Source organism: Canis aureus, chromosome 5, assembly GCF_053574225.1.
Source record: "Canis aureus isolate CA01 chromosome 5, VMU_Caureus_v.1.0, whole genome shotgun sequence".
NCBI lineage: Eukaryota > Metazoa > Chordata > Mammalia > Carnivora > Canidae > Canis > Canis aureus.
Genome location: NC_135615.1, coordinates 64,129,410 through 64,417,767, shown reverse-complemented (window position 1 = coordinate 64,417,767; position 288,358 = coordinate 64,129,410). Strand labels below are relative to the sequence as shown.

At 41.0% G+C, this 288,358-nt stretch overlaps 1 protein-coding gene and 1 long non-coding RNA gene across 5 annotated transcripts; one reads left to right on the top strand and one right to left on the bottom strand.

The window, feature by feature from the left end:
• Nucleotides 1-106,126: 106,126 nt before the first annotated feature.
• LOC144314396 (uncharacterized) lies at nt 106,127-234,805 on the bottom strand. 4 transcript variants are annotated; one of them, XM_077898452.1, is made up of 9 exons: nt 234,624-234,805; nt 142,678-142,756; nt 133,502-133,588; nt 131,228-131,432; nt 108,139-108,238; nt 107,627-107,731; nt 107,351-107,421; nt 106,750-106,919; nt 106,127-106,305 (listed from the first exon to the last, which is right to left on the bottom strand). In XM_077898452.1, exons 1-4 carry the CDS (start codon nt 234,742-234,744, stop codon nt 131,363-131,365), a joined length of 357 nt encoding a protein of 118 aa, XP_077754578.1. In that variant the 5' UTR covers nt 234,745-234,805; the 3' UTR covers nt 106,127-106,305; nt 106,750-106,919; nt 107,351-107,421; nt 107,627-107,731; nt 108,139-108,238; nt 131,228-131,362. The 4 variants fall into 4 exon arrangements, with proteins under 4 accessions (XP_077754578.1, XP_077754575.1, XP_077754580.1 ...); XM_077898449.1 differs by having other exon boundaries at nt 106,127-106,919; XM_077898454.1 differs by lacking the exons at nt 106,127-106,305; nt 106,750-106,919; nt 107,351-107,421; nt 107,627-107,731; nt 108,139-108,238 and adding an exon at nt 127,497-127,685.
• Nucleotides 234,806-238,831: 4,026 nt separating this feature from the next.
• Nucleotides 238,832-251,046, top strand: LOC144313485 (uncharacterized). The gene is made up of 6 exons (XR_013379123.1): nt 238,832-239,233; nt 241,192-241,314; nt 242,426-242,515; nt 246,074-246,295; nt 247,546-247,665; nt 250,870-251,046. It is a non-coding gene; the product is annotated as an uncharacterized LOC144313485 (long non-coding RNA).
• The last annotated feature ends 37,312 nt before the right edge of the window (nt 251,047-288,358 follow it).

The window sequence follows — 288,358 nt, the reverse complement described above, 5'->3', positions numbered from 1 at the left end:
AGCCTCTCTCATTTCCTTCAGTGAGTTTAAACCAGAGCATGCTCTGTGGTTTAATTTCCTCTTTTAAAAGCAGGTACTATAACCAAATAGCAAGAGCCATGGCTAGAATAGCACACACTCGCCAGCCCCATCCTTGGAAGGCTAGCCACAGACATGGGGAGATTATTAACACAATAAACCATAATTCTGCAAATTTGTACTCAGGGACCTTTTTATTGCCTGGTTGGGGACTATTTAATCTATGGCTTGACTCCTTGGTTACTGGATTACTTGGTTACTAAGTAACCAGGTAATTGACACATGAACCACAAGGACTTACAAAAGATGCTGTATCCAATATTAATTTTTACGAACTTAGTAAAAACTCTAGTTACATATTTAGAGTTTTAAATGAAGTTTATGGCATTTTAATATCCACATTCCATATCATAACCAATTTCCTAACAGGTTTAGGTTTTCTCATAATACTGGCTCTGAGAAAGCTTTTTGGAATTTTTGCCTTTATTGATAATTTTTTTATAACCCTCTGGCACCATATAACGGATTCTAAAATTAAAATACCTGAAAATGTTTCCATGAAGCTCATGCATAGTCTAGGCCTTGTTCTCCTGTGAAATCTTCATCTATGATGGGGTGAAAGGGGTTTCAAATTTGGCATTGGAGACCTGTCTCTGAATTCCTTCTTCATTGTTTGCTGTGCAACGAGGCCATACCATGTAATCTCTGAGCTTCTGTCCCCCTACGAGTGGCAATAGTTTTTAATTTGCAGGGAAGTGTTGTGGATTAGATGAAATAATATAGGAATTTTATAACCTGTAAAATGTTTTATTAATAATAATACAAAAGTTTTATTATTAATATTATTATTATATAAATGTTTTATTAATAATAATATTACAAATGTTTTATTATACAAATGTTTTACAACTAATAATAATAAGGTGGAAATGTTCTACTATTCTTACTAAAGCATTCTTGCATTTTTGTCTTTGATTCCACATGTACCATGATTCCGATAACAGCCTTGTAACTACTTTAACATAGATGCTGACCTTTTAAAATATAATTTTGTTCAAGCACCTTCTTTCAAATCCTAATTTGGAGTCCATTAAGAGTAGGAAGAGCCAGTCTTTTTTTTTTTTTTTTAAAGATTGTATTTACTTATTCATGAGAGACACAGAGAGATACAGAGACACAAGCAGAGGGAGAAGCAGGCCCCCCACGGGGAGCGGGATGCAGGACTCGATCCCAGGACCCCAGGATCAGGCCCTGAGCCAAAGACAGATGTTCAACCACTGAGCCACCCAGGATCCCGGGAAGAGCCAGTCTTAAAGGTATTTGACTCCACTATGTTCAGACTTAAGTGTGGGCTAGTGGATTTTACTCGTGTTGCAGAGCATCCTCAGACAAGCCAGGCAGGGAGACATGTCTTCACTGTCCTAGGGTCAGTGCAAAGGTGCTGGGCAACTACTCGAGGATTGCTCCCTTCCCAATGCTAGAACAAAACACCTCTGGGACACTGTTCAGAGTGCCCAGCTCTCTAGAGCCTCAGGCTTCCCCTTGCCACTCCATTGGTTTTAAAGAAACACAAGGACATCTGTTAGCAGGAAATAGAAAGAAGGAAGCTTGGGGTTTTAAAAGCATCAGTTCACCTCAACCTCATGTTTGTATCTACAAATTGAATTTTCATTGGCCCAATACCCAATTCCATACAGAGTCCTTCCTGGAAGGAGGTGGAAGTTAAGCAATGTGACCTTTTGATATTTGTAGTAAATAATGCCCTTTCAGAGGGCTCTTTGCAGACACAAGTTCGATAGTTTCTCAGCTCTATAAGGCAGCCTGCATGGCAAGGAACTTATTAGAGCTCCGCATCTCTTGACTCTCCCATGCATTATAAAACGTAAATGAGAGCTAACATTTCTATGGCTTGTACCTCTTTATAAATGATGTATATTTATTTTATTTCTTTCTCTCCTAATAATCCCCCACAAGGAACATCATCTAGATGCAATAGTGAGGATCAGAGAGGTTAAGTGGCTGGCCAGAGTTCACAGAGCCTGGTGTGGGCATAAACAGGGGTCGATGGGGTCCTTATGCCATTCTCCTTTCCACTCTATCCCTGCGAACTTGGAAATTATGCTAATTGCCTGTCCTGTTAATTTTAACTCAGTATCACCCTCATCTCAGACAAACCCTCCCCATAACCATACACCCTTACAGTCCCTCCTAGATAATAATTGGGTTTAGATACTTTTTGTTCCCTTTCCCAACCTAATTGAAAATATCTTGCTAAAACCTGGCTGCTATTTAATTTGTGATGAGCCCTAGTGGCCCTTCCTCAACCTCCCTGTCCTCCCTAGAGGACAAAGGAACTTCACACAATAAAGCTTTTTTTTTTTTTCCCCTTAAATAAAATCATTGCACTATAGTGATGGCGCCTGAACTAAGCAACTCCACTGCAGAGTGAGATCCCATCCACATTTCGTGTGCACCCATTATTTTAGAATTTCATACAATGTCCTCTCAGGGAAAGGCTGACAGAGAAAAGGGGGTTTTGGGGATGCCTGGGTGGGTCAGCGGTTGAGCGGCTGCCTTCCGCTCAGGGGGCGATCCCAGAGTGCCAGGATCAAGGCCCACATTGGATTCTCGCAGGGAGCCTGCTTCTCCCTCTGCCTGTGTCTCTGCCCCTCTCTCTGTGTATCTCATGAATAAATAAATAAAATGTTTTAAAAGAGAGAGAGAGAGAGAGATAGATAGAGAGAGAGAGAGAGAGAAAAGGGGGTTTCAGGTTAAAAGAGAAAAGTAGAGACAGATCCTTCAGGACATGTTTTCATCCTAATACAGACAATGTTGTAACACATGAAGTCAGAGCGGTCTGACTTAGCCACGTCGATTCTCCAAAAACTGATTTTAAAAACTACCCGATGAGCAGCGTGTCGGAAGAAGAATGCCCTTAAACAGAGCTTTTATGCCAGTGCATCTCATTTGCTGTGGGGAGAGGCCTTCTTCCTGCACCTCCTCCTCCAGCTGCTGTGACTATTAATACCGTTTGAAGACTGTAGCATATTATGGGCACGGAAAGCAGAGGGAAGAGAACGCGGTGCCCCTGATTCACCTTGGCACTTGGTGAAGAATAAACGCCTCTTCCTGAACAATGCTCCTCCTGAGCAGAGCCCCGCCTGCCCCAGAGAAGTACTCGGGCCTTGAGTCTCTGGTGGGACAGGTTCTCTGGTCCCGGGAGAGAAGTGAGGTATCCCTGAAGCAGGCCTCTGGAGTTCAGGGCCACATGTGAGTCTCGGTGAAGGGCTCTCATGCAATGAGCTGACCTTGCTCTCGGGGGGGGCGCTCAGGCCCGCCCAGGAGTGCTCGCCCCCCACACCCCGCCAGCAGCCTGAATAACAGATGAGCTAAATAATAGGTAACACATGTAGGAGGTTTTTATAGTTTACAAAGTGCTTTTACATAGTCATTACAAGGCAGGGCCTCTCCAACAGAGAGGCCAGTCCCCTTCTGATTTTTGAGGCACCAACTGTATTTCCAAAAGCATAGATTCTAAAATGGATTTTATAATTATGTTTTTAATGTTTACACAAACAAATGAGGGCCTTTAGCACACACACACACACAATGCATACATGCGCGCACACACACACACACACACACACACACCATCAAATGCCATTCTTCCTGACAGTGCTATTGAGAAGATAATTACAGAATATTAAAAATAATCATTTGCAGGGCCTTATAGGCAGGATGGTTCAGTGACAGGACGCCAGTTTATAGTTGTAAGCTCACTGGCTTTTGCTTTCCAGTCTCTGAGCATGTATCTCTGTGACTGTGGACATAAATTTGAGAATCTTCAGGAATGCAAGGCCAGTGGTTTCTTGTTACCCCTGTGATAGGCCAAGTCCAAGAGGGCCATGCATCTGTGGCACCACACCAGGAAGAGCTTTCTGCTCTGCTAAACTCCACAGATCTTGTTTCAGCGACACTCTCATGATCTAATATTCTTAAATACACGGGCTCATGCCTCGGAAGGGAAACATAGTCTTCCAGGCAGAAGTATGATATGAACGGCTTAATAAGCCCTTTGATGGGGTGATAGCCACAAGCAGTGTGGAAAGACCCAGTCGCTTGTGTTGAGTGTCATTTTCAGAGGGATTCTGATACCTTGGCCTTTGCATCACATCTTATATGATTTGGTCACAGGGTTGTAAGTGGAGAAATCATAGTGGTGCCCTCAACCTTCACCTTCTGAGAAAATCACCCTTTGGATTTAATCATGCTATTGTTGACTGAGGCATCAAATAATCCGAGTTGAGATCAGAGACAATTTTCCCTCTCAAAGATAGACACAACTCAATAAAAATGCTCTACTTAGTGGCTGAGATCAGTTCTTTTCAAAGAGTCAAGAATCTTGGAGTTCCCCTATAGAATTTAGACCATTGGCTGTTTTCTCAGTTACGATACTTTGGCCGTGAGTCAAAGAAATCTTTTCTCAAACTACCTTAAACAGAAAGGAAATTTGTTATCTCATTTCATAGAAAGTCAGGAGGTAAAGTGAGCTACAATCAAAGCACAATTAGTGCTCTGGCCCTGTTCTTCTGCTGTTTTCTTGGCACTACTTTCTTCTGTGTGCAAGCTTTTAGTTGGGAGTTAATTCAGCAGGGACATTGGCATTTCTGCACATCTTGCAAGCAGAGGTACTCACCGTCTTTATTCTGGAGCATGTTTATTAAAAAAAAAAAAGTTTGTCTAGTGAAGAGCTTTGGAAGATAGATAGTATCTCCCTCTGGAGTGGACAGCAGGCATGTTAACCATCCGTTATAACAGGTATAGCTTCCCTAAGCTCAGAATTCCTGGCAACACATGCACTACCCAGCCCTTTCCGCACTGCCCTGAAGGAGTCTGGGTTGGGGACCAGATATACATATGCTCGCTGTGCCATGACTAATAAAGTTTTCTGTCTGTGGCCCAGGCAGGAGTGCTGTGTTGTCTTTCGGCATCTATGAAACTGCGGTAGGCTGACTTTTCAGCTTGCAAATGGCATAAAATATCAGACCCCGCATAATACAAGTGTAATCCCAAGGGGATTTGGGCATGGGCCTACTATGATTGCCATTAGCACTGGGGCAACAGGCTTTCCTGTTTAGGGCCTCTAAGAAAGAGAAAAATCTCTCCCTCGACTATTGAATAATAACCCAAGTCTTCATTCTGATGGGGTCAGCACAGGTCATGAGCCTGCCACAGGAACAAAACGGTCACAGGGAGAAATGCAAGTACTTGTGGCTTAAGCCCAGGATCCTGAACCCATCGTTGGCGAAGTCAGCTGATCTTGAGTCACATGGTGGGTGTAGGGACTGAAGGAAATCTGGGTCCCGTTAGGAAATAAGAAAGTGGTGGACACCTGCAACCCAGCGTCTTCTATCGACACAACAGTTGTGACAGAGCTCCCCACGGGCTATGTACTTCTGCATTCAAATAACCTGTGCTGTAGGATATTTATGCACGTGAGCTCTCTCTACCAGCATCACGCGGGGCTCTATCAGTTGCACTTTCTAGCTGCTCATATTTCAAGCCAATAGCTATGAGTTTAGACAGTAAGGGATCTGGTTCAGATCATAAATGTTATACAAATCAACCAGTATGGATTAAATGCTGCCACAGTCTATAACCGCTGGACGAGGGTCATGATTTCAGGCTGGTTGATAGACCCTAACACACTCAATGGTTTTATGAAACCCTCGTCCAAAGGCGGCCATCCTAAGTGTGAAGTTGCATATGGTCTTGTGGAAAAGCAGCAAGTCACAAACAATTATGCCTTCTGCTCACAGAGCAAGGTTGGAATGTAAACTGATGCTGACTCTGGTGGTCGTGCTTTGTGGGGACAGAGCCCACCAGCCTTTGATGAGACCCAGTTATTTCATTGGGGCTAAGCGCACATCAGAGGTGGGGGTCATGCTGGTGAATATCGGAGTGTTCTCCCCATATTGAGGGTCATTGGACTTTGTTCTCTTCTCTTGTTCCCAAACAATACTAGGATGTGTTTCCTAGGCTGCTCCATAATGCGTCCCCACATTGACGTATTGGAGAGAGAAAAAACGTTCTATATACCCAAGTCCTCTTACAAAGACTGGGCCAGTTGACTTAAAAATGCATTCTTTCTGCCACTGGACTGAACCAGAGCTTGAGGATGAAACTCAATGCCCAGAAACATCCCAGCTATGTCATCTCCTCTCTGGAGGACCTTGGGGACATTAACTGCACTTCTTTGAGCTTATTCTGTCATTGTCCCTAAGTAGATAATTTCATACATGACACAGGTTGCTGTGCGTATTAAGTAAGATAGAGTTTATGAAAGAAAAATCTCTTAGAATCATGCTTGGCATGTGATAGAGACCCCACAAATGTTAGTTACTGTTTAATTAAATTTAGAGGGACACCTGGGTGGCTCAGCAGCTGAGCATCTGCCTTTGGCTCAGGGTGTGATCCTGGAGTCCCGGGATCGAGTCCCACATTAGGCTCCCTGCATGGAGCCTGCTTCTCCCTCTGCCTGTGTCTCTGCCTCTCTCTCTCTCTCTCTCTGTCTCTCATGAATAAATAAGTGAAATCTTAAAAAAAAAAATTAAACTTAGAATGTAGGACTCCTGGGTGGCTCAGTGTTGAGCATCTGCCTTTGGTTCAGGTTGTGATCCCCAGGTCCTGGGACTGAGTCCTGCATCAGGCTCTCCACAGAGAACCTGCATCTCCCTCTGCCTGTGTCTCTGCCTCTCTGTGTGCCTTTCATGAATAAATAAATAAAATCTGAAAAAAAAACTCAAAGCATATCCATAGGCAAGATAGTTTTGTAATCAAACTATGCACTCTTTTTTTGAATTTAGATGCCATAAAATGCACACTCCTGTCCCTTCCTTCAGCAAAATTGCCTTTTCAAATTATTTTGTAGCCCTGAAAAAGACTTTATCTGTTTTCTGTTTCTGGAGGTCACTTCATAATAATAATAACTGGATTATACATGTACCATGTGTAGTAGGCAGGATAATGAACTCCAAAGTGAACTGCTTCCTAATCCCTGCAACCTGTGTTTCCTTAATGGCAAAGGGACTTTGCAGGTGTGATCAAGGACCTTGAAATGAAAAGAATATCCTGGATTGCCCATGTGGGCCCAATCTGATCACATAGGTCTTTACAATCAGATATCCTCTCCCGGCCATGGTCAGAGGGAGACATGGCTGTAAAAGAATGGTCAGAGAGGGGGCATATTGCTGCTTTGGAGATGGAGGAAGAGGGTATGAGCCAAAGAATGCGGGAAGCCTCTAGAAGCTGGAGAAGACAAGGGAAGTCGCCCTCCCCTCACAATGACAGACAGGCCTGCCGCAGCCCTGCCAGCATCTTAATTCTAACCCAGTAGCACCCTTCCACTCTCCGGAATGGTAAGATAACACATTTGTGTGGTTGGGGCCACTAAGTTTGTGGTCATTTGTTACAGCAGCAGAAGAAAACTAAAATACTGTGAAACGGGCCTTGTTCTAACTGCCTAACACATTTTAACTCAGGCAATTTCATAAAGACTCTCTAAGGTAAGTACTATAGATAATTAATACTTAGATTAAGTAAGTTGTCCAAGACGTCACAGCTCAAGTCTGATCTCGGACTTCCCTCCAGAGCCTGCCACTTTCATTCCATACTGCTGCTGAAAGTTGCCTTCTTGCCTTATTATCTAATCCCTCACAAAACTCAATAAAGTAATTCAGTAAATAATTGAAAACTTTAAATAAACGAAATCGTGACATTTCCTCTGGACTGCTGTGGGCACGTGCCATGAATATAACTTGCCGGCTTTGCCTAGTGTCCATCTTTTCTCGGTTCTTTCAAGAGACCTACAGCAACTGTAGGGGAATTTCTCCAGTTACTGTTGGCCACCCACCTTAGTGGGACACTGTGATGGAGAAGCTCTCACCTTAAAGAGAGGGCACAGCTATCAACGGTGCTCAGAGCTGTGGTTCTGGCCTCCTCTCTCAAGATTTACAATAGAGGTTTCTGGGCATACCTACCTTCAGCTCTTATAACTCAGGGGAATAGTTAGCAAAATTCCACCAAGTTCCTGAAATTCCTAGGCATCCTTGAGGCCTTTAGATTTTTTTTTTTCACTGTTGTAGTTTGGTTTTCGTTTTATCTTTTATTCCTGGAAACTCCATTACCCTGGAAGGCTCCCAGCGTCCTCCCCAACCAGCCAAAGAGAGTCTCCCCTCCTGTCTCATGCCTCATCTTTCCTGGGGACCAATGACCTGTGCTCTAATCCATTCAGCTGGAAATTTCCTACTGCTACCTCTGCTTGTAATTCTTTCTTTCTTTCTTTCTTTCTTTCTTTCTTTCTTTCTTTCTTTTCTTTCTCCCTTTCTGATGCTGTTAAAACTCATCTTTTTCTTAATCTTTCAAGCCTTCCACCTGCTTCCCTCTTCCTCTTCCCCAAAAACTAGTCGAGCTTTCTAAAAGCAAGGGTGATGGTGTGTTAAGAAGATACCAGCAGGTCACCTGCCCATTAAGTGTTTTAGGTAAGACCTGGCCCTATAGATTAATCATCACACAATTGCAGGACTTTGAAAGGGATCCCAGAGATAGTCTAATCTCAGATCCCTGCTTCTGAGTTGAAGCTTTGGAGGCTTATAAGCAGATGTGAGATTTGAGTGGAGTCTCCCCCTTCCCACTTGAGGGCCCTGTGTGGTTATAAAATCCCAGTCGCTCTGTGGTCAGGCTTGCCATACTCCATGCCTTCATCGCTCTTGAATTTCTGACGTCTTCCCTCTCCTTCTGCTGGTTCTTCCAGAATTACAGCTTCTTCGAGAGCGCCTGCCCAATTACTCAGGCAAGGCCCGAGTAGGATTTGCAGTATCCTGAGTGAGTTGAGAGTTCCAAAATGTTTATTTTGTAAAATGGAGACTCCATTCTACTTCATATCGACTTCCTCACCCATCAATCATGTTTTCTGGCAACAGTGTCATGGGGGGAATGTGATTTGGTCCTACACAGAGGTGATTAAGTCTCTAAACCTCTAGACTTCATTGCGGGGGTGGGGGCGTTGGTGGGATTTTGTTATGGCAAATGCTTACTTAATGACTACCTCATTTTTTGCCTTTTAGCCACTTGGGCCGTGATAGCACCAGTGAGCCCAGGCACTGCCCATGTGGGCCACTGGGCTGAGATGAGACACAGGGAGCACGGGATAGAAGAGTGCAAGTGAAGAGGGTGGAAGGAGATGGACAAGGAGGGTATGGTGGGGGTGTGGGACATGTCGTGGGGGAGGGAGGGCCCAAAACATGGAAAATGAAAAAAAGCAGTCAGAGAGGAGAGAGGGAAAAGGGGAGGAAGGAGAATAGGGAAGAATCTGAATGTGAGGAGGAAGGAGGAGAGAGAGCTGCAGAATAAGAGAGAGAATTGGAGACAGGAAAATTAATGGGGGTGAAAGCGTGGAAAGGCGTGGGGAGTCTGATTCATGCTTCCTGCTAAAGCCTCCCCTTCCTGGACACTTGAACCTTCCTCGTTCAGAAGCCACTGCCCCAAGGCCAGAGCCCTGGAGAAGTGAGCCCATCTCAGGGAGAACTCTGGGAGAGGTTTCCATGCAAGTCCTTTGACGGGGTATATACCGCATCTCTAATGAAAGGAGCTGCCTTGTGACCGTCTCTAATGACCACGTTTTTAAAACAGCAGTCTAACATTCCAAAAAAAAAAAAAAAAATCAAAAAGCAATTTAAGGAATTATAGAAGCCTCTTGAAAAGATACAGGGAATTGCATTGTAGGATGCTCATCGGGCCAGTTACCCTAAACTCTTCCATCCTCCAGCCTCCAGATCTCATGTGGCTCCGCAGATCTGCTGGTCTCTTTCCTCTACCTCCTCCAGGTGAGCCTCATTCTCTGTCTGCCTCTCTGCTCTCCACACCCGCTCTCTCACACCACCTGGCCCATAGCAGGTGTTCAGGAATAGTCGCTAAGTGAAAAAAATAACCACCCTAACAATAATAGCTAGTAGGTATTGGCCTCCGTTTTGTAGTATGTAGGCCGATTAACCTCTTGGACCTGCTTTCAACCACTCCCTGCCCTCCTTATCCAGGTCCAGATGTACACATGCAAGCACTAGAAATGAACAGGTTAGTGTTCACACACCTCCCGAATGCTGAGAAACAGGGAAGTGGGGAAGGTCTGGGAGTAGGTCGAGTGATAAGACAGGACAGCTCACAGGGTCTAACTGGAACCTCTATTCTATGGAAACTATATCGGGAGACGCAAGTGGATGCGCCACAAACATTGCAAAGGCACCGTGGTCTCCGAGCATTCAGACTTTAGATGCTTACATCTTAAAACAAACACAACGCAACACAACAACAACAAAACCCCTGCAGATTGGAGGCTTTTTCTAAATCAATTTCCTTCCCTGGGAGGTTTCTCACCTTAACTGCAGAAGCCTCAGGAGAAGGAGGGGGAGCCAAGGTGGCTGGTAGGGTGTGAGGCCATAGGAATGGGGAAGGAGTGAGGGAATTCAGCAGATGGGAAAGTACAGACCATCTTGCCACCCCCTTCCCCCCCTCCCCAAACATGCTGAAGTCTTGCTTGAGAAATGACCCACTAGGCAGCCCAGGAGGATGTCCCCAGGTAGGATGTGAGAGAGTCTGGAGCGGATGCCTGGGACAAAATCTTTAGTGGCTGCTCATGCCAAGTCAGTGGAGGGTCTCTTAGACCTAAAGGAAGCAGAGTGCCTGCCAGCCCAGAGCCATTCTTGTTGATCCTCCCCCACCCCAAGGAATTCCTACTGTTCTCATTGGGAAAACAGGAGTGTGGGGACCCAGAAAATGTGTCATTTTTCCCAAAGAAAGTGGGTTTCAGTTTTCATTTCTTTAAAGAAAAGGTTCTCCTTGGAGTTTAGGAAGCAGTCTGGTCAGATGCTGTGTCCCTCACACAAGGGTGCGCTTCACAGAGCGGGTACAGCATACGGCTGAGGTCAGCGGATTCAGAGTCGCGCTGGTTTGAGCACCTGTGCACTGGGCAGGTGACTTAGCTTTTTGAACCTCAGTTTCCACATCTGAGAAATGGGTTATCATTCAGCTTGGAGGGCTGTTATAAATAAGATAACGCACATAAACAATTTAGCCCACAGACATAGCTCAATACGTGCCAGCTTTTATTGTTATGGTCACTATTTAGTCACTTAGGAGATATTAATAAGCACCAGCTAGGGGCCAGGCGGTGTCACTACTATTAGTGTCAGAAAGCAGAGCCAGAGAATTCTTCCTGCGGCATTTTACACGCTTTCCAAATCCTCCTCCTGGTCTCCCCTCCAAGCCCAGCCAGCTCCTCTTTTACTCTCTTTTACTCTCTTTCTTCTTTTCTCTCTTTCTGCTCCCCTCGCCCCTACTCTAGCTCTCCTTCCTTCCCCTCCCCTGTTATTTTTGTCCTTTTCATCAGATCCCTCCCTAAATCTGCATGCATCCAATAGATGCCAAACCTAAAAGCACCAGCCAAGAGCAGGCATTCATTGAGCACCTACTGTGTGCAGGCCTAGTGGCACAGGGGTCAGGACCCTTGGGCTAGCACAGGAGGTAGATTTTGGACCGAGGGGGACAAGTGGCAACAGGATGGCTCATAGTAACAGGAGGAGCAAGGACTGGTCTGTAAGAACTAGTGACAATTGGTCGGTTCATCACAGAACCAGGAGGAAGAGGTGAGGCCCTAAAAAGTGTCCCCAGAACAGGAAATGCGCACAACCTGTAGATGAGGCCAGTCCTCGCAGTGTACATGTGGTTTCTATACTGTTGGCTGACAACAGGAGGGGCACATCCCCGATACCTTATATTAAGAATTCCCAAGATATCAGTGAGAGGGAGACTACGGGTGCATGAGTGACTGCATGTGCATGTACACGCGCGCGTGTGTGTGTGTTTGGGGGTTTGGGGGCGTGCATTTATGTTAATGGCACCTCCCCCAGCCTCAAACCAGAGGGGAGCCGAGGTTGTACCGATGATTCTCAACTTGAACCTGTGGCTTTAAGACCAAACCAACCGCGAACCTGTAGGAAACAGGCGCCTACACACACCTGCACTGATTGATGTACTTTTTAAAGATGACCCCATAAACCATTCATCCCACAATTCCACTTGTAGGAACTTACCCCTCACACACACTCACAGGTATGAGCAAAGCTACACGAACCAGGATGGTCATCGTCAGCGTTGTAGGTAAAAAGCAGAAAAGTGAGTAAGGCCTAGCGTCCAGGGCAGGAAAAGCCTTATCACCTTACAAAGATGAGGAAACTGCTGGATCCGATGGGGGCAGGTCTCCGGGACACACCAGGAGGTGAGGAGGCAGGTACAGAAGAGTGTGTACACTTTGCTCCAATTTCTGTACACCCCCCCAACACACACATGCACGCACCTCTGCTTGTCTTCGTGGAGGGAAAAACTGAGAGGTGGCAAAAGAAAACTTAGGATCCTTGGGGAGGGGGGTTGGTAGGGAAAGGGTCTGGGGTGGGGAGGACACAGGCCGGCCCTGCCCCGACACCCTGCGGTCCGGTCAGGGTACATCTGAAGGGGGTCCTGCGGTACCCTCGGGGGGGCCGGGCTCTGGGCCCCGCGAACCCCGGCGGCCTTCCACCGAGGTCCGCGTGCTCCCCGCTGCCCCCCACACAACGGCGCGCGTGGGACCCAGAGGCCGAGGCGGCTCCCGGGGCGCGGGGTGCGGGGCCAGGGCGCCCGGCGGGTCCAGCTGTGTCCGCGGCCTGTCGGGCTCCGCGCTCCACGGAGCTTGGCGACACGGTGGCCCGGACAGTAGCTGCCGATTCAGGAGTGGGGGGGCCTGGGAGGAGGAGGGGGGAGGGGGTGGGAGGGGCGCTCCTACTCTGTAAAACCTCAAGTGCCCGGGGCGGGCGTGGGGGGCGGCCAGGGGGACGGATCCCCGCCTTTGTCCTGCTCTTCACTGCAGCACTTGAGGCTTTCCAGCCTGCACACACTGCCCCTGCTTTTTTTTTTTTTTTTTAAGATTTTATTTATTTATTCATGAGAGACACACATAGAAGAGGCAGAGACACAGGCAGAGGCAGAAGCAGGCTCCATGCAGGGAGCCCGACGCGGGACTCGATCCCGGGACCCCGGGGTCACGCCCTGGGCCAAAGGCAGACGCTCAACTGCTGAGGCACCCGGGCTGCCTTTTTTCTTTTTCTTTTTCTTTCTTTCTTTCTTTCTTTCTTTCTTTCTTTCTTTCTTTCTTTCTTTCTTTCTTTCTTTCTTTCTTTCTTTCTTTCTTTCTTTCTTTCTTTCTTTCTTTCTTTCTTTCTTTCTCTTTCTTTTTTGTCATTCCTGTATCTTTTTGGTGAAGTAGCTGTTCAAATCCTTCTCTAATGCTTAAAAAGGATGATTTGTATTTTTTTAAAAGATTTTATTTATTTATTTATTCATGAGAGACACACAGAGAGAGGCAGAGGCATAGAGGGAGAAGCAGGCTCCATGTAGGGAACCCGACATGGGACTCCATCCCAGGACCCTAGGTTCACACCGGGAGATGAAGGCAGGTGCTAAACCCCTGAGCCACCTGGGCTGCCCATTTTTTTTTTTTTTTCTATTCGTGTATCTTTTTGGTGAAGTAGCTGTTCAAATCTTTTTCTAATGTTTAAAAAGGATGATTTGTGTTTTTTTTATTTGTGTGTGTGTGTTTTAAGATTTTATTTATTTATTCATGAGAGACACAGAGAGAGAGGCAGAGACACAGGCAGAGGGAGAAGCAGGCTCCATGCAGGGAGCCCGACGTGGGACTCGATCCCAGGACCCCGGGGTCACGCCCGGGCCTAAGGCGGCGCTAACCCGCTGAGCCACCCGGGCCGCCCTGGCCCTGCCCTGCAAGCCCTCGCATCCTGGCGCTGAGTGCGCAGAACACACAAATGAAAATAATCGGGAGATTTAATTTAAAATTCGGACAAAAGACCCAGACACATGTGCCTCCACGAGAATGTTCGGGCGGTGGGGGGTGGGCAGGGACAGCACATGTCATCGGGCCCTGCATACAGGCTGCTTTTGGACTTTGGGGGGGTGGGGGGTACTCGTTCTGATTTTAACAAGTTCGCCAAGAAGACCTTCAGCTGGGCTGCATATGAGTGAGGCCCTGCTATTTTTAATATAAATGTAATGTTTTTAAATCCATCGACGGTGTCCTAAACCAGATTTGGTCGTAAGCAGCTGGGCTGAAATTGTAAAATCTCACCCTTGTGTCTGGTTTCACATCTGGTAACTCACAGCTAACAGTTACAACTCTCCAATAGTAATTAAATGTTTTCTTTAAAAGAAAAAAACACCCACAATCATATACGGCAGAATGCATTATTAAGGAGTATTTTGATTCACAACAACCACCACCGGGTAGAAGGCAGTGAGAATTTTATAGGTAGTTGGGTACTTTTAGGTACTTTTTTCTAAAGGTGTTGATCAAAATAAGTACATGTTACCAAAAGCAAAGGCAGTTTTGCAACGGGGTGGATATTGAGTAACATTAAGGAAGCATAATTGCTAGTGAGGAGAATGCCTCCTCTTTGATGTCAACCGAGGCTTTTCTTTTTTGTTTCAGAAAGGAAGAAACTTCAAAAGCCGTAATTTCAGGACAATAAAGTACTCACATTAATATAGGTACCAACTTTAACTATTCTTGAGCTGGGGGGTGGGGGGACAAAAGGGTTCAGGGTGAGAATGTGATAGGATGAAGGAGAAAGAATTCAAAGGTTTTTCCATTTCTTTCCTTACGCCATTTTAAATATGGATCAGTGACACCAAGGACACAGATTGCTCATAGAGCCTTGAGAGACACTTGCAATGCCACTAGGTAAAAACAGTGCATTCCCCATGTTTTGAAAGATAGAGTTTTATGTTTTCATACTATTTTAAATCTATCGACATAGCATCTTAAATCCTGAATTCTCCTAATAGCCTAAAGATTCTGGTATAACTAGTAGGCCAAAGAAAAGAGTCAACCACCTAAGTTAACCACCTTTTCTTTTTTTGACATGACGTCGGTAAGGTGTGGTTTTAGTAAGATATAAAAATACACATTTGAGTTTCCCAATGCTTTTGGTTTTAGGTGAGCTTTTCATTTCTTAAACTCTCTTGCTGAAGGATAATGAACTCAAAGAAAAAAAAAATGCACAAATTGTAATTCTACAGAGCTTGTAATTTGGGGAAGTTGGCTTTCCTTCACATTTTTAAGTGTAGAATTCAATGGTTTCTACTGGATTTTTCTGATTAGAATCGAATGTTGTTTTTTTTTTTTAAAGAAATAATAATGATGAAGAGGAAGGGAGTTGTGGACAGGGAAAGCTCTGAGACGGTGAGCTCAGAGACAAAGCCTAATATGTGACACTGAATGGCTTTAGTTCTTAGCACTTTGAAGACCGTGAGGTTTCCTTAGAGCCAACTGGCATCTCATTAGAAGTCCTGAAAACATCCCCTGTACCAGCAGATCTCTGACTTTCCATGTTCTCTGTGCTTCTCTAGGTGTAAGTAAGAAGAAGGTTTCTGGTGTAAGCACTGTTGTGATCCCAGCAAACTAAGAAGACAGTAAGCAGAATGAGATTGGTAAGCCCAGATCTCAGAAGTCTGACTTCCGACAGATGACCAAGGGGATGTTAAGGACTTCAAAATAAAATTAGCAGGGCTGGATGATCTGAAGAAGCAGGTGCCATCTGAATCGCAGGACTCGGGAAGCTCTGATCATGGGGAGAAGCAAGGTACCTTCAGCAAAGCAGATATTCCTGGGTTCCACTGCTGCTTCTTCCCACAAAAATAGGGGTGGGGGAGTGTGTAGGCTCCAGGAGCTATTAGGAGTGGGACCAAACAGGGGGAAGAGAAAAGCTGAAACAATGAAACCCACTGCTTTTTTTTTTTTTTTGATTTTATTTATTTATTCATAGAGACACAGAGAGAGAATGAGAGGCAGAGACACAGGCAGAGGGAGAAGCAGGCTCCATGCAGAGAACCTGACATGGGACTCGATCCAGGGTCTCCAGGATCACGCCCTGGGCTGCAGGCAGCGCTAAACTGCTGCGCCACCGGGGCTGCCCAAACCCACTGCTTTGAGCACTGGTGTGAGAGGGCTTCCTGGGGGCAAGACACCACATTTTGTATGAGCTTCCCTAGTTATAAGCTTAAAATGATACTGGCCGACACAGAGCTGCTGCACTGCCCTGAAAGCCAAGGACACACTCAGGATACTTTTGCCTTGACATATGAACGACTGTGGTATCCATCAAGGAGACCTTGTAGGGTATGACACAGATGTAAGAGCCCTGAGAGGTGATGATAGACAAGCCATGAACAGTGGTTATCCAAGCACTTGGGTAACTAAGCAGCCCAGCATAGCACCTAGCTTGGGACTGACTGTAAGTGAAAGGCCCGTGTGGGTTGTGGGATGCAGAACACCATCAAGACATTGTCAAGAGAGCTGGCATGTGGTAGGACATCTGTTATAACCCACCGGGTCAATTCCTTCTTCTCCTCCTGGGCCTCCTTCACTCATCCGAAAGAGTGGGTCTTACTGGGACCTCCTCTGGACCCACAAATCTCAGTGGTGTGAAAAACCCAAGAATCCAGCCAATGGCCAGCAACCTGAACAATTCCCTGTCCATCCTGGGCCTTTGAAATATCACGGACCCATCTGTCCTTTGAAAACGGACACACACCCAGAACCAGGATAGGCAGCTAGTGGTGGCTGGTTTACTATTCTTTCTGAGATGCTCTGCCCACACCTCAGTTCCAAGAAGGACCAAGAACAGGAGGGTTGCTCTCTTACTGGGGAGAGCCGACCCCACGCTTTTTCTTTCACAGATCCTTAACTCTGGCTGCCTTCAGAACCAGCTGTCCTTTGAACCCTGCAATGCAAAGACAATTGCCATGGAGTGGTCATTTAATTCTCTCTCTCTCTTTCTGATGGCAAACATTAACTGCTGGCTACACCAGGACCACCTGCAATGTGTTAGTCATTAAAAAGGTCACCGTTACTAAACATTTTAAACTGTGAATAGCTTCAGATTAAATTAGGTGTAAAAAAAGTCATTTCCTCTCTGTGATAAACTCAAACACCTGCAGTAGGGCTCATGTTGACCAGGAACATAAAGGGCCTCTCCCACTCACAGACCATTGGGGGGATAAGAACACAAAGCCCCGTTCTGTCGGCTATCTCCTGGTCCCTTGTAATAGGATTCTCTACGTTCAGTGATTGTGTGCACAGCTTCTTGAGACATGTGATGACTGCAGGGACAGGAATCAAGACCTTCATCTGCATTTGCCTCATGGTACCTTCTTCAGCACATTGATATAATTTCCTTATATTCCCCCCTTTTTTTCCTCCTGTGTTTTCATCTCATTTTAATCCATTAGATGGTCAGCATCCTATCAGCCTTTTGCAATTACCAAGAACTGTTTGTTCTTTGCAATCTGGCCAAGGCATGGTAAAGCAGAGTGAGTACAGATGGCATGCAGAGAGCATGGAACATGTGCCAGGCACTGTGCTAGGTGCTGGCATACAACTTCCAGACTGCCCCTGCCTCCCCCGCTCCCCCAACAACCTCAGAAAGCCAGTATCCCCACCTCACAGATGAACACACATTGGGCTTTGAGAGGTAAAGTCACAGCCTATGGGAGGCTCATTGCTTCAGAAAGTGTCTTCTCACTCCCATTGCCTGGGCTGAGCCCCCCAAGTGCTTACCTGGCCCACGGCATTAACCTCCCAACCGCTTGCTCTTTTCCCACGCTTGCCTCCCCTGATTCATTTCCCATGTAGCAAAGTATGAGTTCGAAGGTTTAAATTGGATTACATCACACCCTGCCATCCTCCTACCTACCACTTTCCCATCACACCCCATAGATTCTCACTGTAGTTAAAATAAAATCCAGACTGGGAATGCCTGGGTGGCTCAGCAGTTGAGGGTCTGCCTTTGTCTCAGTCTGTGATCTCAGGATCCAGCATTGAGTCCCACATGGAGCTCTCTGCAGGGAACCTGCTTCTCCCTCTGCCTCTCTCTCTCTCTCTCTCTCATGAATAAATAAATAAATCTTAAAAAAATAAAATAAAATCCAGACACTTCTATCTGATCTTGCCTCTGACCTCCTCATACCATCACCTCTTTCCTTCCCACATTCTGGCCATGCAGGCTTTCTCTCTGTGCCCATGCACATCCTGTTCCCTCTGCTTTAAAGGCTTTCCCTACAAATGTGTATGTGTGACTTGCTCCTTCTATTCATGCAGGTAGTAACTGGACTACCACTTCGGCCGGGCCTTTCTCATCGTCCAATCTGGACCATCCCGTCAGGCCTTTCCATCACATCACACCTCTGTGTTGTCTTTATAGTTCTCATCACTGTCTGAGGGTTCTTGCTTCTTGCCCATTCTCCATTAAATGATAATTCCAATAGGGCGGGAACTTTGTCTTGTGCTCTGCTGTATCCACAATGGGCACACAGTACCTTGCCTAATCTTTGTGCTTAGGGAACGAAAGGAGAGACGAACCGATGAGTCATGGAGTTGAACTGATGTGTCTATGGCTCCAAAGCTAGTCTTCTCTCTGTTGTATAACAGTGATTACTGTGAAGCTGGACACTGATGCCTGGTACAGGCACTATCTGTCTTCAGGTTGAAAATAACTCTAAACATTGCAAAGGGTATTCTGAGGGGAAGTGTGAGGCTAGCTTTTCCATACTCTATCCCTATACTTAGCATGTCTATCCTAATTTTTATTCCTTCCTTGTGTTATTTGTATGAAGGTTTCTCTCTCCTAATAGTTTATGAGTTCCTTTGAAGGCATCACCATTTAGCACAGTGTTTTGTATTTAGGTAGCATTAATTAGCCTTTGTTTGGTAAAACTAAGTAGTTTAATGTATAATCCCTTTGACCTAGGGAGACTGGTTTTCTTATTGCCCACAAATGTTTTTTCTTTGTTTCTTTACAGTTCTCAGTTCTCCACCTGTATCTGCTGAAGGGCCGTAATAGACACTCAGTAAATGTTTGTTGCCACCAAAATAAGGCCCATCCTGCAATATAAACTGTAAAAAAACAAACAGAAAACTTGCTATTCAAAAAGGGTTGTGGTGAGTTCTGCATTTCATGACAGTCATCAAACATAGACATCACTGTGCCCAGCTAAGAAGACACCTACACCCCTTGAAAATAACTGGGAATTGTTAAGAAGAACTGAGGGTAAGGAGGAAATAATTCTAGTGATATTTAAATTTAAACATTTTTTTTCTAAAACCTTGGGAGAAATTTTATTTGTCTGAAAACAACCTGGATTTACATTAATTCAAAAATAGCTGTTCCAGACAAACAAAAGTTAAAGGAGTTCATTACCGCTAACCCAGCCTTACACGGAATATTAACAAGACTTCTCTAAGCTGAAAAGAAAGGGGGCTAATGAGTAATAAGAATACATATGAAAGAATGTTTCTCACTGGAAAGGTAAATATATAGTAAAGGTAGTGGATGAATCACTTATAAAGCTAGTAGATTAAAGATTAAAAGGCAAAAGTAGTAAAAACTATGATGACAATAACTAATTAAGGGATACACAGACCAAAAAGATGTAAAATGCGGCAAAAAAATCGCCAAATATGGGAGAGAGTAACAATGTTGAGCTTTACAATGGGATCAAGTTAACTAACTTAAGTTTAGTTATCAACTTAGACTGTTACAGATATAAGTTGTTATATGTAAGCCTTATGGTAGTCACAAGCAAAAACCCACAGTAAGTACACAAAAAGAGAAAGAGAAAGGAATATAAGTATAGCACTAAAGAAAGCCATTAAACACAGAAGGAAAGAAAAAGAGAAGCAAGGAACGAGAGGAACTACAAAAAACAATGGAAAAAATGGCAATAAGCACATGCCTATCTATACTTACTTTAAATGTAAATGAACTAAATTCTCTGATCAAGAGACAGAGTGACTGAATGTGTTAAACAAGGCCTATCTATATGTTACCTACAAAAGACTCACCCCAGATGTAAGGATACACACAGCCTGAAAGTAAAAGTACGGAAAAAGATGTTTCATGCAAATGAAAACAAAAAGAAAGCTGGAATAACTATACTTACATCAGATAAAATAGACTTTAAAACACATACAGTAATAAAAGACAAAGTATTACATAATGATAAATAGGCAAATCCAACAAGAAGATATAACATTTATAAATAGTTATGAAGTCAACGTAGGAGCATCTATATCTATAAAGTAAACATTAACAGACCTAAAAGGAAAAATTGATAGGAATACAATAATAGCAGGGGACTTTAATATGCCACTTACCTCAATGCAGGCAGAAAACCAATAATGGAAAGTTGGCCTTAAATGACATGTTAGACCTGATGGACTTAATAGATATTTATGGAACATTCCATCCCAAAGCAACTGCTTACATTCTTCTGGAGTGTGCATGGAATGTTTTCCAAGATAGATCATATGTCAGGCCACAAAACAAGTCCTAATAAATTTAAAAGGATTGAAATCATATCAAGCATTTTTTCTTACCACATTGATATGAAACTAGAGGTCAATTCCATGTATGAAAAAATGTGAAATTTGTGAAATCTTCACAAATATGTGAAGATTAAACATGCTACTGAACAACCAATGGATCAACGAAAAAAATCAGAAGAGAAATCAGAAAATATCTTGAGACAAATGAAGATGGAAATGTAACATAGCAAAATTTGTGAGATGTGGCAAAAGCAGTTCTAAGAGGAAAGTTCATAGCAATAAATGACTACCACATGAAACAAAAGGCTCAAGTAAACAACCTAACTTTATACTTCAAGGAAATAGAAAAAGAAAATGACATGAAGCCCAAAGTTTAATAGAAAGAAGGAAATAACAAAGATTAGCACAAAAATTAATGAAATAGAGACTAAAAAGACAATAGAAAAGATCAATGAAATTAATAGCTGATTCTTTGAAAAAGATAAACAAAACTGACAAATCTTCAGCTTGACTCACCAAAAAAAAAAAAAAAAAAAAAAGAGGACTCAAAATAAAAAATCGAAGAGGAGATGTTACAACTGGTGCCACAGAAATACAAAGGAATATAAGACTACCATGAACAATGATAGGATAACAAATTGAGGAATCTAGAAGAAATGGATAAATTCCTAGAAACATACAATCTATCAAGACTGAAACATACTGAAATAGGAAATCTGAAAAGTAGATTACTAGTAAGGAGATTGAATTAGTCATCAAAAACCTCTCAACAAACAAAAGTCCAGGACCAGACAGCTTCCCTGGGAAATTCTACCAAATTTCAAAGAAGAATTATTACCAATTACTCTGAAACTATTCCAAAAAATAGAAGAGAAGGGAACCCTTTCAAATTCATATATAAAGCTAGCAGTTTCCAAAACCCGACAAGGATGCCATGAAAGAAATTACAAGCCAATATCCCTGATGAACATAGATGTGAAATCCTCAACAAAATATTAGCAAGCCAAATTCAATAGTACATTAAAAATATCATATATCATGATCAAGTAGGATTTATTCCAGAGATGCAAGGATGATTCATATCCATAAACCAGTCAATGTGATAGATGATTAACAAAATAAACAACAAAAATCACATGATCATCCTCATAGATGCAGAAAAAGCATTTGACTAAATGCTTCATCAATTTATCAGAAAAACTCTCAACAGAGTAGAGAGAGAGTGTACCTCAGAGTAATAAAGTCCATATATGACAAGCCTACAGTTAACATCATACTCAATGGTAAAAAGCTGAAAACTTCTCCTCAAAGATCAGGAACAAGACAAGGGTGCCCACTCTTGTCACTTTTATTCAGAAATTCGTATTCAACAACTTAACTTCTTTTTTTAAAGATTTATTTATTTATTTATTTATTTATTTATTTATTTATTTAAGACAGAGAGAGAGAGAGAGAGAGAGCGGCAGAGACACAGATAGAAGGAGAAGCAGGCTCCTTGCAGGGAGCCTGACGTGGGATGTGATCCCAGGTCTTGAGGATCAGGCTCTGGGCTGAAGGTGGCGCTAAACCGCTGAGCTACCCGGGCTGCCCAACAATTTAACTTCTGAAAGTCCTAGCTAGAGCAATTAGGAATTAGGTAGAAATAATAATTGTTATCATTATTATAGACATCCACATTGAAAAGAAGTAAAATTGTCACTAGTTGCAAACGACATACAGAAAACCCTGAAGACTCCATCAAAAAATTATAAGAACTAATAAATGAATTCAATAAAGTTTCAGGATACAGAATCAATACACAAAAATCTGTTGTGTTTGTATACATTAATAACGAACAATTGGAAAGAGAAATTAAGATAACAATCCTATCTGTAACTACATTAAGATAATATAATATCTAGGGATAAATTTAACCAGGGAAGTGAAAAACCTATGCAATGAAAACTATAAGACTAATGAAGACTAATAAACTAATACAAGAAATGGAAGAAGACATAAATAAATGGAAATTTATTGGATTAGAAGAATTAACATTTTTAAATGTCCACACTACTCAAAGCAATATTTAACTTCAATGCAATTGCTACTAAAATTCCAATGGCATTTTTCACATAAATGGAACAAACTTAAGATCTGAATGAATGGAACCATAAAAGACCCCAAATAGCTAAAGTGATCCCAAGGAAGAATAACAAAGCCAAAGGCATCATGTTCCCTGATTTCAAACTATATTACAAAACTATGGTGATTAAAACAGGATAGCATTGGCTTAAAAACAGACACATAGATCAATGAAATAAAATAGGGATATAAACTCACATGTACCTGGTCAATTAATTTATAAGAAAGGAACCAAGAATATCCAATGGGGGAAGCACGGTCTCTTTAGGAAATGGTGTGGGGACAACTGGACAGCCACATGCAAAAGAATGAAACTGGACCACTTTTTTACACTATATACAAAGTTAAGTCAGAATGGATTAATGACTTGAACATAAGACCTGAAACCATAACACTCCCAAGAGAAAACATAAACAGTAAGCTCCTTGACTTGGGTCTTGACAATGATTTTTATAATATGACACCAAAAATAAAAGCAACAAATGCCAAAATAAACAAGTGGGACTAAGTCAAACTAAAAAACCTATGCATGGCTAAGGAACCCATCAACAAAATGAAAAAGGAACCCACAAAATGGGAGAAAATATTTGTGAATTATATATCTAATGAGGGGCTAATATCCAAATACATATAAAGAACTCATACAATTCAATTGGAAATAAAACAATCTGATTTAAAAAAAAAGGTGGAAGATTTGAATTTTTCCAAAGAAGATATACAGATGACCAACAGGTACATGAAAAGATGCTCTACATCATTAATCATCAAGGAAATGAAAATCAAAACCACAATGAAATATCACCTCACACCCGTTAGAATGGCTATTATCAAAAAGACTAGAAATATCAAATTCTGATGAGGATATGGGGCAAAGGGAACCCTGTGCATTGTTGGTGGGAGTGTAAATTGAGGCAGCTGCTACAAAAAACAGTATGGAGGTACTTCAAAAAATTAAAAATGCCAGATTTCAGGTTGTACTACAAAGCTGTGGTCATCAAGACAGTGTGGTACTGGCACAAAAACAGACACATAGATCAATGGAACAGAATAGAGAACCCAGAAGTGGACCCTGAACTTTATGGTCAACTAATATTCGATAAAGGAGGAAAGACTATCCATTGGAAGAAAGACAGTCTCTTCAATAAATGGTGCTGGGAAAATTGGACATCCACATGCAGAAGAATGAAACTAGACCACTCTCTTTCACCATACACAAAGATAAACTCAAAATGGATGAAAGATCTAAATGTGAGACAAGATTCCATCAAAATCCTAGAGAAGAACACAGGCAACACCCTTTTTGAACTCAGCCACAGTAACTTCTTGCAAGATACATCCACGAAGACAAAAGAAACAAAAGCAAAAATGAACTATTGGGACTTCATCAAGATAAGAAGCTTTTGCACAGCAAAGGATACAGTCAACAAAACTGAAAGACAACCTACAGAATGGGAGAAGATAGTTGCAAATGACATATCAGATAAAGGGCTAGTTTCCAAGATCTATAAAGAACTTATTAAACTCAACACCAAAGAAACAAACAATCCAATCATGAAATGGGCAAAAGACATGAAGAGAAATCTCACAGAGGAAGACATACACATGGCCAACATGCACATGAGAAAATGCTCTGCATCACTTGCCATCAGGGAAATACACATCAAAACCACAATGAGATACCACCTCACACCAGTGAGAATAGGGAAAATTAACAAGGCAGGAAACAACAAATGTTGGAGAGGATGTGGAGAAAAGGGAACCCTCTTACACTGTTGGTGGGAATGTGAACTGGTGCAGCCACTCTGGAAAACTGTGTGGAGGTTCCTCAAAGAGTTAAAAATAGACCTGCCCTACGACCCAGCAATTGCACTGTTGGGGATTTACCCCAAAGATACAGATGCAATGAAATGCCGGGACACCTGCACCTCGATATTTATAGCAGCAATGGCCACAATAGCCAAACTGTGGAAGGAGCCTCGGTGTCCATCGAAAGATGAGTGGATAAAGAAAATCAAAACCACAATGAGATACCACCTCACACCAGTGAGAATGGGGAAAATTAACAAGGCAGGAAACAACAAATGTTGGAGAGGATGCAGAGAAAAGGGAACCCTCATACACTGTTGGTGGGAATGTGAACTGGTGCAGCCACTCTGGAAAACTGTGTGGAGGTTCCTCAAACAGTTAAAAATAGACCTGCCCTACGACCCAGCAATTGCACTGTTGGGGATTTACCCCAAAGATACAGATGCAATGAAACGCCGGGACACCTGCACCCCGATGTTTATAGCAGCAATGGCCACGATAGCCAAACTGTGGAAGGAGCCTCGGTGTCCAACGAAAGATGAATGGATAAAGAAGATGTGGTTTATGTATACAATGGAATATTACTCAGCTATTAGAAATGACAAATACCCACCATTTGCTTCAACGTGGATGGAACTGGAGGGTATTATGCTGAGTGAAGTAAGTCAGTCGGAGAAGGACAAACATTATATGTTCTCATTCATTTGGGAAATATAAATAATAGTGAAAGGGAATATAAGGGAAGGGGGAAGAAATGTGTGGGAAATATCAGAAAGGGAGACAGAACGTAAAGACTGCTAACTCTGGGAAACGAACTAGGGGTGGTAGAAGGGGAGGAGGGCGGGGGGTGGGAGTGAATGGGTGATGGGCACTGGGGGTTATTCTGTATGTTAGTAAATTGAACACCAATAAAAAATAAATTAAAAAAAAAGATGTGGTTTATGTATATAATGGAATATTACTCAGCTATTAGAAATGACAAATACCCACCATTTGCTTCAACGTGGATGGAACTGGAGGGTATTATGCTGAGTGAAGTAAGTCAGTCAGAGAAGGACAAACATTATATGTTCTCATTCATTTGGGGAATATAAATAATAGTGAAAGGGAATATAACGGAAGGGAGAAGAAATGTGTGGGAAATATCAGAAAGGGAGACAGAACATAAAGACTCCTAACTCTGGGAAACGAACTAGGGGTGGTAGAAGGGGAGGAGGGCGGGGGGTGGGAGTGAATGGGTGACGGGCACTGGGGGTTATTCTGTATGTAGGTAAATTGAACACCAATAAAAAATAAATTAAAAAAAAAGAAAAAAAAATTAAAAACAGAACAACACATGATCCAGCAATTCCAATTCTGGGTAGTTACCTGAAGAAAACAAAAAATGCCAACTCAAAAAGACACATGACCCCCCGTGTTCATTGCAGCATTGTTTACAATAGCCAAGATATGGGGAAAACTTAAGTGTTCATCAATGGATGAACAGATAAAGAAATTGTGTGGGGTGTACATGTGTGTGTAATAAAATATTACTCAGCCATTTAAAAAAAGAAATCTTGCCATTTGTGACAACATGATTGAAGCTCAAGGAAATTATGTTACGTAAAATAAATCAAACAGAAAACAAATACTGTATGATCTGTCATATATGGACTCTAAAAATAAGCATATGAACAAACCAAGCTCATAGGTACACAAAGCAGAGTGATGGATGCCAGAGGCAGTGGGTTAGGGGTGGGACAAAGAGTGAAATTTTTTTAAAAAAAATTTTATTTACTTATCAGAGAGAGGACAAGCATGAGCTAGGGGAGGAGTAGAGAGAGAGGGAAAAGTAAACTCCCCGCTGAACAGGGAGCCCCATATGAGACTTGACCTCAGGCATGACCTGAGCCAAAGGCAGATGCTCAACCAACTGAACCACCCAGGAGCCTGTAAACTTTTTTGTTACATTTAGTTTAAATAAATGGAACTTAAAAATAGCTGAATAAACTGTGAAACATCCCTAATATGAATATTATTCAGTTTGAAGGAGGTAGCTCTTTTCACATTAACCTAAAAAGATTTCCATGGAATATTGTTAAATGCAAAAATAAAATAAGTTGTCTAGAATACAGTGTATTTGTATTTAAAAAATGTGTTGATAAGCATGTGTTTATTTCTATGGGCATGGAGAAATGTGTGGAAGGATACACACCAAGCTGTTAAAATCTGTCATCACAGTGGGTTGGGAATAGAAGGGTTGTGGCAGATGGTAGTCTTTGACTTTCCCTTCATATGTGTCTATACTGTTTTAGTCTTTACAATGAGAGTATTGCTTTTGAATAAAAATATTTTTGAAAATAAAGATTAAAATAAAATGCGATGTTTTCCCTGGCATAGGGCATACATCTCAGCTAGATAATAATCTTCAAAGTGTTCAGTGACTAGTGAGTTAACTTTCTTCTCTTGCTCCGTGTCCCCTGGTGAGCTCATCTCTTGCTCACAAATCCAGTTATCAAGAATAAATGGCAGGCTGCTGGGAATTGACCCTAAGGAAACAGTCCAAAGAGAGAGCTCAGAGAACGCTTTCTCCTTGGGGTTATTTATCACATTGCTGTTTCGTAAGATTGTAATATTGGATACAACATAAATGCCCTACAATAGGGAAAAAGCTAAATAAATTATGATACATTCACTTGGAAATATTAAGAATGACTAAAACAGAGGCACCTAACACTTCATAGTAACCTGGAAAATGCTCATATTACAATGTTAATTAAATAGCACAGTGCATGAAACTAAATTCTATGAAAACAATTATATGAAAATGATCAGAAAAAGACAAGATAGAAAGAGACACAACCAAGAGACTGAAGTGGCTTAGCATGATGCTCGGAAGCAGCCCTCCAAAGCTCATGCGTGCAGGTTATTAGAGGAATGTTAAATAGTCACTCTGGGAGAACCATCCCTAATTGTATAAATCACTGGGGGATGTCAGTCCCAGAGTTATAAGTCTAGCTTAAAATCATTTAAGAAGATGACACTTTGGCCAATATTTTCAAATAGCCTGAGAGCATGATTTTTTTGTTCTTTCTACCAATTGCACTGCAAGAGAGAGTTGCACGTACCTCAGGAGATAAGAAAGAAAACGAGATGTTTTGTTTTGTAAACTTGGTCAGTGTCTTGTGAGATCTCAGGGGGAATTATTTTTATTAGTCCTGAACATCATGAGGAAATGTTAATTCTAGTTCAATTTGTTGAAAATCCCAAGAGAAAAACCATGTAAGGGCCACAAAAAGAAAAAAAAAAAAAAAGTATGGTCTGTAGAAAATGGTAGCTGGAGCACTGGATTGGGAGTCAGGAGGATGTGCATTCATTCATTCATTCATTCCTACCTGTTGTGTGTAATAGACTTCAGAATGTAAATCTGTTAAAGCGATCTGGCCGCAGCTGTCAGGCAGCTCAAGCTATGGTGAACACCCAAAGGACACAGCCAAGTCATTATAGTACAGAGTATTAGGAACGGTGATAAAAAAGGATATTATGGAGAATGAAGGAGAAAATTTCTGATTCCTCTTGAGATAGTAGGTTTGACGCCAAAACAGAGGTAACCCTTAAATAACCAGGCTCTGGAATGCTGACTGTTAGGAGGCAAGATAGAGCAGTGGTTAAGGACATGATTTTCGAGGCAGGCTCAAGTCCCAGCTCCATCAGGAAGTGTGTGACATTGGGCACATTATTTAACCTCTGGAGAGTGATTTTCTCATCTGGAAAAAGAGATAACAGTACACACCACACAAGACAAGGGCTGGAACTCCAGGAGAAGTTGACCATGCAGACCTTAGCACAGAGCCTGGCATATAATTCCGGCTAAATAAATGGTAGCTATATTAACTATGAACTAACAACTTCTCGGCCTCAGTTATTTTGACCAGAACAAGGCAGATGGTATGATACTGCTGTGGAATATAAATCATTTGCTACTTCAGGCACTGGATTTTGATCTGCAGGGTGTGGAGCTACATTCTTAAGCATTCCAACCTGTTACTATTAATCATTTCCCTTGGAAACATTTCCGGAGTCAGTCTCCGGAGTGAATTCTGTCAATGGGGCTGTGGGTGTGTGAACAGAAGGGATCTTACTCATGTGGGAGCTACTCTGCCCTTCCCTGGTGTGGTACAAATTAGAGGAAGATTGTGGGACTTCTCGTCTACTCCCATGGGCCCCTCCAGGGAGGGCTTCTTGACAGCATTGTGGTTTGGGTTGTCATCACAACTAACCACTCATTTCTCAACTGATGTCTCGTGTCACTCTGTGCGTCCCGGCCAGGCTGTGGGGAAGACGCCTGCAGAGCAGCAAGAGGGTAGCATGGCTGGGCTAAGCAGCTGGCCTGGGGGGGTGGGGGTGGATAAAGCAGGCCCTACTGAAGCCAGGTACCTCAGATGCAAAACCAAGATTTCTCCTTTGCTTTCTGGAGTACCACAGAGTCACTTGAGCTGCACTATCTAATCCTGGATGGGACTATATTCCAATGCAGCTGCTGAATTCCTGCAGACATCCTAGCATTAACTTTGATAAATGGGGCCATGCAGGTTCAGAACAATAATAAAACCATCACTTCATTGAGTCCTAAATTTCTTGTTGAATTATTGCTTTACTAGCATACCATTATCATGTCCATTTCATAGGTGAAATCATGGAGACACAGAGAGATTAAGGTCTTTATTTGAGTGTGCACAGCTAGCAGGAGGTGAGCCAGGGTTTAAATCCTGGCAGTGGGAATTCTAAGCCTGAAGACTTCATCTCTGGGCGTGCTGCATCCCAGTGAAGAGGGAGCAGAACGGGGCCCGTGAGCCCACTGAGTCTGACATGGAAGATTCTGAGGTCCTAGAATAAAACAAAAAGGTCTCCTGATAGTAGTAGTAGTAGTAGTAGTAGTAGTAGTAGTAGTAGAAGAAGAAGAAGACGACGACGTCGACGACGACGACGACGACGAAGAAGAAGAAGAAGAAGAAGAAGAAGGAGAAACCACCACAACAAAGAGGTCTCCCAGAGGGGTCTTATGTGAACACTCATCAGCTACATAGAATGAACGAGTTTCACTGGTTCGGGTCCTTACTGAGCAAAGGAGGATCAGGACAGGTGGATGGAGAAGGTTTTGCTATTTTTCTCTTGAGAGAAAAAGGCCCTGGACAGGGGGGTTCTATGATTCCTGAGAGTGAATGAGAGCCCAGGGAACAGAGACAAAGGCTCTTGCAATGTAATTATGGGCTAAGTGGGGCAGAGAGCAGGGTGAGGGAGGGCCTGAAAGGTATTACTGCATCTCTTCCACAGTTGAGTCAAGGCTGGCCCTGCTGATTTAGAACAGTTTGTTCAGAGGGGATTACTTGAATCTCTCTGACTTGGACATTCCTAAATTCTATGGTTCATCAAGTGTCAGAGAGCTCGAGGGGAGCATTTGGTTAAAGCAGTGGCCTCAGGCAATATCAAAGCCAAAGCCATCTGTAGGAGTACTGGGTCCAGGTCAGCCCCAGCCAGGAGGGATTTGCTGGCCACCTGAGTGGCAACACCTGTCCTGGGTATACATGTGGCATAAGGACACAACATGGGTGTTGCTGGAAGACCAGTAAGATTGAGCCACAGGCACCCAAGAAGTCATGGATACTGGAAGCACTGACATTAAATTCCTCTTAAGAGGTCATTTGGTTTTTGTTTTTTTTTTTTTTTTTTTTTTTAATTTATTTTTTATTGGTGTTCAATTTACTAACATACAGAATAACACCCAGTGCCCGTCACCCATTCACTCCCACCCCCCGCCCTCCTCCCCTTCTACCACCCCTAGTTTGTTTCCCAGAGTTAGCAGTCTTTACGTTCTGTCTCCCTTTCTGATATTTCCCACACATTTCTTCTCCCTTCCCTTATTTTCCCTTTCACTATTATTTATATTCCCCAAATGAATGAGAACATATAATGTTTGTCCTTCTCCGACTGACTTACTTCACTCAGCATAATACCCTCCAGTTCCATCCACGTTGAAGCAAATGGTGGGTATTTGTCATTTCTAATAGCTGAGTAATATTCCATTGTATACATAAACCACATCTTCTTTATCCATTCATCATTTGGTTTTGAAAAGACAACCCTAGGGTGAGATGGAGATGGGCCTGGAAAGACACGAGGAAAGTAAGTGGAGTAGAAGTGAGTGGGGGAGGACAGACTAGCAAAGGAAGAGAAGCCAGGAGCCCCAAGAGCATGGAGGAGAGAGGAACCTGGCAGGGGGATGGGAATGGAAGAGGCAAGCCAAGAAAATCCCCTGTGGCTGAGGAATTCACAAGAACTGGACCACATGCCTAATAGTTAGCTCCACCTTTGTACTGGGTCGCGGTATGGAAGCCATCCTCTCCCCCATTATTTCCCTCAATTTTTTTTTCTTTTTTGGCAAAATGTGCTACATTCAGCTACATTCAGCATGTGTAAATAGCATATTGGGGAAGTCAATATGGGGCTGAGTTGCTTGCTGGGGTTTGCAAGAAGCAAAGACAAGGAAGAGCTGCAAGGGGGGAGTCTCACCGAGGAAGAGTGACATCAGGCGTCCTGTAATGCCCCTGATCTGCAGTCTCAGTGACCCACTGTCCCACAAGCAGATGTGTAGTCAGAAGGCCAGGAGGAGGTTAATCTCCCATCATCACAAGAAGAAAGAGTACAGGACAATGAGATACTTTGAGAGATGACATTCACGTGATTTTGTTATAATTTTTCTATTTTATTAAGTTATATTGTTAACCTCCTATTGTGCCTAATTTGTAAATTAAACTTTATTATAGGTAAGGGAAAAAACATAGTATACATAGGGTTCAGTACTGTTTACGGTTTTAGACATCCACTGGGAGGTCTTGGAGCGTATCCCCTGCAGATATGGTGAGACTACTGTCTGGCAAAACTCAGGGTCAGGCCTGGCTAGGCAAATTCCCAAGACCAGCTCCGTGGAGCTGTGGAGCTTTAGCACAGCAGAATCCCCTGGAAGGTTTGCTTGGAGACTCCATCTCCAGGGTTTGACTCAGCTGGCTGGGGTGGGACTTGAAAATTTTGCCTTTCTGATGCCCTCAAGTGAGCGGATGCTGCTGGTGGAAGAGTCCTAGAGGTACTGGAGCAATGCTGAGTTTCTTACTAACCATGGGGGAGGATATAAGCCAATTTTATCTGAAACTCAAAGGAAAGAGTGATTTCTCGGTTATAAAAAGTGATGTACAAAAAGCCACCAGCAAGTTCCCAGGAAAGTATTTTGGAAGTTCAAAGAAGGAGAGAATGCCCATAACTCCTTTGCATGTAGTGCTCAATCAGTACTGCCAGGCTCCCTGTGGGGTTAAGAAGTGTGACAACTTATTGTAAACGAATCTAATTAGGGGGTCAGGAAGCCCAAGTTTGAGTCCTAGCTAAGGCTCTTACCATCTGCATGGCCTTGGGGGGCAACTCATTAACCTCTCTGACCCCATTTTCTCTACCTTACCCTGGGGAACTTGTCTCTGATTATTGCTGCTACCACCATGCTAGCTTCCTGGTCTGCATGTGGATGCAAGATTCCGTCCTTGAATCCCTGTAGCACACCTGACATGAGAACACTTCACCAGAACCTTAGTGTCTTAGTTGTGCTTCCCTGGAGATGGAATCTGAGATGGAGATTTGCATATGGCAGGAAGCACAGCTGGCCAGAGGCAGAAGCTGCCCTGTCTGCCTCTGACCTGTGGGGAGCTCCAGCGCCCGCATGGATCCTGCCAGTTGTCCCAGCTACAACAAAGGGGCTGGTTCTCCGTACCCTCAGATCTCCCCCATAGTGCACTGCTTCTGGGAAGAGGGCTTAATCTTGGGCACCATGGCTGTCTTCAGACAAGGGCATAGCCTCAGCGTTCATTAGGCAACAGTCCTGGCAGCTGCATGAGTGAGTGGCTTGGTCCCAAAGTGGGAGCCAGGACCAGCTACATACTTTGTGGAACCCCTGGTTCAAAATTACAGAGAATTTCAAGACAGCAACTAATGGTATACTAAGCACAGGGCCCTTCCAAGTGCCAGGCTCTGCTCACCTGTACAGGTCGCATATCCAGGAAGCCAGAGTTGGTGGTAGATGCATGAAGCTGCTGTTGGTGGTGGGTTGAATGTCAAACACAGTGTCCAGTTGCTGTTGTGAGAAGAAAAGAAACACAGAAACCCCAAGCTAGCTAATTGGCTTTCAAGACACACCTCCTCTTTAGGTTGAAGTCACTAAAACAGTGCCTCCAATGTAGCTCTTGTGGCAAAGGCTTGTCCTGAAAGCCTCGCTAGGTCCCCCACAGACTGCTCAGTGCAGACACATGGGACCATGAGGCAATCTCTGGCCTTCTGATTTCCAGGATGTTGGGTTTTGATCCTCAGCATCATGACCTTCCTCTCACTTGCATGATATAGACAGTGGGGATGGCCACTCCTTTCTGGAGGAAACCTCATCTACCCATGGGTTATGGCCTTGCCCAACTGGCAGGTACCAAATCATTTTTCTGCCCACTTGGAGCAGCTGGCATTCTCCAAGAGGCACTCAGCGGAGGGGCTGGGTGGGGGGGGGGGGGCGGTCTCTTCTCTATGGTAGCTCCTTGCTCTCCCTCCATACCTCGATGGCCAGCCTGCCCAGGCTAGGCTGCTTTGGGCCTCAGTTGCTTGCCTGTTTCTTAGTCTCAGAGTCATAGAAGTCCCTTTCAATTAGTGAAAATAAATGTTTTGTTTGATTATTTTTTCATCAGCCAAAGCCCTGGGTTTCTGGACCCTGTCTTTCAGTTCTTTCAAATAAAATTTGAACCAAAGAGTAATCCCCTCTACACAATCTATCAGCTTCATTTTCTCTCCCTTCTCCAACTGTGTTCTTACCCCAATTCGGGGGCCCCCAGAGCCTCTTAAACTTGCTCAATGAGATGCTGTGTTCACTACTCAACCCACACAGGCCCTCTCTGCCAGCTCTCAGCCGTGTTTGCTTTCCTTACTTCGTCCCTCTTTATTCTTGTTTTAGAATGTTGGCAAGTTGGATGGAGCTCTTTTTTTTTTTTTAATTTTCTTTTACCTATTCAATGACTTGAAGTGTTTTATATTTCACATTAGGTGATGGATAAACGGCAGCCTTCCTTGGGTATCTGTCCCCTCCTGACTCTGGAATGTGTCTTGGCTGGATGTGTCTGGGAGGCAAGGCTGGGATTCCACTCTATATTTACACACCTTCACCCCAATGCTCCAAAAGCAAAAAAGGAGGGAAGTGGGGGGGGGGGGCTGTGCTCTGAGTTCAAGCCATAAAAATTCATATATAATTATCCTTCTATTGTAGCCATATATATGTATGTGTGTGTGTATATATAATCTATATGTATGTATTTTATACATATATATATTTATATATAATCTATAGGTAATGATGTTTGATTATAGAAACTTAGTACTTATCGAGGCAACAACCTTCTAAGTGATGCAGGTGTGTGTGTGTGTGTATGTATACTTGTGTATGTATATATGTGTATAACTATGTACTATGTATATATACACTGATTATGTTGCAACATATATATACATCGTATGTAATCACCTAGAAGATATTTAAATGATCATATTATTCATATATTGATTTACTCTTTAAAAAACCTTATGACGTAGATATTTTAATTCACATTTACAGGAAGTGATTGTGTATGTATTTTGTAATATATATATATATATACACATTATATAAAAATACATTGAAGATATATATATTTATATATTTTTTTATTCAATCTTTACAAAAGATTAAAAAGATGTGGTAGTCATCATCTCCATGTTTCAGATGAGAAATTAAGGCAGAGAGTGAGGTTTCATAATTTGCCAAGGTCACTCAGCCGGTAAGAGGCAGAGTGGGATCAGGACCAGGCAGTCTTGCTGCAGGGTCTGGAACTTGGATCACCTCTAAATGTGCCCAGAAAGTGGAGCTCTGCAGGGACTCTAATCAGCCTAAGCTGATAGCCATCTCTGGGCAGGAGAATGTGATTGTACCTTTGTAAATGCCAGTCCAGTTCAGGGCCCTGTATCCTACCTGCAGGAAAACCTGGATGAACAGAAGGAGGAGACAGCTCAGAAAGCTGGAAGCTGTGTGTGTAGCCATCTCTCAGAGATGAGCTGAGTCAGGGCGCACAAACATTTAGAATCTGTTCTTTTGCTTCTCCATCACAGGGACCCCAACATGGTATGCCTTTGGCTTGATATGTATTTACTACATGAGTGAGTGACTGGAATGAATGGGCAGCCAGAAAATGTTCTTTTCCTTCTTTCACACAGGAGATGATATATGTGTGTGTGATGTGTATGCATGTATACACACTCCCATAGATAAATACACACCTGTATATGCTATTCTTTTGCATATATCATACATATCTCTTATTCTAACCATCTCAACAGTCCTCTAAGTAGATACTACTATTGCCATCATAATTTTAGAGTTAAGGAATTTGAGCCAGTAACTGGGTAAGTAAGTTACTAACCATCCAGGTTATAGAGCTAATTAACTAAAGCAACACACATGCCACACATATACACCCTTGTGTATCTACATGCTTTGTATAAATTAAATTAAAAGATTGTTTAGGTTAATCAGCTTATGTGTTTTTCAGTTCCTTTTATTTTTAATTGACATACAACGTATATACAGTAAATGCATGTATCCTTATGTGTATTATATCCACACCATCCCCACATAGATGAAAGCAGAGACCATCTCAGCACCACAGAAGGTTCCTGCCTGCCTCCTCCTTATCCCCAAAGGTGACTACTCTTCTGACCTCTATCAGTATAAGTTAGTTTTGCCTGTCTGGTTTCCCACATTGTATATATAGTAGAATCATACCATAGATACTCTTTCTTTGGTTTGGTTTATTTTGTCCTACATTCTATCTGGAGATTTATTGAGTTGTAGCTCAATATCTGCATTCCTGTCGAGTCTTGCCTTATTCGAATAGACCTCATCTCATTCATTCAACTGTTGATGGGATATGTGTTTCTACTTTGGGGCTTTTGTGCCTACTGTTGCTATGAACACTTTTATACACGTCTATTTGCGAGTATATATCCTCAATTCTATTGAGAATATACATAGAAGTGGAGCTGCTAAGTCAAAGGTAAAGCATATGTTTGGCTGAGGTACCTTTTGCTATAGTTTTTCAAAGTCCTTGTGCAAAATCATGGTCCTGGCCATGCAGCATAGGAGATTCTAGTGTCTCCTTTCACACCGTAATCATGTAGGCATTTCAGGGTATTTAAATATTAAGACACGAGTGTGCAGTAAGACATCCACAAGAGCAATATCACAGACCTTTCAAATTGAGCACACAAAAGCCTAGGCCAGCAGATTTGGCTTGGAGTTCAGTGGTGATTTCCCCCGGCTCCCTCCCACTACTCTGACTTTCAGAGAGCTAGGCAAGCCCAGAGGAGATGGAAAACAATTGCAGGCTTCATCTGTGTCATGAGAGTGAAACCCATTATTATGAAAAACGTTAACCTTTCCTCTTCAGGGCAGAAATAGCTCTTGCTGTCAGGGGATGCCTTGTTTAGAGAACTTAGTGGTTTCAAAGGAACTCTTAAAGTTCCAAAGAGTAAAAACAAACAAATAAACAACAACAAAATAAATTCAGCTGCTCCAAAGAGCCATTTTTATATCATTTGACCTGCTGATTTGTCACCTAAATCTTCAAGACAAGACCACTCATCATGCAAGAAGTGTCTCATACCGATGACAGGTGTCTCTCTTTCTCGGTTTTCCATACACAAGAAGAAATGATTTAAAGCCAACTGGGAACTCACTGCCTCACCCCCTCACTATAACTCATAGTTAGGAACACAACGGACTTGCTTTTTTTCCTCGTAACTTTCCAAGAAATTCCACTCTGACTCAAAGATAGAGACTAGATCAGCTGAGTAAGTTTATTTTTTTTTTATTTATTTATGATAGTCACACAGAGAGAGAGAGAGGCAGACACAGGCAGAGGGAGAAGCAGGCTCCATGCACCGGGAGCCTGACATGGGATTCGATCCCGGGTCTCCAGGATCACACCCTGGGCCAAAGGCAGGCGCTAAACCGCTGAGCCACCCAGGGATCCCGCTGAGTAAGTTTCTTAGGGCAAATGAGATGCTTGGTTTTTGGCAAAAGAAATTCAGGTTGGGGCTACACATTTTCCCAATGTGGAGCCTCGTTCTAGCAAGCACACCTGAGACCTCAACAAGGAGGTTAATAACTGATTACCCCTCCGTGCCAGTCATCAGTGCTGGCTGCTGAGGCTTTTGTATCCTGCTCCCTCCTGAGCACGTATAGGATTGTACTCCTGGCCCTTTGTGTTTGGGTGAGGTCATATGACCACCTCTGGCCAAGGAGTTATGAGTAGAAGTGGCATAAGCCACATCTGGACTGGGACTTCCATTTGGGGTCAAGACCCTTCCGAGCTCACTCAGCCTTCAGATGGTAAGGGCAGCTCTCGAGATGGAAGCCTTTGTTGTTTGCTTTGTATTACTTGTCACAGCAGCATAGCCTAGTCCTAGCCGAAACGCTGGCTCTCATTGGGTTTATCCCTTGTTCGAATGTGCGCTGGCTCTCTTTGTTTCAGTCCTTAAGGAACTAGAAACTCTAAAATAGGGCTTAGTTGGAACAAGAGGCTCTAACATAGAATGAAACTACGTCATTCTGAATGTTGTAATTAGTGGGGCCATCAGTGATTTAATATTTAAACACTGAGTATTATACATGTGTTACACAAGCGATCTTGTCAGTAATTGGTATGGGACTGTGAAGAGGAAGTCAAGGAGATAAAAGGAACCTTCATCTGAAGGTACTCGTAGGGAAATGCTGACACAGGGGCTTCCTGGCAAGTGTTGGCAAGCAGAAGTGGGGAGCATTTAGAAAGTATAAGATCAAGTATTCAGGTTGGTCCTCAAAGATGATTTCTACTCACTCACATTAGGGGGTAAAATGTGAGGGAGAAGGGTAAGGAAAGAATGAGCACCCCAAATGATACTTTATATATCAGGAAGTCTAGGTTCAGGCAGTTGTGAGCACTGAGAAAAAGGAGAAACAACCCATATAATGGGCATATTTTATTCCAAATTACCTTTGACAACCAAACAGGTTGGATCTACAGGATTCCTACTGGGGGCAGAAACTGCCTCTATCTTGTTCACTCTTATAATCTGAGGGGTTAATATAATACCTGGCATATAGGATGAGCTTGATATGGGTTATAAAATTAATAAATACACTACAGAATAAATAGGTGAGTGGGAAAAAAGAAAACATCGAAATACCCTTCACTGCAAGGTGAAAGTCACACCATTCTTTCTTGTTCCAAACTTTGCAGAAAAATCTCCATGACCACATTCTCTACTGGTCGGCGCTCCATGGCACAGCTCCGCCGAACTCCTGAGTTTGTGACAGGCCTGCCCCCCTCAGCACATGGGTCATTTAACATTATAACATCTGTTTGCAACTCAGTGAACTCAGTGCTGCGAGCACCGGTGCCCTCTGACTGCAGAAAGCCACATCTGCCTTTTCCTTCCCATGTATGCTCAACATCAGGAGAGAGAGCCCAGGAGTCAGGTGACGGGGGTTCTAATCCCAGCTCTGTCGCTATACTTTTCCTTTCTTGAGGTCTTTGCAAAGTGAGGAGGCTAGATTAGGTCAGGAATTGTGTATTAAGAACCACCAGAAGCTTTGTGAACGTCTAGATTCCCAAACAACACTCCCAGAGTTTCTGATCCCTAAGCTCAGAGGAGGGGTCTGGGAACCTGTGATCTAACAAACCTCCCTGGAGATCATGCCATGGCTTCTGAAGCCACACTTTAAGAGAAGATCTCCAAGTTACTTTCCAAGTCCAACATTTCATGGTTCTATCACAACAACTTTGCAAATACCACATTCTCTTCCAGAGGGTACATTTGGGTGTTAGACACATAAGCTAATGCCTTCTGGTATGTGATTCCTTTGAGGAGCTGAACATCTTACCCCATGTAAGTAATGTGCCCTACTTCCTCGTCAACCCTGCCAGGAAGCCAGTGCATTGGCATTTCCCCGAGACCACCTGCAAGATGAAGCTCTGTTTCTTTTATCTCCTTTTCCTTCTTCTTCACTTCTCCTTACCAGCAGCTTAAAAAGGCTGGCATGAGGATTCTGTTGGGTAAGCCAATTTCTTCCAATTGCTTGGAGATAGAGCCGCAAATTCCTTAGGAGTATTTGTTAAACTCAAAAGCAATATTTCTTGGCTTCTGTTAAGCTCTACACTCAAGCACTTAGGAGTTTACAAGAGAGAAAAACCATAGACACAGCTAAGTGGGCCCTCACTTTGCCCAGGAACACCCAAGGCACATTCAGCACGTGATGAAGCCTTACGAAAAACTGAACAAATCCTAAAAGCATGCCATAAGTGTCCATTTTCAGGGAAGACAGGGGAGGGTTTGTGATAGAAGATGCAATTTCATTCTCGATCCCAACTTTGCATGGCCCTCTTTCCTACTAAGTTTCCCCCCGCAAGGGCCAATTCCAGGGTTGCTCTGCTTCCCAGGCAATCTCAAACCTTTTTGTCATCCCAGGTGTCTTGTTCAGGGAAATCTAGGGTTAACCACGCAGAGAGTCTAGACATCAATCCCAGAATTCCAAATTCCTGCCTGAGGCTCAAGATGGGAAAGTCGGGCATGGTGCCCACCCCATGGCCTGGAGCACAAGTGCTGAGCATCCAAGATATGCAGTGTGAGGTCATGCCCCAGTGACATCCGAAATGGACCCTTCTGGAATTTTTCATGAAATTCATGACCAACTGTCATCAACCACAAAGGGAGAAGAGGTTGAAATCCTAGGGTTTGCAGATGGTTCTTTTCCTGGTGACTCATTGAGAATATCCTCTTTACCTTTTCTAACTTGGTTTCGCTGTCCTCAATTCAAATATTGGTATTTTGCAGCTGCTTTTACTGTAACAATGACTACAGTTCAATTATGTTCTTGCATATGTCAGGTATAGTACAGTCTAATTTAATCTTCATTACACATCGCCATATTGCAATTATACATGCTATCCAAGTGTTAACACATATTTAAACCTGCTATTCCTTTGTCACTGATTTACAAAGGAGGTACCTGAAAAGAAGCAGATGTCATAATTACACGCTTATTCAGCTCATTTTAAACTAAGTCTCAAAGTAAATTGCAGATGAGCCAAGCATGTCTTGAAATTAATGTAGTGATAGGACACTAATGCCACGATTCATTATGGTTTGTCAATGTGCCGTACTTCTGGAATGTGCGATAAAATTATATTAATACTCTGTGCTAATGAGATTAATGAATATGAACATGCAGGAGAAGAATAGGGTCCTTTGTTCAACTATTGAAAAAATAACATATAGGTAATTAAAAAGAATTAATCAAATCATGTACAGCCTCATTTATATTAAATTAATTTGTCTGGTTTCATTTCTAATAATTAATCACTTTTTGCAAATTACAAAGCACTTCAGGCGGATGGAAGCCCTACTGTAGGAGTTGTGATTCAGAATATTTAGAACGATCAAGGTGGTCCCTGTGGGTTCATATTAATTAAGGTTTAACAGTTTGGAAAATTGTAGCAATATTTTATGATTCATGTAATTAAACTCTGTAACAAAATGTCACAACTGCTAGTTACTTCTGCGCCTGTGATTTATATCTTCCTCCTTTTGGAGAGGAAGCGGCAGAAATGAAGTCTTCTGAAACGTGCCGCCGCAGTCGATGGGAAAACAAGCTGGTGGGTTCAGTGCAGAGTGAAGCACTCTGCCTGGGGTACCGAGCACCCTTCCACTCCCAAATTCCACCATGGGGCCATGCAAATCAGGCTGACTCCTATGATCTGACATATGGTAGAAATCTCAAGAGTCTCCTCTGGCATGTTTGCTTGGATTAAAAACGAAAAGGCCAGAGCTGTGAGCCTCCCTCCCTAACTGAAGGGGGTGCATCGCGAGCTCCCACTGCTGGAGGCTCCTGGGTGTCCAGCACCCAAACTCCCAGAAAGGAAGGCAGCTGCGACCTCGGACATCAATTCGTCTGGTTTACATGCCCGGGATCCTGTCTGGAAAGCTCCAGTCCCTCGTGCCCCGGAATAAGGACGGCACCGGGCAGTTCCCCCTGCAAGCTGCGGCCTAGGGACGCCACGGATGGCTCTGGCCGGCTGCTGGGGGAGAGGAGGGCGCCCAGGAGGAGGCCCCGGCCAGGCCGTGGGTCTTGCTGTGGATCTTGCACTGCGGGTCAGAAGCACCTGGGAACTCTTCCCTGAAACGGATATGTTGGCTCTCTTCCTCCCTGTCTCCTCCACCCTGCTTCCTCCCCTCCTGGTTTGTGCCCCTGGGTGCTGACTCCTGATCATCGGGTCTCTAACCTCGGCCGGCTGGATTATGGCTGCATTTTGCTCTGCCCAGGGAGGCACAGCTGGAGGTGGGAAGAGGTCAGGTGCTTCTTGCCCGGTCTTCCCTGCCTCGGACTGTGTCTCTCCTCAAGGCCCAGGGGAAGCGACCACAGGCCCCCTGCGGCCCACCCTCCAAGGCCCAGGCCTCCCCCGCTCCAGGGACACCATTCCCTCTTCTTCCTTTGGTTCAGGGGTACCAGGGGCTTCTCACTGTTGCTAGCTCCTGGGCGCCTCACCAACTCTTCCTCCATAAACACTTCATTCGAGTTCCTTCCTTAAGTATCTGATGGAGAATCCCTGCCTGGGCCTCCCCCAAGAGATTCTGATTTAATGGGCCTGGGCTAAGGCCCCAGCAGCTATAGATTTGTTCATGGCTCGTGATGATTCCATTGCATAAGGTGGAGAACCCCTGCGTGAGGGAGATTCTGGGAAGTGTTGGCATCTCCAAAAACAGTGCTAACAGAATACTTACTCCTGGCCAGGTTCTAAGTGCTTTATATATATATATTTCATCATTCCTGACAACTCTGAGAACCAGATGATATTATTCCCATTTTATAGATCAAATAGCAGAGAGGAGAGAAAGGGTAAGTAATTTGCTAAGGCTGAACGTCTATTAAGTAGTGAAGCGAGGATTCAATTCAGAATTTGGCTCTCTGCCACTACTCTATGCTATACTAATACGAATTTTGACAATTTATTATTATTATTTTTAAAAGATTTTATTTATTTATTTGAGAGAGAGTGAGAATGCGAGCAAGCATGAGTGGAGAGCAGGGCACGGGCTCAACTCCAGGCCCCCAAGATCACAACCTGAGCCAAAGTCAGACGCTTAACTGACTGAGCCACCCAGGAGCCCCTGCCAGTTTATTCTAAGAAATGACTTGGAAACGAGGAGAACCTGCTTGTTTACTCAACACTTACATTCACTTCTGTATTCATGCATTTGTTCTGAAACATTTTATTTTATTTTTAAAGATTGTATTTATTTATTTGAGAGAGAGAGAGAGAGAGGCAGAGACACAGGCAGAGGAGGACCAGGCTCCACACAGGGAGCCTGACATGGGACTCGATCCCAAGACTCCAGGGTCATGCCCTGGGCCAAAGGCAGGCACCAAACCACTGAGCCACCCAGGGATCCCTGTTCTGAAACATTTTAATGAACAACTATATATATATCCCAGGAATGGAAGAGCCTATAGTCTACCCATCAAGGCTGGAGGGGAACAAAAGAGACAGACTTATAAACGGATATAGAAACAAATGTGTAAATAGATAAAACTGAAATATCACATGATTGATTGGGTATACGGAGTTGAGGGACCCCTGGAGAGTAAAAACTGTGTTCCAACTGAGACGTGAAGACCACTTCACAGCCAAGGAGACCACAGCACATAGGATCACTGTTAGAAAGTGTGTCATGGGGCAAGATCCATGAGGACAGGATGGCTTCCATGGCAGACGTGGGGTCTGAAGAGTCATTTATGATTGGGTCATTCATCCCAATCACTTGGATTTTGAATTCTGTCCTGTAATCACAGAAGAACTGGAATCTCTGCTTTTAAGTGACGGAAAGGGCATGATCATATTGGGGCTTCGGGAGATTGCTTCACCAACACTGTGGAACAGGAATGGGATCGAGTGACATCTAGACTCAGTGACACCCGTTAGGAGAAGGCCGAAATTCAGGTAACAGATGATGGACTCAGAGCAAAAGCCTCCACAGCGTCGAGGAAGAGAGTGGCTGTTCCTAAGGAATTCTGAATCCATTGATTTTTCTCTGGTCCAGTGCATGGTCTGGCTATTAAACATAATGTGTGTGGTCTGGTAATGATGCTGATCTGCCCAGTTTTGCCAGGCCCTTCGGGAAGCTCTGGTCCCTCTCAGCCCACACTCAAATTGGATTAACTTGGAAATGAGAAAGACCATGCCTTTTTATGCCTGTGAGCGGGTGCTAGGAATTTTGGGACTCCCATGGGAAAGAAACATACTCTCCTGATCAGCTGCCATGGTGTTACATGTCTGTAAATAGCACTAATTGGGCACAGTTTATTTTGTTTTGTTTTCTTTATAAAGTGTATGACCCCATTGTTGCGCTCAAGTATGAAAGCCATCCCGGGTTCCTTTGCAGGTAACAAGTTTGTTCTGACTGCACCATGGTGGAAGCAATACTAATGGGATGGGGAGCAAAGGCTGCTCACAGACAAATGATGATAAAGTGAAATCTTTAAGTAATCATCAAAAAAATGAGGCAGAGCCATGTGAGCTGTCTCTCCAAAGTGACAAGGCTAAAGAAGCTGCCAAGCCACCAGCCTGAGGCCCCAAAGCACATTTATGATTTAATTCCCATTTTGACATCAATCAACACATATTAATAACTTCAGCTAGAGAAAGTAATGTCCTGGGTGTGCTTTTACAGTGACATGCCTGCACCTAGGAAGCAAATTTTTGATTGCCAATTAAACCCCAAACAAGCTCAACTGTTTCCACTCATCCCACCATCCCACCCTACGAAGCTACATCATATTTCAAACAGCACTGTGGGGCCCACTGACATAACCTTAGTTTGGCATATTCCCTTAGAAACAGACACCAATTTCATTAACCTAAATCTGGTCTTATGGAATTATAAAATCTGTTAGCTGGAAATGAGGTGGGGGGGTGGCTTACAGATCTGAGTCTGACTCCCTACCTGAAGAATATTCTCTGCTATTCCACCTGGCAAGTGGTGGTTCACTTCAGTAACTCTACAATTGAGGAGCCCCGATAACCCAGACAAACTATGCGGTTTCCAGAGAATCTGTGGGTTTTAAGTCAGAGACCTAGTTCTATCCCAGACAAGTGTATCTATCCATGTCTATATATTCTATTATACATAGTATAATATATTATATATATGCTATAAGTATATATGAATATACAAATGTCTATACATAAAATATTTATATAATATGCAAATCCATATTATAAACAATACATTATATATTATAACTAATATAGAAGTATGTAATAACATAATATATGTATAATATACATATCTCAACCAAAGCAGCTCTGCCTACCAAAGGACACTTGGTAAAGACTAGCAATATTTTGATGGTCATAACTGGGGATGTTAACAGGTAGAAATCAAGATGTTAAACATCCTAAAATAGCTTCCCACAAGGTTCCCCTAATCTAACCCAAAAGGTCAATAGTGTTGATGTTGAGAAATCATGGTCTATACATACGGAGAAAGATATGCAAACACAAACACATAGACATACCTAGCTCAGAATCAGGCACAGTTCCCTTTACCCTGATTGTTAGAAAATTTATGGTTCCTTTGAGCCAAAATCTGTTTCCCATTTAGTCTTATATATCCCCCTTGGAAAGATATAGATTAAGTTAATTCCACTTCTAATGACAATCCTTCAACTATATAAAATAAATATATAAAGACATCTTTCAAAGTTACAGTCTCCCCAAACCCAACACCCCCAGTTCCTTCTCATGTTCCCCCATATGTCAGGGCTCCCAATACACTCATCATATTTTTGGCGGAAAATCACAAAACTAAAGCCACTTAAGAAGATTAAGGGGCAAATTGGTGGGGAGGAGCAGTAGGATGACAGGGAATTTGTTGGAAAGTTATCAGTTTATCTCAGATCCAAGAGAATCCCCAAAGTACCTGTACTTCGGGAAAGAGAATGCTATTATACTCTAGATGAGGGGTTAGGTTAGTCTTTATTAATCATCAGATCCTCAAGCCCTAACACCATGGCTGGAAAATTATAGGCACTCAATAATTATGTGTTGGAAAGAAGGAGAGAAGGAAGGAAGGAAGGAAGGAAGGAAGGAAGGAAGGAAGGAAGGAAGGAAAGAAGGAAAGGAAGGGGAAGGGAAGGGAAGGGAAGGGGAAGGGAAGGGAAGGGAAGGGAAGGGAAGGGAAGGGAAGGGAAGGGAAGGGAAGGGAAGGGGGGCAGGAAGAAGAAGGAAGAAGAAGCCATAAGAAGGGAATTCTCAGAGAAAGGGAATTAAGAGCAATAGCCAACCTCCAGGAATGTTCTTTGTCCGTTTTAGGAGCTACAGCTCTATGAAAACAAGGAAACTGTCAGCAAAAATAAGCATCGGCTCATGTGTGAAGCACTGACTCCTACCCTTTAAAGACCTCCTAGCTTTGATTCTTTGACTTCTGTTTGCGATGCTAAATTTCTTGCTGCCTCTTTAAGCTTACAACATGTTTGGGGGCTTTGCAACATGCAAGTCTGTTATTAGAGATTCTGTTGAATTATTCAGGGCTAAATCAAGATGCGAAGACACCTTTTTTTGAGACAGAAAATTGGCAAACACTCTCTAAGATGCCTTACAGCCAAAAAAAAAAAAAAAAAAAAAAAAAAGCCCACAAATTCTTCTGCAGCTGTTGTATGTACTATAAAATTGATAATGATTAAAAAAAAATTGTTACCTGCATAGGAATGGCATGTGCTTCTCGGGAAATGCTTTTGTCTCCAGTGACAGTATCAGCTTTTGACAGACCCACAAGAGATGTACCTAAACTGAAACCCAAGGGGTTAATTCTATCCCCTTGAAGCTTCTGAAACACAAATGGGCTAATGTGCCATCAATATTAGAAATCAACATTAAGTGGAAAGATTTCCCTCTCTTTGACTTTCATTATAGGCCCAGGAATATTGAAAACCGCAATGACTCTGGGGATTGTGTCAAAACACACTTGATACACATCAAAAGGAATTGCCTCAGCAAGGCTGAAAGAATCAATTGTCTCTCCTTCCAAAATGCTGACCCAAAAGCTGAGGGCATCTGCAAAGTGCAGTGAAGTTTCCTAGAAAGCTTCTGAGTGCAGTCCAGGTGTGGCACAATACAACAATTCTCTGGGAAAAAAAAAAAAGCATCTTGGCAATGCTTGGCAGCCAAGGTGTGTTCCACATATCAATAAATTAAGAGAGAAGGTAGAAGAAGGAAGTCGAGCAGAGCCAGCCATACCTAAGGGCTACTGATGACCAAGGGCATGGCCCATGGGATGACACGAGTATATGGATCTCGGGCATTTAAGCCAAGGGGCTGATTTCCAAATGCTAATTTGGTGTCTAGAAGGCATCAAAGTGAGTATGTCTCCGGAATGTTATCAATGCAATTGACCTTCAATCAAAAGTAGACAGAGGGACCCTCTCCTACTTTCCCAATGAACCCTCCTTTGGACCAAACTCATTCAAGGAACTTTCTCTCTAGCTTTCCATCCCACAGTCCCCCTCTCTCTATTCTCCCCCATCCACAACAGTACATGATTTTGAATTATGTGCTTAAGTAGGGAAAATGAAGTATCGTGCCAACAGCTCAGCAACCCACTGATGCCCAACAGCAATGTGAACATTTGTCCATTTCCCTTGCTGCTAAGCTGAAATGGGGGCCTCAACTAAAGTCTTCAATAGACAATTGAGGTCTTTCTTGAGAGCCGTTAAATGGTATTTCTGAAGCTGTGAAAGATAATCTGCTGCTGTGGTCATGATTACCTCAATCGCCTCCAAGCACGCATATACACCCAAACAGGCACACATGCACACATACTGTCTCCAAACGTGTAACGTGTCTGATAGCCAAAAGACACAGTCAAGGCAGCAGTCCTGTGGACTATTGAGATTGAGTCCATGACTAAGTCTTGAACTGCATGAGGAAAGAAACCTTTCATAATGAGAAGTTTCCAGAATTGGTCAAGATCTGCAGCATCCACCGCTCTCCCCCACCCACCTCACTGACTGCACTGGTTTCCCAGAGTTGGTTAACAACTCAATAATCATAAATCATTTTTTAGAGATTTGATTGATTGATTGATTAAGAGAGTATGCAAGTGTAGGGGGAGGGGCAGAGGGAGAGAAAATTTCAAGCAGACTCCCCGCTGAGATCACAGCCCCATCCTGGGCTCCATCTCACAACCCTGAGATCATGATGAGCCCAAAACCAAGACTCAGAGACTTAACCAACTGAGCCACCCAGGTGTCCCAATCATAAATCATTTTTAAAACAATGCTGGAGCTGGACGGTTAGTGAAGAGCCTCCTTTAATCATGGGGAACACTGCTAAGTATTGAGGTATGGAGAGTGAGGCAATGCCTCAATAATTTGAGTTATGTTCATTTTCTTTTTTAGACTCTGCAAGTAATTCTTGAGCACTAAATGTTAATCCATAGCTCTGCTATACTAATAATAATTTTGTCCATGACTATTTCCTTGGGCTGCATATAAGAGAAAAGCCTACTGTGTTAGCTTTAAACAATAAGAAGTTTTGATGTTTAGGCAATAGGAAGTTCAGAGGCAGGCAGTCCGGAGCTGGTACCAAGAATCAGCGATGTTATCAGGCTATTTGCACCTTCTTGCTCTCATTTTTAGCACATAGCTTTTAACCTCAGGCTCCCAATAGAGCTGCTGCGCTTCTAGGAATCATATCAGCATTTTGGGTGGAAAGAAAATGGAAGGGCCAAGAGTCAGAAGCAAAGGGGGCTTGCCTTTTCACTTGGGAATGGATGCTAGCTCCAAGAACCTCTACCTGTGTCTAGTTGGCCAGAACTTTGTTACACGGACTCCTCCAGCCACAAGGGAATCAGGAGAAGTGACTTTTTAAAAATCTGGGAGATTGCCAGTCTGAACAGAATTATCTAATAATGAGAAAGAAGTGGAGGTGAATATTGGGTAACTAGCATTAGCTACAATATTTTATTTTAATGACCTGCTTCCTCATTAATATTCCCTAATAGAAGCTCTATGAGGGACAGGACAGCACCTATGCCTGTCACGGTGTATAGCATAAGTCATATTGAAAGAAGGAAGGACAAGAAGAAAGGAAGGAAAAAAAAGAGAGAGAAGAAGGGAGGAAAAGAGGAAGGAGAAAAAGGGGGAAGGAAGTTAGGAGAGGGACAGTAAAGAAAAAGTAGAAGTTAATGCATATGGGGGATGAAAGATTAAATCGAGTGGGCAAACTATAGGCCAAATCCTGCCCATCATCACCTGATTTTGTAAATAAAGTTTTATTGCAACACAGCCATGCCCATTCATTAGGTATGGCTTACGGCTGTTTCCCCCCTAACAGCACAGTGAGTAGTTGTGACAGAGACTCTGTGGCCTGTGAAACCTGAAATATTTACCATCTGGCCCTTTACAGAAAAACTGTGCAGACCCTTGGGCTCAAGTGACTGATGATTTCTTTGGTTCCTCAGGAGACAGGTCTTACAAAACATTATTCGAAAGTGAAGCAATAACATGACAGTGGGGGTGCTGAGGGTCGAGTCCACTTGAACTCACCCTGCACACTCCCTCACTCCCAAATTGTACTCTCCTTCCCCCCCAGTGAAGGGGTACGCCTGCTTGACCACCTCCCTGTCGGGGCCCCATCGTGCCCGCCACCAGGCTAAGTGACCCCGAGGCAGGCAGAGGGCCAAGAACATTGACCTCGTGCTTTCAGGATTGTCTGATTTAAGGTGGTCATCTCTGGTGCTCTAAGAAACCTCCTCCCTCTCCACCCCTTGTCTTACCATTTTGGCCCAGGAAATAAGGTGGCTAAATGTCGCTGTGCTTGTCACGGGGCTGGGTGAATGACTGACTACATAAACAAGCCTTATGAAGGCAGCAGGACGGTGGGAGTGGATATGGGGATGTACTTGGAGCCACGGGCTCTGCCCTTCCTGCTTGTCCTGCTGGAGAGGTTGAAATGGGGTCTGAGCACAGCAGCGGGTCCTGCTGCCTTGGGTTTTCTGGTCCCTCTTCTGGGAGGCCTGGAGGTCTCACAGCTTACGGGCCCCCAGGGAACTTCTGGAAGGGAGGCGGGGTTGCCAACGCCCAGTCTTTCTAACTGTGCCCAGTCCAGGCCCTTTCCCAGTCCAGGCCCTACCCCGGACACCCCTCACACCTGGGTTTATAGGACAGTCACTCTGCCCAGGGGGAATGCTCCCACACACTCAGTCCCAGCCTCACCCCTTCTCTTTCCTTGCAGGTCCTCAAAACCAGGGGCCCATATTTATTTCCCTTCCCATTTTCTTTAAACTGGGACAATTTTTCAATTTAGAAATGGATGCTAATAAGAAGAAACACGGGCATCGCCCCCAAGCAAATCTGAAAGCCTGCCTTCCCCACGTTCCATGTCGACAAACCCCCAATACCCCTCCCCAAAGGGCAAAGGCCACCCTGAGCAAAATGCCAAACCAGCTTCTACAAATAAACTTGTGGCCAAACTGCAGCCATAAAACTTTGAAAACGACTCTGATTGAGACATTTGGACTAATTACCAGGGAGCAGCGGCTACGAGCCCTTCCCTAATGCTGTTTATTACATTCCCTCGTTATGGGGACTCCCTGGGGTTGGTTTCTGAAATAAAGATTTAATTTGAGGGTAAATCAGAACAACAAAAAATGTAGCTCGTTGTAAACAATAGTATCCCCAGCCCAGCTGAGCCCATCAATATAAAAACAGAAGTCCTCCTCATCCTCTCCATTCTGTAAACATGTTAAATGCTATTTATTGTGACTACATGTGTGTGGCCCGGCATGAGTGAAATTCGGAGCGTTTTCGTGACCGAGAGACATAAACATCAAATACTGCTCCCATCATTCTCCCAGTTGTAAAGTTATAAAATCTAAATATTAATTTTAATAGAAAGGTTAGGAAATTAGAAACTGCAGTACCCACTGAAATCATCGGAATAACATACAGCCCACAGAGGGAGCACCAGCATTCCAAGGAGATTAAAGAGGCAGGTGGGGTCCAGACGTGGTCCATGAAATATGACATGTGTCATAAACACAGGCTTAGGCCCATGGCTCCCTACCAACCCTGAGTCCTACCCGGCCAATGTTTTTTTTTTTTTTTTTTTTTTAACTCAAGACAGGATGTACACAGATGCAAAGAGCAAGAGACGAGAAACAGTTAATCTGTGGCCCATAAGAAAGTCCATTTGACCATCTTTGACTTGAAGTCTGGGAAAGGGACAGTTTGTCATTAGCCTGACACCCGTGATCCCCAAGCTTGGGTTAAGGCGGGTTAAGGGACCGGCGGGTTAAGGCAGTCCTGCTGGAGGAACGTTGTGATCTTTGGGCTGCTCAAGCGGAGACAGTCTTAATTCTAGATGAAACCAGGAAGCACACATCACAGGCTTTCACCTCTAGAGACTGAGTCAGATGGTCCTTCCCATGCAGGAGTAAGGACTTCTTCCTCCACTTGTGCTCTTCACCTCTGACTGCAAAGGGCACAGGCTTTGGAAACCATGCACCTGAGGGTCACTGCCATGGTGAAGCAAACAGACTGGCACTAGGTTGGAGTCAGAAGTCATTGGTTCTAACCCTCACCATGTAGCCAACTTCTAGCTGGACTTTCAGGAAGTTGCTTTACAACTTGTTATACATTCCACACCTGCCTTATCTACCTCCTTAGCTTGCATGTCCTAGACTTAAAGACTATGCGTGCCCTGATCACAGGTTAGAACAATGGCTCTCAACTGGAGCTAATTCTGTCCTCCCATCCCACCAGGGGACATTTTCCAATGTCTAGAGACATTTTTGGTGTCACAAGTTTGGGCAAGCTACTGGCATTTAATGGGTAGAGACCAAGGATGCTGCTGAATGTTCTACAGTGCACAGAATAGGCCCTCACAATAAAGTTATTCAGCCCAAAATATCAATAATACCAACACTAGTTGGTTTTGTATCCATTTCTCTCGAGCTAAAGTCACTTCAAAACCTGATAATTTGGAAAAGCATAAACCTTTTAAGACCTTATGATATTTGTACTCAAAACATAAGCCAAACTGGTTAGAACACCAGCTCATGAAAAACAGAACCAATAATCTGGTTTTTAGACTTTACAGATCTTCAAAGTTCTCCAAAGGTTTGCCCAGAGAACTAACCCAGGGTTCCCCAAAGGGTCTCTCCAGAGTAGGGACCTTACTTGCGTTTGCTGAATTGCACATCATCTTGCTACTGTGGCAAGACCAAGTACCTTGCCTGCTATGAGAGGCCTGTTCATTTTCTGTGTAAAACAAAATTAATGTGGGCAGAATGCAAGGAGAAGGGACCTTGCACAGAGTTGGTGGTTGAAAAATATTTCCCGTGGGAATGAATGAATGGATAGAAAACTGAATGAAGTGTCATCTAGTCAAGACTCTTATTTTCTCTCTGAGCTTCCATTTGCCCACCTATAATGGGGGGATGATGCTAACACCTGTTCCATAGATCCCATGGGATTCTTGTGAGGGACAAATTATATAATTCCTAGAGTGCCATTTTGAGGAATGGGTTTGGAAACAGTGATCCTTGAAATAGAAAAGACTCCATTTTTACTGCCACCCAGCTGCTGTCTCCCATGGTCAAACCCACACCAAACCAACTTGCATCTCCATGAAGTCAGGAAGAAACAACTCTGTGTACTTCAGTAGAATCTCAATCCCAAGTTACAATAGGAGTCCCTGACTTTGGGGAAAGGAGGTAGGATGGGGTTTCTCGAGCTCTGAATCCCCACACATCCTGCTTTTACCAGATGCCACATCTGCAGGATAAAGTTCTCTGACATCTCATGCTGCCTGTAACCAAATGAGTTTTCTCCTGATAAATACCGAACAGAAAAGGAAGTTGGGTAGCCTCATACACAATCCCTGCATAAGTTTAGAAGGGCTTCATGAAAATCTTACAAGCTCCCAGATGACTGGGACCCTCATTAGCTCTCACTCTATCTCACTCCAATGCCACCACTACCACTCCTAGCATTTATCTAAAGATTTCCATGGAAGAATAGTTCCATGAGATAATGCTTGGTATGCTGACATAAATTCTATGGTCACACAAACCTGGGAAAATGTTACACTAAGCAAAGTTGTGTTGTTTTTTTTTAACTTGTAGGAATTTTTCACAGCCTTTGATGTACATTGGGAATTTCCATTGGCTATAGTGTATATTTACAAATCCACTTGAAGATTGCATCTTTTATTCTTTATTTACCTAGAAAATATTATGTTTCAAAAAAGTAGCTTGGGAAGATCTGGGCAATCATTTCCATCTTGACAAGTGACTGCCCTATCTAGCTTTTAAAGGGACCAGTCCATATACTTGGAGAAGGTCTCCCATGCATAGTCTACTTTTAATCTCAGAACCAAGTTCTCAGGTCTAATGTCTCAGTTTATAGATGTTCATTGGGAAAGTTCAACCCCTCCTGGGAAATCTACTTCAGATGAAGCTGAACCGACACTCTTTATTGAGTGTCACATTGCCTACCTCAACAGCATCCACCCTAAGGAACTTAGAATTTATATATATGCCAAGCTGGCAGCTAACCCAACAAGACAGCAGCTATGAGAGCATTCAACTTGAGTGTCACTGCCTGAGAATGGCTCAACAGCTCAGAGGAGGGAAGAGAGAGCTAGAATTGGGTATATCAGGTAAGGAAGCTGGAAGGAATTGGAAGCTAAAGTGGACCTTGACTATTCTGGAGAAGCAGAAAGGACCTGGCCCCATAGTTTTAAGCATAAAAAGAAAAAAACCTACGTTAGCAATGTCTAAGGTCCGTTTCCCTGAAAGGAGAGCATGAGATACAGATTTGGATGCATTATGGGATTGCCTCCCTCCTTCAAGGCAAGGGATAAGGCCTTTTGAACCCCACAGCAGTCAATTAATTGATTATAGACACCCCTTGACATCAGGGGCTAACCTCATGAGCGAGGCAGCTCAGCAGCTCGGCAGCAGAGAATGATGCCCTGGCCTGGTAAAGGGCTTTGGGACGGGAACACCTACTAGCACCTATTATGAGCAACAAAGACAAAAATGTAGGAGTGAACATAAGATTTTCATGGAACAATAAGAACACAGTCTGAGGATAGGAAAAGATTTGAAATGTAGTATCACATCAGGCATATATAAGTTGAATAGAAGGATACAGAAACCTTTTTTTGGGAGCCAGCATACACCCTAAGGTAGATCCCCCCCACTTTCCGATATAATATATTTTGAATGTGACCCACTCTGTGGTTTGATTGCTTTTCCCCTGTATCTGATTTTATTGCTGCCATCCATCTATATTCTACAACCACCACTCACAGAACCTTTCCAGAGTGCTGAGGCTTCAAATAAAAAGCTACACATACAATTTGCTTTTTTCTTTCTTGCATGATCTTGGCATTTGGTATGATTTTCCCCTAAAATTCTTCTTTTAGATAAACTAAACAATAGTCCTCGGGGATACAGAGAATAAGACAGATATGGGATATGATAATGTCTAATATTTGCAGGCTGCAAGAGGAAATGAGTCATTTGAATAACATAAGCAATGATAACTCAGCTGAATATGACTAAGATGTTAAAAATAAGGTGTGTTTACAAGTGAATAAACTTCCTGATCATAATGCTAGTCTCCAGAGAGATGGAAAGGGAACAGCCAAAGGTCCTTGGCATCCCATAAATTTCATCCTATTTTCCACTGGCCAAATGTGGTCATAGTGGGTTGCTCCCAGTGGCCTCTCATTGCCTGTTGGTATAAAATTGAATGATATGCCCACTAGGGTGGAAAGTTCTTGACAGTCGACATGACAGCCCCATCTTTGGGGCCCTTTGCCTTTCTTTTCCTGAAGATTCATGAAGTAAAGCATTGGAGCTATCTTTTCCTGAGAAACAAATCCCTATATATATTCATTACTATTTCATTCTCGTTTTCTGGTCCTTCCCTCAGTTATCTTATTAAATCTCAGGACCCTGACAGTAATTCATCACTCATCAGATCCTTGACTAACCTGTAAAACTATTTTGAACTGGGTTGTGAATGTCTTACAGTGGTTAAACATTTCTCCTACTCAGATGACACTAACAACTTATCAGGGGCTTTCTCTTCTTGAATCCCACTGCTGTGGATTATAGGAGTAATGACATAGAAGAAATATACTTGGTAAGAGACTTATGTCCATTCAACACTTAGATAACTTTCTTAATACTGTCTCTTGTCCTTCAGTGTGCAGTCTCAAGAGGTTGGCAAGATGAAAAACTACTTTTCCAAAACCACCTTGCAGTCAGAGCACTCAGTGATTTGAGTTCTGTGGACAAAATAGATCCTCTGAGATGTGGAAAGGAGCAAGTAGACAGAGCCATCTTTCCTTGGCAAGGCTGGTGGACGAGCAACCTACAATGGCATGAGTGTCTGTAGTTGCCCCATTATGGTTCCACTGCCTGGGAACTGTGTTTGTAGATGTGAGACATCTGTGGAGAAGTGAGGATAGAAACAGTTTTCCATCCGTTGATCCTGGAGTAAAAACCCAACTTCATTTTCTGCATGTACATTATAGCTCAATAAAACAAAGTTAGAAAAAAATCTAATATTAATCCCTGACTTCTGATCCACCCAAGTTTTAAAATAATTGTGAAGTACTTAGGTACTACGTCCCTTTATTAAATACCTCTCTGTTTGTAATAGCTCGAGGGCTTTCTATTTCTTGCACATATCCTTCACCAGTATAATAGCTTTCTTCTTCATTTTAAGACCATACACAGGGGATAGATCTGTTTGTTTAAGAAGTTGTCCAACAAGGAGTGGACCATGCTTATGGCTAGTGAGCTTGCTATCACAGAAAGTAGTTCAAGAAGAGATCAGACAAGCCATATAAAAGGGATGGTATGATGGGAATTTGACTACTAGGCAGTAGCTTAGGCTCTTTAATTTCTAATGTGCTGTCTAACTCTGAGATTCTCTGATTTGGGCACAACTGATTTCCTTTGAAAGTAACTTCTGGAGACTGTTGCAAGAGACAGCCCCTCAAAAGAACTCCTAGGATGTAACAACCATGTTTAGGCTTTATAAGCCTTCTGCTGGCTCTGAATTTGAGCAGAATATGGGAGAAGGTAAGAACCCCACCACCACCACCACTAATTAGGCCTGCCAATCAATAGACAGAAACTAAAAGAAACTCTCGCAGAACAAAGGCAACACAATGGGATTGAAGAACCCAAGGATAGGAAGATTTTTTTTTTTTATTCTGACTTTTGCATCTTTTCACTGTTTCAAAAATCCAAGGACTATTTCCGCCAGAAAAGTGCCTTCTCTTTACTTCCATGAATATCTCTAATTGAAAAAAATGGGACTTGTGGATCTCCTTCAACAGCTCTAATGAATGACTCTCCTTTGATTTCTATTCATGCATGATAACTTCTCGAGACTACCTGAATATAAAAGGGGAAGGAAAACTAGAAAAAATATGTTGACCCAACCAGGAGTCACAGGTAAAGAAAAGATAGGATACTCTATGATAGGAACAGTTCATGCCTCCCATTTGCTCAGAGGATCATAGTGCTAGGCACTGAAAGAAGAAAGAGAACCCCAGTAGGCAGAACCACAGTTGATAAAAATCTGCTGGGTTATAAGCCCAGGAACCTATTGTCCAGCTCTAGACCCAGAAAAGAATTTTAAAAACACTCATATGAGAAGAAAGCAGAGCCAAGGAGAAAGTCCATACACTTTGCTTGTTGCCATAGTCTGGATTCTGGTAGACTTCTTCTCAGTTGAAAAAATACATATATATTTTTTGCATTCACTATATGTCAGGCACTGCACTAAGTGCATTCCATGTATTATCTCATTTATTAGTTATATAGTTCCATTATGTGTACAAATTTTCCTATCATACAAATGATGAATCTTAAACCAAAAGGGTAAAATTAACTAGACCAAAGATACACAGAAAATTTCTGAGAGAGCTAGGATTTGGATGCAGACCATCCAACATCTGCGCCTGTACTTTTAAGAACTCTGCTCTACAGCCTCATTTGTGATGGAGTCCACAAGAAAATTAAAAACCTGTGAAATAATAAAGAGGAAATAAAGCTCTGTCATTCTGAAGACCTAAAGGAAAAACAGAATTTTGAAAATTATTTATTATAAAAACCCTATAACCTTTTAAAACCATTTTTTTTTATTTAGAAGGAGACCATAAGCCATAGCTTGTTTGAAGCTAGAGTAGAAAGTCATAAAGACCAGAGTAGATTAGGGTGAAAGGAAAAATTAAAAATAGAGCATCATAAGTTCTCACAAGGGGTAGTGAAAGCAGAACTGGGGCAGCATGAAATATGTCAGTGAGTGGAGGATGGAAATGAGAAGCTCCTCTAAAAATGTAAAAGAAAATAACACAAGTGTAAAAATAATATTCAAGATAATAGCCATGGAAGATAAAGAATAGGAACACAAATTTTAAAATATTACAAATACAAATCTTCTAAAGGAAAAAATCAAAACAATTGGAACTGTAACAAATACTTATAGACATCAAGCCTCTCTGAGCTGACAAAATGCATGCATATCAGAATGGCTCTCCACAGTCCCAGCAAAAATCAATGGGAAAGACCAATGCTAAATCTTACCTTGGAAACATTTCAAAATTCTAAGTACAAAGAAAAATACTGTAAGTGTCCAAGCAGAAAACTCATGCTTTCTTCAGAGAAACCAAATCAGGCTGCTCTTAAGCTTCTCTGAAACTTTGGAAGTTCAAAAACAATATCACCAAATCTGCAGACATCAGAAAGAAAAAAGTGATAATAACCTAATATTTTTCTACCCACCCGAGTTATCATGCTTAAGAAAAGACAGGAGAAGGGTATTCTCAGAAATGAGAGAGTTCAGAAAACAAGCCTCTTGTGTGCTTTTCCTAAACAGATTGGGGATATACCACAGGCAGCCAAGGAACATATTGAAATGAAGATTGACAAAATCTCAATGAAGTGGAAAGGGACCAGCAGACTTCTAGGTGGGACAGCAACATGCATAACATGCAAACTTCTAGATTTCTGCAGATAATCATCACCTCCACACATCAGACTTAGTTAAGTCCATCACACTAATGAGCTAACAAGTACATAGAGGTCTTAGTAACTCCTCTCACAGCACCATATGGATAAACCTAAAATGAAATTCTTTTTTGTAACAGCTTTATTTTAATTCACATACCACACAATTCACCCACTTAAATGTGCAATTCAGTGGTTTTCAGTTGCCACAGTCAATTTTTGGAAATGTTCATCTCCCTAAAAACAAACTCTGTATCCTTTAGCCATCACTCCTATATTCTCCATCCCCACCTCCAGCCCTAGACTACCACTAATCTCCTTTCTGTCTCTATAGATTATCCTACTCTGGATTTTCATATGAATGGAATCATAATATATGGCCTTTTATGCTTGGCTTCTTTCATTTAGCATGTTTTCAAGGTTATCCATGTTGTAGCATGTCCCACAATATTTCATTTTTTTTGTGGCTGACTATATTCCATTGTACGGATATTCCACATTTGTTTATCCACCCACCAGTTGGTGGGCATTGGGTTGTTTCTACTTAAAATGAAACTAGTTCTTAAGCAAGTGTTACCATTTACCATGGAAACAACTCTACTTGAATTCAATAAATCCCTTTGATAGACATTGTCTCTTAGTCAAAGTTAATTATACATGTAAATTAAATACTTCAAAAGTAGAAAAAGATACCAAAAAACACTGTGGACATTTGGGAATGAAAGGTGACATATCTTTCCAATTTTATGTATTTTCAACATTTAAAAAAGGAGATACTCTACAGTTTACATTTTTTTAAGACTTTATATATTCATGAGAGACACAGAGAGAGAGGCAGAGACATAGGCAGAGGGAGATGCAGGCTCCCTGCAAGGATCCTGATGGGGAACTCGATCCCAGGACTCCGGATCACACCATGAGCTGAAGGCAGACGCCCAAACGCTGAGCCACCCAGGTGTCCCAACATTATAGTTTACATGGAGAGTGAAAGACACATTCTCTTATATATATTCAGCCTTACTATAATATTTGCTCTGAAAACACAAGCTTTTTCCAAAATGAGTGATCTATTAGGAAACAATTTGAACATCATGTAAACTTTGCTTACGCACAATTTTTTATGCAAAAAAATGGTAGGTGAACACATAAAACTGCACCCCACTGATAGGAGACTTTTAGAAATATACAAACACACATATTTACACACCTCAGATATCTACCAGCTACCTTGATGTGATCTGTGTTAGGAGCCACACCCATCCACATCTCATCATTGAAGTTTCTGTCAGATTTCATATGATCCTCTTTCTACTAATTCGCAGAAACTTACAATCTACAGTCCTTCTAACATCCATTTCCACAGACAAACTCCAAGTCTTTTTCAAAGCAAAGTGCCATACTTGTAGTTTTTTATGTAGTTCTTAACCCTTTAACATGTGTAACATTTGTGCTACTATTTTTTAATTATACTTTTTAAAAAAACATATTATTGATATTTTTTGAGTCTTATACCCCAATCCCCATTTTTCCCATAAGACCTGTGGTTTTTATTGCATTTTTTCACAGTGTGGTGATTTTTAGGAATGCATATGTGGAATAATTTCATATAAGACCTCTGAGAGGTGACATAAGCAACCTGTACCTCAGGGAGGCAACTGGCAGTTAACAATGTGAGGTTTGAAACTTAACCTTTCGCCATATTTTCTTTTGTAATGTGTTTTCAAAAAGAAATAGCTTTGAGAAATAAGGTTAACGTCAACCAAGCCTTGTGACAAAAGAACCCAGATTTAAAACTTTCTGTTTTCGTGGAAACATGGCTCTGATGAACCTGTAGGATACAGCTGGACAGGGAACTAGAAGAGATACACAATTCTGTTATGACTGCAATTCACACTGCTCTCAGTCAAGGGTCCTTCCAGCAAGGTAAGATTATACCCAGGTCTCAGTAGGATGCTTGGCACACAGAAAATGCTCGATAAAAGTTGAATGTGTGAACAAAAAAATGGAACATATAAAGAGATGGGAGAGTGGATTATATTTGGGGAAGAAAGCTCTTTACAGAGATCTCCAAATCCAAACCTTAGGTCTGAGTCCAAACTTAGGTGAACACCAGCACTTCAGTCCTGCACAAGCCAAAGGTATAGGTGAGGACTCAGCAGGAGTCTCCAGGAAACCCTGGCTGTCTTTTCTCTCACTGTGTACCAAGGCCTTCTAATTATTGTTGCTATCTCCCGTGCTGTAAAATATTTTATCGGTTGCACCACTTTGCAGCATTTTGTCTAAAGCTCTTAACTGTCATAAATGCATCCAACTGTCTGCCAATGTGGAATAATAAATAATTATTATGGGAGTGACTGATTTACTTAGAAAAAACATGAAAGGCCTCTAAACCTGGAGTTTCCTGCCCCACATAATGTGCGTGAAAGAAATGAGCATCAGTAATCACTGTCAACAGTCTCTTGTAACTAAGAATTGAACCATTTATCTGTCCAGCATGTGTAAATTATCATCATCGTCTCTTCCACAGGAAGGCCTAACGGCAATTTATGTTATAAAAATAATAAGATATGAGGGTTTAATAGAAATCACTTCTTGTTGCTCTACCTGGGAATACCGGGCTTTGGCACCAGCAAGCATCTCTGGCCCTACAAATTCAGGCATACCATCCAGCTGTTTATAGTTGGCTTCCTTATTTGTATATATGTTTTTACCTCCTTTAACCAAACGAAGAGAGAAAGCTTGCCTATTATATTTATGAGCCGACCTTTCCCTATCCACTTCAAGGATACTTTCTTTTGTGACCAACAAAGATAATGCCAGGGAGCAAATGAGTTCTAAGCACTGAATAATTGTAAATGTTCTGACATCCTCTGAAAATATTATCAGGGCTCTAAGTTGCTACATATCCATCATGTCTTGGCCAGGATAATTTTTGTTTTTTTTTGTATTTTTTTTTCCAAATGAGGCTGATTTTAACTTTAACAGTCCTTGGAATGTGCCAACTTTCTTAGTTATCTTGACCTTGAAGATGTGTGGACTCCTTTGGATACCCCAGAGAAAAGGCTTTGGGAAGGAGACATTTATATGTTTGCAAGTACATAAGTATGCTCCATGAATGATTCTTTTTACCGTTTGGGGTGAGTCTTCAAGGATTAACACCCTGAAGGCACAGTGTCCCTACCATGCAGGGAGAAAACATACTGTTTATTGCTTAATGGAAGAGATTTTTCACTTTCTAACCTAGGTAGATACCACAGGTAAGCTCAGCCATGTCCATTAGAGACCAAGGTGGTGGTGGGTACTGAAGATGGAGAATATAATTTGGGGAATTGGAAACCTGGTGTGCTTACTGGAAGAATGAAAAACCACACTCAAACTATTCTTCTCCTGGTCAGTTCTGAGCTGTTAAGTGAAAAAAAAAAAGAAAGAAAGAAGAAAGAAAGAAAGAAAGAAAGAAAGAAAGAAAGAAAGAAAGAAAGAAAGAAAGAAAGAAAGAAAGAAAGAAAGAAAGAAAGAAAGAAAGAAAGAAAGAAAGAAAGAAAGAAAGAGATCCTCTTATCCTCTTATCTCAGGAAATTCAAAGATGTCCTGGATATGGTCCCTACCCATAAGAAACTCAGTCCAGTGAGTGATGTGGGAATGTATACAGATTGTTATTTCTTCTAGGGCACTAATTCTACTTTTAAGATTTTCCCCACTAAGTTAAATTGGCACATATATCCCAAGAATGGTTGCAAAGATAATCTTTGTGGCATTGTTTATTGGCCATATGGCAAAACAACCTAATAGTCCTTTATCACAGATTGGCAAATGTACTATACACTTAGAATACTATGTTGCACTTAAAAAGAAGGAACATGGGATCCCTGGGTGGCGCAGTGGTTTGGCGCCTGCCTTTGGCCCAGGGCGCGATCCTGGAGACCCGGAGATCGAATCCCACATCGGGCTCCCAGTGCATGGAGCCTGCTTCTCCCTCTGCCTGTGTCTCTGCCTCTCTCTCTCTCACTGTGTGCCTATCATAAATAAATAAAAATTAAAAAAAAAAGAAGGAACATATCTGTACATCCAGATGCACAACTCTCTCTCTCCCAAAAACGTCATGTTCTCTGTGAGAACTTTCCTGACTGCTCAATTTTAGATTTCAACTCTATTTCTCAATATTTACTAACTTCTGACTCCACGTTATTTTCCACAGTAACACTCAGCACCCTCTATCAGAATACATATTATGCTAACATAATTCTTTAAATACATATAAACGCGTATGGAGACATATAAATATATACAGTTGATCCTTGAACAGTGTGGAAGCTGGGGGACACAACCCCTCACACAGTCAACAATCTGTGTATAATTTTTGCTCCCCCAAACCTTAACGACAATAGTAATAGCCTACTGTTGACCAGAAGCCTTTCTGATAACATAAACCATCAATTAACATATATTTTGTATGTTTATACATATTGTATATGTCATTTTTACAATAAAGGCCAGAGAAAAGAAAATGATAGTAAGAAAATCCTGAGGAAGAGAAAATACATTTACAGCACTGTGCTATATTTGTGGAAAATTAGCAAGGTGAGAAAATATGTGCTGCTTCCTCATTTATGTACAAGGGTTGTAGATGTATGTGCTAACCAAGGGCCTCTAGAAGGATAATCAAGAGACTGGGAAAAGTGGTCTCCTCTAGGGACAAGTACCAGGGTATGTGAGTTTAAGAGTGAGAAGGACACTTAGGTTTTATTGCTTATCCTCTCAGAAACTCTGACTTTTTTTTTTTTGACTATGTGCATATTTGCTTTTTAAAATTATTTTTTAGAAATCATGAGTAAAGCTGAGGTCTGGCATGGTTGTGTACTGAACATATACAAGAGTGTTGCCTGAATTATTCATTTACAGTTTCAAATCCAGATGCCTACAGGGGCCAAGGTGGTGATAACCGGCATAGAGAGTGCAGGGATAAGAAAAATACCTGGTAACATCAAATACATGCCTGAAATTACATGCTTTCTTCCATTTTCCTTGAAATACACATCATTTTTTTGTCTATCTTTTGCTTTCCACATTTTCAGACACATCATCATAAATATTTCTTTGCTCTAAACACACACACACACACACACACCAAAAGTGCACATGCTATGGTGGTAAGTAAGTCTTCTTTTTTAAAAAGATTTTAATTATTTATAAAATAATAAAAATCTTGAGGGACACAGAGAGAGAGAGAGAGAGAGGCAGAGACAGAGGGAGAAGCAGGCTCCCTGCGGGCGGCCTGATGTGGGACTCCATCCTAGCACCCAGGATCATGCCCTGAGCCAAAAGCAGATGCTCAACTGCTGAGCCACCCAGGTGCCCCAGTAAATAGGTCTTGACTCTGGCCTCTACTGTGGTTTACAAAAGACACCTGCCAGTCTACTAGAGGATGGCTTCTCTTCAACTCTAGTTGGTGACTAGGCAGGATTTCTGACTCAGTGCTGCCAGATCTTCTGAATTTTAGGAGAAATTAAAAATTCAAAGTGTTCATTTAAAATCTGCTACAGAATCAAGTCAAGTGGAGTTTATTCCAGGATTGCAGGCCTGATTCAACCCTCAAAAAATCAATCACTGCAATTCATCACACTATATGATCATATCAATAGATGCAGAAAAAACATTTGGCAAAGTTCGGAATCCATTTATAATAAGAACTCACAGAAAACTAGGAATAGAAGGGAACATAACGAAGCGTATTTATGAAGAACCTGTAGGCCAGAATCATATTGAATGTTTTCTATGTAAGAGATCAGGAACTAGTCAAGGATGTCCACTGCTACACTCCTATTCAATACTGTACTGGAAGCCCTAACAGATTCAATAAATATAGATAAAGAAATAAAATGCACTCAGATTTGAAGGAAAAATAAAACTACCTCTATTTACAAATACTATGATTTTCTACATAGAAAAAGCACAGGGAAGCTCCTAGAATCAAGTGAGTTTAACAAGGTTGAAGAATAGAAGATCAATATTCAGAAATCAATTGTATTACAATATACTAGCAATGAACAAACTACTATAAGTAAAATATTTTCAAACAGTACCATTTATAATAGTACCCCAAAATGAATTTATAGCTATAAATCTGACAAAATAGGTGCAGGATCTGTATGCTAAAACTATGCTGATAAATGAAAACCAAAAAGGCCTAAATAAAGAGAAAAGCATGCTCTGCCCATGGTGCAAGAGTCAATATAGTTAACATGCCAATTCTCCCCAAATTCATTCATAGATTTAATGTGATCCCAATGAAAATCCCATCAAGATGCCTTGTAGAAGCGTATTAAACTGATGCCCAAATTTATATGAAAGATAAAGGAACTAGAATAATCAAAACAATTTTGGAAAAGAACCAAATTGGAGGACTCCCACCATGAAATTTTAAGCAGTACCAAAAAGCTATCAGTCAAGGCAGGGTGGTGTTGGTGACAACAGAGACTCATAGGCCAATGGAACAGAATTTAAAAATCCAGAAATTTCCTGGTGCACATAAATATCAACTGATTTAAAAATTTTTGACAACAATTCAATGGAGAAAAATTAGCCTTTCCAACAAATGATGCTATAAAAAACTCGATATCCATATGCAAAAAAAAAAAAAAAAAATCCCCAAAATGAAAAACACCTTGACCCACACCTCATACTAGATAAAATTAATTTAAATTGGAACACCAACTCAAACACAAAACATAATAGTATAAAACTCTTAGAAGGAAACATAGAACTAAATCTTCATGACTTTGGCTTAGTCAAAGACATCTTAAATCTAGCATCCAAAGCACAATACAAAAACGAAAACAAAATGATAAATAGAAAAATGATGGGGACTTTATCAAAACAGAACACTTCTTTTTCCCCATTTTTTTTCACAAAGATCACAATTAAGAGAAGTAAAGGAAAGCTACAGGCTAGAAGAAATTATTTGTAAATCACATATGCAACGAAATAGCTGTATCTAAAATATATTTATAAAAAACCTCATAAAACATAATAAGTAATGATAAACAATCCATTTTTTTAAAAGTCAAGATATTGGAACAGACACTTCACCGAAGAAGGTACATGCAGCTGAATAAACACAAGAAAAGATACTCAATGTCATTAGATATTAGTTTGGCAAATTAAAATAACAACAAGACACTACTATACATCTATTAGAATGATTCAAATAAAAAAAAATGCTGACAATACCAAGTGTCCGTGAGTATGCAGAGAGCCAAGAATTCTCTTGCATGGCTGGAAGGAGTACAAAATGGCACAGTCACTCTGGGAAACATGCTGGCAGTTCCTGAAAAGTTAAAAACACATTGACTGTCTGACCCAGCAATCCTACTTCTAGATACTTATAGAAGAGGACTGAACACATGTTCATATGAAAAACTGGATATGGCCTATATTATAGCATTATTCATAATCGTCCAAAACTTGAAAGAGCTCAGATATCCTTTGGTGGACAAGTGGACAAGCAAACAGTGGTATAGCCATGCAATGGAATACTATTCAGAAATTAAAAGGAGCCAATTGTTGACACATATGACATAGATGAATCTCAAATTCATTAGGCTAAGTAAAATAACTCGGTCTCAAAAAGTTTCATAACTGTTTGACTTTATTTATATGACACCCTGGAAAAGGCAAAACAGTGGGAACAGAGCAGATCTGGTTGTCAGAGCTTAGAAGTGAAGTCAGGGCTTGGTTATAAGGGAGAAGCGTGAAGGAATTCTTTAGGACGTTGGACTGATTCTATATCCTGTGTGCAGTGGGTAGAAGAATGTATGTGTCAAAACTCATACCAAAATGAGTGTACACCAAAAAAAGTGAGTTGTACTGGATGCAAACTTACAGTATTGACAAATTACTTTCTAAAAGTGGGGGGGGGGGGAAGCTGAGTCAAAATAAACAGAGGAGAAACAAATATTTTGGAGGCCAAATGAAACCCATCTGGAGGCCCAATCCCACCCATGAACCTCCAATTCACATTCCCTGACTCGGACAAATAGTCTGTTCAAGACAGACTGTGCTTCAGACTCAATTTGATCCAATTTCTTAACACGAAGCCCAGAGAGGGAAAGACATTTGTCAAAGCCACACAGTTAATCCTCAGTGCTAGCGCTGAGGTCAAGTTGCCTCACTCCTACTCCTGCATGGTGCATCCTTTGATATTGGTTGTAGATAGAGAGTTGAGCCTGAATGATATCCTGAAGTATAACATAATTCTCAAACACAAATTTTTTTTTGAGGAAGAATAGTGGGGAGAAGAAATGAACCTCATGGGGGAAAAGGCAAATTCCTTAAGAGTCAGCATTTACAAGAAGTATATTAAAAATTATGACCTCAACAAACAACTCCAGTGAAAGTTTGAGGCCAACAGACATAGAACGATTTAACTGTTGAAATAATTCTGTCAAAAAAAATTAGCAGTATTACAGGGAAGGCTGTGGGCCCTGATGGGTCCCCAGCAGAGAGGCGTCTGCGCTGGGCTGCTATCGATTCTGAAACAATCTCACACATGATAAATGAGAATGTGCTTAGGAGAGGATTCAGTCACGAGAGCCCCCAGATCAATCAGCTTGTCAACTGGCAGACGAAATTCAATTTTTATTCTTAGTAAACTCTTATTTGGTGGCAGACCATTGTTTCTGTGGAAATTGCTTCACAAAGGCCGAGGGGCAGGCGTGAGAACATGGAAAAAGATCATTTTTTCAAAGCATGTTAAGAGTGAAGATTTGGGGTTGATGACCAGGAGTGAGGAAATGTGATTATGGGGCAGTAGCTACCACAGCCCGCCTTCTTTGCCCAGAAGGATTAGCTGGGGCCAGTTCTGTGTGTCCAGTACACAATGGATTTTCTTCTCCATCTTCTGACCCCACCATCTTGGAAGAAAATCCTCTATAGAATGGGACCCCAGGCTTTGCAGAAAAAAACTCAGTGACCCCATGACAGAGCTGAAAGGGGATTCTACAGGGACCTTCTATTCCCTAAGGTTAAATCCTATGAAATTGCCACTAGTAAGTTAAAAAAAAAAGAAAAGGTCAAAACCAGCAATTTTATATGGTTGACTCAAATAACTTCTCTCTCTCTTATCTTACTTTGCCATGATATTAGGAATTTCTAGACACTTTTTCTTCTTATAACCTTTCAAAGTCACCCAAGAAATTAACTTTAGGCCTGGGACTAGGGACAAGGATTCTTGACTTCCAGACCAAAGCCCTTTACATTATTCTTTGATGCCTCCCTCCAAAGAGAGAGATGCTCCTCCATTTGGCTGTCGGCCCTCGAGTCAATGTCTATGCTGCGTATATGTATATGCAAATGCATATCCATGTAGACAGAGCAGATATATGGAGCACTTGCACTGTGCCAGGCAGTGAATCATGTCTTCAAATTGTTCCTATGGGCTGGTTGGTGACACAGGCATTAGACAAATGGAAGAGATCATCAAATAATTAGGAACATATATAGTGCTACAAAGTCCATGTTCAAGAGCATTATGCAAGCAGCATATCACAAAGGACATAATATAACATGAGGGATAAACAAAAGGGTCCCTGAGGATTTTGCTCCTAAATTTAGACATGAGGGGTAGGGAGGAGTGAGAAGGACAAAGGTGGAGTGAGGAGGGAATCCAGTCATTTCTAGAGAGATCATTTCAGAGAAAACAGTACGTGCACAAAGGTGCTGAGGTGGGAACAGATCCAGCTTTTGGGGGACATAAAATAAGGTTCATATGCCTGGAAAGGAGAAGACAAGAGAGGAAGTATTATAAGAGATGGGTGGTGAAGATGGCAGCCCTTGATCACATAGAATCCTGTAGATTCTATAGGATGACATACACATCCATCCCTTTCCTATAAAATGTGAAGTTTGGATAAGGATTTCCCTGAGCTTTCCATCTCATTCAAGTATATGAAACCAGAAGAACAGGGAACAGGGAGGATGAAGAATCTGCTATTTTTCAGGCCTCCCTAAGAGAGAATTGAGCCGATATTCCATCAAAACTGTTTCTCGGGGCACCTGTCTGCCTTTGGCTCAGGTTCTGATCTCAGGATCCTGGGATGGAGCCCCATGTCTGGCTCCCTGCTCAGTGGGGAGTCTGCTTGTGCCTCTCTCTCTGCCCCTCCCCCTGCTTGTGCTGTCTCTCTTTCAAATAAATAAATAAATAGAAATCTGAATAAAAACAATTTAAAAAAAGAATGTCTCTGAAGTTTTCTTGCTTCAAAACAGTTAAAACTCAATCACCCAGAGCCACCTCCTCCATTTGACTGGCAGGCCTCAGGCTGCTCCCAGGCCCTGCCCCTATTTCTACCCTGTTGTGCTCACTGCTCCTTCCTAAGTGCTCAAGATGACACAGTGGCCTCAGCAGGTACTCTCAAACTCCTGCCAGGAATTATCCACTCAGTTCAACCAGGGATTCCAGGCCCACTCAACCTAACTGCCCAAAAAGTTGTAGGTGGAGTTGAAGAAATTTATGGAATATTTCCCTCACCAATCCCATCCAGAGATGCAATTTGCCTGATGACCTGGAGTTAACACAGATTCACAGATTAAGGACTCAGTCCCACAAGACCGGCCTCACTTCAGATGACAGTCACAAGTCCCAGGTTGTACTTCCACCCAAACAGCTGTACATAACCCTTCCTTCAGATCATCAAGAAACCTGATGTCAATGACTGAAAACATAGGCTTATACAATATTTATTACACTTGAAAATAAATGGAACTCTACCATTACTGAATCTGCAAAAATCAGACAGTGACACAAACAACCTTCACTTAATGTGACTTCCTTGAGACCCATTAAGTGAGAAGGCACAGAAATTTCATCAAGGAACATGCAACCAACTTGTACAAGATGAAGACTCCTGGATTGAAGCATTGATGGAAGTATCTTTTTGATGCAAGTCAAGATTCAGGCTGACTTTCCCAAAACTTTGTAATTTTTTCCTCCAGCCAACAGTGCAGTACAGTCATCTTTTGAGCTTCTTTTACTCTTTCCCCAAACTATGCTAGAATGTCTTTTTAAAAAAATTTCCCATTCTTTCCAATAAAGTGAGATCTCATATCCTGCCATCCAAAAAGGAATGAACCATGACTATATTGTTTGGGTCTATTTGAAGAAGTGGCCATGAAGAAACAACTTGTTTATCAGGTAATTTGATAAAAGCTAACCTCATCTCTAATTTTTTTTCATCTCTAGTTTTTTAAAAGATTTTATTTATTTATTTGACAGAGAGAGAGAAAGGGAGAGAAAGAGCACAAGCAGGGGGAGCTGGAGAGGGAGAGGGAGAAGCAGGCTACCAACTGAACAGAGAGCCTGATGTGGGGCTCGATCCCAGGACCCCGGGATCATGACCCGAGCCAAAGGCAAATGCTTAACTAATTGAGTCACCCAGATGCCCCACCAACCTCATCTCTTATTTATTTATTTATTTATTTATTATCTCTAATTTTTAAAAATGACCTATTTTTAGGAAGCTTTTAAGGCTAAACCATCCAGATGATGAATACAAATACCCTGCAAAGAGACTTTCAATACTACTCTTATCCTTCAGAGTGTCTCTACTCTGACCTCCTCTGGCCAAAATACCACTGAGGCCAAGGGACCTATGCTGAGTTCTTTCTCTTCCCTGGACCACACTCCACATAACCAGGACCCAGATATCTCCTAATTAGTCACACCTGAGTCTGCTTCCTGGGCTCTGCTTTTCCCAGGGTAGAGGGCCCCACCTACTGTGCACATGCCTATGCCCAAAGGGGTGGCTCTTTAAAGAGAGAGAGAAGGAGATTAGAAATGCAGTCTGGATTGTCCACACTCAAAAGCTAGACGCTCTGTCTGTGTGGGAGGAAGGTGGCGAAGGAAGGGAAGGTAGGCGGTGTACTACAGGTAGAGCTAGAAGTTCACTCTCAGGGAACTGCCAAATCCTGCTATGCGACTCTGAGAAATTGTGCTTTGTATTTGTCAAGGATAGACCATGTTAAAAAGTTTGTTAGCCTGATATAATTTTAAACGTTGAAACATACGGTACACAGGCCTCTTTTGCCTCCTTTCCCCAAGTCCCAACAAACGTTACAAGGAAGCCAACAGTGTCTGTATTGGTTATATTATCCTTAGTTATCTGTATAAGGGGGCACATTAGTCCCCAAGCAAGGCTTATGTAAAAGCTTTTCTATCAGATTTCAGAATTTTATATTTAAAATTCCATGTATCGTGATGTTTTTTTTTTTTTTAATTTTTATTTATTTATGATAGTCACACAGAAAGAGAGAGAGGCAGAGACACAGGCAGAGGGAGAAGCAGGCTCCACGCACCAGGAGCCCGATGTGGGATTCGATCCCGGGTCTCCAGGATCGCGCCCTGGGCCAAAGGCAGGCACCAAACCGCTGCGCCACCCAGGGATCCCTATCGTGATGTTTGAATAAGTTTTTCGAGTATATAGTATGCATGATACATATAGTATATAAATTGTGTATGTGTGTGCATGTGTACCTGTATAAAAGGAAAAAGTCTGTTTTCCCTCTGTTCTCTACTCCCTGAACACTCACAATACTTCTGGTTACCAAATAAGCTCGTTTTTTTCCCTCCACCAACTAGTTCTCTGACATCAGCTGGGTGTCCCACAATTTAATTCAGTTCTAACATCTGAACAACCAGATGAAGAGGTATATAGGGCAAGGTCCAGAAGAAGGTCCTGAGTGTACAGATTTCTATCCCATGAAGTTGGGGTGTACAACCCTCCTGGTATATGGAAGTGTTCACCAACTGCAAGCTCTCCAAACTCTGTAGCTCAGAGACTTTTGTGGAAGCCTCATTACATAGGCCTGATCACCAACTCAATCTCCAGCCCTCTCCTTCCCAGAGGATACTGGGTGGAGCTGACATTTCCAACCTTCCAAGCATGGTTTTATCTGATGACCAGCCTCCATCCTGAAGCTATCCAGGTCCCCAAGAGTCACCTCATTAGAATAAAAATTCTCCTATCACCCAGGAAATTCCAAGGAATTTAAGAGCTCCTGTCAGAAACCAAAGTCAAAGAACAAATATCAGAACAAACAAAAAATGCTTCTAGTACCTTTATTGCTTAGGAAATTTCAAAGGTATTAAAAGCTCTGCCGAAGAGTTGGAGATGAACACCAAAGTATATATTTCTTATTATGTCACAGGATCTCAGTCAATAAATAATTAAGTGATCTTTGGGTTTTTAAAAAAGATTATTTATTTATTTATTCATGAGACACACACACACACACACACACACACAGAGGCAGAGACACAGGCAGAGGGAGAAGCAGGCTCCATGCAGGGAGCCGGATATGGGACTCTATCCTGGATCCCAGGATCATGCCCTGAGCCGAAGGCAGACGCTCAACAGCTGAACCACCCAGGGGTCCCTAATTAAGTGATCTTTGAAAACCCATCTATGTTAGAAATTGTTTGTTTCAGAAAAGAGATTACCTTGTGATTGTTGAAGTATGTGAGTTAGGAGTGTTTACAGTTCAGGAGAAGCAAATACTACATATCCCCCAGCAAAATACTCTATGTGGAGGTGATTAGAGATGGCTCCAAAAATTATGTATATTTTGGTTTTATTAAACACCTTGTAGAATTAAATGGCATGCGTAGGATGGTACCAATAATGTATAGCACCACCTGCAGATAAACAGGGAACTTTTAATTAACTCCAGAGGTCCCTGGAAGGAAAGATGCTTTGCCTTTTAAGCTTCAGAACCATGCCTCACACAGAGTTCAGTTCCTCCACTCAGAGTCTCCTGGAGCTTTCCCCATTCATCCTCTTCCTTGAAACAAGGATGGAAAAAAAAAAAAAAAAGAAAAGAAACAAGGATGGGTGATGGAGAGTGGGTGGCACAAAGATCAAAAACTACAGGAAACCTTGAACAAACCAAGGACTTTGAGGAAATAGTGCATTCTGCTGCTCTGGCTCTGTAGGAAATAGGGGGAGTATTTCATTTCAAGACTGTGTCTTAACATGAAAAATGACCCATATTCTTTATCCATTAAACTATTAGTACATCCCAGCATTGTGGGTCTTAATAACATTTTCTTAAATAACTGTGAAAGCCTATTGGTTTTATTTCTTCCCGAAAAAAAATTGAAAAGAGGAAGATATAACATACTGGACTCAGAGATCAAGCTAATTAAAATTGTAAATGCCAATAATGATATCTGACATTTCTTTTCAACAATAACCAATTATTGTAAGCACTCCCCCAATAGCTATTAAATCTATGGCTACAAACCTCATTTTTTTTTTTACATTTGGAATATCTAACCCAGATCATTTGTCCTAGTCCCTTCCATTAGTCTATGTATAAATATATATTCGGGGAGTGGTATGTCTTCTGTTTTGTCTAATTTGGGTATCACATTCCATGCTGAAAGCAATATTAAGTTACATTTAGAAAAACAGGAATATTACATGTTAAAAACCAGAATAAAGCTACACATCTGGTATATTTTAGTTGTGGGATATGTAATATATCTATCCTTCCCAAATCCTGTCTACTGGAAACCAAAATGAACAACTTTAGGAAGTGTTTCCTTTCTGTTGTAACTTGAGACCTAAACAGAGAGGTTGGTGAACAGACGAAAAATGGAGGTGAAAATCATTAGCTATTAGCACAAGACAACTAGAAATTACAGCCTAGGGAAGAAATGATTCCACTCCTGAAGGGACAGGGATAACATTCTGGGATATGTGGGACCTGGAAGGGGTTTCCTGAAGACATCCCAGAAGAGCCAGCAGTGAGTGCAGGATGCTAGAAAATGAACAGACCCAGAGATGTGGCCAGATCGTCTGTCTCAGAAGTGGGGGGTCATGGGGCTTCTTTCTGGTCCTCACTTTTCATTCCAGACTCTCACAGGCTTGTAGAATGAGATGTACAGCCGCCAAGTAGAGGACGGTTTCTCTGGTTGAAGAAAATATGCAACTGTCTACTGGATTGTGTGAAAAACACTAAAATAAATTAGGAGAGGGCCATTCAACAGAACGGGAATATTTTGATATTTGTCACTGAGCAGTACTTAGGGAGCAGAAGGAGACAAGGGAACAACATTTTATGAGTCCAGATTTATCTTTAATCTTGAGATACCTTCTTTATTCAGGAAGAAAACCTCATGAGAGAACAAACATGAGGCTTAGAGAAGTCGATGACATTGTCCCCAGAAAATACAGTTAGCAAATGGCAGAGATGGGTTTGATTCAGGTCCCCACCTACCCTGAGTTCTGTGCCTTAAATGTGCCAAGAACCTTCCTCCTGCAGAGCCTTTCCACCTGATGTTCCCTCTGCCTGGTAAGATGGCTCTTTTTTGTGGGTCTGCTTCCATAGCAGAGTTTTTTCTGTCTATCCTTGTTAAAGAAATTTCCCCTGCTCCCTCTGCCCACAGCCTAGCCACTCTGCACCACCTTCCTGTTCCTCTTCACTTCTCAGCACCTCTCTCTAATTCTCTTCTTTAGGCTGGTGCTCACCGGTGAATTTTCCAGCACCTTGACTAGAATGGCAATGCCTTGAGTGCATGGGAGTATCCCCAGGACCTGGCCCAGTGCCTGGTCCACAACAGGTACTCATTCAACATCTACTGAATAAATTAATGAATGAATGAATGAGAGAGGTTTCCAATTCAGTTTTATCTAATCTGAAACCTGAGTTTAATCTGCCCTGCAAGGCTGGCTCTTTTGACAAAGCAGAGAGGCCTTGAAGTAAGTGATATACTTGGAACAATGACTGTGACAGTGTTCTGGAAGGCTGATGGGGGTTTGTTAGCACTTTTTCCTTGCCCAGGATTTCTGTGAGGGCCATGTGACCAAAAGAGTCCACTCTGAAACTCATGGGAAATTGAGATTATGAAAAAAAAAAAAAAAAGTCACTTATGGTCAGAAATCCTTCAGGGAAAGAAGAAAAGGGAAATAGAAAAAGGGAGTAAGAACACAAGGAGGCTCTCTTTGTCTGCATTTTATTCAGCCAAATAATAGCGAATAATATTTGTTTCAATTTATTGGACAGCTGTGATGAGCCAGGCACAATCCTAAACCCTTTGTGTGTGCATTATCTCATTTACATGATCATCACAACACCGCAATGAAATTGCTGCTATTAGAAACTGAAGCTCAAAGACATTAAGCAACTTGCCCAAGGTCACATAGTTTCTGAGTAGCTTGCCAAGACTCCAATACAGGTATGCTGTCTCCAGTGCCTACGACAGCATAAAGTATGGAAATACCTCAAATCCATTCTGGTGAGGAGAAGGAGAAGAAATAGGAGGAGATACTCCAATAGCACAAGTATGGCTGCCCCCAGACAAATTTCTTAGGCGTGTCCAAAACCTATAGTGTGGAAGTTGTCTACGCAGTCCAAGATGAAGATAGAAGCAACTGTTAAGTATATCTTCCTAGCTCATTCTTAACTTATTGCTTCCCAAATAGGATGCCAATGAAGTTTTGCATAAATTTTTGGCCGTGAACCAGTAATCTTGGTTTTGGCCATTAAAAGGAATTCCTCAATGACTCCTTAAAAAAAAAAAAGAGGCAGCCCCCAAATTTAATGAATCTCCAGATCTCTAGTCCACATGAACAGTCAAATCTGTGCTTACTGTCTTTCCATGGCTTAGTTGGCTGCACATGGTTTTCCCAGAAGCCCAAGGTCTATGGTGCTATGGCCAATCCTTGTGTAATCCCTGTGCCTTCTAGCAGTCCCCCCCAAAAATGCATATTCATCTCATTCATCCTCCACTTCATACCCCTGTGGCCCTACCAGGTGCAGGAACATAACTCATAAGAAATATTAACATTAGCTGTTTATCATGGAGCTTGCAAAACAGAAAAGCAATAAAAGTGCAGGCACGCTCACTCAATTACCATTGAAATAGATATCACAAAAATTATTCAGTGTCAGAAATCTAATTTTGTATGATATTTCTATATATTTCCACTGCTAATTTTTCTTCCCTCCAGTATTAGTGAATTAATATGCTTCAAATGCCCCTCTAGCTACCCTGGAAAAAAAATACTACTTATTTAGTTGAGCTACCCAAATCCATTAGACAAATTTCCTTTACAGCAAAGCATTGATGAATGAAATGTCTCATGCTAATGTAAGAATAATCAATTTAGAATGCTTATGACAATTAACAAAGCTGCAGATACGCCTTGAAGGCTCCATGCTTTGTCAGCCCTGATTTGGATTAAACTTGCGCTAATGGGATCATTTTTCTTCCAAAAGGTATTCTTTTTAGGCAGACCTATCAATTAATATGAATTATGCATGTATAAAAGTACTAATGTCATTAATTAGACAAATTAATTTTTATGATGCAGTGGATAGACTAACACTAGATTATATGTGATAACTTCCCCACGGCGCCCGCCGATTTGAAATAAATGAATAGTTTATATTTGTGTGCTTTCCAAAGACTCAATCGGGATTAATCAGGCTGGTCTGTGGGCGGGAGATGGTTGAGATGCCACATATTCTTGATGGTCTTCTTAGCCAGAGGGGTCACTTCTGAGACAGCAGAGCCCAGATTTTAATAGTGAGAAACTTTAGAATAATGCTACACAGGGTCATTTGGAAATTAGTAAACTGTAACCATTTATTCTGGCAAGCTTTTATTGATTCTCTCCCCCAAATTTACATCCTACTGCCCAAGTGGGCTAAGAAATAAAGCTCAAGAGATATAGAGTGGAGAAAAGGGCAATTTCCTATTGAATTGGCAGATGTAGCTCATTAATGTTGGTCAAAATTGACTGGTACAATATTTACCTTCTAACTGTGAGCCTAAGTTATAACTCCTTAATTAGTATTAGCTACATTCATTCTCAAATCCATGAAAATTTTGACATCTCTGAGCCTAGCATATTATCTAAAGTGTATGATGATGAGGACCATGGGAGGTCCAATAATTGTAAGATTAATGATCACCTTCCTCATCCACCTTGCAATAAAGCTTATGATTACAGTGAAGTGACCACCACTAGGAAAGTTAATCAAAATTGCTTTACTCATTTTAAGCCTTTTTACTCTTTTCATTCTTGTTTTACAGGAACTTGAAACATGAATTTAAGTTTTGTAACTAGGATAATTAATGACTGACATTGATGACATAAAGTCATACCAGTACAACCCGTCACCTAAGGCTGGAAGGAATGAAAGCAAGCTGATGTGACTGGGACAATGTCTCACAGTTCAGTGCAAGTGGTCAAGTGCCAGTGATCTCTCCTTCCAGGTTCACATAATTATTGTCTAAACCACAGTAAATGCTTAATAAATGCAGAATGAAAAAAACATAAGTAAAAGTATACCTTTAGATAAGGTCTTTTTTTTTTTTTTTAATGGGGCAGAGGGGCAGAGGGAGTGGGGGAGAGAGAATCTTAAGCAGGCTGTCTACCTCAATGTGGGGCTTCATAAATTATAACCCTGAGATCATGACCTGAGCTGAAATGAAGAGTCGGATGCTTAACTGGCTGAACTACTCAGGACCCCCTTAGCTAATGTCTTAACATGGGTTCTAAAAACAAAGCACCGGGATCCCTGGGTGGCGCAGCAGTTTGGCGCCTGCCTTTGGCCCAGGGCGCGATCCTGGAGACCGGGGATCGAATCCCACGTCGGGCTCCTGGTGCATGGAGCCTGCTTCTCCCTCTCTCTCTGCCTGTGTCTCTGCCTCTCTCTCTCTCTCTCTCTCTGTGACTATCATAAATAAATAAATAAATTAAAAAAAAATAGAATAAAAACAAAGCACCATCACAGACATGCAGAGGACATTTCCTCCATATTTCCAAGGTTTTTTGTTACACCAGTGGTGGTGTGGCATGCCCATTAAACACAAGTGCTTTGAAGATCAAGAGTCATTGGTTCAAATCATGGATCTCCCTAGCTGAGCAACTCCATGGTTGAGCAGTAGGATGGACTCAAGCTCTAGTAAAAACCATGGGATGGCATCCTATCCTCTCATTCAATTCTGACCATACATCCATCTTCTTCTGGTAAGAAGTAGAAGAGAGAGGAAAAAGTGATTAAGATAATAGAATCTGAGTCAGACTGCCTGGATTCAGATCTCACTCCCACCATGTACCAGCAGTGTAAACTTGGGCAACTTGCTGAACTTCTTAACATTTCCTTTCATTGTCTATAAAATAATAATGGTAGGGTTAATTTGAAAATAGGATTCAATGAATTAAAACTTCCAAAATACTTAAAACAAGGACTGGCACATATATGTAAGTAGTCACTAAATAAAGGGAAGCTACTTGGCATCTATTATGTTCCAGATGCCTTATATGCACACATTGTCTAATTCAAACTTGACCACATCCTTGGGAGGTAAGTATAAATAATTTCATTTTATAGATGAAGAGATTGAGGCCCAGAGTGTTTATCTTGGTCAGTGTCAGCCAACTAGTAAGTAGAAAAGGAAAGATTTGAACTAGGGGTTATCTGAGAAGTTATTACATAAGAGGGAGAAGGGCTTGAAGAGTAAACTGGGATTTAGGAGGGGAAAATCTCTTCATATTGAAAATCCTACAACTCATGGAAAAGGGGGGGCATGCTGGTCGTGAAGGTAAATATTGGGTAGATAGGATAATAGTGACAGCTACCATGTTCATGAGTGAGGCAAACCCCTGTGGGACAGATATTATTAATATTTTCATTTTATAGGTGTGTTAAGTAATTTATATTAGATCATAGCCCTGACACAAATACTGACCCGCCTTGTCCCTCAGCCTATATTATTAACCCCTACACCATTAGGCTTAATGATTCATAAGTAACTCATGGCATAACAACTGGGGACTGCAGATAGAGCCCCCACAGTCCAGATAAGTGTCTTATCTCCCTACTCTTCTCTTATTGTTAACTGTGGCCACTGGGACTCTATGATCACCTGCCCCCCCACCCAACTAGTTTCTAAAGGAGGAGGATCAGCAGTTGGTAGAAGTCAAGCCTACACCTATGAAAGGAACCGACCCAGCCTAGACCAGCAAAATAATGGTAGACTGTGACCACAAAGGGTCTCACTTTATAAAACCTATTGAAAAGACTAGCTTTCAGAGGTGAAATGCAATAGTTCAAACCTCTCCATGGTCTGTGATGTCAGATACATATTTTAGAAGGTTAAGTTCCTAGAGCAGGTGCTTTTATTTTTCTGTTTGGTCTTGGTTTCAGTTTAAGGGTGTTCATGTTCCTCAAGACTAGCCAATGGTACTAAATTCCTGGACTTTGGTTGGAATTGGGAGCTAGAGGGATGATGTGTGTTTGACGGGTTGGAGGCCACCATTTTGAGGGGGCTACCTGAGAATGGAGCACAAAGTAGAACAGAACCTAAAGCTGGGACAAGAGAGGAGGAATGCTCATGTCATCATCTAAACTCTGGGCTGTATCTTTAGCTAAGCCACATGACCCTAAGACTTTCCAGTTGTGTGAACAATTGAATTACCATTTCTGTTTATACTAGTTTAAGTCAGCTTTTTGTCACTTGCGTCTGAAAGGAATCAGAATAAGACAGAAAAAAATAGCAGAAACGAACATTAACAGTTTCTAAGAGCACATTTTAAGATTCACTTGAATTAACTAACTCCCTAAAATATTCCGAGGGGCTCATTCTCCAAATGAACCTACCTTTGAGAATTTGCTATTGTTGACACTGTAGTTCTCTCTTGGCTACAAAATCATTTTAGACATAATGTCATAAACAATGTTTTAGTAAGACTTGTTGATGTCTCTTTTGGTTGTTTTTGCAAAGGAGGACACAAAACTTCTTTGGCCAAATGTAGGGAAGGGTTTCCAAGGAGAGTGAAATCGTCACTGATCTAGATGGTTCATCACCAGGGACTAAATATTCAAGGGAAATGGCTACTTAGGAACACATGTCCATATGTGTCTACATTTCTTCCTCCCTCAATATGGTATAAATTAATGATCAGTTCAATTTCACAATAGTCTTCTTTTTATAATTAGTCTGAATATGAAAAGCTTCCTGTGATTCTAAAAAGTGAGTAAATGAACCTGCTCCATTGACTACTTAAGGGAATTATCAATAAGATCAACAAAGTTCCCTTCAGTCATTCATTTCGCCCTGTTAATAAGAATTGAGTGATACACTTGTTTCCTTCCTACATCTCAACAACATCCTGACAGCATCATCACTTGGCTTTAAAACAAAGGGACAGCTCTAGAGCCATAGAAGATTTAGGTCAGCAAGGCCCTTTGGATGCAATACTCCACCCATACTCTTTCCATTCTCTGACCAGTTTTATTTTCCTAAAACTTCAAAATAGGGTCACGGTGAAGATTGTGGTCTTTGGAGGCTAATGACCTGAACAATATCCTTGCTTTATCACTTCTTAGATCTAGGCAAGTTACTTAATCCCCATGTTATCTGCGCAGTAGAGATAGTGATGAGAGCCAACAAGCTCATTTGACCAGTTTATGGAGCATGAACTATCTACTAACAAACCAGATAGACTGTTAGTTGCCTTGAGACACAAGGTGCAAAACAGACAACATTCTTTGCTCCCATGACACTGATATTCTAGTCCATCTATGGCACCACCCTGGGGAGATTTGATGAGATGATGCTTTTAAAATGATTAGCACTGTGCCTGACACATACTGAGTACTCAAGAAGTGTCAGATTTTGTCAGTGCTATTATTGATAGCTATGGCTATTGTTGGTTATGTCCCCCTAACTGCTTTTGTGAGGATATATTTCTCCTATCTGGCCCTGCCTACTGCTAAGAACTCAAATTCCCAAATCCCAGATTGCATCTTTTCAGAAGAGGCTCCAAACCTAAATGTTAGTTATTTTTGTCAGAGTCTCTCCAAGCTCCCAGAAGACTTGATGACTCCTTTGCACTCCACTCCATCCTCAACTCACTGCAGTAAAAGTTTCTTTTCCCAAAAGCATACCACATTTTTTTGTGTGCGTGCTTTGTGTGGAAGGAACAACACACTGTGGGAAGTATATAAAAGGAAGGAAAGAGAGATGTTAATTTAACAGTGCAAGCCTTCCCTGTTGGCTAAAGGGAATCACTGGGTTTTAAGGAAACCACAGGCTCAGCTCTTACTGTCTTATTCTCCAGGAGTGTGTTTGTCAGCTAGACACTAGCTCCGCAAAATCCAGGGGTCTCTGTGCTGTGCAAGATGGTAGCATGGCCTGCAGCACCTGGGATCTCAGGGTTGTGAGATCAAGGCCCACATCAGTACCATGCTGGGTATGGAGCCTGCTTAAGATTCTCTGTCTCCCTCTGCACCCCCTGCTCACCCCCCACCAATAAAAGGTGGTAGCATGGCCTATCAACTAGAGTTCTTTGGTTGCAAGTATCAGAAACTAACTCCACTGACATAGGCAAAAAGAAACAATTGGTAGACCATGAGGTGGTTTCCACAAACTATGGAAAACCTGAAGTACTCCAACGATCCAAGCAAGGCTCTGAGTAGCAAAATCTAATGAATTGTATCTTCCAGGATTCTGTCAAATGGAAATTATTTTCTTTTGTTGGCAGTTAGTTCATTCAGTGGCAATTACAGCTGATTCAACCCTCATAGCTGCCCCAAGAGCAGATGTATAATTTCTTGCCTTCAGCACTATCTTCTAGTGACCATGGTTGAGTTTTTCAATAAGCAGAAAGAAAATATGAATAGTGTAACCCTTGACTCAGCTTACTTCCATCTCCAGGGAAAATACTAGCAAAGTTTTTGAAAATCACAACCTGTCTCATTCTGGTCAAAACACAAAGACGCGAGCAGAGATATTTTTGGAGTTCGGCCTTATGCGGTCCTGATGTTGGAAGGCAGTATCTTAGCTCTGTGCTGCTTATGTCTACTCTTCAGACACCAGCTGGTTCTCAGTGATCCACATGGAGAAAAAATGTCATTTTCCACCAAGCACTGTGGAAACCTGAAACCACAGTGACTTAAACTGTTAACCTTTATCCATTCTCAAAGTCTTTTTCTTTTTCTTTTTTTTAAGATTGTATTTATTTGAGAGAGAGAGAGAGCAAGAGGGAGGAGGAGGAGAGACAGAGGGAGAGGGAGAAGCAGACTCCCTACTGTGCAGGGAGCCAGATGCAGGGCTTGATCCCAGGACTCTAAGATTACAACCTGAGCCAAAGGCAGGTGCTGAACGGATTGACCTACCCCAGGCATCCCAAAGTCCTTTTAATAAACTTTTAAAATTGATGTATAACAAAGAGAAAAGTACATAAATCATACATCAATAAACTTTCACAAAGTGAGCCCACCCATGTAACCACTACTCAGAATAATAAATGAAATCTGATCAGAACCCCAGAAGTCCTCCTAATAACACCTCCAAATCAAAATCCACCTCATCCCAAAGGTAACTGTTGCTTTGACGTCTGAAAATATAGATCAAATTAATTTGTTTCCAATGTGTATGAAGGAAATCACATCATAAGTATTTTTTGTGTGTTTGGCTTTTTCATTTAAAATTGATCCACAGACTGGATGATATGCTATATGTCGGCAAATTGAACTCCAATAAAACAAACAAACAAACAAAAAACCCTAAACCAAAATTGGTCCACAGGATTCATCCATATTTTTGAATGCAGTTTGTTCTCTCTTCATTGATATAAAATATCTCATTGTATGGATATACCACAATTTACTTTTCTATTTTACTGTGGGTGGAGATTACCATTGTTTCTAATTCTTAGCCACTATAGATGCTGCAATGGACATTCTTATTCAGCTCTTGGTGCACATGTGTATGTGTCTTCAGTAGGCAAATTTCTCAGAGGAATTTCAAAATCATAAGCTTGATATACATTTTGCTTTAGCAGAGATTGCCAGTTTTCAAAAGTGGTTGTACCAGTATACAGAATATAGACATCCACCCCAATGTAGGAAAATATCCATTGATCCTAATCTTCATCAACATCTAGTAATTCTAAGCTTTTTAGTCATTCTGTTGTATGTACATATGTGTCATTGTGATTTTAATTTGCATTTCTCTCATGGCTAAGAAAATTGATACTTTTTATATGTTTAGTGGCCATTTGAATTTCCTCCTTTGTTGGATGTCTGCTCAAACATTTTGCCTGTTACGCTATTGGGTTGTCCAACCTGTTACTGATTGGTAGAATTTGATTGCATGTTCTGAATACAAGCCTTGAACTGGATACATGGACTGCAAAAGAGGGCCCCCAAAATCTAAGTCCTCCAGATGGGCAAATGTGATACTTTAGTGTAAGAGAGAAAGAGCAGGCTTTTCGATTAATGGTGCCAGGTCAACTGGATATCCATGAAAAGAAGTGAATTTTGGCTTCTATTTCACACCAAAGTCAAGAGTGAGTTCCAGGTTGATCACAGATTAAATGTAAAAGGTAAAAATAGTTTTATAGAAGTGATATAGGAGAATCTTTTTGGTAATGTAGAAGTACACAAAAATCTCTTAATATAGGAGAATCTTTTTGGTAATGTAGAAGTACGCAAAAATCTCTTAAAATTGCACAAAAAAGCACTGATCGTATGGGGGGGAATTTATAAATTGGAATTTTAAAAATGAAGAGTAAAAAGGAAGTGTGAGAGAAGATATTCCAATCCACTCTGGGCTCTCTATTTTGTTTCATTATTTGTATGCCTACTATCGGAAAAAAATCACACTCTTCATTACCATAGCTTTGTAATGATGATGATATCTGAAAGTGTAAATTCTTTAATTTTGTTTTTTTTTTTTTTTCAAACTAGTTTCACTATACTGACCCTCAGGAGGAATTGCTTTACTTTGTAAATAGATTTTTAATTATGCATATAGTTTCTTTATTAAATATATGGCTAGTTATGTATTCTACTTTATTTGTAATTGTTTAGTTGTTTTTTATATTAGCTTGCTGATTCTGTTCAAGGTTTTAAATATATCAGTTGAAATGTTTTATATTTTAAATTGTCAGAATAATTTCGTATTACCCTTTTATTCCTAATATCAGTAATTTGTGACCTGTGTATATATGTATATATGTGCATTGCTGTGGGTCCTCAAGACCATCCTCAGTCTCCATGATTTGCTAGTAGGATTCGCAGAACTCAGTAAAGTTGTTATACTCGTGGTTGCAATTTATTGTAGTGAAAGAATACAGATTAAAATCGGCAGAAGGGAAAGGTGCATGGGGGAAAAGTCCAAGAGAAACCAGGTGCAAGCATCCCAGTGTTTTCGTCCAGTGGAGTCACACAGACGCATCTGATTCTCCCAGCAATGTGTGACGATACGTGTTAAGTGCTATCAACTAGAGATGCTCATGTGAACCTTGATGGCCAGGGTTTTTATTGGGCAGTCATCATGTAGGCGTGTAACACTTAAGTGACTAACTTCAGCTACTTGGTCATATTCCTACTCCCGGTCCGAAAAGCAGACACTGACATTACATTGTCAGTGTAAATAATCTGATCAAATCAGTACTGCATGGCCCAAGACCTCAGGCCTGTAGCACTCTTACCAGACTGAATATTCTAGAATATTCTTCTCAGAGCTCATCTCCCAGGAGCTTACCAAGAGCCTTTCCTGAATGCAGGCCTTTCTTACAAATTTGTAGGGTTAGGACAACCCAGGTCTGCAGGTTCATCGTTTCCTGCATACTTTCTTTTCTTGGTCATCTCCATTCTTGCCAAAGTTTACCAATTATAATTCATCTTCTCAAAAGAGATTCTTTTTTTAAAAAAGTTTTTTTTTTTTTAATTTATTCATGAGAGACACAGACAGAGAGAGGCAGAGGGAGAAGCAGGCTCCATGGAGGAAGCCTGATATGGGAGTTGATCCCAGGACTCCAGGATCACTCCCTGAGCTGGAAGGCAGATGCTCAACTGCTGAGCCACCCAGGCGTCCCTCAAAATAAATTCTTTTATTGGATTTGTTGATTCTATTTTTTTCCATTAATTTCCACCATTTGTTATTTCTATCATTCTTATTTTGGATATAATTTGCTTTTTTCCCCTAACTTCTTGATATGGATACATTCATTTTCAATCTATCTTTTTTAACAAGTGCCTGTAAAGCCATCAACCTCACACTAAGCATGGCATCCCAAAATGTTTACAACATTGTACTTTTCTTTTTCTTTTTTTTTTAACATTGTACTTTTCTTAAGCTCAAAATATTTTCTAATTTCTAATCTGATTTTTTGATGTTATTTATAAATGTACTCCTTACTGGCCAAATGTTTGAGGATTTTCTAATAATTTAAGAAATTAATATCTAGGTTAATTTCACTGTGGTCAAAGAACATACAAAGCAATCCTTTGAAATGCATTGATATTTGTCTTATGACCCAACATAGATAAATACTCCATGTCTACTTAAGAAAATATGTATTTCCGCAGTTCTATAGTTGTGGGTGCAATGTTCTATAATGTCACATAGTTCAGGTCTCTCATGTTATAATTTTTTAAATATTCACTTTTCAGTGATTGAGAAAGGTACCTTAATATCTCCAACTCTGCTTAAGCTTCTTAAGAATTCTTCTTTTAAGTTCTGTTGGTATTTGCTTTCTGTATTCTGAGGCTATGTTTTAGGTACATACAAATTTAAAATTATTCTATTTTCCTGACATATTATGACATTTAATATTATGAAATAACCCTTCTTCATTACATATTTTTCTGTAAAATCTACTTTTCTGATATCTGCCTGGCTACATCAGCTTTGTTCTGGTTAGTGTTTGAATAGTACATCTTTAATGATATATAGTTTCACCCCATCTACACCCTTACATTCAAGTTTTGTCTTGTAAGCTGCATATAATTAGGTTGTGAAGTTTTATTCAGTCTAACAACCTTTGTCTTTAGCTGAGACATTTAGTCTGAATAAATTAGATGTAATTACTAACATGTGTGTTTATATCTACCATTTCAGGTTTTTTGTTTTGTTTTGTTTTATTTGTTCCACAGATTTTATGTTCCTTTTTATCTTTTTTCTGGTTTCTTTTTGGATAAATAAAACAGCTTAGGCTATTCCATTTTTCACTCCACTAATTGTTGGTTGTATGTGATTTCATTGTTCTTTCAGTAGTTGGATGGATATGACAATATGGATTCTTGATTTGCTGGAGAAAATACAAGTCAATATTTTTACCAACTTTGTGTTTAACACAAAGATCTTAGAAACATTTAATGCCATCTCCCATCTCATAACTCTTGTATAATCACTAGGCATTTTTAATTCTATCTATATTTTATATCCCACAAAACACTGATATTAATTTAGATATTAATTAAATTAATTTAATTAATTTAGATATTAATTTAGATTTAGATTAATTAGGTGATAATAATTTACCCACCTATTTATATCCTTTCTATTCTTCATGCTTTCATTCTTCTTTACGTTTCTATCTGAAACAACCACCTTATCATTTCTTTTATTATAAGTCTGCTGCTGGCTAATTATTTTGGATTTCGTTTGTCTGGAGATATCTTTATTCTGTCCTCTATTTTGGAGAGTATTTCACTTGATATAGAATTCTAAGTTGAAAGTCTTTCCTTTCAGAACTTTACAAAGTGTCTTCCTTTGTGTTCTGATTCTATGATTTTTTTTTTTTTTTTTTTTTGGTTTGGGTTTTTAGTGGTTTTGCCGCTGTGCACCGGTACATGTTATTTTTATTTTTATTTTTCATTTAATGTTCATCCTGCTTGAGTTTATGGAGTTTAAATCATCTGTAGCATGGTACTCTCTTCAGTTTGGGAAAACTCTTGGTCATTATCTTCTCAAATATTGATTTTATTCCATTTTTTCCTCCTATCTACTAAAGCTCCAATTCCATGTGTGTTAGATTTTTGCATGCATCACTCAATTTCATTACACTCCATGCTTCACTCTGAATATCTTCTGATTTGTTGTTCATTTCATTAATTCTTTTTGCAGCTTGTTTTATCTGCCATTCAACCTATACACTGAGTTCTTAATTTAAATTATTTTTCAGTAACAATTTTCATTTGTTTCTTTTTGTAGATTCTATTTTTCTGATGATATTGTTTATCTTCTTGGCTACTTTGATGAACATATTGGTCACAATCATTTTAAATCTATATTTTATTTTATTTTATTTTTTTAAATTTTTATTTATTTATGATAGTCATCACACACAGAGAGAGAGAGAGAGAGAGGCAGAGACATAGGCAGAGGGAGAAGCAGGCTCCATGCACCGGGAGCCCGACGTGGGATTCGATCCCAGATCTCCAGGATCACGCCCTGGGCCAAAGGCAGGTGCCAAACTGCTGCGCCACCCAAGGATCCCAACCAATATCTGAATTACCTATGGATTTGTTTTATTAGTTTTCTTTTTCTTTTGGCTTTTGCTTATTTAGTCCTATGTCCTTATAGTCTGGTGCCATTTTATTGAGAGCCACCTTTTGTGTATGAACTCTATATAGGCTGTGGATGATATTATTTACATCAGGCAGATAGAGGAACGGTAGTCTGGAATGAAGCACATTTGAAACTGAGACTACTTCTAAGTTGTCTCTACTTCCAGGATGGGACATTCAGTGGTACCCACAGAAAGCCAGAAGCCCCCCTCTTGGAAAGCTCCAAACTCCAATTCTGTCTCCTAGCACCATGAGATCGTCAAAAGTTCTGACACTGGTCTCTGGGCTGCTGTTTACAAATTGTCAGATTCCTTGACTGAAGAAGTCACATGGGATGCTGAGTCGATTTCTTGGCACTTTTTTTCTAGAATGTTGCCCTCTCATAGCCTGGCTACCCTGGAAACTGTAAATCCCAATTTTTATCTTCCTAAGCAAAAACTTTCACTCAGATTCTTCTCGTGGGTGATATTTTCTACTTAGGATATAAATTCTGTGACCTCTCGTTGCTTATGAATCAGCAGGTGCCACAGGTAGAAAAGTGTTGCAGACTTTTAGGTTTAACTCAGCACATTTCCCTTTTCTCCAGGCCCATGATTCTTTAAATCCCTCACTAGTGCTCCAGTGCCTTCAGATGAATTTCTCAAAGATTTATCCAGCTTTTCTAATTGTTCTCAGTGGATGGGTTAGTGTGATACAAGCTAGTGGGAAGTTGGTTATAATAATAATCAGATATCATAGAAACCCGTAATCTTAGTGTAAGAATTACAAACTCAAATTTCTACAGAGGTTAGGCAGGTAAAATAAATGGGGGAAGCGTGCCAGGTAAGAGTGTGCAAATAGCATACCCTGTCTAAATAGGGAACTGTGGTACATTATCCACCTTTGGACTCACCAGTTGAAGCCAGAAATGTAGAGATTTATGTGCAATTGTCTGAGTTTTAAATATTGTCAACTTCAGAAAATTTTTTCAACCTGGGCTTTCAACCTGGAAATGTATCTCCAGAGTATGTTCCACCATAAACTGACATTTGTTAATCTCTCTCAGTTTTTCTTTTAAAATCTGTTATTTACTAGACCACATGCCCATTTTAATTTATTCAAAGACTATTTTTAAATACTTACTATTCAGGATGCCTGGGTGTCACGATCAGTTAAGCCTCTGACTCTTGGTTTCAGCTCAGGTCATGATCTCAGGGTTGTGATTTCACGGTCATGAGATCGAGCCCCATGTCAGGCTTTGTACTCAGTGTGAAGTCTGCTTAAGACTCTCTCTCCCTTTACCCTGCCACCCCCATGTGTGCATGTACACGTCCCTCCCCCCCCCCCCCAGTGAATAAGTAAATCTTTTTTTTAAAAAGACTTACTATTCATAGAATCTGTGCTAGGTTTAACAGGGGACATATGATCACAGTTTTGACTTGGAATTCACCAAGAAGTAATGATTCAATAAACATAATTCAAGAAAAAAATAGCCAAGCAATCAATATGCACTGCAGGTAGGAAATTCAGGGGAAATTTGGAGAGAAGGAAGAAGGATCTTTTTTAGCTGGTAAGCTGAGAAGAGAGTGAAAGTGAATAACATTTTGATAGAACATAACAAAGAAGGAACTGGGCTTGGTAGGACAATTTTGCACCTTTACAGGGTACTGCCAGGAGACAGCAGGTTTTGGGGAATAAGGAATAAAAGAAATTAAAGAAGCACTTCTCTAGTTCAGGAGGGTGACAGGCAAATCTGGGTTTGTGCTCTACTGTAAATCAGCCAAAGTTTAATCCTTCCTCCTCCCCCCCGAAAAAAAAAAAAAAAAAAAAAAAAAAAAACCTCACCAGTGTCTTTATCAGAGTAAGGGAGAGAACCACCAAAGCACTGCTGTTGGGTCAGTTTCTCAGGCTCATAAACAAGCTCCTGCGTATGTAATTATAACTAATATATGGGAGGAATGGACAGGGATGAACAGATGTTGGAACCAAATGAGGATACAAAGAACACAACACTGTGGTATAAAAACCTGAGTTTATATGGTGCAGCTGCCTGCATTGCATGTTTTTTAAAAAAATTTATTTACAAGGTGTGGCATCTGGCCTTCTATTGTCAACCTCGATTTTTCTTGCAGCTAATTTTCTTCTGATACAAAAGGGTACTGGCAATGCCAGGGAGAGACCTAACTAAAAATCCTTTCTGAAAAAGAGACCCCAGGAATTAAAAAGACGGGTGACCCAGAGTTCCCACCAGAGCTAAACAGGCTGAATTTCATTTGTCTACTTTTCAAATCTGGGCTCTTTGAATCTCCTAGAGCTCTTAAAAAAAACCAGGGTCTATTTTGCCTGTGTCGACATGATGCTAGTCAAGCAAGTTAATGGATTTCCCCCCACTGCGGTGCCCACTGAAGTGGTGTGCTACATAGCACTAAGGGGGAAGTCACAAGATGTAAGAAAATATATGCCATTAGCAAGAGTGAGACCTGACCTAAATATACTCTCAACTAATTCTAAGTAAGCCCCTTGAAACTTCCTCAATCAGGAATTTTCAAACCACCACTGTGGATCTAGGCATTATAGAACACGACGTCCTAGGATCACAGAGCTTCTACACCAACATGGCAGCTTTATGGAGGCTGTCACCGAGGGTCACACATTTCCCATTCTCCAGTGTTAATTTTGTTTTTATATCACCTAGGCTTTGAAAATTTTTCAGGTGGGGAAATCCATGAAACTTCTTTGATCTTCAGTCTCCTAGGTCTTGGCAGTCAGCTTGGGTGGCTGTATGATATTTGGGTTAAAGCATAAGGCTACACTTCTCCATAGCTTCAGTTCAGATTGTTCGCCAAGCGATGCTGAGTAGAATTGTTTAACCTCCCCAAGCAGAGTTCTTTCCTCAATACCAGGGACTAATACTAGCTAATTGAAACAATGTATGGGAAGCCCTTGGCACAGTGCCTGGCACATCATAAATATTTACAAAATAATCTCTAGTATTTTTAATCCTGTCTCCTTCGATGCATCAACTATGACAGAGTTGCAGCTGAAAGCTTGCCTGCACAGCTTATTTCTTGAGCTCGCTAATTTATGAATAAAACTTTTCTTTTAGCAAATCTTTACTCCTGCCTCCAAAGTGTTGCCTTCTCTGAGAAATTCTCCTTGAATTCCCCCACATTCCTGAGTCCATCACTTCCTCTGGGTGACCATGACAGAGAATGCACACGATGCCTAAGTACTCTTTCATCCCAACTCTCTGTTAGGGGAGCTTACCACTATCCTGTAATTATTAATGTACATGCACAGCTTTCCTCCTTGAGACTCAGCTCACACATCCATCCATCCCTTGCTTTTGAACATTCTGCTCCCTGAGCTGCTTCCAGGGCAAAGACAAGGCCTAGGGATGCATCGCTGTAACATAAGCATGGATGGGAACAGGGAGCCCTGACTCAAGTGGAAAGGCTGCTTGCCGCTCCAGACTCTAACACTCTGGGCAGAGTTTTAGCTTCTCATAGCCCACTTACATCTGTACTCTTAACCGTGCCGCCTACACTGCCTTCAAAATCCAACACACAGACTGGGGCAGGCTGAATGCTCCTTTCCCTTCCCCCACCCCAACCGCTGTGTGGCATCTGGGGGCCTGTGCAGCTGCCCACAGCATTAAGGAGCTGGGCCTCCTGACTGGGAATATTACTTCTCCATAAACAAAATAATTTTTCAAATCAATTAGAGGCTTCTGTGACCTACAGCAATTTAGAAAATTAGCAAACGCTCCTTATTCCTCCCACAGACTGTATTTTATTGTTGGATTAATGTGCAAAAAACCCCTATTTTGTAGCACCAAATATTTACTTTGGAGAAGTTCTCTGGTTTTATCATGGATTTGCCTTGTACTGTCAACAAATTAATGCAAGTTTGCATAATGAACTATGGAGGTAAAGAAAACATACACAGGGCTAGACTAGCTTGGAAGCATATTTTTTGGTTTTAGGGAGGGGGGTCAGTGAAGAGTTGACATCCGGTCCCCCACTGACTGTATTTTGTGATCCTATCTCATTAGTCATGCAGAAATTTTCATTTTTATTTTAAACATATGGTCTGCTCTAAGAGTATGGGCCAGATGTCTATACCCAGAGTTTAATTTTAGGGCTTAGTTCTATATCATAAAGAATAATTACAACTCTTTCCATTAAGCCAGGTAAAACACGAACGACATTAGTGGTGGAGCCATGAAGTGTCTGGACAATGGTCAGGAGGCTCCTGTGTCTTTATCAGGAGCTATTTAAACCATGCAATAAATTCTGCACTAAAGAAGAAATATTTAGAGGATCAAAGTACTATATTCACTTGTTTCTCTTTTCTGATATACCCAGGAGTGTTTAGGCAAGAGAAAAAGCAATCTTTGCTAATAGCTGGATACTTAACACTTTTGCATCCACTGCTACCCCATCTATTTCTACTGTTGAAATAGGTCAATTGCAGAGCAAAGTTTTTGAGAAGGCTGTTGAATACCTCTGCTACCACATCCTACTCTAAGCTCAGCTCGGGTTTTATTTGGGCGATGCAAAATTGTCCTACCAAGCTCAGCATGCATCCTATGGCCCTCTGTTTTCTACATTGACTCCAGAGCTTGTTTTGAAATGCAAATCTGTTTTCCTAGTCTTCAGATTAAAACAGTCATCCTTAACAGGGCCTGCAGATCTTGCAGGCCAACCACAATGCCACAATGCCCTCTCTTTGTCCACTCATCCAAGTCCTCTTCCAAACTCCAGAATGCCACCTCTTTCTTCCAGATACTGAGCGTTGGCCCATGCTGTGTCCTTGGTCTACAATGCCCTTCCTGTCTACACCACTGGACCTCATTCACATTTACTCATCAGACCAGGGCAAAGTGTCCTTCATAGCCCTTTACTGAAATCAGAATTTTACATTCGTGTTGTCATTATTTCCATAGTGTGTGCCTTTCCTAACACGGTAAGAGCTCCGTAAGAACAAGGACTTCGTATTTTCTCTTCCTTTTTATCACTGCATCAACAGTGCAGAACATAGCACCTGCCTTATAGTAGAGTGCTTTATACATATGCTTTGGAATGAATGTCTGATCCCTCAGATGTGAAGCTATGAAATCAAAGCAGATTGCCTTAACTCAAAAAAAACAGCTTGTATATGGAAGAAAAGCAAAGAACCATGGTTCTTGATATTAATATTTTTCCCAGGTAATTCTACCAAAGAGTAATAGACTCTGGTCAGGACATAGCCCATTGCCTTGAACAGATCTAAGTTGGAGGCTTGATACAGGAAAATGAACAGGTAGGCCCTGTTCTCCAGTACCTTCCAGGGTGACAATCATACCAGCAAGAGTTTAGGACTTATGGAAGCAGAACTCATAAAGGATACACCTATTGCCCACACCTAGAAGAAATTTGGCTGAGTGTGGTAGGAACTCCCTGCAAGACACACAGTGCTCACACTGCCCACTGAGAGTGTCATTAGGACTTCCCACAAACAGCCTAGTTCTCTTCTCCTGGGCATATGAGATTAGATGTGAACACATAACTTCCTTGGGCTAATAAAATGTAACCTGATGATATGCTTGCCATGTCCGAGGAAGCTTAAAGAGCCAGAGCATGATTCATACTTTGACTGTCATGGAAACATATGTCAAATGGAGCCTCTGTCAGCTTACATCCCTGAGTCACCAGGAGGAGCAGAGTCCTCCTACCAACCTGGGGTGGACCTGTACTGAAAAAAAAAAAAAAGCTTTTGTTGTGTTAAGCCACTGAGATCTGGGGACTTGCAATACACAAGTGACATTCCCCATCAGCCCTGCTAACATTACGGCTCAAATTGGAAGGCCACATTGAAGAAGAAATTAGAAAAATGAGAATGTGAGAATGAGCATAATAATAGGAGCGTGAAAACCTGCTGGAAGAAGATGTGGGATGGATATGGGAAGTAGTTCTCGTTCATAACAGAATAAGGGGGGTTGGCTCTAGAATTATGCCTCACTGTAGAGATTGTAAAGTAGCACCGGGGCATGCTGGACCAGAGGTTTACTAATGGCTAGGAAAGACAGAAGAACTACCACCAACACACCAATACACACACACACACACACACACACACACACACTTCACAGTTTGCTTATATCTCTCTACTCACTTTACATTGGCCACAGCAACCATACAAATACCACCCCCAATCCTCATCCCCACAGAGTGAGAGTCCAAAAATACTTTTCTAACCTCAAACCTTTCATGCTTTCCTCCCCGGTTCCGCCATTTCACTCCACATCCTTAGTTAGGAAATACATGGATTTTTGAAAGAAATAAACGAATTTATTTAGAGTTATGATGTTTAGATAAGTCTCTTTAGTATAACTTTCTACATTTTCCAGATTTTCTGATTAATATTAATCCTAAAACAAACCCAAAACAAACAAACATCACCCGTTTAAAAAAAAGAGAGAGACAGACAGGCTGACTTGTCAATATTCAGTTGCCAAGGCCAACCTTAGGATATAAAACCAGCTATAGCAACAACAAACAACAAACCACATCATGGGAAGGAATAGCCAAAATCTTATTCATAATACTCCCAATTGGCTATAAGATCATGTCACCAACAGGAAACCAGAGGACAAGTTTACAGTATTTTTTAACAGTGTTGAGCTACCATCAACATTCTGCTAACTTCTCTCCACTCCATCCAGCATGTTCATTTCATGGAGGGTGTTTTCGCTGGGGAAGATTAAAGGCTGCAACTACTAGACCAGTCTGACCTCAACTATAGAACGAATTATTTTTACCTATTTCTCTAAGTGACACGGCTTGGCATTAAACTGATATAATAATAGTTGTCTGGAGGATCTTTCATATTCTGTGAATTTTATAGGACACATTGGATCCAGTTGTATATTTGGAAGAATTACCATCCCCCAAAGCAGCCAGCACCTCAGTCTGAGGACACCGATAAGAAATGATTCATACTAGTAGAGTGCTTTTTATGATCTGTTGCTTTTTTCCCCCCCTTGCGTGCCTTCCCACCCATCATCTTACTGGTTCCTTGCACCAGCACCCTTTCATAAGTAAGGCAAGTCTCCTGCTTTACAGGTGAGGAGCCTGAGACCTAGAGGGATCAAATGATTCATCTACATGAAAGTTAACAAGTCCATAGCAAAGGAGGCTCAAGAACTCAGGTGGCTGATCCCACTGCTTTTAGAATAATTGAGGTTAGTCCCATTGGTCCCTACTACATTCCAGACACTTGACCTCCATGAACTCGTTCAAGGCTCCTGACAACCACTTGAGAAAAAATGTATTATCCTCCAAGTAAACATGGGTAAACTGAGGCTGAATTGACTTGAATTGGAAATGTAGCCACAGCCACTCAGCAAATGAATCTCAAACCCAGACCAGTCTACTTCCAAAGCCCACATTTTTTACACATGCCGGCTCCCACAGGAGAGTGTTCTCATTGATTTTGGAAGCTGACATTGTGAAGATGCGCAATAGATATTTCCACACAGTTCATATCAGTCCTGCAAATTAATCCACAAGGACCAAAGAAGAAATGCTATCTATAAAGGTGACAGAGAAAACAACAACAAAAGACACAGGACTTCTACTTATCCAGCATTATTATGCCTAGGTTTATTTAATTTGTTTATTTCAAGGCCATCTCCAGGTTTTGTGAAGTAGAAAGGGCTAGAGGAGAGGGACTTTGGGTGAATATGAAAGGGAAAAATAAAAGGGAAAATAAAAGGGAAAAATAAATAGATCAGGTAAAGCTGATGTGATGTTTGTTGGTCTGTTGGTGCCCTGCGGGTTTGGGATAGAGAGAGAAGCTGATGTGAAAACTTGACAACCTTGAGATTATATTTCTGTGGAGAAGAGAATAGGAGAGAGTCCAAGTGAAGGCACCAGTTGAAGCCTGGTACTTGACAAATTTCAAAAACCCTGCGCAATGGAGTTATCGATGGCCCACAGGCACACAGGCCTGAAGCTGTATGGGTTGGGGCAGGGGAAGCCAGATGTGATGGAGACTGCTGGGAGTCCATTTAATATGTCTTCTCCTCCTTCACAGGCATAGAATTGCAGTAGGGCTTCCATGTGCTCTGCTGGGCCACATTTTCCAGATCCCCTTGCAGTTGGCTGGCCAGGTGACAAAGTTCTCATCTGTGGAATGTGCCAGGAAGTCATGTGCCTGGTTATTGAAACATTGGATATGCTTTCTCTACACTTTCTTCTTCCCATTGATTGGAATCTGAATATCATGACAACCCAGCTTTAACCCTGAGATGATGACAGCACAGTGGGAGTAGAGGAGCAATGATTTGGCAGGAACCTGGATCCGTGAATGAATATGTGAAGCAGGGCTTGCCTGCCTAAGCAAACTGCTCACATGTGGCCTGGTACATGACAGAGAAATAAACTCCTTTGTTATTTATGTTTCTTGTATTGTGAGGTCTCTTTGTTACAGCAGCAAAACCTTGCCAATACAGCAAACCTAATCAATACAGCAAACTGATACAGGACATTCAAAGCTTTGCTCATCTTAAGTATCCATGTTATTCCCCAGAAATGGGCCAGAAAGTCATAAACAATACTATTAACCATAGACGTTGTTCAAAGAGAAAATTACTCTCATGAATCAAATCACATGAACCTAAAATCCTTTCTTGATCAAAATTTCTATCCTACCTTTGACCTAACAAATGTGCAATAGATAAGTCCATTTTGTTTAAAAAGTTACCTTTTAAAAGTTCTTACATTCTCCTGTATGGCCACTGTTGTCGTGCTACATTGATTTAAGGGGCCGTTACATAACACAGAGGGCTGGCTGACTTGAGAATTTCATCAGCTGGCATTGTGTGTGTGTGTGTGTGTGTGTGTGTGTGTGAGAAAATAGCAATCTGAACCACAAATTGACCTAAGTTTTACTTATCTTAATGCTACTCTATAATAAATCCATTTTGTCAATTTGGTCAAAAAATTTATTAAAAATAAAAGCATAAAATCAATTTCTTAAAAAATAGATGAAGACATGTAGTTATAAAATGCCTAGAAGTCAAAATTATGTATCTATTTTCATATTTGTATCCATATTTCTGTGCTCTGTGAGAGGCATGTTCCCCTTCCCCCTCACCTTTGCTCTCCTGAGCTTTTCACCAGCTCTTTAAAGTTCTGAAAAGAGGGCTACAAATGTGTTTAAAGTCCCTGGGACACAAAATGATCACAACAGTAAGCAGTTAAAATTCACATTGGCAAGGTGAACATCTGGAATGCATTCAAAAGAGGGAAAATTATGAAATGAGAATGTTATTAATAGCTAACATACTGGAAGACATGAATCAATGGTCAACCTGTTTCCTAGATTCCTTTTGGAGAAAAAAAAAATATTTGAAAGGAAAATGCCCAAGACTGCTGAATATACTACTACCCTGGAAGGAAAGAGGATTTACAACATCATCTTTCAGAGGTAAACTTTTTCATTTATTTAAAATGCTGATAATGCCTGCACTCTCTTCTTTCCTCCTACTTTACATGTTGCTGAGGGAAGATCTTTATAGTTAATGAGGAGTTTTTTCTTCACTAGCAAAGTGGGATTTTCACACTTGTGCTTGGCAGTAGCAAGTCTCAACCCCGCAGTTTATTTTTGTAATAATTAATAAAATATCACACTTCCTGGCTTTCTTGCCCCTGCCCAGGGACTGGTTTGCTGCCACCTTTCTGGGTGCTGTTTTAGGAAGCAAAGTGATTACATGAGGATCCAGCTTGGGGAAGGAAGCATAAGAAAGTCCTTGTGTTCCATTTGAGTGCTTTCTCAGTGACAGCTTCATTGAAGGGTGACTCCAATGGATCCCCAGATGTGTAGAATAGTGGAGATGAAAACTGGTATTTATAGGGCCTGGTGTTGATACACTCAAACAAACTTTTATTAAGAGAATAATAGTCCTCTATTGCTCTCATTTTAGGTGTAAGGAAAAGGAACTCAGTTACAAGGAATCTGGCAAATGTGTCTCCAACTAAACAGAAAAAGCAAAGGAATCACTTCTGAGTAGAAGAGTTGTTTATGTGTCTAACAAAAAAATTGAATGCCAACTAGACACCAGGCACTATTCTTGGCCCTGGTGATATGGCAGCAGAACAGAGAGACAAGCCATATAAAAAAAATGAAATCGACAGAAGACACAGAGTTTGGGGAAAGAGATTTTTAATCATTCAGGCAGGAGTCACCATGAGACTTGATTACATTGTTAACACCCAAGGAAATCTAAAAGCAGTGTTCAGAACTTTTCACATTCTATCTTGCAGCCAGCCAAACCCACTTGCCATTAATTCTGCATCACTGACAGCACCATCACCTTTGCCATCATCATCACCACTACTGTCACCATCACTACCATCACAACCACTATCACTATCATCACCACCACCACCATCACCATCGCCACCACCATCATTGCCTTTACCATTATCACCATCACCATCTTCAGCTATGAACATGACAGTGAGATTTTCTGAATGCTCACTACATGCCAGACATTATACTCAGTGCTGTATGTGCTTTACTTCTTTACTTTTCTCAACAATCCCATGAGTTAGGTGGTATCATTAGCCTTGCTTTACCAATGAGCAAACCGAGGCAGAGATGTGCTAACAACAATTTTGCCCAAAGTCACACAACGTATAAGTGAGAGGCCCAAGATGAGAACACAGGCAACCAGGCTTCTGAGCCCATTGTCATAACCACTGTTTCTCTTGTTCTACCTCTCCAGTGCCCTCAGCTCTTCAACCCCCAGTGAATAATGATTTTTATGTTCCTGCATGCTTTCTTGCATGCCAAGCTCTAAAAAACTTTTCCTATGGAAACAATAGAGAGAGTCTCCTAGCAGAACCAAGATATAGGACCAAGGACCCACACAGGTCCTCTGGTTATCCTACCTTCTGAGACAACACAAACCTCAGAAGGAATCCACGTGTCATGTAGTATGGAGACTAATGAGTGAACAAAACAGGAGTCTGAAGGTGATGTTAAACCTGAGGTAAGGCTCTGCTCCAGTGAAATATGTACTTTCCATTGATTAATTAAATTAAATAAATACTTTTCTCAGTCCATGCTGCTTAGGAACCCATGTACAGGTCTTTAAGTAGCTTTTAATTTTAAAGAGACAAGACATACTACAGTAAAAACAGGACCTCTTATTGTCTGGCATTTAAGATGCCCGTCCTTAATGTTTTCATAATCATCTGAAGTTCAAACACCTTGGAAGGTAGAAAGGACAGCAATTATTATCACTTGACACATGGTTGGGAAACCGAGGAACGAGAGAATGTGAATCACTAAAGACATGTTCAAGTTAGGTTCCTGACTCACATTTCTTCAGCACCTTTGCTCAGTAATGAAATCTCCTAAAAGGAGATGCCCCTTTATTAGCCATATTTCACAGGCACTCTGCACTTCGTTTCGTTTCAGGTCGTGCTGGAGCAAAGGTGCCCACAAATGGCACTTCTTTAGCACCATCATCTGTATGGCTCTAAAGTCCAGAATAAAGTGAAGCTCAGCAAGAGTGACTGCAACATGCCGCCACACTGTGGTGCTGCCTGAAGACTCTGCACAAGTTTTGGCAGCTCAGGCCACTAGACTTTTCATCATTTATTCACATTAATGTACTTGGCAATCACACAGAAGAGCTTTTAAATCTAATGACTCAGACAATAACAAAGCAGAATTACACGAGCATTTTCAAAATGATGGGGCCGTGACCCTCTTAGGTATGTCATGCCGCCTTATCCCAGGAACATGCTGGAGTTGCCTTACAGACTTCAAGTCTGGCCCTCTTGCCGAAGTTCCACACTAGGGAATCATAAATGGAGACTACGTGTAGCATGAGGTTTCTCCAAAGGAGCATGTAAATTCGCACCTGTGCATGCATGTGTGCACACACAAATCTCTCCGGCCAAAATTGAGATAGGCCACCTGGAGCATAGGTATTCAGGTTAAATAAGACACCACTGCAGGTTGTGGATCACAATAGAGGGGGTTTCTAGGGGCTTCCTTTGTGTACTGTTTTCTTCTTGAAATTCCTAAAGCCTCTCACACCCTCCATGAGTAGTGATCAAGAAGTTTTAGGTAGATTTTTTTATTAAGAATTTAGATTTGGGATCCCTGGGTGGCGCAGCGGTTTGGCGCCTGCCTTTGGCCCAGGGCGCGGTCCTGGATATCCGGGATCGAATCCCACGTCAGGCTCCCGGTGCATGGAGCCTGCTTCTCCCTCTGCCTGCGTCTCTGCCTCTCTCTCTCTCTCACTGTGTGCTATCATAAATAAATAAAAAGTTAAAAAAATTAAAAAAAAAAGAATTTAGATTTTAGGCAACTAAGTTTATGAAGTAAATCTAGACTTTCTTTCATCAAGTTTGAATGTTAGAAAATTGTTTTTTTAATAGAAGTGTAGAATGTATCACATGAAGAATTAATGAAATACTTTCAGAGTTCTCCATATTTATTGAGGCTTTTTTTTAATTACCCGCATACTCCATTTCCAGGTGATACTATCATTGGTCCTCTTGTCAGTGTCAATAATTCCATTTGGCAGGCAGCAGCTAATTCTTTTCATGTGCTAATGATTAATCAGACAAGCCTATTTACTAATGTATCAGAATGCATTAGAAACATAAGGTAATGGTGGACAGAACATCAATTCAGATATAAATGAACTACATTTACATTGGATACCTATTGACTTATGTCACAGAATGAAGTAGAAAATGCAATTTGCTTGTAAACCATTAAAATGAATGAAAATAGAATTTCAAACTCCATCTTCAAACATAACTTTATTGACTTGTCTGTGAGCCTTAAGGGAGTGTCTGAGTAAGTTTAAAATATATAAATAACCCACTAATTCATTTTGCCATAAAAAGACTTAGTGTCTCACCAACTGAAGGCCACGGACTTTACTTAAGTTGGAACTAGTACGAGACAGGGGTCAAAGGCCATAGTGTGAGGACATTAGGGTTCTCAGGTAGGGGGCTTCTGATTTAACTTTCCTCTGATCTATCTTTGTCCCCAAATCCTGCACCTGCACAGGTCCCAAGGGCATTGGCCCATATTCCAGATAGCACAAATTACAGATTAAACCCCTTTTTAGAGAGAGAGCTAGAGTGAGAGTGAAAGCTTGAGGAAGGGATGGAGGAAGGGAAGGATGATGAGAAAGGTGGGCTCCAGGGAGCTAGGTCAGATAAAGTGATGCCAGTAATCAGAATATAGACTAAAACACTGACAAGCAAGCTTCAGGGGCCTATACTGGCAGACAGGGTACATCCTAAGAGAAAGACTAGAAGCAGCACTATGATTGCTAGAAAGTAGGTGAATCTGAACTACTTAGTATGAAAAGTAGCTCCACCTCTGAGATGATGTTTTTCATCTTTTATCTGGAAGGTATGCATGACATAGGACTTCCTGACTCAGCGGAGCTTCTCAAGTATACAGGAACAGAATAGGCATGAGGAATCCAGAGCTGCTCAAAGAAATATAATTAAATTCCCAGCTATTGTCTGTATCGATGACCGCTCAGATCCAGCCAAATTTTCAATTCACTGCCTTTGAATTGGAGGCTCAGGCAATTGTTGCAGTTCTGGAAAACCAGCCTTGGTGGGGGGGCACTCAAAGAAGCCATGGGAGAGTATTTTAAAGGGAAACCCTAACCCACTTGACTTTCCTTTCTTTTGGATCTCTCCTCAGACTAAACTGTGAGGTGCTAATGAAATGGGCTGTGCATCTAGAACAGCGTTCTCCAAAAGTGTATCTTCCAAAAAGCCAGTTGAGAGAGAGAGAGAGAGAGAGAGAGAGAGAGAGAGAGAGGTTTGTTGATAAAGAATCTCATGATCAAATATACTTCAGAAATTCACATTAGTTTCTCTCCCCAACCCCTTGGAGATTCTCCAGACACCTTATCATATTTAAAGCTCTAAAAAGTCCTGCAGTGAAGTAGCCTTTTAAGATTTCAGCCTTTCTCAAGCTTAATTAAGGCTTCTCATAACACGGATTTAGTGTTCCATAGAGTACAGGGTTGGAAATATTAACAATGAAAAACAAAAAACCCAACACTGAGAAAATTAAATAAAATAGGTTAAACTAAGTGAATCTATTTCTCTCCCAAGGAAAAATGGAAAGTATGTCTCAATGCTATCATTTTTCAGGAAAGAACGCGGCTATAGGATTTCACTACTCCCTTCAGCGTCAGTAAAGGAAGCTCTGCACACATCTGAATCCAACGCTCCTTTTTCTGGTGCTTGGGTCCTGTGTCCTTACAAACACCAGATACACCTTGCATTGAGGGGCACATGCCAGAACGGTCACAGGACTAGGTGCCCGTGACCAAGAATAAACAACCTTCAACACCCACAACCCCGTCCACAGGACCTTGTGCAGGCATGACTACAGTTACCAAGGAAAGAATTCATAACAGGTCTGTTTGTGTCTGAAGAAGAATATAAAAGCCCCAGTTTATTCCCCATATTTAATCCATCAAGAAATTGTCCGAAAGATAAATTGGAGCTAAGCTGACTTTTGTTAATAATGTAACGATTTTGAAAGTGCAGCTTTAATCAAGGGGAAAATTTTCCAGAATTTGACAACCTTGTCCATTCCCTCTGGTATAGACTCCATTTTTTTTTTTTCAAAACTGTCTAATGCTGTTTCTTAGGTGGTGTTCAATAGAAACCAGTCTATAATGCAATGCACTCTCTTTATGTGATGTTTAGATATGAGATTGATCTCAGTGGACACCCTGGAGTTCTGAAAGTAGGATTATTGGATTTTGTGGCTTTCTCAGATGTCGAAGATCTTTAAACAGTGTCTTGCAAAGTTGCTACATCCCGCCTGTCTGTGAAACACTTATGAACTCATCAAAGAAGGTAGACTCCATGTTAATTAGACATGGTGGGCGAAGGGGGGGCTGGAAGCCGACTTCCTCCCACCATCGAGTTAAGTGCCAGGGCCACGTGTACTTTCATACCTTGAAAAGAAAAAATAAGTTCATTCGTCTCCAGATCAATAGGGCCTTAACAGGAAGACTGCTGACACAGGATGGAGCTCAGAGTTCAGAATAGCAGGGGAGGGGGGACAAAAGACACGGTTGTAAAAGCAGAAATTTGGCAGCCATGTTATCTCAAGATTCCTTGAGAAGATTTTTAAAAGCTTTGGATTCCAGCTGAATCATTTGGGAGCAGCAAAATGACAGACTGGCCTCATGGATTGTAGCTCACATTTAAGAAAAACAAGGTAATTAGGACAGTGTATATTTCCTGTGACTTTAAAAGTGCTACATTGTGGAAAGGACACGGCCATGGCCCACACTTACCCTGGCTTTTGTCACCACTCTGAAGCCCGGGTGTCAGGCATCAGGACTGCCTGCCAGCAAACTGGATATTACTCCAGAGAAAAAGAGTAGGGATTCTTAGAACACAGTCACCTGGAAACTGATGCGCCCCAAGCCAAGCCATGGATCTTACTACTGTAATCAAATACTAGCTCTACTTTGCAGATTTGCAGCCAATGGATACTATACCAATCCATAAATGCATTCATGAAAAAGAGTTGATAGATTTTCTCACTTAAAGTTTGTCCTCCCATAATTTTTTTAAACTATAGGCACTGTATTCATGTGCTTATATTCAAATATACATAAAATAGTATCTGATGTGGTGCATGATTGCATGGCCTCATTCCCCAGGCATATACGTGTAACACAGGTTAATTGGCCACCATCTTGGCTTTGAGGAAAGAGGAGATCTCTGAGATGGCTCAACTGGTCCCACTAAAGTACTGATGCTGAGGGTTTTCTTTCTAACACCACTCCACAACAGTGAGATACTACTACAAACCTATTAGAATGACCCAAAGCCAGAAGGCTGACAACACCAAATGCTGGCAAGGATGTAAAACAACAGGAAGTCTCAGTCATAGCTGGTTGGAGTGTAAAATGGTACAGCCACTTTGAAAGACAGCTAGGAGGTTTCTTGCAAAACTAAAGATGGTCTTGCTATACACCCCAGCAATCTTGCTTCTTGATATTCACCCAAAGCAGTTGAGAACTGATGTCCATACAACCTGTACATGATATTTACAGCAGCTGGATTTGTGACTGCCAAAACTAGGAAGCAATCAAAATATCCTGCAGTAGCTTAAGGGATAAATAAGCTGTGGTACATATATACAATGGGGTATTTTTCAGCACTAGAATTATCAAGCCATGAAAACACAGGGAGGAACCTTAAATATATATTGTTATGTGAAAGAAACCAATCTGAAAGGTCTAGGTACTATGTCATTCCAACTATTTGACATTCTGGAAAAGACACAACTATGGAGACAGTAAAAGATCAGTTGTTGTCAGGGGTTAGGGGCAGAGATAGATGAATAAGCAGAGCACAGAGGATTCTTATGGCAGTGAAAATACTTTGTATGACACTAAAATGATGGATGCCTGTCCTTATGCATTTGTCCAAACTCATAGAATGCCCAACACCAGGAGTGAACTCCAATGTAAACTATGGACTCTGGATGATAATGGTGTGTCAACGTAGTTTCACCAGTTGTAACAAATGTCCCACCAGGGCAATGTTGATGAGAAAGACTAAGCATGTCTGGGGGTGGGGTATATATGGGAAATACCTGCATTCTTTTCTCAGTTTTTCTGTGAACCTAAAACTGTCCCTTAAAAAATCACTCATAAGAAAAAAAAAAAGAAAGAAAACTCAAAAAGAAACAAAACCCACTACCACACCCTGTGGATGTCCAGGATGCATGACTTCTGCCTCATAGTAGTATCCCACTGTATTGAAATACGGGTTGGTCGCATGGTATAGAGTTGGATGGGGTCTGAGTTCAGTCTTGGGGCCAGTCACCCATAGCATCCTGACTGAGTCCAAGGGGCTCATCCAATGGGAAGGGTGGCCACTATAGATCCCCTGGGCAGGCTCTGTGCTATGCTCAGCTGAGTGGTGGCTGGGCTGCTGCAGATACAGAAGAGACCCCCATTCATCTCCCAAGAGCAAACCACAAGCAAGACCTCTTCAGAGGATGCTTTGGCAGAGGCTGAGGAGCCTCTGGATGCTGGCTCTGCTCTGCCCACATACTCCGTCCATTCAGAACCTACTCCACAAACCTTCAAGCTCTTTCCCTCTTTACTTCCTTTTCATCTTTTCCCTTCCTAAAGTTTAGGGCTTTCTTTGATTCCTTATTATTAAGCTTTTCCCAGATCTATGCTCAAATGATGCTTGTGGATCTTCCCCCCAGACTTTGGGAATGCAAAAGCCAATACAGGAGTCTTCCTTTCTCTCTCCATTGTCGTTGGGCCATCCTTCCCTTGAGCAGCAACCACAGAAATGCCTTAGATGACTGAATGGAGGGCCAAAGGGGAGAAGGAAATGCCCCATGTGTCCTCAAACACATAATCCTTTCACCTAAAATGTCATGATGTTCCATGAAATGTTCCATGACTTCTAGAGATGATTGCTACTGAACATGCTTCAAATGACAGAAATGGTCTCAAGACCATGTTCTTTTAGTTGGACATGGAAAACTTAGCTGAGTCACTGAGGTTGGGGTGAGTGGGATAGTCCTGGGGCTCCCAGAAGATGCAGGGGAAAAGAATGAGGAGCTATAAAGGGGGCTCTACACCACTTCCCCAGGACACAGATACACTGACACAGATACACATGTGCTTCATCTCAAAATATGATTGTCTGTACATGATTCTACATACACCACAACCATTTGTTTCTAAGCAAGGAAATAGACCAAAGCCTCTACGTTACACTGCCAAACATGATAGTAGATTTAAGACGAAAACTCCTGGAATCAAGACTTATTTATCTCTTAAGAACTGTGTGACCTCAGGAAAATCCTTTTATTTCTGAACCTCAGTCTTCTCATCTGCTAAATGGGGATAATAATCTCTCTTTGCTGCTAGTCTCACAGGATCAGAAATTCTCCATGAGATCATGAACATATAGGTGTTTTATAAACTGTAACATAGCAGCCCCTCCCCAAGTTTCTGTGTTGGGAGGAACTAGTAAAGGAAACTACCAAGTCTGGGGAAAGAAAATGCAGTGGAGAAGTAGGGAGCATACCCAAGGGTGTGTGTGTAGAAAGGATTCATTGTAGCTCAATCCCTGCCTCCCTTATCGCCAGATGGGGCCTCATCTCCCAGCCTTGCTCCACACTCACAGGAATCTAGCTCTGAGTGAGGGAGGAAGAAAGGATTGTGCCTCCAGTGAAGCCATTCCACCCAGAGAAGGCCTCCTAGAAGGAACTATAAAAATAAGTTTAAATCTGCTTTCTGGATGTTTTTTGGTGCTGTCTTACTCCTAGTGGGTAGCATTTAGGCTGAACTACCTAGGTATTTAATAAAAGCCTCAATTTTTCATGCATACCATAGGATAGTGTGTGACTCACAGGTCGCCAACATCAGAAGCATCAAGGAGATTGTGAAAATGCAGAGTCCTATGCTCTGGCCCAGGTTGTGGAATCAGACTTCGGGGTCTGTGGCCCAGAGATCAGCATCTTAAATGATTATGTCCACTAAGATGGGGAGACACAGAATGTGAGGCTGGGGATAATACAATGATACGCATAGTCATAAGAGTTCAAATGAATTAAAGTTACGTGTCTGACACTATCCTGTGCCTCGCGTGCATAATGCATCAGTGCCCACAATCATGCTATGAAGTACTATGATTATCTTCAATTGACAGACGGTAAAACAGAGCTCACAGAAGCAAGTGACTTCCCAAAGGTCACATGGGGATTAGGTACCAAGGCTGAGACTTCCAGCCAGGTCCTAGGCTCTCTGCGCATATATATGCAGTCACACCTACAGGCAACATACAACAGAAAGGACATGAATGTATGATGTCCCTGTCCATGGGTGGGGTAGACCTTATCCTACAGTGATGTTGGGTGTAGCTTCCAGACAGTGAAGATCCCTCTCAGTGTCCACAATCCCCAGAGTCAGAAAGCCCCTCTCTCTTACTCCCATTATGCTTTGCTGCTTGAGATATGTTTGTGATGTTTAATTTATATCCCCTGATCATAAAGTGATTGCATCACTAAAAAGGCTGTGAGGTTGATTTATATGATAGTTGCCTGTGTCTGTTAATTAGAGAAATATCATTTGGCTTCCCACAGAAGAAAAACAATAAATTATAGAGGAGGAGGGAGGGCCAGTCATCCCCCAAACCTATGCCAGTTACTCCCCACTGCATCTTATTTATGACCCTAACCATTTTTCCGTTTATACCAACAACCATTGGAAGAAACTATAACTTGGGTTGAGAAGGAAAGAACAGGAGAAGAAAATGGGCAAATAAATATAGAAGTAGCCTCTGTACATATACGGGTGCACATGAGCACTCACACACAAAACCGGAATACAGAGAGACAGGTCAGCTCACTTGGAGTGTTCTTCTCCAGACACCCCCTCCTCACCCACCTCCAACATGAACACTACTGTCTCTAGGGCGGGACTGTCTCCAGAAAAAGCAACAAATAATTTGCAAGAAGAAGGGACTGCTTCTTAGATCAGTGGCCCAATATTTTCTATGTAGGGGACTGTGTGCCTGGACAGGGACTGCCTGTTGGAAAAATCCAACAACTGTTAGTGATCTTGTTTATGCCTGAAGGAGAGCACAAAGAAAGATTTTTTTTTTCCATTCATTCAGTCGTTCACTTATTCAACAAACATTAACAAGTACCTGCTACGTTGCAGGCCTCGTGCTAAGGTTGGGCATACAGCGGGCTGCAGAAATGATCACAGTGCCAGACCTCAGAGAGCTTACTCTCTACTGGGGGAGGTGACATGAATCGGGTGTCAAACAGATCAATATGGTGTTACAACCAAGGCACATGCTATAAAGGAAAAATGCAAGGGGCCATAGAGAGGCTTCCCTAAAGAAATAAAACATTTGAGTTAAATATTAAGGATGAGTTAATTTGGTTAAGATAGAGGGGAAAACATTCCAAAAAGAAGGAACAGCATGTGCAAAAAGGAGGAAGCAGGATGAATCCAAAGGATTGAAAGGTGCCCAGTGTGACCCAGTGTGGTGGCAACAGGAAACGGGGTTGGAGGAGCTGGTGCCAGACCACATGTGGTTCTTAACTTATGGTACAGAAGTGGCTTTTATCCCAAGTCACTGTAAGGCTTTCAACGAGGGCAGGGGGGTGGTATGATCAGATTTGCATTTTGAAAAGGTCACTGTTTTATACCTTGAAAAGACTTGGAGCTTCATGAGATTAAAAGGACTGCCAACTTAGGCTTGGGTAAGCAGTCCCCAGGTGGGGTGAACTGTTCTGAAACGTCACGGCACATGGCTAGGCCAGGGCTTCAACTCTGCAAATGAGAATGAGCCGGTCTTCTTCCCAGCCCCTCATCCCCAAACCACCTATCATACCCATCAACAACATTCATGCACAGAAGTGCTTCTCTTGGAACTGGTGGAAGGTGAAAGTGGAATAGGGAGGAAGACAGGTTGATGGCAGGGATGCCACAGCACCTGTTCCCTGCCCACTCCGATCTTGAATTAGAGTGAGAGAAGTGAGAGCTGGAAGCTGGCCGAGCAGAGGCTGGTGCAACTTTCTCCATCTAATCTTTTTCCTCACAAAAGCCTTCTTTTCACCACTCAAGTGAAGGCAGTCCTCAACAGGTCCCCCCCACCCCCATTTCCATAGTAAGATGATTGAATGGATTTATTCACTACTTTGTTCGTTGTGTCAGACTAGAATGAGAGTAGAAGTCTCCCTTGCGTTCCTCCCTTTATCAGCACAACATAGCATTGTCCTTGCCACATAGTAGGTGCTCAAAAAATATTTATACAATGAGTAGATAGTGGGTGAATTATGACTTGAGCAACATCAGAGGACATTAACTTTCCAAAACCCATGAGAGCAGGCTAAGGAAAAATATGAAGAAGTTAGGGTAAAGAAGACCATCAGTGAAGCATGGCTTTATTCCAGGGTGGCCAGAGAAGCCCTCTCTGATATTTGAGTAGATATGGGAAGGAAGTGAGGAACGGGCCTATAAAGATATTTGGGTAAGAGGCATCCCAGGCAAAAGAAGGGGCAAGTACAAAAGTGACAAAGAACTGCTATAATTCATGAGTGAGTTGGCTCCATTTTTTTCCTGCCTAAGTATCTGGAAGGATGGGATGGTCAGTTCCCAAGCTTAAGACTCTCTGTGCAGACATGAGTAGGACTTCCTCAGGCTTGATCAGTTGGGACATCTTCAAGCAACCTAATGGCTAAGATTTCTGGGAAGGGAAGAGAGCCAGAGACAGAAATAGAAAATGGGAGATGTCAAGTGGAGCTGTTGCTGTCACACGGGCTGTTATCAGAGGGCAGGGGAGGCGCCCCCATTGCAGCACTAGGAGAGGTTCCTGAAAATGTGTAGGCAGGAAGTTAGGGTGCAGCCATGGTAGTCAAGCAATAAATATTTTTGGCAACCACCTGCTAGAAAGTTCCCTTGTCCTGAGGGCTGGGGATTAAGGAGAAAAGGTGAGTTCTGAGACATGGAGATGCCACTCACTCATCGGAATCCTTGAAAATTTCTGAAATGGGGCCTTAGGGACAAAAAAACCACACAGCGAAAGAAAACACACAGCCCACCTTGAGGACAGAGATGGAAGATTCTGTGATTCTGTCCATCCCCAAATGACATATTCTTCAAGCCCCAGACCACATCGCCCAGTACACACCTCCTCACTGTCTGATGGGGTCCCAATGGGCAACTCTCCATCCTTGGAATTCACCCTGTTTCCTCCCCAATTTTGCACATGCTGTTCCTTCTCTCTGGGATGCTCTTCCCTCTGTCTTCATCAAGTCAAGGCATCGTTAGTGTTATATCACATCTTCCAATGCTTCCGTTCTGCTCAGTTTCAAAAACATATAATGCAATTATGTAAAATGACCTGATATAAAAAGCGCTATAAAGAGTCAGAGGAAACTCTTCCAGCTTCGGTACATAATAGGCTAGAGTGTTTTGGGCGTTTTAGCAGTGAGTCCACAATAAGTAGTAATCACCTAAAATATGCAAAGCTCTAGGCACTGAACAGAGTTTGGGGTTCTCATGTGGTTAGGACTTAAACCTTGACTTTCCTGGCTGTAGGATTTGGGATATTGGGGTCCACAGCCCAGTGCTGTCCTGGTTTCTCAGAGAAGGCTCTTCTGTCTGAAGCCCCAGGGCTGTGTTATTTTAATTAAGGCATTGCTGCTGACCCGAGCAAGGGCAAACAGAAGTGTCAGAAAGGGCCCTCTGAGTGTATGTGTGCCCCTGTGGATACAAGCAGCAATACTTACTGAAAACTCTCAGTTTTCCCCTTAATTATGCACCTCTGCCTCTTGGTCTCATTTCGCCACAGATGGATGACCTCAGAAAGGAAGAAACAGGCAACTTTGTAATGCATCTGGACTATTATATCCATTTCTACTTTTCAACCAGATTTTTTATGCTTTTGGACAACAAGAACCATTCTGTCAGAGAGAGGGCTCAACCCAAAATAATTTGCTATTGGCAAATTATTCCTCAGAATGTTGAAAATTCCTCAAAATTCCTCAAAAATGTTGAAAACTCACCTGTCGAGGTGAGGTACATTCTAGTACCTTAGAATGTGACCTTCAAAGAAGCGGTTCAGGTGATGGTGTTAGGATGGGCCTGAGTCTGATCCCGACCGGTGGTGTCTTTAAAAGAGAGAGAGATTAGGACATGGTCGTGGCAGAGGGAAGACCATGTGAGGACACAGGGAAAGGATGGCATCTACAAGCCAGGGAGAAGCCAACCCTGCCATGGAACTTCCAGGCTCTGGAACTGTAAGAAAATGAATTTCTGTCATTTGTGCTACCGAGCATGTGGGGCTGCATTACCGCAGCCCTAGAAAACAACTGCAGCCATCTCCCCTCCCTGTGTAGACATCATAACTCAAGCCTCTGCTACTGAGACCAAAAATATGAAGCTCACCTCACTGCCACCCACCTCCAAGATGCCTGAGGGTGAAGCAGTCTCACAAGCTCTGTCTGCCCATGTGACATGATACTGGAAAAGTCTTAGCATCCTCTGAACTCTCTACAGGGGCTGAACCCCACCTCACCTGTAAGGACCTCTTCTTCCAGAAATACCCTTGATATCATTGCTCTTCTTTCTCCATCTCCTGTGAAAACCCATGAGACACCCTCGGCACAAGTTCTCCACTAGAAACGCACAGAAAATGAACTTGTTAAATTATAATGATCGAACATTCCTAAGCTGCTTCTACTTCCAATCCCCTTACTATCTCAGGAACCCTAGGGACACCTGGGTGGCTCAGTCATTTAAGTGTCCGACTTGATTTGGGCTCAGTCATGATCTTAGGCTTCTGGAATTGAGCCTGTGTCAGGCTCCATGCTCAGTGGTGGGTTTGCTTGAGATTCTCTCTCCCTCACCCTCTAACTCTCTCCCAACTCATGCATGGGCGTGCTCTCTCTCTCTCTCTCAAAAAAATAAATAAATAAATAAATCTAAAAAAAAAATGAATCTCAGGAACCCTAGATGGAAACACACACACACAAACACACACACAATCTAATTGGAGACACAACGGATAAGCAAGTAGACCATGTGGCATGTATTTTGTAACACACAACTAGGTCTTCATATGGCACACTTTGTATTGTCCATTCTTCTATTCCAAAAATTTGTTGTGAATTTCTCAACTTTTAAGCCACTTGTGAACCTTTTACTCCTTTTTCCAACACCTGGTGCTTTACATACATAGGGGGTTAATACTTGCATGGTCACTACTTAAATATCCAAAATACCATATACTATTACGTACGAAGTTGAAGTTTTTTTCTGACTTTTTATAGAGTTTTTCTGTACCGAGTCTTTTTACAAAAATGCATTCTATTGTTTTAAAATTGAACAAAATGGAAACCTTGAAAGTTATGGTAGAGTGTCATTTGGTTGGTTCCCAATCAGTCCCTCCTTCCCGTGCTCACACCTTTGTGGAACTCCTTCCCAGGATGAGTCTGGCTTGGCCATGTGACCAGCTTTGGTTCCTGATAAACAACAAGCATGACACAAGCAGGGCCCTGGTTAGCTCAGGGACCAGCACGGTACAAATATGTGAGCCACAGATGTAATTTCCAATTTTAAGCAGTCACATTGAAAACAAAAGTGAAAGAAACAGATGAAGTTAATTTTAAGAGTGTATCTAGTTTAGCCCAAAAGATTAAAATATTATTCAAAAATATGATCAATAGTGAAAAAAGGTACAAGTGGCATTTTTTCCATTTATTTTTTGATCTAAGTTTTCCAAACTTGGTGTGTATTTTGCACTTAAAGTACATCTAGTTCAGATTAAGTGTACTGAGTGCTCTGTAGGCACACATGGCTACAGGCTCCTGTACTGGGCGGTGTGGGCTTGGACACTGGGACTGTACTTAGTACACTTGCTGTTAGGATGCTCCCTCTGGGAGCCTAGCCTTCATGCTGGGAGAAGACCAGCCCAGGAGGGAAGAGGGCCCATGAGGGAGAAACAAGACACAGCAGGTAGCCCCAGCTGAGCTCCTTGCTGACTGCCAGCATTCCAAACTTGCCATCTGTGGACGTAAGCCATACAAGAAATGGACCCTCCAGCCCCATAGGAGCCATTCCAGCTGAGGCTGCATTGAGCAAAAATGAGGTCTCCCATTTGAACCCTGCCTACGTTACAGAATCCTGAGCAAATACATAGCTGTTGCTGTTTTAAGCCATCAGATTACGTGGTGATTTGTCGAGTTGCACCAGATAACCAAACAGAAGTTATCAAAGATACCAGCTGCTGAAGCATCAGTGACTTTCTTCCGTCCGTTTGGGCATGTGTGCACCACTGCCTCTCTCACAGGCTCGGTTGGAGTCAATAGACGATGCAGAAGATCTAAAAGTCTCAGTCACCATCCGCAAGGACTTTATAGGCTAGTTCAGAAGTCACTGCTCTGCGGGGAAGGCTAGGTTCTGATTTTGCCGCTCCATCGGTGTGCTTGAACTATCATAGTAGATATCGCAGACGAGGGAGCTTAAACAACTGAAGTCTATTTTCTACAAGTTCAGAATCAAGTCCAGTAAATTTGGTTTCTGGTGAGAAATCGTCCCAACTTGCAGACTGGTGCTTTCTCTCCGGGTGCTCCCATGGCCTACCCTCTGTGTGTGCACAGTGAGAGATGTCTGATGTCTCTGTCTTATGACAACACCGGTCCTATCGAATCGGGGCCCCTTCCTTATGACCTTCTCTAATATTAATTACCTCCGTAAAGGTCCATCTCTCAGGGTAGTCACACTGAGGTTGGGGCCTCAACAAATGGAGTCCACAGCTGCCACTAACCTTCCATGTAGCTGTAGCCAATTCAAGGGCGCCTCTCGGAGCAATCTTGTTGCTCTACCTTTTCTCCTGAGTATGATATGAGGAGTAAAGGAGATTACAGACACGGAAGAGAGGAGGGAGAAATCATCAAAATACTCGAAAAACAATGGAGGGCCTTCTTTCCATCTTTGTCAATTCTGGGAAAAAATAAATGATGCTAAAGAAACAGATGACTGGATGAACAAATAGCAAAAAAAAAAAAAAATTAATCAAAACTAATAATGGAGGAGAATAATTATCCTGACACAGGAAAGAACAAAGGAAGGATATTTTGCCCAGACCCGTGGATTTGGGCGGGGCAGGTAACCGAATCAACTATAGTGATGAGGAGAAGATGAGGATGGCTGATGTTCTAGGAGCACTCCCCAGGGTTGCAAGAATGTGCAAAACTGCAAATCTGTTTTAATATATGTATACATGCATATTATTAGTGAAGCAACACAGCAACCCTGTGGGGCAGGCACGATCAGGTTAGTCTCCAGGGAGGGATCAAAAGCTGCCTGAGACATTTCAAGTCAGACGGGAAGTCAGAAGTAGGAAAGGAAAATGTTGAGACCATCTTGAGGCTCCAGTCAGTATCTAAGTGAAAAACCTGGAGCAAAGGGAAAGATAGAGACAGGAAACTGGGGAAGGGTTTCTTATGCTAATGCCTTGCAGAGGAAGAGGAAGATGGTGGAAGAGGAGGAAGTAGTAGTGGGCCTGGCACTACTAGTTGTGGTGGAGGCTGCACCCCTGAGGCCCGCTTCCTGGGCTTGGAGGGGGGCCCTGCTCAGCAGGGCGCTGTGCTTAGTTCATGCTTCACTGTCACCACCTTGAAATTCTTCATGTTTGATCAGGGAGCCCCACATCGTCATTTTGTACCCACAAATTACTAGATAGGGTCCCAGTGCTGCTGTATGCAAGTCTTGTGCACTCAGCTTTTACTCTGCAGGGCCGTGATGATAACTGTGGACATGAACTCATTTCCAGGGACAATGAGTGAGTGAGTGAGTGAGTGAGTGAGTGAATGAGTGAGTGAGTGAGTGTGCTGTGAGCACGGGTGGTGAAGACCCAGAAGGACCCGGGGAGAAGCCTGGGAGACCACGGGGACTGAGAGGCTGTGGAACAAAGAAGGCATAGTCAGGACAGGCTGTGAACACAACACCCAGGGCCCTCTCTTCTCCAGGGAGCTGCCCAGAGGTCACAAAGAGAAAGGCGCCTCCCTGCTTGCCTACAGTGGCAGGTGAGAGGAGGTATCCTTGGGAGCAAACAGCTGGCGACCGATGGCCATATCGCCAACGACAGGGCTCCCTAGATCCTAGACCTTGCACTTGCTCCTGCTAATAAACCTCTTAATTAAACGGACAGAAAATCCGAAGGCCTCATCCATTCATCCATTTGCTTGTTGGCCCAACATTTTACACTCGCAGGGAATGCCAACGAAAGAAGCAAAAAATCCGTAAGCTCAGCCCTTCCTTCAGGAAGCTCTGGGTCGGTGATCGCACATGTGAGACACGCGCGCGGAGTGCAAGGCAAGGAAGGAAAAGTGTGAAGTGCTAGCTAGGATCTCGGAGTTCGCCTGCAGACCCGGAGGCCCTGTGCACGGCCCCGTGGGGCCAGGGACTGGTGAAAGCTTGGGGCCCCTGGACCTCTGCTCCTGGGGATATCTCATAAGTGGCCTGGCCCAGAGCAGCGGGGGTGGGGGTTGGGGGGTGCTGGGGGCCCCTGGGCCCCGCCTCTTGCAGCGCGGGCCCTGCCCCAGGCCCTCGAGGCGCTGGGTGGGGACCTGGGTGAGCCCACAGGTGGGCGCCCCGGGGTGGAGACGAGGTCACCTGCCTCCACAAGGCCTGGAGGCCTGGGCCGGAGCAAGGGAAGCCCCTTGCTGCCCAAGGAAGGGGAAGGACAAAAACCAAAAAAGGACCAGCCAAAACCAAACAGAACCTCGCTCCCCATCCCCCGGGGCGCATTCCTCGAAGCCCGGTAGGTCCGAGACTCCCCGAAAGCGCCGGCCACACGGTCTAGCTCCCCGCGCCCCGGGCTTTGCAAACACTTGCCTTTTCGGAAAAGTTACAGTTTGACACGTGATGTCTAGGCTGCCAAAAATGTACAGTGCGCCGGGCCCCGCCTGCTCCAACATGTTTTATAAACATAACAAGCTGTGGCCGCCACCCCAGATGTTTTCCCAACTTTTTTTTTTTTTCATAATTTAAAATCTGTTCGACCTGATGGTTTTTTTTTTTTTTTTTTTTTTTTTGCTCCGTGCACATTTCAACTGTAAAAAAGGAAACTGAAATATTATTCATGTGGTGCTATGCTGCTACACCTAATTTCTTCTCAAGTTCACACTAAACCGAAATGTCTCTAGGAACCTTAAAAAAGGCAGCAGCCGAGAAAGTGAGGAAATATGTCAAGGACTTGTAAATAAACAGCTGGCTCCCAACATATGGATTTTCTTCTATATTTTTCAGGTGCCACAGTCTCCCATCCGTATCTGCCAGCCCTGCAGCACGCGGCATAATTCAACTGTAATTGATAATGTAAAGGCAGATGGAGAGGACTGTCAGCTCCTCCCTCGGATCTCTGGGGACGCTGCAGAAATCCGAGCAGATGGCCCAATTGCATCTTCTTTATGTGTTGCTGCAAGCTCCTCTGTCTGCAGGATAATGGATCATTACGGCCTGCTGTGTACAAACACCAATATGCTTTTAAATCTGGTTCTCAAGCTTATGAAAAAGCACTATATTTCATATTAATTTGTGAAGCTGCACTTAACAAGGTCCACTGTTGTTAATTTACGATTTGGAAGCCGGGGGAGGAGGGGGGGTGCTGGGAGGGAGACAGTCACATGGAGAGCTCACCCCTCCCAATTCCCTCCCTCCCCCCTTCTGGCTCCCTCTCTTTGCCCTCCCCCTGGCCCTGCCTCCCCGCCAGCCCGCAGTGGTCAGCTGAAGGGGGAACACAATATCCAGATCCGCTGCTCTGATCTTTAATTGATGAATTGGATTCCAGCAGTAGAAGGTTTGCTGAACATGCCATTGTAGGAGAGGTTGGGTTTTAATTTCCCATTGAGGGCGTGGACAGAAAATCCTCACCATGGAGGATGAGGGAGAAAATCTCCAAACTGTTCTATTCACACCACCTCTTGCCTCCTTCTTCTTGCCTGTCCAATGAGAAGAAAAAAAAAAAGTAAAAGGAATAGGGATGTTCCTCACAGTGCTCTCTGGGGAAGGGCCCAGGGCAAAATGACAAAATCAGAGCAGTTTTCAATGGTACACATGTGTCCATTTTTGAAGACATTCTTCCCCTTTGTCACTTCTTAGTTGGCAAATAGTTTTGATCCCTGACTGTGTGCAAAATATCCTGGATCCAGAGGAGACCAAGGAAAATACAAACCACCCCTAGCTCTAGCAGGTCATGGTTCTAGATATCTCCATTGAAAACATGAGAATATGATCGAGGTGTCGAGTTAGTCCCAGTCTCAGATAAGAACCTGGAAGTGGAACGTGTCAGTCCTGCTCGGGGCCTAAGAAATAAGTAAGACTTGACCAGGTGTGGGGCGCCTCGGTGGCTCCGTCAGTTAAGTGTCCGACTCTTGGTTTCAGCTCAGGCCATGAGATCAAGCCCCAGTCAGGCTCTGTGCTCAGTGTGGAGTCTGCTTGAGATTCTCTCCTTTTCCCTCTCTCCCTCCTCCTTGGCCCCAAATCCCACTAACACATGCCCTCTCTCTCACTTGCTCTAAAGTAAATAAATCTTTAAAAAAAAAAAAAAGAAAAAGAAAAAGAACAAGTGACAGAATGTGCAGATGTTGGGGACTTGTAGGTTTTTATACAGTGGGGTGGAGAGCCTTAGAGGAATTTTGAACTGGAAAGTGGAAGAATTACATTTCTGCATCCTGGCTCAGGGCCTCCCTTGTTCTTTGTTCCATTCCAAAAGAGTCTTACAGCCAGCTGCACATGTGTTCTTTTCCTGAGATGTTAGAAAGTAATGGCTTAAGGAAAGGGTTACAGCTCAAATGCCCATGAGGATCCAGCAGGTAGCAAAGCTGTGGGCAGCTGGCCAGCTGTGCAGCACAGGGGATGCGTAGAAGGTTAGGGAGTGGAGAGGCATCCTGTATAGACCAAAAGAAATGCTTCTGCTGCCTAGGGAGAGCAGGGGGCCTCCAGTCTGTATTCTTGCCTTTGGATGTTAAAACCAGTACATCACATTCATTGCTCCCTTTATTTGTCACGCGTCACCCCACAGCCCCCCAAAGACCACACAACGGTGTGGAATTTCTGTGGAAGAGCCATGGGCTTGGCTTGCATGGCTCTCCATCGATTGGCAACGGTGGACAACAGATAAGATGTCATTCTCTGATCCTCATCTATGCCAATATTGATCTTCCCCTAGATATCAGACCCCAGCCGATGCTCGTGCCTTGTTTGAATCCCACAATTTAAAACAATATTTTCCATGATAACAACAGCTGACAAAAATTTAAAATTGGGAGATGTCACCTATAAGACCAGTTTCCTAGCCTCTTGTAAAAATTTTATGGAGACCTGACAAGCCCGGGCTGCACCGTCACCGAGAGCTGAGCACCCCCAAGGCCCAGCCCAATTCCTGCGGCCCAAATCCATCAGGTAGAGAAGCTTGTCCACTCACAAGAAATGATCCTCAAGCTCATCTTCTTTCCAGGTAGAAGTATGACGCCCTGAAGCACAAGGCAGCTTTAAGCTCACAAGGCAAAGCCTTGCTCGTTGGCCTTCAGATGGTAAATAATACATCGTTACTCCCACAGACAAATAAATGAAAAATGATAGAAAACAAAGCCACACATGGCAGCTCCTAAATGTGTTTTTTCTTACTCACATGAATTAATTACGTAGTGATCATAAGTGAGCCACGATGTTCATTACCTCATTTGTTAACTTTTTTTTTTTTTGGTGAAAATATAAAATAGTTCATGGTTTATCATCAAACAAGCTTGATCTGTGATTGCATGCAATTGTCTGGAGCCAAGGGACTGTGTTACAGCTCCCAGAATTATAGCACTAGAAAAAGACCATGAGGGCAGTCTCTTCAGATGAACAGGACAACACAGATGGGAAGTTTTAATAGGTGAGAATCCCAAACCTTCCTCTCTAATCTTTTCATCAAAGCTTTAGAATTCTTTCTCTTCCTCTCCTTGTTCCTCTCTCCCTGTTTCTTTCTTTTTAAACAGATAGTGAAGGGGGGACAACCTTGTCTTGTTCCTAATCTTAGCTGAAAGCTTTGAGTTTCTCACCACGACGTATGTTATTAGCTGTAGGTCTGGGGAGAGATTCTTTATTAAGTTGAGGAAATGCCCTTCTATTAGGGCTTTTAGTTTCATGTCTTTGTTTTCATTTAAAAAAAATGTTATAATTTAAAGCAGTTTTACATTCCCAGCAAAACTGAAAGGGAGGTACAGAGATGTCTCCTATACCTCCTGCCTCCACGTATACACAGCCTCCCCCAGATGAACATCCCCCACTGGAGCTGATGAACCTACAGTGACTCATCAGAATAAGCCAAGTCTATAGTTGACATTAGGATTTACTCTTGGTGCTGGATATTCTATGTGTTTGGACAAATGTGTAAGGACATGTATCCACCATTGCAGCGTCACAGAATAGTTTCATTGCCCTAGAAATCCTCTGTGCTCTGCTTATTCATTGATTCCTCCCCTCCTACTCTGGCAACCACTGATCCTTTTACTATCTACATAAGCTTTGCCTTTTTCTCAGAATATCGTATAGTTGGAATCATATCATATATAGACTTTTTAGATTGGCTTCCTTCACTTAGTAATAGGTATTTATGGATCAGCCATGTCTTTTCATGGCTTGATCACCCATTTCTTTTAAGCATTGAATAATATTGCAATGTTTGGGTGGACCACTGTTTATCTACTCACCTACTGCTTCCAAGTTTTGGCAATTATGAATCAAGCTGCTATAAACATCTGTGTGGACATAAGTTTTTAACTCCTTGGGTAAATAGCAAGGAGCAAGATTGCTGGATCACATGGTAAGAGTATGGTTAGGTTTGTAAGAAACCACTCAGTGTCTTCTGAAGTAGCTGTACCATTTTATACTCCAACCAGCTACGAATGAGAGTTCCTGTTGCTCCACATCCTTGCCACCATTTGGTGTTGTCAATCTTCTGGATTTTGGCCATTTTAATAGCTGGGTCAACATTAAAATTTCTCTTGTCTTATTAATAGCCTTTTGTAATAGGCAAAAATGCAATTTCATGTGTACATGTTGGTACAACTCCTTGCTCCTTTGTTTTTTTTGTTTTGTTTTGTTTTGTTTTGTTTTTTTATGATAGTCACAGAGAGAGAGAGGCAGAGACACAGGCAGAGGGAGAAGCAGGCTCCATGCACCTGGAGCCCGATGTGGGATTCGATCCCGGGTCTCCAGGATCGTGCCCTGGGCCAAAGGCAGGCGCCAAACCACTGCGCCACCCAGGGATCCCTCCTTGCTCCTTTGACATATGGTGATGCTGATTTACAGCAACTCTTTTACCTCATTTTCCACATTTGTGTAAAAAGAGAGCTAGAGCTGATTCATCGCCCATTTTATGCCCAAAGCACTTTATTAACCTCTTTAGGTCTCAAAATTTATTCACTCATCCATTAATTCATTCAACTCACATGTATCAAATGCCCACTATGAGCCAGATGCCTTCCTCCTCAAAAATTTTTTAATGATGAACTGAATTTATCTGGTTTAAATACATTTTCATTGGTAAGCAGATATTTCATTCACTTCCTTCTCTGTTTTCTCCATTCTAGCTTTGAAAGATAAGAGACCATGTGTAGGTCCATCTCAAGAAAATGAGGAAGAGAAGTGGGTATAACGGGGGCTTGGGAAGACCCTTGGAAGCATATTCTGAAAGCAGATTTGGCAAACTCCCTGTGGTGTCTACTCACAGAATTATGAGGGGAAACCCAATTGGTAATCAAACCACTACATCACAAAAATTAGCTTGTTTGCCTGTCTTGTACAGTGATCCTATATGATCTTTAAAGGTCACATGGCAATATACAATATACAATATACTCAGAAGAACCTGAATTCAAATCTTGGGTCTGTACTTACTTGCTCTGTGACCTTGGGTTGTTTATTCAATCTCTGGATCTCCAAGAGAGTTGTAGAGTTGCAGAGTGGTTTATGAAGAAACAAAATAAGGCTAAAAACACAGATCACATACCTGGCATATAGCAAGTGTCATCTGTGATCATTCCCATGTCCCCAGGAATCAAATCTCATTTGTCTGTGGTCCCCAATATACACAGTGCTCTAAGAATATGTTTTGAACTAAAAGGATTTTTGCCTTGCCTAATCCATCATTTGGGTAGATTTCTTTTCAATGGGAATTAAAGATGCCAGTGTTTGCTTTTATATTCCCTAAGTGTCTCTAGTGCCTCTTCCCAAACATCAAAATCATGGCCAATGCTTGCTCTTGAAATGCAAGGATTTCTAAGCTAGAAAATCCAAACAAAGCCACAAAAGATCTGGGCTTTGTGGTTGCATTGGGGGGGGGGGGGGGGGGGCGGGAGGTGTCTCAGTTTAAGAGAAAAGACAAAAATCCTAAATTACAGCATTGATTGGCAAATATGGGACGATTTCATGGTTCTTTAGCTGGAGATTTTCTGGGGGCTGAGAGAGAAGACAGATCTTTACCCTGAGCTGGTCATGAAGTCTTGGCAACCTTCCCTCTGGAGGCATCCTCTGTACCATGTGGGTTTGAAGGCTTACAATGATACTGAACAAGACATTTTGAAATGCTTTGTGAAAATTAGTGCACATTTATTAAGAGTTTGGAAGGATCTTTTCAAGATTGTAGTGGGATCAGGCCCAGAAGAATATGTGCATGGGTGAGAAGTATCTCACTTCCTTCTAAAACTGTCCCTCATTTTCCCTATCCATCAAATGGGATGTCATTGTCCCATATCATCCCTAGAACATTTTGAAGATAAATTGAAACCCATGAATGAAATAGAGCTCTAAAACACATGCATGAAATATCTCTATTATAGGTGAGGCAATAGGGCAGTGTTTCAAAAAACACGGGCGTTAGGGTGGAGAGATTAGGTCCCAAGCCATTTGTGAATCTCAAGTTCTTATCTGGAAAATGTAGACCTTATAGGGGAACACCAGGACAAAGTGAGATGTGTTGGCAAAGTGCTTAGCATCATGCCTGGCAAGTGATACGTGAAGAATAAGATTAATAGAATAATAATAACATTAACATATATCAAACATTTTTCACACTCCAGATATGGCATCAGATACTTTGCCTGCCTTATCCCATTTACTCCTCATACCTACCCTGAGATTTGCATTGTTACTACCTCCACTCCATAGCATAGGACACTGAAGCCTAGAAAAATGAAATAACTTGCCCAGATTCAAACCAAGTGGGCTGATCACAGCATCAAGCTTAGAAGAAAGATGCTACAGTGAGAGACATCATTTCCCATCATCAGTGTTAGAGCCCAACCCTGTGCCTACACATATTCCCTTTACAAATCTACAATGGAGCCAATCCCCCCAATATTGCTCTGATGGTCCTGATGATGGGGGTCCCCCTACTTAAGCCTGCCCGTCCAGCAGCAAGGCTGGATAGCCCTAACTTTCTTTAAGTGATTTGAGGGGGATTGTGCCCTTCAAGATGGTCAGGAACAGGGGATCCCTGGGTGGCGCAGCGGTTTGGCGCCTGCCTTTGGCCCAGGGCGCGATCCTGGAGACCCAGGATCGAATCCCACGTCAGGCTCCCGGTGCATGGAGCCTGCTTCTCCCTCTGCCTGTGTCTCTGCCTCTCTCTCTCTCTCTCTGTGTGACTATCATAAATAAATAAAATTAAAAAAAAAAAAAAAAAAGATGGTCAGGAACAAGGAAAAACCCAGGCATAGTCATGGATCGGAGGAGACTAAGGAAAAATAACAATGAAATGCAATGACTGGATCCTGGAAGAGGAAAAGGAACACTGGGGAAAGGCTGATGAGATTCACATAAGGCCTGCCATTGACTTAATAGTATTGGCCCAGCGTTAATTTCCTGGTTTTGATAGTTCACTGTGATCGTGTAAGATGTTAACATTAAGGGAAGCTGGGTGAGGGCTAGATGGAAACTCTCTCCTTTTACAACTCCTCTATAAATCTAAAATTAGTTCAAAGTAAAAACTTACAAAGAAAATGCCCAGGAAACAAAGCAAATTGGAGCAAATACTGAAAAAAGAGAAAAGAGGAAGGTTTTTCTCTAGAAGGAGAGGAAACCACATCAGCGAGTCCCTGGGGTTTGCTCTCCACCGAACTCACAGCAGCAGGCAATAGAGAAAACAGCAAGCCAGACTGTGGGCGCCCTCCTGGCCTGGAGATGCAAACATTCCGACATCAGAAGTTTCTCTTTGTCCCTGGCCTCTACCTGCACGAGGCCTGGCCTCTCCTTCCCAACCCATGACTCCACCACCTCCAGCCTCAGGAAACCCGAGAAGCAGGAAGAACACAGAGCTGGTTACAAAGCCCTCCTCACCACTGCAGACAAGTTCAGACTGCGTTCAGGAGCTAACACAACCCCAAAAGAACTGACAGCTGTAGCTACCATGAGAGCAAGGCCGTATCTTCGTCATCTTGGGGTTCAGCACAATACCTCACAGCACCCCATAAAATTCCATGAATGAATATGTGTGTGTGTGGGGGGGAGGGTGGTTATTAATTCACCATTAACTAGTCCTCTGGACCTAACAAATACCACGTTTAAATGAACTTTGAAAAGAGCTTCAGAATAAAGCACCATAGATTACATGCGTAAGAGACACTTTATACTGAATTTAAAATAACATCTGAAATTTGCTGTGAAGTTGGCATCTGTGTGGCATTTTAGGAATTAAGTCCTTTTGCCATATGCCGGACCTATACATTCCGATGCATTGAAAGAGACAGCCCTACCTAGAGTCTCTGAGTCACCCCCTTCAAATAAAACTAGGGAGCAAGTATTTGTTTATTCTTCAACTTTCCCCTTTAGGTCCCGTCCTTTTGAAACTCAGAGCAAATGCTATCACTTCCCTGCTCAGATCTCCCCCTTCCCATACTGTATATTTCTTTGCTGTTGTTTAGCTTGATCCCCTGGCTGCAAATTCCCTGAGAACAGGGTCATGTGGTTTCCTTTGTTCACTGTCAGATGCCCAAGAGTCCAGGGCTGTTTCTTGCACCAAATAGGTGCATGATAAACGTTGATAGGATTGTTTTTCATTTCTAAGCAGCTGCTAACAGTTCATAAGGTCCTATTGCAAATTTGACCTGTGCCCCCAGCAACCTGGTGAGGTGATCGGACACCAAGACACTGAGAGGTTGGGTCAAAGTCACACAGCCAACAGGGAGGAGGGAGCCTTCACTCCAGGGCAGAGCTTTGGACACCCTCCCCTCCCCCCGCACCCCAACACCCCGGCTGCTGCTGGCCCCCTCAGACAGCATCAGGTAAGGCCAGCATAACCAAGCCCTGCTCAATTTCCAGCTTGCCCTGCCAGACACCTAGTTAGGTGGCTGCTAATCACAGCCAGACTCCAGAGCCCCTCTCTCCTCCTCACTGTGTGCCAAGATGTGTCTTCAAGGTACGAACGAGCTAAGCTGGTTTCTTCTCCCCCACCTTGTAGAAAAGCATCTTGCTTCCTTTTCACATGCTTTCCGGCATCAGCATTATTTCAGTGAGTGCATTGTGACAATCCTGGGACACTGCATATCATATTGTCTCGTCTCCCTGGAGAAGAATGCCCTCTATTCTTAACTTGGCCTCATTCTTGTCGTTCCCGGGCTCAATGGCATTTATTAAGGCAATTTATCACAGATGAATAGGTATCTAAGCAATGAGTCTAATAGGCAGGGACTCACTTTTTTTAAGTCAACAGATTTACTGGTCATATCCTTAATGGGTACTGACCCAGCCCCTTCTGAATAGTAGGTCGGGACACTTCTTGAAGACTTCAGAGATTAGAAGAAAAGTCAGAAGCACCCCTGACTAAAAGAAAAATTCCAGGATTAGAGGGATATGTCCATCCTACCCCTGCCACCTTTGACCTGTCTCCTCTGATGAAGGGGCAGTGCTGGAGCCTAGTGGAATGAGAAGGTATCAACAGGTCTTCTTAACCAGCTATCACTGGGGGAAGCAGCAGAAGTTGGGAGTCCAATTATGCACCCAGTCTTAGTTTTTAAATTAGCACCAACCTGTAAGCTTCTATCATTATGGAGGTGCAAGGTCATTCTCCATGCATGGTTTCATTACTCAAAGCTCCCATTCAGATGCCACTGTCTTCCATTCATAGGTGGGGAAACAGATGTGGAGAGATAAAATGGCTCACCCACATATGAAGAAGAAAGCCTTGGGTTTGTATGCCCTTCTTCGAGTTTCTTAGTCTGTTTGGGCTGCTATAACAAAATACCACACAGATGGAGTAGCTTATAAATAAAATAAAATAATTTCTTCCACTTCTGGAGGCTGTATATTTGAGATCTAAGTGCCAATGTGGACCAGCATGATTGCATTCTGGCAAGCAACTCCTTTCTGGTTCACGGACAGCACCTTCTCACTGTGGGGCTACAAAGTTCTGTGGTCCAAAGGGGTACAGTGAAGAAGGAGAGAGCACGTGGACTCAACTCTTATATAAGGGCACTGACTCCATTCATGAACGCTCCACTCTCATGACCTAATCACCTTGCAAAGGCCCCACCTAATAATACCATCACCTTTGGAGGTTATGATTGTGACCTACGATTTTTAGGGGGACACAAACATTCAAACAACAGCAGGGAGCATGAACTCTGGAAGCAGACTGCTCAAATTTGTATCCTGAGTGCTAGGCTCGTAGCCCTGTGGCCAGTCCTGATATTTAACACCTCCATACCTCAGTCTCATCATCTGTGAAATGGGGAGAGTAGTAGTACCTGGCTCAAATAAAGCAGAACATATGAAGAGCTCAGTATAGAACCTGGATCACAGAAGCAGTTTGTGAATGCTGGGTTTCTACTCCTATGGTTGTCAGTGCTATCTTGTCTGGGTAACTGGCCCTGAGTAAATGGAACTGTAGACTTATGGGTCTCGATGAGTCTGTACAAGATGGTCACTTGCTGTCAGCCAGTTGAGAGTATATATTTATTCTTATCTTGTTTATGATAAAATAAGCTTAGGGTTTTGCTCTGTGGTGGTTTCTCCATAACTTTTGTGGGACAACCTTATAGCTGAGCTCCTCTTCTGATAACGGTACGTGATAGGTGAGAAACTAGAGTCTCTAAATCTTAAAACACAACTTTTTTCATGGAACGTCTTTCACAGAAAAGCAAAATAATTCCGTTATGATAGAGAGGAGTAAAATCAAGCATTTACTATTATCTAAATCCACCTACATGTGATCTCTCTTTAGATAATTCAAATACACCATACAAGTACATACATACAAGTACATTTGTCATGTTTCTCTATTATATCCTATAGGTTGCATATAGTCAGCATGCATTTTGCAGTGACACATCCACATTGTACACATCCAGAGTTACAGCATAATACCTAGATTTCTGTGCTTCCTCACTGGACAATTGACAACAGTGGCAAGGATAACCGACCATTCAAAATTTAATCAGTATTTTGCCCATCCTCCTAACCTCTATATAAGATGCAACACTCCTGTATCTCACTGTTTTTGAAGTGCCTTTCTGCTCAGGAGTTCAAAGTCTGCCTTCAGCTCAGGTCATGATCCCAGGGTCCTGGGATTGAGCCCCACAGCCGGTCCCTGCTCAGTGGGGAGACTGCTTCTCCCTCTCCAACACTCCCTCTGCTTGCTCTCTCTCTCTCTTTCTCTCTCTCTCTCTCTCTCAATCTGTCTCTCAAATACATAAATAAAATCTATTTTTTGAAAAGCCATTGCTTCTGAAGGTCAAAGTGATGTCGGATGGTTGAGAGCCAGTCATCTTATTTCACAGATGGAATAACAGGCCTAGAGCAAAGTCCCTCTCTCTTCCATCCATGATGCTGTGGTGGGTTAGTAAAAAACCAAGAGAATGCCTAGGTGAGCTGACATGGGAAAACAGCCAGTGGCTCCAACACTAACAAACAGGACATGCTGGCTGTTTATTTTCTAATGTAAATTCTAGAAGGGAACAGGGGAAGAAAGGGGCTGAGAGAGAACAAATGGGATGGAATGAGAATCAGATTCAAGATAAACTGTTAATGGTTAATAGGGTCAGCCACCCACACGGCAGCCAGGCCTGAGATTTTCCAGCCTTACTCCCTGCCCGGCCTTTGCCAGAGACCACATGTGTGTTAGTCCACAGTAAGCGGAATCAGTTCCCTGTGCTGCTGAAAGGCAGGAGAAGTCCACTCTACAAATTGCCTGCCTTCAAATGGAATACTCCAGAGCAAGGGGGAGACTCTGTCTCAAGGGAGATGATAATTGCAACAACAAGCAATCATATTCATCTGCCCTCTCATCAGTGTTGCCAACAGGTATTGAGGGATTATGTGAATCTTATGTAAAGAGTTTGAGAATTACGTCTCATTGAACGTTCATGACTATCTCCGAGATAAACATGGGAGTTAGCCTCATTTCAGAGATGAGGAACCTGAGAACCCAAGGGGCTGAGATCCTCCCCAGCTACGGGGAGAAAGAGCTGGGCTTGCAGCACATTAGCTCCAAAGCACGGTCATATCCTATGCCAACATTTTTTAGAATGTTTAATAACACTTTTCTTTTTCTTTTTTTTTTAATTTTTATTTATTTATGATAGTCACAGAGAGAGAGAGAGAGAGAGAGAGAGAGAGAGGCAGAGACACAGGCAGAGGGAGAAGCAGGCTCCATGCACCGGGAGCCCGAAGTGGGATTCGATCCCGGGTCTCCAGGATCGCGCCCTGGGCCAAAGGCAGGCGCTAAACCGCTGCGCCACCCAGGGATCCCTAAGAACACTTTTCAATTCAATTGGATCTTTATCTATGGTGCCTGTGCCTCACAGGCTACAAATCTCTCCCGGGTGTGAGCATTCCCGTGTCACAGATAGGACAAAAGAAGGCTCAGATCAGTAAGTAGAAGAATAGGTCCAAAGGGGTACAGTGAAGGAGGAGAGAGCACATGGGCTCAACTCTGAGGCCCACGCTATGCCCTCCCCAAAACATGCCCACCTAGAAAGGCAGGAAGGAAAGCATTGGGGTGTAAAGATGTCACAGCCTGGGATTCTTCAGGGTAATGTCCATCTTATACGGAGTGGTCCCACCCCTGGGCAGGAGGAAACACAGAGAGGGGGGAAGGAGAGGAAAAGATCAGTAGGAAGGTGCACCTGGCCCCAGATTCTCTGCCCAGGCCTGGCGCCCAACAAGCACCTCCACAGCCACAGAGCTCCCTGCTTGGACAGCCTTAAGACAGTGCATCCTCACATTCTCTGATCCCAGGGCCTGCCCCCAAGTTAATATGAAACCAGCTCGCTTGGACATATTGTCCTTCTCCATGGAAATGAGGGATTCTGTTTGAATACAGTCACTGTTGCAAAGGCTCTCTCCTTGTTTTTTAAGCTCCATTGACTATCAGGATATTCAGGCCCTAGAGTTGCAATGGAATCCTGGTGGGGAAAACTCAATTAAACCCGCTACAGAATGCACACAGAGTGAGAAGGAGGGGGAAAAAACAAGATGGGGGTGGGGAGGGGGAAAAGACATTTCTTTTGAATAATAAAGCTCCAGATTTAAAATTAGACTGTACAATAACAGCCCTAATTCCTGGAAACCCAGATGGGGAACCAAATACATAATATATTGAGAGGAATTTATTTTCACAGACTTTGAGGATGTATTACGGCTTTTTGGCACTTCACTCAGCCTTGGCCAGTATTTCTGACGAGGGGAAGAGGCTGTTAACCACCTTTTCATGGAAAACATACCTCCATCTCGAGTCAGAGGTTAAGTTATTCTCTGGCCAAAAGAAGCAATCCATCATGCTTCATTATGGGGCAGATCTCACAATGAATAGCATTTGGCAGAGATGGATAAGTTAATATGACTCCATTCAGCAGCGCTGTAAACGGATCTGTCATCTCCAAGACCGGTGGAGGTGGTCAGACGCCACTTGAAGGCCCGGGCGAAATTCTGGCTGCTGCTGGGGAGGCATGTGGCTGCTGAGTTCACACCTGAATAACAAGCACAACATGCATAGCTGCCCAGCCTTGATTTAAGCATCTACTAAGTGTCAGGCTGCTGAGGACAAAGCCTGGCTCTCTGCTTACAAACTCTGCGATTGCGGGAGGGTAACAACCCCCAGCGCAGTTTATCTAGCAAAATGTGGCTAACAAAACCTGCTGCATAGGGCTGTAAGGTATGTAAGCTCTCCAAGGAGTGGAAGGCATACAGTAAAGGCTTCAGAAGGGTTAGTGGTTATCATCTTCACCGTCTCAACCAGGGCCCACACTGTGGAGAGGCAGGGGAGTCTTCTTGGGTGCAGTGTCTCGGGGGAATTCACCTTCAGGACCACGCATGAGTGCCTCTGGAAACCTTGTACCCTGGCTGCCTCTCTTGCCTCCCCCAAGTTCTGGCCCAAATCTCAGATTCACAGACACAGAAACAAAGAAAGCTCAAGGAGGTGAAGGGGCTTGCTGGGCTCCACCTGCTACGATACCTGCAGCACCTGGATCCCCGATCTGTTATCCCACTGCACACTATTCACCACTCCACGCTACCAGAAAAGCAGTGTGCAGATGAACTGCACCTCCACGTTCCGGTGTCATGAGCAGAATCAGGCAAAGAAAACAAAAGCAAGAAAACCAAAGGTTCAGATGGGATGGAAATGCTGGCCTGAACAGATGGGTCTGTTTGTTGCGATGGAGTGAATGGAGAACAGCACCCCAACATTCAGAGGCCCCTGCTGAGTCTCTTCCAAGACTCAATTGCTAAATAATGCAAAACTGCTTACCCTTGAAAAGTGGCTGGAGTAATGAGAACTGCATCTCACTGGTCAAAGGGAAAAAAAAGACGAGATACATGATTCTCTAGCAAAACCTCCCTTATCAGCTCTGTTGGGGGAAGGAAAAAAAAAAAAAACAAGGCAAATAAATGACAAAAGCAGAGGAAGCATCAATCACGCTGTTGTTGGTCTGCCAGGACAGGCTGCAGGCGCTCAAGTCACAAGCCACCCTTTGGCTCCGGCTTGGCTCCAGGCAGGAGAAAGGGGTGAGCGAGGCTGCAAATCAGCACCTCACATCCTCCTTGCAGCTCTTCCACCTACTTTCTCTGTGACTTTGGTGAATTGGCTAACCTCCTCTGTGTTTCCTAATCTCTGGCACTTCACACACAGCCTCGGAAATCACCCCTCCACCCCATCCCCAGCTCCAATCCCCACAGGCACTGAATTACAGAGCAAAAAGAATGTTCTGAAGTGGAATCTCTCACCTAAACCCTCTATCATCTGGAAAATTTTCTAGATCTTTCATATCTGATGTCTTTCCCCTCTGATTTTTTTGTGGCTGATCGGTATAATAAATAGATTCTGAATAGATGCAGTGAGAAATTTTATGCTTTCAACATACTTTTCTGAGTGCTTTAGCTAATATTGGCAAGGCTTGCTTAGTTACGTAGGATGTTCCTACATTAAGGCTTTGTCCCATGTGTCATTTCTCTGTTCTTACAATTTCCACTCAGCAAATGAAGATTTGAGATTAGAATGAAGTAGTGGCTTTATTTTACAACCATCCATCCATCTGTCCATCCATCCATCTGTCCATCCATCCATCCATCCATCCATCCATTCATTCATCCAGCACACACTATTGTGGCTCTTCAAGGTATCAGACTCTGTGCAAGGGGCCAGAAATTCAGAGACAGATGAAACAGAAGCAGTGTAGTGAGGTCATTGATCACATAAATTGTGGTGGAAGTCAGTCCAAATCCTGTTTTAGCTATGCGTAAGCTCTCTGACCTTGGGTAATTTATTTTAGCTTCTCAGAAACTCAAGTTACATTTCTATAAAATGGGGGTAATATCATGTACCACTTGGAGAGCAAGTGAGGATTCGATGATCTAATAATGTAAAGCACTTAGCACACGATCTGGGACATAACGCTGCATAAATAGCCACTTTTATTACAAGCTTCAAGAACATTCTGCGTTGATGGCTGGGCCAAGCATGGAGAATGGTTATTTTTGTTTGATCATTTTTTTGTTTCTTTTTGCAGAGGGCAGATCTCCTATGTACTGATGCTTCTTGTGGCAGCCAAGAGATGGAGAGCAGACCACCAGCATGGTTCTCTGTGGAGTGCAATGTTGGGGAATTGTGCAGACCAGCCTCCAGTTCTAGGCTTGGCAACAAATCTAAGGAATACTCACCAACTCATATATTAAAAAAAAAAAAAAAAAAAAAGGCTCAGTTTCCTTCCTGAATCAAAGGAAATGCTATATCCTTTGGCAATGCAACTTAAATAACTTCAGTAACTCCCACAGTGATTCAGACACAGCCCCCCAAGAGGCCATTGCCTCTCCTTCCCTCCTAGTGTCAAGCACCAGGGTTTTCTCAACCTGGCCGGGAATCCCCAGGACTGGCCCAGGAAAAGCTGCTCAGCCTCAATGAGCCATCCTTGAGGTGGATCAGGGCACCAGTCTGGGACAATCTGAAAAAGCCATCGCCAAGGAAATTCCAGACACAGGCGCCCTGTCACCATAGTGAGGGGGACACTCACCAGAAGGAACTGTATCAATCCCCTCCTGCAGTCTGAGCCCCATCGGCATGCAACTCAGCACAGAAGGTTTTGTCATTTGGACTGTAATAAACTCCACTTCCTGAACCCTGTACCCCTCTGGGTTCGACATCAGCCACACCGTCCGTCTCTGCATGTTCCCCCCGCTGCCCTGTCCAAGCCCTGCGCACCTGCACCGCTGCTCACAGGTGCTAATGCAAAGTGCTCTCTGGCCACCTTGGAGGACAGGGGGCAATGTGCTCTGGCTAAGGCAGCGGCTCTCGACCTTGGCTGCACTCAAGAACCCCCTGGGAGCTTTCCCAATCCTGATGACCAGGCTGCAGACCAGACCAATCAAACTATAGTCTCTGGGGGTGGGACCCGGGCACCAGTATACATATTTTTTAAGTTGGCCAAATGATTCCAGCGTGAGGCCAAGTTTAAGAACTAGCAGCTACGCTGGGCTGGGACTCCAGAGGGCGTCCTTTCCTTTCTTTCACTGGCCCTCCCTCCCTTTCTTCTTCCTTCCTCCCTCCTTCCTTCACTATTTACTAAAGCTGCGTATTTTGTGCTTAAAGCCCAGGGTTTCCAGATAGACCATTCTCACTTTGGATCCTGGCTTGGCTGTCACTAACTGTGTGATTCAAGGCTAATTACTTCACCTCTCTAAAGACCAGCTTTCTTACGAAGTAGGGAAAATAAAAGGACTTACCCCCAGAGAATCCTTGTGAGGATTAAATACCACAGATAAATTGCCTAACATAGCACCTAGAAATTAGTATGTGCTCAACAAATGTATGTTATTTTTCTTCTAGTTATTGTTGTAATTTTCCAAGAGCTATGCTAGATGTGGGGAATACAAAAGAAATACCATGGGTATGTGACACACGTAACTGTGTCACCCAACTGTTTCTCTTCCCATTCAACCTCTAGCTGGGGAATGGCCTTACATTGTCAGCTAGGGCAGGGCGGACAGATATCTCTTAATAGTAGTAGCTATTATGTATTGAATACACCCAATGTGCCAAGCACAGTTCAAGCACATTGTGAACATAAAAGGGCGCATGCTATAGAAGTACAGTACTGAACATGATTCCACCTCAGGCTCTCCACCAACCAAGGGGAGATGATGCTATGATATTTACATTTTGCAGATGAAGAATCTGAGGCTCAGAGAAATTCAATATTTCATGCATGGTAGATAAAAACTCAAGCTTCTGAGCCCTGCAGGGCTCTGCTTCCTTGTGGAGGTGCGGTATGCCTACAAGGGAGTTCTGAGGGCTGACCAGAACAAGGATAAAGAAGCTCCTCCAAGTTGGGGGACATTAGGGAAGGACACAACCAAACTGGGGTGAAGCCAGGGTATGAGGGACCAGAAACAGAGGGAGAGAAGTATAGCAAATGGGGATGAAGAGGGAGGGGTCTGGATGGGTTCAGGAATGGGAAACAGTGATGAGTGGGCAGTGAGTTAATTTAAAGGGTCCAGAGCAGAAGAGAATGTTCCCAAGTCATAGAAATCTTGACCTAGTCCAATGATCTAAGTGTTATGTCAAGGTATATCACCAGTATAGGTTGTTGAAAATTAAATAACAAAATACAAGTGGTGAGCACACACCTTCAAACATGCTTTCAATGGCTTATATCTGTCAAAAAGGACTTACTTTTACAATAAGGCTCTATTATCCACAGCAATTGATTTGGGGGTGGGGGCGGAAATCCTCGAGAGGCATCTCTGAGGCTCCAACCAAGACTGGCTCATTTAGGAACGCTGGATAACCTAGTTGTCAGCCGGCAGGCTCTGAGGTTTAATTTAAGTTCTGGTTTAAATCAAGGCTCTGCCACTTATGATGGTGTAATCTCTCCAGGCCTCAGCTTCCTCATCTGTAAAATGTTGCTAACACTGCAGCTCCCTCAGTGGGTTATTGTGAGGATACCAAACCACCAATCCTCTTAAACACTTAGACTGGCCCTTCACACATACTAAGCACTCAGATCGGGGGTGATGGTTGGCTATCCCCATTGTCAGGTCAGCCGTCCTGTATTGCTTGCCCTCGGCCCAGGCTCCACTGCTCTTAGATTCCCTGCTATAGCCAAGTTCACTTGGCTCCTTTGCCAGAACTAGTTGCGTGTTATTTGTTGTGTAGGGCATTTGTTTTCCAATATTTTTACTAAGTAGGACAGCTATATCAATGAGGTCTGCTGCTTTATTGGTTGCTAATTGCTGGGGCATAATTGTTGCAACATTACTTGGTGTTCCTATAATTCTCTGCAGCCAATCAAGGTGGCCAATTCTGTAATTACAACATAGTGAATTCTCAGGCACCAGCATCCAACTGCTTACAGCGCTCGGTTTACAAGAATCCCTTTCCAGCACTTTTACAGGAAAGGGCTTAACTGACAAAGGCAAGAAAGTCATGTCAGCAAATAATTTTTGAAAATAACTTTGTAAGTATACATATACATAGAAAATAATAAACATTTTATAATTATAATTGAAATAATCAGATGTAATTGAAAGTAGTTTCTAAAATCTGTCTCAAGATCCTTGCCCATTCAACTCCACGCTAGCTGGACGACAAGAGTCATGTTTGCAATGATCATATTCTGAGACCCAGACATATCTCAACGGGCCTTTGCACACATCGGACATGAACCACACTTGGCCTTGTTCTCGCAATGACACTGCAAGCATTTTGTTGTTTTCCAAATGTTGTCTGGAACATGTAACACATCTATGTCCTTTCCACAAGTCAGGGGGTCAAAAGATTCAATCTACTAAAATCCCGAAGGAAGTGGTGGCCCTGGAAATACTCTGTGTGATGTAGCATAGAATGGGAAGTTCTTACTGGTAGCCAACCCATGAGTCATTTCAATTTTCCTTAGAGTAAAACTCATGCCCTTACCTTGGCTTCCAAGGTCCTGCACATTCTGGAGCTTAATCCCCTCCCACCTCGCCCCACTCCCTCATGCTGCGCCAGCCCCCACTGGCCTTCTTTCTGCTCCTCAAACAGACACACTGATTCCCAGCTCAGGGCCCTGGCTCTCACTATTCTCTCTGCCTATTGCTCTTCCCTCAGCCTTTCCTGGGGCTGCTCCTTTCTTAACTGTATGTCTCACCTCCAGTGCTGTCCTCATGGTGAACCCTTCTCTAGCACCTAAATGCCATTCTCACACTAAATTTCATATTATTTTGCTTCCATCTTGAATGGCCATTATCACAAGCTGGTGCTATCTTGTTAATGAACTCCCTTGTCACTGTCTGTCCCTCCAGTATGTAGCTTCTGTGAGGACAAAGTCTTGTTCACCACGGTATCCCCAACACCTGTAACAAAAGTGATCTGTAATAAGTACCCAATCAACAGTTGTTCAACAAAAGACATGAATGAAGGAATGAGTGAACATATATTTTCTGCTCCTTTGTTTTAATGTTTTCCAACTGACTTTTGCTTTATCCAAGAAATGTAATTATATGTATCAGTACCTGCCTGATTTTGGCTCACCACCATGTTTCTTATTATCACTACCACTAGTCCTCAATCCACTGCATTTATTAAACACTCACAGGAAATGGCACTGCACCAAATGCCATGGAGGAGAAGGAAGACCAAAAGCCATCAGGACTTCTGTCAGAAATCCTTCCATCTAATTGTCAATGAGAATAAACAAATTAGACCAACATGTGGCCAGAGATAACAGCACTGTGGTTAGACACTCTTAGTTCCTGCCCCTTATGGTCTGAACTGTGCCCCCAAATTCATATGTTGGGCAGTCTTAATCTCCAGTACACCAGAATGTGACTATTTGGAAATGGGGCCTTTAAAGTGGCAAGTAAGGTCATTTGGGTGGGTCCTAATCCAATATGACCAGCATCCTCAGTAGAAGAAGAGATGAAGACACAGAGGGAAGACCACGTGAAGGCAAACATGGTCATCTATAAGAGAAGGAGAAAGGTCGTAGAAAAATATCAACTCCACTAACAACTTGGCTTTGGACTTCTATGTCGCTCCCAGAACTGAGAGAAAATAAATTTCTATTGTTTAAACTGCCTGGTCTTTGGTACTTTGTTACAGCAGCCTGAGCAAACTCATATACTCTCCAATCTTCGTTTTTGTTTACTTGCATCTGTGAAGGAAAATGCTGAGGACCTGGCAACCCAGCTCCAGGCGGCACTTCCTGGCCTCCCCAGCAGATGGAAAATGGCCATGTGACTAAGGAGCTGTAAACAGAGGTGACACGTGACTTTGGCTCTCCCCTAACACCCTCACTCTTCAGACTCCAGTCTTAAGTCAAATTCAGGGAGGCTGTTGGTGGAGAGGGCAGAAAGGGAAGGAGACACCAAGAGGTAGGAGGAGTGAGGTAAAAGTCTCCTAGATGGCAGACTGCACAAAGGCTTCTCCAGCCAAAGCTCTTTTCCAGGATCTCCACTTAAATTGTGTTGCATTGCTAAGCTGCTCCACCTAGAAATTCAGTAAATAGTAGCCTCAAAAAAAAAAAAAATCCTGTAACATATCTGCATCAGAGCCAAGAGAAGGCAACCACTTAAGCACTTCTAAGTCCTGCAGCAGGCAAATGCCCTGAGGAAATGGGTGCTTTGATGTGGGGCAGGCAGGTGGGGTTGAAGTCCTCTAGTGAGAGTTTCTGACGATGAGGAAGTCCTCAAAGATCGGAGAAGGGCCCAGTAAGGGAGGGAGGAAAAAAATCAAAAGTAAACTTAAGTTATTTAAAAGTTCCATTAGGGGTTAGTCTTATTACTAGAACGGAGAGCAAAGACTCTTCCCCAGTATCTGCTCCTGGATGGACACATCACACTTGGGACACCTGATGCTACCTTGGGCTACATCATAAGTGGTTTTGAGGGGCCTCCATGAAATTATACTATTTTTCACTTGATACTTATGGACCAAAAAAAAAAAAATGCATCCTGGAGTCCCAAGAATCAAACACGCTTTTGGAATAACTTACTTAAAAATGCAGGCTCCTCAGCCATTGTGCCAACCAAATAGCAGCAAACAAGCCCAAGCCCTAAAATAATACAGGATGCCAATAGTGAAATCTACTGAAAAACCAAATTGTACTTCTTTCATGGACTGGGACCTCCAGAAATCCTCTGTGGCACCAAACATACCCCATGGAGTGTCCTATTTTCACACTGCAGAGGATGGGCTTTCCTAAACGTGGACCCCTTCATTTACTCCTTTAAGCCATCCCCCAATCTCATGTCTGGGGCTTGTGGGCCACAGTGGAGTTTGGGGAAAGCTTCAGGTGGAGATTTTGTCAAAGATAAATGGCCTGGCCCAGCGAGTGGCACTGAGCTGGAAGGAAACCCGGGATGTGGCGCCATGAATCAGTGAGTTCCCTCAGGAGGAGAGGCGGTCTGCTTATTACACTCACCTTGTCATCGATCGAAACCATACAGACATCAGGCCTTGCCCCGCAGGCAGCCAGAGCAGCAGTTTCCAATTTATCTGCAGTTGAATCCTGAAACCCCAAAGTACAAGCTGGTCCATTCAAAGTACAGGAGCCACGACCCACACTTCCCCACACCACCCTGGGTGAGAGGTGGGAGGCTCCTGAGTGTCTGTGTGACTCCTGACCCCAGCATCCAACAAGAGAGAGGTGGGCGCACACCCCAAAGGGCCTCTCTCCTCATCACTGCATTCTCGGGGCCCAGCCCCACCCCAGTAAATGTCTGTCCAACAAATAAATACATGCATTATTTTAAAAGCAAGCAACTGAAATATCGCATCGGCATTTAAATAATTTTGGAGATTCTATAATAAGGGCAAATAGCTTACTCTGTATTGTTTAGTGAAAAAAGAATAATGCATATTATTATTACTAATAATGTTTAGAGAAATATAATAATACATATTCTGTATAACCCCAATTAGATCATAATAACTTTGATAGTATTTATGCCAACATGCTAATAAAAGTTGCTTCTTTTTTTTGCCATTATATATTTCGCTTTATGTGTTTTTAATCCTTCGATTTTTCTGGGTTATACACCCATCAGTTGTTACAACCAGTAAAGAAATAAAACCTAAAAATGAAACACAGTCCTTTCCCCTACTGTGCCTCCATGGTGCACAGTTGTCTTACTGTGAAGAGTTCCCAGGATCTGTCAGTATAATGCCCGTGACCTGCAGTGTTCCCAAGGGTGAGGGCCACTCAGGGAGAAGCTAGTAACCCAAATGTCAGCACAATGTCATCACTACTCATTTGGAGTTTTTCCTTTTTAATACAAGCAGAATGTGATACTACAAGGCCTACAGTTTAACTCATGGTATTTTGTCTTCCTACTTCTCACAATAAAGTGGAAGTCTCAGTTGCTCTAGATACCATCACACTCCATCGTATAAAACCGGCCGCTCTTCTCCACTTCTGATAGAGCATCCCTGCTAGCCCTCCAACCTGGAACCCGAAGTTGGCTTCTCTAGACAGATCTTCAGCTGACAGGAATCTTGGTCTAAACATTGGGCCAGAAAATAAGATTCGAAGCTACAAATATTGACTCTTGCTTTGGCTGGCATGATGCTTGGCAGGGTCACTTCAGCTCAGAAAGGTTTTCCTGGCTGCCTGTGGATAAATATACAGCACTGTGGAGCACCCTGCTTTAGCACCGAGGGCTGGCTTAATGTGTGTTTTAGGTATCCAGGCGGAGTAACCATGTACAAGACTGTAGTATCATGAATGAAGTTTAGCACCATCACCAATGCTGTGGGGCCTTCGGTGGATCTTCACCCAGGGCACGGGAGAGCCTCATACAAAACAATTATCTTTCCCTAATGCTTGCACCACTAGCATTTCTTCCCTTTTCAAAATAGAAATATAATTACATGCCAGGGAGTATGGGAGAATTAAGGTGGAAAATCTCAGCAAGGCAGCCAACCATGAATCCTAACCATTACAGCTGAGCTGGAGCATGTGATGGCAAAAGAGAGAAACAGCTGTAGGAGAAGAACTTGTCAGTAATGACAGAGAGGTCTTCAGGCCCCATTCAGCCTGAATCTCTCACCTAAAATCAGTGAGAGCTGTACAAATCCCACCCCTACACCAGAGCAGATCACCACATGTTTTGTCTTTTCTTGCAAAGACATTGCTATATTCTATGCACACTGGTGGAGAGCCAGACCCCCAGTACTTCCAGGCTTTCAAGGATTCATAGATAGCAAATAAACCACAGAAAGGGAAGTGAAGGAGCATTGAGACCAATGGATCTCAAACTCAGATCATCACATCACAATCACTTGGACTCAACTGCCAGAGCCTCTGATTCAGAGGAGGTGGTAGGGCCACACCTCTGTTGCTCGTGGCTTCCTAAGGTGGGGCAGAGGGAGGTAGAAGAAGAGATTTCTTAATCAGGAAAGAACACCAGATCGATTTCACCCCATCAGCTGTGGAACAGCAGTCTCTCCAAGAGCAGAACAAACCATTCTAGAAAGACCACACCACAGGGCAACAGCCAGCAACCTCTCTTCTTCTCCCAAGATGGCACCATGCTCTAGCACCGCATCAGTCAGGAAAGGCTAGGGTAGGTAACCATGGCACAAAGATCTCTGCGGCTTAACACAACAAAGTTTAGTTTTCACTCAAGGAAGTTTCTTGCTGGTTGAGTTATGTCCCTGGATTGGGTTTTCCTCCACACAAGGTGGCTTAGGTCTCATGAACCTCCATGTGAACCCTTACCTCCGTGGTATCCGTGGCAAGGGCAGAGGAACCTGTGAAGGCTTCTGCTCTCATGTCACTGGCCAAAGCAAGTCATCAGGCCAAGCCTAACTTCATGAGAGAGGGGCAGCGTAACCTTCCATGGAGGACAACAAGATCCATTGGTTAATACTCGTAGTGTTACCATAGTGACTCAGTTGTATATTTCTTCTTGATCACATTTCATCTTCTCCCGGAGAGTAAAGAGGGTCCCAGAAGTCTCAAGCACACATGATATCAGAGTACACCCCATCCCAAGGCCAGAATGGTTATAAAGACAGGATAAAGGAGGCAAAAGATTTTGTTATTTTATTATTTCAATCATTTAAAGGTTACCAAGAATACTGTGGCTGTTGCTACTGTTTAATGACTGAAAGAATAATAGCAAGGAATCTGTACATGTGATAACATTTCACAGAACACACACACGCACACAAGCACACCAGTGCACTGGTGACACTAAAACCAGTATTCCGGTTACTAGTATTGCACCAATATCAATTTCAGATTGTGATAACGTATTACAGTTATGTAAGATGTTAACATTGGGGGAAGCTAGGTAAACGGTACATGGGAATACTCTGCATTTTTTTTTAAGATTTTACTTATTTATTCATGAGAGATACAGAGAGAGGGGCAGAGACACAGGCAGAGGGAGAAGCAGGCTCCCTGCAGGGAGCCCGATGCGGGACTCGATCCCAGGACCCCGGGATCATGCCCTGAGCCAAAGGCAGGTGCTCAACCACTGAGCCACCCAGGTGTCCCTATTCTGTACTATTTTTGCAACTTCCTGTAGGTCTATAATCTTGCAGAATCAAAAGTTAAAAAAAAGAAAATCTCAAGGCAAGATTCTCCATCCAGGTCCTTTGCCTCACATCTTCTCTACAAATATCCCACATGTGAGCGGTGAGAGAACTTGTCTCAGGAAAGTGATTTTTTTTTTTTCTAGAAAAGCGGGAAATCTGATTAATGTGCCAGGGAGATGTCTGCAGACATTCACCTACCTATCTGCACCTTCAGTCTCTGCAGAAATATAGATGAAATCTCTCCTTTGAAAGTTAAAATAAAAGCCCGTCAATCCCCTTGTGTGCCCCCTTTACTGCAGGTAATAAGTGGGAGCCAGGTGAATTGCTATGTATTTCCCTTTAAATTCTTGGGATTTCAGTGACAGACCAAGGCTCTCATCTGTCAGCAAACTGTTCCAGGCAGACCCATTACTTTAGCACCACAATAAAACGAAGGACATCACGATAATCCGTCAAACAAAAGCAGCTGGGAGCATCATCGTGTACCAGAGGCTGTATTCATTTGCCCAGAACATTTAAAAATCTATGCCCCAGCTCTTCTCCCCAAAGTCCTTATTTCACCCAATAAAATAAATTTAAAGTGCATAAATGTATATTAAAAATATCTAAGCAAACACTTGCAGCTAAATAATGTTCACCCAGATGCGCCTGCATTTTTTTTATCGTTAGACATGTTTCCTGTTCTCCCAAGTAAATATTTCACTGAAAATGCTCCCCAAGTAGTTGTTATCTCGATATTTTCACAATAGAATATTCTGTGCTCTACTCATATAAATACTGTGAATAACCAGACATTTTCCCGAAGAGACCACTGATTTCCCTGCATTTTGCAAAATGATTCTCTCCATAACGCTAGCTCTGGGAGCAGACACCATGCTTAGCAGGGTGTGAATTCCAAAACCCAAGGCACCAGATCCCAGTAATTCCTTAGCCTGAAACAAATTGAGACCCTACAGAATTTGTAAGTACGTTTCATTCAAAGCTTCCAAAGGACAGGGAAACATTGAGCTCAAACATTGAGGTCACACGGACCCCATAGTTGAAGGCTGTTTCTTCCACTTGGGTGACTTTGGCCAAGTTATCTATTGTCCCATCTGTAAAATGGGAAAGAACAGTCGTGCCTGCTGCCTGTATGTGTGGAGTGGTTGGCCCTCCAACAGTATCTGGTCCTCCTGCTGTGCTTAACCAGAGCAAGCAGTCAGGTGACAGCCCGGAGCACCAGTAACTCTCCCTGCAGAAGACTTCCCACATCCATAGAGACCCTGTTGTCCATTCTTGTGGGGATTTAACATCCAGTGCCCCATTAGGCTCTAGCCTTAGAGGTACTCCAGGAGTGGTTCTCAAACTTGAGTGTGCAGCAGAATTATCAGGGGGGAGAGGAGGAGGAGAGCTTGTTAAAACACAGATTTCTGGGCCCTTGCCCTAGAGGCTCATACTCTGTAGATCTAGGTGTTACTTGAAATGTTGCATTTCTTTTCCTTTTTTTTTTTTTTTTTAGGATTTTTATTTATTTATTCATGAGAGACACAGAGAGAGAGAAAGAGAGAGAGAGAGAGGCAGAGACACAGGCAGAGGGAGAAGCAGACTCCATGCAAGGAGCCCGACATGGGACTCGATCCCGGGTCTCCAGGATCACACCCTGGGCTGAAGGCGGCGCTAAACCACTGAGCCACCCGGGCTGCCCCAAGAGATGTTGCATTTCTAACACCTTCCCAGCTGATGTTAATACTTTCTGCAGCCCCCACTTTGAGAACCACTGATTTAGAACAGGAGCATCTTCCAACCTTTTCTGCAAAAGGCTAGATAGTATGTATGTTGGCCTTTGCAGACCGCACAGTTCTGTTGCGACTACTCAACTTTGTCATTGTCACATAAAGCAACTAGAGATCACATACCCTACGTTTCAGGGAAACTTTATTTACAGACACTGAAGTTTCAATTTCATATAATTTTCACATGCCATGAAATGCAATATTATGCTTTTGTTAGTTTGTTCTCAACTGCTTGAAGACACAAGAACTATTCTTATGGTCTTGAGCCATAGGAAAACTGGTGAGTGGCTGGCTTTGGTCTTCGGGTTATCCCTACACCCATCCCTACACCTAGAACACCAGGAAAATGCAGTGCTTTCAGCCCCGGCTCAATAAAAACGTCTCCATGTTTCCTTCTCCATCTGTTTCTCTGCCTGACGAGCCCACTCTGTTCACAGTGCTCCCTACCGGCTCTCCCCCGGAGGCCAGCTCAGCTGAATCAACATGGCCTTGGCCACCACCAGGCCTCGAGAGTTCTCCCTGCCGCCTCCCCACCTCAGCCTTCTTTCAGCTTCACTTTTGCTCTTTTTATAGCTTTGCACAAATTTGTCTCTGTGGCAAATTTACAGCACGCACTGCTTGTCTGAACTATTTAAAGGCACAATATTCTCGACTGTGCCATAAAGCTTTCCCATTCTGTGTGTTTTATTTCTCTGTTTGAGAACCTTTTATGAAATCAGCAGCGAGGCGGAAGGAAGTCATTTGCATACTTGGCTCCATACACCTGGAATTCCTTAATTTTCGGGATTAGCAAAATGAGTCTAATAAAAAGTGGAGGCCCTTGTGAGTCATGTCTGTAAAGTCCCTTCATTACCTTTGCCTTGCGCCCAATCTGAAGGCCCATTTCAGAAACTTCACATGGTGCTGGTCAGTTATGATGATTTTATGAACTGGTTCATAATTTTATATAACACGGTTTGTGTTTCTAGTGTTTCTCAGAGTTAACATGACAGTTCTCTTCTTCCATCCCCTTCTTGAGAGGACACATCTCAGGGTGATCAGAGATGGTTCGAGGGTGACAAGTGTGAAAATCACTATCACATTGCAGTTCTATGAGAGCAGAATCTTAGCACCAATTGTGCTGTTATTTGAGATTATCTTTGCAGGTCCTGCTTTTATCGTCTCCCAAGTGGAGAACACATATATCCCCTTCTTCTGTTCTGTTCTACGCTTGCTCCCAGAGCAATCTGGATGCTTCCAAGAACTTCTAAAAATCCTATTCACCCTGTCCCTACAGAATCGAAGAAAATATGCATCAGTTGCTCCAGCACTTAAGGAGACTCTGATTAAGGTCAGGTCAACAATGCAGCTGCCATTGCTGGCCTTCTGCAAGCGGGCTTGAAAACACCATATATATTGATTGCCAACGTGGTTTCCAGTTAATTCAAAGTTCCACATGCGACTCCTTACAGAACTGACAAAACATAAATTGGTCTCACAAAAGTAGACAGTTCCCATAGTTGGGGATTAAAACAAAATACAACAAAACAAACAAAAATCCTCTCTGAAAACACCACTGATTTTTTTTCCCCAAAAATATAACTACTATGTCACCAAGCCCAAGAGCAGAGAAGCCATAGCTGCCTGAAGTCAGCAGTTGCAATCAGGATAATTCTGAAACTGAATAATGCATGCTGGAATGCTGTTTACAGGAAATGAGCAATTTATTTTATTATCCAAATTTTAAACCCTTTTAATATGCCTCCCAAGAAGACGTCTGATTTAGAAAATTGCAAAAGAGAACTTAAGAGAGGACAAGGGATACTAAAAAATTTCACCACCATAAAGGCTAGATAAAGAAACTTTACAGGCAGTTTGAACAAAACTCAGTAAGTACACCCACATAAATTACTTTACATTGGTGGCTATAAGCAACCAACATCCATAGATTTTTTTGTTTGGAGTAACAAAAAAAAATGTGAAAAGTCAAAACACAATTTTATATTCAACAGAAATAAAAATATGTTAAATTCCTTTCCTGAAATTAATTGTGTGTGTATGTGCACATACACATGTGTATATTGGCAAATACATAAAATGTTTCCAGAAGAATTGTAGCAAACTGCTAGCAGTAGTCAAAAGGGCTTGGGGAAGGGATTTCTCTTTTCATCATGTTCCTTTCTGACCTGTTTACACTTGCTAACTGTACACACATACTTCTACTTTTTGGATCATTGGAATTTACATTGGTAGTGAAATTGTGAATGATTTTTTAATGTTTTTCTTCTTGCTTATCTGTATTTTTAATGAAAATAATTTAAAGAAATGTCATTTTTAGGACCTTAATAGGTCCTTCATCTGAACATGAAGGCAGAGGTATATGGATAGTATATTTATAATTTTTAAAATTTTGTAATAAATCAAGTTCTCACACATGCACTGTCTATACTAAAGAGGCCTAAACTATCAGCTTTCCCAAAACATTCATATTTCTTAGTCCCACATTGCAATGGACTATGCAATGCAGGCAATTTCTGTTTTCATCCATCAAACTGGGCCAGCTCCTCCATGAAGATTGAGAAAATCGTCAAATACATAAGTAGGAGGGTAGCCAAGGCCCACTCCCACCTCTAGGAAGGACACATGGTCTCATGGCCTCTCTGGCTGCCCACAGTAGCCACATTTGCCCTCATCAAGAGCATAGACGAAGGGCAAAAGGGCCCAGTGGAAAGGATTCAGTCTACCTCTTTATATTACTGACAAGGAGCTGGTGCTGAGAGACACCTTGTCTTAGATAACTCAGCTGGTCAGAGAGAACTCACACGTCGGTTAGCCTCTAACCACCACTAACTAGCTTAGGGAGCCTAGTTGGCTAGCTCACCCCGGCTGTGTTTAGTTTATACAATTAACCTATCACATTTAGAAAAGAAAACAGGGTCCTAAGAAAAAGGGAGCAAGAAGATTGGTATTGATGGAAGACAAAGCATCCTGTTGATGCCCCAACCAAAGCCAGGGCATTAGGGACGGCTCATGCTGAAAAATGCAACACAGGGACAAATTGGGGGGTTAATGGATATTTTTTGAATAAGGAGAAAGGAAGTGGCATGTATTGGATGTCTACATGTGCTAGGCATTCAGCAGTAATTCCCTCAAATAAGAGATGTATCATCATCCATATTTTTACAAATGATAGGAAATAACATGATGGAGATCACATAGCTCCTGCATGGGCTGGATTTTCAACCCAAGCTTGTCTGAGTCCAGAGCTCAGACTTGAAATCTCTACATCCAACAGCCTTTCAAGTCAATAGATGAAGCAAACTTTGCCTACCTCAAACTTTTACTAAGCAAATATAGAGATTTTCAAAGTTTGCTGCCCACTGACCATGCTAAAGAGGAAAGTAGTAGAAGGAAGTACTCTTTGCCTGTTAGAGAAAATAAAGGGAAATTTGCACTTACTGAGCATTTAATGTATATTAAGCAATACTGTGTGTACTTAACATATGCTGTCTCATTGGATTTAAATTAGGTTGGAAGTTGATAGCGTTTTAGGGAGCAGCGAAAGAATGGCCAACAATCCCAACTCCAAAGACACAGGGACTCACAGAGGTGGAGAGGGGAGTTTTCCAGATGACCTCATCCAATACAGCTATGGTTTTGACTTGTGAGGTTCCTGGCTTGGGAGAAATGATAAACAACTGTATGTCTGAGCTTCTCAGATGGAGTACCAAGCTGATTCTGTTTCAGCACCATCTAGAGGCTTTCTCTGGACACTCCAAGCTGAGGAACTGTCATTCTTTAATAATAATAATAATACTTTTGGTTAAATACCCAGAAGTGGGATTGTTGGACCCTAGGGTACTTCTATTTTTAACTTTTTGAGAAACCACCATACTGTTTTCCAGAGCAACTGCACCCTTCTACATTCCCACCCACAGTGTGCAAGGGTTCCAATTTCTCCACATTCATTAACATTTGTCTTTTGTTTGTTTTGTTTTTGTTTTTGATAATAGCCATGCTGACAAGCATAAGGTGATATTTCACTGTGCTTTTGATTTGCATTCCCTGGGTGATTAGTGACATTGGGGATTTTTTCATATAGCTTGCTGGCCATCACATTTGGAAAAAAAAAAATCTATTCAAGCCCTTAGTCCATTTTTTCATGTAGGTATTTGTTGTTTATTAATTTTGTTTTATTTTATTTCTTGCTATCAAGTAGGAGGAGTTCCTTATATTGTTTTTGGAGATTTACCCTTTGTCAGATATATGTTGTGCAGGTCTTTTCTCCCATTCTCTAGGTTACCTTTTTTCTCGTTGATAGTTTCCTTTGCTGTGCAAAAGCCTTTGATTGCAAACCCACTTCTGAGCACTTAACAAAAGAACTGGGGAAAAAAAAGATCTGAAATCAGGATCTACAAGTGATACTAGCATTCCCATGTTCATTACAGTATTATTCACATTAGCCAATACATGGACATAACCTAAATGTCCATTGACAGGGACCCCTGGGTGGCTCAGTGGCTGAGCATCTGCCTTTGGCTCAGGGTGTGATCCCAGAATCCTGGGATGGAGTCCCAGATTGGGCTCCCCCTCTGCCTATGTTTCTACGTCTCTCTTTGTGTCTCTCATGAATAAATAAAATCTTTTCAAAAGAAATCAATCAATCAATAAATGTCCATTGACAGAGGAATGAAAAAAGGAAATGTGGAATATATACACAATGGAAAACAATGAAACTTTTAAAAAGAAGGAAAATTTGCACCTGCAACAGCATGGGTAGGCATTGAGGATATTATCCTAGTGAAATAAGCCAGTCACAGAAGGGCAAATACTGCAGGATTCTATACGATGTATCAAAAATAGTCAAATACATAGATTCCAAGAGTGAAATGATGGTTGCCAGGGGCTGGGAAGAAGGAGAAACGGGGAGGTGCTTATCAATGGGCATAAAGTTTCCATCACCCAGGATGAAGAAGCTCTCGAGAGCTGCTGTACCACATTACGCCTATATTGACAATATCATGCACTTAGAAATTAGTTCAGAGGGTAGATCTCATGTTGAGTGTCCTTACCGCAATAAAAGAAAATTGAAAATAAGAAAGTGCTAGGTTGACTTTTGGCATTTAGGTGTTTCCCAAGCTATATCAAGTGTTAAACTCACTCCAAATCGTCGTCATCAGCTGATGTCTATCAAATGCTCACTCTACTGAGAGCTTTATATCTTTCATCTCATTCAGTGCTCTCAACTTCCCTATGAGGCAACTGCTTTACTAACTCCTTTTCACAGATAAAGAAACCGAGGCTCAGAGTGACTAAGAAATTTGACCAAAGACTCCGAACCACTAAGTAGTGCAGCCAGAATTCAGAACCCAAGGCTGAGTTTCTAACCACTACACCCCACCCTCTTTCCAGAAAGAACATTAATGAAGAATCCTGGCCAAACAAATAGTTGTCGCTTATATCCTCTTTGTAATTTTATGAGATACGGTTTGTGGTTCTGAAAGTTGAGAAATTTAAATAATTTTTATTCCTCTCTTCCCCCACATCCTGCTTACCCTCAGTCAAACAGGGAAATTAATATCCAGACCCTGCCATCCTCCCCCACCTTCTCTCCTTCCTCATCAGCTGAAGAAAAGCCACAGACCTGGGTGCTTATCTATATTCACATCTCATCATCTGAATACCAAGGAAAGACCAGGAGGACTGTAAATCACCATGATGAAAAATGAGGCGCCAACTCATCCCTCAGGACTCCAAGGCAACACCCCTAGGATGAAGCAAAGACGGACTGTGTGTAGTTCTGGTGGTTGCCACAGATGCCAATTAGGATGTCACGAAATCCATCTTCTCTCCCTCCTCGGCACACCCCTGCACGGCATTAGCAGCCTCACATGTAGTTACTGATGATGAAAGACTGAGTCTGGTCCATGGAAAGAAGGGAGAGGAAACAGGTGCCACCTTCAGGACTGGTACACACCCTCCCAGGGCTCCCCACCTCACCCCACAACACTCTCCCACTCTTCAAGCTGAAGTCCACAAACAGGGTGACTTTGAGAGCCCTGTGTTGAGGATGGCAGAGCCACCAGACAGGAAAAGACAGTAGTACCTTCGAATCACTGTTTATAAAGAAGAGTTCTGTGCTGATCAAAAAAAATACTAGTTTGAGATTTTATGTGAGTGAGAAATAGCTTTTACTCTAAAGGCACTGATGTTTGGCAGTTGTTCACAGCAGCTTTTCTTTCCCTAACGAATGCAGTTATTGCTTGATGTCATCAATTGTCTTGGTTGGGAATGTACTTAGTTTCAGCAACGAAGCACTGCTCCTCAGAGCTAGGATGTGGCTCAGTATGGTGGCTGGGGTCTTTGCTTTTAGGTAACTCTGCCCTCTCTTACAAGGCATTTACCCCTACGCGTATCACCTCATGGCTGCTATCCACTAGCAGCTCGACCTGAGCATTATTGTAGGCAGGAAGAAAACAAAGAGAAGCTAGAAGGACAACACTGCTATCAAGAAAGAAAAAGCTAAAAAAAAAAGTTAAAATTAAAATAAAAAAAGAAAGGAAGAAAAGGCTTTCCACAAGCTTCTTGGTTTAGGTTTCATTGATTACCACTGAGTAACACGCTCACCTCAAGCAGCTGGCAGTCCGATATAGTGAATAATTATAACAGAGCACACCAAGGGTCTGGAAATATGCCATGGTTTTTGTAAGGAAGGGGGGATCTGGGGTACTAGCAGTGTCTGTGTCAGTAGTATACAGAACTAGTATACAGGAGTTTAGCTAAGAAGGATCACTAAGAGCCCCTTGCCTAGCCATTAACTTGTCGAAAAACCCCCATACTTCCTCTTCCCCAAGATACATATTTTGACCAACTACTTTACTCTTCTCCCACTGAACAACATGTCCCCTTCAGCATGGACACCCCAGTAATGCATACTACTTTTTTAAGATTTCATTTCAAACTTGCAATGAACTATATTAGGATACTACTTTGGTATTTTTTTTTTTATGATAGTCACACAGAGAGAGAGAGAGAGAGAGAGAGAGAGAGGCAGAGACACAGGCAGAGGGAGAAGCAGGCTCCATGCACCGGGAGCCCGACCTGGGATTCGATCCCAGGTCTCCAGGATCGCACCCTGGGCCAAAGGCAGGCGCCAAACCACTGCGCCACCCAGGGATCCCACTACTTTGGTTTTTGATGAAATGTGCCGCATCTTAGAGTCAGAAAGCATGTCTCTGGGGGATAAAGTCATCTCATGAAGCCACACTTGCCTTGTACTCCCACACCCTACTTCCCTCCTGCCTTCCATCAACTTAGCTCTCCTCTCCCGCTCTCTCCTCATGAGCTCCTGAGTGGTTTATTCCATAAACAAAAGGACAGATTCACCTCTTTTGGATGGAGAGTGGTTGTGTAAAGTCAGAAGGCTTGGCTAACAAGAGTCAACTGGTTAAGAACACCCATGCTGAAGAAGACCCACCAGGCAATAAGAGGACAAACCATCCCGAACTGTTTGGTGCATTTGGGAATGGAGTCAGGTGTCTGTTTTCACATTTGTTCTGATTTTATAAAAGAAAAGGACCAGTGTTTGAATTAGGAGCAGATATTCTTAAGTATAGTCACCAGCCTAACCCAATATACCACCACTTCCACTGAGAATCTAAAATTTTAATCATTGTACTCTTGTAAACAGATTTATCACATAGGCCAATCTAGCTGAGATGAACAAACTGGATCAGGCTATAAACATGGAATGGGTAAAAATGTTGTACCTGGTCTATTGGGGGCTGCACACTAGGATGATCATTCAAAAAGAACCAAAGTAGGGACACCCAGCTGGCTCAGTCTAGAGCATGTGACTTGATTTAGGGTTGTGAGTTTGAGCCCCATGTTGCGTGTAGAGATTACTTAAAAATTAAAAAAAAATAAAAAATAGAAAACCGGGGATGCCTGGGTGGCTCAGCAGTTGAGCGTCTGCCTTTGGCTCAGGGTGTGATCCTGGAGTCCCAGGATGGAGTCCCACATCGGGCTTCCTACATAGAGCCTGCTTCTCTCTCTGTCTATGTCTCTGCCTCTCTCTGTGTGTCTCTCATGAATAAATAAATACAATTTAAAAAATTTTTTTAAAATAATAAATAAAAAGCCAGAATAGATGACAGTGGACTTATGGTATGGTGGAGGCCAGTATCCCAAAACTGACTTTGAATCTTATAGCCAATATCAATAGTCGTGAGAAACAAGGGATGCTTTCTTAAATTCAGCATCTTGCTTATCTTCATTATGAATGTAAAAACAAAACTAAATATGCTGTGTTTCAGCTCAAAGAAGTCTTGGTCATTTCAGCCTCATTAGGCTGATCCACTGTATGAAAGTCATTGCTAGCATTGTTGTGTGGGGTTAGATTCTGTTTGGCTTTCTGGAACTGGCAAGACAAACCTGGGAGATTCTTTCCATTTTCTGTTTTATTGTCCCTAAAGTGAAAACAGTAACATCTGATTTAGTTACACACAGGACATAGTATAATGAAATAACATACCAATAAGGATAATTATTAACTCAAATGTATTATGTGCCCAGCTTGGTGTCACTTGCCTTATATACAATTGCAATCAATCCACACTATCACAGCCGCTTCAAAAAGAAGATCAGTTTCTCATTCCTGAAGGTGAGTACACCTGAGACTCAGAGCGTGATTAGCCTGTCACATCACTGGTACATGGCTGAACTTGTACTGGGACTTATGTCTCTGTGACCACAATGCTTAGACTATTTCAAAGCCTTATACTGACGAAAGACACCAATGTGACTTTAAAGGTAAATTTAATAAAGAGTTTGGGGTGAAGTGTATTTTCTGTCTCTTTGTTTGCCTTAGCCTTTGCCTACCAGTGAGGAGACAAATATATTCAATTCTATGAAAACATAAAGAAAGGAAGGTTAGTTCAAAATACAGCTTGGTATATAGGTCCTCAAGAAGCAATCATCCAGAAACCAAAGAAACACATCCTTGCTTTCCTAACCTCATTGCCACCCTACTATGGGATGAAAAGATTGCTGAGCTCAGTTTTCAGAACTTTTATCAAAAGACTTAGATTTCAGAACCCATTTTAGAGGTTAAGATTTTTTTTAATTCTTACTGACTGATAAATGACATGGAAATGTGACAATATTTAGCCTATGTCTGTCTGTCTCTCTTGAAAGATAATTTGGGAGAAGTTGACTATCTGGAGAAAATTGCCAAGAAACTCTTCTATTGACTTTGTGTTTGTCCTTCCCCTTTAAGTGTCTGTGCTACAAGCAGATGGGCATGGTTATTTATGCAGCTCTTAGATGTAAGAAAGCATTGTCTCTGAAGCTTGCTTCTCTGGCACCATACTGACTTTGACCCGGTCTGGCGCACTAATGGAAAACACCTAGATAGATATAAGGTTGAGTAGTGCTCTGTTGCAGCTCTTGGAACAAAATGGCAGCCAGATTTTTAAATAAGCAGGTCTTCTTGGATCTTAAATGAATAAGGGCTCTAGTTATTGGGACATATGTAGAAATTAAAGAAATTCATGGTTTTCCTGAACAAAGGAAATTATAGACAAGTCGTTTGGTTTCAATACTACAGTAATTTAATTAAAGTAAAAAATGTTTGTCCCATTCCCTTCTTCAGCTAGGAAAATCGGGATATGTTTAATAACGGGGGACGAAGCCCACTTAACGAATCTGTAGTCTGCTTGCTCCTGAGGGATGTGTGTACTGAATTACATTTCCACTTGCACTACTTAATTTAGGAATTGATTGAATGCAGTCAGGTAGAGAGTATGGCTTTTTTTTTCCCTACATATGCATGTGGGTTATAAAAACATGAACAAAAAGAAAATCACTATACAGATAATACCTGGGCATAGTATCTATTAAAAGAACATGCGTTCTTGGTAAGACCCAGGCAAAGCCTTAAAACTCTGCATGCTCTTTGACCTATTCACTTCTGGAAAACCATCCTAAGGAAATCATTAAGAATGTGTATAAAGCTCTTGTAACCCTACAACTGTCATGCAAAGACACCTAGGCCTTGAAGGAAGATGTCCTTGAAGAAGGCAGGTCATATGGTCATCCAGCTGTAACAACCATTCCAGCTGTCCTAGCCAATACCAACCACCAGTCTTATGAGTTAAATCATCTTAAACTTTCCACCCAAGACTGAGCCACGGTGACTGAAATCAACTGAGTGACTCTAGTTAAGACCAGTAGAAAAATACTTAACTGAGCCCAGCCCAAATTGCTCATCCACAGAATCATTACAAACCATCCTATGTAGTGTATTTCATTTGTATTTAGAAGTAACCACAGGCTCTGTTGCCTATGTAATGGAAGACTACATTAGCCAACCAATGGATATACACTAGAAGAAGTCAATGGAATGATCAAAAATGTAATTAATGCCTTAGGTAACTATATTCGCTTGCTAGGGCTGCCATAACAAAGGACTACAGACTGGGCCTGAGCAGCTTAAACAGAAATGCATTGTCTCACAGTTCTGGAGGCTGGGAGTCTAACATCAAGGTTTCAGAAAGGTTGCTTCCCTTTCAGGGCCATGAGGGAAGGATCTAGGTCTCTCTTCCTAACTTGTAACTGGCCATTTTCTCCCTATGTCTCTTTTCATTGTCTTCCCTATGTGCGTGTCTGTGTGTGCCCAAATTCCCTCTTTTTATAAAGATTCTAGTCACAGCAGATTAAGGCCCACCCTCGTGTCCCTATTCTAACTTGATTACCCTTATAAAGACCCTATATCCAAAAAGCTGACATTCTAAGGTACTGGGACTCCAGCAAATCATTTTGGGGCTACATGATTCAATCCATAACAATAACTATAGGGTTTGTATAGTAAAGACATTTGTGTGCTGAATATCTTTTAAGGCACAAAGGTGTGGCTGAGGTCCCCAGGAAATAGACTCTGTCTCTTCTTGATCCTTTATCTCTGTTCCAGAAAAAAAAAAAACTGGGTGCATCACATTTCAGAGGCAGATTTCTCCAGTAGTAAAGGAGTAGCTGTTTTTATTTATTTATTTATTTATTTATTTATTTATTTATTTATTTATGATTCCATTTATTTATTCATGAGAGACACACAGAGAGAGGCAGAGGCACAGGCAGAGGGAGAAGCAGGCTCCATGCAGGGAGTCTGACTCGGGACTCGATCCCGGACTCCAGGATCAGGCCCTGGGCTGAAGGCAGCACTAAACCGCTAAGCCACCCAGGCTGCCTATTTTTATTTTTTTAAGATTTTATTTATTCATGAGAGACACAGAGGGGCATAAACAAAGGCAGCAGAAGAAGCAGGCTCCCTGCGGGGAGCCCAATGCAGGACTGGAGGATCACAATCTGAGCCAAAAGCAGGTGCTCAATCACTAAGCCATCCAGGTGCCCCAAGGAGTAGTTTTTTAAATCTCCCTCTTATTCCCAGGAATCACCAGGTTCAAATAGCAAAGATTTCATGGACCAGACAGTCCCTATCTTGCCAGGAAAGCTGCCTCCTGTGTCTCCCAATTCTCTCAGCAAGTGAAGACCCTGATGATGCTTGGGTCAGGATGCAGCTGGCTAGGATGCTCCTTGCCACATACACAAAATACCTTCAGGCCAAATGCTGGGTGTGAAGGGCTCCCTGGAAGTCAGTGATGAGGAACCAACCCTGGCAAACAAAGAATTGTGAAACCCAAGGAGAGTCTGTGTGTTTTCCCCACTAACCCCCGTAAAGTGAGAGAAACACACCAGGGCCAGTGATACATGAATTAAAAGAATTGGACAATAAAATCACAACCTAAAAATACACTTGAATCAACAGGTACCACCAGTTCTAATTACAATATCCAATCAACTGCCACATCTTCCCAATGAGAGAAAACAGAGGAGTGACATGGATTTTCTTTGGTTTGTAAAATATACGAGGGTCTCCCATAACACCCTATGTCTAACTCGCCCATCTGCCACCATTCAGTCACTGAATATGGGTCCCCCAAGTGCAAAAATAAAAAAACGAAAACAAAAAGGCTGAGCACAGTTGACCACCACCTGTTGTTTCTTTTCTTTAACACTTCTAGCACTGAGGACAAACTTCTTACTGTGACAACTACGCCAAGACTGTTCTCTGTCTTAGACCCCCAGACTAGACAAAGACAGTGACAAGGACACCATGCCATTCCATGAAGCATCTTCTGAGTGTGCAGACATGAGAGATGTGCTGTTCTGAGCGCGAAAAACATGAAGGAAGATGGTGGTGAAAGTCCCACCTAGCAAAAGCAAGAAAAGGGTCTTCTTCTCTGCTTATTCACCCTTCCAAGCAGACCTGGAAGTGAGCCAAGGAGACCAGTTAGGTACAGGTGATCATGCTGCCCCAGCCAGACAGTTCACGAGTGTGTTACCTGAATGACTACAGTGTGCCAAAGAACCGGAGAGGATCCTGCTGTCAAAGAGCTCACGGCTGCCTGAATGAAGGGACAGCACAGGCACAAAATTTTTTAATCAATAATTAAGTGGATATGTCATCCCAGATCAAGTGGAATCCAGCCTGCCTTAGAGTAGCTGAATATTTGTCAAAAGTTTGAACCGGTTCCTATGTTTGTTTTCTCTTATGCTTTATCTCTCCTACATCTTGTCTCAAATTCTCTGTTCTCTGTCCATCAACACTACTCTATCCAGAACAGTACTTGTTTCCTCTTTCAACTGGTACAAAGTTTACACTTTGCATTTAAAAAATATATATATATATATATTTATATATTTATATATTTATATATTTCCCCATATAAAAAACTGGCAATATGGTTCTTCCATTTGCTCAACCCAAAACCTTGGCATCATCATTCTGTGCTCTGGGTGGTTTTTTGTCCCACCCATATCAATGAAAACATATCAGAATCTGATGACTGCTGTCCTCTCCCATCCCCTGTCCATCTCTGACTACCTGGCGCCCATACTTCCCCATGTCTCCACTGCCCACCCTGCCAGTTCTCTGTACCAACAAATAGCCAGGGAGATTCAGAGCCTTCCTGAAGATCTCAGACATTCTATATGCCTTGGCTTCCACTATCTACCTCTCTGACTTTATGTCCTATCTCTCGTGGTGCCAAAGGATTTCATTTGCTCAAGCAAGCAACTGAGCAGCAACTAGAGAGTCAATGGAGGGACTGCATTGACTCCAAGGACACCAGCCTGTAGAGATGCTACCAGCTGGACAAGAGCAGGACTTACGGTTTGTAGAAGAGAGGGCAAAGATCAAAGAGAGTGGCATCTGAGCCCGTCTCCTCTGCTCCTCTGCATGAAAATTAAATCCTGCAGTAATCATATTCATTGTATCAATTTACATATGCATCATGTTTTATAGGATCCCCCGGGTGAGGTAATTAACACGCTCTGTTCCATTGTGCACCCCTTTCTTTCCTTCCTGCCATCGCTGGAGACAGCACAGTTGCTGGGGCTGGGATCCTGCCCCCACCCTCGCTGAGGTGTGTAAAGCGTAGGTTCATAGGGTCCTTGATGGTGTCACCAGGATCTTGACTGATACATGCACATGTGTCCTCCTCCAGCTCCCAACCCCTCTCTTTTAATGGAAAATCCTCCACCATTAGAACTCCCCTGGTTTCCTCAGCCTTCCCAGCAGGAGCAGATGGTTATCTTTTCAAGAATAGGCAAATAGATTGTCCCATACTTTGCTAAACTGATTAAATGAATTGGTTCTTGTCCACACTCTTCTATAAAGCAAATCATCCAAGCTGGCAGGGTGGGTGAGTGAGAATACAAGGGGATGACGTGGACAGGTGGGAATCAGATTCCTGGGGGAAAATTCAGCTGAGTTCTACAAAATAGAACAAAACAAACACAGAAAACACGTATCCATTGAAATACACTAATAGGAAAGAACACTTGCCCAGCACTTTACAGTATACAGGGCACTTCCACAGACGTGCGTCATTTTTATTCCTCCATCCCTGTGAAACAGAGCCAGGACTGCTCTCCCATTTAGAAGTCAGGACATTACCGACTTGACTATGGTTACACAGGTTTTCAGGTGCTGAACTGTATTCCGGGATCCATACTGGTGTGGTTTTTTATTTTTGTTTTTAAATTTAAATTCAATTACTTAACATATAACACATTACTGGTTTCAGAGGTAGATGTCAGTGATTCATAGGTCTTTATATAACACCCTGTGCTCATTATATCACATGCTCTCCTTAATGCCCATCACCCTGTTACCCCACCTCCCACCCACCTCCTCTCCAGCAACCCTCAGTTCGTTTCCTACGATTAAGAGCCTCTTATGATTTATCTCCCTCTCTGATTTCATCTTGTTTTATTTTTTCCTCTTTTTCCCTATGATCCTCTGTTTTATTTCTTAAATTCCACATTTGAGTGAGATCATATGATAATTGTCTTTCTCTGATTGACTTATTTTGCGTAGCGTAATATCCTCTACTTCTATCCACATTGTTGCAAATGGCAAGATTTCTTTTTTTTTTTTTTGATGGCTGAGTAGTAGTCCATTTTATATATACACCACATCTTCTTTATCCATTCATCTGTCAATGGACATCTAGGCTCTTTCCATAGTTTGGCTATTGTGGACATTGCTGCTATGAACATTGGGGTGCAGGTGCTCCTTCAGATCATTACATCTGTACCTTTGGGGTAAATACCTAACAGTGCAATTGCTGGCTCATAGGGTAGCTCTGTTTTCAATCTCAGTAATGTTTTCCAGAGTGGCTTCACCAGCTGGCATTCTCACCAACAGTGCAAGAGAGTTCCCCTTTCTCTGCATCTTCACCAACATCTGTCATTTCCTGACTTATTCATTTTAGCCATTCTGACTGGTGTGAGGTGATATCTCATTGGGGGTTTCATTTGTATTTCCCTGATGCTGGGTGATGTTGAGCATTTTTTCATGTTTCTATTGGTCATTTGTAGGTCTTCTTTAGAGAAACGTCTGTTCTTATCTTCTGCCCATTTCTTGATTGTGTTATTTGTTTTGGAGGTGTTGAGTTTGATAAGTTTTTATAGATTTTGGATACTAGCCCTTTATCTGATAATGTCATTTGCAAATATCTTCTCCCATTCTGTAGGTTGTCTTTTGGTTTTGTCGACTGTTTCCTTTGCTGTGCAAAAGCTTTTTATCTTGACGATGACCCAATAGTTCATTTTTGCCTTTGTTTCCCTTGCCTTTAAAAATGTGTCTAGTAAGAAGTTGCTGTGGCCCTTTGGGACCCATATTGAAAGCCTACTTTACCTTAAATATATCTATCAACATTATACACATTAAATTCCCAAGATTTTAAAATCAGCTTGTTTTCTACCTTTCTGCATTTCTGAAATTGGATTACACCCTACAATCAATGTGTATGTTTAATCTGACAGTGTCTTCTTCTTCTTCTTCTTCTTGTCTTCTTCTTCTTCTTGTCTTCTTCTTCTTCTTCTTCTTCTTCTTCTTCTTCTTCTTCTTCTTTTTGAAAGGTTATGATTGACTCAGTGGTGTATCTTACAGTCAGTGACATCGCACCCTCAAGGACATAGGGTGCACACACTTGTGTGAATTGAGTATGCATGGGTATACCATTCAGCAGCTCATCTTTGTTATTAAATGCATGCCAGTACAGCCCTGAAGCCCTGAGAAAGCCCTCCTCCAGACTTGACCATCCTGACTGCAGTCTTCAAGGAGAGCTGCATGCCTCCATAATCAATTACTATTCTTAAGGGAAAATCCCCAACAAGCTTCAAGCATCTCCAAGAATTCAAGGAAACGCCTACAACTGCTGTTGTTGCTAGATCCTCAGAGGAAGAGAACAGACCCTGGGAGGAGTCTGAGCCCTTGGTGGTCTCTGTCCTCTTCTGACCTGCCAAGCACTTGCCCCACCTTCTTTTGTGCTAAAGTTAATGTCAGCAACACCAACGGTGGGGACTAAGAACATGCAAGACAGGGCCACACTCCTCAAGTGAAGAAAATGCCTTGTGGTTCAGGCACGATTTCTTTACAAATTCCTTCATTTCACCCCCTGAATTTTACACTGAATTTTGTCAGTTTATAAATTTGCACTACAGCTTGGTGCTGGGAAGGGGTGGGGGAGATAATCAAACCCACGGGCGTTTTACACACAGACACTGAAAAATAAAGACCATTAGCAAAAAGTATAATTAAATTAAAATGCCAACTTGCCAAAGAAGCTCAGTAAATGGGAAATATATCAAATTGTGATAATACAAATGGGCTATTTCTCAAGGTGTGAGAATGTCAAGGGAATAAACTCTGATAATTTGCTGACTTTTTCTGCAGAAGGTAGAGTACTAGTTTAAAAAATAAATTGCCACAATAACACACACAACCATGTAGTATGTGTACAATTGTTTAACTGTGTTAGTATCGCATATCTGGGCGCACCAAGGTCTGAGAGACACAGAAAAATCACTTAAAAGCAAATAGCTCCTTTTGGGTGAGTTGGCCAGCCCCCAATCCCAGCAGAAATTTTTATTAGTCACCAGATCTATATTTTTTAGGTCCATTCAGCCTCATTTATTTTGAATGCATGTTTGCCAGTTAAGTTTAACATATCCAGTTAACGATAGCTGAATATTCTCTAAAAGCAATCTCATTATGAGGCCACGGTTCTTTGTAGAATATTGAAAATTACTTTTGGCATGCAAGTTCGTTTTGTTAATTCCTCTTTTAGTGCGCAAATAACCTTTGAAAACCTGCTTCTAGGTGTTTATGTGTCAGGACAGTATCAAAAATTATTCAATTGCCAAGTCACATGTCAACACTTCAATGTACAAAGCCTCAGAGAATCCCGATTCTCACTACTCTGCTGCCCTCTAGTGGACAGCTGACAAATCCTCGCCTTCGTTTCCATTTTTTTTTTTTTTTTTTTTCAACCCAAGGCTGCAATGCCAGGCATTTCCATTTGCATCACACCACCAAGGTAAGTGGCACTTTAGAAGAGGTAAAATATAAACAAGAAAACCGGGACACAACTGAAATCCCTTGGGGGAACACTTAACAAAGGTGAGGTTGTCAAACATTCTCTAAGAACCTCTCTATTTGCAAGCAGTCACCTGTGGCTACCGCCTTCCTTGGGAACAATAGATGGCAGCTCCCCCATTGTTCAGGTGCGGGTTCAATAGACCATCTGCCCACAGGAACTTTGAAAGTGGGCCCGTCTCTCCCTCCGAAAGTCACAGGGCACAGACCAGGATGTCAGAGAGAAAAAGGACATTTAAGTTCACCCCTTCCTGATGCTTCTCACACTGGATGATCTCAAACAACACAGCAGAAATATTCCAGTTCTTAGTTGACCTGAAGAAAACTCGTTACATGAATAACAGCGCAGCTGGTGTGCAGTTATGACAATCACATATAATTGACAAGCCGGTTCATTCCCATAATCGTCCGATGAAAAAGGCAGAAGCCCAGAGAGGGGAAGGAACCTGCCAGGAGCCCACAGCTAATAGCTGGCACAGCTGTAACCAGAACCCAGGCCTTGTGATTCAGAGCCCAGGGCTCTCCCCATTACAACAGGCGTTTTCTTCCCGCTATCACAGCAGCAGGTCTTGAACACATTTTCATAATCAGTTGCAACAGGCATAATGAGTAACCTGACAAATAAGAGCCAAATTACGGACATTTGTGAATTAATTACTTTTTGGAAATAAATTAGTGTGGATCCACATTTATTCCTATAACAAAATCACTCTTACTCGCAAACCATGAGTGGTAGAGAAAGAGGTGGAGATACAGCTGGGAAGCACTGTCCATGTTAGGAATACAAATTTCAGTCCATACCCACAGAGGAGTGAGAGATGTAAGGTTTTTGGGTTTGGGTTTTTAACTGTTTCAATGTAGATCTTCATTTCACCAAGTGGTATAAACTTTACTTCAGTTGAATCAGGGCCGCTCTGCCCTCCCAGCTCATCTGGATGGGGGAGGTAGAAGGGCAGAGGTAGTGGGAAGGCTTAGGGAGGAGTGGGACACAGGTCTCATCCTCAGTGTTGCCCTTTATCCAAGATAGCACCCAGTGTGATTTCCTCATCCCTGTCTAGTGTTCTGTTCATATTCTCAAGGCCTGCCAGTTCCACCACCTCTCTGGGCTAAACCCAGAGCTCTCAGTGTCTGGGAAGCATTCTCCTGCCTTCAGGCATGTCCACCCAGAGGTTCCATGCAATTATTACCACTCTGGAAATGTCACTGTTCTCTTTCACTCTCAAATCTTGTAAACTTTCTGAGGTTTCCATTACTCCCACCCTCAGCTTACACTTCACTCACCCCATGACCCAATTCATGTGTCTGAGAACAGGGCCTTTGCTCAAAGATCCATCAGGATCAAATTCACCTCATTCATTCATTCATTCATTCAGTGTCTATTGAGTTGCTCCCCTGAGCCAGGCCTGCCGTAGCATTGAGGATATCCCAGGAAACAAGGTTGACCAGGTACCTGCCCCCATGAGATGAAGACACCATCAAACAAGCAAAATGTGCACAAAGTGATCTCAGGGATGAGTTGGGAGAGGAATGAGGGATGGTGAAGAGGCACCTAATTTCAAATTAGGTAGTGAGCAAAGTCTTCACAAGGAAGAGTATGTTTGAACAGAGGTTTGCATAAATGTCCACATGGAGCCTTTTCCTTGTCTTGGAGACTAGAATCTCTGCCATAACTTATCACCTATTCTTCCAAATAGCAAAAGCCAGCATACCCTTCCTTTGTATGTTAATTGTCTTGGGAGACATGAGAACATGATTCTTAGGCGATAGGGCACAGGCAATCATAGGCGATAGGGGTATAGTAGAGAAGCACCAGCTAATATTCTAAAATACTATTACAGGACACATACACCTTGGGTAGGCTTTGGTAAAGAGGTCCCCAGTGAGCAAATCCACCATATTGTGTGTGAGGAGAGGGAAGTAAGGCTGAGACCCAAGTCCTGAAGCCTCCCTTAATGTTTACTCCCAGTCTCTGGAGAGCAGAGATCCCATCTCAGTCACTGCTAAAACCCCAGCCCAGACCACTAGCTTGGCACTTTGCCCTCAGTAGCCATTCACCACAAGGCAAACAGAAGTAGTCATACCACACCAATGTAGGTGATAGCCTGTATATGGCACCTCCAGCTCAGAAAAGAACATTGGTGTTGGCTCAACGATGGCCTTAGGGAAAGAGAAGTTATTCCCTCCATATTAATCCCTAGTCAAGGTATCTAAAATGAAAATACTTATGGGAGCTTAGGTAACAGAAGGAGGTGAGGTGGGCTGGAGTAGGCACAGTTCTTCACTTTCCCAAAGAAATATACTCTCTTGGGAAGCTTGGGTGGCTCAGCGGTTGAGTGTCTGCCTTTGGCTCAGGATGTGATCCTGGAGCCCTGGGACCAAGTCCCACAGCGAGCTCCTGTAGGAAGCCTGCTTCTCCCTCCTCTGCCTCTCTCTCTCTGCATCACTCATGAATAAATAAATAAAATATTTTTTAAAAAAAGAAATATATTCTCTCTCTCTCTTTTACATTTATCTCTTGTTGCTTCATTATTCTGTTTCTTTTTTTATAGGAACAAAGGAAATAAAAATTTATATTCTTCTTTACTACCAGCCTGTATAAGCATCAGAATAAATGGCAACTAACTCGAAGCTTCTGAGGGAAGAAAGCAATAGGATGTAGAGGGGACAATAGTGAATTGGAGAAGATATACCTCATCTAAACAGGGAGGAGCTAAAGCCAATTGTCCCCTGGTGGGAATATGGACCCAGCACTGTCAGACCTTATAATTGTTCAGGAGAAGTTGGAACCTAACTATTCTTATGAAATATCCTGATATTTATATATTTATAATTAATTCATATTATTTTAAAACCCTGGGTAGGAGACAAAAAAGACATCTTTGGACCAGATTTTTAGCATGAACCGGCAATTTGCAACCTAAATTTTAATCACATGTTCTATCTCTTGGGGTATCAGCCAGACACAGTGGGAGAAACTCTGGCCTGTAAGTCCAGAGACCTGGAGTAAAGTCTTCATTCTACCATAACTGTTTAAATGTGGGCAAGTTACCATCCCTCCCTGATCTGCTTCCTTCTTAGAACAAGGACAGAATTACGTGAGACCAAATTTATTTTTATATGCAAAATCTTTAGAGTTTGAGCAGCTATAAGAAATAGACCCTAAAATATGTATGGCTAAAGAAAGAAAAAAAAAGAATCTCCTTTCTCACTTACCCAATACTCCACGGTGAGACAGTTAGCAGCCTTCTCCCATACTGTGACTCAGAGACTATCTCTGGCTTCGGGGCCATCTCGTATGGCCTTGCTACTATCTGCATCTTTTTGCACTAATGGGAGAAACAAAGCATATACCCACATCTTAAAAATAATGGCCTAAAATCAGTACATATCATTTTTACAGACATTCTATTGGTGAAAAGTAAACATACAGCCACATCTAGAGTCAAGGTGAGTTGTGACTCCATTGTGGGAGGACAGAACAGATTTTAGTGGATATCTAGCATTCTTTCCAATGATTTTTCAAGCAAAATGTAAGTCCAAAGTTGCATATGAGTCCAATATATAGAACAGTTAGACATGAAGTTGCATTAGTTGAAGCCAGAGGAGGGAGTTTCTAGATTCCATGATGAATATTGAATCACCACTCCAATAGATGCCACTATTTCTAGAGAAGGAATATACCTCCTTTTTGCACAGATGTCAGGCTTAGCCAGTGACCTGCTTTTGGCCCATGAGTATGGCCAGAAGTGACATGCTATTGCTGAGCAGAAGTTTTATTTTTTTATTTTTTTAAATTTTTTAAAATTTATTTATTTATGATAGTCACACAGAGAGAGAGAGAGAGAGGCAGAGACATAGGCAGAGGGAGAAGCAGGCTCCATGCACTGGAAGCCCGACGTGGGATTCGATCCCAGGTCTCCAGGATCGCACCACTGCGCCACCCAGGGATCCCCTGAGCAGAAGTTTTAAAAGCCATGGTCCACCACTCTGTTCCCTCTGAAATGGGCCTAGTATGTCCTAAACAAAAGCTTCTCCTATAGCAAATTCCAGAATGAAGAAACCATGAAGCAAAGCCAGAGTTGTTCCAGGATGGTCATGCCACATGAGTAAGAAATACACCTTTACTGTTGTAAGCCATTAAGTTTCAGGGGTCATTTGTTACTGCGGCACAACTTGACCTAAACTGACAAATACTCTCCAGTGCCCTCTAGGGCAGAGCTTCTAGAATTCAGCAACACAGCATCTAGCAAAGCACTGGAATACAGCATTGCTGAGATCCCTCAGAGTCCTTGCATTCTGTGATTCTAAGTGTCCAGATGGCAGGGTTTTCATATCCCTAGTGCCCGATAACATTCCAAATACACAGTAGGTGCTCAGTTAGCTTGGTGAATGCATCTATCACAAGTTCTTTGGACAATCTGTTCTGGAATACTCTAATCAACACCTCTCCTCATAGGCTATTCCCTTCCCTTCACCTCCACCTGGTGGACTCCATACTCTAAAGCCCAGCTCAGGTGTTCTCTTCCCTATGACACCTTCATACCTGAGCCAAAATAAGCATGTCCCATCTTCGATTCCAACAACTCAGAAGTTTCTCTAGGCCCTTTCATGCCATATTCTTTGGGAAGCAATACTTGGTTTAGCGATCCTCATATCCTCAGTTTCTAGAACATCTCCTGATTAGTAATAAATTAGTTCAAAACGTGTTTGTTAGGTAAATAAATGAATGCAATCTTTCCAAATCATCATATAAAAAGCAAAGAAGAATTTGCTATCAGATGTGTACCTATCTTAAAATATAACCATCACGTAATTTGAAGACTGTAATATGGGAAAGGTAACATCTTTTGCCTGAGACAAATTACCCTCCTAAATAACCTAAAACTGTATTATGCTGTCCACTATATTATACTGTCCACTATATGTATAATGTATATAACATTATGAAATTACAGCATTTGCTATGCATTCCCTCAAGCTAAACACTGCCCTTCTAGTCATCTTTAAATAAATGTGTTTAAAGGAACTTCTCTATAAGGAAAACATGCCAAACCATTTCTATTTTAGTATGAATCAGTTAATTACTTCCGGATTTTGCATCCCTCACTATATCCATGCGCACACACACGCACGCACACACATATCTACCGATGTTTATAACTTATTTAAATCTCTGGATCCTAAAACTTTTTTCCTTTTTCAAAATGATGCATTCCTGAGAACTTTCTCCTAAGATTATGCTTGGATTGAACTGTGAATGCCATGTAGAGCCCTGTGCTATGGGGTTTTGGTCTGCCTCCACCATCTACTGATATGGAATGCTGGCCAAGTCAGGAAAACTCAGAGTCCCCATTTTTCAGAATGAGATAAAGGATGTTTTATAAATTGTACTTCAATACCCACATGTTAGTTATTATTAAGAAGGAGGAATGTGGATCCAGAATTTGGGTAGATGAAATGTATAACATGAAAGATAGTGGTTCAAGCCTTCTTTTTCAGTTACTCCCAGCTGGGTGGACCAAAAGAAGGTATCTTCAGAGGTAAGACAGAAACTAAGGTAAAGAAAGCCTCCATACTCCCATTTATGAACCTGAACCACCCTTTCTCCTACAACTAGAGGGACAATTTAGTAAACTTCACTAGTTTTAATTTAGAGGCTTGGTAAAACTCTTCCAGAACCTCAGGTTGATACCTGAAACTCTTTTCTCTTGCCCACAATTTAAATGGCAAGGGTTGCAATTTCACAACAACAAAACAGCCTGGAACAAAGAAAGGCTGGTATTCCAAAATAAATCAACCCAGGACATCAGGAGCAAAAATGCTCTCTTCTAGCTAAGGAGATTGACAAACCCCTTCTCCCCATGCGGTGGGAATGGAGGTGATGACTCCTCCCCCAGTCGTAACAGTTACATGCTCGACTTAAAAGGATAAAACAAAGAAAGAATCTTGTTGCCTCCCCTAAGTTACAAGCATTATGGGACTGACACCTTTCATCTTCTCAACTCACAACAGATGGCTTCTGAGGAATGGCCTCTAGGGGTGACAGGATGGCTGGGGTATGCTGGGGGCCAATCACTCAGAAACAGCTGTTTCTCAGGTTTGCTGGAAGGAAATTTTAATCAGGGTCAGACTGAAATTGGTTTGTGCAGGCTTGAGCCTACCCATGTCCTGTTGGACAACAGACAGTCAGAGGAATGAAACAGAATACAGAATAGTGCAATTTAAAACCTTCTTTGGTACAGTCTATATGAAAAATTTAAACTTAGCTGGTGCCAGACCTCTCAATGTATTTACCATTCCCGTCTTTTCAAAATGGTAGAAAACCAAGGTCTTACCCAAATTTCTAATATCATCTTCCTAGGACAAGATTTTTGGTAACATTCAGAAGGGGAAAGCAGTAAAAATGATTATGTGTCAGGCACCACTGGGGTCATGGGCCATGTCAGGCTCTGGTACCTCATGGGGGCTGTAGCAGGATGCCTGGCCCAGTGCATTATTTGGAGACATGCCCCACATTGAGCCAGTGAGGAGGACCTTAACAAGGCCTTCAGTACTACTACCTGGGGACACGTGATTCCAGTCTACCTGCATGCCAAGAAAATTAGCTCATTACTGAGCATCTCTCAGCACCACAGGTACATGTGGTCCAGGCCATGGGAAATTCTCAGCGACAAATTCAGCTGCACTTGGCACAAAGTCATAGTGTTAGTCACGTGCCAATGCTCTGGGCTTCTGCTGAACCCCCAAATGATATAGGAGTCACTGAACACAAATGGTTGGCCCTGCCCACAAAGCTCACAGGAGGCCCCGTGGAGCAGGTAAGAAAGGAAATGGAGGCCTCATACTCAAAGACAAACTTAGAAGCATTCAGCTTTCAGCACCAGGAAAAACCATAGGACAAAACTTATAAAATGGCATCCCAGGGGACAGATATGGCCCTTCAGAGGTGGTTTGCTTGGTCTGGATTTAAAATTCCTCGAGCATTTCTCACCTCCCCCAGGTTGTCCCAAGTTTTCACCTGGCCCACTCTGCTCCATCGTGTTTCTCACCCAAAGGCACTGGAGTGGGCCACCTGGCCTTCGAGAGTCCACCAGACACCTTCTTACCCCACCAACTTCCTTTCACAAATGAGAAAACCAAACTACGCAGGAAAAATAAATAAATCAGAGTATATATATATCCATGGAAATCTCTGCTTGCTAAAGAGAGCTGGTGCTTGCTTTGGCATTTCAAAAAGGAGGTGAGAAGTCCTCAGAGCCTCTAGAGAAAATACTCTCAGTTTATGATTCTTTATATATATGAAGAATCCCTTTGTTGGAATGATTTTAATGAAAGTGGGTCTAGTAGTCTGGCTGAAGGGAGTGGGTTGTGCAGAGTCCTTCAGAGCTTGCCTACCTGGACTCTGATTCTTGCGGGCTGTGCACTTACCTGTCTGAGCCCCTCTAAAAGTTTTTCTAAGCTAGTTATCCCTGAGTAGCTCATTATAGTTATTTTGAGTTGCATTAAGTTACGTTCCTTGAGAGACAAATGCTTAACCCAAAGGAATGGCTCCCTAATGGGGAAATTTACAGCAGGATGGCATGTCAGAGAAAGAGAGAATTTAGACCTGAAGCCACCCCCCCCCCCACACACACACACACCCCTGCAAAGCCATATGCCTAAGACTGGAAATGACTCCAGGACATAAACCAGTGGGGTTATCTTTTCCCTATGATATCAAATTTTACAACCCAGTCTGAAAGATCAATTTATTTCAAGAAACAGATCCTCACTCAAGCTGGCTTTGGCAATGAGGAATTTATTGGAAGGATGCAGGAAAATCTTGTGAAATCTATTTGAGGAAATACAGCTGGTCATTATGGCAACTGGAACATCACCAGCTAGCTCTCCTTTTGCCTCCTTATTTTGTGGACTACTAGACCTCCCATTTCTACTTCTCTTTGCAAGAATATTTCATTCTTTCTGCAAATGCTCTTCCTTTTTGAGGCACTTTTCTGTTCTTCCTGACCTTTGCAAGTTTCACTCAGATGTGGCTACTTGTGCTCCTAATTCCACACAGCCTTGTGGTTCCAAGGCCAACGTGGCTCAGCTAATATGTTCCATGCCGTTCATATTTTTGAGAAGGACTGATTGGCTCAGGTTGGCTCAGCTTAGGTAAGGTGCCCAGCCAATCAGCTTTGGTAATGGGGCAAGGTCAAGGAGACTAAAGAAAGTTGCTCAGACCTAAGTCAGGACTATTAGGAGGATTCTGAAAAGAGGGACAGCAGCTTCCCAAACCCTTGTCCCTGTTCCTCTCTGTCAGAAGGTTGGAACTAGAGCATGGCACTCTAGCACAAGAACTGGATAAGAGTTTGGAGGCAACAGGCTCCAGCAGTTCTCTACCAGTATCTCCACAGATGAATTCTTCCAGAGAATTCCTCCAGGCAGAACTTCTTCCATCATTTCCCATCCTACTGGGTGAAAAGTGCACCTGGATGAACTATTTTTTTTAAGATTTTGTTTAGTATTTGAGAGAGAGAGAGAGGTAGTGAGAGAGAGCACAAGCAGTGGTGAGAAAGAGACCCAGGCTCCCCCCTGAGCAGGGAGCCCAACATGAGGCTCCATCTCAAGACCTCAAGATCATGACCTGAGCCCAAGGTAGATGCTTAACTAACTGAACCACCCAGGTACCCCTGAATGAACTAGTTTACATCCCTGAGTGTGGGAAGAGAGGAGAAAGATACAGGAGGTGATCTCAACTCAACTAAAGGAAGTGCAAAGTAGCTCTGTAGGGTGCCACCCTCAAACCTCCAAGCTGGGGCGACATGGAGAGGAGATGCTTTCCTGCAGGAGTGAAGGGCCACTGCCACAGGCTCCTGGTGCTCCTTCCTTTCTTCTTTCCCCAGTTGTCTATCATTATATTTGGCACGCACCTGCCTAGCAGATCATCCAGGTTACAGAAGGACTTTATACCTTAACATCCTTGCTTCACTTGGTCCATGTTTTGCTGGAGGAGGCAACTGCCTACCAGGTAAAACAGAATAGCCGGTGGAACAACCTTCTTTTAAATGCCCTTCTGCCTGCCCTGCTGAGGGGTCATGCTCTACTCTCCAGCCACACTTCACAACTAAAGTCTAAGTGGCTCAAAGGGAAGGTCGATATAAGGTGAATTTAATGTGATAAGACATGAAACAATCTCACAGAGAATCTGCTCCATAAATTATGAAACATAAGCCATAGTTCTATTTGTTCTGTGACCATGTCAACACTGCAAACTTTATATCAAAATAGAAATGAAGAGCACTCATGGAATGATCCACCTCAATCATGGCATAAGTTAAAATGGTAAAGGGTGGGGCATCATAAGTTTTGTGGCATCCGTGTGTGTGCCTGTAGGAGGAGGACGAGGACAACTGTGTGATGTAGTCGAGTGATTGCCTGAAATTCCACCAGATGCCCTCCTTTGGGCTGAAACTTGAAGTATTGGATTTTGGTTCTGACACATACAACCTATACTTTTTCAAGACTTCTAATTTCTAGAGTTGCTAATTCCATTTAACTAAAGGTAAAATCTCAGTGCTAACATTTTCTATTCTGGTACTAACATTCCAGATTCCCATGTCAACACTCTATTTTATTGCCCTTTCTGGATGAGGATGATCTCAGCTGAGAGTCCAGAGCCACTCCTAGGGGAGTGCTCCACAAGAATACACAGGCCTGGATTGCGATTTCAGGAGGCTCTAGGAAATGCTGGTGCAGCACCTTGGTAAGCACTGCCTTCACTTCATCATCCTCCAAAACTCTGTCAGTCAGGGGATTTAACTGGTTTGAATTGTGACTCACATCTTAGCCTTCCTGCAGCCTAGCTTAAGGAGGACCAAAGACACCCACCAACGAGAAACTTCTGAAAGCAAATGCCATGAAAGAGAAGGACTGTGGATGATGTGGTTCCTAGCTACCTGCTGCGGGAGCTCTTTGCAATTACTTCTCTTTCAGATTTTAGCTCAACCGGAAGCTTTCTTGACTTCTTTTAAAATTTTAATTCCTGGATAGTTAGCATAATTTAAAAAAATTGGAGAGGGGATACACTTTTATTTTTTCCCATTATTTCTTTATTTTTCTTTTCATTACTTTTTTTTCTTTATTTTACAAATAAAACTGCAAGATATTTAAAGTGTGCACTGTGGTAATTTGATATAAGCCTACATCGTGAATGGAGTTCCATCACCTAATTAACATAACCATTACTTAATATATTTATTGGGTTTGTTTTTTGTCTTTTTTTTGTGAGAACAGAGAACATTTAAGTTCTACACCTTTAACTTATTTCAATTACACAGCACAGTTATCATATAGTCAGCATGTTATACATTATGTCCTCAGACTCTATTCGTCTTATAGCTGAATTTTTTGTACCCTTTTACCAACCTCTCCCCATTTCCCCTTATCCCTAGCCCATGACAAACCCTTTTCTACTTTGTTTCCATGGTTTTGGCTTTTGATTTAGATTGCACATCTAAGTAATATTATGCAGTATTTATCTTTCTCTGTCTGGCTTATTTCACATAACATAACATAACCTAGAAAGGTCCATTCACATTGTCACAAATAGGATTTCCTTCCTTCTCATGGCTAAATAATGTTCAAATAGACAGATATAGAAACACATGCACACACAAAATATACTACATCTTTTTCATACATTCATCTGCTGATTGGCACTTAGGTTGTTTCCATATTTTAACTGTTGTGAATAACAGTGCATTGAACATGGAACTGCAGATATCTCTTCAATATTCTTCTTCCATTTGCTTTGGATATATAACCAGAAGTAAAATTGCTGTGTCATATGGTAGTTCTAGTTTTAATCTTTTGAGGAATCTCTCTATATTGTTCTCCATAGTGGCTGCACCAATGTACATTCCCATCAACAGTACACTAGGGTTCCCTTTTCTCCATATCCTCCCCAACAGGTTATACCTTGTCTTTTTGATGACAGCCATTCTAACAGGTGGAAGATAACATTTTATTGTGGTTTCAAGTTGCATTTCCCTAATGATAGTGATATTGAACACCTTTTCTTGTACCTGTTAGTCATTTGTAGGTCTTCTCTGGAAAAAAAGTCTGTTCAGTTTCTCCACCCATTTCTAAATTGCACTGTTTATTTATGCATGATTAGCATTGAATTGTATAAATTATTTATGTATTTTGAATGTTAACCCCTTATCAGATATAGAATATGCAAATATTTTCTCCCATTACTTCAGCTGCTTTTTCCTTTTGTCAGTGGTTTCCTTAGCTGCACAGAAGCTCATTAGTTTGCCCTAGTCACACTTGTCTATATTTGCTTTTGTTGCCTTTGCTTTTGGTTTCAAATCCAAAAAATCAATGCCAAGACAGATGTCAAGGAGCTTACTCCCTATGTTTTCTTCTAAGAGCTTTATGGTTTCAAATCTTAAATTTAAGTTTTTAATGCATTTTAACAAATTTTAAGTTGACTTTTATGTATAGTGTAAAATAGAAGTACAGTTTCACTATTTTGCATATGGTTATCTAGTTTTCTTTTTCAAAACTGTCTGTTGAAGATACTATTCTCTCCCCATTATATATTCCTGGCTCCTTTGTCATAGTTAATTGATCATATATACATGCATTTATTTCTGGGCTCTCTATTCTGTTCTGTTGATCTATATGTCTATTTTTATGTTAATAACATTCTGTTATCAGAATAACAGAATGTTATTATAGCTTTGTACTATATTTTGAAATCAGGAAGTGTGATGGCTCCGGTTTTGTTCTTCTTTCTCAATATTGCTTTGGCTTTGGAGGGTCTTTTGTGGTTCTATACAAATTTGAGTATTTTTTTTCTATTTTCTTAGGAATTGCATTGAATCTGTATATTGCTTTGTATAGTATGAACATTTTAACATTGCTGATTCTTCTAATCCATGAACATGGAATATATTTCCATTTATTCCTGTCTTCTTCAGTTTTTTTCATCAGTGTATTTAATTTTTAATGCACAGATCTTTCTCCTTGGATAAATGTATTCCTAAATATGCTACTCTTTTTGATGTAATTGTAAAAGAGATTGTTTTCTTAATTTCTCTCTCTTAGTTGTTAGTGTATAAAAATACTATATATTTTTGTATTTGTATTTGATTTTGTATCCTACAACTTTCCTGATATCATTTATAGTTATAACCAGTTTTTGTTGGAGTCTTTAGAGTTTTCTATGTATAATATCACGTCATCTGCATATAGAAACATTGTTACTTCTTCCTTCCCAATTTCAGTGCATTTTATTTCTTTTTCTTGCCTAATTGCTCTAGCTAGGATTTCTAGTACTGTGGTGAATAAAAGTAGTGAGAGTGGGCATCTGTCTTGTTTCTGACCACTGAATATGAAGTTAGCTATGGGCTTACATAGATGATCTTTGTTATATTGATGTATATTCCCTCTATACTCAGTCTGTTGAGAGCTGTTTTTATCATGAATGTATGTTGAATTTTGTCAAATACTTTTTATTAATCCGTTGCAATGATCTTATGATTCTCTGTCCTTTTTTTGGTTAATGTGGTGTATCACATTTATTGATTTGTGAATGTTGAGATATCTTTGCATCTGTGGAATAATCCCATTTGATTGTGGTGTATGATCCTTTTAATGCATTTTCTAAAATATTTTATTTATTTATTCATATGAGACACAGAGAGAGAGGCAGAGACATAGGCAGAGGGAGAAACAGACTCCCCGCAAGGAGTTTGATGTGGGAGTCGATCCCGGATTCTGGGATCAGGACCTGAATCGAAGGCAGAATCTCAATTGCTGAGCCACCCAGGCATCCTGATCCTTTTAATGTATTGTTGAATTTGATTTGCTAATATTTTGCTAAGCATTTTTGCATCTATATTCATAGGGATACTGGCTTGTAATTTTCTTTTCTTGTAGTGTCCTGTCTGGCTTTAGTTTCAGGGTAATGCTGGACTTAGGAGTTTAGAAGTATTCCTTTCTCCTCTATTTTTTGGAAGAGTTTGGGAAGAATTGATATTAGTTCTTTGAATATTTGATATAATTTACCAGTGAAGCCATCGGATCCTGGATTTTTCTTTGTTGGGAGATTTTGGTTACTGACTAAATCTCCTTACTAGTAATTTATCTCTTCGTATTTTGTATTTCTTCATTTCAATCTTTTTTTTTTTTTTACATGAAGTCTTCAAAATCTGGTGTACATTATATTTAACAGTACTTCTTATTTCTGACTGGCCACATTTCAAATGCTCTATGACCAGCCCCAAGTGGCTAATGGCTACTATAGTATATAGACAGCCCTAAACTGATGAGCAGCCTTTATCATGAAATCAGTGGTAACTCCAAAAACTTAGATGGTGGCTTCACTAGACTGAATGTTTTTTTCCTCCCAGTATTCATTTATTGAAACTCTAATCCCAATGTGATGCTATTTGGAGGTGGGGCCCTTGAGAGGTACTTAGGTCATGAGGGTGAAGCCCTCATAAATAGGATTAGTCTTCCAAGAGGGCTATTTCCTCCTTTCCATCAAGTGAGGATGCAGCAAGAAGGTGGCCATCTGCAAAGCGGGAAGAGAGCTCTCACCAGAACCCAATCAAGTTGGCACCCTGATCTCAGACTTTTAGCCTTCAGAATATCTGTTACTGATAAACCACCCAACCTATTATGGTACTTTGTTATAGCAACCTGAACTGGCTGAAACAGTGGCTATATCTTTAAAGGTTTTATAGAGGATGGCAAATTAGACCTATAGGCCAAATCTGGCATATGAAGTAGTTTTTTGTTTTGTTTTGTTTTTAATTTTTTTTATCTTTTTAATTTTTTTGGTTTACAGCCTACATGGCCAAAGTGGTTTTTATCTTATTAAATGACTGAGAAAAAAATTTTTTTTAAAGATTTTAATTATTAATTCATGGGAGACACAGAGAGAGAGAGAGGTGGAGACATCGGCAGAGAGAGAAGCAGACTCCATGCAGGGAGCCTGATGTGGGACTCAATCCTAGGACTCCAGGATAATGCCCTGAGCTGAAGAAAGACGCCCAACTGCTGAGCCACCCAGGTGTCCTGAGAAAAAAATTTTTTAAAGAATAATAATATTTTATGACACATGGAAATTTATAAAATTCAAATTTTAGTGTACAAATAAAATTTTATTGGAACACAGTCATGCCCATTCATTTTGCATTTTCTGTGACTGTGGTAGAGTTAAATAGTTATCTATGGCCTTACATAAAGCCCAAAATATTTACTAGCTTGTCCTTAACAACAACAACAACAACAAATTTGTCAACCTTTGGGTTTAGGGTTGTCAAAAAAATAAACAAGATGCCTAGTTAACCTTTTATATCAAATAAACAACAAATACTTTTCAGTATGTCTCAAATAGTCCATGGTACATACTTATACAAAAAAATGTATTTTTTTGTTCATGTGAAATCCAAAGTTAATGATGCATACTATATTCTTATTTGCAAATCTGGTAACCGTACCTGGGCTAGAATATTGCTATTTGCTCACAATAAGGACTTTTCAAGATCTCATTTATATAGAAGACCAAGAGATACTGATGAAAGATCCACTGTGGAGACTTCCAGCCTCTTCAAGTCATCAATGAACATATTGGACACTGTCACTTTGATTTTGAACTCAGTTCAAAGACACTTGGAGTGACAGGCTGCTTAAATAGTTACTGGAAAAATGGCTTAAATTTTATTGAATTAATGTTTAAAAAGATGCAATCAATCAGGCTTATGTTGAAAAATCCCCCATAAGAAACATTCTTGCTTTTATATTAAAATATTTAGGGGAATGTTTTCAGTACATGTTTCCAAGTATATATATGCTTATACCTTGTTATTGATTGTCAATACTTCTCATAGTCCATTTTGTACCTTTAAAATAGAAACCAGGAACAGAAATCTAATTTATAACATTTATATAGGGAATGAGAGGGTCCACTTAAAAGACTTTGACTCTCAAATATTCTTCAGGAATAAATTAAACCAAAGTCAAGGGTCTACGGAACCCAACTCTGGCTTCTCCATTTTGCTGGGATCCAGCTTCCCACTTGCCTGAAGAGGCTGAAAAGAAATGTTCCCTTCAGCTGAACATGAGTAGGCTTATGTAAGATACAGGTAAGTTCTCCATTACCATCTGGGCCCTGGGGCCGTTAATATTTGATGCACTCCTCATCATCTCTGTTTGTGTAATTTGTCAACGCCCAACAGGTCCTCTGCCAGCCATGCATTAAAACTATTTTCAAAATATGTCATTGTCAGCCCTTGGCACACTCATTACTTATTAAGATAAGAGGCCGGATGAGGCAAGCAGGAGGTGGCTTGCTTACTTAAACATACTTGACTTAACTGTGGGGAAATTGAGTGATATACAGGGTCATGGATAGGAAGGCTCGGAGGGCCCCATCCTTTCTTCACTGGGCAGATGGAGAAACTGAGACCCAGGGAGAGGAAGGGACTTAGCCAAGGTCAACCAGAAGTTCTGTGGCAGAGCTAGAAGTACAGCGCTCCAGCTTAAGTTGTCAGTCCTTCCCTCCTCTACCACCACCGGCACACTCGCCAATGGGCACAATTTTGAAAAAAAAAAAAAAAAAGAAAGCATGACTTCACAGATACTATCTCTTTGAATAACAGAATCCTCCATAGGGACAATTGAAACAGTATTTTCAGGCATGGAACACATACCCCTAATGCTACTCAAGAAGATTTAAGATGTCAGTCATATAAATAAACTGCTTAAAGTTAAATGATGTTTATTTTGATGCATTATAAAACATACATCAAAGTTATGATATGGGCAGTGAAATGAGATGTACTTCAAACTCATGAATTTGTAGATACCACTGCTTAGGTCAAAGCTAAGTCATAAATAAGGATTTAATTTAAAATTGCTTTAAATATAATTATCACACAACTCATGTTTTCAATTACACATATCACAGTGTTTTTATTATTATGTACATATTTTTATTATAACTTCTCACAATCAACTTTAGTATTTTAAAGATAGGAACCAGCATGCAGGGCCGAAATTAAAATAGTCACACAACTCCTGATAGCACAGGGGTTTAAAGATATAGCAAGAATGATAGAGGTCATACTTGAAGGGCCAATGTTTAGGGCAACCCTACATATTGATACTTAATTAAAACTTACAAACAGAAGTGCTCATAATAGTTAAAAAGTATAATCTAATATTTATAAGTTATGATCTTTAATTTATATTATGATATAATACCTAAGCAATATGTCATTCATACAAAAACAGAGATTCAGAATACAAATTGTTTAAACGGCCCATGTTTGGCTATAGTACCTCAGCCTCTGCTTCAACTCCCCATCTGAGGTGCCAGCACTCACATTCTCTCTCTCATTCCCTCTGATATAGCTTACTCTTAGGAAATTCAAGCCCAAGTGTTCATATTGCTCTGGCTCAATGTACTCATTATCCCTGAGAAACTGCATTCATACTGTAGGGCCATGGGCCTGCTTAAGTCAAGTCAATGAAATGAAGCACTAATGGTAGAAATTCCAGACATCACTTAAGAGTGGGAAAAGGTATTGAGGATCCAGCAGACCAGAAATATATGCCTAAATTCCCTGTCAGGAACGTCAACCCAAGGCCAAACAACAAAATACCTGGGTGTTATATTTTGATCAGGTGGGTGGTACCTGATAGAGGCAGCCTCAGGATTTTAACATTTTCTTTGTAGAGGCCTTAAGACCAAGAGAGGAATGAGAACTTGTGTTTTCATAGCAATTATGAATGACTTAAAGTTATATGGGAACCATGTCATAGGACTCTCAACAAAGCTTAATTAGCTAACTAACCAACTAACTAATCAATTAAAGGAAGCACTAGCAAGCATTCAACATTTATTCACTCACAACACATTTTTAGTGTACGCCCTCTTTATGCTTTTAGGCTGGGTATACAATGGGGAAATTGTTCCTTTATGTCCTGCTTACACCCTGCAGAATGTGTGTGTAAGGAGGGAGACTTATATACTGTGTGTGTGTGTGTGTGTGTGTAGGTAGTTTTAACACCATGAAGAAATGGTAGAAGAATTTAATGAGATTAGAAACATTCACTCCTAAAAATCATTTGTTTCCAGGCAGTTCATCTGAGCTGCTGTCATTTATTCTAAAGCAGGGACAGCCCTAATATGTGTGTGTGGCACTGGACAAGTATTTTTGGCAGTATCCCTGTGTACACAATCTACTTGATGTTTCTAATGCATTACAAAATTCATGGACCCATGTGAGATATGGTGGCTTATCTGGGATGACACAGATTAATAGAGAGAAAAGAGATATTTATGTATTTCTTTATTATCAAAATGAGATATTTATGTATTTGTTTATTATCAAATCAATGCATGTGAGTATTTGTTCTATTGTGTAGGCACCAACTTTTCCTGTTTAGATCCAGGAACTAACTCTCTGTGTTTTCTATTACCAAATGCACCTTCTTAGGTAATTTTAAATCTCTACTACAGGAAAAAGATAACAACACTGTCATTCTTCACAACACCAGGGCTCCTCCCAACTTGTCTCTACTGAAACAATATAGATCTTCATCTAGCTGTTGTCCCCTAACACCTACTTATTGCGAGTTACAACATAATTCATGAGGCTCCACCAGCCATGTGTCCCTGCCCCCCACAATGGCTTACAATGTCTCTCGCAAAGGTCCTTGGTGAGCTTCACTAACGATGACCTACAAACGCAAGTCTTACCTCACGTGTATAGAAAAATGCGTACAGTAATAAGTGCTCTGATCATGTTAAATTTGTTGTTCTGAATGTTTTGGGTGAAAAGGAAAACAACACATCTTCCACCTCACCTGTGTCTTCTTTTGAGCTCTACAAATTGCAATTGCTACATTTCTAGAACATGGTTACTTTTTTTTAAATTCAAGTATAATTTACATACAGTGTTACATTAATGTCCAGGGTATGCAATGTAATGATTCAACAAATCTATACATTACTCAGTGCTCATACAAGATGATTGCTTTTTCTTTTCTTTAGAGAGGAAGAGGGGATGAGGGGCAGAGGGAGAGGAAGAGAGAGAATCTTAAGCAGGCTCTATGCCTAGCATGGAGCCTGAAACAGGGCTCTGCCTCATGATCCTGAGATCATGACCTGAGCCAAAATCAAGAGTCAGATGTTTAACCGATGACCCACCCAGGCACCCCAAATATGATTGCTTTTAATATTGGCTGCCTCCACATCACCACCAGAGAGGGAGAGTAGGTGAGAGGTCTATGGCCAGAGCAAGAAAAATGAGAGGTCCCTTTAGCATAAGCCATGTTCAATCTCATCTGGTGTTGCTTAAGAATGACCTGGGAGGGCATAGCTTTGTCACATTTATTGGAGGCAAGAAAGGACACGTGGAAGGATTCAATGGCAATGCTGAGCAACATTCTAGGAAAGAGTCAGAGAATATAAGTGTGGCCCTGACGCTTGGTGGGGAGCTTACAGAGAGGACAGAGCGACTAATCTCATGTCAGGGTTGGAGGCAGCCACCTTTAGAGGCTATGGGACCTGAGAGGTCACTGAAGTGGAAACATGGATAGCAGAGCATTTGTGCATGGCTTATTTGTGTGGCTAAGCCCATGGGTCTGCTGTGGATTGTTGATAGCCCAGCGCTATTTTCCTATACCTGACATGAGGATCATTCAAAATCATGGCATCAGCACCATTGTGGCTGCAGGATCTTATGTGATCCTATAAAAAGAAATACCATGCCAGAAGCAGGAGCAATCAACTTCAAGGCCACCTTCCTAGAAGACCATCAATTGACCCCACATACAGAGCTCAGCATGTAGGTCAGAGAGTGCCCTGTAGGGTTAGAACCCAGATAGGGTCCATGTGAATCCCAACCTGACATGGGCCCCCTACCAGATTAATCACAGGCACAGAAGGGGTACTTAGAAAATTTCTGGCTTGGTGTCCCAACAAAGGAAGTCCCTGAAGGCAAGGCCAGGAAAGGGTCCTGCCTGCCCGTCTCTAAGGATTTATGTCTGTGTGATGGTGAGCATAGGTTAGAGAGGTTAGAGGCCTACTGCTGAGCCTCCCCTGGCAACCTAGGGCAGGCACTGGCCCTCGGGAGAAAGCAGCTCACCACATGGCCTGAGGGTGGAGGGGAGCCCCTCTACTGTGAACGTCTATTCTTAGCAAACAGCAAGATCTCATTATTTTTTATGGCTGAGTAATATTCCGGTTTTACCTGTTTCTTACTGTTTGTTTCTTTTTGGTTTTTGGGCAGCTTCTTTTGTTTTGTTTTGTTTTGTTTTCCCTGTGCTCTGCTGCTTTCTCTAGAGTTCCTGACTCACCAGAACCATCTATTTGGAATATAGTTTTAGTAGGGAATGTGTATATAAGGTGGGGAGAAAGGAAAGAAAAAGAGACAGACATGAGAGCGGGAAAGCGGAGTGGTGAGAGAAGGTTGTGATTTTGGAGGTAGAATATTTGGGAATATTCACAAGAGCAAAAATAAGATGCTTGTCTCTCTGGGTTTTTGTTTTTTGTTTTTAGTGGAAAATTGCCATAGGAATAAAGACTTTGCCTTGCTTCATCCATAGAGATTATTAGAGTCTCTGAAGCATAGGCAATGGTGAAACACGAAGGAACTAAGGAACGCTGGGCAGACAGTCAGAAGGGGCCTCAGAGGCCAGCTCTCCTCCCTTGGGAAGTCACTGCACCTCTGTCCATTTATGAATTGAAGACAGTAATTCTTTGTGTGACTCACGCAAAGTTGCCTCACAGTCAGTTTGAGCACAATTATTTTGTTTTTAAAAAGGATCAGACTCAGCCTAAACGTACTGAAAGGCGACTCCATGCTTTCCTTCAGTCTCATGAGGAGATGCCAGAGAATTCCTTCCAGACATTTATAAGACTTAGAAACTTCTCTCCCCATCTCTCTCATATTATCTTTCACAAAAGAGCAGCTGTTCTCAACCTCATCTTCCTCTCCCAAATCCCAGATCTCTGGAGACTCAACTCGCTTTCTCTTCTCTTTCCACCTTTCCTCTCCTCCTTCCTCCCCGCCTCCCCGTACCCCCAGTTCTCTCTCCCCACTGCAGGTGCCTCTCCAGTAAAACCACCCAGACTGGCTCACTTCTCCAGTTGTCTGCCTCACCTGTACCCACAAACATCACAAGAAGAGGGTCAGTCGCAGGGCAAGCTGATAGAGACCTCTTCTCAGAAGGCCACAGTGGGGGGAGGCAGTGAGTACATAATTATGACCACATTTTATCCCCATCCTGCAGATATTGCACTCGGTTGTTTTCAAGGTCAATGAGATAATACTTATTACCAAACACTCTACATCTGGAAGGGGTATTTCTTGTATCTATTAATTGTCACCACACTTCCCACCCCCATCATGATTTCCCAACACACTGCCAAAGTATCCTTTGTATTTGAAAAAAAAAAAACAAAAAACCCTATAACTGCAATGTCAGGGAGGAAAAACCAACTTTCCTCCTACCTTCTTAGGCTCAGTTTCTAGGGGTCTGTGGATTAAATTGATAAAATATGGATTAATAGGAGGAAAAAACTTAACTTACATGTGCAACATGCATACACACAAGAGTGCTCAGTGATGAGTACCTCAAAGAGGTGATTAGAATTTGGGACTTATCTACCTAACTTAGTAGGAAAAAAGGCGAGGAAGAAAAGTTCCTGTGAGAAGAATTAATGTGTTTCTTTAGATCAAAAAAAAAAATGGGCTTTTTGGAGAACAAACAAGAGATAAGAAAGTTTTTGCAAGCTTAAAAATAGAATTACCATATGATCCAGCAATTCCATTTCTGAGTATTTATCCAAAGAAAACAAAAACAGTAACTGGAAAAGATGTATGTCCTCTCTCCCATGTTCACTGTAGTATTTTTTACAATTGCCAAGATATAGAAGCTACCTAAATGTCCATTGATAGATGAATAAAGAAAATGTGGGGTGTGTGTGTGTGTATATATATAATATTATTGTAATAAAATATAACATATATTATATTTACTATATAATTATATTAATATTGTATAATAAAACTTTATATATAATAAAATATTATTCAGTCATAAAAAAGAAAGACATATTGCCATTTGCAACAAATGGATAGAATTGAGGGCATTATGCTACATGACATAAGTCAGAGAAAGACAAATACCATATCATTTCTCGAATTTGCAGAAACAAAAAACAAAAACAAAAAAGTAAATAAAAAAATCCAAGGTCATACATACAGAGAACAGATTGGTAATTGTCAGAGGTGGAGTGGGGGTTGTGGGGGGACACTGGTGATAGGTTGGTAGAAGTGAGTAAAGAGGGTTAAAAAGTTCAACCTTGCAGGGCGCCTGGCTGGCTCAGTTGGTGGAACATGTGACTCTTGATCTTGGGGTCATGAGTTTGAGCCCCACATTGGGTGTGTTCCAACTTCCAGCTATAAAATAAATAAGTCATGGGGATATGATGTAAGTATGGTACCTATAGTTAACGTATTGTATATTTGAAAGTTGCTAAGAAAGTAAGTCTTAAAAGTTTTCATCGCAAGAAAAAAAATTTTAACAGTATAGCGTTGGATGCAAACTATATTTATTGTAGTGATCATTTTACAATATATATAAATATTGAATCATTATGTCTTACACCTGAAACTAATACAATGTTATATATCAATTCTATCTCAATAAAAAAAAAAGACAGTTTCTGATAACGTTTGTCTATATAAGTATGAGTGGTCTTTTTCCTTCAGGGCCATAAACCTCCCCCCAAAAAAGAATTTGGGGTAGTTTTTATTTGTATTATCCTTTCTGGGAGTAGATCCACCCTGAATTTATGGCAGCTTTAGTTCTCAGAAGCTGCTGCTTTTAGTCAGATAAGGGAAGCTCCAGTAACACTTCTTTATGCATCTGCTGAATCTCAGATGTCTTCAGTTTAAAATAATCTTCATATTAACTCTGGGGTTCCAACTCGGTTCCCTTGACTACACCAAAAGATAAAGTAAAAAATACATGCATATGTGTGTGTGTGTGTGTGTCTCAACTTATCCATTTGAAAGAAATGTTAAAGTAAGTTACACAATAAGACTATAGGGATGCCAAAATCATGGTGTTGGATCATAAGTTACCAAGTGAAGAATCTCATTCCCAGCCCATGATGAAAAACGCACTGATAGGATTAGTCTTGATTCATGGCTAGGGCTGCACCTGAGACAGAGAGTGATACTTGAGCTGTCTTTCCCTTGCTCTAGGAGGGAAAAGGCAGGCACATGGCTTCTCTCCAGCCAAGAGTGTACCTATAACTCCCCATTTCAGATTTTACCTATCTTGGAAGCCTTCTGTGTCCCCTCCTCTGACCTATCACAGAATTTTTTTGTTTGTACAGATTACTGGCACTTAATCTTGGATTATTTAATTTCCCAGAGGTACAGATCTAGTTTCCCACTTAATGGAAAGCTTCTAAGACAAGATCCAGGCTATATTCTCTGTGGCATCTCCCACTGCACCTAATCTAAGTGAACTACAACTGGGTAATTATAAAGTTGTGGAAAAGCCAGGATTCACTACAAGACTCTCCGGAGAGATCTCAATGGTAACAGACTTTAAAACACCCCGCCCTTTTTTTTTTTTTTTTTTTTTTTTCTCCAGATAGTTATTCAAGTCCTATCTCCTCCCTGATAAAACACTGAATGCTTTCTCAGGTGTGGATTTAATTAAGAAGCTCTCCAAATATCATATGTTATCTGGGGATGTCATGTTACACTTCCAGACTGTGTCATTGGGTATTGTCATTGTCATTGTCTATTGGGTATAATAGGCAGTATAATAGGCAGTGCTATTAGCTCCAACCTTCCTCTTGATGGCTTCATCACCAATATTATATAGACAAACAAAAAGTAGAAACAGACCCATAAATACTGAGAACAAACTGATGGTTGCCAGAGGGCAGAAGGTAGGGAATGGGCAAAGTGAGTGAAGGGGAGTAGGAGAAACAGGCTTCTAATTATAGGATGAATAAGTCACAGGGATGAAAGGTACAACAGAGGGCATAATGTCAATGATATTGTGACAGTGTTGTATGGTGACAGGCTGTAGCTACACTTGGGTGAGCACAGGGTAATATATAGACTTTTCCAGTTACTATGTTGTGCACCTCAAACTAACGTAACATGGTGTGTCACCTATACTTCAATGAAAACAAAGAAGAAAACAAAACAAAAAATAGAGCTTGTTCATTTATTAATTCTTAAGACCACAAATGCCTTCTAATATTACAACTATAATGTCACTGACCAACATTTCTAAGTTTCCTCTTTTCTTTCTTTTCCTTCACTATTTCTGGAAATTTGGCTGACAAGATCATAATTTTTTAAACACAAAGGACATAAGACTAGGGCTTCAAAGTCATTATAAAAATAAATTCAAAATCCATACAGATGGAAAATTTTTATATTTACACTGGTTTCTCTGAAAAATTGATAGTTTTCCAGACAATAGGAAAAATTTTCATCTTTGATTTAAGACATTGTCTTTTTTGGGGGAAATGTCACCAGATTTCTTTTAACTGACCTAATTCTTCACAAATACCGTTCAGTCAAAATGTAGAAGTAGTAATCAAATTCCAAATACCCTATTATCTGACATTTGGAGACAAAGACAAAATTACATAAATCCATGAGTGATCTTGGAAAAGCCAGTCACCCTCTGTGATTGGATTTCAATGACCTGTGTATCTGTTTTCAGATGTGAACTGCCCTTCCATGGTCCAGCACACCTAGATGGCATTCCTAGCAAGGTGCACTGTGTCATGTTTTGGTGGATATCTGTATTTTCTAAAGGACTTCCATATGTGTTGTACTGTTTTGCCTCATGTAGGATTACCAAGGCCCCAGTTTGCCCAGAACCCTCTTGGGTTTAGCCCTGGAAGTCTTGCATCCCAGGGAACACTTGAGTCCTGTGCAGACTGGGATGGTTGCTCACTGTAGCACAGCAATCCAACAAGTTAGGGAGGGAGGGGCTTATGCCCATTTACAAATGAAGAAAATAAGGTAAAGTTAGGTTGTATGATTTCCCCCAAGGTCAGTCTAGTTCTCTCCCTACTGAGATCTACACCATTAATCTTTTTTATGGACATGGAGAGTCTCATGGGCAGGGATTCTTATCCTTATTCATCTCTGTGTTCTTAGCCCTCCAAAAGTTCCTGGCTCTAAGGAGGCTCTCCACATGCAAAACCCTGGATACGAGGGCTTTTCCTACCCAAGGCCTATAGTATAACTGACACAGATCAACACCGAGTACTCTTGGAAAAGCCCAGATGAAGGGAGTGCCAATCCAGTGAGGACAGATATTCTACCTCCCCGGTAGGTTTAAAGGATTGCCCAGCTGCTTCATTTCCACCAGATTTCTCATCAGTCTTTCTCAAATGTTTAATTCTCCATGTTAAATGGGCCAAATCCCATCCTCTGTGCCTTCTGAATTTCTCCGTTTCACACGCCCATCTCCATCCTTACTGCTGAAGGTCTGGTCCAATCCTCACTGGCTCGCCTTCATTTCTCCCTGGTTTCATTTCCTCTCTATCCCATATGCAATCCTGGAGTCATCTTCCTAAAGTTCCCTTCCCACTATGTCACTCTCTACATTGCAAGGGAACTTATAATGGCTTCCAGTTGCTTAATGAGTTGACATTCCCTTCTTATCATGCGAGTTTCCTAAAAATCCCCCCAACCCCAACCAACTTGATCTCACTCTCCACTCTTCCTGAAGAAAGTCCGCCATTTAAACCAAGACTCTCCCTCAATATTCCTATAATGTCTCTAAATTTGAAATATGTGTGAAACATCTGGCAGACATTTGGAAATATTGATAGAAGAAGATAAGAGGGACTAGGAAGTTGATTCTACTCTAATGTCTTCAGAGTAGAAAGGTTATCCAAGCAGAGTGTGTAAACCACAGCTCACAAATTCAGTTTTTTGGAATTCAGTTTTTTTGGGGGGTTCCACAATATATATATATATTTTTTAAGAGAGAAAATTTGGAGGTGGGGCAGAAGGAGAGGGAAAGAGAGAGCTTTAAGCAGCCTTCACATCCAGCATGGAGCTAAATGCTGGGCTTAGTCTCACGATCCTGAGATCATGACCTGAACCAAAATCAAGAGTCAGACACAACCAACTGAGCCACCCAGATGCCTGCACAATATTTTTTTTAATTGAAGTGTTTTCAATAGTTCAAAGCATGGTTTCAATATAAAAATCAAATTTCTAGCTTCTCTTGAAAATTTTTTCGATCCAGCTACCAGTGGCTGGTCTTCCCACCTAGCAATAATTAGCTGGACTTGGGGTGTTCTTTAGATGAGGCAGATACTCATTAATCCCCCTGTTGCTGTTATCTTATTTACTTGGTCCTATAGCTTTTTAATTTGTGACTTTCTGTGTAAATAAAATGTTAAGAAGAATAAGGGAAGGTAGAGAAAAGAAACAGAAAGGAAGAGAGAGGAAAGAAAGAAAGCAAAGAAGGAGAAGGAAGAGAAGAAGAGACTCAAGAAAGTTGGAGGGAGACCCAGGCTTTACTGCAGCATCAGGGCTGGTCTCCCTGTAGCTGTCTGAATGCCAGTTCCCAACATGTCTCTCTTGCAAAAAAATCCCACAGAAATTCCAGAACATGAAAGAAAGGGGTGAAACACTTTGGTTGGGGCTGGAGTGAAACCACTGAAGAAGACATCTGCCATGACATTGAAACACATGGGCAATGACTGAGTAGCTATGAAATGTCCTTGCTGGCCTTGACATAGGAGTTCATCAGAAATGCATACTTTCCTCCATCATCTTTGTCTGTCCCCACCAGGTAAACACACCACACCTGCCAGCCATCAATGTGTGTGTTAGTCCATGACATTAACAGTATTCCCTGTCCTTTATTCCATTCAGTGCCTTCAGTATCAAAACGGACCTTCACACAGGCCTGTCCCTTTGACCCCTTTGGCATATGCTGGCCTGCTGTGACCATAGACAGAAAATCAACTCTTCCCAAGCGAGGGTCAAAATCAGATCTGCAATGTGGAATATTACACCCACGTCCCTTTTTGTGAGGCAGCCTTCAGCTCATCACAGCTGCTATAGTTACATCCACATATCGACAGAATAATTCAAGAAGCTCGTATCCTCCACACCCAGGTTTTCTGTGATGCCTTGGGCTGACTGGAAGTTTCAGGAAAGTCAAGAGGGCAAGTGATTTGGACTGTAGAATGCACACGTGCGACAAGGCGATGATATCAGACGAGCCAAGAGTTAAGACATAAAATAAATCCTACTTCAAGATAAAGTGGAGAGGCGACTGGGCTCTCTAACCCACGTTCCCAGCACTGGGCTTCCATTAAATAAATCTCTGTGAAATGATGGATTGGACAAGTAGAATGGCAAACTGAATGCACTGCCTACTGTTTAAGAGATAAACAGAGTTTTCATCACTTTTTTTATCCTCTATGTTTTATAGTTTGCCATTTTCAACAGCCTCCAACAAGCTCTCTTATTAGCTTAGGAGGAATAATTTTGATAAACAAGTAAATATTAGTCAATACTTTTGGGCTGTTTGCCTAAAATCTGGATTCATTGATGGGGTCCCCATGCTCAGATGGGAGGCGCGGACTGCTGTAATCTACATGTAATAGGCATTATGAGATTTAAGAAAAATAGCTCAGGCTGCAGTTGAGTCAGTTTAGGACAGATCATTATAAAATTCCATTATCACCGCTACAAGTTGGACTATTTGTCATCACAGAAGAGATGACAAGCTCAGAAATACTACATTTGTTATTATCAGATGATAAATGATATTCCATTAAAGCGGCAATACATCATCGGCAAAGCTGCAAAGAAGATATCTAACCTATCAGGACTTGACTTATAATTTAATTTTCAAAAGCTGTCAACTAAAATTCCAAAGGCTAAGCATTTTCATTTTTAAAGTTCATCTTATTTATTTTCCTCATCTGTTAGTCTAATTTCAGTGATATGGCAAAAATAACTGATTATGTGCAATGTATAATTCTCTTCTTTTGATTAGGTAATATATCAGGTGTCACTTAGGTATTAAAAATTAAATGACAGATAATAAAACAAGAGAGTCTCATAAAACACCCCTTATTTTGATTTACTCACGTTTTGAAATATAACAGTAAAGGACAGGTCAATATTTGTTAAAGACACACACATGCCACAAAAAAAGCATATTTACTCATTATGGAGCGCTCTTCATGCCATCTACAGGGAAGCAGAACATGCTTTTCCATTTGGTGTTTATAAAATCTTTTCACAGATGAACAACTCTTCTTTAGCTCAATTCTATAAATCACACACATATTCCTTCTATATGTGCAAGTGCTATGTTTTCCCTGTTACTATCATTGTTACCAACATTAAGCACTCAAATGCTGCCTGGGACAGCAACAACTCTTATCAGTTTCTAGTGGTGCGAGCATAATTTCAATTTATGTGTGTCTTGCTCACAATCACAGACTTGAAAACTTATCAGAAAATGTTTGTGGATGGCTCAATACTAACTATATGAACAGAATCCACATATCTGAGAGTGCAAGGTCAAGTCCTAAATCATTTTAGAGGCTCAGAGAAGTCACTTGCCAAAAGTCACACAGCAAGTGAGTACATTTGGTGACAGGAGCCATGATCCTCAATGCCTATTCTAATGTCCTTGATATAACATTATGCTGACTGGCAGTGTCTTATGAGAGATGGGAGTCTTAATACTCAGTATTTGACCAAGGGCCCAGCTTATAGTTGGCATTCCTTAAAGTTCTGTTTAATGGACCTTGGGATGGATGGGTGGATGGATGGATGAATAGATAGTTGAGTGGCTGTCTAGTTCTCTGGTCCTCCATTAGGGAGCCTGGTTCACTTAAATAAAACTTCTGAAGGCAGACCCAATCCCATCTTTCGCAAATGCAGAAGGTATGATGCTTCCCACGATTATGCGGCTATCTTTCAGATCTTACAGATCACTCCCTGGTACTCTAACAAGGCAAGGGTATCTCTGAGCTGATCACAGTTATAGGTCTTCAGGCAACACAGGGAAGCAAAAGAGCTGGTGCTTGGAGGCACTTCCCACTACTCACAGGCAATGATGAAAAAAAGCTGTCCAAATAGGTGAGGCTGCAGCTACATCTCATTAGCCCTGTGAACCATGGGGGACACCATGCCTCTGTGACACTCAGTGCAGTATAGGCAAAATGAAAAATCAAGGGTTAGAGAGTAAAGTTTTCCAAAAATCAAGAGACTTCCATTCAAAGGATTGTTTTTCTTTTTTAAAAAAATTGTGGTATGAAATAAGTCAATCGGAGAAGGACAAACATCATATGGTCTCATTCATTTGGGGAATATAAATAATAGTGAAAGGGAATAGAAGGGAAGGGAGAAGAAATGGGTAGGAAATATCAGAAAGGGAGACAGAACATAAAGACTCCTAACTCTGGGAAATGAACTAGAGGTGGTGGAAGGGGAGGAGGGCAGGGGGTGGGGGTGAATGGGTGACGGGTGCTGAGGGGGGCACTTGATGGGATGAGCACTGGGTGTTATTCTGTATGTTGGCAAATTGAACACCAATAAAAAATAAATTTATTATTAAAGAAATAAAATAAAATAAATTGTGGTAAAATACACAAAACATAAAATTGACCTCCTTAACCATTTTTAAATGTATAATTTAGGGACATTAAATGTATTTGCAATGCTGCACAACCATCACCCATTATGTATTTACATTTTTCATATCACCCCAGACAGAAACTGTATCCATTAAGCCATAACTTCCTTGCCCTCCTCTTTCCAGCCCTGGGGTAACCTCTAGTCTACTTCTTGGCTCTATAAGTCTATTGTAGATATTTCATATCAGTGGAATCATATAATATTTGGCCTGTTGTGCATAGGACTGTCTTTGTAACTACAAAAGTGATGTATACCTGTTGTGAATATATAAAGTAATATATAAACTTATAATAAAATGTTAATGTCCCAAACTTGCTTGCCCCTTTACCCTCCTCCACATTACAACCTTCAGATATAACCACTGATAACAGTCTGGTGTGTATCCCTCCTGTGTTTTTCTAGGCATGAAGACTTAAATTTCATAATGACACCTAGAACAGACTCTGGAATCAGACGACTTGGAGGTGTGCCATTGGGAAAGCCACTTCCCCTCCTCAAGCCTCAATTTCTGCATTTGTAAAATGGCATTGATAACAATGTCACTTTCTCACAACTGTCAGTATGAAAGAGGGTAAGTTTTTAAAAGCACTTAGCATAGTGTTAGCTAAACAGTAATAACTCATTAAATGGTAGCTATGTATTAGATGGGGCTTTTGTTTTTAAAAGCAAAAAATGTGATCACACAATTCATGTTGTTTTACAAACTGCTTTTTAAAACTCATTCCTCATTAGTGCTCACATACCTATCTCATCCTTTCTTAACAGTTGTGTCATATTAAAGGACTATAGTTCATTCTCAAACTATGGCCTTCTGCTATTTTTATTTTATATTATAAAATTAATGGAGTTGGCCTTTCTGGAGCCAGCACTGTTTCTAGGTGAGTCAACATGATCCTAGGATTCCAATAATAATGACAACTAGAAGAAAATGAATTATTTAATGAACTCCAACTATAGTCTAGGCATGGTGTCAGTAGCTTGTATATCTTATCTCTGGTCCTCATTACACTGTTCTGTCTTGCTGGAAATGATCTCAAGGGTGGAAGGCCCTGGTTGAGTGGATGGTGCCACCAAAATGGCAGGTGGTTCTTGGCATTCTGAAGAGCTCCCTTATCCAATAGCAATTCACTGGGCCATGGACCAGTCCTAGATGAAGTCCACCAGTCTTGGCTGGCTCATTTTCTCTTGTCAAATTTTGGTCCAAGGAGTGGAGAAGAAAGGATGGAGGGAAGGTAGCTAGTGAACAGGGATCTGGATATAATCCATTTCTTTCTGTCAGTAACACTAACCTTAACCATCTGTTTTTGGGGTGAAACTGAGAAACAGAGTCTTTTAAACAAATGGGATTTTAGGTAGATACAAACAAACAGAAGTATGGATACAAGGCAAGGAAAGTTTAAAACCATCTTTCTATCCTCCCAATCTCTAGTATGGAAGGGGAGGGTCCCTGGGGAAAGGAAAGTTCAGTTTATAGTTTTCCAACAGTCAAGCAAAAAGCTGCTTATGTTGAATATGAGGAAATTGGAGCAGGGACAGTCAAAAAGTCCATAGGGACCCAAGGAGACTGGACCCCCATCTAGCCAGGAAGAGAAAAAGCAACATCTACCATTAAGTGCTGGCAATTAGGAAAGAGAGGCTACCCTGTTGTCCTCCTGCCCCGAGAGTGGGCTATCAGACTATTAAGTAAACTGGGTGTCGTGCTAACTATTGCTAAGAATATCCATTCTGGGATTGGGCTGCCCCTACTCAAGTAACCCACCAGTCTTTATAAAAATATAGAGAAGTAAAAGCTAATTATTCCCTTACTCTTCAATTAGTAGATACTGAATATATATATTTATCTAAATTCAAACCCCTGACATATAATCCAGTTGTATCAGTCAGCTTTATATTTAAAGTTCATAAGCTTCAACTACTTTCAATGAAAGTCTGATGAACAAAGACACTCTCATTACCTAGTGACATTTTCCTAGAGTAGCCCAGGCCCTCGGAAAAGGGGTTTACCCAGAGGCCTCTTGTCAAGAGCTGATTTTTTTTTTTATTGCCTGGAATTCCATTTATTCTCTTATATTTGAAAAATTCTTCCCAATCATATCTAAGTGCCACTAACTCAATGAAATCTTCCCCATCTACTTCAACTCACTAATTTCTTCTTTTGATTAATTTTTTAAAGATTCTACTTATTTATTCACAGAGAGAGGCAGAGACACAGGCAGAGGGAGAAGCAGGCTTCCTGCAGGGAGCCCGTTACAGGACTTGATCCCAGGACCCCAGGACCACAACCAGAGCTGAAGGCAGATGCCCAATCACTGAGTCACCCAGGCATCCCTTGATTGAATCTTAGAAGTGCCATATTCTGGGCAGCATTGTTTGGGGCATTTACCTTTTCTCTCATTGGTATTGTTTTGTTAGGCTGTAAGTGCCTTGGGAAAAATGACAGTTATCATTTTCCTTCTACATCCACTACAGGTCCTTCACAATCCTGAGTGCCTGGACTCGGCTCAGTAAATACTTGTAGGTTATAATCCAGAGCAAATAACAATAGAAAAATCCCCACCTGGAAGAAGAAAAACAATATCCACTTTCCTTTGGTTCCTAACCCAATAATGAAATCCTTGAGCTACTGCTTGATTTTTATATTGGAACCTTAATCAGGTGCTGAAATTTCAAGAAAGAATATCCTTTATTTGGTATCAATTCTTACAACCTATGACATAAATGGGCCAGGTTAATAAATAATTGTGAGTTCAAACATAACTGAGCTGATGAGAGATGGGAGTCTTAATACTCAGTATTTGGCCAAGTTCAAGTTCAAACATGACCTCCAAAGAGAGCATCTCATAACAAGCAAATTCAGATGCCAGTAATCTTTAAATGAAAAACTGAGGCAGAGAGAGAAACACTCTGTATAAAGCTGTCTTTACCAAATGTAGTTGGAATTACTCGTAAAAGAAAAGGTTTTGGTGGTCTAATAGGGCTTAAGAAATCATAATTAAACAAATTTATTTGTTTCTCTTCATTCAATTCAAGCAATTTATTGTTTCTCAATACCTTTAATACTCTTATAACCTCCAAAAAGGAAAGTTAATATGCCAGATTTCAGGGTCTCTATCTGAACCTCTTCTATCTTTGGGTTAGAATACCCCAAGTAATATTTTTTAGACCTCTTCTCTATGGTCATTCATCTGATATAAAGCCCTCCATTGAGGTCTTTTGACCAAGCACAAGGCTCCACTGATTTCTTCCACTAAGACATCAAGTTAGAGACAGTGGCTCCTATCCACTCCACTCCATCTCTTCCCTGTGCAGAATTCTCTATAACAATAACCACAGTGTATTCAGGAGAATGCTGTTTGGATAATATACCTCTTCTACTAAACGTTTTTATTTCACAGATTGAGTATGTGATGCCATTACCAAAATCCTACTCTTCAATCATCACTACAACATATAGTAATGTTATTCACATTAGAGAAGTAAAAGCTATGCAACCATCCAGTCACCATATAAGATATGTGGCTAGGCCTGTGAAGAATGACACCCCTGCTCTCAGATCCCAGATACCAGTTACCCCAGAACAGGGAGATGGGGGGTGGGTGGGAGGAATGGTTAGGAATAGACAGCAAAACAAATAGAAAATGCCTAAAATTTCCCATTGTGTTTAAAATAAAATATATTACTATGGTTTTGCTAAAAACAAACACAAAATTATTTTCTGAGGCTGGATCAACACAAGTGCATATGCAGAAGTTAGATAACTTCCTCAGGGTCGCACCCAAGTACACAACACAGGGCTGGTCAGACCTCTAATTCAGAGTCCTGTAATCAGCTGGGAGCCCTATATTCTAAAAGTCAGGGCAGCCCGGGTGGCTCAGCGGTTTAGCCCTGCCTTCAGCCCACGGCCTGATCCTGGAGACCCGGGATCAAGTCCCACGTCGGGCTCCCTGCATGGAGGCTGCTCCCTCTGCCTGTGTCTGTGCCTCTCTCTGTGTGTCTCAAATAAATAAATAAATAAATAAATAAATAAATAAATAAATATCAAGTGGCAATTTTCAAAATGTGAAGAGGAAAGTGAGGGTAATAAAAATAATAAAAATGAGGTTGTGCAAGGAGCATAAGAACTGGTTCTGTTTAGATAGTCATTAGGTTGCCATGAGATTTGCCTTCTGACCTTGGTTCTAAGCAGAGAGCCTGTGGGTGGATGCTATGGGCAGACAAATTTGGGTTACACACACATAGGAAGACATCTGATAGAGACATCAGAAAATAGAATGAACTGCCTCTTGCATTTGTAAACATCTCATCATCAAGGACATTTAAACAGAAACTAGATAACTCCTTGGGCTCTATGTTTTTTTTTTTTTTTTTTTTGGGCTCTATGTTTTAAAGCAGATTCAAGAATGGTGTAAGGATACAACCAAGACCATCAGGAATGTTTTTAGGACCCATCCTAAAACTTTTTCCAGGTCCTCTGACAAGGGCAGATAGGCAAAGAGTGTGCATTCAGGTCCTGTTCCATCAGGGCCAGGGATTTGTACCTGCTTCCACCACTTCCTGTGTTCCCTGGATCACAATAGATCTCTCCCAGCTCTGAGACCCTCAGAAGAATATATGCCACCTTTCTTTAACTAGCCTGTCACAAGGTCATACAGTCTCCACCTCAAGGAAGTCCTTTCCCATCTCTGAGCCCTGATTTGTGTCCCTGTGACATGAGGACATCACACCAGATGGACCTGAGGTCTCTCCTCTCTGACCTAACATTTAATGTTTTTAAAAAATATTTTATTTATTTTTGTGCATGCACACACGAGAAAGAGAGAGAGAGAATGAGCAAGCACGAGCTGGTGGGGAGGGGCAGAGGGAGAAGCAGAATCCCAGCAGGGAGTCTGACGCAGGACTCGATCCCAGGTCCCTGGGATCATGACCTGAGCCAAAGGCAGATGCTTAACTGACTGAGCCACCGAGGCACCCACATTTCAGGGTTTTATTGATACATATGAATCAGAGCTGGAAGATGGCTTAGAAATACGTAAGCTGTAACATTTTTAACTCGAGGATCCTTCAAATGAAAAATACACCTGTTTACTCCAATCTCGGTCATGAATATCAGAATACAGGTTTTTGGTGGAAAGCAGGGATTCAAAGAAATAAAACATGTTCAGGGGAGTTTGAGAAAAGAACAGTGGGAGGGATAGATGTAGAGACCAAAGAGCTGAGACTGGCCTCTGAGGAAAAAAGGACAGAGAGGGAAGGGCATTCCCCAGTCAGTTCCAGCTAAGCTCAGGGACTCCAAATATGTGAGAGGAAGTGGACAGAACAGGTCTTTTCTGGGCCGCCTCCTAATAGCTGTGGGCAGCCTTCTCTGAGGGCAATTTCTCCTCTGACTGAGTCTCTTCACCTGCTGCCACTGTGGCTTGCATTCACTCTGCTTGTTCCTTCTAGGCCTCAGCTTCCCCAGCAGGACTCTCTTGATCAGCTGTCCCATTCATCTCCACAACTCTGAGCTCCACTTGCACCCATAGCAGCTGAGCTGTCAGGGTCCTGTGCATCCCCAGAGCTGATCTGCCCCTGCCCCCCGGAGCTGACATGCAAACAGTTTCCACACACCAGCCACCTACAGATGAGGCCTTCTTAGGAACAATACTCTATTGATGAGAAGAAAGAGCCAGTGGAGGATGGACCTCAGTGTCCTGGCCTCTGAGGCTTCTTCAAAGAGGTTTCCCAAAGAGGGTTCCCAGTAGGATTCGCCTATTTTTCCATGGCAATGCTCCTCCTTTACCCCTAATGGCCTTGGCCTTCCCTGTCATGTGTCTTCACTCTCTCATAATGCTTCCTGGAATCATCCTCCCAATGTATCACTTATACCTAAATCCTTATTAAGGAGGCTACTTTTAAAAGGACCACAGGCTAAGATACCCATTGAATTCAATGTCTGCCATTCTGGGCCCTGTTAAGTGTAGCCCCAACACTGAGTCTCCTTGCAGGGGACCTAGAAGGGGAAACAATGGCAGGGCCCAAGTGGAAGTCGCTGTGAAAACCATAGCCCTGAGCACCATGATCAGCACCCCCACCCCCATCCCATGCATTCATCTCTGTCTTCTTTTTCAAATTTGATTTTAAATATTTACAGCATCATACATCTTCCCCACCAGATATTACTAATGAACTGTTATTGTCTGCAAAACCTACCAGATGAGTGATGGCCAACTTAAAAAGAGCATCAATGTTTTATTCGTAAAATAGAAGCTGGAAACAGAAAATGCTCATGCGTTTTTAGCCCTTTCATCATTATTATTATTGATCCTCTAGTAGAGAGGAGGCTCTGGCAATTAGCAAAATCAAACAGAACTGGAGATTCCACATGGCACTAGCAAACATTTTATAAATATGTAAATTGTTTTCATCTGCTTAAATCAGCAAGTAGGACAAGTTTCAAGAAAATATAAATTTTTAACCTGCAAATTTCAAGAAGAAAGTGAAATGTCAACTATCTCACTGACAAAGAAGGAACTCCATATACTGGCCTGTCCCGCCAGCGGGAAGGCTGTGTGTTCCCCCAGCTATTAGTTTGGATTTCTTTTTGAAGGTGAAAAATCAGAGACCCTGGTAGGCATTCACACCAGCCTCCTCGAGTTGACCTGCATTCTGTCCCACATCTACCCTGCCTTTCCTCCTACTGGCTGGCTCCCAATGTGACCCCCAGTATGAGGATCTTGTTCTGACTCTGGCTCAGCAGACAGCAGAGAGGGCCTAATGGTGACCCAACCCCGGGAGCCACACAGATCAGAAGTCAAAGCTCAGCTGGCCTTATCGGGCACACCAGGCACCCTCTCTGAATCTCAGTTTCTTTACCTTTCTGGTGGAGGTAAGAATGCCTACCTACTTTGCAAGTCTGTAGTATTAGTGCTATTCCCTGCCCAGCATGCAGTTATGGGTCCCAGTCTCTACTGTCTCATTCTCTCTGGTTATGGGCGGACCTGGATCTTTAAGTGTTTTACCTCTGCCGAAGGACTCTCCTTAGTCTAGGTGTTCAAATCTAGCTGAGGCCATGGCCTTCAAATGAGTTAGAAAACCCTTATACCATGGACTTACGGCTTTTACCAGCAACAATTTCCTTTCTGGGTGACAAAGGGTAGCCAGGTGTCCATGCCCACCACGCAGACCTAGCACTGGTGTCTGTGTGCTCTTAGGATAATATATATAGCCCCGGGTCTGTAAGAGCACAAACCTGAGGTCCAGAAGTTTGGAGTTTGAGACTTGGCTTTACCACTCTCTAGTCTGTGTGTCTGGGGAAAGTGGCTTCTCCTCCCTGGGCCTTATTTTACTCTTCCTTGAACTAGCAGATTGAAGCTGCCTTAAGAGTTCAGTGAGATCAGCGCATGAGGAGTGTTTAGCACAGGACCAGATGCGCAGGAAGTGCTCAGGAAACGCCAGCGGTTAGTATTACTCGAGTCTTAGTTCCTTGTCTATAAAACAGGATGATAGCCCCTCACCCTGCCTGCCCCAGGGGGCAAGAGAGAAGCTCTCCGGGGAGGATGACTGTGATTTCACTTTGCAGTCTCAAAGCATGATGCTCTCGCTTCTTCTGGGTGGGATTCTGGGTGACCCACTGGAAAGATCATGATTCAAATTAGCACTGTCCAATCACAATAAAGAAAGAACGTGTGTGTGTGTGTGTGTGTGTGTGTGTGTGTGGTTGCACTTAGATGTGTGCTAGTTGAGGTTGTTGCCTGAGTCAGAAACTGATCCCCCAATCCCTAGCAGCCTTCACAGGGAGCTGATATCTCTCTACTCTTCCAGTGTGTTCTAATTTCCTGAAATAAGAGACCCAGATCTTTCCAGAGGGGAAACTCTTCAGCTAGACCTTGGGCACAGCAAAGCAGAGATGAAGCCCAGAGGCATCCCGGGAGAGGCACAGTGGTCTGCTGGGAGTGGGGGGGAGAGGGAGGTGGCTGATGTTTCTAGGGTCGTTGTGCCCTTCCTTCCAGGTTGTGCTGATTATAAGGCAGCTCAGATTCAGTCATCAAGTTTGGCACTGTGGGTGACAGAATAATTTAATGCCTTCTCTGGGAGGGATGAGTCAGCTCTAACAAGAACCTTTTACAATCTCCTATGCAGATGGACCCTGAATCCCTCTCGCAGAGTTACTTATCTCTGTGTCCTCTAAAACGCAGAGCCTGGTATCTGGCACATATGCATAAAGCAAGCGTTCACTGCTTAAAGGAACACACAGATATAGGGGAGAGGAGAATGGGAGGGCGGATAGATGAGCTGATGAATGCCAGGCGGAGAACAATGAAGTGGAAGAAAGAGGATGCGTCCTGGAGTCTATGTCCAGAGACAATGGCCCTGGATTCCAGATCGGGTAACTAGCTTAACTTTAACGAAGCCTGCAATATTTTGCTTCACAGGAGGCACCATTTCTATTAAAGATCCAGCAACCAGGACAGAGAGGCTATCACACCGTCTCTAACCTATGGGGTCCATTCAGGTGTCAAGAGTCAGATGGAGAATGAGCCTCTGGGGTGGGGTGGAGGGGCACGGTATGAGTGGCAGACGATTGCTGTGCAGCCCTATAAACCACACGCTCCTTCTCTCAGGCCCTATGACTGCAGAAATGATGCACCTGCAGCAGAGGAGCTCACACCCTTACAGATGACAAACTGAATGAACAACAAGAGGATGAGGTTTAAGAGAGGGAGCCTGGCTTCCCCAAGACTTCCCTGTTCTGGCTGGATCTCCAAGAGACCTCAGGACATACTTCTTTTTATTTACTCCTCAAGCTTCGTTTCAGTCCATTCCCTTTGGCAGCAAAGATGCTCAGTTACCACAAGGCACAACTTTTCTCCTTATTGGCTTCATTCTCAGGGCTCAAAGTGCCTCAGATGTGCTTGCCACCAGTGCCCTTCTCTCCTTGAGGTGAAAATGAGTAAATATCACATCAGCAAAGGTAGTTTCTTCCTTCACACCACATCCATCTGATCCAGCCTTTTCCCAGAAGCACTTCTGCTTGGCCAACACCCATCATATACCCTCTCCTTTCTTGGGCAGCTAGAGAAATTGGGTTTACTTTTGAAGGACCCGGATTCCAGTAGAGGGAATTATGGAGGTGGTGGTTGGTGTGTTTCCTTGTCCATGAAGCATGCCATGCCTCTGGAATATGGATAACAGGCATCTAGAACTCAACGAGTAGAAAGCCACAGGTTCCCAGGCAGTAGCCCTAGTTAATTCTAATGAACCAGCCACTCTGGTAACTAGATACAAATTTTGCCACAGCCCCTTTGAGACTTAACTCTCATGGCTTTCTGATTATAAATCATCAAAGAAATTTTAACTGGTAGCAGTGCACATACAGTTAATTGAGTCATTTGTTCCCAGGATGTCAGCGTTTGCTGCTATTTCTATTCTGAGCACTGACTCATACTGTTAATTTAAACTGTGTGTGTAACGGTGGAGATTTCATTACCTTTGGCATTCTTTTTTGTCCTAGAAAACCTAATTTCAGAACAGAGAGGGGAAGGTAAAATATACTTCTCCCTGCACTGAAATCTTTCACACACACAAAACTCTCCATTGGTCTGTTGGAAGAAATCCCCTCTGGTCCCATTTTCTACCTTGTTGTTCAATGAAGTAAGGAAGGTGTGGCTCTGGAGACATGAAATGGCATGCCATTCCCACCAAGGGAGACAGAGTGCAGACTCTGCAGCAACCTTGACTCTGAGTAATGGTATATCAGTCTGCAGGAGAAGAGAATCGAACTGGCCAAACTCCGAGGCACCTTCTAGCTTTGACATTCCAGAAAAATCACCCTGTGTTATCCTATTCCTGCACGTGCTCCACACAATATTAGTTTACTCCTTCATCAATTCATTCAACAAATATTTAAGCAAGCACTTCTTTTGGTCTCATGGAATAGCTACATATTTAAAAGCTATAGTGGTTAAGAGAATGACTCTGGTGGCCGAAGGCTTAGGATCTTACTAGCTGCACAAACTTAGACAAGTTACTTCACCTCTCTGTGCCTCAACTCCTTTATCTATAATGTGTGTCAGTTACCCTACTACAGAGAGTTATTGTAAATATGAAGGAGATTTTTTCAGGTAAAGTACTTAGAGTGATATGTGGCACGTGATATATGTTGTTTCTTGTTGTTCTAACACTGTGAGTAAATTCCCACATGGTCACTGGCTTTGTAAAGCTTACAGTCTTTTTTTTTATTTTTTTATTTATTTATGATAGTCACAGAGAGAGAGAGAGGCAGAGACATAGGCAGAGGGAGAAGCAGGCTCCATGCACCGGGAGCCCGACGTGGGATTCGATCCTGTGTCTCCAGGATCACGCCCTGGGCCAAAAGCAGGCGCCAAACCACTGCGCCACCCAGGGATCCCAGCTTACAGTCTTACAGAGGACACAGATTTTAATCGCTCAAAAGAAGATCAATTGCAATAATGACAAATTTGATACATACTTACATTGCTGTAGGAGTCTATAATAAGTATATTTGACCCAGTTAGGAAGGATTTCCCAAAGTTTAGTGTAGATCTGAAGGATAAATGGGGGTTACCCCCCTAATACGGAGGAAAAGATGTAAGAAGAGAGGTCATACATATTCAAAGGCATGTGAAGGAAAGCAGCAAGTAAAATGTCCCGGTGCTGATTCAGATTGTCGTCCTGGGAGCATGTTGGGATTGTATTTTTCTGCCTCCTTAGAGGGAGGCGGGAAACATATGACTTGCCAGTGGAATGTGAGCAAACAAGTGTATGCCATTCCTCAGGAGAATTCCCAAGAGCCAATATGTAATTTGCCATGCTTTCTTCTCCTAATCGGTGTACCTCCTGCCATTGCTGATATAGTACTGGACACACAGTATGAGCAATAAATGAGCTTTTGTGCTTTTAAGAGGCTGACATTTGGGAGTTGTTCATGGCTACAGCTTAACCTACCATATCCTGAATGATAAAGAAAGTGTAGCCGGGAAAGGAAGAGTAAGGGGGAACATGCAGTGAGGTGAGACAGGAAGGTCTTTAGGGGTCAGATAGTTAAGAGCTTTGTAGGCCATGTTAAGGAGATCTGATGTCATCCTAAGAGCAAAGGGAAATCACTGAAGGTTCTGTAAGAAAACAACAACAAACACTGACTTCATTTGGAGAAAAGATGGGAAAGAAGTCAAATCATAGGGCAGTAGGAAGGGATAGGTGGGGGAGTCTGATGTATAGTCCAGGCAAGAGATCATGGGAGTTCTGCTATGGTGATGGTAGCAGAGATGAAAAGTAATGACATACCTGAGATCTATTTAGGAGATTAAAATCAATGAGATTTTGGTAATGAACTGGCGATGGCTATTGAGAGAGATGGAAGCTCCCAGATTGCTAGCTTGCCCAACTGGATGAATGATGGAGCCACTTATAGGATGGGTTCCAATAAAAGAGAATCCCAAAATGGGATTTCAGTTAGTGAAAAGTTCCTAATGTCCAGGAATGGTTTTCAGCAAAAGGCTTATGCCAATATTTATTCATCAGCAAGAAAAAATTCAATCCAATCAGAAAAAGGAGGTATTTTTTTAACACTTCCACGTATTTCATCATTAAAGGAAAGAAAGAGTTTCCTTCAGAAAAAGAATGGTCTTGCCCTCATCCAAAGAAAAACACCTAGAAAAAATATTTTCTCTGTTATTTTTGTAGATGTAAGGGAGTTTTCTTCTCCAAGATGTATTATGATAAAAGTATCAGATTTCTCACTAAGAAGCCAAACAAGAAAGTAAAATCTGCTTTTTCTTTTTGACTTTGTGGAAAGTAGTAGAAGCAATGCAAAACTTAAGAGTCAGAGGAACCTGTGTTTGAATCCCACTTTTCCACTTACTAGCTGGGTGATCTTGGGCAAACTATTGAATCTCTCTAAACCTCAATTCTCTCTTCTGAACAGCCAGGGTAATAAGAGCCATACCTAAGATGATTATGTGAATTAGATGGAATAATATATGTGAAGAACTTAGCACAGTCCTTGGGACATAACAAGTGCTCATTAAATATTAATATTTACTAGAGGGATTATCTAGCAGGGATATTGATAGGGTTTGCTGCAGGGGTTTAGAACCAGGATAAGACTATCCACTCCTCTTTCCCTATAAAGATCCTGTTCAAAACACCCTAACTACAAGGAACAGTAACTAGCTGGGATTATAGGTTCTGCTTCAACTCATCCATATAGTTCAAAGCTGAATCGGGCAATGTCACTCAAGCCAGAAAACTAAATGAGAGCTCTTGTTCATGTTTTGCCCTTGAATCTGAGATGGCCAGTAGTCACAGACAGGGGTAAGGAACAGAAAAGGAGAGAGGAGGGGACAAGTCCTAACTTGGAGGCTGGCTCTTCCCAGATGTTCTTGCCAGGAAGATTACCTTTCCATTCTACCCATTACCAGAGTAAGCCTGCCCACTCATACAAGCAGACCATTGACATTAACAAATAAGATCTACTAGCAAATCTAATAAGTACTAATTTTTGAAGCACTGTTGTGCATAAATACTATTTCAAGATCCCCTATGACAACTGTAATATGAAAACACCAGGGACTTCTGTAGGAAGAAAACATTACAGGTCCCATTAATCCTCCTATGGTTTGTTACATACATTCATAATTGAAGATTTTGGGAGGAATTTAGCAGAAATATTTTTTTCCCATCCAAGTTCATTCACCTTCTTGCTGAGCTTCTACTCATATACCCCCTCCTCCATAGGGATAAGGATCCCTGATTGTACAGACACAGGCTCTGCTTCAAGGAACCCAGCAGCTCAAGGGTACCATTGTAATACATATCATTTATTAGGCACTTAGTTTGTGTATCATGCAGTGCTAAGTACCACTCAAGTCATTCTGATCCCCACATCAGACCTGTTAGGTAAACATCATTACCGTTCTCATTTTCCAGACAAAGAAACTGGGTCAGACAAGATACATAATGTGTTCTACGTCCAGCAGCCAGAGAGAAGTGGAGTTGGGATTAGAACCCCTGGACCTATAACTCCAGAACCTTGTGCCACCTGGCACCAGCAAAAGTGCTGATTCTTGCCATTCATCCAATCAACAGACCCAGGCTTGATTGCTTTCAGAACAGATCCCTTCCAATGACTGCAGATAGGATAGATTGGCTTGTCAATTTTTCAAGGCATTTAATGCTTTAGAAATATTCAAATGTTGTTAAGACTTCGTCAGGTATTTAAGAATATTCCACGGGAAACTAAAACCTCATAAAAGCATTGCTTTCTCGTTGCCAATGTCAAAGTTAGCCCTCAACTACATTTAGCTATTCAATGCCAATAAAAATAAAAGCCAAAGGAACTTCAGTAGCAGAAAGCTTCCCCTCCAAGTATCTACCCTGAGGTTAATGGCACAAAAATCTTTAAAGCAGCACTCTGGAGGATTTCTCTTCTTGATTTACCATTTGAAAATCAAAATATTGGAAACTTTCAAAGGTTGCTTTTCTGATGACAAGCAAAAAGATTAATGGATTTATTTATTTGTTTATTTATTTTTGTTTGTTTTGTTTTGGCTGGAACTAGGATAATTTACATCCCTGAGAAATTCGAAGCTGCCTTCCAAACTCTCATCTGACATCTAGCAAATCTTTGAGTTTGTTTGGGTTTATCGGGGACATAAGTACAGATTGTTCATTATCACAGAAAAGATTTTGCCCCTAGAATTGTATATGTATCTCTCAGAGGACGCTCAGAGGAGAAATGATCAATGAGAGGGGCTGTGAGCTCATTCACAAATGTCAGTGCATCTTTTCTCTCCAGCTGACTGTCTGGTTTCTCTGAAAGTTTTTAAAAAAAAGAAAGAAAGGAAACTTATAAATAAGTTCTCATTATGCTTAAAGTGGGGTTAAACAGGGATTAGAAAAAATATACTGATGAACTGATACTGAATCTCCAAGGCTCTATGGTATTTCTGCTTCTGATCTTGGGTTGCTATTAATGGTACACATGGCTTAATTTCCCACAAAGTACGGAAGCATGATTGTTTTCATCCTTGGATGCCATTACCCATTGTCACATTGCCTTAGTTCATCAGATCAGCTTTTATCACTTTTAGAAGATAATAAGGGTTTGAATGAAAGCTAACTCAACTGACAACGTATTGTCTATTATAAAATGAAAGGGATATAATGCTCACTACATTCGTTAATTTCCAAGGGCATCCTGTAGATGAGGCACAGAATTGTGAGACGTTGCACGCTCAGATGCATGAAGGAAATTAAGGGACATAATGTAGATAAACCCTATGGCACAGATATAGATAATCCTATATCATGACATGATAAGTCATGATAACTAGTTTTTTCTTTTTTGGCTACAGATAGCAAATATTTACCCAAGGTGAGCCAGTTTGATCTGGTTCGCCCCCAGGAAAGTTAATGTCAAGTTGGCTCTGACACATTTGCAGTTCATCTCCACCCCCCACCCCTACGCTACCCCACCCCTTGCCAGGAGTTGTTCAGACCCATTTAGACTATCTAGTTGTGTCTTGTAATGGAACCTCTAATACCAATGAGTAACCTTTCCTGGACTTCTAAGCTCCAAGAAAACAAGGGCTAAGACTGTGGCATCCACAGCACCTGGCACATAATAGGTGTTCAAAATACTTATTCAATTAAGAATATGCCTGTGGAGAAAACATTTTCAACCTGAACTGATGGACCAAATGTCTTAAGAGTAAAAACTATCAGCTTCATCATCATGTATGGGACAAATTCACGTGTGGGTTCTAGGACAATCTTGTCCATTCTCTATTAAATAGAAAGAATAAACACATCACACATTCCCATTTCCTGTTAGACCAAGAGTTCCTCCCCTCCACACACACAGCACCCCAAAATAGAAGCTCTCCCTGGTGCTCTTTATAAAGAATCCCACTGGCTTCATGTTTCATTAGTCCTTTCAATAGTACAGCTGCAAGAGATTGGACTATGGAATTAACCAAAAAATATAGATATCAAGTCCCTGTCCTATCAAAGTAATAGGAATGCAATCTCAAATAACTTGACTCTTCCTCTCCCTCTAGGAAAGGTTCTTGGGGTTGAGTCAGAGTTTCACAGTATTGACAGCATGGAAGGGGGAGGGGCAAGACTGGTGTCTGATTCTCTGTATTTTCTGTCCATGCCAATACACTCTGAGGTACCGCCTCCCTTCTAGTCTTTGGACACTGTTTCACAAAGGTCTCTATTTTCCCTTTAATTCTGGCTCTTTCTGGTTGAGTGGCTCTCTAGTCACTTCTGAGACACTGAAGGACTTGTTTTGTTTTTCCCATGGCATTAGGGCATGACTATCTCTGTAAGCCTGTTTCAGCTCCCTCCCATAGTTATCTGATCCCCTGCTCAGCATCTTCCCTGACCCTGACCCTGACCCCGACCCCCCAAGCCCAACCCAAGTGGGTTTTATGTAGTTCCTGAAGAAATTGACTCAAGATGTTTCTTCCCAGCATCTGTTTCTGCCTTGCCTCCCTCTTACCCTCAGGCTTAGTCCTTTAGAACATAAAGGATTTGAAAGTCTCATTTTTTCTCTGCTTTCCACTTCTGTCCCTTCTTAGCTGCAGTCCCTTTTGGAGCAGAGAAAACCTACCTTTTTGAATGCGCTCCAGTGATGTGTCTTGGGGTGCGTGTGCGGGGGCAGGGAGATAGGAATTGTGGCAGATATTTTTTGTGAAGATGGTATCAGTAATCCTTTCTATCTTTTACTCCACCCCCTTTTACTCCACATCCCTTGAAGTAGAGGTGGCATCTACTTCCTTTATCCCTTGAGGCTGGCTGACCCTTAGTCTTATCTTTGACTTGCAGAATGTAGAGAAGGTGGTATTGTGTGACTCCTGAGACTCAGCCTAGAAAGATCTTACTGCTTTCCCTTTCATCCTCTTGGAATGCAGTGCTAACCAGGTGAAGCCCAGGCCAGCCTTCCTGAGAGTGAGTACACATGAACAGAGATGGCCAGCACCACTGCCTGACATGGTGTGAGCCTGTCATGGACCATTTGGCCCAGATGAGCCACCAAGTCACTGAAGATACATGAGTGACCCCAGGCAAGACCAGTAGGAAAGTCCACCACTGAGCTCAGCCCAAACTGCTGACCCACAGAGTCATAAGTAGATGGAAACAGTAGTCATTTGAAGCCATTATATTGTAGAATAATGTGTTATGAAGCAAGAGAAAACTGATACAGACATAAACACCAGGAAAAGTTGGGTAATACCTCAACTTATTATTGTGGCATAGCCCTTCCTTAGGTTTTATTTTCAGGTATTTTCTGCATTCTGGAAATTCACACTTGTAGACTATTTGTCAGGAAATTTTACATTTAGAACTGGAGAGTCCCCAAGGAGTCTAGAGGAAAAGGCAAAAGGCAAAAGGTAAATGACAGGGATAATCTCCTGGTATTTGTTCTATTTCCTGGATAGGCACAGGGAATGCTGATCAACTTGGCAAGAATTTACTGATATGCTCATAATATCCCATACCCATGGTACTGAGACACCAAAATAACTCCATTCATCCAAAATTTATGGCCTACTTGGTGGGGAAAAATTAGGATATCAAACACTTAAGCCATTCTTTCTTCAAAAACAGAGTTACATCTTCTAAGCTAATGTCCTTTGTTGAGATCATGTGGCTGTGGGTCTGTCTGACAACCTATACACTGTCTCCCCTATCACTTATGTTATATTACTACTGTGGCTCTCCAAGAAAGAGCTATCAACAGGAAGGATTTGTGATATGTTCATTGAAATACCCCCAATAATTTATTTCCTGTGTAACTTCTATTGATCATGAAAACGTTTATGTGATCTGTTTGCTAGGTCTGGGTTTGCTTGGTGATATTGATCAAGTCGATTCCTTTGTGAAAAGCTACATTGATTAGTTTCCTGGCAAGCTGTTAAGGCCACTTGGAAAGCTGTCACTGGTGATACTTGCAGTTAGAAGAGTGGGGCTCACCCATAATGTCTTTCTGAAAGGAGACTGAATGGAAGACAGATGGATGCAGACTACATTCTGTTCTCTAGGTAAATACCCAGCGATCCATCTCCCAGCCCCTTTTCCATGGGGAGAAAATTAATATCCAAGCAGTGAACAGTCTCTCCTCCATCCTTAATTAGCATCTGTACTGGAAAACCCACCTGAAACACAGGAGACTAAGAGACAGGTCTGGTCACTTTTAACACCTCTCCCCCGCCCCACCCGTTCAAGTACACTGCTGGCAGAGTCATTCTGCTCTTCTCTTCTTCCAAATGGGAACTGCTAAAACCCCACAAACAGAACCCAAAATTGAGATGGAAGACAATAATCGTGCTTTGTCTTGGGAAATACAATATGAGTACAAGAGGGGTTAGAACAATAGGCTTCGGGGCTTTCTGACAAAAGAACACCAGATCGCAAGCACAAAGGATACTTGGCAATTCCTATTTCTTAACAACTAAAATTAATTAATAGCTTGCGCAAAAGAGAACAACAAACAATATTTAAATGCCGCCTCTTACAAGAGCGAAACAAGTCTCTAGATGGGGAAGGGAGAAATGGGATAGTAGTGTTGCCACAAGAGTCTGACCCTGGCTGGTGCAGCTTTTCCTAAGGCATGTTCTTTAAAACCTATGCCTCTGAAAAATGGATTTTAAAAAAGTTCCATGACTTAATTAAGTTTGACTATCAATTGGAATATAAGTTAGCTTATCTGAGAAGTCCCAGGATTACGAAGTCTCTGGGTTACATGGGACAGAAACTGGTCAGGCTACTTGTCACTTGTCTATTTGATATGATCATTAATTCAATCAAAGTGATCACTCCTTCCATCCAGTGTTAGAGTTTAGGTAGCTCATCTAATACTAATGGATTAGTTAGGGCCTCACTCTGTCACTCACTACCATATGAGCAAGTTGGATACCCCTTCCAAGCCTTTGCTTTGAGGATTCATGAGAGAATGCATGCATAAGTTATTGCAAATAATAGCCTGAAAATAATAGACTAACAGTGGTTGTTAACATGTTCTTGTAGTGGACACCTGCCTTAAAAAATACCCAACTTAATATGTAGAATAGTCTCATTATTAAGGCAATGCTTTGTTCTATCTTTAAAAAGGGAGCACATGTATAAACTAGGATGCTTAACTTAAAATGAGACCAAGAGAAAACAACAGATTGAGCATCTAAGTAAAAACTAAAAATACTTCAAAAAGAGATTATTTTGCTATTATCCAGTGATAACAAGAAAAATATATAAATCCAGAGCTAAGGAGTTAGTGATTTTGTTTAGGGTTTTTTTTAAGACTTTAAAAAAGTCTCCCTCTGTCTATGTCTCTGCCTCTCTCTCCGTGTCTCTCATGAATAAATAAATACAATATTTTTTAAAAAGTGGGGAGCACCTAGATGGCTGGGTGGTTGATTGTCTGCCTTTGACTCAGGTTGTGATCCCAGGGTCCTGGGATTGAGTCCTGCATCAGGCTCCCTGTGAAAAGCCTGCTTCTCCCTCTGCCTATGTCTCTGCCTCTCTCTGTGCATCTCTCATGAATAAATACTTTTTAAAAAGACTTTATTTATTTATATATAAAGAGAGCATGTAAGCAGGGGGAAGGCCAGAGGGAGAGAGGGTTTCAGACTCCACGTTGAGCTGGGAGCCCAATATGGGGCTCCATCCCACAACCCAAAGATCATGACATAATCGGATATCAGCAGTCAGATGACAAACTGGACAGAGCCACCCAAGCACCCATTAGTGATTGTTAGTGATTTTGTTTTTATCAAAGATTTGTTGATTGCCATAACATAGGAGACAATGGGAACACCGAATCCTCACCTAGGAAGCAAAGGGGTAATTTGACCTGAAATTGTGTTCTGCATATCTGTAGAATTTACCCTGACACCAATCATGCTGAACTTAACCATCTACTACAGAAGCACCAGAGGCACAAAGACCAAAAAGTCTTGGGTCTGGGTGGCTCAGTCAGTTAAGCGTCTGACTCTTGATTTTGGCTCAGGTCATGATCTTAGAATCTTGAGACTGGAGTCTCACCAGGGCTCTGCTCAACCGGAATCTGCTTGAAGATTCCCTCTCTGCTCCACCCACCAAGAGCACTCTCTCTCTCTCTCTCTCATAAATAAATAAATCTTTAAAAAAAAAAAAAAGAAAGAAAGAAAGAAAGAAAGAAAGAAAGAAAGAAAGAAAGAAAGACCAAAAGTCCAATATTACTTCCCACTCAGATCCTCACACAGAGAGAAGTAACTATTTATTTTACAAAAGGAAGGTAATCAAAGAGAAATGAGATAATTTACAATGTTTTATATTTGTAAAGACTACAAAGTATTTTCACAACCAGTATGCATTATTTAGGCCTACCACTATGCTTAGTGAGGTCAACTGAAGAGGTTTCCATTGTGTAGAGAAGAAATCTAAGACTAGCTGTTATTTACCCAAGGTCACACAGATGGCTCCAAGAAGGTCAACTCAAACCTGGTTCTTGAGTAAAATCTTTTTTTTTATCTCTAAAGGACAGAACAATAACTCAAATTCAGAAGATGACAGAAAGGAGACAGGTTAAAAATTTGCCATGATATTGTTTGGTTGGAATCATCTTAACTCTTAGTACGTTAAAATGGCAGGTAAATTACTGGGAAAGTGAGTGCCAGTGGGACTCCATTAAGGGAAAAATAAAAGGGAAATTATCAGAATTCAATACTAACAGCTCTAAGGAGGTCTCCGGTCACAATTCAGCTCTAGGGACTCCTCCCTACCTGAACTGTTCCAGCTCTCAAGAAAGTTGACTGTGTGCAGAACATCACACAAGACTGTTGTGTGCACACATTCATGCAGCTCCCAAAATATTTGACACCAAGTTTTCCAAGGAGAGAAATAATATTTTTTTTCCTTGTTGGCTTGTTTTATTTTTAAAAAATCTCCTTTTCAGATATAATCTTTTATTAATTTTTAAAACTGACATGTGTTCACCACAACCACGGAAATCAGTGAACAAATAGAAACCCATATAAAGAAAATGTTAGGGGATCCCTGGGGGGCTCAGCAGTTTAGCACCTGCCTTCGGCCGAGGGCATGATCCTGCAGTCCCAGGATGGAGTTCCACATGAGGCTTCCTGCATGGAGCCTGCTTCTCCCTCTGCCTGTGTCTCTGTCTCTCTTTCTGTGTCTCTCATGAATAAATAAAATCTTAAAAAAAAAAAGAGAGAGAGAGAAAAGAAAATGCTAATCATTTATCTTTCTCTCCCACAGAAATAAAATATACCAGCCTGGTATTTTTCTCTAGTCACATCTTACTACATTTAAAAAAAAATAAACATTGATGTAAGAGATTTGGGGTTATTACTGTCATCCAGTGCCTTTCTTACATGACAATACATTATTGACAGCCCTCTGGATCAATAGATAAAGATTTAACTTATCTATTTGAAGAAACATCTAATATCCCACAATAGGATTTATACCAGAAATTCAATCTTTCCCGTGCTGATGTACATCAAGCTTTTTGGGTTTTGTTTTGTTCTTGCCTTTGTTTTGACAAATAATGCTGTGATAAATGTTCTTTATAAGTCCTAGGCTACTATTTCATTAGGTTATATTCCTATAACAGGGATTTCTGGGATAAAATCTACATATATCTTAAATGTAAATTTTAAGGTATATTGCCACATTAGAAAAATTAAATCCAGAAGGATTAAAAACTTAAATTTTAAACATAAAATAGCAAAATCTTAGCTTCACAGAGGCACTGCCACTAGCTACTGATTATGTCTTAAGTAAATTTGAATCCAGATGAAAACCAAGATGAAAATTCTGCCTTTAAACTAATCTTAAATCAGACATGCAGATAAATGCAGTTAGAGGGAGATAGAAAGGGAAGCCCCCAAAACATTAGGCTGTCTACTTTCATTATGACCAAGAAGAACACCAACATCCAATCAAGTACCATCATCTTGGGTCTCTGGCTGAAATTTCTCAATTTCATTTTCATTTATTCTCAACCAAATCTTGCTTTATTCCTATAAGTCAGCCAAAGACCTAGAGTGGTGATCTGGGCTGGTACTCCCAAGGGGCATGTGTGAGGAATAATCAGCGGCCTTATTTGCTTATCTCCAGGGACTTAATTACTTTCAATGAGATTTCCAAAGTGAGGGGAAAGCTAAGTTCTACTTAATAGAGAAAAGCCTAAGAGGTTATGTAGGGGAGAAGAAATGAGAAAAAAAAAATCAAGCAAATGGGAGATGCTAGGAATGAACTGAAAAATGCTTAATGAAAAGTGTATTAAGTTTTTGCTATGGAGTGACCAATGAGACTTCCTGATCTCCCCACAAAACCTTCAAAATAATCTACTTTATTTATGATACTTTAGAGCTTGATTGTTATTTGGGGGAGGGAGAGGAGATGGTTAGGAGCAATGCAAAGAAGTGCCAAGCCTGGTCTCAATGTGGGCGGGGGCTTCCCAAGGGAGGCCCTGTCACACTGGGCCCGTTTGAAGTGCTGCTCCAAAGTTGGATTAGAAATGAAATCACATCCCAATCTTAAACCCCTAAACCTCCCAATCAATCCTGGTTTACAAAGCATCTAAAGAAAGGAAATTTTTGACCAACTGATCAAAGCAGCACTCAGAATGGAACCACTGATTGAATATTGACCTCAGCAGGCACTGTAATTGCATCTTATTGGCAAATCATTACTAGTTTATCTTAGTGATAGAAAGCACAGATTGAAATTACAGAGGCACTTACTTCTCTGGATCAGGTGAATAACTAGCAGGCACAAAATTTCTCTGGCCTTTCAAAACACAGCAGAGGCATGGGGGAAGGGAGAGAGGACTGGGGATGATCAAGGGCTGGCTTAGCCAGCCTCCCTGTAACTGAGGGAGAGAACAGTATCACCATGACCATTCCAGTCCTTATCCTCTCTTCAAGTCCAGTCACACCTCCTACAAGTCTTCCTTTACCTCCCCAGACCTCATCTACTTCTCTGCCCTCTGTGATGTCCTGGTGCCATACAGTGTAGTGATTAGGAGTTCAGGTTCAAGCTATGTAAATGATTTCACACAAATTGCCCCTTTTAGTCCTTAGAACAACCCAATGGAGTGGCTATTAATAATATCCCCACTCTGGAGATGAGGAATGTAAAAATTAGAAATGGCCAAAGGTTAAAAATAAGATTAAAAACAAATATACAAAAGGCTTCTAATATACTTTATGCCCCAGGATGTAAGAATGCATACTCTGGGAAACACTGCCCTGAACTTTGCCGTCTACTTCAAATGGGGACTGGCAAACTTTTTCTGTAAAGTCACATAGTGAATTTGTTAGGCTTTGCAGGCATGATGTTATCTGTAATAGCTAATCAACTCTGTCATACAAAAGCAGCCATAGAAAATAAAATAAATGGGGATGGTAGTATTTAAATAATACTTTCTTTGCAAAATCAGGGATGCCTGGGTGGCTCAGTCAGCGTCCAAATCTTGGTTTCCGCTTAGGTCATGATCTCATGGGTTGTGAGACAGAGCTCTGAGTCAGGCTCCATGCTGAGCAGGGAGTCTGCTGGAGAGTCTCTCCCTCTGCCCCTCCCCTCACACTCACTCTCTTTCTCTCTCTCAAATAAATAAACCTTGAAAAAAAAAGTGTATTTGCAAAATCAGGTGAGAGGCCATATTTGGCCTGTGGCCTTAGTTTGCTGACCCCTGTTCCAGACTATAAACTCCTTGAGGTCTGGACATTACTCTCAACAGGTCTTATAGAGACCTATATTAAATCTCCAATATATGCAATCTGATTCCAGAATCCAGGTTGAAGAAGAACTATCAGTAGGAATCAAGACCATTTTCTTCTCTTCCCCAAAAATTCTGCCCTGGGAACTACCCCTGATAGAGGATTATTCAGTCACAGGTCCAATTATCTCCAGTAACAGGAAGCTCATGCCTGCACAGGTTACTCATATTTATCAAGGAGCATGTGGGGGTTTTAGGGTATTTCTGTAATCAGATCTCTGTTTGTGAGACTCCTAGAATACTAAATTGATAAATTTCCAAATACTGAAATCTTGACATGGTAAATACCTTCTGTCCAAGAAGACTAGAGCATTTTTTCTACTGAGCAGCATTGTGTAGGGTATCCTAAATATATTCACACTAGTGAATATATATGAATCTCAACTTTAAAATAACTTCTTACCCAGCCGAGAGGATCAGTAAGAGTGATTTCATTTGCATTGCTTCAGTGTAAGAGCATCTATGAGATGTGCATGCACTGCATATAATATGTATGCCTACTCGCAAACTATTTTTTCCTACTTTCTCATAATGTTCTCTTGGAATAGAAGTAGTCACACAGAACTGAAAATTCCTCTTGAATTTCCATAGAAGGTAAAATTCTCTAGAACAGCATCCATTCTTTTGTTTTAGTCAGATATTCACTCAACACATATTTACAAGCATCTACTTTGTACTCAGCCCTAAAGAAGAAGCAAATAAATATATTAGAATTCCTTCTCTCTGTAAATGTAAAATCTAGGTGAAGACATAAGACACAAGGTTATGAAGATTTAGAAAACCACATATGGTCTCTTGGTCCCATACCAGTCAGAGCATTTCTGAGGACTTCTAATGACCCTGAAGTGCCAGATGAGCTCTCAGAAATTTTACTGGTGTAAAAAGACTTAGGATAAACATATTTTCTTTCTGGCCAAATGTAATAGTCATTATTTGCTTTCTATATCACTTTTAACCTTTTAAAATGCTTTGAATATATATGACTTTTATATCTTCATTCTATGAAGTAGATAGAGCAAGCAGTGTTATTATCCTCATTCTATAGCTCAAGAAACCAAAGTCCAGAAAGGGTAAACTGTTCTCCAGTAGTCTAGTGTTTAGGATTTGGAGCTCTCAGAAAGGGTAAATTGTTTGTTCAAGGTCACACAAGTTAATGGTAGTACTGGAACTAAAACCCATCTCCTGATCCCTCACTCTTGGCTTCCCTTCAGACCAAGCAGTCTTTCTCCTCACAATGTAGATGAACCATTTATGAGTGCAACTGGCATTCCGACAATTCTAATCAAGGCTGGAAAGAGCAGAAACCCACTCAAGCTAGCTCAAATAAAAAAGAGATAAAACACACGCAAAGGAGACACTTGGAACAGAAAGACCAAAGTGCAGTCAGGTTTCATGGAAATTTGAAAATCCGGGCAGCCCCGGGGGGTTTAGTGGTTTAGCGCCGCCTTCAGCCCAAGGTGTGATCCTGGAGACCAGGGATCGAGTCCCATGTCGGGGTGCCTGCGTGGGGCCTGCTTCTCCCTCTGCCTGTGTCTCTGACTCTCTCTGTGTGTCTCTCATGAATAAATAAATAAAATCTTTTAAAAAAGAAAAGAAAAGAAAATCCTCAGTCATAGAAGCATCTCCTGCCATCTCTCAGGTAGGTCTCTGTTTCCACCTGTCAGTCTCCTCTCTCTCTCCCACTGGCCACTACTTACAAATGGCCTGACCTCACTGGCCACTAGCCCCTGGCCCTGAGTTTACATGCCCTACTGTGCTAGACCCTCTTGCCATTGACAATGACCTCTAATTCTCCTAATTCAATTACTGGCAGACATAACCTGGACATGGGTCAAATCTTTCACAGTTAGGCACTGAGCATGAGGTCAATATTGTTATGTCTTTATGGAGACTGAGGCAGGCTCAGTAAATTGACCTTTGTCATGGGTTAACCATAAAAAGTGAATGAAATATTCCAAGTATGGCACTTAGGGCAACTCCTGGCACGTTGTAAAATGTTGATAAATAATAGTTATTCCAGTGGAGTTCTATCAAATATTCATTTTACTTGCATGAATTCAACCACATATATTCAGGAAAGGAAAGAGAGAATAAGGAAACATTTCAATACTACAGCATTTCAGCCCAGCATCCTACTCAAAGAATGTTGCCTTCAGTGAGTATGAGATGAAAGACAGCTCTGCTATTCCTTCATTGGGTCCCAGTCCCTCTGGGTCTCTCACAGAGCATCTCCCCATGTTGCTTACGATTCTGATGTTTAAAGATAAGTGGATTTTTTTGTACAACATGGCCAGTGACTTCCTCTGGTACTCAAGAGCCAGGTTCAACACTGGAGAAAATGCCTGCACTGGGAGTCTCCAATGAGACACCTTTTGAAGGCTTTAAAAAATAATGTTGGGTGGTTTAAAAAAAATGGCTTTAGGGACACCTGGGTGGCTCAGTGGTTGAGTGGCTGCCTTCGGCTCAGGGCATGATCCTGGGATCCTGGGATTGAGTCCCACATCACTCTCCCTGCATAGAGCCTGCTTTTCCCTCTGCCTGTGTCTCTGCCTCTCTCTCTCTCTCTCTCTCTCTCTCTGTCTGTCTCATGAATAAATAAAATCTTTAAAAAATGGCTTTAACATTTTTTTTAATTTGGCTTAAGCAATTTTCACCTTATACACTATCTTTTTTATTATAGTAAAATGTACATAACATAAAATTTATCATCTTAACCATTTTTAAATACAAAATTCAGTAGTATTAAGCACATTCACATTGTTGGGCATCATTGCACCATCCATCTCTAGAACATTTTCATCTTCCCCAAATAAATTAACCGTATGTAAACCAAGGTCCCAAACATACTCTGTGTTTTTTCTTTGGTTGGCTAGTTTTTGGTTTGGGTTTTTTTGGGTTTTTTGTTTTGTTTTGTTTTGTTTTTTGTTTTTTGTTTTTTTTTTTGTTTGTTTGTTTTTTTTGCAGTGAAGTGTGTTGTACAAGACATTTATCAAATTATTTACTTGGATTTTTTTTCTCTCCATATATACTCTTCCTTGGCATGTCATTCACTCCATTGCACTTACCCCTGCTTACACTCTGATAATTTCCAAATCTATCCCTGTAGATTAGATCTCCTTGTTAAGTCTTAAGACAAGTCATTTTAGGTTTTACATCACATCTTTGACTTCAATATGTTGAAAAACAAGTCCATCTCACTACCCACCATCTTCTTTCTGCCATGTTATAAATCTCTTCAAGAGGTCATGAATAAGCTTATTGTCCAGATAAAAAATGCAAACATCTTTGAATCTTCATTTTCCCAGCCTATTGACAATATCATTCCAACAGCAAGCTCTCCAGATAGAAACTGGTCCACAATTACAATGGGCACAGTGAGGCTAAGGCTCAGGTACTACGTATGGAAAGAAGAGGAATATTTGAGATATATTTGGAGAATAAATGCCCTTGCAATGTGGCAGGACAAATGAGATAAAGAGTGAAAGTAATTACATGAGGTTTTTTTTCATACTCACATAGCAAGATCATGGTTGAGATTGTCCTAGAGCCCTGGATTGTTGACCACTGTGTAGGCTAATATTCTTACCATTGTACAATTTCTGTTTTGTGCCGAAGTTTTTATAGAGTTCTTTCCTTGAAACTGCAGAAGAAGCTGCAGGTAGAAAGATGCCCTTTTGGAATAGCAATCATTTCAAAATAATCTAGTTAAAACCCACTATATTAGTTAACAGAAAGCTGGTCAGGGTAGCAAAGAGAAAGCAGGGACCACCAAACCTACTAACAAATGAATTCCATTTCCAGACCCTCGTGAAAACCAACTGTAATTCTTGCCCTTCAGTTCCATGAGATGCTCTCATATCCTCCCATTATGACTTTTTCCATTCTTTGTAATCAAAACTGAATGTCAAAGACGTTCCTTAAATCCTGGTCTAGTACATGATTTCAAAATTTATTATCTTATAGTACTGAAGTATAACAGCAGTACCTGCAAGCTAAAATCAAGGAGTTAGGGTGGCCCTGATGGCTCAGCGGTTTAGTGCCGCCTTCAGCCCAGGGCGTGATCCTGGAAACCCGGGATCGAACCCCACGTCGAGCTCCCTGCATGGAGCCTGCTTCTCCCTCTGCTTGTATCTCTCTCTCTCTCTCTCTCATAAATAGATTTTAAAAAATCTTTAATAAAATACAATCTGGGTGTTAGCAGGGACTAATTTCCTTCTGAAAACTCCAGGAGAGAATCTATACTCTCGTATTTTCTACCTTCTAGAGTCTGCCCACAGTCCTTGGCTCATGGCCCCTCCTTGCATCTGCAAAGCCAGCAAGGGTAGGTTCTTCTCACATCACAGCACTCTGGCCTCCTTCCATTGTCACACTTCCTCTCCAATTTCTCTTCTCCCTCCTTCTTTCATTTTTAAGGAACCTTGTGTTTTATAGTGTATCCTTCCAGACAATCCAGGGTAACTGCCTTATTTGGCAGTCAGCTGATCATCAATCTTAATGCCATCTGCAACCTAATTGCCCTCTGCTGGATAGAGTGACACATTCATAGGCTGCAAGGAATAGGACATTAGCATCTTGTCTGTCTACACAGTCTTTTATACAAGTTGAAGGGGAGAAGCATTGCGGCACTGAAGTGGCGTGTTCTGCAGAACACCAGTACTGTATAAGACTAACGGAATGTTCTCTTATCAGATATTTTTGGGAAAACTATTTTAAATCAAAACAGGTTTCTTTTCTGTAGGATTTCAGAATATTTGATGTGTTAGCGTGCATGGTGAATTGACAAGAACATATTTCAGAAGCAGATTTCACATAGAATTCCCTTCAAGATAATCCCTAAATATTGATCCTTCATGGAACTTTTAGAATAAAATCTATGACACTGTAATTTTTTTCTTTTAATACATGGCTGAATTCTCTTTGTTAATACTATGTTGGATGCTTGCATCTTTGCTTATAAGTAAGATTGGATTATAGTCTTCTTTTTCAGTGTGATTTTTATTTGGTTTTAGTCATTTACCAGAGGAATTAAGAAGATTTGCTTTTTTCCCTTATATTCTAGCATTATTTGGATAATGTAGGTGTTAGATATCCCTAAAAGTTTAGAAAGAGTGCCCTATTTCATTCAACCCTGGTATCCTTTATTTTTTATTTATTTTTCATCTTATACCTTTAAAAAAACAGATTTTATTTTTAGAGCAGTTTTAGGTTTATAGAAAAAATGAGCAGAAAATACATAGAAATTGAGCAGAAAGTACATGGGCTACTCACTCCCCACCTCTTCCCCCAGTTGCCCCTTTATTAACATCATGCAGTAGTTTGGTACATGTTATAATTGATGAGCCAATATTGATACTTTATTATTAACCAAAGTCTTTAGTTTATATTAGGGTTCATTCTATAGATTTTTGATAAATGTATAAAAATATGTATCCATTATTTCAGTATCATACAGAATGTTTTGCTGCATTAAAAATCCCCTGTGGCAGGTCCCTGGGTGGCTCAGTCAATTAAGCATCCAACTCTTGATTCCGGCTCAGGTTATGAGCTCAGAGCCCTGGGATCAAGGGCCTTGTCAGGCTCCCCACTCAGCATGGAGTCTGCTTAATATTCTCTCTCCCTCTCCTCCTACCCTCCACTCCCCCATGCATGCTCTCTAAATAAATAAATAAATAAATAAATAAATAAATAAATAATCTTAAAAAACAAAAACCTTGAGCTTCACCTACTCATCCTCCTTCCCTTTCCCCCAGCCCTTAGCAAACACTGACCTTTGTAGTGTCTCCATAGTTTTGCTTTTTTCCAGAATGTCATATAGTTGGAATAATCTACTATATAACCTTCTCAGAATGGCTTCTCTTACTTAACAGTATGTATTTAACATTCTTGCATGCCATTTTGTGACTTAATAACTCATTTCTTTTATTGCTAAATAATATTGCATCATATGAACTTGCCTCTATTTGTTTATTTACCTATCAAAGGACACCTTGGTTGCTTTCAAGTTATGATGATTATGAATAAAGTGGTATAAACATTTGTGTATAGTTTTTTGTGTAGCCCTAAATTTTAATTTCATTTGAGTGAATTAAGGAGTGCAAGAGTGCGATTGCTGCTTGTATGGTAAGAGTATATTTACTCTTTTCGTTTTTAAGATTTTATTTTTTGTTTGTTTGTTTGGCAGGTGAGGGGCAGAGGGAGGAGAATCCACAAGCAGACTCCTCACTGAGGGCAGAGTCCGATGCAGGACTTGATCTTATGACCCTGAGATCATAACCTGAGCCGAAATCAAGGGTCAGTCGCCTAACCAACTGAGCCACCTGGGAGCCCCCAGAGTATGTTTACTTTTGTAAGAAACTGCCAAAATGACTTTTAAAGTAGGTGTACAACTTTGCATTCCCTTCAGGAATGAATGATACTTCCTGTTGCTCTACATCCTTGCATTTGATATTGTCAGTGTCTTGGATTTTATCCATTCTAATAGGTATGTAGTGACATCTTGTTTTAATTTGTAATTCTCCAATGAAGTATGATGCTGAGCATCTTTTTCTGTACATATTTGCCATCGGTAGATTTTATTTGGTCAGGTGTCCGTTCAGATCTTTTGTTCATTTTTTTTTTTGTTCATTTTTTAATTAGACTGTTTTATTGTATTTTAAGACTTGTTTGTATATTTGGATATCGGTATTATCTTCATAAACTAGAATCTGTTTTTGTTTTCTGGAAGAGAATTGGTATCATTTCTTCCTTAAATATTTGTTTGAATTCACTAGCAAGCCCATCTGAGCCTGGTGCTCTCTGTTTGGGAAGGTTATTAATTATTGATTCAATTTCTTTAGTAGATACAGGTCTTTTCTGTTTACCTATTTTTTCAAGTGAGTTTTGGTAGGTTTGTCTTTCAAGGAATTGGTCCGTTTCACCAAGGTTATCATCAAAATTGTTCATAATCCTGAGAGCTCTTAAAATTGTTGGTTTTAGAAAAATGTTTATATTGTTTTTATGATTATTAAAATTGTATGAATATTTACCTCTGTTGAACCAATTTTAATAACTCATGTTTTTAGTAAGCTATCTATTTGAAATTTATTGGCATATGGTTACATAAAACATTCCTTCTGGTCCTTCTAAACTCTTAACATCTATAATGACATTTCTATTTTTTCCAAAGGTTTGACTCTATCTCTTGTTTTTCTCCAGTAGACACTCAAAGCCCACTCTGACACTCTGAAGAAGTTGTTTTGCTTTATTAATTGCATTTTGTTTCCTATTCCACTAAATTAGCTTTCACCATCATTGATCATCTCATACCTCTGTTTGGATTATTTTGATATTACCTTTAGTTTCTTAAGTTAATTATTTAATTCACCTGGATTTAAAAAAGTTCTTGTTTAATAACTAAAATATTCACAATGAGCTACATGGTTTTCTAAATGATTTGTAAACTTGGGCTTGAATTTCTCCAAGACTCCTATATTTTTGAATTGCTACAGTATTCTTAATGGCTGTATGATCAATATGGACAAACTTTCTAGTTGTAAGAGCAAAATATATATTTGCTGTAGATCATAAAATGTTATATGCATTTATTAAATGAGATAACAGTGTCCACCTCATCATTAGCATTCTCCTTACTTTCATTTCACTAAATACCCAATTCTCTTCACTTGCTAGAAGCATCATTAGAGACTTTCTTGGGAGGTCTAAACTCAGAGCATTGAGACACTAGACCAGTCATATCCTATTTGCAAAGTCCTTCTTGGTTCCCTTTCTGAGAAAGAAAAATGTCTGAATGTTCTGAAGGCCACAGGCCATACACTGACAGGGAACCCATTCTAATTAAGTGCTCACTGTATAAATAAGCTGCTTAAATACACTGAGTTTTCTGAAGTAGAATTTGATCTCCACAAATTACAGAGGAAACCAGTAAAAGAAAGAGACTGCTCTCTTCTGTATTTCCAAGGAACACGATTCCAATAGACGACAATGCAGCCATCATATGAAAAGGCCAAAAGCTAATGAAAAGGCAACAACTCATTTAAATTAATTCTTTACAATATCCTTCATCAACCTCCTCCTCCATATTCTGACCATCATCTGTGTGTGCTTCAAGGTCCAACTCATTCAGACCAGAACCCCTGGGAGAGCTTTAGAATTGATGGTTTTGCTTTACATCTCTGACCCTTCCCATCATTCAACCCCCATGACCTATATTCCCAAAGTATTACTCTGAGAACACCATCTTCTGCAGATTTCCCCACAGAGTGAAGTCAAAACTCTTTAGACACTAAAGTTCCTTGACAGTAGGGTCAACCCTCTTTTCTAACCTTTTTTACCTGTCTATTCCCATTAGCCCTCGATCTTCCCAGACTGATAAGTTCATGGATGGCATACCTAATTTTTATTTTTCCCACCACTGAGCATATTCAAGCTGAAAGTCTTTTCTTTCCGAAACTGAAAATAAGCAATAAGTTAATTCCTGCCATACCTAAAGCCATGGTTCACTGGTAACTTGCGGCATACTAGACACTGTGGTGAATGTTTTACATTTCCATTAATCTGCAGTACACTTCAATAAGATAGGTACTGTTATTATCACTGGCCATTTAACACACAAGGACTCAGATGCTTTGAGCAGCTAAGACTGAATCCAAAGCATACTTGGTTAAGAATTACACTATTACTCTCTCTTAATTACCCTGCCAGGACCAAGAGATGCTTTGCAGCCTAGACCAATCACTCGCATAGTGTAGGCACTCAAAAAAATCATTCTTAAATGAATGAATAAATGATTTCATGACTGAGGGAATATGGAAATATATGCTGAAATGCTTTAGAAGTTATGAACTACTATGCAAATATTATTTATCACACATAAAATCGCCATTAATAGACTGTTTTTATGAGAGTGACTCTTCACTTAATCCTATGATTTAAGTTAATACATACTAAAAACATTGGCTTCTGTTTCTGTTCATTGTTTTTCTCCCAAACCCAAGTAGAACCTCACCTTCCATCATGTGAACCTCATGTCCAATGGCATATAGAGCGACAATATGAAAACATCATATTGAAATTAGCCTTCTCATATGCAAATTATTGGAAAGTCGGAATCAGTTCAAAACAAAAGACCGTGGAGGGGCTGTGTGTGTGTGTGTGTGTGTGTGTGTGCATGCGTGCATATGTGCCCGCACACCTCCACTCAAAATTTCAAACATTTGGCCTTGCTACATTTTATGTGAACCAGTCTCAGAGCCTCCTTCTGACCTTGTACAATCTCAAATCACACACAAGCACCAGATGTCAGTGTTGTGCAACTTTCAGGCTGACTGCTCAAGGAGGCAAGCCAGTCTTTGTCGCTTAGAGACAGAATCAACAGTCATTTATACACATGAACACAAACACTCTTAGGTGCTAGATAAATCTTAGAGTTCACTACAAAGAAACTAATTTGATAATGTACACAGCCCCTCCTAAAGATGCAGCTGTGAGTCAAGGGCTGGAATGAATAGGCACGGGATGGACAGTGGAACCCACAGCATTCTTCTGGCCCAGAAAGAGATGGAGACATCCAGAAAGTACTGGTCTGACTCCTCTGCCACAACTGGTGTGAGCGAGAGCAGAGGAAGGTCGGTTTTGTTTGATTAACGGACACTGCTTTGTATTAACAAGTAATGTGGTCAGATGGCCAAACTCCTAGTATGCCCTCAAGGCCTGACATAATCTGCCTCCTGTCTGCTTCTGCAGCCTCTCTGGGAGGCTCACTCTCCTCCTTTCTCTCTACTTCACTCACTGTCCTCTTTCCATTCCAAGAACTATGTTTCCCTCTGGACTCAAAAGATCTGCTTGTCATGTTCTTGCGATTTCCTTAGCTCTTACTTCTTCTGATCTCAGCTCAAGTGTCCCTTTGAAAGGAAAGGTCAGGCCTCATAGGTCAGGTCTCTTCTTTTATGTTTTTATGGTACCCTTTAATTGCCTTTCATAGGCTTATCACAATTTGCAATTATATATTTGTCTGATTATTTGATTAATGTCTATGTAGCCAACTTCAACTGACATGTAAACCCCATAGTGAATATGGCTATTTTGCCCATCACTGCTTTCCCAGTACCTAGCATAGTGCTTGGCACATAGTTCTCAATAAATAAATGTGAAACAGATGAATGAATGAATGAGTACGCTGGTGAACAAGCAAATGCATGAATTGATTCCATCAACTTAAACTCTGAACTTCCACATATAAAGGAGCACACAGTAGAGTGGAAATAGGGGTTAATATCTCAGATAGCTGGAAGTGTCATGGTCACTGTGTTTCCCCAAATCCTGAGAACTTGTGAGGCTTAGAGACCTGTAGGAATGCACTCTGATTTGATCTAAATTATGGTAGCAGGGCTGGAGTTCTCCAGGCAGCAACAGATTTCTGTCAGGTACTGGTCCTATCAGTAAGGAGAAGAGGTCAGGTTGCAAATAGATGAGGAATACTGGCCTTTCCTCAGAATAAACTATTTGAAATGTATTATGTGCACAAGATTATAGACAGAGATAGAGAAGACAGATGGGCTGAATTTGTTCTTCTGGGGCATGTGCCCAAACGGGGGAAAAAAATCTAGCTATTTTTCTTTCTTCCACAAGATGGAGCAATCGGAATGAATTCACTACAAAACGAGGACTCTAGATCTGGTGAGACCAGAAAAATGGAGCCAGTTTTGAACTTGTTTATGCAACTGTGTAACATTTTCTAAAAAGATCAGGCCTGGGGCAGACAAGAGTAGGCAAGAGGACAGAGACTAGGGCACATGCCCACTCTATAGTGAGGTCAAAGGGACACTGCCCAGTTTCCAGAACCCCTAGCATTTCAGCCCCAGGGAGCCGTAAGGGTCTACAGCTCAGAAACAGCTGCTGCAAAATTGAGCAAATTTACCATGCAGAAACATTTCCTCACATTAGGAGGAAATTCTAGATGAGATATAATGATGCCTACTTTGAACTAAATTATTTTAATATGATCAATCACAATGTACGAATTCTGCTTCTTAATATCTTAGCTTGCTGCTTAGACTGTGCAATGATTTCATTCAGTGGAATATTCCATAATGCATTAAATCAGGCCCTACATAAAATAATTATGATGCCAGAAAACTAGAGTTTTATTTAGATAAAACTAGAGTTTTGTTTTTCTACCTATGACCTATTTTCACACAACCCTTCTTGCTTCTACTGGTTACAGATCCACTCCAAGGTCATTATACATTCGTCCCTGGAAAGAACTTGCGGGAAATGGGCTGGACAATAATTTCTAGATTAAATTAGCATTCTTCAGAAAGATAATTAATATTTCTGTGGTGTTTCTTTATCATCATTATCTCATTTGATTCTCCTGATAACTCTGCGGGTTAAATACTGTTTTTATCATCACTGTCTCACAAACCTACAATATGGGATATTTACTTTTTCAGTATGCACAGCAACTAAGTACTGGAGGTAGGCATGAACTCAGATCTTAGGACTAAGTTCTTACCATAAGGGAGTCAGTATGTGTGCGTATGAGGGCCAAATGTACACTGTATGAGTTTGGAAATCCAGCTAACCTGGATTAAATAACAGAAAATTTACTGACTCACATACTGGAAAAGTCCAGAAGTCCGAGTTGTCGAAAGGATGTCATCACAGACTCAGTCCTAGGTCTAAAGTTCATCTGCCAGCCTCACCTCATAATTTCAGTGGTCGCAGGTTATCTCCTCATGGTAACAAAATAATCTAAGTAGGTCCACATCTCATAAAGTCCCACAGAATCATATTGTTTAGGAGAAAACTGCCTCTCTCTAGAGTTCCCTCACTTGTGACCCACCCTCTAACTAGCTCAGACTGGATCCATGTCTGAATCCATCTCAGCTAGGAAGGTGAGTGTGGTTTACTGTCCCAATCTAATCAGAATCCCTACACTGAATTGGGGAGTAGTATCAATCTCCCCTAAATTCTCATTGCTAAGAATGAGTGAGTGGTGCATTATCCAAGAGGACAGCCAGAAGGAGGAAACAGATTCTGCGAAATCCAAATACACTTATCTTTTTCTGGAATTTAATAAATTATAAAACATTGCTGCTGAATAAGTAAAAATCTGTGAGGGTTCTAGGTCTATCTTGATTGCTGCACAATTATAAGAAAATCTATGAAAGAATGCCCCACAGAAGGCCTTATGCATTAGTTTTAGAAAACTTGAAAACCAAATTCATAAGACCTGGTGCCTGGAAAGCAGAGGATTGCTCAGTAGCCCTGGAGAGGTCAGACTTCTGGAGCAGGTAAGTATTGAGAGGCTATAAGTGGTGGGGGAGATGCAAGAACAAAAAACCAACTAAGGTTGGAAACTTGCTAGGTCTCTTGCATAAACATCTACAAGGAGGAGTGCTATCTAATGAAATCTCAGAGCATATTGTCTACCCAACCATGTATGTCTCTAAACTATAGTTTTCTCATTAGCACACGTTCCTGGGGGTGGTAAGAACCACCTATATTTCAGTGTTTTATGAGAATTAAAGGTAATAATGTTCACGAAATCTTTGTTATTATAAATACTACGCAAAGGCAAAAATTATATTGCTGGACATTTTGTTTATAGTTTTAAGTTGCTGAGAAAGAAAGAAGTGTCTGTCAGAAAACAATTCTCCTTTGACCTTTCCAAAATGGGTGGTGGTTGGTTACATGCACCTCTTTTACGCCAATTTCCTGTTAGCTCCACCGCAACAATCTCAAGTCCCTCAGAAGTTCACCAAATCCAATCCACAGTGAACTTTTTGTACCCACTAAATAGTATATATATGGGTCTATACATGTGTTTTCCGAATTGGCTAATTGGCCCCACTTACAGAGCAGACTATTAAGAATTATCAAATAAAAATCTAAAATGCTGCTCTACTTTATAAAAGAGCTGGGAGTAAAAAAAAAAAAAAAAAAAAAGAGCTGGAAGTTCTGAAATGCAATGCCTCCCGTTGCTTAATGGAGCTGCACTTCTAAAAGAATCTGCATCCAATTTCTTTTGGGATGTCATCCGCAGTGGTCCAGGCAGTATCACTAAGCAGCTCTGACTTAGAGATAGTGCACAGACTTAGAAACACGGTCTTGGATGTGGCTAGGTGGGTATCATGGTCCAAACATCGTTTTTTCTCTCCAGTCTCAGCAATTAGAGAAATGACAGTTTACTCCCTCTGAGAGTTGTACATAAACAAACAATTACACAAGGAGCAAGAGTTAAAAGAAATAGAATCCCTACCACACGGACATATTTTCTCTCACTTTATCTCAGTGGTAATCACTACCTTGTCTTTTACAGTTTTCTAACCTAAAAATGATCCACTCTGGTTCTTTTCTTAGTATCTGAGGTTCTATAAGAAATCACCGTTGTGTGACCATAAGGCTTCGGAGCTTTGAAATAACAATATGAAAAACTTCCCCCTTCTCTTTCCAGGCATGAAAATCTTTGGTTAACTGCAAAAGAGTTAGGATGTCATCCTTCCCATTTCACTTCCAGCAATGAACTCTGCCACTAGTATTCTGTGACAGCCATGTAAAAACAAGAGACAAAAGTCTTCACATTTAATATGAAATAGAACCAGTGTTGTTCTTCAGAAATTTTGCTTGGTGTTTGGGATGCAAGCATGTGTTTGCCCCCACAAAGGGGGCAACTTGCCTCTAAGTTGCTCTCTAAATAGCTCAAACTAAAAAGATTGTGTCTAAGTCTGTGAACATATACTTAATTCCTATCCTTAGAAATACTCTTACCTTAAATGTAGAAGTTTCAGGGATTCCTCATCTAAATCTCTCTTCCTCAGGCAGCCCGGGTGGCTCAGCGGTTTAGCACCGCCTTTGGCCCAGGGCATCATCCTGGAGACCCAGGATCGAGTCCCACATAGGGCTCCCTGCATGGGGCCTGCTTCTCCCTCTGCCTGTGTCTCTGCTTCTCTCTCTCTCTGTGCCTCTCATGAATAAATAAATAAAATCATAAATAAATAAATAAATAAATCTTCTTCTAACATCCCTTTGTCATTCAATAGTATCATGAATGCTCTTTACATAGAATCACTTAAAATTATCCATTATTAACTATATTTTTCAATATATTTTACTTAACTCCTGAGAGGTCGGTAGAAGTGTTCTTTTATTTGGAGATCCTGCTTTTACTCTTCATATTTGAAAGCACAACTGTAACATATTCATTTATAATAACTACAGTGAGTTCTTCATGTGTGGAAGGTATTCCAAAATAAAAATTCATTGGATAATAATAGCTTCATTTACATAGCATGTGCTATCCTTAAGCCCTAGCCTGAACATTTTATAGATATTGATTCATTTAGCTTTTATATAGCCATAGGAAGTAACTCTATCATTGCCCATTTTGCAGATGACATAACTGAGACATAGAAAGATGCACCCAAGGTTATACAGACAGTAAATGCCAGAGCTGAGATTTTTAACTTGCTAATCTAGCCCCGTATTCTAAGCTCTACGCCAATCAGAAGTACTCCTACAACATTAAAGATTCAGAACCTTGATTTAAAAAGCAGAGAAGGGACGCCTGCTGCTCAGTGGCTCAATGGTTGAGCGTCTGCCTTCAGCTCAGGGCATGATCCCAGGGTCCTGGGATGGAGTCCCGCATCATGCTCCCCGCAGGGAGCTTGCTTCTCCCTCTGCCTCTGTCTCTGCCTCTCTCTGTGTGTCTTCCATGCATACATAAATTTAAAAATCTTAAAAGATAATAAATAAAAATAAAAAGCAGAGAAATGATATCTCATTAAAATCTGTTCAGGATTGTAATTATCTGCTTATGTCAAGTGAGAGCTAACGATCCTCGTGGTTCTGAATGATATTGATTTGGTAGGGGTGGAGGGAACGCTTATCTCTGTATGGGCCAATTTGTACAGTGAGACCTTAAATACATATGATCTGCTTAACTCTTGGGCAGCCCTGCTCAATTATCTGTATCAAGTTTATTAACGTCCATAACTATGTGAGTTAGAGAAGTAGCTACTGAGCAAGGACAAACATAAAAACCCAGAGTCACCTTTTCGACACAAATCAAGATGATTTTTAGAGTGAGAGTCTGTAACTTTACTCATTTAAAAATATGAGGGTACATTGAAGAAGCTTTGGAAAAAAAGAATGTATTGTAAGATTATTTTCCCAAGGGCTGCTGCTTTAAGACTTGTTGGAAGAAGGGACATACTGCCACCTAGATCCTGTCATTGTTGCCCAGCTCTGCTTCTCTGTCAACTTCGTTCCTTCCCCTCAAGTCAGCTTTATCAACCTAGTAAAAATCGCAGCTAAGTTTCCTTTATTGGAAACTTTCTGACTGTCTCTCTCATTTCCAATTTGAAAATTTCTAGAGGAACTTTGACCTATGTTGTGCCATTTGTCCAACCCTGGATCAGTCAGGTATGGTCAGGAAGACAGGGTCAGATAAGAACATGGTGGCTGGAAACAATGTTGGGGAGCACAGGAGCTCCCCGAATTAAAAGTGGCCTATTTCGAGACTGGTGGCCCTGGACAGGCAAAACAGGCAGGACACAAATCTGCCCCTGACCAGCTATGGGAGAGAAATTCCCGGAGTCTCAAGTCTGTTTACTCATACTAAGAGTAACAGTCCTGTCTATTTCACCAAATTGTTGTAAGAATTGCCTGAAACATGTGTGAATGTGCATAGTAACTTGAAAAATATTACGAAATTTCAAGGTATGACTGTTGCCATTACTATCTATAAAGGTAACTAAATTTCCCATTTTTCACACTGATGCCTGGAGTCAGACTGACACAGCAAGTGGTTTGAACAAATTGAAGCTCATCTAACATCACAGGCTGTGAGTGTACTTCTTCTCAAACCATATTGCAGTCCAGCTGTGCATGGTTATTACGCCAAGTTCATCAAGAGATGGTTGAGTTTCTCAGAGAGCAGGCATGGGGAAAGCAGAATGAAGCTCAGATGGAACGGAATAACTCCACCAGGAAACCCTGCTTAGCCTACCTTCCAGAGATCTTCCTTTTACTTCCTGAGCTCGAATTCACTGCTATATACCGGAGACAATTATCAGTTAATTAATTTCCATGTGGACAAAGATGACTGTTTAATAGGTCAGCTATGTGTCACCCTGCAGTGAAAACCAGTGACGGGAAGAAGGGTAAATGATAAAAGGGATCAATAGTTTGATGCCTCTCCTGAGTCAACACTAGATGTAGGGATTCAGTTGCTGTTTGGGTACCAACTTCACTGCTAATGAGTGATGAATGACTGACTCTCATAAATAAAGCTTGCTGCTTCTGTGCTACCCTTCTCTTCACACAACATCAAAGGGAGAGTCTCCAAATAAGTGCACAACTTACATCACACACTACAATTTCCTGAGCATGTTCCCAAATATGATTTATCTCAAATGATACACTTGCGGTCTATTAGAAATACTGCTGAACATAGGAGCCCCAGGTATGTGCCAGTGAACCAGTCCAGCGACCTTGGGAAATTCTCAGCCTCCACTTCTTCATTTATAAATTGGGAGTGCTAATATCTATCTCAAAGTATTAGTGCGAGGCTTAAATGCAAAGATTTATGAGAGATACTCTGCAAAATAAATGCTATGTAAATATGAAGAATTTTTCATAAGGTCCCTATGAGAATCCCATCAAAGGATGCAAGGGACATATAGAACCTCCATGCTTGCGCTTAATGAAACAGGAACTGGGACTCAAAATGTTCCAAAGACTTAGCCAAGATCACTCCTAGAGGCTCAAAGGTAGAGGTGTTCCAGTCCAAATTCACTTTACTATGTTGCCTTGGCAATGGTCCACCAGAGACAGATGTCAATACATTTTTTTGAAAATATACCCTTTTTCTATTATTATTTAAGCTAAGAATAGAAAATGTCATTAAAGACAAATGAGCCATCCCCCAAATTATGATAATGTATGTAATGTCTATGATGGTACTTAGGATGGTCCTAACCCTTATACCATCCCATCTCCCAAGGAAAGGAAGCTTGGTGCACCATCTGATCACACCCTTTAAAAAACTCAAATAAGAGAAGGATGGATTTTATCCAGAATTTTGAGCTGTTTCTTACATGTTCCTAGAGATCACCCCACTGGTCTAGTTCCTGACTTCATATGGCTGTGCTCAAATAGCCATCTCATCAACATTGATCTCAGAGGTTTAAATTAATTTTGAAGGTTGCAAAGCTAAGCACTTGTCTTTCTGTGTAGCCCTTAACTGCTATTTACCCACTCGGTTTGGGCACACTTGTGCTCAGGTGTACTGAGAGGCCCCAAGTGGAGATTCACCAGGCTTAGCATCATCTTCACCTCTCCTGCTAGGGAAGAATGCTTCTTCAAGCCAGAAGGATGATCTGGGAAGTCGCTGGCTCCCCAAATGACAGAAGAGAGTAGTGTAAGGGAGTCATGCTGAAACTGGTTTTAATGTATGCAAATTATTTAAGCCCATGGTACTAACTAATGCTGTATGTTCTAATCACCTGCCAAACCTGAAAACAAAGCTACCAACACTTGGCCCACCCCAGATGAGTGACACCAAAACACCTGAGAGCAGGGCCTTGCTTTCACTACTGCAGGCATTTTCCACACTCTTCAAATGTGATTGAGATGGGAACAGCTTTTCCTTTGGTCTCAGTTCCCAGGGTCCTTGCATAATAGGAGTGGCTCATTGTACTGAGTAGAATTTAAAATATACTGTAAAAGCATAGTTAGCATTTAACATTTTTCTGTGTTATACATTACTGTATACATTGTACATTTGTAAATATATTTACAAAAGTAGTGAGTTTTTTTGCACCACCACCACAGTGGGTACAGGTTGAGACTTAGGAGATGCAACAGGCATTCCTACTACATTCAGTTAGCTGAAGGATAAATAAGCACAGGAACTATAGCCAGCACATCACTCTCATCTCACTGGTAGGCTAGGCAGCTACCTAAGCATGCAGTTTCTTTGGCGCTCTCATCCATTTCGGTGAAGCCTGGCTATGGTAGATGAACACCCATATGTGCTCATCACCTTTATATGGAGAACCTAACAGCCTTTGCTTGTTGCAGTCCTTTACCATTCTGGTCACAGGCGCCCCTTTCCCCTCCCCATCACTCTCCCTTTCTAGGAGCAATCAGATTTTCACAGCACACGAGGTAGACACTTTAGCTTGTGGTAACCTTAACGCAGTAGTTTGAAGAAACTTGTGGTGTAAGAAGATCCATGGGCTTCTTAACTCAGAGTTCTATATACTTCCTAGTGAGTGAACTGTGGATAAGTATAGATTTGAGATATTTTGAAGAGTGACGTTGACCGGGTGAGACCTCCACCTTTCTGTCTACTATGAAACCTAATGCCCCAGGGAAGTTGCACTTTTGCAATCAAATGTAGAAGTGAGGTCCTGTGGGCTTCTACCAGTGAGAAGTGAGGTCCTGTGGGCTTCTACCAGTGAGTTTAGTCTTCTGCTTGGCTAAAGAGAGGCTCTTGTTTAGTTGGGCAATAGCAAGATAATTCAGAGATGCTTGAAAGCATCTCCATCGCTTCTCTCGGAAGCAATCACTTACCTTGTCTGAGCCCATTACACCACCCTGGCTAGCATCAGGAGAAAGTAGCCACGATCCTAAGGGAAAAGGCAGGACTATGGAGGGACCGGTAACACCAGTGTTAAACCAAACAGGTGCTTGGGTGGCACCGTCCTTTCAGGAACAAAAATTAACCTGGGTTTCTGAAGCTGCCTGGTCTGGCCCAACAACAGACTCCAAAGACAGGCTTATGAGCATCCTGGGCCTTGGTTCTTACTTGTCAAAGGGAAAAAAAGGAGTGTCCCACCCTCCTACATTCTACAATTGCTGTTGCAGCTGCAGGATCTTAGAGATGGCCCCTGCTGCTTCATGGCAAGAGGCCCTTCATAAACTCCAGTTGTCAACATGAAATCAGCTCTGCTCTGGGCAAAGGGCTGTTTCACTGTCCCAATATTTGCACTTGGCTAAACCACATCCACAGGCCAAATGAGCACTTTTTTAAAAATTCAATTATTTATCTTTCCCGACATGAGCACAACATGCCGGCTCCAAGAGTCCCAGGCAAAAATTTCATAAAAGCTGTAAAGTACAAATAGTCCTCTTTTAAAAGAAAAGGGGTGGGGCTCATCCTGCAGAACAAAGCCCCCCTTTGAAGACTAGTGATTCTAATTTGGAGCTGTTTCCCACTCCCAATTCTAAATCTGCATCATTAAACCATGAACGGAGTGAAGAGTAATAATTGTGAGCGAGCCGAGTATTTCTTAATGATTTTCTGTCTTATACCCAAAGCAAAAAAGCCAAATGCTTACTCAAAATCTGCGGGGGGAGTCAGGGTGGGACTTGGGTTTTGCAATTTCTTTTTTTTTTTTTTCTATAGTCTTTCTTCTTCCACTGAAAGTGTCTATAAAATTTTTAAAGGAAAGTAGGTTGCTAAAATGTACTTAATTTGCCATGATAGATTGAGTCCATGCTTCAGTGACTGTAATTGAATCTGTGACCTATTTCTTTAGTAAAGTAGAAATAGTCTCTGGGGTTTTTGTCACTACCATCTTTTAATGAAATTCAAAAAGACTGTCAAAATGTCTACACTTTTTCTACTGGTTGTTAATGTTATTACTTTACAATTTGTTACTTTTTAATTAATCTTAATAAATGTGTACACACTCTACCTGGCTGTTGGAAATGCTAGACATTGATTCTTCACTGTCAGAAAGCAAAACAAAATTAAAAGGCCAGAAAGGATGGAGTGGCCGGGAATGGGGTGGGCACATTTTAGTTCCACTTTCAAAAAACACTTGCAGGCATCAGTTTAGAGACTCTGTCCTGAGAAGAGGGGTACACGCCGTGTCAGCAGCAAAAGGCTAAGGGGCTTCCCCTTGGCCCTCCTTGTGCTGGTGCCACCACTAACTGCTCCAACATTGCTTATGGGCTGCAAACATGACAAGCCGACAGCCTCGGGGAGCAATATTTTATTGACAAAATGTAAGAGAAAATATGTTTGGCTGCTTTTAAGCAGTGGTGTAGGAGGGTGTTACAGAACCAGATGGTTCAAGTTAGTCTTTCATTTGCCAGGATGATGGGAAAATGCTGCGTGCTCTACAACTGAAATGGTGGTGGCCGCTCTGCCAACGGGTGGTTAGCTGTGGTTCCCAGGGGCAGTTGCTCCTCCAGAGTCCAAAAGGCCCACAGCTCCAAGTGAGTTCATAGGTTCATGTCCTGCAGTCTCTGGAGTGGGACTGAGGAACATGCCTTTAGGTCTTTGCCATGGTCGTATCAACAGGCAAGTTTTGCAGTGGTTTTTAAATATTGCCCCAGACCGTGGCATCAGTGTCATCTGACCTGTTGAATCAGAAATTCAGTAGCTGGAATGGGGTCCTGCAATCTGTGGTTTACAAGCCCTCCAGACAGTTTAGATTCTCACTCAAGTTTGTGAACCACTGGGCTAGAAAAAGGAGTAGGGGTGGTTGGAGCATAGTGGTGGGGGTACATGGTGGAAAATGAATCACATCAGGATCCAGTTGAGAATCATTGGTTGTGCCTCTTCTTTCCCAAATATATTCAGGGCTTCTCCATTGCTTTGCCTTTGATCTTTCCTCTGGCTAGAAGGCATCTTCTCCCACTCCCCCTTTTACCTCTTCCCAATCACTGCTTTTCAAAATCATCACCATTTTCTAAGGTTATTTGGTGAATCCCTTATCCTATGAAGTCTTGTCTGACTCTTCCAGGAGGCTCCAGTCTAATCTGTCTCTTCACTGAAACCCCAAGGCTGTCACTTTTCTTGCTGCACATATTTAGCTTTGTTCCCATTGGAAACAAAACTTTTAGGGGAAGATGCTCTTTCTGGTCATTGATGTATCCTTATAATGCCTATTATGGAACAGAGGAGATACTAAAATGACTTTTGAAACCTAGATTTATTCAGTGGAAAACATAGACAATACCCAGCTTATCCAACTTTGGCCTGGTAAGCACTTCAATTCTTCCCTTTGTCCAGTATTCCAAGATAGATCTCCATTCATGGACCAATAGATGGATTTCTAGGTAGGGATGTTCTCTAGACACATCTAGTGGCTCCGTTTCACACACACATGCTATGAAGCCTGCCAGGTCTCTTGCTAAATGCTCATTACTTAGATATAATAAAATACAGCCTTTTTTTTTTAAAAAAAACTATATTCTAAAGGAAAAACACATAAAAGTTCATTTCAATGCCCTATCATAAGTAGAGAGGCATACACAAATTTTATTGCAAGCACAGAGCACAACCTTCCTTGTACCCCACTCTGGAATTATAGGAAAGGTTGTTGGAAAAGATGTCTGAGCAGTCTTGAAGACTGAGGAAGAATAGCCAGGTAAGGAGATATAGAAGAATGTTTCAATAAAGAGCAATGCAAAGGCATGGAAGTACAAAATAGTCTCATGTTAAGAAGCAAGAAGGGCACGGATTTCAAGTACTCTGGCATTACTACAGCATAAATGGTTAGTTGGAGACTGGCAAAAGATAAGATGGTATCACTGACCTGAGGATCAGATCATAGAGGGCTTTGTTATCTATGCTAAAGAACTCAGAATTTATTTTAGAGGACTTAGGGAACAGGAGTAGTGGTTAGACTTGCATTTTTTAAATTTTATTTTTAATTTTAATTAAATATGTAGTTAATGTTATATTATAGACTTGTATTTTAAATAGATTACTCTGACTCCAGTGGTGAAGAGGGGTTCAAAGGAATGAGGCTTGATGGTGATGAGATCCAAGGTGAGCCCTGGGCATTTGCAGATCTCCCCAGGGCACAGAGAATGGGATTCACTCTCAAACCAATTAGAACAATGAGTTCTATCTCATTAGGAGCAAAGCCTGAGTAGAGTACAGTTATTCTGCAACACAGCAGGCGTGCTCCTAGTAAATGGAATGGAAGACAGGCTTGTTTGGATAGGAAGGGCTCACCTTGTGTAAGTGGCCACACCACCCCTCTCATTTGATAAGGATTTCCAGCCTGTGCACTTGAACTTCACAGGCCATAATGGCTCCAATGGGCAGTCCTCGATCATTATCATACTATCCACAAACCCCCAGACAGACTGACTTGGACTCGTTACACTTAGTCTTGCCAACCACATTTTTATAATTTCCTAGCAGAGTTCACCCCATCAACCAACTGATGTCCATCTTTAGATACTTTCTTAGGACAAATGCTGGAAAGGAGGTTTTTTCAAGGACTTGCTCTTTTTTTTTTTTTTGGCTTATAAACTGCAGAAATTTATTTCTCATAGTTCTGGAGGCTAGAAATCCAAGATTAGAGTTCTAGTACCATCAGGTTCTAGTGATAGCCAACTACCAGGTTGCAGACCACCAACTTCTTACTGTATCTTCACATGGCAGAAGGGCAAGGGAGCTTTCTCACCTCTTTAATAATAATAACACTAATTCCATTAATGAAGGCTCTAAGGACTTGCTCTTCATGTTGAAATTTAAACCACATGTAATAATAATTCCAGCACTGCTGTGTTCAAGTCCTAAGGAGCAGTCTGCTCCCACAATCAGGCCCCCGAGGTCCTAGATTTGTGAAGAGAAAATTAAGAATCCTGAAGAATCTTATCACCCAATGGAAAACCAATGCAACATTTCCCAGAGGATTTTGTGGTTTAGGAAATAGCACCTGTATTGTTCTGCTGACTCATCCTTGTGATTACAGCAGTACTGGTGTCATCTGCAGTAGCTCAGGGTTAACATCTTGCTCAAGATAACCCATCTTGCTAGTAAAATTCCAGAATGTGAACCTAGAACATGGCCCTTACTGCCCTGCTCTGCTCTCCACATCACACTGTAACAGAATCACTTGACTCAAGGTGGTTGGAGGAAGGAAGATGGTCAGAGAGATTGAAGGAGGCCCTCAGAAAAATGGTGAAGATGGCAGGTTGTGCTTTGGCACCACTACCTGCCCCTTTTAAAATCTCTATCCCCGGGATCCCTGGGTGGTGCAGTGGTTTAGCGCCTGCCTTTGGCCCAGGGCGCGATCCTGGAGACCCGGGATCGAGTCCCACGTCGGGCTCCCAGTGCATGGAGCCTGCTTCTCCCTCTGCATGTGTCTCTGCCTCTCTCTCTCTCTCTGTGACTATCATAAATAAATAAAAATTAAAAAATAAAATAAAATCTCCTCTTGTCTCTGTTTCTTTAAAAAAAAAAAAAAATCTCTATCCCCTAAGTGGTCCATCTCCTTGGACCACTTTCCAGAGACAAAGTGGGGATAATGGGCCAAGAAAGCACCGACCTCATATTTAATTGATCTGAAACCCCAACATCTATTCAAATTCTAGTCTAGCTTCAAGGCATAGCACAAATCTATAACCATCCTTTCACTCATGGAGCTTAAAATCACTTACTTTACCCTGGAATCTATCAAAGCAGATGGCAGGCAACCCAGTATTTAATGATGTCCTGTCACCTTGTTTACTATTAGTCCTGCCTCATGGACAATACTAACAACTCAGCTATCCAGAAAACAAATGCATCAGAGCTCCTGAATTTTCCAGATAATTGAGGATTTTCTTCCTAGGTCCAAGCTTTATAAAAAGTATAAACATTTTGACAAGAAGCACATTTATGGTGTGTCTTATGCATCTGCCTTTTTAAATAGGATGTTAAGTACATCTTTGTCCACCCAGTACTGAATTGTGCCTCTTGTACTTAATGTCCTCACACTCTGAGGCCTTTTGAGTATTATCTATTTGTTTTTCAAATCTCTCCTCTCTTATTTCCAGAGGTTTTCAGCCATTAGTGTACGTGTAGTAAGAATCCAGTATCTTCCAATTTACTGCTCATAAAGTGCTACAAGCTTGAACATGAAAGAGTCATGTTTGTTAGACTTGTAAGCAAAGTATGAGTAAATAGGTCTTCAGTTAGTGGTACTATCTCACTCTTTAAGTTGATCTCTTGACTATTTTTTAAATAGCTAAAATTTCCTAGATAGCTGAGTTCTGGATAAAGGAAATGTTCCTATCCACTAGGTGTGGCTTTCCATATCCATTAGATAATGTTTTCTATAACTTCCACAGTGTCCAACTCAATGTGGAGCCCACAACAGACATTGAACAAATTGCTTTTGATTATACTGTTTTCAAAGTGTCTAACAATGACCAAAAGATTCTTTGCACTAGCTGCTATTTTGATTGCTCCTGGGATTTCATGGTGTAGTAAAACATGAACTCAGCATGGTTTTAATTTTGCATCCTTGTAAGCTGACTTAAACTCTTTCTGGAATGTGGTTTGGTATAAGCAAACTATCCTGGAATAAAAACTACAACTTCCAAAAGGACCATGGGTCGAGTAACCCTTACAACTAGTGACCTGAGAAAGAAGAAAATAAAAATGGCATCCAAAACTTGGTCCAGTTTTGTTGGTATTTTATTTCAACTTTTTGTGGACAGAATATCAGGAAATATCAAGGAATGACTGCAGAAAAGGAAAATATACTGAAGATATCACATCATTTTATCAAGTGTAGAGTATCAGTGAATTTTGGAGATTACAAAACCTATACAGCCCCTACTGCAGTGATGACATTGGTGACTTCTGCCTCCTGAAGTGTTTGCCCACCCTCCTCCAAATCTTTTCAGCATCTTTGCTTTAAGAAGAGGCCTAGAAAACACAGCTTTGAATCATCCAAATGCCATAATCTGGGAACTCTTAATAACTACATGGTTAGACTACCATATTTTTGCCCTGAGGTACTGATTTGAGTCTTCAAGGTGGCATTCTGCATCCTTACCTACTGAGATCTCTATATGCATGTGTAATTTGAGTAAACAATGAGACTACTGAATTAAATTCCTCCCTTTAAATTAGCTTTAATACAGAAAGGGAGGAGACAGGGTGGTTATTATTACAGAGATCAAGTAATTAATTTTCTAAGTTCTATGAAATATTGAAAGAAATCATGCAAATGAATTTGCAAACAATTAGAACAGTAAGCACTCAAATAAGTGTATTTATGGAAAAAGGAGATAAAGTGAGTCTGGGTCACTTCATTAGTCTCATGCAATTTCTCCATGCTGATAAGAGTGATATACACATGTGATTGAAGTGGTAAATAAAATTTCAGTCAGACGTTGAATAACTGGAATTCAATATGGCTAGATATTGACTTTTTTTAAAATCACTTTTAGAAAACATATTTTGTTCAATGTCATTTTAGTCCAATCTCATATCTAGGAGAAATTGTGTTAATAACCATAATTTTCTCCTCCTACATTTATATAAGATTACAGGGTTTTCAACTTGCTTGATAATCCAGAAACACCGCAAGAACCTCCGCCTGGAAATCCATCTTTTTTGAAAAACAAAGGTTGAAACAAAAATGTTCTGAGGTTAATTTTCCATTAACTAGAAAATGTAACCCACACAAATAGCACAAACCCTTAGTATGTTAGATGATCAAGTTTTAATCAAGGTTTATTATAGTATCACTTAAAATTATAAGATATATATAAATGTATGTAGAAACATCTCTCTGGTTTTGTGCTTCAAATATTCATACACATGCTCTCAAATGCTCCAGCATTAGCATTAGTATCAAAAAATATCACCTTTGAGAGGAAACATTATCTACATATTACTCCTGTAGAAGTTCTGGATTTCTTCCACATGATTTGAAATAATTTAAAAACTATAGATCTAGGGTGCCTGGGTGGTTCAGTCAAGCATCTGCCTTTGGCTCAGGTCATGATCCCGGGGTCTGGGGAATCAAGCCCCACATTGGGCTCCCTGCTCAGTGGAGAGTCTGATTCTCTTTCTCCCTCTGCCCCTGCTTGTGCTCTCTCTTGCTCACTCACTGTCTCTCAAATAAATAAATAAATAATAAAATCTTTTAAAAAATAAGATAAAACTACAGATCTATCAGGATCCAACCTTAACCCTGGGGCAAGATTTCTCAACTTCTACACTACTAAGATTTTGGACAAGATAATTCTTTGCTGTAACAGTTACTATCCTACACACTGTGGTATGGTTAACAGCATCCCTGGCCTCTAGTGAGATGCCCATAGCTTGTCAATAAGCATGTGATTTTTCCAAATGTTCCCTGGGGGACCAGAATCTCTGATACAATATAAAAAGAGATTTATAGTCATGGCATAATAAAAAAGAGATCATGGCATAAAAATAAAGAGATCCATCATATATAGTAACTGATAGCCTATGGAGTAGGGACAGAGGACCAGAAGAAAGAAATGAGTCGTACCAAAAGAAAATATTGCTTAATTAAATAAAGACCCAATGGAGACTAGAAAGAATGTCCATACCCTGGTAAACACCAAGACATAATGAACGTCAAGGATAATAAATTAAACAAAGACACAAATCAATAAGTAAACAGGAATATCTAGGCATGAAAAGACATAAAGCAGAATTTTAGCTTCAGATGTAACCAAGTGAACACCAGAAGATTGTTGAAAATTTTCCTATATTTGAGGTCAGTCATCAAGAGGAGTCATTCTTTGCTTGAACTTTAGAGGTGGGGTCCCTGACACAGGGAAGCCTTCCCTTGCTGGACCCATGCTCAGATTCTTGGTCACAAACTCAGGCAACACTTAAGCCAGTGCTGCTCCTGACTATTCCTAATGGACTCTCCTTTACAGGAACCCCCAGGAAGATGCTCTATTAGCCACTATGTTGCCAACAATGTTTTCATTGATGGCGGAAGTGTCATTTTAATCTTCAGGAAATGTTAATCTTTACTAAGATTTTATCTTCATTTTTTATTAAGATTGAATAGATTGTTCCCACTTAACTAGGCATTCCTATTTTCTAATTTCCTCATAATGTACATTGCCCATTTTCCTACCATTTGGTTCATTTTTCAAGTTGGAATGTAGCTGCTCTTTGAGAACTGTCAGATGTGTTGAGAGAATGGACTTCTCCAGTGTGTATTTTATTCTTTGAATTTGTTTCTGGTGTTTTGCAGAACCAAAGCCTTTTATTTTAATGTGGTCAAATCCTTCAGACTTTTCCTCTCCAGTCTCCAGATATCTTATCTTTTTTAGAAAGGTCTTTATATCACTCTGGGATTATGGTATTCTTAAATATCTAGTTTCTAGCATAGCCAAAGCATAACTGATGACAAGGACTCAGATGCTTCTGACCCAATGATCAGAAGAACCCTGGGAACAGAATGACATTTTTAAAAGGGCTAAATATGTAAAACATGAAGATTATATAGGCCAAAGAGCAGAAAAATGGAAACTCCATAGGTTTATAAAGAAGCCTTTGTTGAGCTTACATATTATTTGAACAGATCAAATTAGAAGGACAAGGACACATACACTAAGGTCCTATAGTCAACTAAGCCACCTATTTTTAATGGTATATTACGTATGCATGTACACACACACACACACACACAACTTTCAACTTAATGAATCAAATTAGGTTGTTCTAAGTGCTTAGAAAGAGAAAGAACTCTGCCAGAAACTATAATTCTTCCTGATTTGGCATGCTTTCAGGTAACCCATACCCACACCCCATTTTCTTCGTGATCAACTGTGGCTCCTAGATTACAAAGTCTCTTGGTTCCGAAATTCTACAACTATCCATTTCATTCTCTCCCCTTCCAGTGTCATTCATCCAGAAAAAACCCAAATTACACCCCTCTCCCCATGATCTCAGCCTTGTGACTTACCTTTCTGGATTAAACCTCTCTTGACTGATAGACCTTGCTTGTCTGGTTTCAACAAGTTCAGATCCCTCAGTTTATACTCTGGCCCCCAAGTCCCACTCACTCCTGAATGACCAGGAACCATTGTGATGTTTCATCTGAGAGTCTCTATTGAGATGCAGGCAGATGGCACACAGGGATTTTTGCTCCACCACTCTAGGCTCCTGCAAATTGCTGAACACATAAGAGATTTATACTAGGAATTATAATAAGAATAGCTAACATTTATTAAGCATTTGCTATGCACCTTATGGTATTAGGAACTTCTCATGTATTTTCTTATTTATTCCTCACAAAAACATTATGAAACAGGTGAGATTCTTATCATCCCCCTTCCTTCAGGATAAATGGAAGTCCTAAATCAAAATATGAATAAAAAAGACCTTTCGAAAGGAGGGAGGGGATCCATTTTGTTCACTGCAAAATAAACGGTATGGGAAATAGTTCTTTGTTGGAAACCGCCTGTCAAGAACAATGGTAGAATGAGAACAGACTCTTATCCAGAACTTTTCAAAATGTAAATGACTGACGTCTGTTGTCTACCAAACTCCGTGAAAAAAGCCACCTCCCTTTGTGAGAAGGATGAAGGATCCATCCAGAAAAAGTAACAGGAAGTGAAGTAAAAAGAAGGGTAAACAGATTTAATACTTGCAAATAGGAGAATTCTTGAAAGAAGCCCTAGGGAGTGTTAGGAGTGTTAGGATTCCTTCTAAAATAGGCCTCAACAGCTATTACTACTGGTGTTTCCTGGGCCAAGGACTACACCCATTCCAGTGTACACACATGGGAGGAAAGACATGAGGGAGCACTGACTCTTTCTTCTTGTTTTCATGTGAACTAGAAATAATTACTGTGATATGTGAGCTTTTGAAATTTCTTTAATTCTCCCAAGATGATCACTGTTTTTGTTAAGTCTTGTTTTACTATAATTATTTTCCTATAAGAAAAAAAATCAATCAGACCCTCACAATAAAATGATATGGGTTTTTTTTATTTAATATTTTTAATGTTTTTATTTAAATTCCAGTTAGTTAACATACAATGTAATATTAGTTTTGGGTGTACAGTTTAGTGATTCAACACTTCCATACATCACCCGGGCTCTTCATGTCAAGTGCACTCCTTCATGTCCATCACCTATTTCACCAACACCCCACCCACTTCCCCAACAAAATTATTTTTTTTGCTGATTTTGGAAGGTGGCAGAAAGGGCCAAGAGGACAATCCTGTACCCTAATTTACAACTGGCTTAGTGGGTTAGTTTTCTATTACTGTGTAACAAATTATCACATATTAAGCAGCTTAACATGGTTAAATTTGTTATCTCACAGGTTCCATGGGTCAGGAGCCCAACCTGTTTTAAATGGGTCCTCATAAGACTTAAAGACACAAAGTTGGCCATCTATATCCTCATCTGGAGGTTCAACTAGAGAAATACCCGCTTCCAAGCTCTTTTAAGAGGTTAGAAGAATGTATTTTCTTGATGCTATATGATTGAAGTCTCCGTGTTCTTGATAGCTATTGGCTGAGGACAGCTCTCAGAACCTAGAGGCTGCTCTCAGGGTCCAGAACAGAGCAGTCAGTAGAGGCAGTTTACAACATGGCTGTTCGTTTCTTCAAGGCTAGCAGAATTTCAGTTTCTTCCTTCACAAAGGGCTCACCCAGCTTTTGACGAACTCGCCTGATTGTATCACCCATGATAATCTCCTTTGGATTAACTCAAAATCAACTGAATTGAGACCTTGACTACATCTTCAAAATCTCTTTACCTTTGTCACATCTTTGTCACATCATGTAACCTAATCAGGAGAGTAAAGGGTGTAAATACCAGGAAGCAGGAATCTTGGGACCATCTCAGAATTCTGCATACCACACCTGCAGAATCAGGACCCAGATGTTAGAGGATGTGCCATTAAAGAGCATGCCAAACCCCTGATGAAGGCACAGAGAAGGCACAGAAACAAAAAGGAGGAAGTGGCTCATAGATGAAACAAAGAAGGAACCTGCCTGTCAAAAGAACCCTCTTACTTGCAGTGATCCACTAGTTAGAGGGAAGGGAAGGGGTGGGGGGGCGGGGGGTTCTTGTAGGGATTGAATACTCAGTTTCCAGATGAAGGTTGTCTGCTACATCTGGCTACTCATTCTAAGAGGAAGCACATTGCTGGCAGCGCCCAGACCAGGGAGGGTAGGTCAGTTTCACTTTCCATCACAACTCTGATCAACTGGTAGATTCCTACTGAGAAGGATTCTGAGCAGGACTTTATGGCTCAGCAGGAAAGAATTCTATGCTTGATTAATGATGTCTGTCATGAACTCTGGCTTGGTGATTAGCTGTTGAACTAGTATTGGCCACCCCTGCCTTAAACAATACACTTTGCTCTAAGAAGTCTCAACAAATATTGGGCAAGAAGGAGAGTGTTTAGGAATAACCAATCCAGTGTATAGGAAAGAGACAACCTTTATAAGACAGTTTCTTATGCTTCTCTTCCCTAAAATTATCATTTTCCTATTTGGAAATCCTCCAATGAGACATTGTTTAGTTATAGACCCAATTCATAGGTGGGTCCTTCGGGACTCCCAGGTAGATACAAGAATTTACAGATCTCAAGGAGTGATGGACTCATAAAACAAAGCCCTTCAATGCCTGAAACTAGTTCTGTAAGAGTGTGTTCACCATCAACTCACCACTCTGCCCCTAAAGCAATAGGTGTTTGATTTCTAAGTGCTGATCAAAATCCACATCAAGAAGCAGGTGTCCCCTCTTAAGGACAGAGTGACTTCCTGAAGAGTCAGATGAGCCATACCCCATCGAACAGATAGAAGTGTAAGGTCATGCCTGAGTCCCTAGGCCTCTGCCAAAACTTTTCATTTCAATTAGATCAAGACTCCTGAACATTTTATTATTGGGAACGTTTGCGGTTCCTTGTCAGAGCCGTCTCTGCTTTAACATTCCTTGGGGCTTGGCAAGGGAAAGTCACCTCATTTTCACAACTTCACGGCATTTTTTCACATCATGAAAATGCCCTCATGTTTGTCACTTGTACAATAAACAAAAGCAAGAAAGCAAATCCATCTGCAGAACAGTGCCATATGAAGCTAAATTAAAATGCTAATGGGTGAGCACGACACAGAGAAAACAACACACTGCCGCAAGTTAAGGGAACATGGATTTCACGCAGAAGGGTCCTTCGAACCACAGTCTGTACGACCCGCTCCATCTGAGTAGCTAGAGACAGCCAAAGTAGGACAGAAGTAGAAACCAAACTTTCATGGCTCCTAGTCTCCATTATTGCTACTTTCAACTCTCTGGCTTATTTTTTTTCTTGGAATGAGGTTATGTGAAGTCTGAAGAAACAGCCCCTGGCAATGCTTTTTCACAGAAAAGAAGTCCCCTTTTTTTTCTTGCCCCTCTAACTATTTGTGTGATGGTACTACGTTGATATAGACAATACAATGCAATTAACTTCAAGGTCTGAGCAAGGAGAGAATACACCAAATTGAACATGGGAGCAAAACTAAGACACTTATCCTTAACATATGAAATAGAATGTATGCCTCTGATATTCTCATCAATATGGAACCAAATTATTTAGTCTACAGATGTCAGATGCATTAGGGTAGTTCTAGTCGCACTACTCTCCCCTAGATGTAGAATTTTGGAACAATATATTGATGAATCCATTTCAAAGATCTTTGGGAGAAAACTGAATTGAATTCAAATCATTCAGGGTTATTATTTATCCCTGAATTTGGAAACAAAATATGGTTCCATTAAGAAACCCCTGCAGTAATGAAACGGAACTAGATATGTAAGAAATTCCAAATATCCCTCTCCACAGAAGGACTTAAGAGGTGTGTTTGTCTCCCTTTCTGATATTTCCCACTTATTTTTTCTCCTTTCCCCTTTATTCGAAAAGGTCTTAACTCTCTGCTGCTATTCCAAACACTTTTTTAAAAAGAAAAAAAAAACCCTCCTATACATTGTGCATTTATTGAATAAGTCCAAGCCATAAGTGTGCATTGATTCTCTGGTTGCCATGGCAGAGGGAACGGTTTCTATGTTATGATGGCAATTGCCATATGTTCCGTTTCAAGTCAACTGATTCCATCACAAAAGGAGGAGAGGACAGAGAAGGGGCTGGATTGCCTCACCTATCCTAAGATTCTAGTTAGCACTGAGATGTCACACAAGCCTCTGTTCTGGGCCTGACACTGAATGTGTGCCACAGCCCTGGTTTCTAAGCAAACACAGTTACAAGGGATTCTTAAACACGAACCACTACTCTAGAAACCCGATCAGCAGCTAACCCAAATAAAGTATTTATAACTTGCAAAATGGCCCATGAAGGTGATCTAGAAGAGATTTACAGCCAAAAAGGAATACATTTTTTAGTGGGGGGCAACTGGAGTAATTAATGCCCTCTCTTAGAGAGCCAGACCTGGAGACGTGCAGAGGGGATGTGTGAATTTGGGACCACAAGTAGAATCAAGAAGTATTTAATCATAGGAGACAGATCCTGAGCAAGTCCTAGAATTAGAAGGTGTCTGGACCCTTCAAAGCAATATCTCGGAGGGTGAGTTGGGTGCTTTCTCACCCAAATTCCTTCTCCTTAAAGAATGCTAGGCTGGCTGTTTATGAGTGTTTCACATTGGTCTAGCTCAATGTAACAGTTATGGATGTGGCTATGTTGCCAATTAGGATGTGGCTATCTCCAGTATCAGAACACTAATGAGTGTTTTGAATGTCCAAGAGCTTATTTTTTGGTATTCTTCCAGAGTTCTGTGACTAAATGGGCTATTCACTGATAGAAGAATTTATTTGTTTCTGGAACTCCATGGTATGCTTTATCAAATCCCTCCAGCAGCAATCTAAATGATCCTTGAAGGATCCAGAGCCCTTCCAAAACAACTCAACTACAAGAACAGGACTCTTGGCACTGAGATATATGGCCCCAATGGCCTTCTTTAACAACTTATATTTCCTTTACTCTAGAAATTCATAAGAATATCAGAAGTAGCAGAGTTGGTCTTGGCATCTACACTAATCTTTTTGTCTTTATCATCATTAAGTCATGTGCTGGGTACAGTGCTGGGTACTTCCTAACTAAACACCATGATAGGGATTTCATTTCTTTTATCAGGGAATCAGATCAGTAAGGAAAAGACAAAAAAAAAAAATAAGGAAAAGACAGCCCATGAAACAAACGAGCAAAGGACTTGAATAGACACTTCACAAAAGAACTCCAAACAGCCAACTAACAAATCAAAGATAAGCTTAATCTCACTGATAATCAGAGAAATGCAAATTGAAACTATAGAAAGATACCCCTACACACCCACTAGATTGACTCAAATTTAAAAGCCTGGCAATATCAAGTATTGATGAAAATGTGGCACATCTGGAACTCTCATGCTGCTAGTAGGGATGCAAACTGGCAATACCACTTTGGAAAACAGCTGGGCATTATCTAACAAAATTGAAGAAATACAAATATATGACCTAGCAATCATACTCTAAAGTATGTGTTCCAGAGATAAAATTGTATATGCACACCAATGAGAATGTTCACGGAGACAATGCTTGGAACAGCCCCAAACAGAAATTTCCCAAATGCCTGTCAATGTTAGAACGGATAAATAAATCTATTTATCACCGAAGGTTATCTAGCATTTAAAATGAACAAACTCCAGCTAAACTTGAAGACATACATGTACATACACATGCACACATACGTGCACACTTCATTCTCCAGTAAGTTATATTTCAGGAGGAAAAAAAAAAGTTTAAAGAAAAATCTGTATCCAACAGGTGCCTCAAGTATAAAGTAATAATAGTTTGTTTTTGTGAAGACTTTATCCCAAAGCTTGGAAAGTAAATCTTACAAAATCAAAACAAATCTTACAGCAGAATTTTCTTTTTGTCTATTTCAACCTTTCTTGGAGCTGCCTGTATTGTCTACCTAATATCTATTTGGGATAATGAGTTTCAAAGAGACACACGCAAAGAAAAACTGTACAGTGGCCCGAAGAAGGGTTCAGAAAGCTAGGGTTCTTTAGGAAGGAAAAAAATTTTTCAAAAAAAAAAAAGAATTTTCATCCTCCTTCTGCAAGGGGGCAGGGACTCAAGTAGAGGATCCTCATCAAACTGTGTGTTTCCTCTGATGAGCTCTTGTTATGATAATTATTATCACTCCAAAGATGTTGATAATTATATTTAGACAGTTTTTAAAGCAATATTGTATAATATTTTCCCCCATTTAACACCAGCGTCAGAGCTGATGAATACTCAGTGAGATGAAATGCAGGGCTGTGGGTTTGTCCACAAAGTGTTCCCATCAACCGTGTAAGTGAGTTTTATAATGTATACATTATAGTAGGGGGGAAAACATACTCTTTTGGAAAGGACCGATTCTTGGCACATAATCAGTTCCCATTGAATTTAAATGACTTTTGGTCCTACACCGATGCTGATAAAATACTTTCAAATGTACAGAATATTAACCAAATGTTTATATTAAACAACTCCTTTCAGGTGAAAATGCGCTCGGTGAAGCGTAGCTCCCTGGAGCAAGTTAGTGAATATTAATGTTCAGCAGATCATAAGGAGCTACAAGTTCTCCAATGTAAGAAGCCGAGGGGGAGATAAAAGAGCAAGGTTGGTGGATGGGCCCTGCCAGGGGAAGGTACAATCACATTGGACATAACCTCATTGAGATGGAAATGGAGTTTGAAGTACATGCAATCGGGGCTGCCAGGAACTAGGAAGCAAATGTGGGCTGGGGAGGAAGCGGGCTAGACTCTGGCCCATGCTTCCAAACTCCACTTGCTGCAGACCTAGGCTGGCCTCAGACCTGCCTGGGGCCCCATCGGCAGAGAGATTTACAGGACGTACCTCATAATTAATACCAGCGAATTGCCAGTTAATCATGGGCCCTGATTTGGGGTAAGTGAAGGCTGCTTATCACAAGAAGCATTCAGGCTTAATATTAAGTATTACAGTATTTCAAATCTGCCAAAGCACACTGTCCCTTTCCAATTATCATTGTTTATCTGCAGGTTTCAGGAAATCACGTGTCTTGTATGGGACACATAAATATGCAGCATCCAGTAAATATACACATATTTCAGAGAGAAGACAGCTCTTCTCAACCAGGCTGGAGATCAAATTGAACACTCTGCATATCTGGTGGTAGGGAAAAGGCCATACTGGGAAACATTATGTCCAGGGTAATGTCTAGCTCTGACTAGGATAGTAGTGGGGAATTTGGTCAGCTAGCCCCACTCTGGACTTCCACTCCCTTATCCATAAATCCACAAAATAAGTATATTAACATTTCATGTAAAGTGTTTTGAGCTACTTGGGAACTGTCTCTGCTTATAGGCAGAAGGCACTATGTTTTTAACCTAGTGTTAATAAGGCTTGCAAGTTCAACACATGCTTAAATTCTTTTGTTGTGGTGGTTATAATCAAATTATATTTCCAGCAGCTGCTTTTAAATTTAGTAAGGATACATTTTCTCAGATTTATTCAAGTTCAGAATGGGACTAATAGGAGAGAGAAACACATTTTTGTCCTCATTTTATATAGATCACAGAGTTTCAGTCCTGAAAAATCTCTTTCAGGAAGACTTTGTATCGTGACCTCTAAATTATTCTAAAATATTGACTTTTTTAAATTTTCAAACATTATTTCCAGGAAAGTAGACTACAGAATTTTCCCTAAGATTAAATTCAAATCTCTCCAATGATATCTTATATACTTGCAGAATCAGAAGCCTGCAGACCCAGACTCCACGGGAGGTTGTCATCCAGTGGCTGTGCTTGGCTGATGAAGTAGATGCTGGAGTCCAGAGAGGGTGAGAGTCTGGCTCAAAGTCAACACAGCTAATGTCCAAGCCAAGATTATAACCCCCATAAAATGTCTTCCCTACTACTCTAAATCTGCCTTGGGCCAACCAATCAGATACTAACCAAGTGCCCACCATGCCTTTGGCCTCTGCTTGGTTGCACGGTAGACATAAAAGACAATCATCGACAAACATGAGTGCCAATGTGAAGCGAGAGTAGAGAAACAAATAAGCATACGATTCCTCCTTCTACTCTAAGAGTTTACAATCCAGCTGAAAAGAAACATTAGAAAGATGTGCAACAGTTAAATCACAAGATAAAACAACACAAACACTGTCACCAGGCCAGACAAAACAAATTCCAAACTTATGGGAATACACCAGTGATTCCCCAATGCCTTGAAAAGCATTAATCCCACAAAATGGGCTCTATTTAATAAGCAAATAAATAAAGTTTCTGTGCTCAAAGAAGTTTGGGGCATTCTGCTCACTAACTACACCACCACCTTATAGAGTCACCAGGCAGTGACATCTAAGTGCTCTGAGAAGACTCCCAGTAAAGGAATCTATGGAATAAATTCCAGTCTTGTATTTTTCAAACTGAATTGACATAAGACCTTTTCAAGGCTTCCAAAAGACCTGGCCTTTTCCTACCTCATCTCTAGGACCCTAAACTCCAGCCATCCTTGTAAATTCTCTAGTATCTTTACATCTCTGGCTCTAAGGGCGATGTCCGGCATGTGATTCCTTGTATTTATTTGCTGAGTGAATAGATAAACTGTTATGTGCTGTCAAGGAATTAAAGGGTCACTAAGCCATAACATCTGTCCTTTAGCATAGCCTTACAAATGTTAATGCTTATATGAATCCACTTGGTGATATTGTTAAAATGAGTTTCTGATATAGTATATCTGGGGCAGAGTCTGATGTTCTTATTTTCTAACAAGCTCCCAGGTGAAATCAATGTTCCTGGATCCAGGATCACACTTTAAGGCCACAAGGAGGAAGGAGCTCACTGAAGCAAGGGGCAGACACCATGAAAGGACATATTTTCACCACAGATCAAGAACAAAGTGCTATGGGAACAGCAGGGAGGACATGATTTGTTCTGTCTGGATAGGGAGGCAGTGGAGGAATGTCTTGTAAATGTCTTGAGGAGGGGCTGTTCCAGATGAGCTTTGAAGAGTGAGCAGTATTTTTCCAGGTAAAGGAAGGAAGGACACGTGGGTTGAGTGAACGGCATGAACAACATGGCAGAGAAGAGCACAGTGTATGGTACGTTCAAGTAGCAGTAAGGGAGGAGAACGTGGTACTCTGGGGTATAGGCAAGAGTCGAGTGGGCAGCAGGAGTCAAGTCTAGAAGGGATATTGGACTGGATTGTGAAAAGCATTGCATTTTAAAATTCCAAATGTTTAACGGTAAGATTTGAGAAATGATAAACTGCTGAGAGACAAATCCTAGTGGGTGAGTGGTGGCCTTCCCGCCACCCTTTCATTGAGCCATGTGGCCAAGGTGGGTGTCTGCTCCTGGATTTAGCTCTGCTTTCAAATTTTAATGGGATGTCAGAGAGGTTTTCAAAATCCCATGATTGATAAAGCATAATCAATCCCTTTCACTGGTTGGAGATTAAGCTGTTTTTTTAAAAAGCACTTAGCATTTGAAGGTTTCTTTTATAGGCATCTCCACATATCTATGAAGCTACAAACTTTATTTAGCAGTTACAGACAAGACTACTACTGCTTACAGGGTTGCATTCTTCCATTCTGTTTCATATTTCAGTCCAGCTGTTCTGGGATCTTTTATTTTAGAAACTGGAAAACCAGGGCTATTAATAGAGTCAGGCAGCCAATTTAAATCTGATAATGTGCTGACACTTGGCTGCATACTTCAGCACAGATGCCCATGTGTACAATGTGTATTTATTTCTGTACAAATGTGTACATGCATATGGATAAATAATAGCAAATACTATGAAGTCAACACTTAATATTTCACAGGGCAACCTGGGAGTTATTCTCTGCCTCATAAATAGGACATTCTTTGACATGGAAAAATCATTTAGATGATAAGTTAAACCTGTAGGCTCAGGAGTCATGAGAATTATAAGTACACACAAACCTTCCTCTGGGTGGAAAAGAAATCCATAGAATCCACAGCCACTTTTTTAGCTAAACTTCTCTTTTCTTTCCTTCATATATCTTATCCTGCAGCCAAACTACTCACTATTGACCACACATATCCAACAAGTTCCTTCTTCTTGCTCATGTTATTTCCTCTGTTGTGTCAGAGTTTTGACTTTGGAATTTTCCCTGGGTTCAAGTTTGGGCTCTGTCATTTTCTAGCTGTGCAATTTAGAGCAAACTTCATACTAAATGGAGCTGTTCCCTCATTTGTACGGTGACAACGGTCACTGCACTATATCTAAGGGCTGTTGTAAGGATCACATGAGAGAAGGTAAGTGAGTACTTAGCAGATCAGTGGCTGCCTGGAGTGAAGGGTTGTGGGGTGTTGCTTGGGTAGGGGCAACATGAAACTTTTTAAGATGATAAATATCCTGTATATCTTGATGGAAGAAGTGGTTACATGGGAGTATTTTTCCTGTCTAATAAGAGAGGAATTGTTATAATTCCCTCTTCTCTATATCTAAATACTATCCCCATTTTTCAAAGTTTACCTCAGATTCCATCTCCTCCATGAGGCCTGTGATAGTTTCTCCAATTAGAAGGAATCCCTTTTTACTTTGAACTAATATTCTTTCATTTGCACTTCTAAAACATTTAGAATATCCCTGGTGTTAAGGTCTTGCTCTTTGTATGTATCTCCTATCTTCATGACTAGATCGTTAGCCCCTTGATGAGGTACATTGTGTGGTCTTGAGATCCTGCACTGCAGAGAGAACCATGCATTCTTCATCCTTCCATTAAATCATAGTGGAAAGACTGAATTCAAGGTAACCCTACTTGTGAGACACATAAGATTGCCCTGAACCCCATTCCAGAACCCCAGTCCACTCAAAGTCCTCTTCAAGATTTCCATAATTATAGTTTCCTTCTGGCTTCAGCTATTGCTTCCATGTGTGTTGACCATGTTACCTTGATCCAGTCATGAAATTCTGTGTTATTTCTTATCATTGACATATGCACACATATGTGTGTGAAAGAGACTCTAATAAAGACTTGGGGGGGCAGGAATGCAAAGACCTGGGAGGCTACAAAGTCAGCCTGTTCTTAAGTGTCCTTATGGCCACCCTGCCACCAGAGTTTTAACACTGGCCCTTCACCTCATATAGTTGGCCAGCCTTCTACTATCACCTTTTCTCTGCTTCCTTCTGAACTCTCTTCCTCCCTCTCAGGAGCAGAAACAAATACCTTGCTCTGTCTCTGGTAGAGAAGTTCAACCATTATCTTACTGGCTTAAGTCCCAGCCAACTCCTGTGTTCTCAGAGTCTCATCTTGAATCCTAGCACTTCCTAATGTTATTTTCCCATATCAAGCAGCTTCCTTCTCAAAAAGAATTTAGGTGACAGCAAGGAAGATAATTTTCACCCCTGTCTTCTACCCAAACAGAGGGCAGAAGAATGAAAATTTTAAAACCACAAGAAAAGACCAATGACTCCTTAAGATAGACCATAATGGAGGAATGATGGCTGAGCAGTCTACCTCCTACATCATCCACCTTACCTGCTACCAGCAGCAACACCATACTGGAAACACCATCTTGAGAAGAAGACATGGAAACTTGGAGCTAAAAACAGCTGAGTTGTTCCAACAACCTTTAAGTTTGTGAAAGTAAGAAAGAAGCCAAAATAAATTATTTTAAACTTGTGTTTAGAAGATTCTCTTCTAAGATTTTTCAAGTGACTTGAAAGAAAGGGAGAGTATATGTGTCTGACAGGAAGAATTTGTCTAAAACAGCTGGGAAGGAGAAGATAGGCCAGTCACAGCCACAAGACCTGTAAATTGAGTACAGCAGTGTGAACAGTGCCCTGGACATGAAACAATGTTAACTGAACTCTCTGCTGTTTTCCTGAAAGCCTCCACCTCTATTAAAGGCTGGCCAGATAAACCTGTCTATTCCAACATGGCCATTCCAAATCGGTCTGTGTTCATTACATTTAATTTGTTAACTCTTTAACTAAATACATAATATTATACATTACACAATGTTCTTGACACTGCATAAAACACAGAATGTGGTCAAGAAATGATGTAAACTTAAAGCCAGCAGTTCCCAACTTTGACTGCATATTAGAATCACCTAGGGAGCTTTGAAACCCTTGATTCCCAACCATACTTCAGATCAATTAGTCAGAACCTAGAGGCATTACCTAGCCATAAGTAGTTGTTTGTTTTTTAACTCTCCTCAGTATTAAGAAAACAACTTGGAAATAAGCAAAAGGACAACCACATAGCCTTTCAATGTCATGGTGAAACACTGCTTAACAGGCTTACCCCAAAGACTATCTAATTCTTCAGGGTGACATACCTTCATTTAATTTCATATTTACTAGGATATTTCATAACTCTATAAGAATAGATATTGCCTTGTACTTGCTCTATGGTTCTCAAACCTTGATATACAACAGAGTTATCTAGAAAGCTAATACAGAAGTCTAGGCTTATTAAAGTAGAATAAGGTTTGGGTTTCTGTAATTCTGGCAAGTTCCCAAGTGATTGGGAGACATCCAAGTTTGACAACCTTTGTTGTATAAGTCTGATGGCATTGCCATAGATTTTGGTGTCCATTAGCAATGCAAATACATTTTCCAGGAGAGATGCTAATAATTTCTGCCCAATTCCAAGATTATGAGGTGGCTTTTTTTTTGCTCCGTAGGACATTAACCAGTTTTACATCTAACCTAGCAATCTTATTTCAGTATTTTTTTCAGGGCCTATATCTATTTGGTCTTTCTAATTCTCTTTGAACATACCCTGCTGGTTCTCTCATTAAATGAATCAAATAAGTCTTTGGCAAGAACTGACTGCATATTTGTATGAGAGTCAAGTTTTCAACTTTTGAAATTATATTTTGACACCAGGTGATCCAACGTGCATCCAAGACTGAATTCCCTGCTATAGATAGAAGCCAAAATCCTGGGAAGCATCCAAAAAGAAACTACTGTTTTCTCTACACCAAGTATAATAAGCTAATTATTCCTGTAAGTCTTTCATGAGTTACACCTCATAATAATAAAAATTAATATTTATTGAGTGTTTACTATTGCCAAGCACTATTCTAAGAGCTTTGCATGCATTATTAACTCTTTTAATCGTTACACAACCCTCAAAGATAGGTACACTCTTTCTTAATTAATCCCAAGTCTAAAGATGAGAAAACTGAGGCATAAAAAGTTTAAGTAATTTGTCCATAGTCACACAAATCATAAAAGACTGAGCTTAGATTCACATGGAGAGAATGTGAATAACATATTTGGTACTGCCTATGCCCTTCATGGCTATGTCAGGCCGCTGTTCAAATAGGAATTGGAAAGATCCCACCTTGAGGGTCATTTATCCAGATTCATGGAAGCTTTCATCTGGATACCTGAATTATTAAAAAAAAATCAAGACCAACCCAAAATTCATACTTTCTTTAGCAAGGCTATAACATATCCTCTCATGGTTTCCTCAACCACCTATTAGGAATATCTTCATAAAGGCAGATGTCTAACATCTCAACATGAGTATCTTGTAAACAAATCAGATTATAGACCTAATAGAAACCTCAGTTCATATCCAGAGGAGACATTCCACATTGTTTTGAAGTTTGAAAACCTTGTCATATAATTCTGCAGATTGCTGAAGTGTAATAATAAAAGTATAAAAATAAAAGGGAAAAATATTTTAAATTTCCTCCTAATTTAAACTCATACCCAAATCGACATTTGGGCAGATCCATCAAAAAAGTATTTGGTGAGAAATCATCTGTGCACTAAGTGCTTTTTTTTCTTTTTCTTTCTCTCTCTCTCTCTTTTTTAATCATGAGCAAAGGTCTGAATTGTAAGTATTATTGGCAAGAATAAGCTATAAGTTAAGATGCAAATCCAAATCGAGTGTGCGGTGTTCTGGCTTCAAGCCTGGTAATTGAATTTCCAGTTTATTATCCTTAATGTTTTTTAATGTGAGTTTGCAATTCAAGTCAAAATGGAAAGCTGCTCCTCCAAATCTTTCCCCTGAAGCATTTCCAGGAACAATTTCTTTTCAAAATCAAGAAATGGTTTTGGGTCAGGAGTGCACTTTAACTTTTTTCAAACTCTAGAAAAGTCTGTTCCAGGGGTGCACTAAACCATGGGTCCACCAAAGGGCGCTAAGCTGCAGACCAGGGATTCTAGAATCTGAACTTGGCACTGGAGCTTCTTAGAGAAATAGAAGAGCTAAATACTGTGAGCTGGTTAAGAAGCCGTGTCTCAGCTGGGAATTCCAAGGGATGCAGTGTTGACATTTAGGGCCATACACAGTAAGTGGGGAGTATGTTTCAAATGAAATCTGCTGCTTCATCATACCCCAAAAACCTGAGTCTTTTGGTTATAACAGCTAGGCCTTATCAGGAGCCCACACTCACATCTCTTTTTCCTAAAACTAGGCCTGAATCAAGGCTGAGGACTACATTGCTTTGAACTAGTCTTCTTAAGGGAGAATGAGGTTTAAGGATGTTAGCTATCTTATTGTATGATAGCAACAAAAAACAGCAACTATAAACATAACTTAATGAGGTTTTACCATGTTGCCAGTTTTATTCAACATTATGCATTATTTACTATATAATTTAATTCCCATAATAGGATGAAAAGATAGGTTACTGCCCCCAATTCCATACAGGAAAACTGAGGTTTAGAGAGTTCAAGTAATTCTCCCAAGGTGATGTAACTAGAATGGAGGCTTAGCTAATATTCATACCTAAATCCGTTTGTTCTGAAGCTTGTGTTTTTTATTACTAAACTAAGGGACTGTGTGCTTTCATTTTTCTTTAAACATTATTTAAACATTCATGGGTGAGATGCCTGGGTGACTCAGTTGTTGAGCGTCTGCTTTCGACTCAGGGCGTGGTCCCAGGGTCTTGGGATCGAGTCCCGCATTGGGCTCCCCTCAGGAAGCCTGCTTCTCCCTCTGCCTCTGGCTCTGACTCTCTCTCTCTCTCTCTCTCTCTCTGTGTCTCTCATGAATAGATAAATACTTTAAATAAATAAATAAATAAATAAATAAATAAATAAATAAATAAATATTCCTGGGTGCATACACAGTGTGTGTTTGTGTGTGCATGTGTGTAAAAAGAGTATGAAGAAGAAAACAAAAATGTCCCATGAGCCCATTGCCTACACACGTGCATGGCATGAAAATCCAAGCATGGTAGTAGCAGAAAATGAAAATTAAAAGCTTTCCCCAGGCTCTGTCCCCAACAGTAACCATTTGTGTATTTTCTTATATATTCTACCAAGAAAAAATAGTCTGCCTTGGCTTATGGAATATATATATATTTAATTTGTTCACTTTGTTTGTTCCTCCTCCCTATTATCTCCTCCCTTCATGAGACAATGTAATACATGGACACGCACTTGCTTTTTATTTATTTATTTATTTTTTACGTATCATATCTTGATGCTCTTTCCATATCAGTATGTGTGTGCATATATTTTTTCTTTTTTTCCTTTTGTTTAAGATTTTATTTATTTATTCGAGAGAGAGAGAGAGAGAGAGCACAAAGGGAGAGGGAGAAGCAGGCTCCCTGCTCAGCAGGGAGTCTGATGTGAGCTCCATCCCAGGACCCCCGGATCATGACCTGAGCTGCAGGCAGATGCTCAACTGACTGAGCCACTCAGGTGTCCCTATATATATTTTTCTGACAATCATTTAGTATTCTATTAATTTATGTAACCAGCTCCCAAGTATGCTAATTCAGATTATATCCTCTTTGTAATGAAAACCTTTAGTATAATGAATATTTTTATGCATATATTTTGACATAGTTTTGTGAGCATATCCACAGGGTAAATATATGGCAGTAGATTTTGTTAGTGAGGGGTCATGTGCATTGTTTAAAATTTATGGAGACATTGCCAAATTTCCCTCTAAAGAAACTGCATCAATTTGCCTTCCCAGGGACAAACAGTCAGGGTTCTTTACTCTGTCCACTTACTTTCATGTCCATGTCACTTGAGGCTCCCACCAGCATAATGCAGCAGGTAGACTATGGCTGCCACTCGTGTTTCTAGCATGAGTCAAGGCTACACCCAGATGTTCTTATTCTAATTGCAGAACCCTTTCCTCAGACAATTCCACTTTAAAGATGTAAAGTGTAAATAAGATAAATAAGAGGTGAATAAAGATGAAAAGATAAATAAATCTTCTGTTTCTACCTTTGACAGATGAAGAGAACCAATGCAACTGGGTTTGTTCAGGGCCCTGGCAAAAGGACTTTAACCAAGTTTGGAACCTCCTAAAATACCACTCACTTAGAATTTGGGACTGAGCCATGACCTTCTATTGTTCAAAGGCATTTTCCTTTGTAATAATTCCATGGAAAGAAAAATGACTTAAAAGTTGTATTTATTAAACAGCCCCAAAGGCATTTGAACATCAATTTACATTTTTCTCTTTTATAGAAAAAAAAACATAGTTAAGTGTAAATGAATGTCAGACATATGGTTTACATTTCCTTTAAGATACATGTGGGCTTTAAAAACTAATGGAAATACCTAAGGAGAAACACACTCTATAATACGGTGAATCTAAGATACGTAGAACATTTGAAGCAGGTCAACAGGACAAGATGGGTCTTGTAGAAGTGATCTTCTGACCCCTCACATGAGATTTCCAAGAAACAGTCAGCTCTCTGAATTCCAGTTTGGGCTTACGACTTAAAGAGATGTTATCAAGATACTTTAAAATTAAGAGGCCTTTACTATTACTCTCCATCCATTTAATGAATATCTATTCTTTTCTGGGAATCAAAGATAAGAAGACAAATAAGAGACTGCCCTTCCTCAGGGAGTTGAAGTCCTAGTGAGGAAAGCAGATCAGAAAACAGAAAAAAAAAAAAAATGGGACCAATGGGGTATAACATAGTGTCAGGTCAGTACAAAGAAGGACATTTGTCCTGCAGGGTGAGGGAAGATATCCTAACAGAAGAAGCATCTACTTAGAGACCTGGAGGATGAGTAGGAGTAGCTGGCCAAAGAGTTTGCTTAGGACATCAGCAAGGTGCACAAGGGTAGAAGCACGGGGGGCTTAGCTTTGCAGGAAATGATGGTAGTTCCACTTGATTGAATGTAGGAAATTATTCTAGTTCCATTTACTGGAAGGCAGAATAGACATGAAGGGGAGAGAAGTTAGTAAGAAGGCTAGACAAGAAGCAGGTGTCAGACCATGCTAAGGTGTTTGAACTCCACCGTTAAGAATTAATAAAGGGTTTAAGAGAACATTCTGGGTTTTAGAAAGACTATTCTGTCCTATGTTTGGAAAACAGATTAGAAAAGAGTAGTATTGGAGATAAAGAGGTTAGTTAGGGTGTTGCTGCTGCTGAAATTCCACAAGACATGGTGAAGAGTCAGACTAAGGGGTTAGCAGTGAGGATAGAAAGAAATGGATGGATACAAAAGGTTAAGATTGAATTAAGTATGGTCAAGGGTAAAGGAAGAATCAACAGTTATCCCAGGAATTTTTACTTGAGTCTGGATGTTCAATCTCAGGAATGAATGTTTAGCTGGCATCTGGACAAGAGGCAATGTAGACTATTAAAAAAAAAAAAAAACAACAACCAACACATTAATTCATTTACTTTGCTTCTAAAGAAGGCAAGAGAAATGAGACATATTAGGGGCTCCTGGGTGGCTCAGTCAGTTAAGTGGTCCACTCTTGATTTTGCCTCAGGTCATGATCTTAGGGTCTGTGCTTGATGGGTAATCTGCTTGAGGAATGTCTCTCTGTTTCTCTCCCTCTGCCTCTCCCCCTGTTCATGCTTTCTCCCTCTCTCTAAAATAAATAAATAAATATCTTTAAAAAAACAGAAATGCGACATATTATTGATTGTCCACATAAAATGTTAAAGAAATTAATCCTTTGAGAGGATTAAATATTAAAGACTCCCAGCAGGGATCCCTGGGTGGCGCAGCGGTTTGGCGCCTGCCTTTGGCCCAGGGCGCGATCCTGGAGACCCGGGATCGAGTCCCACGTCGGGTTCTGGTGCATGGAGCCTGCTTCTCCCTCTGCCTGTGTCTCTGCCTCTCTCTCATTCTCTCTCTCTCTCTCTCTCTGTGACTATCATAAATAAATTTTTAAAAAATTAAAAAAAAAGACTCCCAGCAGACTCTACAATATAAAAGATGAGACTGCTCCCCAAAATTACAATTTGACAATATCACACCCTGGAGTAGGTATGAGGAAATGGAAACTCACAGTCACTGTTGGTAGAAATTCATTTTGGTATAATCCAAAAATTGACTTCTCTGTAAAAACCCTAGAGGAACTCTGGTGTATACACACATATACAAGGATGTTTACTGAATCACTGTATTAAAAAAATATCAGATACAATTTAAATGTCTAAGGTCAATAAATAAATAATTTGTGGTGTATTCATACAATAGGACAATTTTCTGCTATTTAAATCCATAAACAAGGTTTACATTTATAAAAATGGATAAATCTCAAAAAGATAGTTTTTAAAAAGTGCAAAAAATCAAATTGCTGAATATTTACAAATTATATTAAAATAATTGATTGTATTATTTACAGATACCATTTCTCACTGTTGAGCACATCTTGTTTATTCAAATTTTTATTTAAATTCTAGTGAGTTAACATACAGTGCAATATTGGTTTCAGAAGTCAAATTCAGTGATTCAGTGATTCATTAATTACATACAACACCTGATGCTGAAAATGACAAGTGTCCTACTTAATACCCATCACCCATCTAGCCAATCCCCCCCACCTCCCTCTATCAACTCTCAGTTTATTTTCTATCCTTAATAGTCTCTAATGGTTTGCTTTTTCCCTCTCTTTTTCCATCTTCCCACATGTTCATCTGTATTGTTTCTTAAATTTCACATAGGAGTGAAGTCATACAGTATTTGTCTTTCTTTGACTGACTTCTTATTGCACTTAGCATACTACATGCTAGCTTCATCCACATCATTGTGAATGGCAAGATTTCATTCTTTTTGATGACTGATTCCATTATGTATATACCACATCTTCTTTATATCCATTCAACAATTTGGGCTCTTTTCATAGTTTGGCTATTATTGATAATGCTGCTATGAACATCAGGGTGCATGTATCCCTTTGAGTCTGTATTTTTGTATCCTTTGTGTAAATACCTAGTAGTGAAATTGCTGGATCAAGGGTAGTTTCTATTTTTAACTTTTTTAGGGAACCTTCATTCTGTTTTCCAGAGTGGCTGCACCAGTTTGCATTTCTACCAACAGTGCAAGAAGTTTCCTCTTTTTCCACACCCTCACCAATATGTTTTTCCTGTTGTTAATTTTAGCCATTCTAACAGGTATGAGTTGATATCTCATTGTGGTTTGATTTGCATTTCCCTGATGATGAGTGATGTTGAGTATCTTTTCATGTGTCCTTCAACCATCTGGATATCTTCTTTGGAAAAGTATTTATTCATGTCTCCTTCCCATTTCTAAACTGGATAACTTTTTGTGGGGTGTTGAGTTTGATAAGTTCTTTATAGATTTTGGATACTAACCCTTTATCAGATATGTCATTTGCAAATATCTTCTCCCATTCCATAGACCACTGGAATCCAGATCACTGAATTTTGTTGATTGTTTCCTTCACTAGGCAGAAGCTTGATGAAGTCTCAATAGTCCATTTTTGCTTTTCTTTCCCTTGCCTCCAGCAAGAGAAGTTGCTATAGTCAAGGTCAAAGAGGTTGCTGCCTGTGTTTTCTTCTAGGATTTTGATGGTTTCCTGTCTCACATTTAGGTCTTTCATCATTCAAAATTTATTTTTGTATATACTGTAAGAGAATGATCCAGTTTCCTTCTTCTGCATATTGCTGTCCAGCTTCCCCAACTCCATTTGTTGAAGAGACTGTATTCTTTCCTGCTTTGTCAAAGATTAGTTGACCATATAGCTGTGGGTCCATTTCTGGGTTTTCTATTCTGTGCCATTGACCTACGTGTCTGTTTTTATGCCAGGACCACACCGACTTGATGACTACAGCTTTGTAATAGAGCTTGAAGTCTGGAATTGTGATGCCTTCAGCTTTGCTTTTTCAGGACTGTTTTGGCTTTTGGGGGTCTTCTGTAGTTCCATACAAATTTTAGGGTTGTTTGTTGTAGATTTGTGGAAAATGAAGGTGGTATTCTGATAAGGATTGCATTAAATGTGTCAACTGCTTTCAGTAGTATAGAGAAATATAAATACCTACATCAGTAGCAGATACATAAAAGCATGCCTAGATACCTACACATCAGGAAGAAAGGAGAAGTCAAGAATAGATATTAAAAAGGTTCCAGAAATGTATGATTTATTAAACCATTTATTTATTTTTTAAACCTCTACATCACTGACATTTTAGGACAGATGATTTTTCATTGGGGAGTATTGTTCTGTGCATGGCAAGATGTGTAGCAGCATCTCTAGCCTCTACACACTAGACTGGAGTAGCACTTCCCCAAGTCACAGCCACCAAAAATGTCTTACATTTTGCACCCTGGGAGGGCAGGACAGGCAAAAACACCCTTGGTCAAGAACTACTAGCTTAATAGATTGGTGTTCTTTACACTATTTCTTATACTTTTCTTTTTAAAATATTTCATAATAAAAGGTATGGGGAAAAAGAATACTCTTTGAGCTATTTATTGTTTTAATCAAATGTAGCATGTGCTGGGCATTCAGCTATCAAGATACATAAAATAGAACCCTGTCTCCAAGAATTCTATGTCTATGTCCACATTGTAATGTGGAAGTGAAGAAGCCTTGGTGTGGGACCTAAAGATGGAGCTGAGACAGATCTAGGACAGATCTAAGAACAGCTCCTAACTCCTAACTCTGTCACACATATAATCTGGGAGAACTTCAGTTTCTTCATTTCCGTTTTTTTCTTTAAAAAAAAAATCCATGTTTTAGCTCCTGGTGCTCTGAAATATAGTAAGCATTCAATAAGGAGTAGTAACTACACCACTCGTTGTTTTCATTATTATTTGTAAGCAGGTACTGATGATGCAAGATAGTGTTGACAACATCCTCCCTGCCCTCCCCTCACCCGCAGTGGGTCTGCCATTTCTCTGGTGGCCATGAGGGATAGGAGAGCAGTCCATTCCTAGCAGTTGCCTGTCAGTTCCTACAATGTCAGTTCAGTTCACAAGCACACTCAGTTTGCAGTCATGGAAGCATTCGTGACAGTGACACAAAGGGAGGCAGAATGTGCAGGCCAAGCAACAAGAAACAGCTCACATGGCTCATGATCTAGAAGTAGGTACCAGAGAAGTTCTTACACATACACTCAAATTTTCAGTCTTTATGAAATCAAAACAGCTTCTTTGTTTTTTCTTTCAATTCTACCTGGATTTTCCTCATTTATGGGCCCTACAGGGCAATACCTGACCATACCACCCCTAAGAACTGGCCGTTTGCATACCCAAATGAAAAACGGATAATATGTTCTCGTATCATAGGAAATGTCTGGGAGTCTTGGGCAAACTTGTTTGGCATCAGAGTGGCCTTCCTTGGTAACAGTCTTGATAAATAGTTGATTCCCCCCCCCCGATATATGTAAATTGTATTATATTTTAGTAATAAAATCTTTGCAAGACCAGAAATTTAGTTTCTATTAGCATATCCTGTTTACTGTGCTTCACAAGCCATTTTTTATTGACACTGTTGAATTCAGTACTGAAGATGTTGATATGTATTATGGTCAGCTACATAACACATCATTGCATATGCCAAACAGCTACAAAGTTGCTACAGGAGTTGAAGAAGGAAAGGAATCTTCCCTCAGGAGCAAGAAGACTCTAAACCAAACCACAATGAATGGTGTGATTTGGTTACACAGTAATGGAAGTTAGCTGATCCTTGTTTGTATGACAACAAACATGAATGGAGGTGAAACAATAGAAAACAGGACAACAGAGAGGAGAACCATGATTCTGGCTTGACCAAGAACATTAGAATCAGGGCACCACAGAATCACTTAAAGCTAATTTGCTTAACATTTCATTCAATAATTAACTGTGTAGCATCTAAAATGAACCCAGCACCTCACTAGGTAGTATGATGTATATCACCCAGATCTTTCTAAAACATCAAGAAACAAATCAATAATTATGGGGTTATCAAGATCCACTGGTGGGGGAAGGGGGATGTTTATATTATAAGAATGGAATAAGAACTCTATAGTGTCATTTGTATTACACTAGTGTCACATAGTGTCACTAGTATGACTCAAATATGTCATCTCAAACTTGGCTCTGCCCACTACCATATGAAGCTACACATCATCATTGTTTTGCATCCTCCTGGAAGGAACATGATCCAAGATGTAACTTCACCATCCTCCCTTTCCATCACAATACATGGTTCCCAAGGACAGTCTCTGTCCTCATGGATGAATTCAATTCACAGAAATTAATTGTTTCCAGAGTTCTTTTCATTTCTTGAAATACACAGTATCACAATGGGCTGACAGAGAAGGCTGTAAGAACAATCTGCATTGCTGCTAAATAATCATCTTCACTGTGCTTTATCTGGGCTACACATGCCTTTAATCTGCTTTTAAAAACATTAAAACTCATTTAATATACTTCTAAACATTAATAAGGCTATAGAAATGGAACACATTAATGACTATTCACATAACCTGTTAAAATTTTAAGCCAGTTTATTATTTAGTGTACTGTAAATAAAATTAATTACAAATATTGGTACTGACAATGTATGCATAATTAGTTTTGAATCTTTACTGCTTTAATACAGTTGAGGTGCAAAGAAAGGCTTCTAAGTGCTATCTGACTATATTAATAGATTGCTTAGAGGTAAACTATTGTAATTTATATGCACTTCATTCACACATAACTCTTTGACAACTCTCTTGTGATACTCAGTAGTCCAATGCCAATATGGATTGAAACGGTTTAGCAAACACTTACCAGAAATGAAAATTAGTATCTACCAAGAGATGATGTGTGTGTTTTTTTTTTAAAAGCAACTTTCCAAGTTACTGTACTACAGCATATGGTTTTCAAAAGTTCAATTCACCCAAAATCAGTGTCCTATTGGTATTGAGCTGGCAACAACTGGAATTCCATAACCTATAAATGTAAATAAGTGCAATATCGGATAAAAAGTAAGACACCCTAAATATACCTTGATGCTGGAGTGCACCTTTGAGATTGAGCTGAACTTCTTCATTTTACAGATGGGAATTGTATCTTATCAAGGTCCCACCCATTGTGAAGTTTGTCAATTCTAGTCCAGTGTTTGATCCTCTGTGCCTCATGGACCTCCAGGTGTCCCTTTAGGGCTTCCTAACTGTGCTATTGTAAGACAGAAGAAGGGGTAAGGTAATAGCCTCAAGATGTAATTCATGGACAAGGAACAGGATCCTCTTCATAAGCCAGAACCTGGAATTTCATCACTATTAATTATTCTTTGGGGATACTATAAGATTTTGTATATTACTTTTTCTCAAATTTCCTATTGTTAGAATAGTCCTTATAGAAGTAAGAGCTTATCTCCTCAGTTAGCACCTTAGTAGGAATGCTAACAAAATAAGAGAGTATTGCCATGAAGCCACTGATCAAAGAGAGGATGTTTGCACAGAAAAGGAAAATGATTTGAGACAAATGTAAGGAAGAACCTTCCTACAATCAGCAAAGTCGAATGGGAGTGGATGGATGTGCCATCACTGGGTGTGTCCAGGTAGCTGGTGGCCTCAATTACAAAGGATGCCTTAGAGATCTTTTGAGAATCATCTAAGGATTGGCATGTAATGACTCTTAAGTTCCTCTCTAGCTCTCAGATCTCCTGAGTCATTGAAAACAAAACGAACGAGGTAGATTGTTAGAGATTTGAGGGGGGCTTGAGACAAGAAGTGGGATAACACCAAAGATAAATTCTACTTACTTTTGTGTTTCTTGTAAAGTAAAATTGCCTTAAGAACAACTGAATAAAAAGAGAGAAGACCTGATTGAAACTGCAGAGTCCCTTATCATATCCTATCATGTGGCATCCAGAAGTGAGGGCTGGGATACATCTAGATCCCTAAGTTGTTGGTGAGACTGCTAAGCCTTGAACACCGTACAAAGGTCATAGACCGTGAAGCTGCTTTCAATTGCCATCATCTCTGTAAGAAGGAGTTAAAATATAGGATTAGTTATTTCAACTGGGGGTAGGAAACAGTAGACTTATTCAGAGGGCACTGAAATCTAATACATTATTGTTATTATATATATTACATGGCACATATTATTATTCTATTTCTCTAACCCTTCCTCCAAAGGGATCATTATTTCTGAGTTTTAGAATTCTACATAGATATGCTTAGTGCTCAGTTAAACACACACACACACACACACGTTAATTAAGGTAAGCATGTATACATTTATTTATTTTAAATAGCAAAGAGCCAAACCTCTATGTGTAGAGAAGCTCATCACCTTTAATCCAAGACACTCCTAGGGACTACTGAATGAAACCGCTATTATAGAGCTCAACATAAACAAACCAAAGGTCAGAACTTCCCAGGAAGTGTGCCACACATGAGTTATAAGCAGGGGTGGAAATCATTTGGAATTTGGGAAACTTTCTAAAAGAAAACTAATATAAAAACTATGGATTAGAAAGTAGGTATAGGACCTTGGATGGAGCCCCTGAAAATGAGAGTTCCCTGAAGTGTATGTAGCTTTATGAAGCATCCTGGTGAAGACGCCTTGACGCCTCTTAGTTATGCTAAGAATCTGACCCGCTCATCTCTCAAAGTGGCCCGGTTGACTTGAGGTGGGTGGTTCCCCCAGACTGATTGTCTCCCCTGAGCCATGGCTCTGTTCCCCCATTTGGCTAACATGTCATTACATTCGTTGGGAAAGACAATGAGAAGAAGTTAGGGATGTGCAATATCTGGTAACTTGAAGACCATTTCGTTTTCTGTAATTAAACATTTTATCTTATATTTTACTTTGAGAGAGAACTAGAAGGGATGCAGAGCACACATCGTGTTTTCTAACTCTCCAAGGAATGTTAAATTGCTTACTCAGTTTGTATCTCCAAAAAATTCTGTAAGGCAAAACAGCTTTCTCACCCTGGTTTGATGAGAGAGTAAACTGAGAAAATTTGGGGGTCATTTTTAAATGGGTATCCTTGTCATGTGCTTCTCTCTCTCCCTTCCTTCCTCTCCTGTTGCTTATTTCCACTTCCACCAGAAAATATCAAATGAAATTTTCATCATTTCACGGGAGCATCTTCCATGTGATTGCCACTCTTGTGTCATGAGGGCTAACCACATGCTCACCTATGCAGAAGGAATCCCAATACCATTTGAGTCTTTCAGTCAAAATGCCATAAAAACAGTGGGCATCTAAAACAAAAATTATTTAAGATATTTGGTATTACTGTTATTCTGAACATGTCACTTCCTAACTGCTTGTTTATCAAGAGACCTGCACAATTAGCAGGTGCCAAACAAATGCTAAGGAGGAATAGTTCCAATCTGCTGAATGATGGTTCCTTTCTCCCAGTGAAGGCTACAATGGCTTAACAAAAAGATGTTGAGTTATCTGCACTGAAAAGTCACCTGTGTCCCATCTGGGCATTAAATGCTATGCTTGTTACAAGCTTCTTCTGTTCTTTCCAGAAAGATCTGTGAGGCAGGTGAGCTGAGGACAGTAACAAACTAGGTTAACATGGAGAGCTTTTTGCCCCATTTATTGAAATTAAATGCTAATTGGTCCCACAGTTGCAGACAAATCTGAGATACAAAACTGTGCACCATAGGCATTTCTCCTCCTACTAGTCTGAGTCTCCTCAAAAAGCACAAATGCTGGCCTATACAGAAGGGATGCTTTTTAGTGAATTATCAAATGAAGGAAGGGAGAATGGAATGAATGAATGAACAAGTGAATGAAAAGGAAACTCCCTATTTTTGGTAGGACTTCAGTTATAAAACTAACTTCTAGAGGCACCTGGGTGGCTCAGTTAGTTAAGTGTCTGACTCTTGTTTTTGGCTCAGGTCATGATCTCAGGGTCCTGGGATTGAACCCTGAATCAGGCTCCATGCTCAGTGGGGAGTCTGCTGGAGATTCTCTCTCTCTCCCTCTGCCCTCTGCACCTCCCTCCTGCTCACACATGTGCATACGCTCTTTCTCTAAGATAAATAAATCTCAAAAAAAAAAAAAACTAACCTCTAGCTTATCACAAGCTGTTATTGATCATAGTATTATTCTCAATCAAATATCATTTAGTTCATACGTACAGACCCATCCATCCACCTGGAGGGTAACATCTCCCACCTTTGGCTGCGTTTTTGCCTTCAGAAATTTCACCTATACTATTTCTCTAGTTCCTTTGAGTGTAGATATTTTTATCATTTTCCAGGTAAATAAATGAACTCACTTAATGAGATCTGATAATCTTGTTTTATGGACTGAATATTTGTGTTCCCCAAAATTCACATACTGAAACCCCAACCACCAGTGGGGTGGTATTAGGAGGTGGGCTTTTGAGAGGTAATCAGGTCATGCCTGTGGAGGTCTCATGATGAAATTAGTGTCTTTTGGAAAGGCACTCTTGCCTGCAGTCTTTTGGTACCCACTTGGCCACATAACAGTGGGCCTTGCCCCTGTAACACTTCCTTACCAAGACAGAGAGCCCTTGTAACCTGTGCTGGATTTGTCACTTTGGAATTTTTGTTATAGCAGCCCAAAGTGCCTAAGACACCTGTATAAGGATGAAAAGAAGTAAAATAAGTTTTACTGAGAATATCATCTTTGATCCATTGGTAGTAGCTCTAGAAGTACAATGCTGAGAAGAGAAGCTGCAACCAAGTTCAGAGGAAAGAAGAGGCCTGAGAGATGAGTGATGGCCTTCATGGACCCTGAAGCGGACAATGGCAAGTAGGTGTACCACATTTTGCTGATCCTAATTGGAAATTATGCCTTACTCACTCTACTCTTCCGCCTCTCTAGGTTATTGTGGAAAAGAACCATCACTTTTCTCTAATCCTCCAGAACTGAACTTAAGCACACCTTAGGTGCTCAACGTAGATTCATTTATTAAATTGAATTAGGAAAAATGGCCTTCCCTCTGGGCTAGATGGCAAAGAACATGACGCTATGATGGTAACAAGAGCAATAATAACAGAAAAAACCACAAATGTTTTGGATTTTTATGAGCAAGGTTTGAATCTAAAACATATAAATTCTCCATGATGTACAACATTACCTCCCCAGTGGAATCAAAGGAATTTAATAAAATAGCTTTCTTGCCTATGGAATGAGCTCCCCCCCCATCCCACTTATTTTTAGTTGAAAATCAAATTTGAATGCTGTGTCTTCTCATGCATCTTCAAGATTTATTCATGAGTCACAGCTGAATGCTCTATGTGTTATATTTACGTGAACAAACAGACATTGAAAAAAAAAAAGAATCAGTTCCATTATCTAGATAGATGTGTGTTTGTCAGCATCTGAGAGAATATCCATCCTGGATGGTAAAGTATTCAGCTACTCTTTTTAAAAACATCACTCAGGCATTGTAAGACATATAACTACAGCATAAGCAATGACCTTTAGACGTGTCTCCCCTCCTATTATCTACACACTGAAACAGAAACAAGTTGGTATTGAAAATCTGTGTAATATCAGTTTAGAAGCTATTTATTTCAAATACATTCTGCTTGGTGCGCCAACCATAATGTTATTAACAATGGCAATGTACTGAGACATTACTCAAAGGAATTCTAACAGGTTCATTCACCCCACCCACCATCCTCAATGTGCATGTATGTGTGCGTACACACACACACCCCTTTTCACAAAAGAATCACAGGGCTTTGTTGTCGTTGTTTTCTTTTTCCCTTCCTAACAAAGGATCCTATAGTCATTTAGAATCTTTTTAATATTTTTTCAATTAAATTTATAAAGTCTTATCAAGTGTATAGCATCTTTGCAGGACATAGCTTTTACAGGAACTATACTCTACAAGCCTTGTTAATCTTTCAGATGACTCCACCACAGTGATTAATTTACCCTTCCATTCTCTCTAAAGGGCAAATGGCACTTAGAACAACAACAACAACAACAAAAAGAGCTTTATTTGAGGCAGATACATTTTCTAGGATTTTCCTTAGATGTAAGTCACATTACTCCAGTCGAACTTAATTCTTGCTGCTGCTCCTGTCAACACTGAATGACTCCCAGCATTTAAAGAAAAAAAAAAAAAAAGCTAGTGGCAGAAACACTGTTAATGACACTTCATGAAAAAAAATTATAAGATAATGTGGATTATAAACTTTTGCAATTAATCAGGCTTGTGCCAGCTGGTCTTTCCATATCATTCACCTTAAAAAAAAAAAAAATCCATTGACCATAAGAGTACTCCGCCTTCTCCACAACAGAAATCATGACACAATTTTCCACTAACTGCCTGAACATTTTACAGTGCACGTGTGTGAGTTGCCATTGATCATCTCCAGGCTGAGAATGTAACAGAGTCAACATGTACTGTTTTCCAAACCAAGAATAAACCTGCAAAATGATTTGTTTCATCAATGATTAGTTTCCTATTGCAGCTGTAACAAATTGCATATAAGCTTGGTGGTTTAAAAAAACTCACAAATTTATTCTTCTATAGTTCTGAAGGCCAGAAGTCTGAAATGAGTCTTACAGTGATAAAAACCAAGGTGTGACAAAGCTGGATCCTTTTGGAGGCTCTGAGGGGAGAATCCAACCTCTGGCCTTTTTCAGCTTCCAGTGGATACTTGTATTCTTTGGTTTGTGGCTTCTTCCCCTCCTTCTTTAAAGCACATCATTCCAGTCTGTTTCTGTTACCAGATGGCCTCCTCTTATGAAGCTGAATCTCCCTCCCCTGTTTTCTTATTAGGACACTTGTGATTACATTCACAGCCCACCCAAATAATCCAGGATACTCACCCTATCTTAAGATCTTTAATTGAATCTCATCTGCAAAGTCCCTTTTGCCATATAAGTTACAGGTTCCAGGGAGTAAGACCTAAATATCTTAGGAAGACATTATTCTACCAGCCAGATAGACATGATTCTATCAAGTAATTGTCGAAATAAGAGAAATGGAATTGATCTGTCTTTTAAAATGGGACATTACTCAGAAACAAAGTGTACAGAATGGAAGAAATAATTTACAAATATTGTAAATCTACCCTGTAATATCAAGCTCAGTCCTTAGTATAATATTTTAAGCAGTTTCTTAGAAGTAAATAAAGATTAATGTTGCACAATTAAGAATATGGAAGCAGAGCCTATGGACCGACTGGGTTTTTAGTTGCAAAAAACCAAATCCAACTTCAGCTAACCTTAGCTAAGGAGAAAAAAAAATGATAAGGACTGATAGATCAATGGGAGGTTACATAGCTCAACTTTGACTTTGGGAAGAAACCAAGAGAAGTTGGACATAAAGAAACTTGACTTAGGTTACATAATAGGAACTGTTGGATGTGTATGTTTCTGGACTTTTGCTAAAAGTACTGGATTGAGGTGCTAAGCCTAGGGTTTCATCTGGCAACATGCCTTTTTAGTAAAGTGGGACAAGTTACTTAAAATCCCAGCCTCAGTCTCCCCATATGTAAAGGGAATAACATAAGACTAGTCAATACACTGTTATTATGAGGATCAAAAGAAATATTACACAAACAGTGCCTGCCCAACATATATTGTTGAAAATAAACTGAAGAAATCATCAACTATATTTTTCTTACAGACCAAATCATGAATAATTTCTCATCTGTCCCTGAGCCTTTGTCTCACTTTCCCAAGTTTTAAACTTCTGAATAGGGTCACTTGAATCCATTGTTCTCTAGCTCTCAGAGAATGGAAACAAGAAAAATCTCGCCCTTTTTTTCCATAGGGAAATCAGAGCCCTATCTCATCCATTGAGTAGTACCCCTCTAAATAAGATGATTTGGGCACTGAGTTGAAGATAAAGGAAAGACAAATGGCCCCACAGTTGATGTTGACAGGTATGAGGCAAAATCCAATTTAGAACAGTAGCAGCCAATTAAAAGTAACATGGGGCCAAGAGCCACATCTAGTGGAATAATCCAATGACCAATTGTCCATTCCCCCCCTTTTCCCTGTTACCTCAGTGACCTCAGCTCATTTTCTTAATCCTGATTTATTTGGTTCTTCCTTGGTAGATAGTTAATTCTTAATTTTTACTTTTTGGTATACATTTTCAAAGATTTAAAACATTAAAATATACTAATAAAATTTATGAAAGTCTTTTATACATGTACCTTGGATATTTTTAATTTGGATAAATATTATTTAAATGGATGCATTTCAAATTTGGAGATGGGGTACATGTTGGGGGTTGGAGGACAAGTTTTTGATAATGATAAAAGGAAATTTTACATTCATCTGAAAATGTTTTATCTTATCAAAACATTTTAATTCAACCTAAAGCAAATATTGAAAAGTTTTAATAGCAGTTAATTCTGAGTGATGAAAACACATGTTAATTACATCTTTCTAGTTTCTTAATTTTTTAATTTCTCAAAAATATTCATACCAAGTTAAAGCATAACAAGATAGAAAACAGGCACAAAACATATTTTAAAAGCCTGAGTATTTAGTAATATGTGCAAACCTATAAAGTGGAGAGGAGATAGAATTCTTTCCAGTTGTACGAAATGGAATTTAATAAAGAGTGCATTAAATTCATTGTATTTGGTCCAATGAAAACAGAAAAGTCATACGAATATGAAAAAGACCACACAGCATGTAAGAGGGAAAGGTCTGAATAATCACTCCAGTTTGGCATTGCAGTAGCTCTTTGTTCTACACTAACACAAAGACCAATGGCTCTAGGGAAAAGTGGACTTTTCCTAATGTGTTGAAGTGGAAAACTACTATCCATGAATACAGTTGGTCAACAGGCCCTGGTCAATGAAAGTCTTCCTGACAAAGGTGAAGCAGGTAAAGGAGCAAGGCAAGAAAGACCGTAATTCATTAAAATACTCTGCCACAAAGATTATTAAAACTAGAAGAACTCTCAAGGGGACTAATCTTCTCTGAGTACAGATGAGAAAACAAAGGCCCAAAAAGAGGTGACCAGTATTACATAACCAGCTCTGGCAGCAAAGAACTAGAAACTGGATCTTATAATTCCCTGGATCAATGGATATTAACTCCCTTGACACACCATACAAGAGACTCTGGCATATGGCCCCTGCCCATCTTCCAATGTCAATCTCCTACCATGATCCCATGTTCTAGTTTGGGTCCTCTAGTAGAGTGACAATTCTCATTTCTCTCTACATTTGCAGAGATGGTCCTAGTGCTTCATAAAGTAGAGCACTTCTCATCTTTCAAATCTGAGCCCCTTCTTTTGATCCCCCTAATGCCCAACTTAAGCTGGCTTCCCTCCTCTATATCTATAATGTCCACTACCTACCCTTATCACACCACTTGACATTTGCTGTGTTCCCTCCTCACTAAACCATGACCATTGAGAAAAGAGAGAAGACATTTCTGTGCCCCTGTCAAATTGAGACATTTATTACCAAAGTCCATTTGCATTGTAATTCTAGCATCCTGCCTAAATCGGGAGAGTAAAAAAGACATACCCATAATGATGATATAGGCACTACCAGCATTAACATTCTGTCTCTATAAACCTCACCCTCCTTTCCAGCTCTGATGGAAGTACCTCTTCCATTTTAAAGTATTTTATTAACTAGATTTGCAACACTAGATTGGAAACCAAACATCGCAAGAAGATGGCTGTCACTTCCTTTTCATGGGGATATCTCTCTCTTTCACTAGACTATTAACTGCTTGAGGGCAGGAACCACATTTATCACCCTGACTTTCAGGTCTTTTGTACAAAAGTATGCAATAAACACTTTGTAGATGATAATCTTGTTACTAGAACAATGTTCCATAATGGCTCTGTATTATTAGTGCCAGTTTCAAAGATGACAAAGAATTAAAAGTGTGTTTGTGTGTCTGCAAGCTTAGGAATCAGTTGACCTAATCAAAGTGAAATGAGTCCCTGCTAGAAGCCTAATGTGGTACCAGGCTAGATGGCATTAGAGATGTCCTGGATAGAGCAGAGGAATGAAACAAAACATGGAAGATATATTGTTTATTGTCAATTTGTAAATTTCATTCATACAATTATTTCTCATGTGCTATAGACCTGCTGTCTCTGGTTGAGTTAAATCATGTAGCTGCATATCCACATTGTCTTGCCTCTTGACCAGCAACAGTACTACACAAAAGAAAGGTCTTTGGCTCTTCCTCTCCTATTTAAGTTGTCCTGGCACCACAGTCACCATGCTGCCTGCTGCCTATCTTTGTCAATGCTCAACAGTGTTGACCTTCCTAGACAGGGAAGGAGGAGGGCAGCCCGGGTGGCTCAGCAGTTTAGTGCTGCCTTCAGCCCAGGGTATGGTCTTGGAGACCCAGGATCGAGTCTCACATTGGGCTCCCTGTGTGGAGCCTGCTTCTCCCTCTGCCTGTGTCTCTGCCTCTCTCTCTTTCTCTTCCTCCCCACCCCGTGTCTCTCCTGATTAAATAAATAAAAAAATATTTTTTAAAAAAGAAACGGAAAGAGGAGGAGGCATAACCACATATTCATAAAATGATTCCATGGATCAAGAAAGCAGGGGAAAACTGGAGATAGTTAAGCAAATCTGTTTTTGTAAGACTTCACAGTGTCATTAGAAAGGAAATAATGCTTCCAAGGAGGGTCTATAATTTATAGAGCTTCCCACACTTAACTGATCCCGCAACAATTTTTTATCAGATTATTTTGTAGGAGTGGTGTTCTATGAAACATACTTTGAGGAATGCTGTGTTAAGTCAAATAAAAATCTACTAATATATCCCAAGTTTATCAGGTTAAACAAAGTTGGCAGAACATGGAGGGACAGGAGAGAGGCTCTCACCCATCATTAAAGTGGCTTTTTTTGTTTGTTTGTTTGTTTGTTTGTTTGGTTTGGTTTGGTTTTGAACACACATTGCATGATCTACCAGCTGGAAAATACTGTTATAGACAAGGAAAACTTATCCCGAATGGAATCACTTTATCTTCTAACCTCTTTGTTGATTTCTGGCTCCCACATTTCCTCCTTTACAAGGATCCACAACTCTAGTCTGAGTCTAATTGGATTGCTAGCCAGTTTAGGATTCTAGGGTTCTGCTAGAGACTCCATCCTTGAAACAAACTAAACCCTCAGTATGTGTTGTCATCAGGGACTAATGATTGGGTGAATGGTGGAATAGCTTTCCAAATGTACATCTTGATTAGGTTTTTTTCAATGTTAACCCTGTTCATTGGATCCACCAGGCCCTTCCTTCTCCCCATCCAAAAAAAAAAAAAAATCACTGTGTTTTCTTACACAAATAGTGCACTAGAGAATTAAATTGAGAAGAAAATAAAAAGTTTGGAAAACTGAGATTTGATTATTGATTTTACCCCTAAAAATTAAACGGCACTGGTCAACTAAACTTAATGCCCATATCTTTAGCCCAAATCTTCCCAAGGTCAACAGCACTTTTGTGTGGCACCCAGAGCTAAGTTGCTCAAATGTGCTGCAGATGGAGATGTCTCAAGCAACACCTGTGGTAGCAGGTGCTTGGAAACCACCCTGATTCCCCATAAACCAATAATGTACAGGAAAAAAAAAGTCTTTTATTTATTTATTTCCTCCCTTCTTTACTAACTTATATTAAACTGAGTTAAGTGGAAATAGCCTGTTTTGAAATAAATCCCACAGTGCAAGATATTCCTTATTATTAAGTAATATAACCTGAAAATGTAACTAATACATAGTCTTTGAGCTTGGAATTTCATATGAACCTGTACTATCCATTATCTGCTCGTAGTTTGTGTTTACTATGGACAAGTGTGTTCATACCTACTGAGGTTGAGTCCCTTTCATAGCATTATTTGAATTTTTTAAACCATACTTACTATGGAAATTTCTAGATAAAGCTTGAGTGATTTTCTTATCTGATTAAGGAATAATATACAAACACTATAGAGAGGCTGGCTGCAAATCTTGCATAATGGCAAAAACAAACACCGTTCTAAAGGAGTGTAGATAAAGAAAAAATGGAAAACAGACTTCAAAACGTGTCACAAGGAATAAATCCCTCCCAAAAAATATGCTCTCTTCTAAACTTCATATTTATAACTTTGGAAACACATTTTATTTCAAGCAGAAGCAATATAGCAAATGCATTTTCCAAGGAAACACATAAACTTATACACACCAACTTTTAAACTTTATAGGAGCAGTTATAGAAGCCTGGTGTAAAGATCATATCTGCTAAAATAAAGGCTTGGTGAGGTATTAATTGGCCCCAATGGGTCTTCCTTCTGGGGAAAAGAGAAACTGAAAACTAAGACAAGAGTCTTCCCCAAGCTGATTATGTGATTTCTGATTTGAGTTTTAGTGGCCAATAAATATCATTCTTATGCCTTTGTAAAATGTTTAGTAACTTCTTTCTATTATCAAGTAACGCCATGTGTATCCACCTCAGTCTAACACTCAAGACCCTCCAGAATGCAATATTACCTACACAAGCCAATGCCATCGCCTCATCATCCCTTCCTTCCGCCATCTCAGACCTTCCTTCCAAGGGGTCTACTCATTACTTCCAGTCATGGCCAGGGGTACTGCAATCAGCTCTCTCAGTTAATATGCTTCAGTACATGGAACAGAAAGTCCAATTCAGAGAGTCATTTATTGTATCATGTAACTAAGAAGTTCAGAGTTGGAGTAGGCTTTGATGTGGTTTGATCTGGAGAGGTCTTCTGCTATTTTTCTCTGATTCCCTTGAGTATGCCCTACTCTGTGTAGGCACTGCTGAGATGGTGGAAGAGGAGATGTTCAGAGAGACAAATACCAGTGTCTACCAACTTTCCCTCAACTTTGCACTTTCCCTTCACTCCTCTTGTCAGTCAAACTTCTGACCATCCATCCTTTGAGGCTCAACTCATATAAAGCCTCTCTACAAAGGCTTCCCCCAAGCCACTAGCTCTTTCTTCTATCCACCCCTATAATACTTAATGGTCCATACTGTGCCACCCAGAGAGTACTGGTTTATATGCATACTTACCTGAGTTTCTATTATTTAAGGATAAAATGTTTTATTCTCTAAGTTTTTGAGGCAATTTGAAGACATGAGTGTTGCCTTTATTCATACTCCCCATAACTCCTAGTATAATACTGGGAACAGGGTAGACATACAAAAAGTATGTGTTAACAAAGAAACAGATATGCAAATCATAAAGGTCAACTTTGATAACATTACTATGTTGCTCAAGATTCTATGGCTTCCCATTACCTATAGGGTGAACTCTAGGATACATAGCATAGCAAATTTGGGAAGATGGTCTTTTTCACTTTTTTCCTATCACGTTTCAGGCTCTACCATCACTCATCCCTGCCTCCTATAAGCCAGTTAGGCCATTTCCATGCATATTATATGAGGAAAGAGAAGTGAAACCAGGAAGAAAACAGAGGCAGGAAAGGCAGGGATTCCTTTTTGTTTCTTTGTTTGCCAAAGGTGCAGTCCTCAGACAACATCAGAAAGTATCAGATGGCATGGAAAAGTAATTGGGAAAAACACTGGGAGAGAAATCAAGGCCTTGTCCATTATTTCCGACAGTAAAAGATTTCCCTGGGTAGAAGAGAGAGCATAGACAGAAAGGAAAGAGATAAAAGATCAGTCCAGGTCCAAAGAAAGAGGGTTGGCACATAAGGGTCACAGAAACACAGATCATTTCAGCAGAGAACCCTACCAAGAACATTCACTGTGGGAGCTGAGTGGGCAGCCCACTGAGTGACCTCCAGAATCACTTCAGAGGCTCAGCCCATCTTGCTTACCTCCAGCTTCTGGGAAGGACTTCCTTTTGCCAGCAGCTGGGCAGCTCTGCCTGAGAACTGACTAGACCTAAGACCTGAGATTTTGTTCAGTCCTTTTCCACACATACATAATTCATGAGGGCAAGTTATGAGCAATTGTAGTATCAAGGTGAAGCCTGGGCATCTGAGGGGTATATTGATGATAAAGGTAAAGCCTTTCCACCATAACCTTTACCTTGGGAAAGACTGCAATAAGGGAAGGACTGTTTCTCACAGAACCATGGTTAAAACAAACCAACCACTGAAATCCAGTATTTTGTGGTGGTGTTGTTTGTAAGTCCCTTTATGCATTGAATCCTGTCTGTCTCATTAACCTACTCTCCCACCATCCCCTCCCATCCCAAAGGAGATTCAAAAGGCTGAGTTAAAGAGCTAGAATATGGATGGGTCTTTTTCCTCCCAAGAACCTTTCTCTGTTTATCCAAACTTTTTCCTATGTTAAGTATACTCAAGAGTCAATAAGAAAATGGTGGATCAGACCTTTGGTCTGTTCAATTCATTCTATGACCCAAAAAGCTGGGTCATAGAATGAATGAACATGGCAGCAGGAGCAATGTTCATTTTATTTAATTCAACACAATATTGAGTTTGCCCCCTAAAAAGTACTTGCCTACTACCGTAAGTACCAGGAAAAAAAAAAGTGTGAATGAGACCTGATGTTTGTCATCTGGATATTCACAAACGACATATACATAAACAGATAATTACAGTGAAGTATATTAAGTGCTGAAATGAAGTTCCTGACCTGGTGTTACGGGGTGACAATAAGAAAGTCACTGCAGGGGTGATGGTCTTTGCTCCATGGTAAGGAGTATAGAAAATGCAAAGATAAGAGATGATGAAGTTTGCCAGCCTATAGAGTGAATCTTGTGGTGCCTCGCTGAGCCACAAGCCTGGAAGAGACTCTGAGAGATCACTGACTGCAACCTTCCAGAGATCTGGAATAGCTAACCTCACCATCCAACAGGTGAAAGACTGGGAACAATTGAACAGGCCCATCCCTTCTCAATGTCCTGAAAAAATGAAATAACTTGAGCAAATCCATCCTCCATGTACCACTTTCCATAATGTATATTTAAGATAAATTGAGCCAAACACATTTTGGTCTTTCTTCCATGTTTCAAAAGACTCCCCAGGACATGTCCCTAGTTGAAGGTAATTATAATTGCTCGCAGTAATATCCCACCTTCCAACCTTCTATTTAATAAAATTCTAAGGGAAAATGGGGTTTTGTTTGTTTCAAGAGCGAGATTTTTCCACAATAATTAAAATAATAGTATCAGCTGAGTTAAGAAGTCAGGCAAACCTCTTCTTTGGAAGAGCTGACTTAGGCAGAATTTAACATGGAAACCCTGGATAAGGGAAACCACATAGACAAAGGTGAGAAAGGGCATAAGGAGATGGCCAGGGCAGCTACATGTGTTGCTCCACTGCAACCAGCCAGCTCTATGAAAAAAGCTGTATGGAAACTGAGGCTGTGGCATGAAGTCATTTATGCCAGAACACACAGCCTGCAAATGGGGGTGTTAAATGCAGAACCCCGGGCTCTCTGCTTCTTTGACCTACAACCACCTTCCTCTGCTTAACCTTACACTACCTCTATCTGGACAGAGTCCATTTATCCCCCTCAGAAATCTTATAAACAAAAGGCTCTTTTTGAAGAAGAATAAAAAGTCACAGTTGTGAGCTGCATTTTTCTGATTCCTTTTAACACCATCCTGTTTTTTGCATCCCTGTGTTTTGCCCTCTGGTAGGTTGGGGGTTGATAGAGAGATCTGTGAGGGAAGATGGCGATTTGCAAACCATCCTACTGGGTGTCTAATAAAATGCAAATCGAGACATGGGGAGAAGAGAAGTTCTCTGCCCTTCTCTTTACAAATAAAGTGTTACGTGCCACTTGCGGGGATCAGGAGCGCCATGCTGAGGCTGCATCTGCTCTTTCTGACAGCTCCCCAAAGAGCCCTGCTTCTTCTTTTTTGCAAGCCAGCAAGCTGTTCTTGGAGAGTACAAAAAGAAACCTGCTGCAGGAAAAAAAAAAAAAAAAGTTTCTCTGACAAGCAAGAAGAAATTCAAAATCTCCTGAAAAAATCAAAAGCTAAAATCTATGATAGCAAAACCCAAGCTCATGCTCTCAATAAAGGAAGGCCTTTTCGGGCAGGAAGAGAAAAGACTGCATGCTCATTGACCACAGGGACCAATTGTATGAAAGTGTGAGAGGTGACCAGGCTGGAGATGATGGGGGCCTGGAGAAAGGAAGCCACTGCCCAGCTCTAACCAATGTCTTGAGGAAGCACAGTCCCAGTGAACTGAATATTGCAGTTTTTAGAATTTATGGATTTCCTGTGGAATCTCCCAATTTTCAAGTTTTCCCAATTATTATTATTTTGCCTGGCAAACTGAATGGGGTTCAAAGTTCCCCTTTCAACTTCCAGGATGAAGGAATGCTGGGACCACCTCAAATATCTAAGCTTGGTCTGCAAAAAAGGAAGTCCTTGAGAAGTAAGAGAAAGCCCCAAGGATAGGCAAGAACACAGCCAGTGCTATGAACAATAGAATCCTGGGCTGTGAAATCCTTGAGCATAGGGGGTAAAGTACAGCAAAGCTAACTTATGTTCACTGAACCTTTACCATGTACCAGGCCCAGATCTGAGCTCTTCAAAAGCATCATCAGGACATCCTGAACTACCTTATGAAATAGGTACAGCTCTGATTACCAATTTATAGATGACAAAATGAGGAGCAAAATTACAGGTAGTAAGTGAAAAAGAAAAGGCCCAAGCATCCCTCCCAAAAGGGATCTAACTGAAACACATAAGAGTCTCAAAAATGGCAATTTGTAAATGATGAATAAATCCTCCCTGTCCTGGAGGGAGGGAGGGACCTGCTGCTTTTAAATGCTTGCATAAGAGATCTTCTGACCATCACGTCACTAATATTGATGTTTAGGTAATGTTAGTATCTTTCATCTTTCATGAATTCTGAAGGGCAACTCTTCGTAGAATCAAAGCTAAATTTGATGGTAACTGGGTACCTCTCTTTGGTTTGCAGTGTTATTATTCAACAGACAAAACCACATTAAAATTTTAAATTGTGACACAACTAACCAAATAATACAACCCTTTACACCTCCTTTTAAAAGCAAAACTGAGTCTTCTCCTGAAAAGTATTTTCTGGATTCCTATAGTACGTCTTGTCTATGTCACAGGCTTTGACAGTTAAATTCCTTTGTTCTGTTCAACTCACCTGCCCCAACTGGACTATAAGCTTTCTGAAAAATAACCAGGAAGTTTGGAAGAAAGAGCCAAGATAAAAAGGGCTCCAGTTATTCTTTATTTGGTCTGGACTTCAAGAAACAGAACATGCTTACCAAGGAGACTTGGTAAGGAAGGCTTGAGTGTCACAGGAAAGACACATACGGATTATTTTCAAATGCTTAGCGGTAGGAATTAGAGAAAAGAAAGTTATACATGACTTATTTGGGTGGCACTACTGCCAGTTGGCAAAAGTCATTAGGAGACAGTTTTCAGTTCAACACATTATAGACTTGAGAAAAGTCATATTTATAAAAAAATGCTAACTGCTTCCCTGAGAATGAGGCTAGACACTATCCCTTTGCTGGAAGTTTCCAACTAAGACCTGGAGTATCTGTGGAATGGAAGATTCCAGTTTAATGTGAACTGAAACAAGAAGGTCATAGGCATTTTAAACATTTTATTATCTATTTCAGAAAACTGTAATTTTTAAAAAGACTTTATTTATCTATTTGAGAGAGAGGGAGAAGCAGACTCCCCACTGAATAAGAACCTGATGTGAGGCTTGAATCCAGGACCCTGAGATCCTGACCTGAGCCGAAGAAAGTCATTTAACTGACAAAGCCACCCAGGCACCCCATGAAAACTGTAATTTTCTTTATGAAATGTGAATGTATAATAACAGTTTAGAGAAAGATCATATAGGGTTATATAATATATCCATGGTTTAAAGAAAGGTAAAAGAATGATCTAGGTATCAATTACCATGCTAAGAAATAAAATGTTACCAGTTCCTTTGAAGTCTCATGTATGTTCCTTTTTACCACGTCCCCTTTCTCTCTTCCAAAGGCAACCAAGGGACGCCTGGGTGGCTCAGTGGTTGAGCATCTGCCTTCAGCTCAGGGCGTGATCCTGGAGTCCCGGGATCAAGTCCCTCATCAGGCTTCCTGCAGGAGCCTGCTTCTCCCTCTTCCTATATCTCTGCCTCTCTGTGTCTCTATGAATAAATAAATTCTTTTTAAAAAAGGCAACCAATATCCTGGATTTTGCCTTCATCCTTTGCTCTTCTTACAGTTTTTCCACATATGTATTTATTCCTAAATACATATTGTTTAATTGTGCCTCACTTGAAACATTCTATAAATGAACCTTATGAAAACAGCATGTTAATCTTCTGTCTTGCTTTTTTCACCAAACATATATTTTAGATATCCACTAATTTGAAGGATCCATAGTTCATTCGTTTTCATTAAATGACTAGTAAAATTTGCCCATCCTTTCTACTGTTGATGAGCATATGTTTCATCCCTGTTTTTTTGATACTTTGGATTATGCTGTTCTGAATATTCTTGATGTTCACTCATGCAAGAATTTCTCTAGGATTCATTCTTAGGATATAAATGGTCAGTTCATTAGGGGAAAATGCAGGTTCAACTTTACTACATGTGGTAGGATGCTTCTAAAAGGTGACCTTGGGAAAAAAAAAAAGAAAAAGGAAAAAAAAGGTGACCTTGGAATACACAATATGTTCTTAGATTTAACATGAAAAGCAAAAGCTAAAAAATAAAAATAGATAAATTGGACCTTATCAAAACTTAGAACTTTTGTGCATCAAAGGACAACATCAACAAGATGAAAAGAAAATGTGGGTTATGGAGAAAGGGAGAAAACACAAATAATATACCTAACAAGGAATTTATATCCATAATATATAAAGAACTATTATAACTCAATAATTAAAAGACAAATAATCCAATTTAAAAATGAGCAAAGGAGAGGGATCCCTGGATAGCTCAATGGTTTAGCACCTGCCTTTGGCCTAGGGCATGATCCTGGGGTCCCGGAATCGAGTCTCACATTGGGCTCCCCGCATGGAGCGTGCTTCTCCCTCTGCCTGTGTCTCTGCCTCTCTCTGTCTCTGTGTCTCTCATGAATAAATAGATAAAATATTTTTTAAAAAATAAAATAAAATAAAAATGAGCAAAGGAGGGGCCCCTGGGAGGCACAGCCAAGTAAGTGTCCAATTTTGGCTCATGTAATGATCTCAGGGTCATGAGATTGAGCCCCACGTTGAGCTCTACACTAAGCTCAGAGTTTGCTTCTCCCTCTCCCTGCTCCTCTCCTTGCTCCCCCTTTCTCAAATAAATAAGAAAACAAATCCTTATTTTAAAAAATGGGCAAAGGACTTAAATAGCTATTTCTCCAAAAAAGATATACAATAGGAACATGGAAAGACACTCAACATTGTCAGTCATTAGGGAAATGCAAATCCAAACTACTGTGAGATAGCATTTCATACCCATCAGGATGCTGTAATCAAAAAGACAGGCAAGGGCAGCCCAGATGGCTCAGAGGTTTAGCGTCGCCTTCAGCCCAGGGTGTGGTCCTGGAGACACGGATCGAGTCCCACGTTAGGCTCCCCACATGGAGCCTGCTTCTCCCTCTGCCTGTATCTCTGCCTCTGTGTGTGTGTGTGTCTCTCATGAATAAATAAGTAAATAATCTTTTTTAAAAATTTAAAAAAAGATAGGCAAGAACATAATAACAGGTAATCATAAGCATTGATAAGGACATGGGGAAACTGGAACCTTCATACACTGTTGGCAGGACTGTAAAATGATACAGCTGCTATGGAAAACAGTTTTGCAGTTCCTTAAGAAATTTAACATAGAGTTACTATATGACCCAGAAATCCCACTCCTAGGTGTGTACACAAAGGAAATAAAAACTGTGTCCATTTAGAAACTTGTCTACATATGTGTATGACAATATTTTTCATAATAATGAAAACCAGAAACAGTCTTAAGTGTCCAATTGACAAATGTATAAACAAACAGGGTATATCCATACAATGAAATACTATTAAGCAATTAAAAAATCAAGCATGACAAATGCTACAACATAGATGAACCTTGAAAATTATCATGCTAAGTGAAATAATCCAGTCACAAAGACCATGTACTGTGGGACTTCATTTATGAGAAATGTCTAGAATAGGCAAATCCAAAGAAAGAGATAGTGTATCAGTGTGGTTATCTGGGGCTGGGGGTGGTGACGGGCAAGAATGAGAGTGACTACTAATGAGGATGGTATTCCTTTCATTTTTTTAGAGGGGCTTTAGGTTCACATAAAATTAAGAAGACAGAGATTTCCCTGGAAATCAGGAGTGCCTTTGTCCATGTGCAGCCTCCCCCATGATAAGCATCCCCCCACTCGAATGGTTTGGCTGTTACAATTGATGAAGCACATCATAACACATAGAATACATAGTTTACATAGGGTTCATTCTTGGTGTTGTAGGTTCTATGGATTTGGATGAATATATAATGACATATATCCATCATTATTGAATCAAACAGAGTATTTTCACTGCTCTAAAAATGCTATGCTTGTCTATTCATTCCTTCCTCTTTGCTACCTGCCCAACCTGTAGAAACCACTGATCTTTTTACGGTCTCCCTAGTTTTGCCTCTTCCAAAATGTCATTTGGTTGAAATCATATTCTGTGCAGTCTTTTAAGATTGGCCTCTCTCACAAAATGCACTTAACTTTCCTCCATGTCTTTTTATGGCTTGATAGCCCACTACTTTTTAGTGCTGAATAATATTCCATTGTTTGGGTACACCATAGTTTATATATCCTTTCGCCTACTGAAAGACATTTTGTTGCTTGCAAGTTTGGGCAATTAAATGAATAAAGCTGCTATAAACATCCATGTGCAAGTTTTTGTGTGGATGTGGTTTCAACTCCTTTAGGGAAGCACCAAGGAAGAAAATCATTGGATAGTAGGGTAAGAATATGTTTAATTTTATAAGAAATTACCAAATTATCTTCCAAACTGGCTCTACCATTTTGTATTCCTGCCAGTAATGAATGTGAGTTCTTGTCGGTTCATATCCTCACCAGCATTTGGTACTGTCAGTATTCTGGATTTGGGCCATTTTTAGTAAGTATAGTGTCATCATTGTTTTAATCTGTATTTCCCTGATGACATAGGATGTGGAGCATCTTTTCAAGGGTAAGGTGTCCCTTAAGGTCTTTGGCCTATTTTTAAGTCAGGTTATTTGTTTCTTATTGTTGAGTTTTAAGAGTTCATTTTAAATTTTGGATAACAAGTCTTTATCGTTGTGGGTTTTTTTTTTTTTTCAAACATTTTCTCCCATACTATGGTTTATCTTCTCATTCTCTTGACATCATCTTTCATAGAGAAGAAATTTTAAATTTTAATTAGTCCTGCTTATCAACTGCTTCTTTCATGAATCAGTTAGATGTTGTATCTAAAGAGTCATCACCATATCCAAGGTCATCTAGTTTTTGCCTGTGTTGTCTTCTAGTAGTTCGATAGTTTTGCATTTTATGCTAGCTCTACGATCCATTTTGAGTTAATGTTTGTGAAGGGTGTAAGGTCTGTTGTGCCTAGATTTTTTTTTTCTTTTTTCTTTTTTTTCTGTAGATGCCCAAATGTTCCAAAACCATTGATTGAAAAGACTAATCATTGCCCCATTGTATTATCTTGTCAAAGATCAGTTGCCTGTATCTGTGATGGGACCCCTTTTTAAGATAATGAAAATGTTTCAAAATTAGATGATAGTGTTGATTACACAAATGGGTGAATATAAAAACCAGTGAACCAATACTTTAAATAGGAGAATTTTATGGTATGTGAATTATAACTCAATAAAGCTGTTTAAGGAAAAACAACAGTGTCTTCTGTCTCAGGTCCTCTTCTTGCCGTCTCTCACTTGCTCACTCTGCTGCAGCCAGCTGTCACGTGAGTTGCGTTATGAAGAAATGCAGGTGGCAAGGAACTGCTAGGGGCCCCGGGCCAGAGGCAGCAAAGAGCTAACGCCCACCAGTGCAGGGATATACAAGGGACTGAATCCTACCAACAACTACGTGAATAAGTTTGGAAGTGGATCCTTCCATAGTCAATCCTTGTGATCAGACCAAAGACTAAGCCAACACCTTGATAATAGCTTTACGTGAGACCTTGAGATAAAGGACCCAGCAAGGTCCCGCCAGGATTTCTGACCCAGAGAAACTACGGATAATAAATGTGATTTTAAGCCACTAAGTCTTACAGTAATGGGTTACACAACAGTATAGAATAAACACACTGAGCGACACCAAAGCCATGGCAATGGGAATAATTCATACCTCTACCAGCAGTGAATGAAAGTTCCCACTCCCCTATGTCCTCACCGTCACTGAGTTGTTTTACTTCTAAATGTTCACCAATTGAGCAAGTGTTAAATGATTATCTCAGTGGCACTTTATTCTGCATTTCCTAGCTTACTAATGAGATTGAGCATCTTTTCATATGTTTATAGGATATTCAAATACATCTTCTATGAAACATCTGTTTTTGTCTTTTGTGCATTATTCTACCTTTTCTTAGTTCCTTTTTATGATCAGAGCAGTTTTCAAATATACTGCAGATACTAATCCTTTGTCAGTTATATGTGATGCAAATTCCCCCAATCTGTGGCTTGCTTTTCATTCCTTATGGTGTCTTTCAGTGAGAGGAACTGTAAACAAATTTAATATACTCAAATTCATTTATCCTTTCCTTTGTGTTTTATCATTTTTTGAATCTTCAGAAATCCTTTCCTGCCTTGAAATCATAAAGATATCCTCCTATATTTTCTCTAGATATTTTATAATTTGGCTTTTCATATTCTAATTTACTTCGTCTTTAAGAAAGCTCTGGCTTCTATTATAGGGGTAGAGTTTTTCACCATAGGGCTTTTTCCTCGTATTTTCCATTTTTCTCTTCCTAGAAGAGTCTTAATTTCTTACCATCACCAGTGTTTCCAGCTCTCTCTTACTCCTTCCCTCCACCTTTCTAAACCCTCCTGTGAAACAGCCCAATGGCCCATTTAGAAAAGGTTGAATAAATAAGTTTTGGTACATCTCCACAATGGGGATCCTGTGGCTTTTAGAGAATGAAATAAAACTCTAGGCTGAAATGGAAGAACGTGTTGTGATAAAAGCAAGCTGCAGAACAGTACAGTTGCAAGTGTGTGGCAATGGTGTGCACACAAAGAACTGTGGAGTAAATGTCAAACTTAGCAGAGACCATCTCAAAGATAGGACATGAAGGAGATTAGGGGCTTTTCCTATCCAAATCTATACTGCCTGATGGTTTTGCAATGAGCATGTATCACTCCTACAACATGGGGAAAACAAATATAATAAAATATGAGGCACAAAAGAGAACATCTCACCCATAATGTATTTGATAAATATTTGCTAATGTAGGGCCACATCACGCACTGGGGGGTACAACAAAGACAAGGAGGTTCCAAGCATTGCAGAAACCACTTTACCCAACTCACTTCCAATTTCCCATCCCTTCTGTTGTGCCTATCCTAGCTGTCCCATTGAGTTTTCCCTTCTCTGTGCTACCAAGCTACTTACACCCTTGTCCACTCACTTTAGTCCATGATGACAGATTATCTTAGGTTAGTCCCTATTTCTTTCTTCCTATACAAACCTCATTTCCCTGAACAAATGAAGTGGGGCTTCCTTAGGACAAACACCATTTTTCACATGTCAAGCTTTCCCCCAGTAACCATCAAAGAGTAGAGAAAAAGACAGTGGGTATTCAATAGACATTTGCTGATTGACTCAGGTGAGGTGGAAGCTGGAAGAAGCCTTTTGGGAAAAATTGAGTTTCATATTTTCATTTTAAAAAATGGGGATAATCTTGACTCATATTGCACTCTGAGGAAAAAAGTCAATATCCCGCGCAAAGCAAAATAGGGCAATTGTCATTATGTAACTATTAGAATACTGTAGAGGTATCAATCGATTGTCTGTATGCTTGTTATCCACTTTGTGGATTATCTGTGGCCACATTGATATCCTCAATTGGTACCCCCTCTCCTGCCTGCAGCCTTCTGCTTGGTTGCCACACTGGTGGATACCCAGGGAACACTGACTAATTTAAACATCAGCTTTGGGGGAAAATGTAATTAGAAAAATAAATCTGCTGCAAAGCTACCACACAATGTCTATTCAAACCAAGAGATAAAGAGCATTATCATGCATTGTTTTAGGTGATCCATGATTCTGCTTCCACAATAACCATGAATAGTCATAATTTTCTTATAGGAAATGTATTTATCTTAAAAGGATATATCATTTTCCCTTATAAATTTAAATGCAACATAACCTAAATATACCATATAACCCAAAAATTTCACTCCAATTTCCCTTGGTATTTACGCAGTAAAACAAAAACTGATGTTCACACAAAGACCTGTACACAAATGTTGATACTGTTTTATCCATAAACACCCAAAACTAAAAACAAATGTCCTTCAACTGGTCAAGAGATAAGCAAACTGTGGTGTCGCTATATAATGGCATGCCACTCAGCAATCAAAGAGGCAAACTACTGGTATGTGCTTCAACACAGATAAAATTCAAATGCATTTCTCAGGGGAAGGAAGCCAGACACAAACATCTGTACACTCTATGATTTCATCTATAGGACACTCTGGAAAAGGCAAAATTACAGAGACAAAAAATGGACATGTAGAGTGACCAGGGCTTCAGATGGAGAAAGGATTAAGCACAAAGGAGCAAGAGGGAGTATTTTGGGGTGCCCGCGATGTTCTATTTCTTGAACGTGGTCGTGATTACACAATTGTGTTTCTCCAGACTCACAGAACTGTACCCTGGCAACGATGAGTTTTACTGTATGTAAACCACACTTCAATATGCCTGACTGAAAACGGGTTTAGCACTCGCTAAAATCTGTTTCTTCTTCCATCCACAGAGCCCCCGGTGTAACCAGCCCGAGTGAGGAGTCCTCCTTACAGCTATATTTGGTAAATGTTCTTGAGAGTCATGGAGAAACAACCTCTGGCATCTCCATTTGCAAACTATGTTACTATGGTTTTCAAGCTACTCACCAAGCTTCATCATCTAGCATTTAAGAGGTTTAATCTAGCTAGAGCTTCATTTTTAATGCACTTTTATTTTAGTAACTTGAAAAAAAATTTCATTCAGGGGTTTTCATTTGCATCAGGCATTGAGTTGGATAAAGTGACTTAAATTAGCAGAAGAATCACACACCTGTGCCAAATTTTCATATCAACCACCTCAAAGACTTTGAGGCAGGCAAGAATTCACATTCAAAAATGATCTCGCATTTCATCATGCACATCGGTATGAAGGAAATAAACCATGTTAAAAGAAATAAAAAAATAAAAATAAAATCAAAGAGGTGGCATTTATGCCTCTCCACTTGCATCTGATTATGCAGCAACTCTCAGAAAACAAAACATACTTCAAGTTAGTGATGGATATGTATCAAAACCAATCCTAATTTTCCTCTGTCTAGCCAATGAAAGGATACATCATTTCAGGCATTCAGTCATGTGTCCCACGCTCTGTGTTTCAGAACACTTTGTGGATAAAATATCACCCAACAGTTACAAGCATCAGTGAGGGGCCAAGATCTCACTGGACCCAATGTGACACATAAAGATGAAGAAAGCTGTAGGCCCTAACCTTCATGAAACTGAAGTTTAAGCAGGAGAAATAGGCATGCGTGTTGTCTTTCCTGGCCAGATGGGGCACTCAAGTGTAGGGTGACAGTCAGGTAGAAGTTGGTCAGTGGTAAGGATTCACCCAAGGCAGAACAAAAAAAACCCCAGAAGTTTACTGAATACACTGCAAAGAGCAGTGTGGGCAGGCGGCAAACGAGAGACTGTCTGCCATGAGAGGGAGTATTTTGGGGTGCTCGTGATGTTCTATTTCTTGACCATGGTGGTGATTACACAATTGTGTTTCTCCGAACCCATAGAACTGTACCCTGGCAAGGATGAGTTTTACTGTATATAAACTACACTTTAATATGCCTGACTAAAAACTGGTTTAGCACTCTCTGAAATCTCAATTTTTTCTTCCTTCCACAGAGCCCCTGGTGTAACCAGCCTGAGTGAAGCCCTTATAGGGGCAATGGTTAGGAGCTGTATTTAGAGCAGGAAGATGAGGAGATATGGAGATATATGGCATTTTCCCTTTTTTAGTAACTGCCTTGTTTTAAGCAACCCATTGGTCAGTTAGGGCCCATGGATATTTTGAGGTGGATGGCTGGATGGGCCTGCCTATATTCGGCCAGGGGGCTGGAGGTCACTTTGGGCCCTTCAGCCTTGATCAAGTTTTCATTGCTCAAATCTGTTGTCTAAAAGCAGCCCCTACAGCATGGAGACAGCTATCTGTAACACACAGCAAGGTGCAATCAATGGTATAATAATATGAGGTCACAAAAGACATGAATTTTGATGAAGAAACCGGGAAGGCTTAATGCAGGAGGTGGTATGTAGTCTAGGTAGGATTTCAACAGATGGTAGAGACAAGCACTGCTCTGTGAATGGAGAACAATGTGAAAAGCAGGCAGTAGTGTGTAACTGGAGGAGGAATGAGTTGGCTGTAGCTGAAGCTAAAGAGTAGAAGGTGGGGAAAGATCCTGCAGAGACAGTAGAGGACATGAATTCTGGGAGGAGGGTGTGGCCTAGCTTTGTGGACTGGGCATTAGCCATAAACCTAGGAGGCAGAAGAAAGGAATGGTTAAAAGCCAGTGCTAAGCCTCGTGGGCAGTCCAAGGCCTGCTGTCTCAGAGCTCAGAACTGTCTTGCACACAATGGGTATCTATATGACAGCTATTTTTCTCTTTTCATTGCTGACATAACCTTGATTTTTGTTTGGTCAGCTGTCTGTCAAACTTTGGGAGATGAATTATTAATGGTGTTAGATAACAGTTTCCAAAGTGTGGTCCACAGACCCTTGGGGGTCTCTGAGACCCCTTCAGGAAGTCTTCAAGAAATAAATTATTTTCATGAGAATACGAAGGCACTGTTTACTTTTCTGTGAAAGTACCCTACAGTGAATCAAGGCAGAGGCACCAAACTGTATCAGTAGTCATGTGCTGCCAAAAATAAAGCAGTTTTGCTTAAAAGTATCCCTGGTGGAGCAATGAAAATCACTAATAGATTATTGATTCTATTAAATCTTGACCTTTGAGTATACATGTAAATATACTGTGTGATGAGATGAGAAGTGCACAGAAAGCATTTCTGGGCATGCTGAAGGACTATGTCTCAAGGAAAGGCAATGTGAACAACTGCTTGAGTTACAGGCTGAACTAGCCACTTTTTGTCACAGAACATCATTCCTATTTAAAAGAACAACCCAAAAGCCATGATTTTTTTCAGACTCAGGTATATTTGGCAGACAGTATGAACCTCACACTTCAAGTAAAACATTTGATGGTATTTGCTGCCAATTATAAAATATGAGCTTTCAAGTGAAACTTAGAATTTTGGAAAATCCATATGTGCCATTAAGTGTTTGACAAGGCCCCAATATGTGAAGACTTTTGTGATGAGATTAGTGGTGATACTGATGAACAGGATTTTTTTTTATTATTGCATAACGAAGTATGGAAGATCTGCATAACCTACTGAGCCAAACTCTCCAAATGACCAATACATGATGTTACAAAGACACTTGTGGATAAAAAGTCCCTACAAGTTACAAAAGAGACCAATGGATTTTAATGAAATGGAGTACAAAAGTTTATTGATATAGTTTCAGATTTTATGATGAAATGAACCTTAACATATTACCATTTGGTAAGTTTGAGTAGTGTCAAAAAAATTCATGATTATCTAAAAAGGCTTTTCAAATATCCCAATTTTTCCAACTACGTATCTGTGTGAGGCTGGATTATCTTCATATACAACGATCAAAACAATATTTCACAGTAGATTGAATAGAAGGAGATGTGAGAATCTAGGTGTCTTCTACTAAGTCAGATATTTTAAAATTTTACAGAAGTGTAAAACAGTATCACTCTTCTTGTTAATTTTTTGTTTTGAAGAAGTTACTTTTCAGTAAAAATATTTTAATATGGATAAATATCATGTTTCTTGTTACTTTAAAAATGTATCAGTTTTAACTCCTAATATGGTATATATTAATAGAGATAACAAAGCTCTCTGGGGTCCTCAATAGGTTTCAGAGTGAAAACAGGTCCTAGGACCAAAAAAAGTTTGAGAACAGCTCTTCTAAGCCAATCAAGGCAACCCTATTTTCCTTTGCCACATACTCACTGCCCCAGCTTCCCTGGAGGGTGAGGATGATGGGATGGCCTAGTTCTAACTAATGAGTTGAAAATAGAGTCTGCTGGGGTTGTCTAGGAAAGACTTTCCTCCCTGAAAATAAAAGAACACTAGAAAGAAAGGGCCCTTTCCTATTCCTCTTTTGTTTCCTGCTTTGGGTGCTTTCCTATGAAGATGTGACGGTTGGGGTTGTTGCAGCCATCTTTCAATACATTGATGATTCACTGAAGTTAACAGAGAGAAAATATCAAAAGAGATGAGTCCTTTGGGACATCACTGAGCACTGGTAAGGGCTGCTTTGAGATTTCTTATAAAGCAAACAATAAGTACTTTCACCTGCTTAAACCACCTTTAACAATGTTTAATAAGTATTCCTAATCTTTCTGGGAATATTGTGGATAATCAAATAAGGTCATACAAGTAAGGTTCTGAAAACAATGCTTGACTTACAGTAAGCACTCAATAAATGTTAATGATTATTATAGGTTTGTTGTGAATAAGGTAATGTGTGTAGTGTTTAGCCAAGTTCTTACTTGCATAAAAAAACTATTTGTGAGAAATATTTCTCAATGATACAAGTGTACAGTTGAGCTCATATTTTCTTATAATTTTTTTCCTGGTTGAAATAGGTTGGATAACTAGATAGTTTAACCACTATTATTATAACAAGAAGGTAATCAATGTTTCTGGATGGCAAAACAGAACTTCTAAGGAATTCACATTAAATTTCATTTGCAGTTGTCATATTCCAAAAGGCAAGAAGCTTTTAAGCCATGCAATTATCCATAATTTCAGTGAACATGCAATTGTTTTCTATCTGTAACATTGTTATTTTGAGGTGTCACTAGGCACTAAGCTTACATGCATAGACAGATGATAACCACAGGAAAATCTAGAATACAAACTAACATCCAGAAATCTGAAATAATTATAACAGCATTTTCAGACACCCAAAAAAAATAGAGGGGTGGAAAATACAAATGGCAGAAACCAAATTAATATTAGGTTCAAGAGAAAGAAAAAAAAAAGGGGATGTTAACTGACCTCAGATTCTTGAGTCAAGAGTAATGTGGCTGCCTCCCAAAAGCTATGACTATTATCTTAAGACTGTCTTGGTAATCATAGAGTATCTAGAAGAACAGATTTAGAAGTCTTAGTTTTTATTATTCCGACTATACCTAACCTGCTACACTCCTGGAATCAATTTCCTCCACAAAGAAATTTTACTAACTTAAAGATATTTAGGTCCATAATACTTGCCCTTTTTTAGGTCATCTGTTGATTCCTTTGGTAATCTGTTGACCCTTGCCATTGGAACATTTTTACTTTCCAATCACTCTGGGCTAGTATGGTAAGGGCATAGCTACTATGTCTAACTTGAATTAAGGCTAACATGGGCTTGAAAGCTGGCTCTGCCATTTATTGACAGCATAACCAACCTGCACTTTAATCAATACACAATTTCATGTTTGATTTTAGGAGTTTCATTACTCTCCTTCTACTCCAAGCTCATCCAAAGACCCTCTACTTAAAAGCTTATTCATCTACCCTTCCAGTTAGGGCAACCAACCTGGTTTTCCCAAGGCTTAGGAGATCTTGGAATAAGGGTCTTTAGGTGCTAAAACTGAAAAGCATTCCAGGCAAACTGGCATGAGCTAATTACCATACTCCCAGATGAAAGGCACGAAAGACTGGCTAAAGGCTACCCTTATAAAAGTATTTTTGCATTGTCTTGATTTTCTTTTTTTTGTATGTTTATTTTTAAAGATTTTCTTTATTTGAGAGAGAAAGTGAGGGATTTAGTGTGACCACGAGGAGGGACAGTGGGAGAAGGAGAAGCAGATTCCCCACTGAGCAGGGACCCTGATGTGGGGGCTCGATCCCAGGACTCTGAGATCATGACCTGAGCCAAAGGCAGATGCTTAACTGAGTCACCCAGGTGCCCCATCATTGCGCTGATTTTCCATGGTACCTCTGTAGTAATGATAAGGAAAGGGAATAGGGGCTAGGAGACTGGAATCCATTCTACAGCGAGTTTGATAGAAGCTCCTACAAAGAAAGCGTGAATATGGCTGGGGATTATGATCAACCATCAGGAAGGAAGAGGACGAGTCATAGGGTGGCTTCCTGGGCCTACACCTAGCAGTGAGTTCTTGAGCTCAGCAATGGAAAGGTCTCAGGAGGGTTGCCACCAGAAGCATTAGGGGAAGGGCAAAGGCTTTGGAGTTAGAGATATTGAGGTTTGAAATTCATTTGCTATCTACAAGGCCTGAGCATGTAACCTAACTCATTTGAGCTTCAGTTGTTCTATCCATAAATTGGAAAAAGTATTAAGGCTTTCCATAAGGACTCAGTGGATTCATGCTTATATAAGTGCTTGGCACACTGTCCTGAATTGTTAGTTGGTGGGGCTGAAGGATCATAATAGTTGTCTTTAAATAACATGCAGAACTACATACAGAAGCATGATTCACCTTTCATATAATAATGATTGAAATAAAAACATTCAATACCCACACAAGGCTCTCTAGTTCCTAATGTGCTTGCATATATATTAGTTCTAGGGACAAAACTAGAAGCAGTGGATTTAAGCTACAAGAAGGTAGATTCTTAGATAATAAGGAAAATGATTTCCTATAACAAAAGATGACCTTGAGACTCAGACTTTCACATTCTGGTGTGTTGAGGCAGAAGCTGGCCTATGTCTGGAATATCAGAGAGAGGTTAGACTAGACTACAAAAGCAATTTATATTATTTGGCAGGCAGTTTAGAGTAACAGTCAAGAGCATAGGCAGCCTGTCATGGTTCAAACCCTGGTCCCATCACTGAATAGCTGTGCAACCCTGAGCAAAATACTTAACCTCTCTAAGCCTCAATTATCAAGTCATTAAATTGAAGCCAACATTTGCACCTACCTGAGAGAAAAATGGAGAATAATCAGTGAGACAATGTACCTAAAGCAGTTAATAGGGTATCTACACTGAGCACTCAGTAACTATTATCTATTTTTAGCTAAAAACAACTGGTGAAAGTTTGAAATATTTTAAAAGTGAGAATATTTCATTGTTCTTTAATCTCTGAAAATTGCTAAAATATTAGCAAATATACTAGTAAATATCAGTTGGCCAGATATTTAACTGCATGGTACATCCTATCTCCCAATCATTCTCAGTTCTAAAGAAAATGAGGAGCAATAAAGTGTACTGAGTGGCTTCAATCCACAAAGTATTGTCTGTCTTATGCACTATGTCACTGCTTCCCCAAAGATAGTCACCTATGATGTATAGTAACACACACTACTTAATGGATCAAGAGATTTGATATGGGCTTTTAGTAATAAATCCATGGTCCAAGAAGGGGGAATTTTCTTAC

Bases quoted from the DNA above. Each gene is read 5' to 3' on its own strand.
- LOC144314396 (XM_077898449.1), bottom strand. From the start codon at position 234,744: ATGGTTCCTGGTCATTCAGGAGTGAGTGGGACTTGGGGGCCAGAGTAT. The intron at 142,757-234,623 runs GTAAGTCACAAG...TTTTTTCCCCAG, and splicing joins GAGAGGTTTAATCCAGAAAG to TTCTTTTGTTAAGTGCTCAG. The intron at 133,589-142,677 runs GTAACCTAGAGA...TTGGGGTTTCAG, and splicing joins AACTATCAACGAGAAAAAAG to GATTCAACTGCAGATAAATT.